This window comes from Muntiacus reevesi, chromosome 16 (genome assembly GCF_963930625.1).
Source record: "Muntiacus reevesi chromosome 16, mMunRee1.1, whole genome shotgun sequence".
Lineage (NCBI taxonomy): Eukaryota > Metazoa > Chordata > Mammalia > Artiodactyla > Cervidae > Muntiacus > Muntiacus reevesi.
Genome location: NC_089264.1, coordinates 6772836 through 7018360, shown reverse-complemented (window position 1 = coordinate 7018360; position 245525 = coordinate 6772836). Strand labels below are relative to the sequence as shown.

At 39.6% G+C, this 245525-nt stretch overlaps 1 protein-coding gene, 1 non-coding gene and 1 pseudogene across 4 annotated transcripts; 1 reads left to right on the top strand and 2 right to left on the bottom strand.

Annotated features, from left to right (window-relative positions):
* Positions 1 to 45186: 45186 nt before the first annotated feature.
* Positions 45187 to 245312, top strand: SYNPO2 (synaptopodin 2). 3 transcript variants are annotated; one of them, XM_065907624.1, is made up of 5 exons: positions 45204 to 45452; positions 200890 to 201041; positions 207009 to 207808; positions 210221 to 212406; positions 241281 to 245312. In XM_065907624.1, exons 1-5 carry the CDS (start codon positions 45348 to 45350, stop codon positions 241815 to 241817), a joined length of 3780 nt encoding a protein of 1259 aa, XP_065763696.1. In that variant the 5' UTR covers positions 45204 to 45347; the 3' UTR covers positions 241818 to 245312. The 3 variants fall into 3 exon arrangements, with proteins under 3 accessions (XP_065763697.1, XP_065763696.1, XP_065763695.1); XM_065907623.1 differs by having other exon boundaries at positions 241278 to 245312; XM_065907625.1 differs by lacking the exons at positions 207009 to 207808; positions 210221 to 212406 and having other exon boundaries at positions 45187 to 45452; positions 241278 to 241534.
* LOC136148042 (small ribosomal subunit protein eS6 pseudogene) lies at positions 189294 to 190037 on the bottom strand (annotated as a pseudogene).
* Positions 196508 to 196614, bottom strand: LOC136148176 (U6 spliceosomal RNA). Its single transcript, XR_010659461.1, has one exon. It is a non-coding gene; the product is annotated as a U6 spliceosomal RNA (small nuclear RNA).
* Positions 245313 to 245525: the final 213 nt, after the last annotated feature.

The window sequence follows — 245525 nt, the reverse complement described above, 5'->3', positions numbered from 1 at the left end:
CTGCAGTTCATGGAGTTGCAAAGAGTCGGACACGACTGAGCAACTGAACTGACTGACTGACTGAGGGTTCAGTGTTGTATTTAATTAAGTGAGGGAGCCAAGATGGCAGAGGAATAGGACAGGGAGACCACTTTCTCCTCTACAAATTCATCAAAAGAACATTTGAACGCTGAGCAAACTTCACAAAACAACTTCTGACCGCTAGCAGAGGACATCAGGCGCCCAGAAAAGCAGCCCATTGTCTTCGAAAGGAGGAGGGCAAAATATAAAAGATAAAAAGAGAAACAAAAGAGCTAGGGACAGAGAGCCGGCCCAGGAAGGGGGTCATAATAGAGAAAGTTTCCAAACACCAGGAAACCCTCACACTCGTGGGTCTGGGGGAAGTTTTCAAATCTCGGAGGGCAACCTAACTGGGAGGAAAAATAAATAAAACTCACAGATTACATGCCTAAAAGCAACTCCCAGCAGAAAAGTACCCCAGACGCCCACATTCGCCACCAGCAAGTGGGGGTGGAACAGAGAGGAGCAGGCGGCATTGCTTAGGGTAAGAACCGGGCCTGAGTGCCCTGAGGGCAATCGGAGGGAGCTAACGTGAGATAGCAACTTGAACTGTGGCATAGCAAGAGAGAGAGAAAATTAACTGCCCGAACACACTGCTGGCCATTCACAGAACAAAGGGTCTGAGCAAGTCCAGAGAAGAGCTAGCCAGCGGCAGACCAGCCCATCCCTGCCGGAGGCAGGAGGCAGCGGGGAGGGGAAAGGGGCAAACTCAGTCCCAGAGACGGCACCCCCTACCAAACTGCAGACAGGCCTCCAGTTTCTAACCAAAGACTTCCTGAGATTCTGGATGGTCAACATCCGCCGGGAGGGTCGTGGCTAAGCCCAGGGCGCAGGCACCCGACTGGCGCGGGTGGAAACTGAGGCTGGGGCCGCGGAGGGGAGAAGGCGCATCGCACCTGGGGAGAGTGCTCCCGTCAAGCTCCTGGCTGCCTGAGCTGCTGGGCCCTGGAAGGTACAAAACGCAGGCGCAACCAGGTCCGCGCTTGTGTGGAGGACCTGAAAACTGGAACCGCACACAACGCAGGGCCCGCTCCATATAGAGCAGCCGGGAGCCTGAGCAGTGTAGACGGGGAGAGCACACACCCGTAAGCGGGTCAAACCCAGTGTGGCCGGAACACTGAGAGTGCTCCCCACACACAGCGATATCTGCCTGCAGCGCCCCACCCTCCCCGCAGCAGGACTGAGCTAGCGAACCTGAACAAGAGACCACCTCCGCCCGCCTGTGTCAGGGCGGAAATTAGACACTGAAGAGACCGTCAAACAGAAGCCAAATAAACAAAGGGAACCGCTTTAGAAGGGACTGGTGCAACAGATTAAAATCCCTGTAGATAACACCGACTACTCCGGAAGGGGCCTGTAGATATCGAGAAGTGTAAGCTGGAATGAGGAGCTGTCTGAAACTGAACCGAACCCACACTGACCGCAACAGCTCCAGAGAAATTCCTAGATATATTTTTACGTTCTTTTTTTAATTAAAAAATTTTTTTCTTTTATTTTCTTCTTTTTTAAATTTTTTCTCTTTTATTTTCTTATAAAATTCCCTATTACTCCCCCATTATGCCTTAACTTTCATTTTCATATATTTTTACTGTTTTTTTTATTAGGAAAAAAATTTTTTTTCCTGTTTTTTTCCTCTTATTTTCTTTTAAAGTCCTCTATTACTCCTCTATTACTCCTTAATTTTCATTTTCATTTCACTATAACCTTGCAAAAAAAAAAAGAGAGAGAGAAGCCCTATTTTTAAACCAAACTTCATATATATTTCTAAAATTTTTTGTGTTTTTGTTTTTAATATTGTATTTTTAAGAGTCTAACCTCTACTCTAGATTTTTAATCTTTGTTTTTCAGTATTTGATATCAATTTTGGACATTTAAGAATCCAATATTCAGTACCCATTTTTACTCAGGAGTGTGTTGATTACTCTCTCCCACTTTTGACTCTCTGTTTTCTACCTCAAAACACCTCTATTTCCTCCCTTCCCCTTCTCTTCCCAATCCAATTCTGTGAATCTCTGTGAGTGTCTGGGCTACAGAGAACACTCTGGGAACAGAGAACTGCCTAGATCTGTCTCTCTCCTCTTGAGTCCCCCTTTTTCTCCTCCTGCTCATCTCTATCTCCCTCCTCCCTCTCCTCTTCTTCATGTAACTCTGTGAACCTCTCTGGGTGTCCCTCATGGTGGAGAATCTTTCCACCATTAACCTAGAAGTTTTATTATCAGTGCTGTATAGTTGGAGAAGTCTTGAGACTAGTGGAAGAATAAAACTGAAATCCAGAGGCAGGAGACTTAAGCCCCAAACCTGAGAACACCAGAAAACTCCTGACTACACAGAACATTAAGTGATAAGAGACTGTCCAAAAGCCTCCATACCTAAAACAAGTGAGGACTGTTTACAATAGCCAGGCCATGGAAGCAACCATTGGCAGATGAATGGATAAGAAAGCTGTGGTACATATACACAATGGAATATTATTCAGCAATTAAAAAGAATGCATTTGAATCAGTTCTAATGAGGTGGATGAAACTGGAGCCTATTATACAGAGCAAAGTAAGTCAGAAAGAAAAACAGCAATACAGTATATTAATGCATACATATGGAATTTAGAAAGATGGTAACAATGACCCTATATGTGAGAGAGCAAAAGAGACACAGATGTATAGAACAGGCTTTTGGACTCTGTGGGAGAAGGCGAGGGGGCGATGATTTGAGAGAATAGCACTGAAACATATATATTAACAAGTGTGAAACAGATCATCGGTCCAGGTTTGATGCATGAGATAGGGTGCTCAGGGCTGGTGCACTGGGATGACTCTGAGGGATGGGATGGGGTGGCAGGTGGGAGGGGGGTTCAGGATGGGGAACACATGTACACCTGTGGCGGATTCATATCAATGTATGGCAGAAACCACCACAATATTGTAAAGTAAGTAGCCTCCAATTAAAATAAAATAAACAAATAAATAAAATAAGTGAGGATCAATGTGACAGGCCTTTATTTTGTACTTGTAATTTTGGCAATAGTCTCATCGAGAAGTTTAAGGCTAATATTCAGGGAAAAGAATTCTCAGTTTAGCACATATGAAGACAGTTTTCTGGTTCGAGTAAACCTATCCCAGAACATTGCTAAATACAAAATAACCAACAGCTGCTGCACAGGAGTCTATGGAGTCTTAACTGATAACCTGATGTGCACTTGGATTCAAGTGGTAGGGATAGTCTAATCCTTCTTGTTTCGGGGGTGGAAGAAGTTTTCAACACAGTTGCCCAGTACGGTCTATTTGGTGTTCTAGCCAATTATGCCATGGCCCATTCTACAGGTTTCAAGATGTAAAAAACTGCCACACTGCTAGTCAGCAGGGTCGTTAAACGTGTGGGTAATGACAGATTAGGTATCCATAAATATGTTCAGGAAATAGAGGTTGGTTACCATATTGGGTATTGACAGTGGTCTGAATGCTCTAGCTGCAGCAGTTTTGTCAGTACCCTTAAATTTTTCTTACATCATTATCAATGCCTTTTTTAAAAATTGCGGTAGACTCTTTTGCCAGTAATAGGCAAAAAGCCAAGACTGTTTCATGAAAAATTAAGTACTGGGTTTCTGTTTCTCAAAAAACAAAAGATAACATTGAAGGTATAACTTACAAAAATTTAAAATTTCCCATCCAACAATGGGGCCATAATTGCTGAGTTCGTGAAAACTAAAAGTATCTATTTTGAAAGTTAATGTTATTTTAAGACAATTGTTCCCAGAGATCATGATTTAACATGCGCAGCTGCAGAAGTTACATGTCACTCTGTGAAACATGACTTTCTATTTGGATCAAATGATTTTATGGCTATACGTTGCTCATTTTAAATTCCCAAATTTCTTAGGATTGTATAAAAAGTGAAGTGATAACTATTTGTTAGTTCCACTAACAGAATAGCTTCATAAATATTTAAATGATGAGAATCTTATAGTAACAAATAGAAGGGGAAAAAGTTGAAGCAGTAACATATTTTATTTTGGGAGGTTCTAAAATCACTGCAAACAGTGACTGCAGCTAGAAAATTTAAAAATTTTAATTTTAATTAAAATATGCTCCTTGGAAGGAAAGCTGTGAAAAACCTAGACAGTATATTAAAAAGAAGAGATATCACTTTGCTGACAAAGGACTGTAATTTCAAAGCTATGGTTTTAGATCTGAACACCAAAGAATTGATGCTTTTGAACTGTGGTGCTGGAGAAGAGTCTTGACAATCCCTTAGACAACAAGGAGATCAAAACACTCAATCCTAAAGGAAATCAACCCTGAATAGTCCCTGGAAGAACTGATGCTGAAGCTGAAGCTCCAATAATTTGACCACCTCATGTGAAGAAGAAATGCATTGGAAAAGATCCTGATTCTGAGAAAGATTAAGGGCAGGAGGTGAAGAGGGTGACAGAGAAAGAGATGGTTGGATGGTATCACTAAGTCAATGGACATGAATTTGAACAAACTCCAGGAGACAGTGAAGGACAGGGAAGCCTGGCGTGCTGCAGTCCATGCAGATGCCAAGAGCCAGCCATGATTTAGCAACTGACCACCACTACCAATCAGATGCCACAAATAAAAAGCAGCCAATTAAAAATAGTTCAATTTTTTCCCCATACAAATCATGGTATCAAAGTAAAACTAAAGTTCATTCTGTCAAGATAAAGTGTTTGACACTTTATATAAGGTTAAAGACCTTAAACATTTAGTTCAAAAGTTCTACTTTGAGATAAAATTATTTGCTTTATACAGTAGCAAAATGAATACAAATTTTGATGGACAGCTTTGTAAAAACATAGTAAAAACAATGCTTCACTAAATTAGGAATATACTTTGAAGAAATGTGCTTATTGTATTGGCTGTGGTACATATAAATTTTATAACTGCATCCCAAAAGAGCTGTGATGGTCTAACAATTGAAGTAGAAGCTATAGTCATTAAATTTTATAAATATTTTGTATAGTGCAGTTAGAGTTACTGAACTGTATACTTATTATTATTTTTTTTTTTTTTACAAATTTGATGTTGAAACAAAAAATAATTCAGACGCTGTGTGGAAGTACACTCTGTCTCTTTGCTATACATGATCAAATATTAGAAGAGCTTGAGCCCTTAAGGAAGCTCTTTGTAAATCAATCTAAGTGCAATACAATATATTAAACTCACTTTTAAGTACTGAAATAATCCAAGTTCAAAAAGTGGAAGATTTGATTTTAAAATTAGATAATAGATCTTTGGGGTATCTTGAATGTCCTTGATTATGTTCCCACCTTTGTTCAGAGATAAATTGTCCTCGTTAACAAAATTGAATAAAATTTAAAAAACTTTACATTTGGCAAAACATTTAAAAGACTCCTATAGAGAGAGAATTGACAAATTCAGTTTAGTAAAACATGTAATGAATAAATACATTCTGAATGGGCTTCCCAGGTGGCGTAGGTGGTAAAGAATCTGCCTGCCAATGCAGGAGATACAAGAAATGCAGGTTTGATCCCTGGGTCGGGAAGATCCCCTGGAGAAGGAAATGGCAGCCCACTCCAGTATTCTTGCCTGGAAAATTCTATGGACAGAGGAGCCTGGCGGGCTACATACAGTCCATGGAGTCGCAGAGAGTCAGACTGAGCGACGGAGCACACACAATATACTCTGAATGGAGGCACAAAGAGGGCACCTGTGAAAATATCTTGGCTGAAGTATTACTATGTCTCAATATAATGCAATTAAAATGAAAAATAGTCTCAATTTAGCATTATTTTTATCTGACCAGGTATCTCAGTAACTGTTGAGAGTTTTCATAATTAAAAATAGTCTGGTTAAAATAGAAGAAATCACCTGAAGATATCAACAATTTCTAATTTATTAATGGTAATAAATCTTTAAAGGCAACAGAAGTGTTGAACCAATTAGGGTAAGGAAGTGTCAAGATTCCAGAGAAGGACAAGAAGCTGAAAATAGTGCCCCTGCCCCGAGAGAGGACTACTGCTGGGAACAAAGAAATCAGCAGCGCCTTTGTTGATCTCAAGGAGCCAGGGCAGTGATTCTCAACCAAGGGTAGTTTTGCTTCCAGGGGACATCTGATGATGTTTGGGAACACTTTTGATTGTTGTGATGTGGGTAAGGGGGTGATTTGCTATTGGCATCTAGTGCAGAGAGGCCAGAATGCAGCCAAACACCCTACAACGCATAGGACAGCCCTCCAAACCCAGCAAAAACTATCTGGCCCAAGATGTCAATAGTGCCTTGGTTGTAAAACCCTGGACTACAGAAATTAGAGGCTTAGAATCTAACACACACACACACACACACCACAGAGTGTACATAACTCTTATTCCTGGTTTGGTTCAGACATTTTCTAAGAATCATTTTGTTAGATTCTTTCCATCTCAGCTACGGAATTTTTCCTGCACCTATTAAATTCAACACAAGAAGTGTTCTGAATCATCTTCACTCCCTCAGGTCCCAATCCCACCATGGCCACATTCATCCTCAGAAAAGCACCTCACCAATTACCTTAATGATCTGGTTAAGATCATCCTGCAAATGCTGTATCTACTTCCTTTCTGCACATTTCCCCCCCTATGATATCACTCATTCTTTTCCATCTTTAAGAAAGTGTTTCCTCTTTATCAAGGAAATGCCCTATCAGTTCTCCTTTCCCTCATACCCTCTCCTCAAAATCACTTTTTCATTTTTTTTAAACTATCCAATGGGAATTTTATTTATAAAAAATAAATCAAATCCTAAACTCCTGGGGACAGAACCTACGGCTTATATTTTTCTATTGCACAGTACTTACCTTGCTCAGTGCCTGGTACAAATAAGAGCCTGTAAGTTCATTCGTAGGATGAATGAATTTATTTATTCATGAATAAATACTTTATTCATGAATGAACTTATTCACTCATTACTTTTCTTCTTTTCCTTGCATTTTATCTGCTCTTTCATTTGTTCTTTGCACTCAGTAATACTTTTCAAATCATTTTCAATAACAGAGCTGAATAAATGCATACTGACCTCACTTGAAAAGAAAAATGGAAACTGAAAATCTTTTAGCAAATTGGACCACGAATCTCCCACTGAGTCACAAATTAATCCAGTGAAATGTTCTGTGTGGTTTTGGGTGAGGGAATTCTATCCTGGACAGGTCATACTCTCTCACTAACCTCGGGTCTGCTTGAAGGAATATTCTTCTAATCCAACATCCTGCGATTTTAATTTAATTATAAGACAACAGGTTGTGAAAGTTAAGTTGGGCTTCAAGATGACTTAGCAGAAAGTCTCTGCTTTGATAACCAGATGCCATCTAGAGTATTAAAAATGCCTGCACCAGGCCTATCAGAGACAGAGCAAAACAAGCTGGGATGACTTATTTAAGGTGATGTCAGGAGTGATAGCATTCTGTGTCATTTGGGGTTAAACTTTAATTTCACACTTTTAAAATATAAAAGAACATTTGCAATTTGCATGTCAAGTAGACAGTCTAGCCGTTTTTACTCTTTTTTCTTATTTCTTGAAATGCAGCTTATTTTTAGGTCTTCCAACTCATCTTTCTTGTCTTTCACAGCTGTCTGATGTCCCCACACAGATCCCAACTCTTTCCAACCTCTGTTCTCCTATCTTGTCGCACTTTGCTCTATGGAACTTCAAGAAGCAAATGCAAAGCATCCAAGAACATTTGACTATACATCCATCCACCCATCCATCCATCCATCCAACCATCCATCCACTCATCCCCCATCCATCCACCCATCCACCCATCCACCCATCCATTCATCCACCCATCCCCACCCACCCATCCTTCCACTCATCTACCCACCCACCCATCCCCATCTATCCATCCATCTATCCACCTGTCCATCCATTCAGTCAGCCAGCCAGCCACCCATCTACCCATCCATCCATCCATCCACCTGTCTACCTAACTATCCATCCATTTATTCACCCATCCCCATCCATCTATCCACCCATCCCCATCCATCCATCTATCCACCCATCCCCATCCAGCTGTCCATCCATCTATCCATCCATCCACCTGTCCATCCATCTATCCAGCCAGCCAGCCAGCCACCCATCCACCCATCCATCCGTCCATCTCCATCCCTCCATCCACCCACCCATCTAACTGTCCATCCATCCATCCACCCATCCATCCACTCAACAAATGTCCATTAAGCATCTTCTATGTATAAGCCATTTTGCTTGTTTTGTGAGGACAGATAAAAGGAAATCAAGTTATTGTTTCTATTCTTCAAGGGACATTTAAACCTGAAGGGAAGATTGACGCAGAAGTGGGAACAGGAGAAAGATGGAGATGATACAGATAAATATAAGACACATAGCTTACCAAGTCATCAGTTCAGTTCAGTCGCTCAGTCGTGTCCGACTCTTTTCGACCCCATGCACTGCATCACACCAGGCCTCCCTGTCCATCACCAACTACTAGAGTTTACTCAAACTCATGTCCACTGAGTTGGTGATGCCATCCCACCATCTCATCCTCTGTCGTCCCCTTCTCCTCCTGCCTTCAATCTTTCCCAGCATCAGGATCTTTTCCAATGACTCAGTTCTTCTCATCAGGTGGCCAAAGTATTGGAGTTTCAGCTTCAGCATCAGTCCTCCAAGTGAATATTCAGGACTGATTTCCTTTAGGATGGACTGGTTGGATCTACTTGCAGTCCAAGGGACTCTCAAGAGTCTTCTCCAACACCACAGTTCAAAAACTCAATTCTTCGTGCTGAGCTTTCTTTACAGTCCAACTCTCACATTAATACATGACTACTGGAAAAACCATAGCTTTGACTTGACGGACCTTTGTTGGAAAAGTAATGTCTCTGCTCTTTTAAAATAATTAATTAATTAATTAATTTTAATTGGAGGCTAGTTACTTTACTATATTGTAGGGGGTTTTGCCATACATTGATTTGAATCAGCCATAGGTGTACATGTGTCCCCCATCCTGAACTCACCTCCCACTTCCCCGCCGACCCCATCCCTCAGGATCATCCCAGTGCACCAGGTTTGAGTGCTCTATTTCATGCATCGAACTTGGACCGGCGATCGGATTCACATACGGTAATATACGTGTTTCAATGCTATTCTCTCTTTTAGGTTAGTCTCTTCATTTCTTCCCTTTGTAGTCGGTCATTGAAAGAGCAGTCGACATGACTGTACCCATTTTATTAAAATCTAGACTCTATTTCAGTGATTCTCTGCAAATGCATTTTTAGCCAAATCTCAATGGTAAAGCCAATGGTCTTCCGTTAGCCACGGTACTTACCATTAAAAATTTCCTGTGTCCTCCTCTGACACTTACTAACCTGAATCTCCTTTTATCACCATTTCTTTGGCCCCTTCACTATCTCACCCACATGTATCCCACACGTGCAGTATGGCAGTTATCACACTGTGCCTCTCAGCTTCAAATCCACCTTTCTACCTTCCGCTGCTCCAGGACGCTCCAGCGGGAACTCAGACTGCATTTCCGCTTTGCCAGCAGCGCCTTCTTAAGTCTGCCAATAGGGGGCGCCAGAGGGAGACTGCAAGGCCAGAGCAGAGAGCAGGCACCAGGTCCTACAGCCGACCTTGATTCTCCTCTAAGGATGTTCAGACCCTTTGCAGTACCAGTCTTCTAATACCCACACCGGCCGAGCCCCGCCCCTCCTCAGATGGCTGGCTGAGGCTCACGAGGTCCCACTTTCAAACTTATATGTTTTAATAAATTCCAACTCCTGTTTCTCCAGACCTATGAAGGGTGTTGGGAAGAGCTAGTTTTTTGAAGTTGCCACCTCCATTATGCCTCCGTGTTCTTATTTGCCGTTCAACTGTTTAATAATAGTGCCAGTAGCAATACATAGAACAGTCATTATTATGGCGGCCATCAACTTATTTACTGAACAGGAGAGTAGTGTAACTTTCTTTTATCTTAGAACATTTGAGTTTATTTTTCCCTTAACTGATATGAAGAGTATATGGGATTTCGGTGTTCATTTAGTTTACTGACTTTAATCACGAGGAAAGATTTGGCAACTAGCGCTTAAGTCACAGCCAAATGCCCCCTTCCACCATGCCTCCAAATAAGGCCTCTATTCCATCCCATTGTTAGGGGATGCCACTGGCATGGTGGGGGCAGAGAGGGGAGCTAAAACTGGAAGAAGTTTGAAAGGTTGAATGAGGGACGGGGTTTCAGTCACTTATACATAACCCTTGATGAAACCAGCATCTTTGGGCTAAACAAAAGACATCCATAACCTTTGCCTCACTATACAGTAGGCATTATGCATTACTAAAATGGAAGAGTTCAGGCTTCTTTTTATATCATCCCAAGACTCCCAGAAACCATGATTATTCAAAGCTTCTAGGTGTGGTAACATCATAGGGGAGTGTAATCTATCTTGGGTTTCGATGCCATTGAGAAGGGAGTCAAGACTGGAGGGTGCTGAGACAGGTACCCTAACTCTGACGCTGACTTACACCTTTCATTTTGTGTCTTCAGGCCTATATAGTGAAGGAGGACTTTACAGAGGCATCTTGGGGCCTAGAAACAGGAAAGCTAGGAACACAGAAAATCTGCTCAGGAAACAGAAGAGCAGATAGGAATCTCTGTGTTCCTGGGTCTTCTAGCTACAGGGGGAGACTGTGAAGGGACAATATGCACTAAAATATTATAAAGGTGGTAGAAGGGGTTATGTGGGAAATTTTTGTACCTTCTCAGTATTGCTATGAACTTAAAATTACTTTAAAAAAAAACAGTCTTTCCACAAATGGTATGTTTTTTAAATTTTGCAATTTTCTTAGTCTGATCATATTTTTTTAAATCAAGATTCTATCCTACAACGTATAATGATAAAATCCTGAAATGAGAAGTGCCTGCTATGCTTGTTTTCAGGGAAGTAAGGAAGTGGATGCTGGAGAGACTATATATGTATCCTTCTCGTTATGTAGCTACAGTTACCAAGGCTAGTAAGCACCAGAGAAGATGCTAACACTGTTAAAAAGGCTGGTGAAGGAGGCAGCAATCCATGGGGCTGTGCAGCAGGGAAGAAATGAAAGAAAGAAAATCTAGCCTGCCCCTGAGGATTCAGTGGTCAGGAAGCCCTGTGATTTTCAACTATGCAGACGTACAAATTCTAAGGAAAGCAAGAGAAATGTAAGCTAAACAAAAGATCACCACCACTTCTTGATTCTTGCAATTTTACTGAGTCACTTTCTCCCCAAATTACTTTTATAAGTCAAAGAAGTCAAAACAAACAAAAAAACCCTCAAAAAGCCACTCACTTTCCTTATAAAAAATAAAAATACTCTACATGTGTCTTAGTTATGATATAATGATCGTATATATAATGATCATATAATAATATGATATTATTCAAATAAGTGGTTCTAGAAAAATCTATATGACAGTATGAAAGCATTCTACTCAACTGGAAATTAAAAACAGCTTAAACTTTACACTGAAATTCAGTAGTTTTCTTTTTAACTAATTTTCATGTTATGTTCATCTGTGAAGAGATTTAAAATTTTAGCAATTTCACAGATTAGTTAAAACATTTGATTAAAAAAAATTCTATGCTCTTTCAGTGAACCATATGCTCTGTGAAGTTTCTACCAAAAAAATCCAGAAATTTTTCCATCAAAGACTTTCCACTGTCAAATGCAATCCAATCTACTATTATCTTACCATGTTTTGGCTGGCCTTTGGCGTTATCATTTTTTATTATATAACATGCACACCTATCACAATTTATCAAGCTCTCAGCTTAATAAGGTTTTGATCTATGAAGTTTCCTGGGAAATTGGGTTGCTCTGTCTGGCTGTTACTTTTGCACTAATACTACTAATTCCTTGGAATGAAGAATTTTCTCACATTTGGTGTTTCTTTTGCACTGTTTTGTTAAATTACCCAGTGCCTTTAATGTAGAAACTCAAAGAAGAAATGATTGTCTGTATTTTGTTCCTTCAATGTTTAGAAAAGAATGGGAGATAATATATTCTATGAAGATTACCCCAAGTTTAGTATAAGGTAATAATATAAATGGCGTAATTATATATTTATTGATAAATTATCTTGAAGCCAAGATTTCTTTTAAATTATAAAAATAAAGGCCTACATTTTGATTGTATATCTATAAACAATAAATTTGTTGAATAAAGAATTTTTGTAGATTGCTTTTTGAAACAAAGCAAATTCACATCCTTTATTTAAAACACCACATAGAATAAAAATAAAGGGAGAATGTCCATTAGTTCTATACAATTGAAGACTATGAGTCCTTTTTCACACTAACAAGAGGAAACACTATTTTTCACAGTAACAAGAGGAAACAAGAATATATACATTTGAAATTCTCAGTGATCTAGAGTGGTTTCTATGCAGCTCTACACAAACAATGGCTTTGCTAATGAGGAGGCCTTGATGGTCCTGTGGTAGGTTTTACAATGATAAATCTATAGGCATCTCAGAATTAGATATTTGCTAATCCAAGGAACAAGAAGATACAAGGCTACTCACCTATTTATTGAGGGACTCCTCTGGTGGTTCGGTTATTAAGAATCCGCTGTGCGATGCAGGGGACATAGGTCCAATCCCTGGTCCAGGAACTAAGATTCTGCACGTCGTGGGCAGAGAGGCCTGGGACCCACACCCAGACAGAGGCCCACGGGCCGCAGAGGGAGAGTCCCCACGCTGCGGCAGAGACCTGACACAGCCTGAAACAAAACCAACAGTTATTCTTCAAAGGGGCTGAGAGCCATCCGTGTGTTCAATCCCAAGTGCTTGGAATAAAGGTGGGTAACACATGGTCCCACCAGTTAGTTGTGGGACCAGGCATAAATGCAAATCACAATATAGAGTTTGACATGTGCTATAATACAGGTAGAGTCACTGTGTTATGGTATCAGAGGAGAATAAAGGGATTATGCTGGGGGTGGTGATGAAGGGGTGCTTACGGAACACTGCTAAAGAAGAAATGATACTTGAGGTGGACTTTGTTGACGGAGAGAGAGAAGAGAAAGAGAAGTAGAAGTAGGTAAGGATATAGGTAAGGAGGGAAGCAGGAGAGAAGGAGGAAGGGAGGAAAGCTGAAGGTTAATGCAGACCCAGGGAGAGAGATGCTAACAAGGACAGAGACTGAAATAGGCATGTAAGTTTAAAAAAAAAAACAGCGAAACAAAAAGATCCAGAAACCCCAATTACATAGAGTCAGGAGACAAGAAGGGGGCACGCTCATGCCCTGGGACAACAGCAGAGCCCAAAAGGAAGAAGACAGATTGCTCTTCCTGGCAACAATCACCTTCGCTCACTATTAGGAAAATGAAAATGAAAAATACAGTGAGGTGTCACATCGCACCAGTCAGAATGACCATCATCAAAAAAATCTACAAACAATAAATGCTGGAGAGGGTGTGGAGAAAAGGGAGACCTCCTACACTGTTGGTGGGAATGTAAACTGAATGTTCTCTATGGAGAACTGTGTGGAGGTTCCTTAAAAAACTAAAAACAGAGCTACCATATGACTCAGCAATTCCACTCCTAGCCACATATCCAGAGAAATCCAGAATTCGAAAGGATGCATGCATCCCGATGTTCACTGTGGCACTACTTACAGTGGACAGAACATGGAAGCCACTTAGATGTCCACTGACAGAAGGATGGATAAAGATGTGGTACATATATACAATGGAATATTACTCAGCCATAACAAAGAATGAAATAATGCTACTTACAGAGACATGGATGGAGCTGGAGATTGTCATACAGGGTGAAGTAAGTTAGAAAAACAAATACTGTCTAATATTGCTTATATGTGGGATCTAGAAAAACGGTATAGATGGCCTCATCTGCAAAGCAGAAATAGAAACACAGGCATAAAGAACAAATTTATGGTTATCAAGGGGGGAGAGGGTGGGATGGGATGACTTGGGAGACTGGGATTGACTAATTAATAACAGCCCAGGGAAATCTGCTCAGTGCTCTGTGGTGACCTAAATGCAAAGGAAACCTAAAGAAGAGTGGCTATACGTATATGTACAACTGATTCACTTTCCTGTATAGCAGAAACCAACATGACGCTGTAAAGCAATTATACTCCAATAAAAATTAATTCAAAAATTATACTGAACTCAGCCAATTTCTCTCAAATGACTAAAGGCAATGAAGGATAGTGCTGTATTTGTCTGCATTGTTTTGTATCATTTAAGTCAAATGGCCTTGTTGGTTAAAGAATAATGCCAACGAGTATAATTTTTTAAGAGTATGGACCCAATTCCTGGCTGTACCTATTAGTTTCATTTTTTACAGCCATAGACTTCCCCTTTCACTATCTATGTTGCAAAAATACGTACTATTTGTCACAAAGAGACAAGGACAAAGTGAATAAATGCATCAGTACAAGTCAGTCATTCCTACAGATTAAATAAAAAAGTGTATTTATTAAAGATGGGAGGAAATGCTATCCCTAGAGACATACATGCTAAATTGTTCAGTGGTGTCTGACTCTTTGTCACCTCATGGACTGTAGTCTGCCAGGCTCCCCTGTCCATGGGGTATTACAGACAAGGATACTGAAGTGGGTTGCTGTTTCCTCTTCAAAGGGATCTTTCTGACCCAGGGATCGAATCTGCATCTTCTGCAGCTCTTGCATTGGCAGGCAGATTCTTTACCACTGAGCCACCCTGCAAGCTCTATCCTTAGAGATACTTAAGGTCAAATTTGCTGAAGTGTGGAAAGCAAAATGTAGGAAATTTCTATGAATATGTTGTCAGGGCAATGGCCTAAGCACTTCCACACAACATTCTTTCTTCACTGCTGCTGGGGTGAGATGACTCTAAGTCTGGTTTGCTTTCTCACTGATCCCAGTGTGATCTCTGGCAATTTGCTTCACCTGGCTGTCTTTTTCCTCTCCTCGGAGAGTTTAGAAAATGACACTTACTTGCTGGGACTTAATGTTTATGACCACTTCAAGATTTCAAAGAGAAAACAATCAAAGATGGAAAAAATATGTTCCTTGTACTCGTTGGTCAACAAAAGTAGAAATCTGGACATAAACTACAAACCAGGTTTAATATGTTAGTTTAAGTTTGCATTTAAAACTCTAAATTAAAACATTTGCTGTGTTTACATTTAATTCAGTTTGATTGTATGCAATTTCATCCCATGTGTGTTTATTGAGAATCTATGATTAACTTCAGAAAACTAAAAACCCAGGGCCTGCAGAAACTGTCTCACTAGCCATGTTGGAGGGCAAATGGGGTTCCTCTGCTTGAAGGACAGAAAGAAATCTCCCTGTCTGCTTCAGCAATCCTATTACACACAGATGTGAAGTCCAGCAGGAAAACTGGGAGACAGCACAGTCAATCCATCAGCAAATATTTCTGAGCTCCTAGTAGGGTGCAGACACAGTTTTGGATGCTGGAGAATTCGGACTGAAATGAAATCCTTGTCCGGGATGAAACTATAGATGGAAGCATGCTCCCTCACAGCCTTCTTTCACAGTTCTGTTAAAACAAATGATGTTATTTCTACTATTCATAGTAAGATGTGTGTCTGTGCTGTTACTTCAGTTGTGTCCAACTCCTTGCAACCCTACAGACTGTATCCCACCAGGCTCCTCTGTCCATGGGATTCTCCAGGCAAGAATACTGGAGTGGGTTGCCGTGCCTTTCGCCAGGGGATCTTCCCAACCCAGCGATCGAACTCGTGTCTCTAATGCCTCCTGCACTGGCAGGCGAATTCTTTACCACTAATACCACCTGGGAAGCCCCTTGGTAAGATGGTGAATGGGAAAGCACCCTGAGTCAAAAACTGATTAACCACTACTAATGACAAAAGCAAAAATAAACCAAGCACCTACTGGATTCCAGCGCAGTGTTAAGCGTCAGCAGCACACATCGCAGTTTTTCATAAGAGCCTTTTCTTTTTCACATTCGAGGACCCTGAGGCTTAGAAAGCCACAGTAACCAGCTAGTGGGTGGCAGAACAGGCACACAAACCCAGGCCTGTCTTGATTCCAAATATTTATGAGGAGTAATGAAATCCAGTCAGCTGGTCATATGCTGACAAACTCAATGGTGGCCGTTTTGCTGTCTGATTGCTCAGTTATTGCTGGCTGCCTTGAAAATAATTAGCAATTTTCTAGGAAATTTCTCACTTTTGTGGGAAGTCCATTGCACTGACCTTCAGTGAAAAGCTATTTCCTTCTAAAAACTCTCAGCAAGGCACCTGTGTTTCCAACCAAAAAGGACCACCTTAGGGAGCAAGGGAGGGATTAAAGGAAAGATTTATTAAGCAGTTCCTCATTTAAGATTTGCATAAAAAACAGGTGTTTAAAAACATCTTTTATTTCTCAGGGAAACTTCAAAAGAGGAGACTACCAAGGTTCAGAAAAGACAAATGATCTACCCAAGGCTGTGCAGAAATTAGCAGAGTCGGGGTTTGAATCCACACCAGACTCCTGCCTCTCTCTGCTACCTGTATGCCACTGATAAAAGTATACCTCCAGGATCTTGGTTGGTCGTATATTTCATGATCTAAATAAACAATGACAACCACCACTCCTGCAACAGACTAGGAATACGTAAAATAGGTCTGTGCTCAAATATGACTGGAAGCGCTTGTGCTCACTCACTCTTTATGACCCTGTGAACTATAGCCCACAAGGCTCCTTTGTCCATGGGATTTTCCAGGTAAGAATACTGCAGCAGGAAATGGGGGATCTTTCCGACCCAGGGGTCGAACCCGTGTCTCCTGTGTCTCATGCACTGACAGGCAGATTCTTTAGCACTGAGCTACCTGGGAAGCCCTAGCCTCTCTCTACCCTACCCTACCCTAGCCCATAGCTTTATTTGCCTTCATTGCACTTACCACCTTCTGATATGACATAGGGTTATTTGTCTTCATTGTCTGTCCTGCATCCTGGAATACGAGCTTCTAGAGAGAATTCATCTCGGCTGACTTGTCGATTTCCATATCTCTCATGCCTAGAACAGTGCCTGAATTAAATAATAAGCATCTATTAAGCAAACACATTAAAGTAAGATTTTAAAGGCAGGGTAGCAGGGAGGAGCCAAGATGGCGGAGGAGTAGGACGGAGAGACCACTTTCTCTCCTAGAAATTCATCAAAAAAATAACTGAGCGCAGAGCAAACTTCACAAAACAACTTCTGATCGCTAGCTGAGGTCATCAGGCGCCCAGAAAAGCAGCCCATTGTCTTCGAAAGGAGGTAGGACAAAATATAAAAGATAAAAAGCGAAACAAAAGAGCTAAGGACGGAGATCCGTCCCGGGAAGGGACTTGATAGAGGACGTTCCCAGACACCGGGAAGCCCTCGCACTGGCGGGCCTGGGGGAAGTGTTGGAATCTCAAGAGTTTGAATCTGACTGGGAGGGATAGAATAAATAAAACCCACAGATTACGAGCCTAAAAGCAACTCCCAGCAGAGGAGTACCCCAGACGCCCGCATCCGCTGGTGGCGGAACGGAGAGGGGCAGGCGGCATTACTTGGGGCTGGGTCCGGGCCTGAGCGCCCTGAGGACAATCGGAGGGAGCTTTTGTGAGTTGCCAGCTTGAACTGTGGGAGAGCAAAGAGAGAGAGAAAGCTAACCGGCCCGAACACACTGCCGGCCGTTCGCAGAACAAAGGGACCGAGATTCTGGGCGACCGAAGTCCGCCGGGAGGGTCGCGGCGAGACGGAGGGCGCGGGCGCCTGACCGGCGCGGGCGGGGGCTGGGGCTGGGGACGCGGAGGGCAGAGGGCGCGCACGCCCGACTGGCGCCGGCGGGGACTGAGACTGGGATCGCGCGGGGCAGAAGACGCGCCGCACCCGGGGAGAGAGCGCCCGTCAAGCGCCTGGCTGCCTGGGCCGCTCGGGCGGCGTGGGGCCGGAGCGCGGGCCCAGCTTTGTGTGCTGCGCTTTTGTGAATCGCCCGAGGGCTGGAGCCGCATTCAGCGTGGCGCGCGCTTCAGACAGAAGAGCCTGGAGCCTGAGCAGCGCAGACCGAGAAAAGAGCGCAAGCCTCTCCCGGGAGCGCCGGCCCCTCCCCACACAGCCCCTCCCCGCACAGCCCCTCCCCGCAGCGCGACGGAACTAGCTACCTGAATAAGAATCCACCTCCGCCCCCTGTGTCAGGGCGGAAATTAGGCGCGGAAGAGAGACCGGCAACAGAACCCAAATAAAGGGAACCGCTTCAGAAGGGACCGGTGCAACAGATTAAAATCCCTGAAGAAACCACTGACTGACTACACCGGAAGGGCCTGTAGATATCGAGAAGTGTAAGCTGGAACGAGGAGCTATCTGAAGCTGAGCCGAACCCACACTGACCGCAACAGCTCCAGAGAAATTCCTAGATATATTTTTTCTTTTTCTTTTCTTTTCTTTTTTTTTTTTTTTTTAAGTAAGGAAAAAAAAAAAATTTTTTTTTTCTTTTTTCTTGGGTCTCTTTTATTTTCCTTTAAAAATTCCTTATTACTCCCCCATTACTCCTTAACTTTCATAGATTTTTACGATTTTTTTAAATTAGGCAAAACAATTTTTTTTTCTCTCTCTTTTTTCTTTTTTTTCCTTTTTCTTCTTTTTCTTCTTTTTTTCTGTTCTTTTTTCTTCTTCTCTTCTATTTTCTTTTTCTTTTTCTCTTATTTCTTTTAAAGCCCTCTAGCACTCCTTTTACTACACCTTAATTTTCATTTTCAATCCACTATAACCTTACAGAAGAAAGGAAAAAAAAAAAAAAAAAAGAAGAGAAGCCCTATTTTTATACCAAACTTCATATATATTTCTAAAATTTCTTTTGTGTGTTTTGGTTTTTGTTTTTAATATAGTATTTTTAAGAGTCTAACCTCTACTCTAGATTTTTAATTTTTGTTTTTCAGTATATGATATAAATTGTGAACATTTAAGAATCCAATATTCAGCTCCCATTTTTATTCACGAATGTGTTGATTATTCTCTCCCAATCTTGACTCTGTTTTCTACCTCAGAACACCTCTATTTCCTCCTTTCCCCTTCTCTTCCCAATCCAATTCTGTGAATCTTTGTGGGTGTCTGGGCTACGGAGAACACTCTGGGATCAGACAACTTCGTAGATCTGTCTCTCTCCTCTTGAGTCCCCCTCTTTCTCCTCCTGCCCATCTCTATCTCCCTCCTCCCTCTCCTCTTCTCCATGTAACTCGGTGAACCTCTCTGGGTATCCCTAACGGGGGAGAAACTTTCCACCATTAACATAGAAGTTTTATTATCAGTGCTGTATAGTTGGAGAAGTCCTGAGACTACAGGAAGAATAAAACTGAAATCCTGAAGCAGGAGACTTAAGCCCAAAACCTGAGAACACCAGAAAACTCCTGACTACATGGATCTTTAAGTAATAAGTGACCGAACAAAAGCCTCCATACCTGCACCGAAACCAACCACCACCCAAGAGCCAATAAGTTTTAGAGCACGACATACCACGCAAATTCTCCAGCAACGCAGGAACATTGCCCTGAACGTCAACATACAGACAGCCCAAGGTCACACCTAACACATAGACCCATCTCAAAACTCAGTACTGGGCACTCCATTGCTATCCAAAGAGAAGAAATCAAGATCCGCACACCAGAACACTGACGCAAGCTTCGCTAATCAGGAAACCTTGACAAGCCAATCGTCTAACCCCACCCACTGGGTAAAACCTCCACAATAAAAGGAACCACAGACCTGCAGAATACAGAAAGCCCACTCCAGACACAGCAATCTAAACAAGATGAAAAGGCAGAGAAATACCCAACAGGTAAAGGAACATGAAAAAAGCCCACCAAGTCAAACAAAAGAGGAGGAGATAGGGAATCTACTTGAAAAAGAATTTAGAATAATGATAATAAAAATGATCCAAAATTTTGAAAGCAAAATGGAGGTACAGATAAATAGCCTGGAGACAAAGATTGAAAAGATGCAAGAAATGTTTAATAAAGATCTAGAAGAAATAAAAAAGAGTCAATTAAAAATGAATAATGCAATGAATGAGATCAAAAACACTCTGGAGGGAACCAAGAGTAGAATAACGGAGACAGAAGATAGGATAAGTGAGGTAGAAGATAAAATGGTGGAAATAAATGAAGCAGAGAGGAAAAAAGAAAAAAGGATCAAAAGAAATGAGGACAACCTCAGGGACCTCTGGGACAATGTGAAACGCCCCAACATTCGAATCATAGGAGTCCCAGAAGAAGAAGACAAAAAGAAAGGCCATGAGAAAATACTCGAGGAGATAATAGCTGAGAACTTCCCTAAAATGGGGAAGGAAATAGCTACCCAAGTCCAAGAAACCCAGAGAGTCCCAAACAGGATAAACCCAAGGCGAAACACCCCAAGACACATATTAATCAAATTAACAAAGATCAAACACAAAGAACAAATACTAAAAGCAGCAAGGGAGAAACAACAAATAACACACAAAGGGATTCCTATAAGGATAACAGCTGATCTATCAATAGAAACCCTCCAGGCCAGAAGGGAATGGCAGGACATACTGAAAGTAATGAAAGAGAATAACCTACAACCTAGATTACTGTACCCAGCAAGGATCTCATTCAGATATGAAGGAGAATTCAAAAGCTTTACAGACAAGCAAAAGCTGAGAGAATTCAGCACCACCAAACCAGCTCTTCAACAAATGCTAAAGGATCTTCTCTAGACAGGTAATGCAGAAAGGTTGTATAAACGTGAACCCAAAACAACAAAGTAAATGACAACGGGACCACACCTATCAATAATTACCTTAAATGTAAATGGGTTGAATGCCCCAACCAAAAGACAAAGATTGGCTGAATGGATACAAAAACAAGACCCCTATATATGCTGTCTACAAGAGACCCACCTCAAAACAAGGGACACATACAGACTGAAAGTGAAGGGCTGGAAAAAAATATTTCACGCAAACGGAGACCAAAAGAAAGCAGGAGTCGCAATACTCATATCAGATAAAATAGACTTCCAAATAAAGGATGTGAAAAGAGACAAAGAAGGACACTACATAATGATCAAAGGATCAATCCAAGAAGAAGATATAACAATTATAAATATATATGCACCCAACATAGGAGCACCGCAATATGTACGGCAAACACTAACGAGTATGAAAGAGGAAATTAATAGTAACACAATAATAGTGGGAGACTTTAATACCCCACTCACAACCATGGATAGATCAACTAAACAGAAAATCAACAAGGAAACACAAACCTTAAATGATACAATGGACCAGCTAGACCTAATTGATATCTATAGGACATTTCACCCCAAAACAATCAACTTCACCTTTTTCTCAAGTGCACACGGAACCTTCTCCAGAATAGATCACATCCTGGGCCATAAATCTGGTCTTGGAAAATTCAAAAAAATTGAAATCATTCCAGTCATCTTTTCTGACCACAGTGCAGTAAGATTAGATCTCAATTACAGGAAAAAAATTGTTAAAAATTCTAACATATGGAGGCTAAATAACACGCTTCTGAATAACCAACAAATCATAGAAGAAATCAAAAAAGAAATCAAAGTATGTATAGAAATAAATGAAAATGAAAACACAACAACCCAAAACCTATGGGACACTGTAAAAGCAGTGCTAAGGGGAAGGTTCATAGCATTACAGGCACACATCAAGAAACAAGAAAAAAGCCAAATAAATAACCTAACTCTACACCTAAAGCAATTAGAGAAGGAAGAAATGAAGAACCCCAGGGTTAGCAGAAGGAAAGAAATCTTAAAAATTAGGGCAGAAATAAATGCGAAAGAAACTAAAGAGACCATAGCAAAAATCAACAAAGCTAAAAGCTGGTTTTTTGAAAAAATAAACAAAATTGACAAACCATTAGCAAGACTCATTAAGAAACAAAGGGAGAAGAACCAAATTAACAAAATAAGAAATGAAAAGGGTGAGATCACAACAGACAACACTGAAATACAAAGGATCATAAGAGACTACTACCAGCAGCTCTATGCCAATAAAATGGACAACTTGGATGAAATGGACAAATTCTTAGAAAAGTATAACTTTCCAAAACTGAACCAGGAAGAAATAGAAGATCTTAACAGAGTCATCACAAGCAAGGAAATCGAAACTGTAATCAGAAACCTTCCAGCAAACAAAAGCCCAGGACCAGATGGCTTCACAGCTGAATTCTACCAAAAATTTAGAGAAGACCTAACACCTATCTTACTCAAACTCTTCCAGAAAATTGCAGAAGAAGGTAAACTTCCAAACTCATTCTATGAGGCCACCATCACCCTAATTCCAAAACCAGACAAAGATGCCACAAAAAAAGAAAACTACAGGCCAATATCACTGATGAACATAGATGCAAAAATCCTTAACAAAATTCTAGCAAACAGAATCCAACAACATATTAAAAAAATCATACACCATGACCAAGTGGGCTTTATCCCAGGAATGCAAGGATTCTTTAATATCCGCAAATCAATCAACGTAATACACCACATTAACAAATTGAAAGATAAAAACCATATGATTATCTCAATAGATGCAGAGAAAGCCTTTGACAAAATTCAACACTCATTTATGATTAAAACTCTCCAGAAAGCAGGAATAGAAGGAACATACCTCAATATAATAAAAGCTATATATGACAAACCCACAGCAAGCATCAGCCTCAATGGTGATAAATTGAAAGCATTTCCTCTGAAATCAGGAACAAGACAAGGATGCCCACTCTCACCACTACTATTCAACATAGTGTTGGAAGTTTTGGCCACAGCAATCAGAGCAGAAAAAGACATAAAAGGAATCCAGATAGGAAAAGAAGAAGTGAAACTCTCGCTGTTTGCAGATGACATGATCCTCTACATAGAAAACCCTAAAGACTCTTCCAGAAAATTACTAGAGCTAATCAATGAATATAGTAAAGTTGCAGGATATAAAATTAACACACAGAAATCCCTTGCATTCCTATACACTAACAATGAAAAAACAGAAAGAGGAATTAAGGAAACAATACCATTCACCATTGCAACAAAAAGAATAAAATACTTAGGAGTATATCTACCTAAAGAAACAAAAGACCTATACATAGAAAACTATAAAACACTGATGAAAGAAATCAAAGAGGACACAAACAGATGGAGAAACATACCGTGTTCATGGATTGGAAGAATCAATATTGTCAAAATGGCTATTCTACCCAAAGCAATCTATAGATTCAATGCAATCCCTATCAAGCTACCAACGGTATTTTTCACAGAACTAGAACAAATAATTTCACAATTTGTATGGAAATACAAAAAACCTCGAATAGCCAAAGTAATCTTGAGAAAGAAGAATGGAACTGGAGGAATCAACCTGCCTGACTTCAGACTCTACTACAAAGCCACAGTCATCAAGACAGTATGGTACTGGCACAAAGACAGAAATATAGATCAATGGAACAGAATAGAAAGCCCAGAGATAAATCCACGAACCTATGGTCACCTCATCTTTGACAAAGGAGGCAAGGATATACAATGGAAAAAAGACAATCTCTTTAACAAGTGGTGCTGGGAAAACTGGTCAACCACTTGTAAAAGAATGAAACTAGAACACTTTCTAACACCATACACAAAAATAAACTCAAAATGGATTAAAGATCTAAATGTAAGACCAGAAACTATAAAACTCCTAGAGGAGAACATAGGCAAAACACTCTCCGACATAAATCACAGCAAGATCTTCTATGACCCACCTCCCAGAATATTGGAAATAAAAGCAAAAATAAACAAATGGGACCTAATGAAAATTAAAAGCTTTTGCACAACAAAGGAAACTATAAGTAAGGTGAAAAGACAGCCCTCAGATTGGGAGAAAATAATAACAAATGAGGAAACAGACAAAGGATTAATCTCAAAAATATACAAGCAACTCCTGAAGCTCAATTCCAGAAAAATAAATGACCCAATCAAAAAATGGGCCAAAGAACTAAACAGACATTTCTCCAAAGAAGACATACAGATGGCTAACAAACACATGAAAAGATGCTCAACATCACTCATCATCAGAGAAATGCAAATCAAAACCACAATGAGGTACCATTACACGCCAGTCAGGATGGCTGCTATCCAAAAGTCTACAAGCAATAAATGCTGGAGAGGGTGTGGAGAAAAGGGAACCCTCTTACACTGTTGGTGGGAATGCAAACTAGTACAGCCACTATGGAAAACAGTGTGGAGATTTCTTAAAAAACTGGAAATAGAACTGCCATATGACCCAGCAATACCACTTCTAGGCATACACACTGAGGAATCCAGATCTGAAAGAGACACGTGCACCCCAATGTTCATCGCAGCACTGTTTATAATAGCCAGGACATGGAAGCAACCCAGATGCCCATCAACAGATGAATGGATAAGGAAGCTGTGGTACATATACACCATGGAATATTACTCAGCCGTTAAAAAGAATTCATTTGAATCAGTTCTAATGAGATGGATGAAACTGGAGCCCATTATACAGAGTGAAGTAAGCCAGAAAGATAAAGAACATTACAGTATACTAACACATATATACGGAATTTAGATAGATGGTGGCGATAACCCTATATGCAAAACAGAAAAAGAGACACAGAAGTACAGAACAGACTTTTGAACTCTGGGGGAGAACGTGAGGGTGGGATGTTTTGAAAGAACAGCATGTATACTATCTATGGTGAAACGGACCACCAGCCCAGGTGGGATGCATGAATCAGGTGCTCTTGCCTGGTGCACTGGGAGGACCCTGAGGAGTCGGGTGGGGAGGGAGGTGGGAGGGGGGATCGGGATGGGGAATACGTGTAACTATATGGCTGATTCATGCCAATGTATGACAAAACCCACTGAAATGTTGTAAAGTGATTGGCCTCCAACTAATAAAATAATATTTAAAAAAAAAAAAAAAAAAAAAAAAATAAAGGCAGGGTAGATAGCAAACCTGTGACAGCTGACGGCACTTATGGTTTAGTCTCAAAAACATCACTTTGGTGCAAAACATGCAGCAATTTGAATTAAAATTTTGTTTCTTAAGTTAAAAGTGACTCCCAACTTAAGAAGTCACTACTCATTATCTAAAATTTGGCTTCAGGGTAAGGCTTCATTCAACAACCCTATCAGCATTGCTTATTTTACTTTTTAAGGCATTTTGAATAACACTTTAGACATTTTGTCATTTGTAAATATAAATGGATCTATTTTAAATATTATTACCTTCCTGATGACTAAGGGCAAAACAGCCATTTTAATTTATCTTGTGAAGATATAAAGTTAGACAGAGGGTGGAAAAACTGATGAAAAATGAAAGATCAGAAGAGAGACAACTAAATTACAAAAATGAAAAGCATTAGTTTTGTCTATGAAAAACCCAAACAAATTAGCTACACGTATAATAATTAGGTCATTATTACAATCATTTAAAAATCCAGATTAAAAAAAAAAATTAAAAAAAAAAATCCAGATAAAGAACAACATTTCTATTAACTGTTTGATACACCTCTTTTCCCCTACATTATTTAGTTGAATTCTCTTTGATTTCCTCTTTATATGACAGTAACTTTGTAATATTTTTTCCAGTAAACTTTAGCAATATTAAATTAATAGTTTTTATTATTGATAAATGGCTTGACTGTAACCTGGTTGCAGGTTTGTGCCCAGAAACATAGGAATTCTGATAAGTTCTGTTTTTCATAATAGCAAAAAAAGAAAACCCACATGGTGCCTTTATAATTATGTGTGCTGCATCATCTATCATGTTCCTGAAAGGGGACAGCTTTGCATTTGACTAGGCATTAAGAAACTAACTCTTCACTGACAATTTTTATGTTTAGCTACTGAAAATGTTTCCAGACTAATCTGTAGGTGCTGCACATGTCCGCCACCCAAACACTTAACGGTGTCAGCACCTTAGAGTGGTTGGGTCTAGTAAGACCTCCGGCCCTGTCCATCAGGCAGACTGGCCTAGACATGGGGGGAGTGTGCCTGGGAGCTGTTCTTTCCTATGCTGGTGCAGCTGGGAACCGCTTGGTGTAAACGTGACCGACAACCACATAAATATATTCCATCAAAACCAAGCTGAACAAAGCTCCCGCTCATCTTCTCTTTAGCTGGGTTTCAGTAATGTTCCATCACTACTTGGAGGGAGAGTTGGAGTGAAAAGAGATCACAGTCTTAACCAAATTCAGATCAAGTATTTTATTCTGGCAGGTTTTACAAAGGCATATGAACATGTGAGTTCATTGCTGGTGTTCCTTCTGGGACTTTGGAAGGGATCTTGGAAGGGAGAGTCCTGAGTTCCAGCTTCATTAACTTCATGTTAGATTCTCTAGTAATGGGCTTACATCTACTACACTTCAGCTACACTAACCTCCATCTTTCTCTTTCTCTCTCTCTCTTTTTTTTTTTTTTTTTTTTTTTGCACTGACCAGGCATATTTTTGCTCTTCCTCCCACTCTTCCTGCCTTTCAAATAACTGTCCCCTTATTCTTTGTGTCTCAGCTCAGGGAAGCCTTTTCTGGTCTCCTATGTGTATCACTCCCATTACTCTGCCATGCCACTCTGTTCCTCTCTTTCTAGCTCTCATTTCTGGCTGAAGCTATTTTGTTTACTTACTTGTCTGGCTTTTCCAGTAACATGCAGGTGCAAGAGAGCAGGAATTTTGCCCAAGATGCTTACAGCTACACCACCTAAACCTAGAAGAGCACCTGGCCTTATTCATTCAAATGATTTAATTAGCTCAAGAAAATAAAAACAACTCCAGTCCTCCATTTCACCAGGTTGGAAAGCCAATCTCTGGTACTACTAGGGCCCCTTCCTCCTTGGAGTTTGCAAAGGTGATAGGGCTGCCCTGGTGACTCAGACAGTAAAGAATCTGCCTGCAATACAGGAGATCCGAGTTTGATCCCTGGGCCAGTAAGATACACTGGAGAAGGGAATGGCTACCCACTCCAGTATTCTTGCCCAGAGAATTCCATAGATAGAGGAGCTTGGTTGGGCTACAGTCCATGGGGTAGCGAAGAGCCGGATATGACTGAGCAGCTAACATTTAGAATTTAACAGAGGAGCAGGTCGCTGCCTTCTCTGATCATTGAACTGTCCATGGTCTTGGTCGTCCTCACTGTAACATCCATGTGACTGAAGAAGCTTGGCAGAGGTTCGGAGCCCTGCTTTTGCCATGTGGCTTCTGAAGAGCCTGCAGCCATCTCCCCCTGAGGAAATGAAGTGAAAGTCACTCAGTCATGCCCAACTCTTTGCGACCCCATGGACTATACAGTTCATGGAACTCTCCAGGCCAGAATACTGGAGTGGATAGCAGTTCCCTTCTCCAGGGGATCTTCCCAAACCAGGGATCAAACCCAGGTCTCCCACATTGCAGGTGGATTCTTGACCAGTTGAGCCAGGAGAGAAGTCCAAGAATGCTGGAGTGGGTAGCCTATCCCTTCTCCAGCGGATCTACCTGACCCAGGAGACTGGGGTCTCCTGCATTGCCAGTGAATTCTTTACCAACTGTGCCATCAGAGAAGCTCAATGGAACACCAGAATTCTTTCTCTGACAGCGGCATGGTGGTCTACAGACCACCAGTCCCTGCTCGTCAGAACTAACTGCCTCCCTTGCTTTTCTCAAGGGCACTGCTCCGGGACATCTTGCAAAATCATTTCATGGAAGTTAGGCCTTACAAAACTAAAAATCTTCTGTTTCTGCTCAGAAAAATTCCTGAGTTAAGGAAATTGTGTCTGACTATTTTCTGAATAGAAGAAAGGGGAAATATGAAGAACAAACAAAACTATCAAAATCTCAAAAACTACTGTCACATATATATTTTTTTCATTTATTTTTATTAGTTGGAGGCTAATTACTTTACAATATTGTAGTGGGTCTTGTCATACATTGACATGAATCAGCCATGGAATTACATGTATTCCCCACCCCGATCCCCCCTCACCTCCCTCTCCACCTGAATCCGCTGGGTCTTCCCAGTGCACCAGGCCCGAGCACTTGACTCATGCATCCCACCTGGGCTGGTGACCTGTTTCACCATAGATAATATACATGCTGTTCTCTCGAAACATCCCACCCTCACCTTCTCCCACTGAGTCCAAAAGTCTGTTCTGTACTTCTATGTCTCTTTTTCTGTTTTGCATATAGGGTTATCATTACCAATTTCTAAATTCCATATATATGTGTTAGTATGCTGTAATGTTCTTTATCTTTCTGGCTTACTTCACTCTGTATAATGGGCTCCAGTTTCATCCATCTCATTAGAACTGGCTCAAATGAATTATTTTTAATGACTGAGTAATATTCCATGGGGTATATGTACCACAGCTTCCTTATCCATTCATCTGCTGATGGGCATCTAGGTTGCTTCCATGTCCTGGCTATTATAATGAGTGCTGCGATGAACATTGGGGTGCACGTGTCTCTTTCAGATCTGGTTTCCTCAGTATGTATACCCAGGAGTGGGATTGCTGGGTCATATGGCAGTTCTATTTCCAGTTTCTTAAGAAATCTCCACACTGTTCTCCATAGTGGCTGTACTAGTTTGCATTCCCACCAACAGTGTAAGAGGGTTCCCTTTTCTCCACACCCTCTCCAGCATTTATTGCTTGTAGACTTTTGGATAGCAGCCATCCTGACTGGCGTGTAATGGTACCTCATTGTGGTTTTGATTTGCATTTCTCTGATAATGAGTGATGTTGAGCATCTTTTCTGGTGTTAAGCCATCTGTATGTCTTCTTTGGAGAAATGTCTGTTTAGTTCTTTGGCCCATTTTTTGATTGGGTCATTTATTTTTCTGGAATTGAGCTTCAGGAGTTGCTTGTATATTTTTGAGATAAATCCTTTGTCTGTTGCTTCGTTTGCTATTATTTTCTCCCAATCTGAGGGCTGTCTTTTCACCTTACTTATAGTTTCCTTTGTTGTGCAAAAGCTTTTAAGTTTCATTAGGTCCCATTTGTTTATTTTTGCTTTTATTTCCAATATTCTGGGAGGTGGGTCATAGAGGATCCTGCTGTGATTCATGTCGGAGAGTGTTTTGCCTATGTTCTCCTCTAGGAGTTTTATAGTTTCTGGTCTTAGATTTAGATCTTTAATCCATTTTGAGTTTATTTTTGTGTATGGTGTTAGAAAGTGTTCTAGTTTCATTCTTTTACAAGTGGTTGACCAGTTTTCCCAGCACCATTTGTTAAAGAGGTTGTCTTTTTTCCATTGTATATCCTTGCCTCCTTTGTCAAAGATAAGGTGTCCATAGGTGTGTGGATTTATCTCTGGGCTTTCTATTCTGTTCCATTGATCTATATTTCTGTCTTTGTGTCAGTACCAAACTGTCTTGATGACTGTGGCTTTGTAGTAGAGCCTGAAGTCAGGCAGGTTGATTCCTCCAGTTCCATTCTTCTTTCTCAAGATTACTTTGGCTATTCAAGGATTTTTGTATTTCCATACAAATTGTGAAATTATTTGTTCTAGTTCTGTGAAAAATACTGTTGGTAGCTTGATAGGGATTGCATTAAATCTATTGATTGCTTTGGGTAGTATACTCATTTTCACAATATTGATTCTTCCAATCCATGAACACGGTATGTTTCTCCATCTGTTTGTGTCCTCTTTGATTTCTTTCATCAGTGTTTTATAGTTTTCTATGTATAGGTCTTTTGTTTCTTTAGGTAGATATACTCCTAAGTATTTTATTCTTTTTGTTGCAATGGTGAATGGTATTGTTTCCTTAATTTTTCTTTCTGTTTTCTCATTGTTAGTGTATAGGAATGCAAGGGATTTCTTTGTGTTAATTTTATATCCTGCAACTTTACTATATTCATTGATTAGCTCTAGTAGTTTTCTGGTAGAGTCTTTAAGGTTTTCTATGTAGAGGATCATGTCATCTGCAAACAGTGAGAGTTTCACTTCTTCTTTTCCTATCTGTATTCCTTTCTTCAAACAGCGAGAGTTTCACTTCTTCTTCTCCTATCTGGATTCCTTTTACTTCTTTTTCTGCTCTGATTGCTGTGGCCAAAACTTCCAAAACTATGTTGAATAGTAGTGGTGAGAGTGGGCACCCTTGTCTTGTTCCTGATTTCAGGGGAAATGCTTTCAATTTTTCACCATTGAGTGTGATGCTTTGTGGGTTTGTCATATATGGCTTTTATTATGTTGAGGTATGTTCCCTCTATTCCTGCTTTCTGGAGAGTTTTAATCATAAATAGGTGTTTAATTTTGTCAAAGGCTTTCTCTGCATCTATTGAGATAATCATATGGTTTTTATCTTTCAATTTGTTAATGTGGTGTATTACATTGATTGATTTGTGGATATTAAAGAATCCTTGCATTCCTGGGATAAAACCCACTTGGTCATGGTGTATGATTTTTTTAATATGTTGTTGGATTCTGTTTGCTAGAATTTTGTTAAGGATTTTTGCATCTATGTTCATCAGTGATATTGGCCTGTAGTTTTCTTTTTCTGTGGCATCTTTGTCTGGTTTTGGAATTAGGGTGATGGTGGCCTCATAGAATGAGTTTGGAAGTTTACCTTCTTCTGCAATTTTCTGGAAGAGTTTGAGTAAGATAGGTGTTAGCTCTTCTCTAAATTTTTGGTAGAATTCAGCTGTGAAGCCATCTGGTCCTGGGCTTTTGTTTCCTGGAAGATTTCTGATTACAGTTTCGATTTCCTTGCTTGTGATGGGTCTGTTAAGATCTTCTATTTCTTCCTGGTTCAGTTTTGGAAAGTTATATTTTCTAAGAATTTGTCCATTTCTTCCAAGTTGTCCATTTTATTGGCATAGAGCTGCTGGTAGTAGTCTCTTATGATCCTTTGTATTTCAGTGTTGTCTGTTGTGATCTCTCCATTTTCATTTCTAATTTTGGTAATTTTGTTCTTCTCCATTTGTTTCTTAATGAGTCTTGCTAATAATTTGTCAATTTTGTTTATTTTTTCAAAAAAACCAGCTTTTAGCTTTGTTGATTTTTGCTATGGTCTGTTTAGTTTCTTTTGCATTTATTTCTGCCCTAATTTTTAAGATTTCTTTCCTTCTACTAACCCTGGGGTTCTTCATTTTTTCCTTCTCAAGTTGCTTTAGGTGTAGAGTTAGGTTATTTATTTGACTTTTTTCTTGTTTCTTGAGGTAAGCCTGTAATGCTATGAACCTTCCCCTTAGCACTGCTTTTACAGTGTCCCATAGGTTTTGGGTTGTTGTGTTTTCATTTTCATTCATTTCTATGCATATTTTGATTTCTTTTTTTGATTTCTTCTATGATTTGTTGGTTATTCAGAAGCGTGTTATTTAGCCTCCATATGTTTGAATTTTTAATAGTTTTTTTCCTGCAATTGAGATCTAGTCTTACTGCATTGTGGTCAAAAAAGATGACTGGAATGATTTCAATTTTTTTGAATTTACCAAGACTAGATTTATGGCTCAGGATGTGATCTATTCTGGAGAAGGTTCCTTGTGCACTTGAGAAAAAGGTGAATTTGATTGATTTGAGGTGAAATGTCCTATAGATATCAATTAGGTCTAGCTGGTCCATTGTGTCATTTAAGGTTTGTGTTTCCTTGTTAATTTTCTGTTTAGTTGATCTATCCATAGTTGTGAGTGGGGTATTTAAGTCTCCCACTATTATTGTGTTACTATTAATTTCTTCTTTCATCCTCGTTAGCGTTTGCCTTACATATTGCGGTGCTCCTATGTTGGGTGCATATATATTTATAATTGTTATATCTTCTTCTTGGATTGATCCTTCGATCATTATGTAGTGACCTTCTTTGTCTCTTTTCACAGCCTTTATTTGAAAGTCTATTTTATCTGATATGAGTATTGCGACTCCTGCTTTCTTTTGGTCTCCATTTGCGTGAAATATTTTTTTCCAGCCCTTCACTTTTACTCTGTATGTGTCTCTTGTTTGGAGGTGGGTCTCTTGTAGACAGCATATATAGGGGTCTTGTTTTTGTATCCATTCAGCCAGTCTTTGTCTTTTGGTTGGGGCATTCAGCCCATTTACATTTAAGGTAATTATTGATAGGCGTGGTCCCGTTGCCATTTACTTTGTTGTTTTGGGTTCACGTTTATACAACCTTTCTGCATTTCCTGTCTAGAGAAGATCCTTTAGCATTTGTTGAAGAGCTGGTTTGGTGGTGCTGAATTCTCTCAGCTTTTGCTTGTCTGTAAAGCTTTTGAATTCTCCTTCATATCTGAATGAGATCCTTGCTGGGTACAGTAATCTAGGTTGTAGGTTATTCTCTTTCACTACTTTAAGTATGTCCTGCCATTCCCTTCTGGCCTGGAGGGTTTCTATTGATAGAACAGCTGTTATCCTTATGGGAATCCCTTTGTGTGTTATTTGTTGTTTCTCCCTTGCTGCTTTTAATATTTGTTCTTTGTGTTTGATCTTTGTTAATTTGATTAATATATGTCATGGGGTGTTTCGCCTTGGGTTTATCCTGTTTGGGACTCTCTGGGTTTCTTGGACTTGGGTGGCTATTTCCTTCCCCATTTTAGGGAAGTTTTCAGCTATTATCTCCTTGAGTATTTTCTCATGGCCTTTATTTTTGTCTTCTTCTGGGACTCCTATGATTCGAATGTTGGGGCGTTTCACATTGTCCCAGAGGTCCCTGAGGTTGTCCTCATTTCTTTTGATTCTTTTTTCTTTTTTCCTCTCTGTTTCATTTATTTCCACCATTTTATCTTCTATCTCATTTATCCTATCTTCTGTCTCCGTTATTCTACTCTTGGTTCCCTCCAGAGTGTTTTTGATCTCATTTATTGCATTATTCATTTTTAATTGACTCTCTTTTATTTCTTCTAGGTCTTTATTAAACATTTCTTGCATCTTTTCAATCTTTGTCTCCAGGCTATTTATCTGTAACTCCATTTTGTTTTCAAGATTTTGGATCATTTTTATTATCATTATTCTAAATTCTTTTTCAGGTAGATTCCCTATCTCCTCCTCTTTTGTTTGACTTGGTGGGCATTTTTCTTGTTCCTTTACCCGTTGGGTATTTCTCTGCCTTTTCATCTTGTTTAGATTGCTGTGTCTGGAGTGGGCTTTCTGTATTCTGGAGGTCTGTGGTTCCTTTTTATTGTGGAGGTTTTACCCAGTGGGTAGGGTTGGACAATTGACTTTTCAAGGTTTCCAGATTAGGGAAGCTTGCATCTGTGTTCTGGTGCATGGAGCTAGATTTCTTCTCTCTGGAATGCAATGGAGTGCCCAGTAATGAGTTTTGAGATGGGTCTATGTGTTAGATGTGACTTTGGGCAGCCTGTATATTGACGTTCAGGGCTGTGTTCCTGTGTTGCTGGAGAATTTGCGTGGTATGTCTTGCTCTGAAACTTACTGGCTCTGGGTGGTGGTTGGTTTCAGTGTAGGTTTGGAGGCTTTTGGACGGTCACTTATTACTTAAAGTTCCATGTAGTCAGGAGTTTTCTGGTGTTCTCGGGTTTTGGGCTTAAGTCTCCTGCCTCTGGATTTCAGTTTTATTCTTCCAGTAGTCTCAAGACTTCTCCAACTATACAGCACTGATAATAAAACTTCTAGGTTAATTGCGAAAAGATTCTCCCCTGTGAGGGACACCCAGAGAGGTTCACAGAGTTACATGAAGAAGAGGAGAGGGAGGAGGGAGATAGAGATGAGCAGGAGGAGAAAAAGGGGGACTCAAGAGGAGAGAGACAGATCTACACAGTTTTCTGTTCCCAGAGTGTTCTCCGTAGCCCAGACACCCACAAAGATTCACAGAATTGGATTGGGAAGAGAAGGGGAAAGGAGGAAATAGAGGTGTTCTGAGGTAGAAAATGGAGAGTCAAGATTGGGAGAGAGTAATCAACACACTCCTGAATAAAAATGGGAACTGAATATTGGATTCTTAAATGTCCAAAATTTATATCACATACTGAAAAACAAAGATTAAAAATCTAGAGTAGAGGTTAGACTCTTAAAAATACAATATTAAAAACAAAAACACAAAAAATTTTAGAAATATATATGAAGTTTGGTTAAAAATGGGGCTTCTCTCTCTCTTTTTTTTTGCAAAGTTATAGTGAAATGAAAATGAAAATTAAGGAGCAATAGCGGAGTAATAGAGGACTTTAAAAGGAAATAAGAGAAAAAGAAAAAAAGAAAAGAAAAAGATAAAAACAAGAAAAAATTTTTTTCTAATTAAAAAAATCATAAAAATCTATGAAAATGAAAGTTAAGGAGTACTGGGGGAGTAATAGGGAATTTTAAAAGAAAATAAAAGATAACAAATAAAAAAGAAAAAAGAAAAAAAATTTTAATTAAAAAAAAAAGTAAAAATATATCTAGGAATTCCTCTGGAGCTGTTGCGGGCAGTGTGGGTTCGGTTCAGTTTCAGATAGCTCCTTGTTCCAGCTTACACTTCTCGATATCTGCAGGCCCCTTCCGGTGTAGTCGGTGTTATCTACAGGGATTTTAATCTGTTACACCAGTCCCTTCTGAAGCGGTTCCCTTTGTTTATTTGGCTTCTGTTTGCCGGGCTCTTCAGTGCCTAATTTCCGCCCTGACACAGGCGGGCGGAGGTGGTCTCTTATTCAGGTTGCTAGTTCCGTCGCGCTGCGGGGAGGGGCTGGCGCTGCTTTCCCTGTCTACGCTGCTCAGGCTCCCGGCTGCTCTATATGGAACGTGCCCTGCGCTGCGCGCGGTTCCAGCCCTCAGGTGTTCCGCAAAAGCGCGGACTCAGCTGTGCCTGCGTTTTGTGCCTTCCCCGCCCGAGCAGCTCAGGCAGCCAGGAGTTTGATGGGCGCGCTCTCCCCGGGTACGGCACGCCTTCTCCCCTCCGCGTCCCCAGCCCTAGTCCCCACCCACGCCGGTGGGGTGGGTGTGCCCTGTGTGCCCATCCAGAATCTCAGGAAGTCTTTGGTTAGAAACTGGAGGCCTGTTTGCAGTGTGGTGGGGGATGCGGTCCTTGGGGCCAAGCCTGCCCCTTTCCCCTCCCCGCTGCCTCCAGTGGGGCTGGGCCGGTCCGCAGCTGGTTAGCTCCTCTAGACTTGCTCAGACCCTTTGTTCTGTGTGTTTGGGCCGGTTAATTTTCTCTCTCTCTTTTGCTGTCCCACAGTTTAAGTTGGTAACTCACAAAAGCTCCCTCCAATTGCCCTCAGGGCACTCAGGCCTGGTTCTTACCCTAAGCAATGCCGCCTGCTCCTCTCTGTTCCGCCCTCCACTTGCTGGTGGTGGATGCGGGCATCTGGGGTACTTTTCTGCTGGGAGTTGCTTTTAGGCACGTAATCTGTGGGTTTTATTTATTTTTCCCCTCCCAGTTAGGTTGCCCTCCGAGATTCAAAAACTTCCCCCAGACCACCAGTGTGAGGGTTTCCTGGTGTTTGGAAACTTCCTCCGTTAAGACTCCCTTCCTGGGCCGGCTCTCCGTCCCTAGCTCTTTTGTCTCTCTTTTTATCTTTTACATTTTGTCCTACCTCCTTTCGAAGACAATGGGCTGCTTTTCTGGGCGCCTGATGACCTCAGCTAGTGATCAGAAGTTGTTTTGTGAAGTTCGCTCTGCATTCAATTGTTCTTTCAATGAATTTGTAGGAGAGAAAGTGGTCTCCCCGTCCTATTCCTCCGCCATCTTGGCTCGTCCCCCCGTCACATATATTTTTATATAGTCTTGTGTGTTGGAAAGAACCTAACTGGCAGTGTGACTGTCTGTGTGCCAGGCCTCTCTGTTACAGGCGAAATTTATCCCTCCAGATTCATGCATCGAGTCCTGCCCACCAGTACCTCAGAATGTGGCTGCATCTGGAGAGAGTGACTGTAAAGGCAACGTGGTTAAAATGAGCTCCTTATGGTGGCCTTAATTCCATGCTTGGTGTCAAGATTAGGACATAGGCAGGTACAGACAGAAGACTATGAGAAGACGCTTGGAGAAGATAGCCATCTCTAAGCAAGGAGACAGGCCTTAGAAGGCTCTGCTGAAACCTTGATTTCAGACTTCAAGCCTCCAGAACTGCAAGAAAATAAATGCCGGTTCTTGAAGCCACTCAGTCTATGGTGCTTTGTAATAGAGTCCTAGTAAACTACTCCCTGAGGCCATAAGATTGGGCAAGGCAGCAACTCTGGCTTTGTGTGAAAGTAGGAGTTGCTAGTGTGCATCTCTTTAGTTCTGCAGCCCTGCATGATGGGACTTCAAGGCACCAGCAGTAGCAACAGTGGTGGCTTCTCCCCAGACCACATTCAGCAAGAGCAGGCACACAGAAGCGCAGGGAAAATGACTTTAGGAGGGCCTGGAGTGTCCTTCACATGACTCCTTCTTGCCTCCACTGGAATGTGGCAGAACCCACCACCACCTGCTCACATGGTATTTCACACACGTGCATTCCAGGAAACAACACAAATACTCAAGTGGCAGCAGGCCCTAGCGGGGTCAGCAGATGATGAATTAGTAATTCTCCAGTCATCAAGGAGTTGCATAACCACTAAATATGAGTTAACAAATGTTTATGCATCATATCGATTATGTGTATACCTAATAACTGTAACTAATTCCAACCAACATGTTTCCTCCAGAGGTTAAGAACAATCATTTGAAAAGATCTTACTGTCTTTATCTGGGATATTAATTTCTTCTCAGATACACAATCTTACGTCAAATTGTTGTCAGTCATTTTTTTGCTGGGAGAAAAATAAAGCAATAATGACAAAGTGTTTCAATGCTCTAAAATTTAACACTGATTTTGGAGGGTATAATTTAGTGACAGTTCCAAATAATGATTATACCTGTGGAAAGATGATTTTGTTTGTTTAAAAATATAGACGCTATATAAATCTCATTTTTGATAATTCATTGACATTACCTTACATTTTTCCTTAAAAATTATCTTTTTATTTTTTTCTGTTTCATGTAATCCAGTACTACCTGAAATACAAAAAGGGAGATTTATTAGCAAAACCATAAAGTAGCAAAATGATATAGTCAGCAGACATCATGAGTCACAGCACTGTATTTCATTCCGTGATGGGACAGTCACTGCCCTGCAGTGTTTCGGAAAATTCAAATGCCTAAAACTATCTTCTATCTTTTCTAATATGTTTAACTCCATGCTCATTGTCCTAAAGTACACACACACACACACAGGCACAAGCATACACACACATCATTTTTACAATGCATGCTTTTTGAAACTGAAACTTTTAATATGTATTTATCCTACAAGAATTTTCATCCATGTGGTTTCATTTGGTGATTCATTCAAATTTAACTCATATAAATACACATTTGTTACCAAGTCAAGTCTGACTCTTTGTGACCCCATGGACTGTAGCCTACCAGGCTCCTCTGTCCATGGAATTCTCCAGGCAAGAATGCTGGAGTGGGTTGCCATTTTCTTCTCCAAGGGATCTTCCCAATGCAGGGATTGGACCTGGGTCTCCTTCATTGCAGGCAGATTCTTTACCAATGAGCTACCAGGGAAGCCCTGGTAACATAAATATATTAGCTAATGTTGTAAGATGCCTGCTACTTTTTTTAAAAGTCCCTTTATTAATCAGCAAGTCTTGGTGGCTCAAAAGGAAAGAAAACTTAAGTTTGGTTTAAATAGTGAAATCATGGTGCATTTTTTCAGTTTTAGTTATTCTAAATTTCACATGGTTTTACAATAATGTTGTAAGATAATAAAAAAAAAATACATATTAGCCATTTTTTCCAGTTCCTGACACAGAGCTCCTAAAAACCCTTGTCATTTCCTGAGCGATAAGAACACTAGGAGTGTCTCTTGTTCTAATATCGGTCTTTGACCTCTGTTCCTCCCACAGAGTTCCTAAAACCCTCGCAGTTTTCTGGGTGATGGGCGTGCCTTTGTTCTAAGGAGGTGACATTGGGTGAGCTCCTGAATGAGGGCTGGTCGCCGGAAAGACGGAACCATGATTAGAAGCTTGGAATTTTTGGTCACGCCCCACATTCTCTTGAGAAGCGAGGGGGCTGAAAGTGGAGTTAATGACTGAGCAAGTCTATGTGACATAGCCTCCATAAAATCCCAAAAGGATGGGGCTTGGAGAGCTTCCAGGCAGGGGACACAGGAGGTGCTGGGAGGGTGGGTACACAGACCAGGAGAGCCCCCGCCCCGCCCACACACCTCTTCCTGGCCCACCCCTTCCCTCTGAGTGTTCCTCTGTGTGCTTTATCACATATCCTTTAATAAACTGGTAAATGTAAGTAAGTGTTCACCTGAGTTCTGTGAGCCACTCTAACAAATTAATCAAACCTAAGGAGGGGGATGTCCTTGGAAACTCTGATCTATAGTCAGTTGGTCAGAAGTACAAGCAAGAATGTAGGATTGCAACTGGCATCTGCAATGTGTGTGAGTGAGGATGGGGGGACAGTCTTGTGGGACCGAGCCCTTATCTCCTAGTAGATAGTGTCAGAATTTAGTTGAATTCTTGGACACCCTGCTGGCGTTCTGAGACTTGCTTGTTGCTTGTGTGGGGGGGCCCCCCGACCCACAGACACACATTGGAATTGTGATAAGGAACCAAAAGAATTGTTTGTTGACAAATAGCTGACAAAAGAAAAGACACAAAAAGGCAAAGGAGAAAAGGAAAGATATTCCCATTTGAATGCAGAGTTCCAAAGAATAGCCAGGAGAGATAAGAAAGCCTTCCTCAGTGGTCAATGCAAAGAAATAGAGGAAAACAGTAGAATGGGAAAGGCTAGAAACCTCTTCAAGAAAATTAGAGATATCAAGGGAACATTTCATGCAAATATGGGCATAATAAAAGACAGAAATCGTATGGACCTAACAGAAGCAGAAGATATTAAGAAGAGGTGGCAAGAATATACAGAAGAACTATGCAAAAAAGACCTTCATGACCCAGGTAATCACGATGGTGTGATCACTCACCTAGAGCCAGACATCCTGGACTGTGAAGTCAGGTGGGCCTTAGGAAGCATCATCACGAACAAAGCTAGCAGAGGTGATAGAATTCCAGTTGAGCTATTTCAAATCCTAAAAGATGATGCTGTGAAAGTGCCGCACTCAATATGCCAGCAAATTTGGAAAACTCAGCAGTGGCCACAGGACTGGAAAAGGTCACTTTTCATTCCAATCCCAAAGAAAGGCAATGCAAAGAATGCTCAAACTATCGCACAATTGCACTCATCTCACACACTAGCAAAGTAATGCTCAAAATGCTCCAAGCAAGCCTTCAAAAGTATGTGAACTGAGAACTTCCAGATGTTCAAGCTGGTTTTATAAAAGGCAGAGGAACCAGAGATCAAACTGCCAACACCTGCTGGATCATTGAAAAAGCAAGAGAGTTCCAGAAAAACATCTACTTCAGCTTTATTGACTATGCCAAAGCCTTTGACTATATGGATCACAACAAACTGGAAAATTTTTAAAGAGATGGGAATACCAGACCACCTGGCCTGCCTCTTGAGAAATCTGTATGCAGGTCAAGGAGCAACAGTTAGAACTGGACATGGACCAACAGACTGGTTCCAAATAGGAAAAGGAGTATGTCAAGGCTGTATATCGTAACCCTGTTTATTTAACTTATATGCAGAGTACATCATAAGAAACGCTGGGCTGGATGAACCACAAGCTTGAATCAAGATTGCCAGGAAAACTATCAATAACCTCAGATATGCAGATGACACCACCCTTAGGCAGAAAGTGAAGAGGAACTAAAAAGCCTCTTGATGAAAGTGAAAGAGGAGAGTGAAAAAGTTGGCTTAAAACTCAACATTCAGAAAACTAAGATCATGGCATCCAGCCCCATCACTTCATGGCAAATAGATGGGGAAACAATGGAAAAAGTAACAGACTTTATTTTTTTTGGTCTTCAAAATTATGGAAGATGGTGACTGCAGCCATGAAATTAAAAGATGCTTGCTCCTTGGAAGAAAAGTTATCACCAACCTAGACAGCATATTAAAAAGCAGAGACATTACTTTGCCAACAAAGGTCCATCTAGTCAGAGCTATGGTTTTTCCAGTAGTTGTGTATGTATGTGAGAGTTGGACTATAAAGAAAGTTGAGTGGCTAAGAACTGATGCTTTTGAACTGTGGTGTTGTAGAAGGCTTTTGAGAGTCCCTTGGACTGCAAGGAGATCAAACCAGTCCATCCTAAAGAAAATCAGTCCTGAATATTCATTGGAAGGACTGATGCTGAAGCTGAAACTCCAATTCTTTGGCCACCTGATGAGAAGAACTGATTCATTGGAGAAGACCCTGATGCTGGGAAAGGTTGAAGGAGGGAGGAAAAAGGGAGAACCAAGGATGGCATGACTGACTCGATGGACATGAGTTTGAGTAAGCTCCAGGAGTTGGTGATGGACAGGGAAACCTGGCATGCTGCAGTCCACGGGGTTGCAAAGAGTTGGACATGACTGAGCAACTGAACTGAAGTTCACTGTGATGCTTTATTTTTCTCCAAAATTTAAAATGCTACTATATTACTCATAATGAGGAATAGCTTCTGTTTTTTTCAATAGTTAGAAAGGGATCATAGACATTAGCTCAAATAGAAAGTAAAGTTATATTTGAGTAAAAAATTAAATTAGAAAAATAAAAAAGGCATAAACTAGGCATAGGTGACCAACGTAAAATGATTGTATAATAAGTCATTCCTAATGGAATATTTTTGTTTCATAATATGTCTTCTCAGTTCATGTTAGGCTCAGAAATCTTAACGTGCTATCCAAATTGGGAAAGATAGTATAAATATTATTAGCTGAATAAAAACTGAATGAATGAAGAGTAGAGCATCTGGTACAGTCTTAAATAATTTAAATGGTTCAGAAGTAGAGTCTGTCTAAGAAGATCACTTTCAAAACCACTTAAGACACATTTTCCCCTTAAAATATGTATTTTGGTCTTGACATGATTCTTACATCCCAAATAAAATTAAGAGTTGGCTTATGTGGTTTTTGACCAGGGCTCTGTTTCCATTCCTCTACTAGTATCTCAGTTTTACCCCACTGGCCTGGGATTTAATTTTACCCTCCTTGCAAGTTACTAACTTACCCTGTTACTGCTTCATGGATGCTGAAAGCAGACGTGAGACTCTTGTGTGGAGACAAAGAGTTTGACTATGAGGGTGCAGTAAGCAGCTCGGATATCAGCCTGTTGACAGCAGTTAATCTTGCCTCAGGCTCCACAGGATTGATGTGGTAGGACCCAGATGGATGTTACACACACAGTAAGTTTGCACAGTGGCTAAGGAACACCAAAGTTAACGAGTCCATTGCTATTATTTTGTTTTTGGCTAACAATCAGCTAGCTAACTTGCTCTTTGTGCAAGGCTGAGAAATTACCACATTTCTCAAGGCTGCATGCTGCAAACACAACCCTGAGCAATAGCTCAGGAAAAGAAGCGTTAGGATCTCGAGTTCCAACACACCTAGAAAGATATAAAGGAGTCTAGTGACCCAGGGAGGACCCTCCCACCACCATCTGGTGGATTTTCATCCTCATACTGGATTCCACTACTGCTATCAATATCCACGAAAGGTGAATATCTCTCCTGACAGCTACCTGGAAAAGCCTTGAGCTTCCCTTTGGTTGGACCATACACAAATTAATCACTGGGGCCAGAGGACTGCCCTTGACTTAGGCCTAGATTTGCACCCATTCCTGAACTAATCTCTATGTTAAGGGGGAAGATCACTCTTATTAACTAGATCAACTATGCCGGCTAGGGTGGGAGGATCAATTTTACCCAACTTAATAGCTATCAATGGGAAAGAGGCAAAATGTTAGGAGGCAGCCATTACCTATTTTACATGGTCTCTAAATGGTATAATTCAAGAATTCTGCTCTATTTCAGGTTTTGAAAGTCAAATGAAGAGGAGAGAAAGAAAAAAAAATTAGAACTCATTGACCTTCTTTTCTATGCCTTTATTCTGGGATATCTTATCTATTTTTTCATTGTACTCATAATAATTGAGCACCAATTATGTGTCAGGAACTGTATTAGACTTGGGGATACAATTCAGAAATGACTCCTAATCTCACAGGTTAATAATCTAGTAAAGGATTCATTTTAAGAGACCGTTAGGATGAGATGGAAAAATAAATACAGTGATGGTGGCACATAGAGGGGGCCTCTCACCTGGACACTGAGCAGGAGGGTTAGGAAAAGACTCCTGGAGAATATGATGTCTAATGTGAAGCCAGGGGATGAACAGAAATTATCAGGTGATCTGTGTGTGGGTGAGGACTAGATCACTTGGAAGAATGCCTTAGGAGATGGAAAAACAGAGCTAGTTAGAGAAACTGAATGTCATCCTGTGTGTCTGAATCATAAAACTCAAGGTGAGAGAATGCCTTAGGAGATGGAAAAACAGAGCTAGTTAGAGAAACTGAATGTCATCCTGTGTGTCTGAATCATAAAACTCAAGGTGAGAGGAGGGGTAGGACAAGTGAGGAGTGGGAGGCAGGAAGGGTTATCTATGGAAAGGAAACTTGGCTTTTCTAAGAGACCTTGGAGACTTTAAACAGAGGGAAAACAAGGTAGATGTTGCATTTCATAAATTTCACACTGGCTATATAGAGTGAAAAATGAATTGAGGAGGAAGCAAGGCCACGACAGAGAGACTAGTTAGAAGATTGCTGAAATCTAGCACAGAGACAGAAGTAATTATATCAGTGAAAATGGAATGAAGGCACAGATTTGCAATCTATTTATTAGTAGAAGTTAGATCTGTAGGTCTTAATGAGTAATTGGATGCATGAGATGAGAATAAGGAAATACTTAAGGCCTGGAGATAGGATATCAATGATAAGAACAGATATTTTTAATTCAAGTAGGCAAAGGTTTAAATCCTAACTCTACATGTAGCTTCTAAGGCTGAGCTAATTACCAGCAAAAAGGAGACATTGATAACTACCTAGCAAGGCTGCTTTGAGGATAAACATGCAAAGAAATAAAATACTATATGTCAAGTTTCTGACACAGAATAAATCTCTTAATAAATTATAGCAACACATCAATTCTTATTTCTCTGTCAGAAAGAACTGGTTGGATGGAAACACTATTCATTGAATGCAGTCAGGAGTGTGCTGGCTGCAAGTAACAATAAACTGGACCCACGGCAGTTTTAAAAAGTATGGGTTTTCCTGCACAATAAGAGAACTGGAGGTGGATAGCTATTGGCAGTAACTTGGTCAGCAGTGCAATCTTTATTGTTACCCTTGGCTTTACCTCATGGTCACAATACGGCTGCCCCAGTTCCAGCCTCCAGCATCATATTTACTTTTAAGTCAGGGTTGAAAGGGCCAGGCGTAAGAGAACGGTTATGGGTTAGTTAATTATCCTGAGATGGGGGACATAGGAGAAGACAGAAGTTTGAGAATAAATAACAAACTTGATTTTGAATATATTGAGTTTTAGGTTTCTGTGATATATTCTGAGATATATTCTGTGAACATATCTCCAGAAAAAGGTTTAATAGGCAGTTGGATACACAGACCTGGAGTTAAGGAAAGATATCTGGGATTGATGGGGGAGGTTAAATTCTGCGGGGTGAATGAGAGAACCCATAGGAATGGGATACAGTGAGGAAACACAAGGACCAGGACACGGCCCTAGCACAGAACACCAGCATTTAATGGGTGAGTAGGAGCCAAGAAGTGCCCAAAGTGAGACAGCAGTGTTTAGGGAGGCCAAGAACAGAGCCAAGAGCATGCTGTGTCCTGGAAGCCTAAAAGAGAAAACAGTTTAGGAGGACATGGTCAGTAAGAGCAAGGGCTACATAAAAGCAAGAAGGTAATAAGTAAACTTGCTGAGAGGTTTTCCTTTTGTGGGGACAGAAGCTAGGCTGGAGTGGGTGAGGAGTGGAAGAGACAGGAGGAAACAGAAAGAACAAATGTAAAAAAAGTTCTTTTCTTTCTCTTTTGTTCTCAGAGTTCCTATTTTAGGATGTCAGTACTTGCACAATTCTTTTTTTTTTTAAGAAAGATTTTTGGTCAAGTCAATTTACCTTTCCAAAGAGAAGCAAACTTGGAATGAGAGTCTGGTCCTCATGACCTTCGGAGGGTCTCTTCCGGCGCCACTGGTTTCTGATTACATGGTCTTTCTTACTCCAGTGATGAGACACAAATAAAATCATTTGGCATGTTTAGGTTCTGGGAGCAGAGCTGTGTAAATGTTCATTGTATGACGCTGCCGACTAATGAAAAAGGCAGAGACTGAAAGTCAGTGGTCCGGTGGCACATGTGACGCTAACTTTCCCAGGCTCTCTTTTATTTAGTGTGTTTTTATATGGAATGTCATGGAAAATAAAAAGTATTATGGTAAAATAAAAACGTTCCATTTGGACAGTTTTTAATAGGTCATATTCAGACTCAAAACATTAAGCTATTTTGGGCCACATATAAAATCAACTTTATATTGGACCACCCAGACTCAGAACTCTTGATGAAAGACTATATAAAAATAAGAAACTTGTATGCAGTGACATTGTATGCAGTTGGCTGACTATTCAGGTTTAAGAAGTTTCCTTCCTGTTGAGGAAGGAAGAAAATGAAACACTTTAAAGCAAATCATGCAGTAGACGTAGTTATAAGAATGTAGCTTCTGGGGCGAATCTTCTCTCCCTCTCTCCTTCACCTTCTGAACTATGTAAGAACGAGTTCGGAAAAGTACATTTCGGAGTTCCAGGCTTTTGTTTTCGTTTTTTTTTTTTAATAAATATTTTTGCTTTCTTTTATTTCCTGCAGATTAGTTCTGCAGGCTGCAAACAACAAAGCTAAGAAAAGCAATGATTTTTTTTAAACTCCCTTTTGTCTGTTTCCATCTGTACTGTGGTAATTCTCAAAACATTTGTTTGAGAGAATCTAATCATCTAGCAGTTCAGCCCTTAGAGCTCATATTTTAGGATGTCACTTGTGGCCTGGAGATTAAAACCTTCATGCGTCCTCTACTATTTACGGAATTATTCAACGTAAGTTTTTCTCTCATTCTTTCATTTGAGGGCTGCGGTTTAATCAGTTAGAGCTAGAGAACTTTTGCTCCCGTCCCCCCCTCCTCGCCATCTCGCCCCGAAATGGGGACGTTATCTCCTGTGTGAGGCTCTTCCCGTTCCCTGAAGGTGGGCCGAGCAAAGGAGCGTGACGCAAGAGTGGGCTGTGTCCTTGATGCCTCTAGCGCCCCTGCCGCCCGGGGACGGATCCCACTAGCGGCGCAAATTCCAGGCGGCGGCCGGGCAGCGGCGGCGGCTGCAGCGGAGGCTCTCTGCGCCCCGGGCTGCCTCCTCGGCGGGAGCGCGAAGCTGAGCGCAGAAGCTCAGGGAAGCTCAGCCGCACCCAGGCTCCGTCCGTCTTTTCAAGCTCTCCATGCTCCCCGCCTAAAAGAAGAAAATGGGCACGGGGGATTTCATCTGCATTTCCATGACCGGAGGGGCGCCCTGGGGGTTCCGATTGCAAGGTGGCAAGGAGCAGCAGCAGCCCTTACAAGTTGCCAAGGTAGGATACCAGAGATGGGTTATCACATCTCGTTCTGGGCTGGGAAAGAAGGAATAAAAGCAACTTTTGATGGTTTATTCAAGCTCTGATTCAGAAGTCTCTATGCTAGTTTGATTTCGACGCTGACACTGATTTCTTCTTGGATGTGGGTGTTTTTTTTTTTTTTTTTCTTCAGAAAAACTTTGGAGAGTAACATATAGCACATATGTAATTAATCAGTCATTAATGGGGTGGGGGAAAGAGTGCTATATATTTTATCAGCTGAAGAAAAGCCTAGTTAATCAGCTTCTTCTCTGGCAACGAGCAAGACACTTGGGAACGTTTCTTCTAGGCAGTCTTAGAATCTACAGTTGTTATTGTTTCACGTCCCTTTCCTTGGCTCTGGCTGAGAAGAAACGCTCAGCTCAGTATAACCAATTGGCCTGGCTCTTTTGGGGACTCTTATAAAGTATTGTTAACGACATTTATCATATAGCATCCATGAGAAGACCAGCTTGGGGCAATAATTTTTTAAAATATGAAGATCTCATAAATTTATTTGAAAGAATATTCTTTTAAGGATTTGGCTAATAAATGCAAAAATCTAAGTACCCTGGTCCATCTTGTGCGCTCATCTTGTCAAGTGCTCAAAATAAAATTCAGAGACACTGGAAATATATTGTAAATAACTTAGACGTTAACTTTGAAATGCATCTAATAATGATTTAAAATATTTTAGGTGTTTTTATTTCCATTAGATCGCTTTGTTTCTTAGCTCAGTATGCTTACCAGTTTGCTTGAGGGGATCCAGTATTGTCTAATTGTGATTCAGTTAAAATCAGTTTTAAAATACATGAGAAAAAGCAGACCTTTACCTAATTTTAATACTAAATTTAAATACTATAGGAAAGAATATGTTTGATTAAATTTCTATTTTATACTTACATTAAAAATAGATCTAGATCCTCATGAAATAAATGGACCATAGGCTTTTGTAGTTATTCTTCTTTCCCTTTGGCTTTCTTTCTTTCTTTTTTTTTTTTTTAAATTTATGTTCACTGTGAAGAAAGGAGTTTCTTTGAAATTTTTTGCACCCAGGCTTCCTTGGAAAATCCTTTCAAAATGTGATGGTGGAATCCTGCCACCTAGTGAAAATTTCAAACATCAAGAATGAAGCATAAAACGGCAGATGAAAAGCAGACATTTTTAGAACTGAAAAGTTTCTCAGAGATCCCCAGTTCAACCAGCTAATTTTAGATAAGGAAAGAACCTGCCTTGGGTCTTTGGTCTTAGGTTTGGAACTGGCAGAGTGATTAAAATGTACAAAGGTTGTTGGTTTCATTGTTTTTCTTTAGGAGTCAATGGTAGGCAACAGCAGACAAAATATTAATGCCTAATTCAGCATATGTAGAATTCATGAGCCCGAAGTGGATTTGTCCGGAGTCTAGAATAGCAGTTGGCTGGCTCCTGTCACTGAGATTTGGGTTCTAATTCCAGCTCTGATCTAACATGCAGCCAGTCCTGAGACAGATCACTCTTCCTGACTCATTTGGGTGTGTGTGTGTGTGTGTGTGTGTGTGTGTGTGTGTGTAGAAGAAGAAAGAGACAAAGATTTTGAGTGGGTGGGAAAGAAGAGAAGTACATTGGAAACTGGACTCTACCATTAATGAGGTTCTATTTGCTTGAATTTTCTACAGCCCTATTAGTGTACAATTTTAGAATCACTTGCCTACCAGTTAAAATGTGGAGACAGAAGTGGCTAGAAGCTGTGATTCTTGGTTGCTCTTTCATAGCCAAACCTACAAAATAGAATGGGTTTTCCTCAGTTCTTGATGTGTTTATTTCAAAGTGGCACCACTGAGTGGTGATTTTTTGAAGAAGTAAAGCAAATCGCTCATGAAGGGTGCTTTGGAGGTGTTTCTCTGCTGATAGCTCTCTATTGTCAGGATTCAGAGAGGCTGTTAGTTTGAATAAGGGTCAAAAAATTCATTCCTGCTCTCCCCCAAATCATCTTTCCTCAAATATCTAGGAAATATATTTTTAGTTTTAAAAAGATCATTATACGAAAGCATCAGGATGTTTGCTTTAATTTTTTTAGTTTGTGTTACTATAAAGTTACTGATTTAAAATTTAAAATATTATTAGTTTTAAAAAGATCATTATACGAAAGCATCAGGATGTTTGCTTTAATTTTTTTAGTTTGTGTTACTATAAAGTTACTGATTTAAAATATTACCTGGATGTTTGCCTTAACTGTTATGTGTGTGTGTAAAAGAGAGAGATAATTTATAATTTTTGTCCACATGTAAAAAGTGACTAGAGAGCCTTCTAAAGAAGATATAATTTTTAAATTACTATAGCAATGCCCACTTTTCTTGGTCTGGTTTTATACTTAATTAAAACTTATTATATTTAATTTATTACTAGCATTATTTGCCCAAAAGTCTTGGAACAAAGTGCTTGTCTCTCTCTATGTTATCAAGGCCATGGCCTCAGTGGGATCAGTTTTTCATTCAAAACATGAAGTCAACTTGATTCCAGTAAAGGTTTCTCTCTCATTGAGATCAAGGTAATGTGTATGTTGCTTGGTTTTCTACTTTTCCAAGGAATGGTGAAAACTTATTAGAATCAAGTTACCTCCAAGTAGGAGGATGTGGAGGAAGGAGATAGAAAGGCTAAGGAAGGGATGATTGCTGGCAACCAAAATGCTCAGTTTTGAAGAACATGCAAAGGAATAATTTGGGAATTGAAGAGAATATTTTCAAAGAAAAGAAAATTTCAGACAGTGCTTAAATCATGCCTTCTAAAATGGGTATGCCACAAAGAAGCTCTATGGATAACAACACATTTTTGGTTCATTGTAAATACCTAGTATTTAGAATTTCAATAATTCTATATAGAATGAAAATTTAGCAAGCTGAAATAGCAGAAGAAAAACAAATCTAACATTATTAAGATTGATCAGAAATTTAATAGCCTTATAATTCCCAGTAAATATCCTCCTAGTAACATGTTTAGTCATTTTTGAGAGATATTCAAATGTTTTTAGTATTTGGCTGGCTGGCTGAACTGTAGGTGAACCCCAACTTTCAAAGGTCACTATAGAAATATTAATGATAAAATTTTTCATTGATATTAAAACTCAAGGCCATACAATTCTGTTTTGTTTTCAAGATAAATTGAATTTCTAAAAGGCCCAAAGAATCAGTAACGTTGTCCAGGTTTTTATTTTTTATTTTATTTTATTTTTTTTGTTTTTTTTTTGTCCAGGTTTTTAAATGTGTATATATCTTTTAATTTATGTTCTAAATACATATGATAGGAAGCAAACATTTCTAATACACTGTAGTAAGACAGTACTCTTGCAAGGTATATTTCTAAGAAATATCTACAGAAACAAATTTATACAGCCATACTTGCGGTATAAAACCCCACTGTGTGTGTGCAGATGTCCTTATAAAAAGTCTGTTAGCACTTTTACTTTACAAAACTCTATTTTTTGGAACATGTACTTACATGGCTTGTCGCTGGACATACTCTTGGAAAATCACTTCAGAATACTGCCACATAAAGAAACAGGGAGAAGTTTTTGTTTTGCAAACAAATCTTATGAACCATTTAGAAGTAACTTACATTTTGAAAATAAAGAACAAGAAATGTTTAGACTTTATTCTTCATGAGTTTTAATGTTTAGAAATGGAAGCTTTCTTCAAAAGTACAGACCACTATGGTACTTATTAAAATGAATTTTAACTCAGAGTTTCAAATAACTATTAAAATTTAGATGACAAATTACAATCATCCATTTTACGAGGTTGAGTTGGAGTTAATGATTCTTATCTATTATTGTATAATCTCTTTTTAAATGTCTGAATATAAAGTATTTAGGCAAAGCACATTCAAATACATAATTCATACCCCTTAGTGCCATCAGTGAGATATCAAATGCTTCAAATAGAATAAATTCAATAAACACAGTGATTTCTAAAGGGAAAAATAGGAAATAGTTGATGTTTGAATATGTACCTTTTGGGATAAATCCTCCTTACTACATATGGAAAGCTAGGGATATCTTTATTAGTAAATATGACTGATCACTGAATTTTTATTGATGTTTTGAGCTTTCAAGAAATTTTAAAAACATCTATACTTATAGAAATCCATGCACTATAGCTACATCTATTAAGCAGATGTTACATAAAATTTTTATTTTGGAATTGCATGTTTTAAGACAGATGACTGTTGAAAGACAATGAGATAAAATAATGACTGTGATTGTGCATGAACTTTGCCATTATCTAGACAGAGTCCACATGGAGCTCACATTTATCCTGTACCAGGAACTGTTCCAGGTGCATCCTTGATAGGATGTCTTCTTTGTCATTGCAGTTGGTGGCCTGCCTAGTGCCTATATGAACAGTGGGATGGGGGTAGGGAGAGGCAAGTAGGGAAGTAAAACTGGAGAAAGATGTAGCGGGGGGGTGGGGGGGTGGGGGGGGTGGGGAAGGGAAAAGGAGAGAGAAGAAGAGACAGAGATAGAGCGAGAATGAATGGACAAATAGGAACTTTCCTTCCTCTGGATGAACTCTTCCATTTCCTCTGGATGAATGACTGTTACAGAAAGGTGTTGGTGGGACTTGAGCCATCTTGCTTGGCCTACCTAGAAAGGCCAAACTCTTAGCCAGGGCCTGCAGGAGCAGGCTGGCATCCTGAGGAACTACTTGGGCCTTGGAAGGGACGGAGAAGTGTTGGGCAGGAGCCCTGTTTCTTCTGTTAGGGAACTGTGCATGGTGAAACCCTCCCGACTCTTAGAAGAAACCAAAGTGTCCCAGCATTGGGACACCAGCTGCAGAAAGGACAGTGATGGCCACTCGACATTAACCAAAGAAGTACAAAAACCAACAAAGAGAAATGCTACGCCATTCACTTGTGAATAAACAGATCTACCTTCCCCCTCCTCTTCAGCCTTCCTTCCTGCCTTCAACCTGGGAGTGGTGGGAGGGAAGCTGGTAAAGAGCAGACAACACTCTCCGCCTCTTGCCAAGCCCTGGAGCCACGAGCCAGCTACCGTGCTTAGGGAGAGAGCTTAGAGATAGATGTCAGATCAAAGCTGTATTTGGACTAGACTGTTTTAATAACCAAACGCCACCAAAAAGACATGGGATCTGACCAAAGAATGATTAAGGGAGGGATTTGGTTTTATGGTAGTTGAAAACAGTTACTGGAAGAAATAAAATAATTTCATGTTTATAACCGAATGAAAGACACTCCTCAAAAACATCGATTCCGTAACTCAGGTTCATATCATCAATCACACATACTTGACATATGTTAGCTTGGAAACTTATCACCAATTGGGACTTCCCTGGCAGTCCAGTTGTTAAAGAACAACTGTTAAAGAACAGTCTATCATTTAGTAATGCTCAAAATTGCAGTGACTTCAACCTTGTGGCTCAGATGGTAAAGTGTCTGCCTACAATGCAGGAGACCCAGGTTCAATCCCTGGGTCGGGAAGATCCTCTGGAGAAGGAAATGGCAACCCACTCCAGTACTCTTGCCTGGAAAATCCCATGGACGGAGGAGCCCGGTAGGCTACAGTCCATGGGGTTGCAAAGAGTCGGACACAACTGAACAACTTCACTTCACTTCGATACAGAATTGTATCAAGTAGAATGTCACCAGTCTAAGATTTGATCTTTAAAAACATTTGCAATGATTTCTTCTTTTATTGGGCCTGAGGACAAGGATTACAGGAAATGCATCTTTGAGCTAACGTGCAACGAGAGACGAGACTGGAAAGGGAACTGGTTTACTTGTAAATAAACCTGGAAAATCTATGGCCTCCAGTGTTTATTGTGTCTGTTCTAACAGATTCATGAAGAAACCAAATGCCATGAGGTTTTTGTAAAAGGAAATGGAGAATGCATGCGTCATCTTCATTAAACAATCTGAAAGAGTAAACAACTTCATGAAGTTAAAAGCTCATCTGAGAAACAGAAATAACGTCAGATCTTTGGAGGGATAATTCATTGTTTGACCACCTCAGTGAGAACATATTTATAGTATTGAATTGCCTTAGGCACTTAATTTTTCTGAATTATTTACCATTCTTTTCTTATTACTTAAAAAAAGAGATGGCCACGTTGTCAACAAACTGTGTCTTCAAAGTCTTTGTGAACTGCATTGGCATGTGGCAGATCATCAGCGATAGTAGATGTAGTTTGGTGTTATGATGGTCTGGCTGTAGTTATCCTTAACTGGTATATAAATATGGTGTGTTTCAGATAAAGTACTAAAAAACGTGGTGGATTTACTATTTGAAACATTATAAATGCAAGATGTGTTATTTGATTATGTAACAAATAGTTTTCCTATCCATTGGGTTTTGGTTTTTCTTACTCACCCAAGACTAGCTTTTCCGCTTTGGAAGTAGTGTAGGTTCTACAATGATAAAACAATGTAGTGGATGAATTTTCCTGAACTGAACGATGCACTTATGTTCTATCTGACCCCACTTAGTCTATAAAGTGTGAGTCGCTCAGTTGTCTGACTCTTTTTGACCCCGTGGACTGCAGCCTGCCAGCCTCCTCTATCCCTGGAATTTTCTAGGCAAGAATACTGGAGTGGGTTGCCATTGCCTTCTCCAGGGGATCTTCCTGACCCAGGGATTGAACCCAGGTCTCCCGCATTGCGGGCAGATGCTTTAACCTTTGAGCCACCAGGGAAGCCCAAGAATACTGGAGTGGGCAGCCTATCCCTTCTCCAGGGGATCTTCCTGACCCAGGAATCAAACCGGGGTCTCCTGCATTGCAGGTGGGTTCTTTACCAGCAGAGATACCAGGGAAGCCCCATGCTTCCTTTATCAAAACTTATGTGGCTTGAATTTCATCTTTTTAGGATGCATTATTTTTTCCAGAAGAAATCTATAATAATGGTCAGAGTATCATTTTCCTCCAAATATCTTGCTGCCTTTAACAGTACCTTCTGGAGATAATTTCAAGAAACTCATATTGATACTTATGGGTTGCTGGGCACTTCTTTAATCACCTTTTAAATATAACGAGAGAACTCAGTGAGGTTACCCCATTTAAGATCCCATTACAGAGGCAGAAAGTGGTTAAATGACATCCTCAGGTCACATAAGTAGCACAGCCAGACCTGGGTTCACCCAGTTTGCCTCCAGGGTATGTCTTCTAAGCTTCTCCACAAGATACTTTTGGGTTAAGTGTAGCTTGAACAGCTGGTTAAGATGAAATGAAGGACCTAAACAGACCATGGTGGAAAGATTATTGTGGTCCTGTAAACCAAACTTACTTTTTCTGTTCTGACATTAAATATATTATAATTTAAATTAGTGTCAGATCATTTTATTTGTAGCTTTTATTTCTGGAACAAATAATTTAGGAAATGAAATAGAAATAGACTAGAAACTTTCATAATTCTGTCTTCTGAAGAATAGATTAAAAATTTTTTTTTTCTGATCAGATTTCCCATGTCTTCTTAACAAATATGACTTGCTACTTTATTTTTGTTTTTGGCTGCACCAAGCAGCTTGTGGAATCTTAGTTCCCCAACCAGGGACTGAACCTGGGACCATGGCCGTGAACGTACCGAGTCCTAACCACTGGACCATCAGGGAATTCCCATGCTACTTTATTTTGAAGCAAAAAATTTCTAGCAGTAAGACCATGCTTGAGAATTTTAGCATATAGTTCAGGACACATTGAGTTGGGAACTGAGTTCTGACTTTACCTCCTCAACGGCTTACTTACTTCCTGCTCCATATGTGACTACTCCTGCTCCTTAAGCTCAGGCCCTCTCCAGCTGTTTCTTAGATAACTAGTTGGGCCTTTTAACTGTCTCTCTGCTTAGGCTTTCACATTCCTCAGGTTCATGCTATAATGAACTGCCAGAGAGACTTTTCTAAATCACCTGCTATACCACTGCTTAAAATACTTCAAAGTCTTCCCATCGTAGTCATCAAAATAACCATAACATTTAAAAAAAATCTTCTGCAGATTTAAGTGCTTTATATATTGTATCATTCACAATAGCCTTAACTATCCTTTTTTTTAAAAAAAACGATGAGAAAACTGAACCTTAGGTAAGTTAGGTGAGTAACTTAAGGTGGTAGAGTAGGTTCAGGCATCCAGGATGGAGGCCAGTGAGACGCCAAAGCACAGGCTCTGAGTGGCCGCCTGGACTCTGTATCACTGCAACGTGTTTTATAGACACCAGTATGTATTAAGTGTGAGTTCTTATAAAATCAGCCGTATTGATGACATCCTGCATCTCTTTTGCACTTCTTTTCATTTTGCTTTTCTCTTCAACTTGCCTAAAAATAATGTACTGAATGAATTTTATATGAAGCATTTCATGAACCTCTTCAAGAATTTTGTCTTTGTTAATCCCTGTTAAAGCTGGTACTTCATCAGTGGCCTTATTTACATTTTCTCCCATAAAATACTGATTTTTTTTAAAATTAAAGAATTCGTTTATTTTGAGAACTTATCTCCAGTATTTTTCCTTATTGGCTTTCCAAAGGAGTAGTTGATCTATTTCAGTATTGAAACAGAATCAAGAAAATAGTCCAGGACATGCTGGAAACATGTTCTTTTATCTAACTTTACAGCAAAATTCCTCCAACATATAGTTTGTTCTAATATTATTTCTACCAGTTTCCTAGTTCTTTTTTCTTTACATCTTCAACAATATTTGCTGATAAAAAATACATCTTGATTTGTTGCCCATGTTGTATTATTTTTAACAATTTTTAAATGCATCCATGAGGAGCTTTCTAAACATTATGGTTTGGTTTAATTCTGTCATGTTTTAAATTGAGTACTGCCTGACTTCAACCAGTGTTGAAAAAACAAATGTGAAAGTTTTTGATGCTTAGTTATTACATATCTTCTAAGTCCTAACTACTTCACACTAATACTAACTAATATCATAGAGCACAATAAGACAAAGTTCCTCTCTAACAACAGTGGATATAAATCCATATTCTAAATAGTGCTCTTAGTAATTCTGAATATTTTAGCTACCTGTCACATATGATTAAACAGTAATTGTGTTTAACCTTGCTCCATGGCTGATGAAGAGTTTCTGAAGGAGTGTAGAGGAGGGGCAGCTCTTTTTCACTTCTGCCTGAAATGGAAGTGTCATTTTTAATCAATAGTTGCCTTTCAGAAATATTTTAAAACTTGTGTCATTTTGAGAGAGTTAAAACTATTGATAGATAATAACATGGAAATTCATTTAATCAAGCACCATAAAACATAATATACTGCAAAAGAAGGAGCATCTGAGGAAGCCTCTTTCCCCTCTGCCATGCTAGGAGTTGAACCTATTCAGTGGGGTCACCTCAAGTACTGTATGAAATTCCTGACTGGACCAGACCGGACACAGGGTACTGGTGTCAATCCATGATGGTAAAGAACCTGTCTGCAATGCAGGAGACTCAGGTTTGAACCCTGGGTGGGGAAGATCCCCTGGAGAAGGGAACAGCAACCCACTCAAGTATTCTTGCCTGGAGAATTCCATGGACAGAGGAACCTAACCGGCCGTAGTTCGTGGCGTTGCGAGTCGGACACGACTGAGCAAGTAACATTTTCACTTTCAAACATTAGTTAGAGCTCCTTTTCACTTTGTAGTTGAAAACAAATGTACATGGAAGTTCTAGTTGGCTTGGCAGATATATGGTGGGAGCCTTCCAGGCACGGGGCGCTACGAGGAGAAGGCTCTAGGACTGAAGCCTGCTTGGCATGCTCAAGGAGCTGTGGAGATGCCAGTTGCAGCTGACACCATTTCCATGAGAAATTGCTATAAGAAGTCCAGTCCTTCCCAGTGATAAAAGTGAAAAAGTCTCTCTCCTGGGAACCCCGACCATGTGGTTATTTTACCATCTTTACATGATTAACACACTGGTCCCAGAGAACAACTCTAAGCTATCACCTTCCCATTTCCTCTTCATCCATTTCAGCTTTTTATAATGTAGAAGCCTACTGGCCATTCTTTAGAACACTTTATTTAAATGAATAGTTACTACTGCCTCTTATGTAGATGTTTGGTTAAACATTTTATTAATCTTTTCCTTCCTCTGAAATTGATTCTCCCAGTGAGATAAGAAGAATTTAAGAAGTGTTAAAAAGAATTTGATCCTATTTATTTTGACATCAATGTCAGACCTAGAGCAGATAGTTTTCTTTTATTTTTTAGTTTATCTTAATTTCATTTCTTCCTCAAAAAAGAGATGATTTTATTTAGATGTTATTTGGAAACTGACCCACTGAAAGGATGAAAGCGTTTTAATGCTGACTACCACTTACTGTATAGCTTTAAACAGATTTTTCTGAGCCTGTTTCCTCATCTGTAAAATGGCTATGTAATGGAATTGCTGTTTTTATAGAAAAAAAAAAATGTCACCAGTTTTACAGGTGAGGCATCTGAGAGCCAAGCAATCAGCTAATAATATGTCTTGTGATAATTTTGAAAGGTTCTATGTTAAGATCATATTTGATACATAGTAATCACTCAGTAAAGGAGTCTGTCATTGTTATTATAATTCTAATTGGAGGAGGAAGTAACTGTCTTCTGGGCTTCCCTAGTGCCTACGTGGTAAGGAATCCATCTGTGATGCAGGAGACCTGGATTCCATCCCTGGAGAAGGAAATGGCAACCCACTTCAGTGTTCTTGCCTAGGAAATCTCTTGGACAGAGGAGCCTGGCAGGCTATGGTCCATGGGGTCACAAAGAGTCAGATGCGACTTAGTGACTAAACAACAACAAACTGTCTTCTACACAAATTTATTTTTTTCAGAAATTAAGAAAAGCAGACCAATCCCTTTTCTCCAGATACCTAATGAAAGTTAAGAGCACAAAAGCTAAATAAACTATTTGTGATGATTATTTTACCCAGGGAAAATTTTCAGTTTTGATAAAATGCAACATTTCACGAACTGTATGCAGCTATCAAGTATGAATCAAGATTTCTTTGTTGTGTAGTTTAATCAGCTTGAGGCAGTAAATCCTTAAGTTATATGTTTCACAAGACCAAATAAAATGATTATCCCACTTAAAAATAGTACACTTTTTTTTATTGGACTATAGTTGATTTACAATGTTGTGTTAATTTCTCCTGAGTACAGATTTTTAAAATGAAAATACCTCAAGCCATGAAGAATTAGTCACTTACAGTGCTGTTGAGTTCTGTTTAGAGTAAGTCAACTCTGACTTTTTCAATCATATTAGTCTCCGTGCCCCTGTTTTCTCATTTATCAAATGGGGGTGGTGTTAGCTCTGAGATTGTTTTCAGGGTTAGAAATCACATGTGCAAGTTACTTAACACACAGGAAACATTCAAGTGTTTTAAAAAATTACTACTACCGCATCTGTGGTTATCCCCATTTTATTTAACCAAGCTTTATAAAATTGAAGGGTTATCTGCTGTCTTTCACGCAATGCTGCTTGAGATCTGGATCTCAGTGTCCTAAGGAGGGGTTTCTGTGGTTCTTGGGGTCTCTCCCTGAGAGATGGCATGTAGTGGTCTCAGAATGTGGCCTTATGCTCACTGAGTAAGCCGCTGCCCTGCACTGGAAGCAGCATATGGAAGCCATCACGAAGAGAAGGAATCATTTCAAGTGCTTTGAAAATATAAAAGAAAAATAAATTGTCCCCTGGTAAGTAAATATAGGACACTGATCTCTGAATAGTCAGGAAAACTCTGTGCCAGGGCCGTTGGGGGAAGGCTAATGAGCCTTTCAATCCCTCCCCAACCTCCACCTCCACAACCCTTGTCTGCTAAATTAGAAGATGTTATTACTATATAAGGCTGCTTTTTCTAAGTAAACGATAATAGTTAACCTCTTGGTGATTTTAGCTTTTCAAATAGTGGAGAGTTATTTTCATCAGTCAAGATGAAGCTAAAATGAAAAACAGTTTGTGAAAAGCTTAAGCTTTGGGAGTCAGATACTACCATAACAGTCACCTTTATTTTTATTTCTTTCATGAAAAGCATAACATTTTCCCCCTGGATGGTGCTCAGCATGACTGATATTAGGTTGAATTGTGTAAATATTATATTACATGTATTGGCTGCTGCAGAGAGTCAAAACGCAGTGATCCATTTTCAGGGCTCCAATCTTCTGGCCGCCTGCCTGCCAGATGGGGAAATGTTGATCAGAACAGTTTGATCCTGAGGCAGAGCTGCAATCTGAGAGAGGAAGCTCATCGTTGTCTGCTTCCTCCGAGCCAAAATGGCCATGCGGCTTCATGTTGAGTGAGTTACTGAGGGCTTTCTTCAGCTGCAGGCGCTGGGCTGAGGGTAGACGGGAATTCAATTAAGGACCCCATTATGATAGTTGTTCCATTCTGTTCTTCATTACCGTCAGCTACTCTTACCCTCAGCTTCTTTTTCTTATGTGAGAAGAAAAATTCCTCCTCTGTCTTCATGGCCCCCATTCTCTTCTCATTCTTTATCTAGTTCTTTTTATGCCTCTCTTTTCCCCTATAGCTTCCTAAGCAAATTAAGACACCAAATCTGATATTGCCTATCTGCACAAGGAAAAGGAATAATATCGTGTGTGTGTGTGTGTGTGTGTGTGTGTGTGAAAGAAAGAGATAGAGACAGAGAGCACAAAAGAGAAAGCTGTGTATAAATCTCTCTTCCTTAGTTGATTTTCATAGAAAGGTAACAACATGATGGACTTTTCAATTCAGAGCTGAACTAGCATGAACTGCTATGGAGAATTACTTTCTAGGAGTGTGTTTCCATGGGCCAGTCCTTCATGCCGAGAAACTCCTTTTCAAGGTTTTAGGCCCTTTGCCTCCTATCCGTCTCTGGTCTGAGCAGCTTGCTTCTTCCTGGGAAGCGGTCCTCATTTTCTCCTGAACATGACATATTTATTCTTCTCCCAGGTCTCTGACTTTGACTTGATCTTTTCTGCAATGGAATGTTTCTCTGTATTTATTTCTCTGAGGTCCATAAAAGGTATGCAATAAAGACTATTATTTTTTACCTGATTGATGAATAACGATTCTTTTTTATTTAGTAAGGGATAAAATCACTTTCAGTCACAAACAAGGACGTATTGTTTGAGGAAGATCATGAGTTTTGTCAGAAGCTTTAAGGATAAATGTTTTGAATGATAAAGGTAAATGAATTGAAGTTCAGAACCTGTATCAAAGGCTAGTGGGAGCCAGGAAACGATTCTGCTGCAGGATTAAAGAGGGTAAAGCGCAGGCAGAGGGGTCTGTGGTGGCAGGGTAGCACAGCATGAAACCAGGGCCCTCTTCCTTTAGAAGTGCTCACATTACTATTGAACCACAGCTCTCACTCAGACCCCAGGGTCCTGGAGCCAAGGTAGCAAAGGCTGGCTTCAGATCACAGTGCACCTTCTTATTTTCTACTTAACAAGCAAATGTTACCATTCAGATAGAGCTAATGGCTGTGATAAAGAGGCCTGTTTCTCACTGGTACCTCTGGTTTAAAAATTTTCCTTTTCCGTGCTTATATTGTCACCTTTGGTCTCTGAAGGCAAGAGCCTAGCTCTTGTATCTCCTAAAACAGGGCTCTTTAATGTGGACAATGTACATATGCGTGTAACTAGGGCCTTAAATCAGCCATGTACTTCCTGAAACCTTGTTGAATAAATGGATGAATGAGTAGATGTGTATCTTCTATTCTGGAGTGTGAGGTAGCGACTACTGGAAAGCCTGATTTTGCTGAAGCTTCATCTGGTGTTTTTTCAAATGAACAGTTTGCTTAAAGAGTGATTATAAGAGTGATGTATATGCTTTGTAAGTGTGTGTGTTCCTATTGATTTGATATTATCTAGTAACCAGATGCCAATTTAAGAGGTTCAGTGAAAGATCAGTGACTGAACTGGAAGTCAGGAGACCTGAATTTTAAGCACTGGTCTAACTTGAGTTTAGTCTGCTACCTCAACTAAAACTATCTGACTCCCCATTTCTCTACTTATAAAGGGAAAGATTTATTGATGGAACACATAAAGTGCCTTATGGCTAGATTCTACTTTAAATCAAGAAGATAATAGATGAACGAAAACACCCATGAATGGTCATATTTCCTCTGTTAATGTGAAAAAATAAAGCAGTGTTTTCTGCAAAAAGGCAATTCTTTATATGGCATTTCTATGGGGATTTTATTCTCATTTCACCAAATCATAATTTGTAGGATATATGTGTTATAAATAAATAAGCAAAAATCTCAAATGACACTGATTTAATGTGCTTTTTTGCTATATTTTACTTTTTTAATAATGAAAATTGTATTGCAGTGAGTTACTACTGAATTCAGCATTTTCTAATGATTTTTTTATAAATGCTTTATTCTTTCCCTTTATTACTTTTCTAAATAAAAAGGTAGTTCACTATCATACATGAATGTAATCAACTGTTTTAAAAATATCACTAAGAATTCATGGATTTAAATAGAATTGATGTTTTTTATAAATCTAATTTCTTTTTTCAAACTCTGGATCTGACCTGATTAAGAGCCTTTAAGTTTGTTTTTCTTACCCCACTAGAAACTCTGGGTAGAGAGTGGGTAGAGATTATCTCACAGAGTAAAACCACTCATTCTGACATAGCTGGACTTCTATGCCAAATTCTAATTTGATGGAGAAGAAGGAATGTGTTTGATACTCTTCATCTATTCTTTAAACCCCTCTCATTTGGGTAAACTGTGTCAAAGAAAAAAAAGAGACAGTCCTTGGTAAACCTGGTCTTGATTAGTTTACTTCCACATCTCAAAGTGCAGTATTTTGAATCCAGTCATAGTTCCACCCCACAAATGGATTAAACTCTATATTAAAAAAAATTAAAGTAGCTAGAACTGAAAATGACTTATTTTTAGGTTATAAAAATGACACATTGTCATTGTTAAAATATTCAAATATTACAGAAAAGGATAAAAATAAAGTAAAAATTATGCCATCCAGAAATAGCACATTATTAACGTTTTGGTGATATTCTCCTTAGTTCCCTCTCTCTCTTCACACGTGTCAACTTACAATTGCACCTCATTCAGTTCCATGTAAATGAAATGGTTCTAGATGTATTCCCTTATTAAACACACAACATGAACATCTTTCTGTGTCAGCGAATCCCGATGTACATCATCTTTTTAGTAACTGCATAGTGTTACATGTATGGATTGACCATAATTTCTGTAACCCATCCCCTACTGAACATATAAGTTATTTATAATTTTCCACTATTATAAATAGTGCTCAAGTGAATACTTTGCATATATAAAATATGTTTGTGTACTTATCTGATCATTTCCTTAGAATTAATCCCTAAAAGTAAGATTACTACTGTGAGAATATGCTATATATTTTTTTGGTGAAAATGAAGAGTATCTGAATTAATTTGGGGTCAACTATTATATATAAAGAGAAAATTTCTTATCATGTCCATGTCACTCATTAGTATGCTTGTCAGTACAATTCCTTTTGGCATATAAAATAAGAAAATACCGAGGTCATACAATCTAGGTAACATACTTTCACTTCAAAACAATTAAAAGTATTGATAGTGATTGGTAATTTTTAAAATGTCTTAAAAGAAAATTGAGAGGAAAAAAATTCTCACATGTACCAGTTCTATTAAATTTCTAGATTATTTCAGGATAAAAATTTTGCATAAAGATGATCAGTGTCTTAAAAGTAATGGACAAGAAGGTATTAGTGCCTAGGGAATGAGGGTTTGCAGCTTTCCTTGTAATTATCAAGGTGTCATTGTCAGATAAATCAGATTTTTAAAAACTTACTTTAAAGAAATAATAATATCTTTGAAAGATATGTGAAAGTAGGTTTTATACATAATAAAGTCATATTATAAAACTATGGTTACAAATATCATTTTAGTATTGTTTTCTTAAAGTGATAGGGTAGGTTTAAGAAAAGCCATTCTTCTCAGACACACCTCATTGAAATTAAGGTTTTAGAATTTTTTTTTTTTTTGGAGAGATATTTAATTTATAAACTGTATTGCAAAACTTGTATTTAGTTTTTATGAAGGACTGGTCCTGAAACTGAAGCTCCAATACTTTGGTCTCCTGATGGGAAGAGCCGACTCATTTGAAAAGACCCTGATGCTGGGAAAGATTGAGGGCAAGAGGAGAAGGGGACGACAGAGGATGAGGTGATCGGATACCATCACCAAGTCAATGTGTGACAAGTGTGGAGAGGTGTGCTCTGGCCCTCCCTTCTCACACATGGTGGGGGATGGCAAGGCCTGGGGACAGTGCAGTTTAACCCCCTGAAGTGTTTACAGCTCTCCAGCTTCGTACCCAGGAACCCCTGCACTCCTAGCAGAAAGGCAGCTTTGTCCTGGGTTCTTCTGGAAAGAGTGTTGAAGGGGTGGACATGGGTGGATTATGGGCCACATCCATCCTCAGGAAGGCTGCTGTTGAAGGATGTGAGTGAACTTGTCCCTGAGCATGCAGGAACAGCTAGCAAACTTCCAATTATTAGTGTCCCTGGGGGCATCAAGATCATACTCATATCTCTGTGATTTACAGAGAGCACAGCCTGGATGCTTATCCCTGATTCCTTCTGGAAGTTGTTATCTGTAACCAAAAATTATCTTTTGTTGTTCAGTTGCTCAGTCGTGTCTGACTCTTTGCAACCCCATGGACTGCAGCACGCCAGGCCTCCCTGTCCTTCACTATCTCCCAGAGTTTGGTCAAACTCATGTCCATTGAGTTGATGATGCCATCTAACCATCTCATCCTCTGTCACCCCCTTTTCTTCCTGCCCTCAATCTTTCCCAGCATCAGAGTGTTTTCCAATGAGTTGGCGCTTTGCATTATATGGCTGAACTATTGGAGCTTCAGCTTCAGCATCAGTCCTTCCAATGAATATTCAGGGTTGATTTCTTTTCAGATTGACTGGTTTGATCTCCTTGTAGTCCAAGGGACTCTCAAGAGTCTTCTCTTGTACCACAGTTAGAAAATATCAATTCTTTGGCACTCAGCCTTCTTCATGATCCAACTCTCACATCTGTACATGACTACAGGAAAAACCATAACTGACTATATGGACCTTTGCCAGCAAAATACTATCTGTAAACTAAAATAAAACAACCTAGACAGCATATTAAAAAGCAGAGATATTACTTTTCCAACAAAGGTCTGTCTAGTCAACGCTATGGTTTTTTAGTAGTCACGTATGGACGTGAGAGTTGGACTATAAAGAGGCTGAGTGTGGAAGAATTGATATTTTTGAACTGTGGTGTTGGAGAAGACTCTTGAGTGTCCCTTGAACTGCAAGGAGATCCAACCAGTCCATTCTGAAGGAAATCAGGCTTGATATTCCTTGGAAGGACTGATGTTGAAGCTGAAACTCCAATACTTTGACCACCTGATGTGAAGAGCTGGCTCATTGGAAAAGACCCTGATGCTGGGAATGATTGAGGGCAGGAGAAGGGGACGACAGAGGATGAGAAGGTTGGGTGGCATCACCGACTCGATGGGCATGAGTTTGAGTAAACTCTGGGAGTTGTTGATGGATGGGGAGGCCTGGCGTGCTATGGTCAATGGGGTCACAAAGAGTCGGACATGACTGAGCGACTGAACTGAACTGAATAGAATGGGAAAGACTAGAGATCTCTTCAAGAAAATTAGAGATACCAAGGGAACATTTCATGCAAAGATGGGCACAATAAAAGACAGTAATGGTATGGACCTAACAGAAGCAGAAGATATTAAGAAGAGGTGGCAAGAATACACAGAAGAACTAAACAGAAAAGATCTTCATGACCCAGATAATCATGATGGTGTGATCACTCACCTAGAGCCAGACATCCTGGAATGCAAAGTCAAGTGGGCCTTAGGAAGCATCACTATGAACAAAGCTAGTGGAGGTGATGGAATTCCAGCTGAGCTATTTCAAATCCTAAAAAATAATGCTGTGAAAGTGCTGCACTCAATATGCCAGCAAACTTGGAAGATTCAGCAGTGGCCACAGAACTGGAAAAGATCAGTTTTCATTCCAATCCCAAAGAAAGGCAGACTACAACAGTATGTGAACTGTGAACTTCCAGATGTTCAAGCTGGATTTAGAAAAGGCAGAGGAAGCAGAGATCAAATTGCCAACATCTGCTGGGTCATCGAAAAAGCAAGAGAGTTCCAGAAAAACATCTACTCCTGCTTTATTGACTATGCCAAAGCCTTTGACTGTGTGGATCACAGCAAACTGGAAAATTCTGAAAGAGATGGGAATACCAGACCACATGACTTGCCTCCTACAAATCTGTATGCAGGTCAAGAAGCAACAGTTAGAATTGGACATAGAACAACAGACTGTTTCCAAATCGGGAAAGGAGTATGTCAAGGCTGTATATTGTCAACCTGTTTATTTAACTTATATGCAGAGTATATCATGAGAAATACTGGGCTGGATGAAGCACAGCTGGAATCAAGATTGCTGGGAGAAATATCAATAACCTCAGATATGCAGATGACACCACCCTTACGGCAGAAAGGGAAGAAGAACTAAAGAGCCTCTTGATGAAAGTGAAAGAGAAGAGTGAAAATGTTGGCTTGAAGCTCAGCATTCAGAAAACTAAGATCAGGGCATCTGGTCCCATAATTTCATGGCAAATAGATAGGGAAACAATAGAAACAGTGAGAGACTTTAATTTTTTGGGCTCCAAAAATCACTGCAGATGGTGATTGCAGTCATGAAATTAAAAGACGTTTCCTCCTTGGAAGAAAAACTTTAACCAACTAACCTAGACAGCATATTAAACAGCAGAGACATTACTTACCAACAAAGTTACATGTAGTTAAAGCTATGGGTTTTCCACTAGTCATGTATGGATGTGAGAGTTGAACTATAAAGAAAGCTGAGTGCTGAAGAATTGATGCTTTTGAAGTGTGGTGTTGGAGAGGACTCTTGAGAGTCTTTTGGACTGCAAGGAGATCAAACCAGTCAATCCTAAAGGAAATCGGTCCTGAATATTCATTGGAAGGACTGATGCTGAAGCTGAAGCTGCAATACTTTGGCCACCTGATGCGAAGAACTGACTCATTTGAAAAGACCCAGGTGCTGGGAAAGATTGAAGGCAGGACAGAAGGGGATGACAGAGGATGAGATGGTTGGATGACATCACCAACTTGATGGATATGAGTTTGAGTAAGCTCTGTAAGTTGGTGATGGACAGAGAAGCCTGGCGTGCTTCAGTTCATGGGGTCAGAAAGAGTCGGTCACAACTGAGTGACTGAAGTAAACCAGTTTATTATAAAAGATATAAAGGATACAGATGAACAGCCAGATGCAGAGGCATATAGGAGAAAGTAAAAAAGACTCCTGAGTGTAGCAACATCTGTTCCTTGTAGAAATAGGGCTCAGCACCTTCTCATCAAGTGTCATGCTCATCAACCCGGAAGTTCAAATCTCGTTATTCAGGATTTTATAGAGCTTAATATGCAATACCTCCTACCTCTTCCCCTTCCCAGAGGTCAATGGGTGGGGCTGAAATTTCCTAATCACTTGGTCTTTCTAGTGACCATCCTCATCCTGAGGCTACCAAGGAGTCCTGCTCTCAGTCACCTCATTAGATAAACTCGGGTGTGCTCAAGAAGATTCCTTATGAATAATGAAAGACACTCCTCACTCAGGAAATTTCAGAGGTTTAAGGAGTTTTGTGCCAGGTATTAGCGACAAAGACAAAATATATTTCTTATTATATCACAAATATGCTAAATTATGGGATATATGAGACATTGTCTTTGCTCTTAAGAAAGGTAAACCTCCATGGAAGAGACAGATTTATAACTATTAAGAAGGTGACAAGGTTTTAAAGAGAAGAGTATATAATGTATTATAAAATAAAAACCATGAATAAATTAATTCTGCATAGTAGCATCAAGGAACTATACAGAGGAATCACTATTCAAACTGGACCCTGAACTGAGTAAAGTCATTCCAGGTAGGGAACACCTTCCACATGCACACTAAGGCATGCAAGAACGTGGCGTGGGGAATGAACAGCAAGCAGCTGCAGAGTCTAGTATCTTCTGAAAAATTGTTCTGTTTCACTGCTGTAACGATTTCTTTTATGAGTACTGGATATATCTCGTGAAGTATGTACTAGATAGAATTCAATCAGTTACTATCAGTCTGATATTTTGGCCTTCTTTCTTTTATTGTTCTTTCCTTTATGTATGCATAAAAGTTCACTGGTCACTACACTAAATGTAAGTCACTACACTTACATTTCAAAAGTGTAAAACATTTGAAATTTTACACTCATTTTCTATGGTTTGCATGAAGCATTTGTGTCAGACTCAAATCTTTGTAAGAAAGGCTATAATGAAGATCTTGACATCTCACCATCATGGAAAGAGTGAAAAGATACCAAATTTTAGACTCTCTTGAATTTATTAACTGAGAAACTGAGAAGAACCAGGGATTAAAAGTCACTGTCTTCTTCCTTTCAAATGCATCATCTTGTTTGTTATAAACTCTTTCTTTCAGGTTCTCTTTAAAGATTTTTAAACAGGGGACTGGCATGATCTAGAGCATGCTTACAGAGATGACTGACAGTAATGTGGAGATGGATTGAAAGGTGGAGCTTGGAGGATAGAGAATAATTAGGAAGGAAGTTGTTAGAATAACAGTGGCTTAGTAAGTAAAGAATCCACCTGCAATGCAGGAGACCTAGGTTTGATCCCTGGTTTGGGGAAGATCCCTGGAGAAGGAAATGGTAACCCACCCCAGTGTTCTTACCTGGGAAATCCCATGGACAGAGGAGCCTGGAGGGCTACAGTCCATGGGGTCACAAGAGTCGGACAGATTTAGTGACTAAACCACCCCCACCAATGACAAATAAATAATGAGACTCTAGATTAGGCTGAGGGCACTGGGGCTGAAAAAGAAGACACACAGGCAAATTAGAAATACATAGCTGTGGATGGCAAGAAAAGGGGAAGAGTGGACTGTAGTTGGAGGTTTTATCTTGGAAGACAAAGGGATGGATGTGGCATTTATTGAAAGAAGCAATTATGGAGAAAAGAAAATAAATTTCATTCTAAATAAATTGAATTTGGACATCCAGAAGTTGCTGTGTAATGAAGAGTTAAGAGTATGAGTCTGGGTTTGGGAAAGTTACCAGTACGAGAAATTATCTGGGCTGAAACATATGAAGCAAGAAGCAAAGAGGATACAGGACAGAATCTTGGAGAAGATCAATATATAAAGTTTGGACAGAGAAAAAGAAGCCAATGAAAGAAGTTAACAGAGGTCACAAGAGAGATAGAAAGATCATAAGCATTTCTGGTATGTTAAGAAAGGAGAGTATTTTAAGGAATGGCTTATCAGGGACAAATACTTCAGGGTTTAAGGAAAAGAATGATAAGACCATACATTGACACATAAGAGGATTTGGGTGAGAAAACAGAAAAAGTGAAGATGGCATCTTTTTGAGAGAAAAGAGGTTTAGGAAAGTGTTTTTTAGAATATTAGCAGGAGAAAGAGAAAAAGACAAGGTAATTACTCTTATAGCAAAGTTAGAGTTGTTTGGGAAGGATTAAATCCATTGAACTTAGTGCTAAGTGTTTTATTTTGATATTTGGAAATATTCTTAACTGATAGAAAATATTAGATATAAAAAAAATTTCAACAAAAAGAACAGGAAAACAAACAAGGCTATTATTTGTTCTAAAAAACAGTGCCTTCGAGAAGTGTCTAAGCTGGAGACTGTGAATTTTTATTTATTTGAATGATTTGGACAACATGAACACGGAATTGGAATAATTATAATCCTTAGTTCATAGCGCACTTCCCGCAGTCCACCCAAACCCATGTCCATTGAGACGGTGATGCCACACTTCCCGCAGTCCACCCAAACCCATGTCCATTGAGACGGTGATGCCATCCAACCATCTCATCCTCCATCGTCCCCTTCTCCTCCTGCCCTCAATCTTTCCCAGCATCAGGGTCTTTTCAAGTGAGTCAGCTCTTCACATCAGGTGGCCAAAGTATTGGAGTTTCAGCTTCAGCATCAGTCCTTCCAATGAACACCCAGGACTGATCTTTAGGATGGACTGGTTGGATCTCCTTGCAGTCCAAGGGACTCTCAAGAGTCTTCTCCAACACCATAGTTCAAAAGCATCAATTCTTCGGTGCTCAGTTTTCTTTATAGTCCAACTCTCACATCCATACATGATCACTGGAAAAACCATGGCTTTGACTAGAAGGACCTTTGTTGGCAAAGTAATATCTCTGCTTTTTAACATTCTGTCTAGGTTGGTCATAACTTTCCTTTCAAGGAGTAAGTGTCTTTTGATTTCATGACTGCAATCACCATCTGCAGTGATTTTGGAACCCAAGAAAATAAAATTTGACAGTTTCCACTGTTTCCCCATCTATTTGCCATGAAGTGATGGGACCGGATGCCATGATCTTAGTTTTCTGAATGTTGAGTTTTAAGCCAACTTTTTCACTCTCCTCTTTCGCTTTTATCAAGAGGCTCTTTAGTTCTTTGTTTTCTGCCATAAGGGTGGTATCATCTGCATTTCTGAGGTTATTGATATTTCTCCCGGCAATCTTGATTCCAGCTTGTGCTCCATCCAGCCCAGCATTTCTCATGATGTATTCTGCATATAAGTTAAATAAGCAGGGTGACTATATGCAGCCCTGATGTACTCCTTTTCCTATTTGGAAACGGTCTGTTGTTCCATGTCCAGTTCTAACTGTTGCTTCCTGACCTGAATACAGGTTTCTCAAGAGGCAGGTCAGGTGGTCTGGTATTCCCATCTCTTTCAGAATTTTCCACAGTTTATTGTGATCCACACAGTGAAAGGCTTTGGCATAGTCAATAAAGCAGAAATAGATGTTTTTCTGGAGCTCCCTTGCTTTTTCAATGATCCAGCGGATGTTGGCAATTTTTTCTCTGGTTCCTCTGCCTTTTCTAAAGCCAGCTTGAGCATCTGGAAGTTCACGGTTCACATACTGTTGAGGCCTGGCTGGGAGAATTTTGAGTATTACTTTGCTAGTGTGTGAGATGAGTGCAATTGTACGGTAGTTTGAGCATTCTTTGGCATTGCCTTTCTTTGGGACTGAGACAGAATTGAACATTTATGCATTCTTAAGAAAGAGTTATTTTAAGTTTAGTTATTTTTAACTTTATAAGAAGGGCATCATACTGCATTTAGTTTTTGGAGATTTTGTTTTTCTCAATATGTTACCACTGGCCTATATCCATATGGCTGCAACCTGTTCGTTTGTTGTGTTGGGTGTGTAACCTTCCATTATGTGAACATCTCAGAGTTTACCTATCATTTTCTTTTCAAAGGACATGTGGGCTGCTCCAGGTGTTTGCTGTTCTGAGCAGTGCTGCTAGAACATCTCCTGTTGCAAGTGGGTGAGGGTTTCTTTTAGCTATAAAGTCAGGAGTAGAGTTGTTGGGTCACAGGTTTGTAAATGATCAGCTTAGGAGGAAAAACTATTTTTCAAATAGATACATGACTTACAATTCCACCAGCAATGCTTAAAGAACCCTATACCTCCACATCTTCTCCAACACTTGATCAGGTTTTTTAATTTTTGCCATTCTTTTGGCAGTAAAATATTATCTCTTGTGGTCTTGATTTGTATTTCTCTGACCACAAGGTAATTCAAATATCTCTTCATTTGCTTTTTGGCAATATGTGTTTTTTATTCTGTGAATTTCTTACTCATATCTTTAAAATATTTTTCTTTTAGGTTATTTGTGTCCTTCTTGACTGATTAGTATAAGAACTTTACCCATTCTTCATATAATAAACCTTGTCAGTTGAATGTATACTAAATGAACTCACAAAGTTTATAACCTTTTCATGTTATTTAAGGTTTCTTTGAATGAACAACAATTTCAATATAGCCAAAAGTATCAATTATCTTCTTTTATAATTATTTTTTTGGATCTTGTTAGAAAAATCTTTTATTACACTGAAGTCTAAGAAATATACACCTATATTTTCTGTAAGATCTGAGTTTTTGTAATTATTATTTAAAATGTTTTTTCCAAGATGTTTTCTAGATTTATTGTTTACAATAAACCTTTTTATTTTTCTTAGAAAATGGTGTTCTTTCAATTCCAGTAAATTTCTGCTACTTTCAAAAATTTTGTTTTAATCATCTTGGAGATTAAAAGTAACCTGGTTAAAAGCAATCCCCCGCCATCTGCCACCACCACCTCACATTTATAGAATTCAGCCATTGCAATTTTCTGACTTAATAATGGCATCAGGGTGTTGTGACAATAGCTAGGAATCCAGTTTTTTAATTTTTGAATTCTTCAACTGTAGCTTTGTTGTTTGGATAAGTGAAGTAGGAAAGAATTTAGTAAAAAAAATGAAACCTAGCTTTATACTATGTAGCCATATGTACATACATGTATATGTGTGTTCCTTTTTATGTATGACTTCCAGGGAGCAACACTAAAAATATTTCAGTCTGTAAAAATGAATTTGTGGTAATGGATAAATATCAATCACTTGTACTTTATTTAAAAGAAAAATTTGATTATGCCAGGATTCATTTTTCTAGTTAATTCTAAGACAGTGAGAAAAAGACTAGTGGCAGGCATATTTTGGTATAATGTAAGGAGAATAAAACAATTGCAAAATATTTGGAAAATTAGCTAAATTTCAAGCCTCCATATACTAAAATTTGACATTCTCTCACTTTTCAAATTCAGTGAATGAGCAGAGTTAGAGAGAAGTCCAAATTAAGGTGATCATTTTCCCATCAAATTATAGAGCTAGGCAGAGAGGAGCTAACTCAGCAGTGTTTACTGCGTGGCCCTACGTTTTACAGTCTTTCCCATTTAGCTTTCTATTCAGATTCTTTGCAATACAAATTCCATGTTTTACAAGTTTCCTCGAAACGGCAAGTTTTCTTTTTTACTTTTGAAAACAAATTTCTTTAATAAAGTAACCAAAATATAATCCTGAACTGCAACCAGATGTTTCAATGTTTACATAAAGAAATGTCCTTTCATTTTTCACCATTTCACATGTGGCCAGGTGCACATGTTTATGTAACGTGTTTATCTGTAATAGATTATAATGTAGGAGAAACATTAAATAAACCTACAGATATACTTGGCCAGGTGGCTCACCCATTAGATCTGTATTTTATAGTGTTCTATTTTTTGGTTGTTGAGAATATGTTCAAATAGAAGTGGACAGAGGTTTATCTCTAGAAATAGGTTTGATTTCCTTAAAAGGCAGTTGTTGCTTTTCTCCTTCGCTTCTCTGGAGAACTGGCTGCAAAGTGGGAATAGTTATGCTATGACTCATTTACAAAGGCTCTGCACAGCATATAGAGTTCAGATAAAATTATAATGAAACAGAATCTAATTAGACTCTGTGGAACAAGAGAGTAATTTTTAAAAGGAAATTTTATGGATTGCATTTTCCTAAATCTACTTTGTTGATAAAATAAGCTGTTCCTTGTTTTTTAAAAAAGACTTAATGCAAACATTGGGATAAGATTTTCACTTGCCTTTTAAACTCAGTATCTCTAGTTTGGTATTTGCCAAAAGATATGACATGTATTGTTATGTTAGTGATTACTGGGTAAATTAGAAATGATTTAATTCTTGTTCAGGTGTCTCAATGACTACTTTAGATTCTTAAGTTCATCGAATTGCATATAAAAAATATAATTGTACCAACCATACTGCCTAGCTTAAAATGTAAGCTATCATAAAATTAAATATACATTTTAAGATTTCTATAGCAGTATCAAACTGAAATGTTCTTTGCTTTGCCAGTTTTAGCAAGATGTTCCCAGTGTGAATATGTTGTTTGAAAATGCAGATAATGCTTTACTCATGTGAACACAATGAGATCTTTAAAAATACTTATTGAATACTTATTCAAAAACACTTGGTTAGTGAATACTTACACTGAGTGAGGGAGAGCAAATATAAGGGACAGACATGACAGGAAGTGCTAATAGAGCATGACATTTATTCTTCAGCGTCTGGATTGGGCCGCCCTGTCCTTTAGGTCTGTGCTGTATCAGCCATCTGCGGTTAGAGTTGGACTTTGACCTCAGTCTCTGCAGTCACCATACTAAGTCAGCCCCCAGCCCCATATTTTGGCTACAAAATAACAAAGCAATTAAAGGAAAAGAGAAAAATGTATTCATCTGAATATGAGTTTTTAAAAACTGCTTTGGTGTCAATGAACATCAGTTAAGGGAGTGCCATGAATCAAACTAGGCTCCTGGGATGCAAAGATGAATATTAAAAAGTTCTTCTCTTCAAAAAGCTTGCATTATTATAGAAAGAGTCAAATATGTGATACAATTAGTATATGATATGATGTTCTAAGTGTTTTTGTAGACGATGGTGGAGACAATAATGGAGACAAAAAGGGGGATATACAGGGGTGATCAGAATGCTTTCTGGAAGATGAAATACGTAAACTGAAGCATGAATACAGGAAGGCTTCTGTCTGGATGGAGCAGGGGCAATCAGGACATGTTCTAAGAAGGAGCGGCCTTAAGGCATAAACCAGCATGGCCTGTAAGATCCTCTGAGTGCAGGAGTCTGCTGCAACCAGGGCCTTGGGGTGTGCGTGAGTGGGGCACCTGAGGGTGGAGAGCTACAGATGAGATACATTGTTGTGGAGTTAGGCAGGAGCCAGCTCATGGAGGGACTTGTGACCTCAAAGTAGCTAGAATTTTCAAAAGGCAATGAGAATCCGTTAAAACCATTTTACACCTTTAAGGAATAATATGATCAAGCCCTGGGGACAGGATTGGTTGGGTGAGGGACCTGAACGCTGGGAGAGGACAGAGGATGAGAAGTAGAAAAGAGGAGATGAAGTCCATTGATCAGAATAATTAGATTCTGTAGGATTAGGTGGTTATACAGGTAGTATAGGAGAAAGAAGAATCTGAGCTGACCTGGGTAACTGAGCAAATTTTAGGGTCATGCTTGGAGATAGTGACTATAGAAGAAGGAAGAGGTGTACAAGAAGGATAACAGGCTTACTTTTGTGCATTTGAAGTGGGAGGTTGTTGGAGAATAGCCACAGTGTCTCGTTGGCAGTTATGGGTAAGGCTCCAGAGCTCAGGAGAGAGGAAAAGATTTGGAATTCATCTGTGTGCAGCTGGTGGTTGAAGTCATTGGAGTGGGTGAGATCACCCACATCAAGAAAAACAACTGTTATCTAAGTGATCCAGCTTCACACAGAGTAGATACAACAGTTCTTGGCACCTACAGCGGGCACACCACCAGGTACTTGTTCTGTCCTGGACGGTACACAGCCTCTAAGAATAAATAACCCAGCATGGAACAGAGGAAAGGCAGTTGTTGGCTGCGCTCTTTCTCTCTGCTCTGCAAGGTAATTTAACCATCAAGAAAACTCTTTGTAACTTTAGTGTGATCTAATAAGAAATATGCATTTCCTACTCCAACTTTATTAAAATTGCATACTGGAACAGTTTTGCTGAGGATGAAATAAATCTGAAGTCAAGTGAGTATGTTTGAAATACACATATGAAACCATGTGTTTTTTGAACACCAATCTAATCATGGGATAACCAGGTTGTAGGTGGGTTCACTGGCCAAATCAAGAATAATCTCCACCTACAGTATAGAACTCTGTACATGGAACTCTGCTTAATGTTATGTGTCAGCCTGGATAAAAAGGGAGTTTGGGGGAGAATGAATACATGTATATGTATGACTGAGTTCCTTTGCTGTCCACCTTAAACTATTCCAACACTGTTAATCAGCTATGCGTGCACGCTATGTTGCCTCAGTCATGTCCGACTCTTTGCAACCACATGGACTGTAGCCTGCCAGGCTCCTCTGTCTGTGGGGATTCTCTAGGCAAGAACACTGCATCTCTTATGTCTCCTGTGTTGGCAGGCAGATTCTTTACCACTAGCACCACCTGGGAGCCGTTTAATCAGCTATGCTGTCTGTGCTGTGCTTAGTCACTTCAGTCGTGTCCGACTCTTTGCGACCCCGTGGACTGCAGCTCACCGGCTCCTCCATCCACGGGATTCCCTGGGCAAGAGTACTGGAGTGGGCTGCCATGCCATCCTCCAGGTTATCAGCTATACCCCAATACAAAATAAAAAGTTTTTTTTTGAAAAGGGAAGAATCTCCTCTAGCCAAGGAAGATGGTTATTAAAATCCACCCGAGTTCTTTACCTAGCCTCTAAGTGTTGGCATGCTCTAGGGTTTCACTGCCTTCTCATTCTGTGATTGCATCCTTTGAGATTCTCCTGCCTTTATTACGATAATGCTGTCCCCGTCTCTGTCCCTAGAACCTTACTTTCAGATCTGTCCTCCACACATTTGTTAACTGTTGTGATGTTGGCAAAACACACACTGGCCCTTGCTACCTTCCTGATTAAAACCCTCCAGTGTTTCCTTGTTCCTTTCAGACTAAAGCAAATACTGTTTAATTTTGGGAAAATGGATCCTTTATCAATGATGCTCTAATTCTTTAGCCTTATCTTTTTTCCTTCTTACTATTTCAGCTTTAAACTCTAGTAACACCAATTGCTTACTCTTCACGTATATGCATATATGCATGTATGTATACTTTTTTGGGTCACCTGTCTTCACTCTGGCTTCTCCCTGTATATGCAACTCTCTCCCTCCTAAGATGGTGAGGTGTCTTGGCCCTAAATGAATTAGCTCTCTATTTTCATAATACTGTGTGCCTATCCTTGTTACTTAACACATTATTTCATAATTACCATTTATATGGCTGTTTCCTTCACTACCCTAGGGTCACCTTGCAGGTAGCAACTGTGTTGAATTCATCTTTGCATCATTAGTGACTAACATATGCTCATAGAATGGTTAAACAAATAAGGGAGGAGTGAAGACCAAGGGAAAGCTCACATGAAAAACATTTTTTGTACTTCAGCTTAATTGTTTTAGCCACTTAGTAATTCCAGTTAACCACATGCAAATTTGTTACTGCTAAATTCTTTTTGTTACCAGTTCTAGTCAGATACTCTCTGAAGTGGACATACCTTTACAGGATGCGCAGAACTGTTTCCTTCCCTTAAGAACTCCTTCAGTTTTGGAGAAAAAAGTAGATTGGCTGTCTACCCCAAGATGCACAGGTAGCTGATCCCTTCTGCAAGTAAAAACATGCTATATTGGTGGTACTTCTTACTTTATCCTCCTGAAAAATTTCCTGAGGAAACTCCCAACTGTTTACTGGCTAGTCTGACAGGATGGTCAAATAGGTTTTGCTTTTAACTCTTTTCTACCTACATGTTTATGGGACCTATACATGTTCTACCCACATATTTGATTAGGATGTACATGTTTATACAAAGAGACATATATTATATTTGTTTATAAAACCAAAGAGGGTTGACAGTCTTTTCCAGTACGTTAACTCCTGGCATTTTCTGATTTCTGTTAGTTGTGAATTTAATTGCTGCTATTGTAACAGGATGGAGAGATGAAGTATTGTCTTACATTTTAAACTCATGTCCTACAAGAATCACTTTGTGTTAGGGACTTCAGACAGCTAAGAGGCTTAGGCTGTTAGGAAGAAATAAGATGGTGTTACTGGAAATATCATCTACACCCTTTCACCATGTATTTTTGGACTGGCTGGCTTTGTCTATGCATGCATTTTTTATTATAGATATGTGCTACAGTACAAAGTAAATCCTGTAAATAAAGCAATACATCTCACGATATATAATAAAGGAACTGCAATATCCAAGTTCCTTGCATATGTTTGGGGGGAAAAGTCTCTGCCATACACACAACATGGTGGCAACTTCAGATAGTTGGTGTTTTAGTCAAATTTCACACATAGTATTTAGTCCAAGAGCCCAAATACTGACCTTGAAGGTTGTTTCCTAGATCTAAATACAAAAAAAAAGGTGGTTAATTGACCTGTGCCATCCCTCCTCGAACATAGATGCATACAGATGCTGGCTATTGAGTATAGCTGAGGATATAGCTAGAGACTGCAGACGCATTGGAGAGGAGACGCTGTAACATCAAACCTTTGTGCCCCTCTATGACGAGGCTCCTTTCCTTAACTTCCTGAACCTCTGCTTATGAAAAGTTCCTAGCATGAGGAAAGGACAGATATCTCAATAGGCTGTACTAGATACACACAGAACAAAGCATGAGACAAAAGCCACTGGAGTTCATGTGATAAGTTTTTCAAGAAAGTTTTGAGGGGATTGTTATTCTAAGTTTCAGTTAATGCTGATCTCAGCTGGGATAATTTGCTCTCCTATGTAATCTGTGTTTTAGTACACACGGAGTTGACAGGAGCTGCCTAGATACATCAGGTTTTACACATCTCTCAGTAAATCAAAGCTTTAAATGTGAAGGGCAGTACCCAGGGACTTTGTATGGGTGTGTAGCATTCTACAGTGGATTAAGGACCAACAGATCAATGCAAAATTACAGACATATAAAAAACAATCCCTCTGTCATGGGTATGCCTTAACTCTAGGATGGTAGAGGTCTGCAAGAAAGCGTTGCCCATTTTTTATTTGCAGAGTATGGGGATCTAGAATCAGCAGAAGAAAGTCTTGTGGCACAATTGCAGTGAGGAGTATAGAACTTTTTAATTTGGCATTGCCTTTTACGTGTTATTATGCGGGATGGAACAAAACTGCAAGCACTCGGAGTTAATTCATTGTTAATAACCACGTGGCTCTTGATACGGTAGAAGTACTTCCCCAGATGTGCGCCTAGTGTACCGGCAACACAGAAGCCAACAGGGGTTCAGAACAAAAAGGCCAAGACCTTGCTCAGTGCTGGAGCAGTTGTGCCCGCCGGCATTTCTTCTCCTGCTCCCGTGCATTCATGCCCACCTTCTTAGGCTCTTGAGAGGGCCATCCGTGCTCGTCCCGCTGTGGATGACAGAGCATTTCTGGGTGGACGTGGCGGAGGGCTGAGGGATCTCCAAACAGATGCAGAGAGATTCCCTCTTATAGTATGTCTTCTCTGGCCAGGTAAGTAAGGCTCAGTGACTAGGAAGTGGCAGTCTTTCCCGCTGGCATCTGCGATGTTCTGAGGGAGGTTTTCCTCTAGGCCCCTCTGCAGGCAGCGAGGCAGTTTCTCTCCTGCCTTATTTCCATCAGCCTCTCAGTTGCAAAAGCCCCAGTGTTGTGCGCTGAAGGTGAGTAGCCAACATACGACCAGGATTCAGAAAACTATTCTGCAAATTGCTATCCGAGGCACATAAAACCTAGTACACAGTCTTTGTAGCTGTAGTGATCCAATAACCGATGTTTTTCTTGAAGTGAGGGTGATTGTCCTTTTCCTTCTATGGCATATGCTCCCACCTGCACTGCTAATTCCATCACATGGTGAGATGTACCACTTCGTTAGAATTTCCGTTTACAGTCTAATTAATTTTGTGGAGGGCACCAAAGTTTCAAGAATGTGGTCATTTCAGTGCCATGGTAACTACACAAATGTGATTTAGAGAAGCATCAGGATGGAAAATATTGCTGACTTGGCAAGAGAACACAAGGAAATACCATTTCAGTACCTGGACTTATTAGCATGTGAAGCGTCAGATATTGTTTACTACCCAGCCATATGCATCAGATATGAATTGCTGCCTAGACTCACCAGCCACTAGTGTGCCAGCGTCAAATCACTTGATTGTTGGCCTTAAAAGCACAGCCTACTTGGAAATAATGCATTGATTTTTTTTTCCACCCCCCAAAGCCCATTCCAGTTACTGCATTTTTTTTTTTTCTTGGCTAGTCACAGTTCATTGTCGTTACTTAAATATCGGAAGTTCTACATTTAATACAGGCCCCAGGTATCAGGGCTTATGATCTGTGTGTGAGGACACAAGCCTAAATATCTTGAACTCATTTTCTTTCTCAGAGCAACATTTATTATTACCTTTAGGCTCATTAAAGTCTAATTCTAATAGAGTTCCTGTATGTAGCTGTATTTAATTATTATTAACATCATTAGGTCAGTTTAATTCTGTCTCCAGTACATTTGGAGGAAGGGGAGGTGGGATCCATCTTAGAGATAAGTAAGAGTTCCCCATGAACTTAGGAGTGCCATGTATGACTGTTAACTCTTTGCCTGCTGGGTTCAGGTTGCAATTACAGAGTTGGTATCCTGAAATCTCAGTGTGACAGTTTCCCAACCTTGATGTTTCACAATTCCAAGACATTTAAAAAATGTCCAAAAAATTCCAATGTTTTGTTTTATTGAGGTATACTTGATGTACATTATTATATAAGCTTCAGGGGGTCAAAATAGTTTCGCAGTTTTTAAAGGTTATATTCCACTTGTAGTTCTTATAAAATATTGAGTGTGTTTCCTGTGTTGTGCTATATATCCTTGTGGCTTATGTATTTTGTATATAGTAATTTGTCCCTCTTACTCCCCAACCCTTGTCTTGCTAGGTACTGAGAAAACAAAGACCAATTAGACATAGACTGCCTCCAACCGGAGGAGGGCCTGACAGCCCGCTCCAGTCCTCTTGCCTGGAGAATCCCATGGACAGAGGAGCCTGGTGGGCTACAGTCCATGGAGTCACAGAGTCAGACGTGACTGCGTGACTAACACACTGCCTCCAAAATGTAGTCTTATCGGGGAAACAGCAGTAGATTTTCTCGAGGCAGAGGAGGAGAGATGCAGGTGGAGCTGATGGAACAATATCTGAAACGGCGAGCAGGCCTGGCACAGTGGGTGTGTGAGGAGGTCTGCGAGTGCAGGACAGCGCTGGGGATTACAGGCGGTGACCTGGAGAGGTGGTCGGGGCCAGACGGGGAGGCCTTTGTAAGCCTGGATGCAGACCTTGGGTTTCGTCCTGTCAGTTTGTAATAGTGAGCTAGTCAAAGCATTAGTGAGAGGGAAATTGAGTCACATAATTCTTGAGCCATCCAGGAGAGGAAAAAAAAAATCTTTTGCTTTTTTATACATGTCTGGAGCTGCTGGGAAGCTACTGCAACTATAGAATATGGTGAGGAGGTGAACTGTGGCAGCTGCAGTGGGTTGAGGAGAACAGGACGTGGTTAAGGAATGTCTGGGTCATACCGTGGAAAGACTAGGTTGATCCGTTGGGTGTAGGAGGAAAGAATAATAAGGGTGACTAACAGATTGTTTCTCTGCCTTGATTAAATGGTTCTGACACCTACTCAGAAGGGAACATAACACCCCCTGGAGTGGTGCAGTGCACACCTGTACAAAAACACACAGTTAACCCTGAGAGCGAGGCTGCAGGTTAGGCTCTGAGCTTTCTAGCAGTCAAAGCATGGAGAAAAATACAGTCAGTTACAAGAGGCACAGTATTCGAAGGTGTATATAAGGGACTAGATCTGTTAGACAGAGTGCCTGATGAACTATGAGCAGAGGTTCATGACATTGTATAGGAGACAGGGATCAAGACCATCCCTAAGAAAAAGAAATGCAAAAAAGCAAAATGGCTATATGAGGAGGCTTTACAAATACCTGTGAAAAGAAGAAGTGAAAAGCAAAGGAGAAAAGGAAAGATATAAGCATCTGAACACAGAGTTCCAAAGAACAGCAAAGACAGATAAGAAAGCCTTCCTCAGCAATCAATGCAAAGAAATAGAGGAAAATAATAGAATGGGAAAGACTAGAGATCTCTTCAAGAAAATTAGAGATATCAAGGGAACATTTCATGCAAAGATGGGCACAATAAAGGACAGAAATGGTATAGACCTAACAGAAGCAGAAAATATGAAGAAGAGGTGGCAAGAATACACAGAAGAACTGTACAGAAAAGATCTTCATGACCATGATAGTGTGATCATTCACCTAGAGCCAGACATCCTGGAATGAGAAGTCAAGTGGGCCTTAGAAAGCATCACTATGAACAAAGCTAGTGGAGGTGATGGAATTCCAGTTGAGCTATTTCAAATCCTGAAAGATGATGCTGTGAAAGTGCTGCACCCAATATGTCAGCAAATTTGGAAAACTCAGCAGTGGCCACAGGACTGGAAAAGGTCAGTTTTCGTTCCAATCCCAAAGAAAGGCAATCCCAAAGAATGCTCAAACTACCACACAATTGCACTCATCTCACATGCTAGTAAAGTAATACTCAAAATTCTCCAAGCCAGGTTTCAGCAATATGTGAACCGTGAACTTCCAGATGCTCAAGCTGGCTTTAGAAAAGGCAGAGGAACCAGAGACCAAATTGCCCACATCTGCTGGATCATCGAAAAAGCAAGAGCGTCCCAGAAAAAAATCTATTTCTGCTTTATTGACTATGCCAAAGCCTTTGACTGTGTGGATCACAGCAAACTGGAAAATTCTTAAAGAGATGGGAATACCAGATCACCTGACCTGTCTCTTGAGGAACCTATATGCGGGTCAGGAAGCAACAGGTAGAACTGGACATGGACCAACAGACTGTTTCCAAATAGGAAAAGGAGTACGTCAAGACTGTATATTGTCACTGTGCTTATTTAACTTATATGCAGAGTACATCATGAGAAACGCTGGGCTGGAAGAAGCACAAGCTGGAATCAAGATTGCCAGGAGAAATATCAATAACCTCAGATATGCAGATGACACCACCCTTATGGCAGAAAGCAAAGAAGAACTAAAAAGCCTCTTGATAAAAGTGAAAGAGGAGAGTGAACAAGTTGGCTTAAAGCTCAACATTCAGAAAACTAAGATCATGGCATCCGGTCCCATCACTTCATGGTAAATAGATGGGGGAACGATGGAAACAGTGGCCGACTTTATTTTTGGGGGCTCCAAAATCACAGCAGATGGTGATTGCAGCCATGGAATTAAAAGATGCTTACTCCTTGGAAGGAAAGTTATGACCAACCTAGACAGCATATTAAAAAGCAGAGACATTACTTTGTCAACAAAGGTCCATCTAGTCAAGGCTATGGTTTTTCCAGTAGTCATGTATGGATGTGAGAGTTGGACTATAAAGAAAGCTGAGCACCAAAGAATTTATCCTTTTGAACTGTGGTGTTGAGGAGACTCTTAAGACTCCCTTGGACTGCAAGGAGATCCAACCAGTCCATCGTAAAGGAGATCAGTCCTGGGTGTTCATTGGAAGGACTGATGCTGAAGGTGAAACTCCAGTACTTTGGCCACCTGATGTGAAGAACTGACTCATTTGAAAAGACCCTGATGCTGGGAGGGATTGGGGGCAGGAGGAGAAGGGGACGATGGAGGATGAGATGGCTGGATGGCATCACCGACTCAATGGACATGAGTTTGGATGAACTCTGGGAGTTGGTGATGGACAGGGAGTTCTGGCGTGCTGCGGTCCATGGGGTCATAAGGAGTCAGACACGACTGAGCAACTGAAGTGACTGAATGAGACAAAAACTGTAAGATGCTATAAGTTATAAACTGTAATAAAGGTTGTGGTGTTGGTGGTTTAGTTGCTAAGTTGTGTCCTACTCTTGCAACCCCATGGACTGTAGCCTGCCAGGCTCCTCTGTCCATGGGATTCTCCAGGCAAGAATACTGGAGTGGGTTGCCATTTATTTCTCCAGTAATGAAGGTAAGTTATTACTATTATAGCCCAAATATGCCTTCACTGGAGGAGCCAGGGTGCTGTCTTCCAGTTCTCCTACGTCTGCCAAAGCCCAGCAGTGGGGTTTGCTTCCCCTCACGTCTATCCGTAGTAAGTGAGAAAGCCCTCCCTGCCCTCCCTGGGGCCCACCTTAGCAGGCAGACACAGAAGCAGCAGGGACTCCCCCTCTGAACCATCCCAGTCCGCAGACTGACACCTCTTTCTTAGAGGTGTACTGAGGGAGACATCATCTATTCCATTCTCTTGCTGGAGCCTTCTCCTTCTTTCCCTTCAGTGGAACACAAAACCTCCTCTAGCCCTGTGTCACCAGTTTGTCCAACATGCTCAGCCTTGCCTGGACCCTGGCAGGTGCTGGGCGGAGGAGCAAGATGAGATTCCTGCCACAGATATTTTCTGCATTTAAACAAACTTCCAAGATTTGACATTATTCCGACCTTTACTCTTATTTTTCCAACTCATAGTGGCTGCTGATTCTCTTCAGTTTATACTAGAGCCAAGATATAAAATGCTGGAAACAGGAAAGATCCTAAAATTACCTTGGCCAATCTTGTCCTTTTTCAGATGAGGAAACTGAGGTGCAGAAAAGTAAAGCTATGCAACCAGGCGGTGTCTGAGAAGAGTCTCGATTCTAGTGCCCTGACTCCCAGACAATATTTTTCCATCACCAAGCTGCTTCCCAGAACTTTCTTGAAATTGCACAAGAGAGATAGAGGGGAGGGGTGGGGAGAGGGAGAGAGAGAGGAAGGGGAAAACAGAAAGTGTGTTGTTGATTAGCATTCTGTACTAGAAAAGTAGAATTGTCAAGAAAAATGTATCTTTTGCATTTTAGACATTCTAGTAGTATATCTGCCAGATAGTACTATTAATATATTATGTCTCTATGAATGTAGAGACTTGACTCTGCATTATGATACGTACTGGTGGCCATGCTGACCCAGGGTTGCTTTTAATGATATTATTCTAGGGTTTGTCTTTTCTAAAAATGGTTGAAGAGTTACAATCATGACAGAACTTTGGAAAATGATGGATTTTTAATGTTCCATGGATGACTGAGAATTTGCAAAGGCTGTTGCTGCTATAAGATATCTACAAGATATCTAGTAGCTGCTGTTAGTTTTACATATATATTCTATGGATATAATTTGAGTTTTTGGAAAATTTAGTTTTGCTATCCATCTTGAAAAAAAAAGGCTTTCTGCTTATATGTCTTGTGCTGGTACTATATAGAAATTGGTCAGGAAACTCTATTGACCTAGAAATATTAAACTTTCCCCCCATTTCAAACTTTATAATGCTTTGTGTTAAAAATGTATATGGGCTGATTACAGAAAAGGAGAAACTATTCTCTTATTTAAAAAGCATTTGTACTTGGACCTCAACCTGAGAGAAGGAGGGTGTCTGCTGGCTGCTCAGGATCTGCAGAGGCCAGGCTGCCCGACTCCCATGACAGGAGATTTGCTAGGCAACCAGAGCGAGCTTTCAAACAAGCCTGGATATTCCTGCCTGGCCGGCCGCCATCTTCCCAGAAGACAAGTAGGCACAGTAGATTAGAACCGAACCGTCATTGCTCATGTGTTACCCTTTAAGAAGTGTTGATATTTTATGGCAAGAGCTTTGTTTGTCCAGAACTAATCAGTCCATGTAAGGCTTTAGTTGCTAATTGGTTAGGATCAAAACTTATAAAAAGCATTTGAAAAACAGTCATTGGTGATTATACTGTAGGGAAAAAAAACACTTCTGACTTATGATGAAGTCAGAAGTGTTGATCTTTGAGAAAGCTTGCCAACCTACATATAAATTTGTGTGGGAAGAAATACATTTAAAATATGTCCTTCTAGAATAAACTAAAAAAAGCTTCTCTAAGCAAGAAGAAAACAGATGGCATAGGTCTTATTAGGTCATAACTGATACTTTGAGACTTGAAAATCCAGATTAGTTTCAGACATCCAAATGTGTGCAGTGACATTTCTTTAGAAAGGTTAGGCATTACTGAAAACGTTTCAGGTTATCCCCCCATAGATACAAAAGAATGGTTTTTTTTTTTGTCTTTAACCTTCTTTTATTTGTTCCTTTATTTTATAAATGTCTGGAGAAGAGGATTAAGCCTGTTAAAGTGAGCCAAGATACTTAAACCTAATCACCCTGGGATACTGTGAGTCAAAGTCTGCTTATGTTGTAGTTTTATTTTTATATACTTATACATGAATACCTACATAGTATACTGTAAAGCAACTTTGAAAACCTTGGATAATGAATGTTTCTTGTTCATGAACTAAACACTCCACAGCAGCGAGCTCTTGTCCTACGCTGTACCTGCCTGCCTATCGCACTTCTAATGTTGTGATAAAAACATTCATTAAATTAACAGTTTTCCATAGAAGATTGTAAGCTCTGAGGAAGGAATCATGTTCTTATTCTTTGCCAACACTTAGGAAAGATCCTGGTCCGTGGCTATATAAAGAAAAAAAGTGAAAGGTAGGGATAAAGAGAAAGGAAAAAAGAAAGAGAGGAGGAATAGAAAGGATGAAAGAAAAGAGGGAAAGAGGGAAGGGTGGAGGGGAAGAGAAAGGAGAGAGGAAAGGAAAAAAGAGAGTGAGCAGAAGCAAAAAATGAAGTTGGTTGAATAAATTCTGGAGTGTAATGTACAGCATGGTGAGTATAGCTAACAATACCGTATCATATATATGAAAGTGGTCACAACAGGAAGATCTTAAAACTTCTCACCACAAGAAAAATCAGTTTGTAACTTTGTGCAGTGATGAATATGAACTCAGATTATTCTGGTGATTGTTTCACAATATATACATATATCAAATCATTGTGTTGTACACCTAAAACCAGTACAGTGCTATATGTCAATTATATCTCGAAAAAACTAGAGGAAAAAAGTAGATGCATATAGGAAAAAAAGTCAGTTGAATGCTATTTTTTTATTTGTCATAAAAATATAAACTGGCCAGTTTTTTAGATCTTTTAAAAATTGAGATTAATGTTCTTGCATGTGTAACTAAATCATTTATATCTTTAAATTTATATCAGCATAAAGAATTCAGACTGTCCTTTTAGAAAATCAAATGCTTCTTAAAGCTTTAAAATCAAGAGATTTCTTATCTCACTTTGGCTAATAATATAGAAAAAGAAATATATTTGGTAAGTTTCCCCAGTAGTGAAGAGTTGGCTTCTGATTTTTAATAGAAAAATGCACACCTCATTTCTTCCTCTTGAATCCTACCTCTCACTTTAGATAAATGATTTCTTCAGATCCAATTTTTTTGTGTGTATATGTGTACAGACTCCTTCAGTTATCTCCCAAGAGCCTACAAAATTGCAATAATTTTACATTAACTATGATGGAAAGTTCCAAAAAAGTATACATGAGCTTTTAAAATAAAAATATATAGTGATTATCATAACTAACAGATTTATCTGGCTTAAGTCAGATTCTGTTAATTAGAACGCCCAGTGATTTATTAATATATATATTTTATTTCTGATTTATTTTTTCTTTGTTCTGCTCATAGAAGAAAAAATCAAACGACTAAGAAAGTAAGTGGATGGTATTAATTTAGTAAACAGAAATTACCTCTTCAGTGTTCTGTTGTTGGAATAGATATTTATGATGATAATCCTTTAGATTAACGTTCATAATAATGATTCTGTAGGACTGTAACTAGGAATTTAGAGAACCAGTTACATATATAACATTTTATTAGGCATTCAGAGAGAATATAGATGGGACATATATGTGATAACAGTAATTAGACACTTGTTAAGCATTTATGATGCACTAGGTGCAATACTATTTTCTGCATTGTCTCATTTAATTCATAAAGAAGCCCTATGAGGAAGATAATACGATCCCCCCCCCCCACCCCAATTTTACCTGTCTAGAAACTAGTAGAGGAACCAAGTAAATTGGAAAAAGCCACGTAGGTGGGGATTTAACATGAATTTTATCTTGGGCTTTTCATCAGTTGTACTAGTCATGCTTTAGCACCTTCTTGTCCTCCCCATCGTTTCCTTCCCACTTCTACTCTTAAACTGTTATGCGTACTTCCATTAAAGCATTCATATATTGTACAGAATAATTTGCAGATTTAAAAAAAAATTTTCCTTTCTTACTGAAATACAAGCTTCTTGATGTCATGGTACAGGACCTTTTCATATTTGTAGAACAGTGCCTGTTATCTAGTAAGAATTCAGCAAATATTTGCCAAATAAATGAGTGGTTATATCTGGGTCTGTCATCTTTGTTAGTTTATGACTACCTTGAGGATAGGGAATATCTGCCTTGTGAATTCTTTACCCATGATGATGGCTCAAAGTAATATTTTCTGAGTTGGATTAAGAGTTAAAAACAAGTGCTACAGTCAATAAATATTTAATTATTATACAGTATCTTAAATTATATCTAGTAAGTCATGTTAACTAAGATGTGAGAATACCATCACATCTTATACAGATGTTCAATTTATAGGCCCTTCCAATTTTAAAAGAATATTGTTGGACTATTACAGTAAATCTGAGAAATTAGGGATTCATAAGTAGGTACGTTGACTATTGAAAAGTTTGTGACTTGTCTGCATTTATAGAGCTTTCAGTAGCAGAGCTGGGATGTGAACATAGGCCTTCTGACTACTAGTTTGGGTCTTTGTTATGATATTAAACTATTATATAGCTGACATTTCAATTTATGAGAATTGTCAGCTCCTTAAATTGAAGGACTCTGTAGGATTGTACATCAGGTCATTAGGTTATTCTTGTTTTTAATATTTATTGAACACTTACAATATAGTAGGCTCCTTTGGAAAAATTTTATACATCTGTGCCATATTCCCAGGAAGCTTGACTCTTCCTGGAAGAAAGAAAAAAAGAAATCCTATATTGAAATGAATTGATATCACTTCTTTTCTCTATAATCTAAACTGCAGGCAGAATTCTGCTCTGCTACACAAATCAGAAATAGCTGGGAATGAGGCATAGCAAATTCCGAGAGCAAATCAGTAGGATCCCAGATTCTCAGAACCAGCTCCACACCCAGTTCATCACTACCCATCTGTATTCCATATCTCTTTCCATTCCTTTGGCTCACTGAATCAAGAGTTCTTTGGTTGGGATTGCCAAAAAATGCCTCAGACACTTATGGGATGTCTACACAGAAAAGGTCTTAATGACTTGGATAACACAATGATGTAATCACTCACCTAGAGCCAGATATCCTGGAGTGTGAAGTCAAGTTGGCCTTAGGAAGCATTACTATGAACAAAGCTAGTGGAGGTGATGGAATTCCAGCTGAACTATTTCAAATCCTAAAAGATGATGCTGTTAAAGTGCTGCATTCAATATGTCAGGAAATTTGGAAAACTCAGCAATGGCTACAGGATTGGAAAAAGTCTGTTTTCATTCCAATCCCGAGGAAGGGCAATGCCAAAGAATGTTCAAATTACCTTACAATTGAGCTGATTTCACATGCTAGCAAGGTAATGCTCAAAATCCTCCAAGCTAGGCTTCAACAGTTCGTGAATGGAGAACTTCCAGATGTACAAGCTGGATTTGGAAAAGGCAGAGGAAGCAGTGATCAAATTGCCAACATCCACTGGATCACAGAAAAAGCAAGGCAATTCCAGAAAAACATCTACTTCTGCTTCATTGACTACGCTTAAGTCTTTGACTGTGTGGCTCACAACAAACTGGAAATTTCTTAAAGAGATGGGAATACTATACTACCTTACCTGTCTCCTGATAAACCTGTATGCAAGTCAAGAAGCAACAGTTAAAACTGGACATGGAATAATGGACTGATTCAAAATTGGGAAAAGAGTATGTCAAGACTGTATATTGTCACCCTGCTTATTTAACTTATATGAAGAGCATCATGCAAAATACTGGGCTGGATGAAGCACAAGCTGGAATCAAGATTGCTGGAAGAAATATTAACAACCTCAGATATATAGATGATATCATTCTAATGGCAGAAAGTGAAGAGGAACTAAAGAGCCTCTTGATGAAGATGAAAGAGGAGAGTGAAAAAGCTGGCTTAAAGCTCAACATTCAGAAATGTTGAAGAAATTCAGAAAACTAAGATCATGACATCTGGTCCCATCACTTCATGGCAAATTGTTTCATTTCAGTTCAGTCTCTCAGTTGTGTCCAACTCTTCGCAACCCCAAGGACTGCAGCATGCCAGGCTTCCCTGTCCATTACTAACTCCCGGAGCTTGCTCAAACTCATGTCCATCGAGTCAGTGATGCCATCCAATCATATCATCCTCTATCATCCCCTTCTACCCCTGCCTTCAATCTTTACCAGCATCAGGGTTTTTTCCAGTGAGTCAAGTCTTCACATCAGGTGGCCGAAGTAAATAGATGGCAAATAGATGGGGAAAATGTGGAAACAGTGACAGATTTTATTTTGGAGGGCTCCAAAAATCACTGAGCATCATGACTGCAGTCACAAAATTAAAAGACACTTGCTCCCTGGAAGAAAAGTTATGACAAACCTAGACAATGTATCAGAAAGCAGAGACATCATTTTGCTGACAAAGGTCTGTATAATCAAAGCTATGGTTTTTCCAGTGGTCATGTATGGATGTGAGAGTTGGACTATAAAGAAGGCTGAGCACTAAAGAATTGATGCCTTTGAACTGTGGTGCTGGAGAAGACTGTTGAGAATCCCATGGACTGTATGGAGATCAAACCTGTCAATCCTAAAGGAAATCAGTCCTGAATATTCATCAGAAGGACTGAATGAATGCTGAAGCTGAAACTCCAATACTTTGGCCACCTGATATGAAGAGATAACTCACTAAAAAAGACCTTGATAGGAAAGATCGAGGGCAGGAGGAGAAGGGGGTGGCAGAGGATGGGATGGTTGGATGGGATCACTGACTCAATGGACATGAATTTGAGCAAACTCTGGGAGACAATGTAAGACAGAGGAGCCTGTGTGCTGCAGTCCACGGGGTCGAAAAGGGTCAGACCCGACTTAGTGACTGAAACAAAAACAGCTGGGGTCAATAAGGGTCAATCTTATGCGTAATTTAAAAATCAGCAAATATTTGTTCATCTCCTGGTTGAAAACTCTTTACTATAGCAGTCATTAATTTGAATTCTACAAATACAAGTTTGTTTTTTTCCCCTGAATTTAACACTTCTGACTGCTCAAAATGTCAAATGCTTTTAAACTACTCTGTTTTATTCTCTGTTTTGGAAGGTGTATATCTAGCACAGGGCAGCCTAAGCAGTGTGCCGGCTGCTCTAAACCGTTTGATTTTGCCTCCCCACAGCCTTGTAATCCCTTTCTTCAGCAGGTATCTTCGTTCTGACCAAAATGGTATAAGCTTCCAAAAAGACTTCTAATAATAGCGCTTTCAACCATGTATGAGAGTTTTCACCTCAAAGATCCCATGATGTTTGAAAATACATGAGAGTGTTTTCGTTGACCTACCTGTATTCTGAGATAGAGGCCGTGCTGACCTCACAAGGAAAAAGGCAGCACTTAATGTGAGATTCAAAGGAGTATTCCAGTTTAGGAAAAACAAGTGCTCTGAAAAGTTTCCTGTCCTGACTTCAGAAACAAAGCAGAGTTTTGAGCTTGTATCTGACTGGTTATTGTTAATAAAATAAGAAATCTTATCCTTTGAAAGCAAGCATCTTGAAGCAATTGATCAGTTGAAAAATTTAAATTTTAACCAACAAATTGCCAGATTTCTGGTACTATTGATACTCAATTACTTTATCCTGGCTCATGGATAAGATTTCCAAGAAATCTTCATGGAAACTGGGCACAGACCCTACTTAGGATTAGTGCTTGCCATAAAATGGTGTTTCCTGTGTCAACAGCAAGTTGCAACGTGAGAGCACCTATATAAGAATTTTCTCTCTGCAATTTAAAATCTGAAATGTTGAATAACCACTGCTAATGAGGATAACAGGCAGGTTCTTAGTAGTTCATTGGCATCATCATGGGAAGAAATTCCCCTCTTTCTGCAGTGTCCCTTACAAATTTTCCAAGGGGCAGGTTGTGTTATCTCTGCAACATTTCTCACATCTCCATGTTACAAGACTGTAGGATCTTGTTAATGAGTCATGTATAATATGCTCTACCCTGAAAATTCACATTTTTTTAACAGCCAACACTTACTAAAATTCATTTTCCTAAGAGGGAGTAAAAGAATATAAAAACAATTTTCAAGGGAAAGAGACAAGTGAAAATATTTTATCTCAATACTGAAAAAGAAAGTAAATTTTGGAGTTTTTCGAATTCTTTGAATTCAAACTCAAAGGAAAGCTTAGCTTCCTTTACCAATATGCCAGCAAAACAATATTTTTTATAGGTTTCCAGAGTCAGAATCTACCAAGTTCAATAAAAGAGGAACAAGATAGAATCTTTGAGCACTGCTATTTAGGGTAGTTCATCATGAACTTTTTATGGTGGTGCTACACATAAGAAATGAAAATGTTTTTGTTGCATTTTGGGTGAACAGACAAGGTTGCTTCTGGCCTTTGGCTTCTGATCTAGGGTCTGGGTCTGTCTGGGCCCTGCATAGCTGCCCGGAGGATTGAAGGAAAAAAATCAGTATCTTAACACTTTAATGAACCATAAACAAACAGCTGGGAAGCAAAGTTGATGGTAACATTTGGCTTTAGTGGATGACTGTGGTTTCATTTTTTTACTTACATATAGACACAGATAAGTAGAGGACAGTAAAATTTGAACCAGTTGAGGATGACCTACTGATACGGAAATCAAAAGCCAAATTCTATAAAATAAAAATACAGAAGATGAGAAAACATCATGCAAAATAGTTTAAGGTTCTTACAGTTCTAAGTGTTGAGACGTTATCAAAACTTTAAGTAAATCAAGAAGTTATTTAAGCATTTAATATCAGTTCACAAAGTCATTAGCCCGTAGGATGTCTAAGTTGATTGTAACTGCTTTTTTCATTGACAGTAGCCCTGCATGGAGGAAGAAGGATTAAGTTTAGGCAAGTAGGAGGAAAAGTTTTCTGTAAGACTGCTTTAGATCTGTTTTAAATCCTTAGTAAATATTTAGTTGCAGTGTTGATTAACATAGTTTGTCCCAAAAGAGATACTGATGGTTACAGAAGCCAGATTTTGACATAAATTGAGTTTATATGATTCATAGATTAGGATTAAAAGATATCTTGGTTTTTAAGTGGATCCCTGCATGCAAATGCAGCTTGTCTCTTTTTCACTATGTTTCTGAGAATGGATGACTTTACACATATTTGGATAAGAATTGGAGTTAGGAATCATCTGTTTACATGTGTAGAAAACACACTCAAACTGCTTAAACCAAAAATAAACTTCACTGGCTCATGTAATAGGAAAATCCACATGATTGAAAAGCTGAGAAAGGCAGCCTTAGGCGTGGCTTGATCTGCTGGTGTCCACAACTTGCCCAGGTCTGGGTCCTTCTCGCTCCAGTTCTTTGCTTGGTGTCCTGGCTTCTTCATTCTATATAAGATCTCCTCTGTGATCCTAAGATGACTACCAGTTATCACTGAAGCCACATGCCTCTTATCCATAACTGGTGGGAGTAAACCATATTTGTCCCAGAATTCCCAAGGTATCAGTCAGGATTAAGTCACATGTTCACTCCTGACCCGGTCACTGTAGCCAGAGAAATAGAACGCACTCATTCCTTAGTGTAGCTTCAAGCTCCTCCCAACCCCCAGTGTGATGCCAGTGAACTACCCAAAGCACCAGATAGAAACCTGTGACTGTTAGAACGGTGAGAACGGGGGCGAAAGACATTGCTAGTTACATAAAGAATCTTAGGAATACAAGGAGACTTAGAATCTAAACCAGACTTTCTAATATTGCCAGACAACCAGTTTAGCCAAACTGACAGAACTTTACAAAACGTTGATGCCAAAAATAGTCATTTACTGTCTGTTCTGACAGTGAGCCACCAGAGCCTGTGTGACTTTTGAACAATTCTACTGGGAAAGGCGTTCTCTACATTGAGCATAAATTTGCTTCCTTATCCACTGAGCCTTGTGGATACGCAAGGTCTTGTGGCCACATGACAGGCTTTCTAATATATATTAAGATAGTTAAGATAGTTATCCTTAGTCTCCCTTTTCCAGGCTCAACATCCCCCACTCTCTCCAGTGTTATTGACATTGGCAGATTTAAAACACCCTCACTCTTTTGACTTTTCTTCTTTATATGAATTCTGGCTAGTCAATTCAATACTCAGGTATTCAGTTCCATATACTGACAGAGACTGTCCACATGGCCATTGGGAAGTGGTTTATTGCCATATGTAGAAAGATTCTTAGGAAAAGAAGACTAACTCTCGCAGAGATCACCTTAGTAGCAGTCTGTAGAATCAATCTCAGAACCTAAACTAAAATACCCACAGAATGTGGGCAAAAAATATGTCTCAGAACATGATTCTTCTAATCTCCAACCATTGATACTGGGCCTAATTACTTATTTCTGCTGTTGTAGACTTGACCTTTAATTTTTTAATGTTATGAATTATTAGTATTCTAATAAATAAGTGCCTAATAATAGATAGCATTAATATATGTTGGTTTTGTGATTTATTATATATGTATTTTTATATTTGTATTTAATTATATGTGCTTGGTCACTCAGTCGTGCCCAACTCTTTGCGACCCCACGGACTGTAGCCCACCAGGCTCCTCTGTCCATGGGATTTTCCCAGGCAAGAGTACTGGAGTGGGCTGCCATTTCCCTCTCCAATATAATAGTGTGTATATATATATACACACACACACACACACACACACACACACACAAACACACACATATATACATATAACATTTACTATTTTGTTTTTAAAGATAATTCTTTTTATTGTCCCATAAAAATTAATGAGAAAGTATTACATCAACATGCTTTTAGATTCTATCTGTCATTTGAACTGTGAACTCTGTCCTAACCATTAATGTTCTCCAACACAGTGACAACCCCCAGGATCTGCAGCTTGAAGTGTTTGTAAGGGAAATTTAACAGCTGTTCCTTAGCGGTAGATAACTTTCTCCCACCTCTTTGTCTACCTCTCCCACCTAGAAACACCAAGAAAATTTAGTTACACTTACATCCTAATACCACTAACCAATAACTGTTACATCCATGGTTATCCTTTCATAAAATATTTGCACTGGTATTAACTCTGAAAAGGGCTGATCTCCATCAGACACAACAAAAGTGGGAAGGAGTTGAGCACTGACTTAAGGCAAGCCTCTGATGAGGTTTCTAGATCTCCTCGCTCTTCAGTTAATCCACCACCAAGTCTTGTAAATCTACTTCTACATACACCTCAAGCTCATTCTCTTTCTTCCAACCTTACTGCCACCACCAGTTCAGGAATCAGCATCAGTGACTTGGGACTCCTGCAGTGGTCTCCAGACTGCTCTCTTCCCATCCTTCAGCCCATTTTCCAATCAGCAGCCAGAGGACTTTCAACTGCAAATAGCATCATTCTTCTGTTTACTCAAAACTCTTCAATCAATTTTCATGGCACTCAGGATGAATACAAAATTCCTCACATGGTCTGCATATCCAAGCCCATCTCCCTCCATTCTCTCAGTTAATACATTTCAGATATATCCATTTTCTTTCTGCTTCACTAGCAGAATTCACTTTCTGCCTCAAGTCCTTTCCCTACATTCCCTGTGTTGCTTGGAGATTTCCACATCTCTCTGCCTGACTTACTCCTTCTAACTAATACCTTTTAGGCCAAGGATCATTTACTCTACATTCTCCCCTGATAGCCTGAGATTTATACTCTCTAAAAGCATTCTCTACTTTTCTTTCAGAGCACCTATATGTGTATAGTGGTCCACCCCTACCCACAGTTTCACTTTCCTCAGTTTCAGTTACCAGTGGTCAACCTCAGTCTGAAAATAGTAAATGGAAAATTCCACAAATAAGCAATTCATAAGTTTTAAATTGCATGCCAGGGAATTCCCTGGCAGTCCCATTGGTTAGGATTCCACCTTCCCACTGCAGGGGGCATGGGTTTGATCCTTAGTTGGGGGAACTAAGATCCTGTAAGCCACATGGTGCACCCCCCATTTTTTAAAATAAATAAATTTCATGCTATTCTGAGTAGCATGATGGAATCCCACTCCATCATCCTGCCCCTCATCCTCACCCCCAACCACCGACCTCCTCTGCTTCTGACATCTAGCCATCGACATCGTCATGGCTACATGACCCAGGATCACCTGAAGCTATGATCCTCCTTCTGAGGTGCTGTCAGAACGTCAATAGTAGCCTCACACTAGGTCACAATACCTTTATCATTCGCCTCCCTTCATCACTTAGGCATTTTATCATCTCATGTCATCAAAAGGAGAAGGGTGAATACAGCACAATAAGATATTTAGGAGAGACCACATTCATATAACCTTTATGGGAGTGTAATTGTTCTGCTTTTATTGTTAGTTATTGTTGTTCATCACTTACTGTGCCTAATTTATGTATTAAACCATATCATAGATATATATATATAAGAAAAGAAAACAGTATGTGTAGGACTCAGTACTCTCTGCAGTTGCAAGTATCCACTGGGTGTCTGGGAATATACCCACCCCCTCAGATGAGGTCGGCTCTCTGTACTGTTTGATTGTCTGAAATTCACGTTGGCCAATAGGCCACAAGCTGCCGGAGGAGTGGGTTGGCGCACTACTAGATCTCTCGGATGTGGTCAAACTGACAGGGTTGGAATCCTCATACCCTCACCTGGCAGATGGTGGGGCTTTGAATACCCAGCCTCAGCTTCTCCGTAGAGGAAGTAATATTTTATTACAGAAAACCTTTTTTATGGTTGTTGCAAGGCTCAGATCACAGAATGTAAAGTGCTAAATGCAGTGCCTAGCACGTAAGAGGTGTTTAGTTTATATTGGTTATTAGTATATTATCACTGCTTTCAGGGTATGTTTACTTATTGCAGGCAAAGCCACTGGCAGATGATGTTTCTAGAATATTTCTAAAAAGTCTCTAGAAAAGTTATTGTTATACAAGTTAGAACAGCGTTTAAAAGACATGTTTTTCACTAATAGCCTCACTGTGATTCTCCCTGAACATGTTTTTATTAATTGTTAAATATTCCAATGTAGCCATGCTAATATATTTAGTTTAATCTCTGTTTCAGAGGTTGTGTTAAAGTATGTTGAGATTTTTTTTATTTGTAAAATATATACAGTACTTATTTTGGGGCTTCCCTGGTGGCTCAGATGGTAAAGAATCTGCCAGCAATGCGGGAGACCAGGTCTGATTCCTGGGTTGGGAAGACCCCCTGGAGAAGGAAATGGCAAACCATTCCAGTATTCTTGCCTGGAAAGTTCCATGGACAGAGGAGCCTGGTGGGCTATGGTCCATAGGATCGCAGAGTTGGACACGACTGAATGACTAACACTTTCACATCACATACTTATTTTCAGAGGCTTTTAAAAATAATCCACCATTACTCTTTATTTTTTCCATTGATATTGCTGAGTTGAACATATTTTTAAACATAGGACAAACTCTTTGGGTCTCTTGACAAAGACATTTTGTTTTTATAAACTTTAACTTTTGAAGAATGATGATACTTTTTCCTTTTTCCTCTTTCTCTTCTCACAATGGGATTTCCACAGGGGAGTTTTTAATATCTTCAGCAAGGTCTATACAGTGAAAATACTGCTCTGTGTAAAAGGATTATGACACTGCATAGATTTTTCACTGTCAAACACCTTCCTTTGGGTAAATATTTATGTGAAATGAGGCACAGAATTTAAAATAGTCCTGAAGAAGCTGCATACTCTCCTTGACAACAACAACAACAAAAAAGTTTGTGTATTAACAGTTGGCTTAACAGCGTCTGGCATAGAGAAAGACAAAAATATACTTTGGCCCTGTAATATTTATAGCATTGCCAGTTCAGTTTAAGCATTGTGCCCTATTTAGGAATGTTTTCTGAGTGAGTTTTATTTGAATGTCTAAGAACGCGGTCCTAAGTTTGTGGCAGAGTAGCTCATGCTGACTGCAGGAGGCGGCAGAATGGTGGTGTGGGGCTGTGCTGCGGCGGGCGGAGAGGGAACTCACGCTGTGAAAAGCTCCCTAAATTCGTGTGCATACTGACAGAGCACACGCCGACAGTGGGGCAGCCACTTTGAAACATCCCATCGGGCCTTACGTGCTCTGCAAGGAGCACGGTCTTTATGAGTTTATAATCAAGAAAGGCGAGAGATTCCATTGTGTCATTCTGAGTACGACTTTTCCACTTATGGCAGCAACTTGTTTATATGGCTTTCCCTCTGTAAGAGAGTGAGCTACACCAGATAATGCACATATCCCAGTTATCTGGAAGCTCAGCTGGAATGCATCATCACTTTTCGCTTTGAATCTTTCTGACTTTTATGTAATCTTTGCTTTAAAAACTAAAAATAGGGCTTCCCTGGTGGCTTCGTGGTAAAGTAGCTGCCTGCCAACGCAGAAGAGATGGGTTCAATTCCTGCTCTGGGAAGTAACTAAAGCCATGCGCCACAAATATTGGGCCTGGGGTCTAGAGCCAGGAGCCACAATTACTGAAGCCTGGGTGCTTTGGGGCCTGTGACCCCAACAAGAGAGGCCACTGCAGTGAGAAGCCCATGCGCTGCAACTAGAGAGCACCCCCACTTCCCACAGCTAGAGAGCCCACGTGCAGCAACGAAGACCCAGCACAGGCAAAAGAAAGACATAGTAAAATTATCTTTAAAAAACTAAAAATAATTGCCATTGCATAGTAAATCTATTAAAAGTTTACGTATCCTGTCTTGATGACTTAGCAGAGTTTTGCATGAGCATCAATTTTCAAATCGTGTTTTGTTAAAATTTGTGAACATGTTAGCGTTTATACTAAAGAACGTTGGAATGCCACACACAAAGCTTGTTTAGTTTCCTCTCTTGCACTTTTTAGCTTTCAGTGCCCTGTCAGTGTGTATGACTCTGTGCACCTCTAGTTCCATCTCCCCTCCCTTAATTTTTTGTTTCTAATCACCTGTAGATTAAAAAAAAAATTACTAGAATTATTTCCAAAATAGGAGTAAATTGGCTTTAAGTGATTACCCAAAAAAACTGTCCTATGACTCAAGCATGTGAACGTACATTTTTTTCATTTATTCAACAAATATGCCTACTCTGTGCATGTTCATTCCCAGTCACCAACTGTATGAGTGCCTACTCTGTGCATGGTCATTCCCAGTCACCAACTTCATTCAATCTTCTCCATCAATCTTTTCTGATATTGCTTTAAAAATCTACTAACTGATCTCTGCCCCCACAAAGTGTCCAAAACGATCTTCTAACAGAACAGAGTAAATCCTGTTACTTACCTGATTTAAATACTTAAGGTCTTTTAGTTGCCTGCAGGAAGAATATTCTGAGTGAGCCTGCAATTCTGCTCTCACGCCAGCTTGGTTCCACCTGGCCATTTATATATTCTTGTCTCCCTGCATGAAATATATTCCCCATGTATCCTTCTTATAAACTCTATCCTTCCTCAGGGAAGCATTTCTGGTCCCCTTGACAAGAATGCATTAACCTTTCTATGTGTCATCTCAATGAGTGTACCTGTGGGATTTAAGTTTTTAGGGCTGACTGAGTGACCACACAGAGAGGTTACGCCATTGAAAGAAGTGAGTTATTGCCACTACACTTGTAGAGAGGAGGGGAGCACGTTGTGTCCCATGTCACACAGGGAAGCCCCGATATCAGTCAGGGTGTAGGAAGGAATGAGGGGAAAGCATAGGCCGCAGTCTATATTGTGTTTCCCATGGGAAGGCAAAGCGGGGCAGGAAGACAGTTTAGGGTGACTAGTTTGGATAATTCCAGCAGGCTTTGGAGCATAGGGGCAGTCCTCCTTGTCTGACACCTGGACCTACGTTGATTTAGGGTAGGGGAAATACTGGCTTGGCGACTGAGGGTTAATGGTGGTTGGGGGTGTAGACTCAGATTGGCTGGTTCTCATATGAAAGGAGTGCTTCCAGGCATGATATTTACTGTTTTAGGAATTAACTAGCAGTCTGTCTCCTGCCACAAAACCCTTCTCCAAGATGTCAAAACATCATAAAATATAGACAATAAGAAATATAGAGAGACAATAAAAAACATGATTAATATATTGCTTTATCACCTGTTGTGGTATGGTACATATCACACCGGGTTACTTAACATCTCCCAAACTTGTTAAATTTTAGGCTTCTTGTTAGCAGGCGTCTTGTCTGTCTTGTTCACTTGTGCAGCCCCATTGCCCAGGGGAGTAGCTCTCACTTGGTAGATGCTCAGTGAATATCAGTGGAATGAAAAAGAATGGACACCTTTCTACCTGGCTTATGTAGTTAGTGTCCCACCTGAAACCACCACTTTTTTTTATTTGTTTGTTTTCCAAATACAGATTTTGTTACCCTGATTAATTAAAATATACTTTTATTTGGTTTAAATTTGAAGGGGTGTTTTCCTTTCAAATGAATTTGTCTCAGCATAATGTGTATTATTTATTTTTATTTATTTATTTATTTTTTTGCACTGACTGAAATGGACATTTTAATCATAATGATTTCACAATGAAAACTAGTTGCAATTTAAAGACTCCCCTTCATTGCTATCTCAGTCATCATTCATCCAGGTATTATTTAAAACTCTGTAAAGAAACCAACACATCTCCATGGTTCTTGCGTTAGCCAGTGATTCTTTACCAGGGGCAGTTTTGCCCTATGGGGGACCTTCAGCCTTGTCTTGGAAACATTTTTGGTTCTCACAACTGGCATCTAGTGGATAGAGGCCAGAGATGTTGCTATATATCCTATATAATACACAAAACAGCCCCCTGCAACAGACAGTATTCCAACCTAAAAGTTCAATAGTGCTGACATTGGAAAACCTTCTGTTAGAGGGTGATGTGTTTGACAAGTTCACCTAAAAAGACCTACTACAATTAACCATGTCCTCCAACTCTTCCATGAAGCAGTTACCAACTAAGTAATGGATATGTTAGAGGTAAATACAGCAGCCCTGAGGGGAAAATAATTTTTAGAGGAGGCCATATGGCAAGCTGCAGAGAGAGGGGTTCAGTATTTGAGCAGGCACCATGAAAGGAAATCTAAGTGGATTGATATATAGCATGATGACACTGAGGTCTGGGCTTAAAGTGAAGACTGAAATTATAGGCTTTTTAGCTGACAGTTGAAAGGCATGACTTTAAGTTAACATAAGTGATGTAGGGGGGAAGGAACAATCATATAGAGCCTATAACTCCAAAATTGCTCTCTTTAAAATTGGAGTTGTCTTCTTCAGCTTAACATACTACCATTGATCAAAGCAATGCTGTCATTCCTTTTTGGAACTGTCTTTAGAGTTTTTGTCATGCTCTTTTGAATAACATCAGAAGTTTCAAACATTGCCCTTTTAGGCAGGAATTTGCTTTGGGGGGAAAATCAAGTTATTTGGACCTATATATGGTGAATAAGGAAAATCATCCATGCCTCTAAAACAATGTTCATAAAAATTGAAGACAGGCTATAAATTATATGACTATGACTTTAAAGGCAGTTCAGAAAAGGAGTTTTAGAAATGTCTTGAGCTAAGTTGATGACATTGGAGTAACTGTATAGCCTCTCGAGATGATCATTTTCAGGAGAAATGCTCATATTGAGGTATGAGAGTTAGGTATAACTAATAGTCATACTGATTTCAGTGCTACAGATATATGTGGAAATAATGCCAGGTTTGTGCACAACCAAATTTATGTCAGTATCAGAATGTTTAGGACAGGTCTTATAGTGCTTTTTATATGTAAAAGTTTAAACTTTTCCCCCAGTTTTATTGAGGTATAAATTACATATACATATGAAAGAAAAGTGAAAGTTGCTCAGTCATGTCCAACTCTTTGCAACCTCATGGACTATACAGTCCATGGGATTCTCCAGGCAAGAAGACTTGAGTTGGGTAACTGTTCCCTTCTCCAGGGGATCTTCCCAACCCAGGGATCAAACCCAGGTCTCCCGCATTGGAGGCAGATTTTTTACCAGTTGAGCCACCAGGGATGCCCAATTATATATAATTGTATTTGTTTAAGGTAATGGAAACAGTGAGAGACTTTATTTTCTTGGGCTCCAAAATCACTGCAGATGGTGATGGCAGTCAGGAAATTAAAAGACCCGTGCTCTTTGGAAGAAAAGTTATGACCAACCTAGATAGCATGTTAAAAAGCAGAGACATTACTTTGCCAACAAAGGTCCATCTAGTCAAAGCTATGGTTTTTCCAGTAGTCACGTATGGATGTGAGAGTTGGACTATAAAGAAAGCTGAGCCCTGAAGAATTGATGCTTTTGAACTGTGGTGTTGGAGGAGACTCTTGAGAGTCGCTTGGACTGCAAGGAGATTCAGCTAGTCCATTCTAAAGGAAATCAGTTCTGAATATTCATTGGAAGGACTGATGCTGAAGCTGAAACTCCAATACTTTGGCCAGCTGATGAGAAGAGCTGACTCATTTGAAAAGACCCTGATGCTGGGAAAGATTGAAGGTGGGAGGAGAAGGGGACAACAGAGGACGAGATGGTTAACTCAATGGACATGAGTTTGAGTAATCCCCGGGAGTAGGTGATGGACAGGGAGGCCTGGCGTGCTGCAGTCCATGGGGTTGCAAAGAGTCAGACACGACTACGACTGCGCGACTGAACTGAACTGACGGATACAAAATAATGATTTGATATATGTGTTTCTTGCAAATGATCACCACAGCAAGTTTAGTTAACAGCCGTCACCTCACATAGTTACCAGTTTTTTCCCTTATGATGAGAACTTTTAAGATCTATTCTCTTAGCTACCTTTAAATATAGAATACAGTATTGTTAACTGTAGTCCCCACACTGTACATTACACCCCCAGAATTTATTAATCTTACAGCTGGAAGTTTGTATTTCAGTACAAATTATCCCTTTTCTTCTTCACTTCCAACTCCCACTGCTAGCAACCACCAATCTGTCCTCTGTTAAAGTTTAATTTTTTAGCTGAAGTACCACATTTCAAAATCTGGGAATTTCTACTTTAGGCAAGAAGGTATTTAAGTTCTTTCCTCAGATGTCAACTTTACATTGGCCATATAGACCTTGTTTAGGATAGCTTTTCAGTGTCAAATCAAATGTATGTCTCATGTACTTGAGATAGGTTAGTGTTATAATAAAAGTAATAAAAGTCTGCTCCCAGTAGAGTAGCAATGGATCACAGTTTGGCTGGGAGTGTCCTGATTTTAAAACTGAAAGTCCTGCTTCCCGGGAAACCCCTTAGTCCCAGGTAAACTGAGATGGTTACCAAACTCCCAGTCACTTAGCTAACTCCTCTATTCTTTTTGAACTATCTACAGTGAAAAGAGTTTGTTGTGGTCCACACAGTCAAAGGCTTCAGTATAGTCAATGAAGCAGAAGTAGATGTTTCTCTGGAATTCCCTTGCTTTTTCTGTGATCCAGTGGATGTTGGCAATTTGATCTCTGCTTCCTCTGCCTTTTCTAAATCCAGCTTGTACATATGGAAGTTCTAAGTTCATGTACTGTTGAAGCCTAGTTTGAAGAATTTTGAGCATTACCTTCCTAGCATGTGAAATGAATGCAGTTGTACAATCATCTGAACATTCCTTGACATTGTCCTTCTTTGGGGTTGGAATGAAAACTGACGTTTTCTGGCCTTCTGCAAAAACCTGCATGCAGGTCAAAAAGCAACAGATAGACCCAGACATGGAACAATGGACTGTTCAAAATAGGGAAAGGAGTATGTCAAGGCTGTATATTGTCACCCTGCTTATTTAACTTATATGCAGAGTACATCATGTGAACTGCCAGGCTAATGATCAAAAGCTGTAATCAAGATTGCCAGGAGAAATATCAGTAACCTCAGACATGCAGATGATACCACTTTAATGGCAGAAGGTAAAGAGGAACTAAAGAGCCTCTTGATGAAGGTGAAAGAGGAGAGTGAAAAAGCTGGCTTAAAACTCAACATTCAGAAAACTAAGATCATGGCATCTGGTCCCATCACTTCATGGCAAATAGATGGGGACAAAATGGAAACAATGACAAACTTTATTTTTGGGGGCTCCCAAATCACTGCAGCCAGGAAATTAAAAAACGCTTGCTCCTTGGAAGGAAAGCTATGACAAACCTAGACAGCATATTAAAAAGCAGAGACATCACTTTGCCAACAAAGGTTGGGATAGTCAAGCTATAGTTTTTCCATTAATAGTGTATGGATGTGAGAGTTGAACCATAAAGAAGGCTGACACTGAAGAATTGATGCTTTTGGATTTTGGTGCTGGACAAGACTCTTGAGAGTCCATTGGACAGCAAGGAGATCAAACCTATCAATCCTAAAGGAAATCAGTCCTGAATATTCACTGAAAGGACTGATGCTGAAACTAAAGTTCCAATACCTTGGCCATCTGATGCGAAGAGTTGACTCATTAAAAAAGACCCTGAACTAACCAGAAAATTAACAAGGAAACACAAACTTTAAATGACACAATGGAGCAGCTAGACCTAATTGATATCTATAGGACATTTCACCTCCAAACAATCAATTTCACCTTTTTCTCAAGTGCACACACAACCTTCTCCAGAATAGATCACATCCTGGGCCATAAATCTAGCCTTGGGAAATTCAAAAAAAATTGAAATCATTCCAGTCATCTTTTCTGACCACAATGCAGTAAGATTAGATCTCAATTACAGGAAAAAAAAAAAACACTGTTAAAAATTCCAACATATGGAGGCTAAGTAACACACTTCTGAATAACCAACAAATCATAGAAGAAATCAAAATATGCATAGAAATGAATGAAAATGAAAACACAACAATCCAAAACCTATGGGACACTGTAAAAGCAGTGCTAAGGGGAAGGTTCATAGCATTACAGGCTTACCTCAAGAAACAAGAAAAAAGTCAAATAAATAACCTAACTCTACACCTAAAGCACCTAGAGAAGGAAGAAATGAAGAGCCCCAGGGTTAGTAGAAGGAAAGAAATCCTAAAAATTAGGGCAGAAATAAATGCAAAAGAAACAAAAGAGACCATAGCAAAAATCAACAAAGCTAAAAACTGTTTTTTTGAAAAGATAAATAAAATTTACAAACCATTAGCCAGACTCATCAAGAAACAAAGGGAGAAGAACCAAATCAACAAAATTAGAAATGAAACTGGAGAGATCACAACAGACAACACAGAAATACAAAGGATCATAAGAGACTACTACCAGCAGCTCTATGCCAATAAAATGGACAACTTGGAAGAAATGGACAAATTCTTAGAAAAGTATACCTTTCCAAAACTGAACCAGGAAGAAGTAGACGATCTTAACAGACCCATCACAAGCACGGAAATAAAAACTGTAATCAGAAATCTTCCAGCAAACAAAAGCCCAGGACCAGATGGCTTCACAGCTGAATTCTACCAAAAATTTACAGAAGAGCTAACACCTATCTTACTCAAACTCTTCCAGAAAATTGCAGAAGAAGGTAAACTTCCAAACTCATTCTATGAGGCCACCATCACCCTAATACCAAAACCAGACAAAGATGCCACAAAAAAAGAAAACTACAGGCCAATATCACTGATGAGCATAGGTGCAAAAATCCTTAACAAAATTCTAGCAAACAGAATCCAACAACATATTAAAAAGATCATACATCATGACCAAGTGGGCTTTATCCCAGGAATGCAAAGATTCTTTAATATGCGCAAATCAATCAGTGTAATACACCACATTAAAGAATTGAAAGATAAAAACCATATGATTATCTCAATAGATGCAGAAAAAGCCTTTGACAAAATTCAGCATCCATTCATGATAAAAATTCTCCAGAGAGCAGGAATAGAAGGAACATACCTCAACATAATAAAAAGGTATATATGACAAACCCACAGCAAACATTATCCTCAATGGTGAAAAATTGAAAGCATTTCCCCTAAAATCAGGAACAAGACAAGGGTACCCACTCTCACCACTAGTATTCAACATAGTTTTGGAAGTTTTGGCCACAGCAATCAGAGCAGAAAAATAAATAAAAGGAATCCAGGTAGGAAAAGAAGAAGTGAAACTCTCACTGTTTACAGATGACATGATCCTCTACATAGAAAACCCTAAAGACTCTACCAGAAAATTACTAGAGCTAATCAATGAATATAGTAAAGTTGCAGGATATAAAGTTAGCACAAAGAAATCCCTTGCATTCCTATACACTAGCAATGAGAAAACAGAAAGAGAAATTAAGGAAACAATACCATTCACCATTGCAGCAAAAAGAATAAAATACTTAGGAGTATATCTACCTAAAGAAATAAAAGACCTATATATAGAAAACTATAAAACACTGTTGAAAGAAATCAAAGAGGACACAAATAGATAGATAAATATACCATGTTCGTGGATTGGAAGAATCAATATTGTGAAAATGAGTATACTACCCAAAGCAATCTATAGATTCAATGCAATCCCTATTAAGCTACCAACGGTATTCTTCACAGAACTAGAACAAATAATTTCACAATTTGTATGGAAATACAGAAAACCTTGAATAGCCAAAGTAATCTTGAGAAAGAAGAATGGAACTGGAGGAATCAACCTGCCTGACTTCAGACTCTACTACAAAGCCACCGTCATCAAGACAGTATGGTACTGGCACAAAGACAGAAATATAGATCAATGGAACAAAATAGAAAGCCCAGAGATAAACCCATGTACCTATGGACACCTTATCTTCGACAAAGGAGGCAAGAATATACAATGGAAAAAAGACAACCTCTTTAACAAGTGGTGCTGGGAAAACTGGTCAACCACTTGTAAAAGAATGAAACTAGAACACTTTCTAACACCATACACAAAAATAAACTCAAAATGGATTAAAGATCTAAATGTAAGACCAGAAACTATAAAACTCCTGGAGGAGAACATAGGCAAAACACTCTCTGACATAAATCACAGCAAGATCCTCTATGACTCACCTCCCAGAATATTGGAAATAAAAGCAAAAATAAACAAATGGGGCCTAATGAAACTTAAAAGCTTTTGCACAACAAAGGAAACTATAAACAAGGTGAAAAGACAGCCTTCAGAATGGGAGAAAATAATAGCAAACGAAGCAACAGACAAAGGCTTAATCTCAAAAATATACAAGCAACTCCTGAAGCTCAATTCCAGAAAAATAAATGACCCCGTCAAGAAATGGGCCAGAGATCTAAACAGACATTTCTCCAAAGAAGACATACAGATGGCTAACAAACACGTGAAAAGATACTCAACGTCACTCATTATCAGAGAAATGCAAATCAAAACCACAGTGAGGTACCATTACACACCAGTCAGAATGGCTGCTATCCAAAAGTCTACAAGCAATAAATGCTGGAGAGGGTGTGGAGAAAAGGGAACCCTCTTGTACTCTTGATGGGAATGCAAACTGATACAGTCACTATGGAGAGCAGTGTGGAGATTCCTTAAAAAACTGGAAGTAGAACTACCTTATGACCCAGCAATCCTACTCCTGGGCATACACACTGAGGAAACCAGAACTGAAAGAGACACTTGGACCCCAATGTTCATCGCAGCACTGTTTATAATAGCCAGGACATGGAAGCAACCTAGATGTCCATCAACAGGTGAATGGATAAGAAAGCTATGGTACATATATACACAATGGAATATTACTCAGCCATTAAAAAGAATACATTTGAATTAGTTCTAATGAGATGGATGAAATTGGAGCCCATTATACAGAGTGAAGTAAGCCAGAAAGATAAACACCAATACAGTATACTAACACATATATATGGAATTTTAAAAGATGGTAATGATAACCCTATATGCAAGACAGAAAAAGAGACACAGATGTATAGTACATACTTTTGGACTCAATGGGAGAAGGCGAGGGTGGGATGATCTGGGAGAATAGCATTGAAGCATGTATATTATCAAGTGCGAAACAGATCGCCAGTCCAGGTTGGATGCATGAGACAAATGCTCAGGGCTGGTGCACTGGGATGGGGAGGGAGGTGAGAGCGGAGTTCAGGATGGGGAACATATATAAATCCATGGCTGATTCAATTCAATGTATGGCAAAAACCACTACAATATTGTAAAGTAATTAGCCTCCAACTAATAAAAATAAATGATAAAAGTAAAGACCCTGATGCTGGGAAAGATTGAAGGCAGGAGGAGAAGGGGATGACAGAAGATGAGATGGTTGGATGACATCACCGACATGATGGACATGAGTTTGAGCAAGCTCTGGGAGTTGGTGATGGACAGGGAAGCCTGACATGCTGCAGTTGATGGGGTCAGAAAAAGTTGGACATGACTTAGGGACTGAACAATGACAGTGAAAACAAAACAATGCCTTCCCATAATAAATAAAGGAAAAGGACATATCCATATTGGGAGAAGCAAAGCAAGTCGAGTCAAATAGCAATATATGTTAGTTGAAAGTAGCAGCAAAGCAAGTCGAGTCAAATAGCAATATATGTTAGTTGAAAGTAGGCTGAGTTAATCACTTTAAAAAAATTATTTATTTATTTTATTTGGAGGCTAATTACTTTACAATATTGTGGTGGTTTTTCCCATACATCAACATGAATCAGCCATGAGTGCACAAGTGTCCCCCCTTCCTGAACCTCCCACCCACCTCCCTCCCCAACCCATCCCTCTGGGTTGTCCCAGAGCACTGGCTTTGAGTGCCCTGCTTCATAAACTGAACTTGCACTGGTCATCTATTTTACATATGGTAATATACGTGTTTCAATGCTATTCTCTCAAATCATCCCACTCTCGTCTTCTCCCACATAGTCCAAAGTCTGTTCTTTATATTTCTTCTCTTTTGCTGTCTTGCCTATAGGGTTGTTGTTACCATCTTTTAAAATTCCATATATATGCATTAATATACTATATTGGTGTTTCTCTCTCTGACTTACTTCAGTCTGTATAATAGACTCCAGTTCCATCTACCTCATTAGAATGGACTCAAATGTGTTCTTTTTTATAACTGAGTAATATTCCATTGTGTATATGTATGATAACTTCCTTATCCATTCATCTGCTGATGAACATCTAGGTTGTTTCCATGTCCTAGCTATTGTAAACAGTGCTGCAATGAACATTGGGGTACATGCGTCTCTTTCATTTCTGGTTTCCTTGGTGTGTATACCCAGCAGTGGGATTGCTGGGTCATATGGAAGTTCTATTTCTAGTTTTTTAAGGAATCTTCACACTGTTCTCCATAGTAGTTGTACTAGTTTGCAGAAGGTTCACAGCAATATAAGCCTACCTCAAGAAACAAGAGAAACATCAAATAAATAATCTAACTTTACACCTAAAGCAACTAGAAAAAGAAGAACAGAACTCCAAAGTTAGTAGAAGGAAAGAAATCATAAAAATCACTAACTTTTATGCTGATTCAAACTGAAGTACATGTGTGCATGCTCAGTCATGTCTGACTGTGATCTCTTGGACTGTAGCCCACCAGGCTCCTCTGTCCATGTTATTTCCCAGGCAAGAATACTGGAGTGGTTTGCCATTTCCTACTCCAAGGGATCTTCCCAACCCAGGGATAGAACTTGTGTCTTCTGCATTGGCAGGCAGATTCTTTACCACTGCACCACCTGGGAAGTCCTAAACTGAAATCAGAAGTTTTACTTTATGGCAATGATGCAGGCCATGTTTTACCAACCTACAATAACAACAATTGCAATAATAAAAATAATAATAACACAATTTTATGCTTTACCCATTATGCTTTTTATATTTATTTTGGTTTTTAGGAGACATGTTTTAACCACTAATGTCCTTGGGCAAGGAAATAATTGATTTACTTAGTGATTCAATGACTTTGTACAGTAGATCTGGCAATTGTAGACAATGCTTAAAAAATGAATCATAATGGAATCTGTGCTCAATTGTGTCTGACTCTTTGCAACCCCACAGTCTAGAGCTAGCCAGGCTCCTCTGTCCATGGGATTCTCTGGGCAAGAATATTGGAGTGGTTCGCCATTCCCTTCTTTAGGGGATCTTTCTGAGCCAGGGATTGAACCTGGGTCTCTTGTGTCTTCTGCACTGCCAGACTGATTCTTTATCATTGAGCCACCTGGGAAGCCCATGGTGGAGTTCAGCTGAGAGTTAACATTGAAAATATACACCATTGAAGGGACATCTATGGTTATATAGATAGGAAAGAGGATAGTGTGGTGATAAAGTCCTGAGGGCAGGAGGAGTTGCATTTGCATCTTGTCTTAACTGGTATGTGACTGTGAACTAGTTGCTGGCCTCTGTAAACCTCAGTTCTTCACAGAATCAGTTAGTCAGTCCAGTCACTCAGTCGTGTTTGATTCTTTGCGACCCCATGGGCTGCAGCACACCAGGCCTCCCTGTCCACCACCAACTCCCAGAGCTTGCTCAAACTCATGTCCACTGAGTTGGTGATGCCATCCAACCATCTCATGCTCTGTCGTCCCCTTCTCCTCCTGCCTTCAATCTTTCCCAGCATCAGTATCTTCTCCAATGAGTCAGTTCTTTGCATCAGGTGGCCAAAGTATTGGAGCTTCAGCTTTAGCTTCAGTCCTTCCAGTGAATATTCAGGGTTGATTTCTTTTTGGATTGACTGGTTTGATCTCCTTGCAGTCCAAGGGACTCTCAAGAGTCTTCTCCAACACCACAGTTCAAAAGCATCAACTCTTCAGTGCTCAGCTTTCTTTATGGTCCAACTCTCATATCCATACGTGACTAGTGGAAAAACCATAGCTTTGACAAGATGGATCTTTGTTGTCTAAGTAATGTCTCTGCTTCCTAATACATTGCCTAGGTTTGTCATAGCTTTCCTTCCAAGGTGCAAGCGTCTTAATTTCCTGGCTGCAGTCACCATCTGCAGTGATTTTGGAGCCCAAGAAAATAAAGTCTGTCACTGTTTCCATTTTGTCCCCAGGTATTTTCCATGAAGTGATGGGACCGGATGCCATGATCTGTTTTTTGAATGTTGAGTTTCAAGCCAGATTTTTCCTTCTCTTTTTTCAGTTTCATCAAGAGCCTCTTTAGTTCTTCACTTTCTGCCACAAGGGTGGTGTCATCTACATATCTGAGGTTGTTGATATTTCTCCCAGCAATCTTGATTCCAGCTTGTGCTCCATCCAGCCTGGCATTTCACATGATGTACTCTGCATATAAGTTAAATAAGCAGGGTGACAATATGCAGCCTTGACATACTCCGTTCCCAATTTGGAACCAGTCTGCTGTTCCATTTCCAGTTCTAACTTTTGCTTCTTGGCCTGCACACAGATTTCTCAGGAGCCAGGTCAGGTGGTCTGGTATTCCCATCTCTTTAAGAATTTTCTACAGTATGTTGTTATACACACAGTCAAAGACTTTGGTGTAATCAATAAAGCAGACGTAGATGTTTTTCTAGCACTCTCTTGCTTTTTCTAAAACAGGTACAGTTATGGTACTTGTCTCCTGGAACTTCTGTTTATTAAATGACAATAAATGTACAATACTTAATAACTGTGCCTAGCATGTAGTAAGCACAAAGTAAATGTGAACCATTATTATTTGCCCCTATGGTACTTGTCTCCTGGAACTTCTGTTTATTAAATGACAATAAATGTACAATACTTAGTAACTGTGCCTAGCATGTAGTAAGCACAAAATAAATGTGAACCGTTATTATTTGCCCCTACCAAAAATTTCTCTAACAGTGTATCCTGACTGTATTTGAATCATGTTATTTTTTTTTTTATTTCTTCTTTTCTATCCATGACTTTTTGTAGAAGGATCTTGTTTAAAAACTATACAAAGAACACAAAGAATTTTGATAAAAGATGTTTTACTATGTATCACTCTAGATTCTGAAGGTCAATATATAGTGTTATTCTAAAAGAATACTGATAGGAAACAACTCACCCATGACAGAAAATGCTTGCCTGTCCCAAATCAGAATAAGTTAAAGAAAGAAAAAAATAAATTCTAAAAACGAAAAGTGAACAATTAAAAGGGAAAAAAAAAGAGCCAATAACTATTAGAACCAGACTTGAGCTACTAGTATATCTTGCAAACGACTTTATGTATGTATATGTTAGGCAGGAGACATTGAAACCCATCTTATTTGGGACAAGAAAGTAAGATGTGTTACCCGTATGTATTAAGATAAAAGATGTTGGCAACCAAGGGATGACAGCCAAGGTAGCTGCTATACAGGTATTAAAAAGCAAGATAATGTGCCCCAAATTATCCTAACTTCTGAAGTTCTATAACATCATGACTTCAAAATTAGTGTGTTACATATATGGGATTGAAATAGTCAACATTTTGTCCCTGAAAAGTTTCTCTTGTGGCTGTTTTGAAAGCAGCTGTTGACAGAACACAGTAACACTCTTTAAAAACACTATCAGGAAAATACCTGGACAAAGCAAGGTGTGTCCATTGTAGGGCTCTGTAGATAAAGGTATGGCAGGATCACGTGGTCATCTACTAAGCTAACCAGAGGTAGAGAAAGAAAAGAAGAAGGTGGGGAGAGAGCACATGAAGCAACTCTCATCCAGAAAGCTCCTTATATCATAAATAGGTCCACATGTCATAAACTTAAAGCCATGTGTTCTGCTGTAGTGTATATGGTTTTATTTTCTGTATGAGACCTGACTTTGAGGGTTAAGAAACAAAGATAAGATATTAGGCAAAACCAGCACTTTCTTGTCAAATGAGGGCTCAAGACGTGCTGTTTGGGGAACTCCAGTGCTGCTTTGAATACAAGTGACAGATGATTAGGAGAGGTCACTGACTATCCCATTCTTTCTGTGACCCAGTTTTACAAATCTGTCACCCAAGAAGAGAGCAACTCTCAAAGGCTTCCACACCCTGGCAATCAGACCCCGGGTTAGCCTCTGCTTTCCTATGTGAGCCTCCACTTCATTTGCTCATTCTCTCTTGCTTTCCAACTATACAACAAAGGCAGTTACTGGTTATTCCTTCTGTGTTCCTTAAACTTTATTAGAATTGGTATAGTGCATCTTCTGTCTTCATTAATATTGTTGGAGATAGTAAAATCCTAAAAAGTTATATTAAGGTTTATTCAGTTCACTTCAGTTCAGTTGCTCAGTCGTGTCCAACTCTTTGCGACCCCATGAATCGCAGCACACCAGGCCTCCCTGTCCATCACCAACTCCTGGAGTTTACCCAAACCCATGTCCATTGAGTCAGTGATGCCATCCAGCCATCTCATCCTCTGTCGTCCCCTTCTCCTCCTGCCCCCAATCCGTCCCAGCATCAGTCTTTTCCAGTGAGTCAACTTGTCGCATAAGGTGCCCAAAGTATTGGAGTTTCAGTTTCCCTATAATTTCCTCTAACATTTCAAATCTATTAGAACATAATTGAGCATGTTCTCATTTCTAAATGTTTCATGTAAAGTGTTAAGAAAATGCCATGAGTATTTTAAGAGTGAAATCAATAAAAGGCTTTCTATTTTTCTGTAAAAATGAGTATAGTTAAAAGAAAGATATTTAGGTTAAGATTTTTGGGTCAAGCACTTCAGTCAGTTCAGTTGCTCAGTCGTGTCTGACTCTTTGCGACGGCATGAACCGCAGCACGCCAGGCCTCCCTCTCCATCACCAACTGCTGGAGTTTACCCAAAACCATGTCCATTGAGTCCGTGATGCCATCCACCCATCTCATCCTCTGTCGTCCCCTTCTCCTCCTGCTGTCATCTTTCCCAGCATCAGTTCTTTTCCAATGAGTCACCTCTTCGCATCAGGTGGCCAAAGTATTGGAGTTTCAGCTTCAGCATCAGTCCTTCCAATGAACACCCAGGACTGATCTCCTTTGGGATGGACTGGTTGGATCTCCTTGCAGTCCAAGGGACTCTCAAGAATCTTCTCCAATACCACAGTTCAAAAGCATCAATTTTTCAACGCTCAGCTTTCTTTATAGTCCAACTCTCACATCCATACGTGACTAATGGAAAAACCAGAGCCTTGACTAGACGGACCTTTGTTGGCAAAGTAATGTCTCAGCTCTTTAATATGCTGCCTAGGTTGGTCATAACCTTCCTTCCAAGGAGTAGTGAAGTGAAGTTGCTCAGTCGTGTCCGACTCTTTGAGACCCCATGGACTATAGCCCACCAGGCTCCTCTGTCCCTGGGATTCTCCAATCAAGAATACTGGAGTGGGTTGCCATTTCCTTCTCCAGGGAATCTTCCTGACCCAGGGATCAAACCCAGGTCTCCCGCATTGCAGACAGGCGCTTTAACCTCTGAGCCACCAAGGAAGCGCCAAGGAGTAAGCATCTTTTAATTTCATGGCTGCAAACACCATCTGCAGTGATTTTGGAGCCCAGAAAAATAAAGTCAGCCACTCTTTCCACTGTTTCCCCATCTATTTGCCATGAAGTGATAGGACCAGATGCCATGATCTTAGTTTTCTGAATGTTGAGCTTTAAGCCAACTTTTTCACTCTCCTCTTTCACTTTCATCAAGAGGCTTTTAGTTCTTCTTCACTTTCTGCCATAAGGGTGGTGTCATCTGCATATCTGAGGTGATTGATATTTCTCCTGGCAATCTTGATTCCAGCTTGTGCTTCCTCCAACCCAGCGTTTCTCATGATGTACCCTGCATATAAGTTAAATAAGCAGGGTGACAATAGACAGCCTTGATATACTCCTTTTCCTATTTGGAACCAGTCTGTTGTTCCATGTCCAGTTCTAACTGTTGTTTCTTGGCCTGCACACAGATTTCTCAGGAGGCAGTTCAGGTGGTCTGGTATTCCCATCTCTTTAAGAATTTTCCACAGTTGATTGTGATGGACACAGTCAAAGGCTTTGGCATAGTCAATAAAGCAGAAATAGATGTGTTTCTGAAACTCCCTTGCTTTTTCGATGATCCAACAGATGTTGGCAATTTGATCTCTGCTTCCTCTGCCTTTTCTAAATCCAGCTTGAACATCTGGAATTTCACGGTTCACATATTGCTGAAGCCTGGCTTGGAGAATTTTGAGCATTACTTTACTAGCATGTGAGATGAGTACAATTGTGCAGTAGTTTGAGCATTCTTCGGCATTGTCTTTCTTGGGATTGGAACGAAAACTGACCTTTTCCAGTCCTGTGGCCACTGCTGAGTTTTCCAAATTTGCTGACATATTGGGTGCAGCACTTTCACAGCATCATCTTTTAGGATTTGAAATAGCTCAACTGGAATTCCATCGCCTCCACTAACTTTGTTCGTAGTGATGCTTCCTAAGGTCCACCTAACTTCACATTCCAGGATATCTGGCTCTAGGTGAGTGTGAGTGATCACACCATGGTGATTATCTGGGTTATGAAGATCTTTTTTGTACAGTTCTTCTGTGTATTCTTGCCACCTCTTCTTAATATCTTCTGCTTCTGTTAGGTCCATACCATTTCTGTCCTTTACTGAGCCCATCTTTGCATGAAATGTTTCCTGAATATCTCTAGTTTTCTTGAAGAGATCTAGTCTTTCCCATTCTACTGTTTTCCTCTATTTCTTTCCTCTGATCACTGAGGAAGGCTTTCTTATCTCTCTTTGCTATTCTTTGGAACTCTGCATTCAAATGGGTATATCTTCCCTTTTCTCCTTTGCTTTGCACTTCTCTTCTTTTCACAGCTATTTGTAAGGCCTCCTCAGACAACCATTTTGCATTTTTGCATTTCTTTTTTGGGGGATGGTCTTGATTCCTGTCTCCTGTACAATGTTATGTCCTCCATCCATAGTTCATCATGCACTCTGTCTATCAGATCTAGTCCCTTAAATCTATTTCTCACTTCCACTGTATAATCAGAAGGGGTTTGATTTAGGTCATACCTGAATGGTCTAGTGGTTTTCCCTAGTTTCTTCAATTTAAGTCTGAATTTGGCAATCAGGAGTTCATGATCTGAGCCACAGTCAGCTGCCAGTCTTGTTTTTGCTGACTGTATAGAGCTTTTCCATCTTTGGCTGCAAGGAATATAATCAATCTGATTTCGGTGTTGACCATCTGGTGATGTCCATGTGTAGAGTCGTCTCTTGTGTTGTTGGAAGAGAGTGTTTGCTATGACCAGTGTGTTCTCTTGGCAGAAGTCTATTAGCCTTTGTCCTGCTTCATTCCATACTCCAAGGTCAAATTTTCCTGTTACTCCAGGTGTTTCTTGACTTCCTACTTTTGCATTCCGGTCCCCTATAATGAAAAGGACATCTTTTGGGGGTGTTAGTTCTAGAAGGTCTTGTAGGTCTTCATTGAGCCGTTCAACTTCAGCTTCTTCAGTGGGTCAAGCACTTAAAGGTGACCAATTTTTTAACTGTATTGGTTAGTTGTCTTACTTTTGTGAAGTTACAACTAAAAATTTTAAGCAAACACTCTTCTTAATCTCTCTGTTCTATCAAGATGAGTTTTTTGCTAATGCTTCAGGTTTTACAAGAGATCACATTTTTTCTTCGCTTCAAGGCAGTTTAATTCATTTTTAGGCAGACAGACTGAATTCCATGAACTTCAGAGTCTCTAGTGATAAAGTTCTTTGTCATCTCTGTATTATCTCTTTTCAGCCAGATGGGGAAAATGGTTTTCATCAGGCACAAGGTATATTTGAACAATAAGGTCACAAGCAGAGATAGATTACCTTTTATGGGCAGTGAGACATGCAATGTGTTACAGCTTTCCGCTTTAAGCTACATAGCAAATGGTCTTTGTTTTCATGCCTGGATTCCCATACGATATTATTTTCTAGGCATGTTCGTGTCAACAACCCGAACCTTTTTAAAGCAGCATTTCCTCTTGAAATGTAGAGGAGGATGACCTTCAGTCTCTTAAGTTTGATTAAAGCCACCTGTAATAAGCTTATTGCCTCAAACTCTGCACTTATTCTCTGTGTCTTTAACGGTCTTCCTCTCTCCACATGGGCAGAATCAGCATTCTATTAATTCGGCCTGGCCCAGAAGAAGTTATCATCCCACTTCAGCTTTCAAATCTCTTCCCTGGTTAAAAGGAAATTTTGGACTACGTGGAAAATTAAAACAACTTAAGGGAATGGGACAGTGTAATCTGCATGTGGACTGTGTTTTAAGTTCTGGTAAGAAGTGCTCTGTAGCAGTGTGTGTATGCGTATGTGTTTCAATTTCAGAAGGACAGTGTGGCTTAGGAATCGGCATGATTTAAATAATAATGAGACTAGATACCATTATTACCATACTCTAAATTGCTCTTTGTTTAATGTCACCTTAGTTTGGGGGGATTTGATTATGTTTGGTATTTCCAGCAAAACATAAAGAAGTTTAAATGTAATAGTGCAAAAGGAAACTTCTTTGGCTAGTGAACTCTGGAAGCAAAACAACAACAACAAAAACAACACTTTTTCTTTTCCCCCTCTAGAATTTGTTCAAAGAGAGGATCAAAGTGATTTAGAGCTCTGCCTCACACTATTTCCAACCATGGTTTATGAAAGTCAGAATTTTTAATGTTTGTTGATTGCACTTATATGATCCAAGTTGTTAAGATCTTGGTTCATAGGAACGAACTGAAGAACAAATTTAATCAAGCAGAGGAGAAAAATCAGCAGTAAGAATAAAAGAAAGAAAAGAAAAGAAGCGACCGGGACATAAAATGCTCAGGAAACATGTTTTACCGCAGTGGTTCTCAGACTCGGGAGTGTCTGAGAGTGTGTCATGAGAGCCTGGTGGGCTTAGTAAACCAAAGATCACTGTCTCCCACCCCACATTTCTTATCCAGTAGGTCTGGTGTAAGGTCCAGTAATTTGCATTTCTAGTAAGTTCTAAGGTCCAGGGACCACTCTTTGAAAACTACTGTTCTACCTAAGCAGGCCCTCCTGGGTCACAGTGCAAACTGAGTGTTCTCCTGCCCCAGATAACGCCCTGCTGCTGCCCCAAGATGAAAAGAGGGGATTTTCCCCTTCAAATACCATGTTCCTGGAATCATGATCATTGTCCTCATTCTGCACCACATTTGTCCCCTCATTATACATGGGACATTCACATAAATACACATACATATTCTAGTTTTTATTACAGTATGAAAGAATTGATGTATGTCCATTTACAATGAAGGTAAATTAGAAACACACCATATCATGTTACTTGGTTAGCTTGTCACAGGCTTAAAGCATGAAATAAGCACTTAGACTTGCTCCTCTCTGATTAGCAATAAAGGATCTTTCTTGATCTAACCCACTAGAGAATTTTAAAATAATAAAGCCTGGGTCCCATCTCAGATGAATTACACAAAAATCTCTGAATGGGGCCCTGGTAACTAAACCCCTTTCAGTTAGTTCTAGTGTGTAGCCAGGGTTAAGAACCATCGGTAACTCTAACCATGTATTCTCACTGGTTATAAGTAAGGTAAGATCACCTCCATGGGGGTGAAAATCATTTCTCTGGGGGCAAAAATATATCTTAACTGTTATACTGGTTTGTGGGCCATCATAGGGCCACAACACATGCGCATGTGTGTAGTATATCTGTAGTATTAGTGTTTAATGGGGATGGGGACAATTAGGGAAAAAGACCTCTTAGGAAATGATCATGAAAAAAGATTGAGAAATACTGCCCTAATTCTGGGAGGCTGCTACTAGTTTTCAATACTCCAACTTCCTTCTAAAATGCAACACAAATCTTTTTGGGTGCTGTTGCAGATATTGGTGGGAAAAATAGCATTTTAAAATTTTATTACATGTTGATCACCTAGCTAGATGCTTTTACATATAATATTCAGTAATGCTATCGTGTATTCTTCCTCTACAATATGCAAAGAAATTATAATTTGTTTTGTTTCATTATGGCTTCATACTATTTTATATTGAAAATAACTCTGATCTTCATGAAGCTTTCAGAAAAATTCCATTGAATCTGTAAGGCAATGAGGTGACTTCAAATTGCTTTTACACTAAACTACTGTCAAATGCATGTAATGAAGTTTGGAAAACAACATTCCATTAAAAGAAATCACAATAGAAAACAACCTCCATATCCTTGTCTGAATAATATTACTTTTCTAAAGAATTATAGAAAATTATTACTTCATTAATTTATAGTAATAGAGCTTTAGAATATAACTTGCTACAAAAAAAACCAAGATATTAAAATATCTCTGATATTTGCAAGAGTATAAATTTGTTTTAAGATATACTCAGGATTTTCTTTTTTATTAAGATATGGTAAGGACAATGGATCAGAAGATAATTGCCACTAAAAACTTACAGTTGATGCTTGAACAACGTGGGAGTTAGGGGCGCCAACCCTCCTTGCCTTTGGAAATCATGTATAACTTAGTCAGCCCTCTGTGTTCATGGCTCCCCATTCTTGGATTCAGCCAACCATGGATCTTGTATTCGCTGTATTTACTGCTGAAGAAAGTTCTCATATATGTGAACCCATACAGTTCAGACTCGTATTGTTCACGGGTCGACCATGGTTTGTGGCTCACAGTTTCCAAGGCGAGGGGATACGCCAAAGGACACAGAGGGAAGAAGCAGGGTTGGTCAGGAGGCAGAGGGAGGGGAGAGCTTGGGGAAAAGGCTTTACTGTGATTTCCAGGGAGGCAATGGGCAAGGCAAGGTGAGCAGGTTTAGGACTGGATACTTGAATAATTTTGGAGGGTTCTGGATTACAGGGTGGTCGCTAGCTGCCTGGCCTTGAGATGATTATGGCAGAGGAATGCTGCCTCCAAGAGTACTTGATAGATGAGGCAGGTGGGGGTGTGGACTCAGACTTGGGTCCATTTGCATCAAAGTTGTGTTCTAATTAATTCTGCCTCCCGTCTTGTTTCTTTATGTGGTTGGTTCGTGCAGAGACAGTATGTGACGATGGAAGTTCAGACCAGACAGTACTGGTACACAAAGAGATGGCCAGTTTGTTGGGACCTGAGGGTGAAAATATACAGCTTCTAAATAGGACCAGAAGTTTTTATTATTTAGTCATGTTATTGTTACTGTCCAAAAAAAGAAGGCAACGTCGCATCCTCAAAAGAAGCTAGATTGCATAGTAAAGTAGGCCAGGGCTGGAATTCTAACTCAGCTACTCTCAACCTATGTATATTACTTCTTCAAACATGAGGCTTTTCATCATAAAATGCAGATTACATCTATTCTTGAGATTGGAAACAACTGAGAAGCAAAACCCAGGAAACAGATGAAGATTTAAATATAAAAATTTTCTAAAGCTAAATTAAGCTGATTTTGAGGATGTGGCCAAGATATATGGCCGTAATGAGCTTCTATATATTTCACCTCACCAAGGGGGAGCCCACCTGTGTTTTTTTTTTGGCTGTGCTGCATGACTTGTGGGATCTTAGTTCCTGGACCAGGGAGTGAGCCTGGGCCCCAGCAGTGGAAGTGCTGAGTACTAACCATGGACCCCCAGGAGACTCCCAGCCACCCTTCTACACTCATCACACAGAGTGGCTGAGAATAGATCCAGAGTAAGTGGGCTCCTGAGCAGGGAGGGGCAAGGTGGGGGTGGCGGGTGGGGGACTGCTGTCTGATAAGAGCTAAACTTGCTCAGTCCCTCTTCCCTATCTCAGTCGATCAGGCAAGGCCCTCCTCCTCCTCCTCCAAGGGTGAGTGAGGAGTGGTAAAGGAGAGACAGTGGGTCCCTGCCTCCCCACCCTGGAGAAGTTACAAGTGGGGATGGAAATGCCCCTACACCACTTTGAGGAGTCTTATGAAGATAGATTACAGGTAAGATATGCAAGTTGCCTGACCAGGGCAATAGGCATTTTAAATGGAAGAGATAAATTCACCAGGGCTTCTTCCTTCTTCTGGAATTGAATTTATAAAATAGCTCTCTTTTTAATTTTTTTTCCTCTTATTAATATTTGACACCACGCTTTTCAATTTAGAAAAGGGGATGTTCTATCTGAATTACTTATATATTCTAAATTACCTCTGAATTGACTTTTATATACAGTTCTCAAATTCCATTCCAGTAAGACTGTAGATTGGTAAAAATGTTAGAAATAATACAATAGAAATCTTTACACATAAGTATCAAATCTTACTATTCAGTTGTTTTGTTGGTATTTTACTTGAACACATTGGATGGTAGGTATTTAATTCATCCTGCCATATAGAACAATTAGACACATCCTCATTATTACACATAGAGGCCAACAAAGAATTTGGTAGTTTTCAACAGTGATACTAATAGATACTATTTATAAAGCACTTTTTGTGTCAGGCACTGGGCTGGCTGCTTTATAAAGCTTTATTTCTAATCCTGTAACAACTCTCAAAAGAATTATTATTATTTCAATTTTATAAAAGAGAAAACTGAAGCTCAAAGAGGTGGTGTGATTTTCCCAAAGTTATACGTATCAGATTGAAACTAGTAAAGTCAGAATTCTAACTCAGAACCCTGCAAAGCCCACATTGTTTCCTTTTAAATAAGTCCTTCAGTCTTTCCCTGGGAAAAATCTAATGTGAAAAGAAAGAAAACAAGGTTGTAGTTCCATTAGCATAATTTTGAAGTGACCTTGGAACCTCACTTAATGGAAGTGTAATAAGGGATAGAAAGACAACCCTTTTCAAATCTTCACATATGAGTTTAAACACATTATTCATTTTCAGCTAAAATGTTTTAGCTGGTTCATCCAAACTATGTTGAGAGCTTAGAGAAAATGAAATAAGTTTCCTACATTGATTCTAATTTGAAGTTTTTTGTGGGCACACAATTGGTTTTCTAAAGTTCTACAATACCAAGTACTTCTTTCAGAGGATTCCTCTCATTGGGACAGGATAGCTGCTCGTTATTCATTGATTATTTGAACACAGTAACTAATGACTAAAGGCATAGAGTTCTCAGAAACGGGTGTTAGAGGGTATTAACTTCAGACCAGAACAGGAGAGATTCTGCTGGACCCAACCTTTCTCCAGCTGTAGCCATTCCTTTTGAAAATCAGAAATTGCTCATAATTGTGCACACCATGAGGCTCTGAACACTTTGTGCCACATAGAATTTTCGTAATTTGCACCGGTAACTGCAAAAGTGCGCTGCTAATTATAGATGCCTAGGAATTAATATAGATTGCTAAATATCACCAAAGTGAAGACCATAAGTCAGCATGAAATTGGGTATTAATGAGTTCCAAGGGGAATCAGAGGACCTCTCTTGGTCCTCTTCAGTGAATTTTTCTCTAACAAAACTGGACTTCCCTGGGCTTGGTGAGGCATGGATCAGAATGCAAAAGGTGGAGCAGATCCCCTCGCCCCTCCCAGAAGGCCAGGACTCCTGCTCAGGCCCTTGTCCATCTCCACTTTCCTGACACATGGCCACATCTGTCTCCAGGGTACCTATCGCCCTATCCTCAGACTCTAACCATCACTTCTCCTTAGCATCCCCAGCTACTTATGCTCTTCTTCTCATATAAGTTTTACTATGTTATGTTATAAACTCACACTTTTAATTCAGTTTTTTTAAAGATTTAAGTACATAAATTTTCACATAATCATATTTTACAACACCAGTACACATCTTTAATACAAAAGAAAGTGTTTTAAAAACAGGCAGTTTGCCTACAGATGGGCCTTAAATATCTTCATCATTCAACAGCGGTTTGGCTTTTTCCCCATTTCTTCCCTCTCTCTCTTTTTAACTTCAGGAAGATTATTCATGGGGAAAGTCCTAGATCCTATTTCCAAACTGAGCACAAATTGTATTACAAAGCACCCTTTCATATAGATTCATCATTGCCATCTAGGGAATGTCTATGTCTTCAAATGTGAGAAGGTATTCAGCTGAAAATGAGCATTTCTATTCTGCTCACAGAATTAACTGGTATTAAGTCTGCCACCCATCTGTCTGTCTCAGAACACTCACGTGCAGTCAGGAAAAGAATGAGAGGCTGAAGGAACTCTAGGCGTAATCCAGGCATAGAACTGAGCTACAGAGAAACATGTGTCTATTCTTGAAATAGATGGCATTTCCACACTCCCCAAATTAACTGGTTAGTTTATTAACTATTTCTCCAGATACACAGATGTAGATATAAAGTGCGTGTATATGTATATATGACATATATAGATGTAGATATAAAGTGTGTGTGTATGTAAATATGACATATACACATATGATATAATGTGTATATATATATGGATGTAGATATAGATATGTGTGTATACATCTGTCTATATTTAGGTATACATGGGGAAATATAAAAGAAAGAATAATATCTAACATTTACACAGTACTTATTATGTGCTTGGTACTGTCTCAGCATTTTATGCATATTAACTCATTTAATCCACATGATAAGTCTATGAAAGAAATATAATATTATCCACATTTTTACAGATAAGGAAACTGAGGTGTAATACGATACACTGCCCAAGATCACATAGGTAGTAACTGATAACCTGAACCCAGCAAAACCCAGTTTTGCTCTAGACTTCATAGGTTTACCACCATGCCAAAGTACTTCTGTCCTCAGAGAAGGTGCAACATGATGGGAAATTTAAATGTTCACATATGAGAAGCTAAATGATAACTCAGTGCCACAATGCAGAATGTCCCACATTCTTAGCTGGTGCATGGGCTCTCAGGTTGAGATAGCTGCAGATTTAGAGACTGTGTTTCCCCTGCCTGTTTTACTCTGGACTGAGGTAACCAGGGGAAGCTTCTTGGGAAGAGAGGAGCTGAAGAACTGGGCCTTTTTAACTGGAAGAAGTGGATTAGAGTAGCAAGAGAACAGAAGGCATTCTAAGTGAGAGGAAGGGTTTGAGCCAATGTACAAAGCGTTACTATAGGGGAGCAGCAGGAAGACCAGTCTACCCAAAGCAACAGGTTAAAGTAGAGAAAAATAGATCTGTTTCCAAAGGTTGCTTAAACCCAGATGTTACAGGGATGTGACTATCAGGCAAAGAATTTCGATTTCATTTCATAGATAAAGCAAAGCAAAGCTGTCTTAAGAGGCCAAGAGCAAGAGTGGGAAAGCAAAAAAAGTATTTGGGGAATATTAATCTGGCAACCATGTGCAAGAATAGAAGGGATAAGAAAAAGGAAACAGCGCCTTACTCAGACCTCTGTGCATTTTTCAAGAGGAGGACCTGGAATTCAAAGATACATTTTAAATAAGTGAAAAATAGGGCATACCTTCTAGGACCTTTTCTCGAAAGTATCTAGAGGAATTATCTAAACTGTTACAGAAACCTAAGTAGAAACATTAAAGATTATTTTGAAACCTGGGAAACACAGACTATATGGAATCCAAATGAAAAGTAGATACAAACTGGAAATGAGATTCAGAAGCCATCTTCATAGATGGACACCGGTTTTGAAGGGGACTGATAAAACCTGAGGTAAAATCCATGCGTGAGGAATAGTAAGTAGAAGAAAAGTTCTTGTACGTGCAGTTATTAAAGTAGAGGCTGTGGAGTATCAGGATGGTGTAAAATTTATGGATGCCAAGAGAGGAAGTGGTTTCAAGAAGTTAATTGTGGTCAACAGTTCTAAGCGTTGCAGAGAGGAAAAGGAGAATGTGGACACAGAGAAACTCATTGAACCAGTACAGTCACATTACACAGTGTAGATATAAGTAGTCACAATTTTATTGGTTTAACTTATTTTAATTTTTTCAACCTAAAAATTATTCTTTACTGGGTAAATCACTTCTTTCTGAGATAGCCAGTCAATATATAATGTTTATTGAGCACTTGTAAGAAAACAGTAGGGAGGAAAGTTGGTGGGAGAGGTGGAGGCAAGTGTAACTCACAGTATAGTAAAAAGGTTTCTAAACCACAGAGCTTGGCTGATCTTACTCCTTTCCTTTAGACACATGGAGAATAGATGCAGGAAGAGAACATGGTGATAAGAAGTTTATGAACTCACTTACACAATGGATTCTAAGAATGTCCTGGCAAATCTGATCCCTGTAATAGATTTTTGAAACTGGGGTCTTTATTTGGAAAAACCTTTCCCTATAAACACAGTAGGTTCCTCCTAAGCAAAGTTCACTGTGATCTTCCATGGCAGGGACCTAATGGGTGCTGCTGATCTGAAAGACTCGGGAATTAGTGAAGAGAAGAGGTAGGCTGAGGTCCATCAGTGCATGCATCCGTGCTGCTGTAGGCCCTGTTTCACGTCTCTCTGGTCTTCATTCTCTACGAGTATGTGCCTGGGAATCAGATCGGGGTCTAAACCCCACCTCCTCCATTTATCAGAATTGTGATTTGGAAAGCCATTAATTCCTCTGGACTTATTTGTCATCTGTGAAGATGGAAGTAGTAACTCTGTATCAAAGATGATTAATAAATGCTCTGTTCATATGACACTAAAGACATGGTAGCTACTTTAATTATTATTTAAGGAGGTCTAATGGAAAGGATTGGAGAAGGAAATGGCAACCCACTCCAGTATTCTTGCCTGGAAAATCCCATGGATGGAGGAACCTGGTAGGCTACAGTCTGGGTTGCAAAGAGTCAGACATGACTGAGCGACTTCATTATTCATTAATGGAAAGGATGGTGATCATCCTAGTTGATTATGAGGCCTGAGTAGGGTCAGAAAATCTCAATCCTGGTAACTTTTCCTACATAATAAAATGACTTGCAACTTTAAACTTTTTCAAAGCACTTTCATATCTGCTAATACATGTTATCCTAACAACAAACCTGCAAATCAATCAGTGTGTTCATTATGGCTCCTATTTTGCAGATGGAGAGAGAGGGCCTCAGCAAGGGACAAGGACTTATCTCAGTCACTAAGTGGAAAGGTCACAGAGCCTGCACTGGAGCCCAGGGCTGCTCACTCTTGTCAGAGCCTGATGGGAAAAGCCAAGAATCTGCTGCCACTTTTCCTGCCAAAATACCCCTCCTCTTATGTAGTGAACACAAGAAAGAGATGAACTAATACTCCAGTCACATCAAAGAGCTGCACGCTGAACTTTCGACTTTTGGCACATCGTCTATCATTTCTTACCCTCAGCAATTCCTTACCATTTTTCTGCTTTAATTTTTCAAGGCACTTTTCAATTTATTCTTAGCATTCTTGAGTAGTAGGCATTGTTTTCATCCTTTTTGCATCTCAAAAAAAAATGTGGTTTGCTTATGTTTCCATCAGTTGACATTCAGTACAGTCACTCAGTCGTGTCCAACTCTTTGTGACCCCGAGAACTGCAGCACTCCAGGCCTCCCTGTCCATCACCAATTCCTGGAGTCACCCAAACCCGAGTCGGTGATGCCATCCAACCATCTCATCCTCTGTCATCCCCTTCTCCTCCTGCCCTCAATCTTTCCCAGCATCAGGGTCTTTTCAAATGAGTCAGCTCTTCACATCAGGTGGCCAAAGTATTAGAGTTTCAGCTTCAGCATCAGTCTTTCCCATGACATCAAGGACTGATCTCTTTTAGGATGGACTGGTTGGATTTCCTTGCAGTCCAAGGGACTCTCAAGAGTCTTCTCCAACACCACAGTTCAAAAGCATCAATTCTTCGGCACTCAGCTTTCTTTATAGTCCAACTTTTACATCCATACATGACTACTGGAAAAAACATAGCCTTGACTAGATGGACCTTTGTTGGCAAAGTAATAGCTCTGCTTTTTAATATGCTATCTAGGTTGGTCATAACTTTCCTTCCAAGGAGTAAGCATCCTTTAATTTCATGGCTGCAGTCACCATCTGCAGTGATTTTGGAGCCCAAAAAAATAAAGTGAGCCACTGTTTCCACTGTTTCCCCATCTATTTGCCATGAAGTGATAGGACCAGATGCCATGATCTTAGTTTTCTGAATGTTGAGTTTTAAGTCAACTTTTTCACTCTCCTCTTTCACTTTCATCAAGAGGCTTTTTAGTTCTTCTTCACTTTCTGCCATAAGGGTGGTGTCATCTGCATATCTGAGGTTATTGATATTTCTCCTGGCAATCTTGATTCCAGCTTGTGCTTCCTCCAGCCCAGCGTTTCTCATGATGTACTCTGCACATAAGTTAAATAAGCAGGGTGACAATATACAGCCTTGACGTACTCCTTTTCCTATTTGGAACCAGTCTGTTGTTTCATGTCCAGTTCTACCTGTTGCTTCCTGACCTGAATACAGGTTTCTCAAGTGGCAGGTCAGGTGGTCTGGTATTCCCATCTCCTTCAGAATTTTCCACAGTTGATTGTGATCCACACAGTCAAAGGCTTTGGCATAGTCAATAAAGCAGAAATAGATTTTTTTCTGGAACTCTCTTGCTTTTTCGATGATCCAACAGATGTTGGCAATTTGATCTCTGCTTCCTCTGCCTTTTCTAAATCCAGCTTGAACATCTGGAAGTTCACGGTTCATGTATTGCTGAAGCCTGGCTTGGAGAATTTTGAGCATTACTTTACTAGCATGTGAGATGAGTGCAATTGTGCAGTAGTTTGAGCGTTCTTTGGCATTGCCTTTCTTTGGGATTGGAACGAAAACTGACCTTTTCCAGTCCTGTGGCCACTGCTGAGTTTTCCAAATTTGCTGACATATTGGGTGCAGCACTTTCACAGCATCATCTTTTAGGACTTGAAATAGCTCAACTGGAATTCCATCACCTCCACTAGCTTTGTTCGTAGTGATGCTTCCTATGGCCCACTTGACTTCACATTCCAGGATGTCTGGCTCTAAGTGAGTGATCACACCATCATCATTATCTGGGTCATGAAGCTCTTTTCTGTACAGTTCTTCTGTGTATTCTTGCCACCTCTTCTTAATACCCTCTGCTTCTGTTAGGTCCATAGCATTTCTATCCTTTATTGAGCCCATCTTTGCATGAGATGTTCCCTTGGTATCTGATTTTCTTGAAGATATCTCTAGTCTTTCCCATTCTACTGTTTTCCTCTATTTATTTGCACTGATCACTGAGGAAGGCTTTCTTATCTCTCCTTGCTATTCTTTGGAATGCTGCATTCAAATGAGTATATCTTTCCTTTTCTCCTTTGCTTTTTACTTCTCTTCTTTCCACAGGTATTTGTAAGGCCTCCTCAGACAGTCATTTTGCCTTTTTGCATTTCTTTTTCTTGGGGATGGTCTTGATTCCTGTCTCCTGTACATGTCACAAACCTCTGTCCATAGTTCATCAGGCACTCTATCAAATCAAGTCCATTAAATCTATTTCTCACTTCCACTGTATAATCAGAAGGGATTTGAGTTAGGTCATACCTGAATGGGCTAGTGGTTTTCCCTAGTTTCTTCATTTTAAGTCTGAATTTGGCCACCAGGAGTTCATGATCTGAGCCACAGTCAGCTGCCAGTCTTGTTTTTGCTGACTCTGTAGAACTTCTCCATCTTTGACTTCAAAGAATATAATCAATCTGATTTTGGTGTTGACCATCTGGTGATGTCCATGTGTAGGGTCTTCTCTTTCATTGTTGGAAGAGGGTGTCTGCTATGACCAGTGTGTTCTCTTGGCAAAACTCTATTAGCCTTTGCCCTGCTTCATTCCATACTTCCAGGCCAAATTGACTGTTACTCCAGGTGTTTCTTGACTTCCTACTTTTGCATTCCAGTCCCCTATAATGAAAAGGACATATTTTTTGGGTGTTAGTTCTAGAAGGTCTTGTAGGTCTTCTTAGAGTCGTTCAACTTCAGCTTCTTCTGCATTACTTATTGGGGTGTAGACTTGGATTACCGTGATATTGAATGGTTTGCCTTGGAAATGAACAGAGATCACTCTGTCACTTTTGAGATTGCATCCAAGTACTGCATTTCGGAATCTTTTGTTGACTATGATGGGTACCCCATTTCTTCTAAGGGATTCCTGCCCACAGTAGTAGATATAAGGGTCATCTGTGTTAAATTCACCCATTCCAGTCAGATCAGAGTACTGGTTTGGATATATGAGGTATGTATTTGGGGCTTCCCCAGTAGCTCAGCTGGTAAGAATCCACCTGCAACACAAGAGACCCCGTTTCAATTCCTGGGTCAGGAAGATCCCCTGGAGAAGGGATAGGCTACCCACTCTAGTATTCTTGGACTTCCCTGCCGGCTCAGCTGGTAAAGAATCCGTCTGCAGTGTGGGAGACCTGGGCTCGATGCTGGGCTTGGGAAGATCCCTTGGAGAAGGGAATGGCTACCCACTCAGTGTTCTGGCCTGGAGAGTTCCATGGTATATGTATGGGCCGTCCAGGTGGCTCAGACAGTATGCGTTTGGTAGTGGGGTGGAGAGTGGTTAACAAGAGGAAAGTACAGGTGAAATTTAATCCCAAAGATTTTCATATGTGTCATATTATTTTATGTCCTCTGATAGAGTATTTTTCTTTAACTTTGTACACCAAATTAATTGACTGGTTCATAAGTTATTTGATATTATACTTGCTTGGAAGGTGTAAGGCCCTAGACAAGCATGTCTCGGTCTTATCTGATTTTTCTAATCCTTAGGGTCCTGTGGCAGGTAGGAGTGAAGGCGGGAGGTGGAGGAGAGAGGGTCAGAAGCGTGAGGCTGCAAGTACCGAATCCATCTCCGGTGGAGAGGACGAGGCTTCTGAATAGCTCTGCCTTACAACTTGGCCACAGTGTGTGAACCGAGGGAAACTGTAAAAAATTCTTCAAGCCTCCTCTTGCAGTCATCAACCGTCTCAGGAAACAGACTGCTTCACTCATTGTTTCCCTTCTAGAAGCAAGATGACTAGAAGAAAAGTTGAAGTTTCCCTCTAATTGCTCTCCCCATAGCTTTTGAGGGGTAAGGCCTAGAGTACCCTGCCAGCCAGTGAGAGTCACACCTGGGGTTAAAAAAAAAAAAAGGACTTGTGTTCCTGCATTCTGAGGTCATACATTCAATTTTATTTTGATTTAAGATGTGTTTCTCTAAATAACAATTTTTACATTGTAAGACAGATGACATTTTGATCCTGCATGATATATTTCTATTCAAAGGGCTATAAAGCTGAAAAGTATTGACTACAAAGTTATTGGTAATACCGAATCTATTATTTCTATGAAAAGATAATACGTATATTTTCCCCAGGAGTGAAGGTACATTTCCCATTGCTGTATCAGGGCATCAGAGGAAAGCAATTTCCTTGAATCACTGCTTTCCATTTCTTTCACTTCACTGACCAGTCATGGAGGTTTGAATCCTAAATCTAACTTTGGAAGTTTGCTACAAGTTCCAAAGAATTTGCTAAATAGGTTTCAAATGTTAGTCCTTTGTGCCTTGGGAATAAAGAATTAAAAGAAGAGTGATGGTTACTTTTATAGTAAAAACTTGGCACAAAATAAAACAGATTTTTTTCTTTCTCTTTTTCCCATGTGCTTACCTAAAACAATAAATGTGTGGGTGATTACCCCTGAGTTTTTCCAACAACCTCAAGGAAGTTTACTGGCACGGACAATGTGCTTTTTAAGAAGATCACTATAAACATTGATTTCAATTCAACTATTTTTTAAAGTTATCCTGGGACAAATCTGGTGCAAAGAAACATGAGCAATACAAAAGAAACATGAACCCTAGGCTCTCTCTTTCTAGTCGTCTGTGACCTCTGTACTGTCTGGCCATTCTTTCCTAGCTCTTCCTCCTCTACCTACTTGGAGTCTGCAAGGCACTGTCCTTAAAGTGTCACTGTCCTTGGAACAAACCTTTTGTCTTCTTTGTCTACACCCTCTCTCTAGATATTGTGGGTTGAATGGTGGCCCCAAAGAGAGATGTCAACATGCTTATTCCCAGAACTTGTGAGTGTTACCTTATTTTGGAGAAGGGGTCTTTGCAGATGTAATTAAATTAAGGAATTTGAGATGAAGAGATCATCCTGGCTTATTCAGGTGGGCCCTAATAATGACAAATGACAAATGTCCTTATAAGAGAAACATAAGGGAGGGACTTCCGTGGTGGTCCAGTGGTTAAGACTGCACTCCCAATGCAGAGTGGCACAGGTTTGATCCCTAGTTGGGGACCTAAGATCCTGCATGCTCTACAGGATGGCCTAAATGAATGGATTTTAAAGAATAAAAAAAAAAGAGGGAAACATACGGGAGATTTTACAGACAGAAGAGAAAGTGATGAGGGAAACATACGGGAGATTTTACAGACAGAAGAGAAAGTGATGACCAAAGAGATAGAGCTTGGAGAGGTGTAGCCAGAGGCTGCAGTCAAGGACTGCTGACAGCACCAGAAACGAGAAACAGTGAGGACTGGACTCTCCCCTGCGCACTCCAGAAGACGTGCTGCCCTATAGACACCTTGCCTCTGGACTTCTGGCCTCCAGATCGAGAGAATACGTTTTTGTTGTATTAAGCCACAAGTGCGTACTCAGTTTGTTACAGCATCCAAAGGAAATGAATAAGCTAGAAAATCCCATCTACTTCTCATCTTCAAATTCCATCTATACATTTCAATTCCCAATCCTGACTGTCCTCTGCAGGCCACACTCATGCATCCAACTGTTGTTTCACGTCTGCACTTGGACATCCAATGGACATCTCAAACTTAGTATGGCCAACAGAATTCTTGATTTCTATCTTCTGCATCCACAAATCTGTGTCCTTGTCTTCCCTATCAATAAATGTCACTATCATCTCAGGCTTGGAGCTTAGGTCTAACTACGCTATGGCTCCAGCAAAGAACTTAAGCATCATGCTTGATTCTTTTCGTCTGAACCCCATCTACCTAATTCCTAGATGGACCCTCTTGGCTACCATTTCTCCATTGTCTCTGACCTATGTCTCTGTTGTAGCCTTCTAATTTTCTCCCTGCCTCTACTCTTCTCTTTCCACAAAAGCCAGTGTAAACTTCCTACAGTGTAGCTCATTTCTTATCACTCTCTGCCTGAGATGTTCCAGTAGCTTCCCACTGCACTTAGAAAATATCCAAATTTCTTACCTTGGCCAACAGCAGTGGTGCTCAACTGGAGGCTATTTGGCTCCTCACAACCCTGAAAACATTTGGCAATTTCTGGGGACCTGTTTGGGTTGCTGCGACTAGGGAGAGCCTACTGGAGTCTAGAGGATAAAGCCAAGGAATGCTGCCAAATATCGTGCATTGTATAAAATACAACAAAGAATTATCTGGCCTCAAATGTCAGTAGTGCCAAGGTTGAGAAATCCTACCGTATAGAGTCCACATGAGCTGATACCTACCTTCTATTGCTTGATTTCCCTGTCTGTGTGTGTGTGTGTGTGCGCACGCGCGCGTGCATGCTCAGTCAATTCCTCAACTATGCTAAGCTTATTCCTATCTCAGAGCCTTTGGTTATGCTCTCCTCTGGGTTGCAACATACTTTTCCTAGATCTTTGCATTTCTGTATCTTGGTTATGCAGGTATGAATTCTAATACTACTTCCTCAGAGAGGCACCGCCCATCTAAATCAGCCCACACCATCCTAACCCCAGTTGCTCTACTGTATTAACCTGTTTTTACCTTCTATATTGCTCTTATTGGTAACTTATTTTATATTTTACGAGTTTATTGTTCGCTTCTTCCCTCTAAAGTTGCAAATTCCTCTAGGGTCTTTCATGTTTGCTTCTGTCTGCCTGCATCTGGAGCAGCACCTGGCACAGAGTAAGTGCTTAATAGATATTCATCAAATCAAATGTAAAGCAATAGAGGATAGTTAAATAACCCATACAATGTTTGGTCCCAAAAGGGATGCAGTGAATCACCAGGAAGGCAGGCTTATTTCTAAGCCCTCATCAGTTTCTAGTATATGGCTCTTGGGATATTATTTTCATTTAAGTCTTAACACCACTGACAGAATGAGAAGCTAGGGCCTTGTTTGTGGAAAAGATGTTATTTTACTTTTGAATCTATTGTTCTGAAGACAGATCAGGCTTTCATGTAGTGGATGACTGGTAATCAGTTGTTAATATGATTGTATATTTTAAAGCATCCACATAGAATCGATGAATGAATCCCTGAGAGCAGAGACCACTGAGGGATAGCTTTCAGAGAGAAAAGCCAAAGAAGGAATCTATGGTTAGGAACAGAGGAGAAAGGAAAGTCTTCAAAGAAAATAGAGAAAAACTGATCAGAAAAGTAAGAGGGAAAAAAAGTCTCAGAAGCCCCAGTCATGGAGTAATAGAAGACAGTAAGTATATAAAGAAAGCATTGTTAATGCATTTTTGGAATTTTATGCTTTTGTCTTGGGGTGCATTCTCCTTCCATTAATCAGTGAACAGCAAAATTTTTTCTGGCAATGCAAAAATAAACTTAGATATAAAGTATCTACAAAGACGGTAATGAATATATTCACTTCTTACTTAAAAAAAAAAAAAAAAAAACTCTGCTATGAAATTTCCATAAATTGTAAAAGGTTTCAGGATAATCCTCAGATCCTTAATTTTTCTATTAGGTATTTTACTTATTATGGGAAAACTTTTGCATTTCTAATAGTGCCAAAGTGTTGGAAATAGAAGTCATTTTTTCTCCCTTTCATCCTGTGTTGAGTGGTTGAGAAATCAGTTAGGGAGATTGGCAAAATTAAGAACTGGCAAGATCTTCCATCTGCCTCAAACTGATCCAGTCATGTTTCCATGTTTGGAAGTGGTTTCTTGGGCTTATCCACATTTTGTTGGCAGGTCGTATCTTTGGAGAATGACAGGCACTTTTCTCCCTACCACCCGTTAGCCATGATCCTGGCCTTGAGGAATGCAAACTGTCTGTAATGTCCAGAATCTGAGGGCAAATAAACTGAGGACTGAGAGAAATTGTGGGTACAGCCACTGAGTGGGCGCTTACTTCATCGCAGGCACATATTATTGACTTGCCTTGTGACAATGTATTTTGTCCCGTCATATGAAAAGGGAAATTAAAGCGAGGGCATACTTGAAAGTCAGGTAGAGAATAAGAGTTAAACATGTCTGAGAATGAATTCAGTTATTTCCTTTGATTCTAAGAAAGAAGCACTTCTATACCACCTTTAATGAAAGAGTCATTCTCATCCTGAAGTCAGATACTTTCCACAAGGCATCCTGGGCAGAGATCTATCCTGTCAGATGATCACAGGGAGTATGCAGACAGAAGCTTCTGTCCTACAAAAGCATATTTTCATCTAGGAACAACTAAGCTTTAATCCTATCTACAATTTCAAAGATGGGGTAATTCATTTAAGTGCATATTCACACACGTTAGCAGACTAAGAAATCATTTTGCCTGACTTACTGATGTATATTATTAGTAATTGCTATTTCAATGCTTAATATATCTACAATAATAAGGACAACTTATCACATTTGGATTTTCATGTCTTTAGACCTGGTCCCAAAACTTATTTTTAAGTTTTGCATCTTTACGTTTCTTTAAACACCAGATTTTACTGATTCTATTAATTGATCAAATACACGCAGAAATGAGGATCAACCAACTTTTAAAGATTAGTATTTTTAGTATGTTGTTATAATTTATTCTATTATCTATAAAACCTTTATTGCAGGGGTATATCCCCAGACCCTCTGACCTAACAACTTGCGTTAAGCTTTTTTTTTAATGTTTTACCCCTTTATTCTCCTAAGGAGCATGTTTCTATTCACTTTTTAAGTGTTATACACATTGTATTCAAAGATGGCTAGTTCCACAGTATTCAAGGTATATGTTAATTTAAAAAATTACTGTAGAATAAACTTAATAAGAAAATAATCTAAATTAAGATTTGCCTATCAGTTACTAAAATGCAAAGTCTCCTGAATTGTACATCCCACACAAAAGATAGAGATTCATGTATGCCTGAGATCTATCCATTCTTGCCTCTATTGAATGGTTTTTAAAAATAAATCGAAGGTATTTAAGTATATTTCCTATCTGTCTTCTATAAGCTTTTATTTATTTTTTATTTATTTTTTGTAATTTTATTTAGTTATTTTTTTTTCAGTGGGTCTTGTCATACATTGATATGAATCAGCCATAGAGTTACACGTATTCCCCATCCCGATCCCCCCTCCCACCTCCCTCTCCACCCGATTCCTCTGGGTCTTCCCAGCCCACCAGGCCCGAGCACTTGACTCATGCATCCCACATGAGCTGGTGATCTGTTTCACCATAGATAATATACATGCTGTTCTTTCGAAACATCCCACCCTCACCTTCTCCCACAGAGTTCAAAAGTCTGTTCTGTACTTCTGTGTCTCTTTTTCTGTTTTGCATATAGGGTTATCGTTACCATCTTTCTAACTTCCATATATATGTGTTAGTATGCTGTAATGATCTTTATCTTTCTGGCTTACTTCACTCTGTATAATGGGCTCCAGTTTCATCCATCTCATTAGAACTGATTCAAATGAATTCTTTTTAACGGCTGAGTAATAATCCATGGTTTATATGTACCACAGCTTCCTTATCCATTCATCTGCTGATGGGCATCTAGGTTGCTTCCATGTCCTGGCTATTATAAACAGTGCTGCGATGAACATTGGGGTGCACGTGTCTCTTTCAGATCTGGATTCCTCAGTGTGTATGCCCAGAAGTGGTATTGCTGGGTCATATGGCAGTTCTATTTCCAGGTTTTTAAGAAATCTCCACACTGTTTTCCATAGTGGCTGTACTAGTTTGCATTCCCACCAACAGTGTAAGAGGGTTCCCTTTTCTCCACACCCTCTCCAGCATTTATTGCTTGTAGACTTTTGGATAGCAGCCATCCTGACTGGCGTGTAATGGTACCTCATTGTGGTTTTGATTTGCATTTCTCTGATAATGAGTGATGTTGAGCATCTTTTCATGTGTTTGTTAGCCATCTGTATGTCTTCTTTGGAGAAATGTCTGTTTAGTTCTTTGGCCCATTTTTTGATTGGATCATTTATTTTTCTGGAATTGAGCTTCAGGAGTTGCTTGTATATTTTTGAGATTAATCCTTTTTCTGTTTCTTCATTTGCTACTATTTTCTCCCAATCTGAGGGCTGTCTTTTCACCTTACTTATAGTTTCCTTTGTTTTGCAAAAGCTTTTAAGTTTCATTAGGTCCTATTTGTTTAGTTTTGCTTTTATTTCCAATATTCTGGGAGGTGGGTCATAGAGGATCTTGCTGTGATTTATGTCGGAGAGTGTTTTGCCTATGTTCTCCTCTAGGAGTTTTATAGTTTCTGGTCTTACATTTAGATCTTTAATCCATTTTGAGTTTATTTTTGTGTATGGTGTTAGAAAGTGTTCTAGTTTCATTCTTTTACAAGTGGTTGACCAGTTTTCCCAGCACCACCTGTTAAAGAGGTTGTCTTTTTTCCATTGTATATCCTTGCCTCCTTTGTCAAAGATAAGGTGTCCATAGGCTCGTGGATTTACCTCTGGGCTTTCTATTCTGTTCCATTGATCTATATTTCTGTCTTTGTGCCAGTACCATGCTGTCTTGATGACTGTGGCTTTGTAGTAGAGTCTGAAGTCAGGCAGGTTGATTCCTCCAGTTCCATTCTTCTTTCTCAAGATTGCTTTGGCTGTTCGAGGTTTTTTGTATTTCCATACAAAATTTAACTGGCCCGAACACACTGCCGGCCGTTCGCGTTAAGCTTTTAACAAAGGTCTGGAAAAGCTGTTATTCATCTTTGAGTACTGCCTCCAGGTGGAGGCAGTAGCATAGAGGCCGGAGCTGTCCTGGAGACATTCCATCTTTGAAATGGGCCTCCTTCTGCTCAGCCATGGGCCAGGTGAGGCGTGGCTCTCACTGAGCGAGGACTGCCGCCTCTCGGGATGTGCACGGCCTGTGCTTAGGAGGACTTCCCATGAAAACCATCCCCTAGGTTTTTTGACTCTTCTCAACCTAATTCTAGAATATGGAGCAAGTGACAATGAAAGTCTATTAGGGATAAATTGGAGGCAAGGGGGAAAAAAAGAAAATCACCTGAGGAAACCTTCAGATTTTATGTATTAGGGTTCCACTCTTATTCTCTTTCTCCTTCCCACCCTTCTTTCCTCCCTCTCTCCATCATCTCTATTTGCATTTCCTTCTTCCTTCCTCTCTCCCATTTGATTTTTCATTAATCTTTGTTAGTTTTTCATGAAGAAGATATGTGGTAAAGCCATTCATTTACTCATTCAACAGACAGTAGCTACTCCCTGTTAGACACTGGCTAGAGGTACATATGCTTTTCCAAATAAGGAAATTCCTTCCTTTAGGGGACTCATAGTCCAAATGGATCACAGGCTAGAAAATTAACCTTTATGGCAGAATGGTGCCCCAGGTGCTAGCTGGGACTTTCTAACCCCTTGAGATCTGGTGAAGATTAGAAGCACGTGATTCCCATGTCATGTCCATCTGAAGGCCAAAGAATGCGCCAAGAGTCCTGTTGCATTTGCAGTGGGCTGTGCTCTGATTTCCTGCCTTCTGAGGTACTCTGCATCTTGTAGCAGTTTCTTTCTCTCTGTCCTGACATAAACCCAAGCTTGGGTTGCAATTCCTTCTCTTGACTCCTCTCCCTATCTGCCTCTCCTCCTCCCACACAAAGCCATCATGAAAACAAAACTGATAATGTGTTTCAAAACTTGAACTGAGAGTTTTGGGGTCGTGGGAGAACGCAGCAGTAAACCTCAAATGGCACAGGGCACATTCCTGTCGTGGGTCTGCCGGTCCCCCAGCACCAGAACGAACGTCGCGTCTGTTTCACCCCACGCAGGGCCGCGCTCCGGCCGCCTTCTGCCGCACCGCGCTCCCCACTCCCCCGCGCAGGCCGCCCCTGCCGCCGGAGCTCTCCCGCCCCCACACTCCGGCTCTGCGGTGCTCTTGCTGTCTGTTGTGCAGAGTCGTTCTGCTCCTTGCAGGCCGTTCAAATCCGGGCAGTTTGTTCCTACCTAAATCCACCCTGATGCTCAGGCTAGGGGCTCTCCATCATAGAGAATCCACCCTCTGTTCTCCGTACAGAAGGCAGTTGTGGTTGCACAGCTTCCCCCTCCTTCCCATGCTCTGATTCACTTAGACATCCGTTCAGCAGCATTTGCTGGACGTCTGCTATGTATCAGGTACCATTTTAGGTCCTGGGAATAAAAGTGTGTAAAAGAGAGGCAAGGAGGTCCTGTCCTCTGTGGATTTACGTTCCTGGCGGTATGACAGGATTGCTATGAAGAGAGGGGGTAGGATTACAGATCAGAGGACGCCAGTGTGGCAGGACAAGCTGGGTTGATCGAGGTGGATCCTAGGATGGCAGCTCAGACAGAGGGACTCGGTGACAACGGCTGTGAAGTTCTCCACCAGCCATTCAGGCTGCTTGTATGAAAAAGGAAACAGAAAACGTGGTTTCTTTCCATCATCTCTCCCTCTCGCTCCCATACCTCTATACTCAGGCAGTATGTTTCAGGCAGGGAGAAAAGGCAGACTGTTTGCGTTTCAGGGTGGAGTCGACAGCTAGGACAGGCCTGCATTGGTCTCTCTCGCCAGAGGCTAGGTCCCTGGAGCACAGCTCCCTCCTTACCTGGGCAGACCCTGGGTAAGGGGGGATCTTCTCTGCAGTCTCCCCCCTACAAGTGGAGCCAGGGTATGACTGGAAGGTCGGGTCATGAAAGAGCTGTGGGATTTAGGATTGGACCCCAGGGTTGCTGCTGGGTCACATGGAACATTTATGCAAAACTAAAAAAAAAAAAAAAAAAAAAAAAAAAAATTGCCACTTCTTCTGGGATGATACAACCCAAATGAACGCTCTCCCCAAACAGTTCCCATTGGGCAGCGTGCAAGCTGAACAAATGATGACCTGCTTTGTCCTGGGTTGTTCAGATTCTGTAAATTTATAAATGGATGAAGTTCTTCTAGGACCTGAGTCCACTGATGTAGTGGAAGAGTGGGTCCTTCCTTATAAGGCTCTAAATGATTAGTTAGTAACATGGAAGTGTTTAAGGATCTGTACCTGGCAAGGGATACATCTTTTTCTTCCTTCTTATCCACTTATTTAAAAATAACAGTAACAATGGGTAGCTTTACTGAGCATGCTTGACAGCTTTCAGACACTGTGTTATATTGTTTACAAAGATTAAGTCAATGAATTCTTAGAATAACCGTGTAATTTAGGTGGGTATTATTAATCCCGTTTAATGTTGAGCTAGTAAGTGGTTTCTAACTTAGAGCCCATTTTAACTTTCATTTTATCCTGGCTTTTCCTTTTTTCCTCCTTTCCTTTCCTCTTTTTCTTCTCTCTCTTTCTCTCTCTGTCCTCTCACTCTCCCTCTCTCTCTCCGGGGGACAAAAATCTTTCAGAGGAACCATATGAATAAGGTATTCCTTGAGTTTCCTGATACCTCAACAATTGACCTTTCAGCTTTAACATTCCTAGACACTGGACTTTCTAAACAAATAGCTTCTCTTTGTTGTTTGCTCCCCTTTGGGTTTGCTTCAAGAGCTGGGATTCTGAAAATCCTGGCTGCAAGGTTTCCACACCTAACCCTTGAAGGGTGGTAATGCATTTCAGCACACAAACAAGAAAACAGACCTCCCCTCTGTCCTCGGCCTGAGGCTCTGTGGCTTCTCTGGCCAGTCCAACTAAAGGCAGAGTGGGGAACCCTCCCATCCAGGGTCATTTCTGAAGAATCATTTGCCATCTGGGAAAAATGAGTATAGCATAGTTATATTCATTTTCTACCTTTCTTTGATAGTTTCTGTACAAAGAGCTTCCATGCTTTTCTCCATGTTTTTGGTGTGAGTTTGAGTGACAGTGCTCGGTTCTGCCCAGATTTTTGCGACCCCATGGACTGTAGCTGCCAGGCTTCCCTGTTCATGGAGTTTTCCAGGCAGTAATACTGGAGTGGGTTGCCATTTCCTACTCCAGGGGGTCTTCCCAACCCAAGGATTGAACCTACATCTCTTACGTCTCCTGCATTGGCAGGCGAGGTTTTTTTTGTTTTTTGGTTTTTTTTTTAATAAATCATTGCACCGCCTCTATATAATTCTGTTAGTTATTAGCTATCTCCTCAAGAAATCATAAGATATATAGCATTTTAAGTAAAACTTATAACACCAGAGCCTTTGTGGTGGTATTCCCTTTGACTTGGCTTTGAAAAACTTTCTACTTTACAAGAAATATAGAGTCTACTTAAAACGTAGACCTCTCTATACACCTTTAACTTTCTTAGAGAATGTGACATAATAAGGATTAACAGCTAATCCATAAAATGTCTAATTTTGGTGGAAAATATGTAACATCCAATATATTAACATCCAAATAAGATAGCCTAATGTTCTCGGTTATTGGGTTCCAGAGACTGTTGAACATTTCCTTGTTTGGCCTTGGAGGAATTTGCTCGGGATTTCAGCCTGGCCCTTGCTGAAAGACTGCAGATTTAGAACAAAGCAAGCTGGCTAAGAACAAAGCAACTAGTGAAAATGAAAGTAAGAGATCTTGAGCCCAAGGCTTAGTGTGTGTTCTTTAAAGAAGGAAGAAATTGCCGCAGGGGTCGGGAGAAAGTCACTGGTGGCCCCTGAACTTACTAATGTCAATCAGACCTCCCGTTCCAGATAGATAAACAATGACCAGAAATGAAATGTTTCACTGTGAGAGTTACAGCAGCGTCCTGGCTTCACTGAGATGTCTCTTCTATCAGAGGTTATTTCACCATTGGGCATACAACCATATATCCGCTGATGCTGACATTTCTAAATCAGTAGGGAAAGTGAATGACAGACTTTCCAAATTGAAGCCTAAACTTTGGAAGATCACAGCTAAGAAAGCATCCTTAGCCAGTTCTGGCTTCATTTAGTAACATTTCTAACCAAGGTCCTGTGCTGGAGAGAAGGAAAGGGACCAGGTTTATATGAGTTTGTTGAGGTTAAAAGAGCAGTGTCAGGACTTGCCTGGTGGTCTAGTGGCGGGTGCTCGGGTTCAGTCCCTGGTTAGGGTACTAGAGCTGGCACAGCCAAAAAAAAAGAGCAGTGTCTTTTATTTATTCCTAGGGTTAGGATTAGGAAAGATCTACTTTCCTAATCTTTCCTTTGAAGGATTCTACTTTCAAAGATCATGAAATATATATTGATTTGCTACAGGTAGAGGAGAATTTAAAGCTTCAAATATTTGATGTTAGCAGGGAACTCTGCTCAGCGTTGCATGGCAGCCTGGATGGGAGCGGACTTTGGGGGAGAATGGATACATGTATGTGTATGGCTGAGTCCCTTTGCTGTCTTCCTGAAACTATCACAAGATTGTTAGTTGGGTACACTCCAATACAACATAAAAAGTTTAAAAAAGAAAACAAAAACCAAATATGTGATATTACTGGGTTTATTTTCTCCTCTGGGTTTGATCCCTGGGTCAGGAAGATCTTGTGGAGAAGGCAATGGCAACTCACTCCAGTACTCTTGCCTGGGAAATCCCATGGATGGAGAAGCCTGGTGGGCTATGGTCCCTGGGGTCACAAAGAGTCGGACACGACTGAGTGACTTCAGTTTCACTTTCACCTCTTGAAACTTTTGCAGAGACAAGATCAATATCATTTGAATACTACTGCGTTTCCAAGTTAGTATTCCTAGACCTTTGTGGCAAAATAAAAAAGTGAAGAATGAGAGGAATATGGAGACTACTCTTCTGCTTATAGTTTAACTTCTATCCAGTTGAGAGAATCCAGTTAACTTTCCAAGTCGGTTAAAAAGAGGGGCTTGGCTCATTAGTTGACCTCAAGGGCCCGTGCACCTCTTAAATTCATTGCTAATATGAACACAGCACTCTATCTCTGATAGGCTACCACAATTTTAGCATCTCCTATGCTACAGAGGTAAATTTTAGACCAAGGTCCCGATGTAGGATTATCTTCACTTTTCTGTTATATTAAATTGAACTGTAAGTCCCTGAATTGCTGGGTAGATAGCTCATTCTACTTTGAAAACATTCTATATGGCTACAAAAATGCATGAGGCAAAAAAAAAATTTTGTACTGTCTTTTAAACCACTTACATGGGTCATGTTTAAAATGGAAAATGCAGTTATATGGAATAAACAGTTCTCTCCAGATTGTATTAAAAGGTTTATGTGATCAACTAATAGTGCTTTTACTGCCCTCTACTGCCTTGAGGAGAACACGGGATTTGGAAAGCCTAGACTTACATCTGAGTGGGGAAGGTCAGCTTTTCATTTATGGTCATTGTTACTAGTGCTCGCTGGCATATTCCAAGCGTAACACTACCTAACTTAGCAAATCCCAACAATGGAGTAGGCAATGGCTTGAAACCAAACAAGCACTGTGTTCTCGTGAGTCAGTATTTTCTAAAGTCTTCTCAGGTTTTATTAAGTTCTGGGTGTTCTTTCTTCAAGATTACTAATACCTGGAAGTAGCTGTTTATTTAGAAGTGGATTACAGGGTGTTTTTTAAAAACAGATCAGTTATCTTTTAAAACATGAAAAAATTAGTAGAAATGGCAACAGAAGTGATTCACTAATAGATGAAAACCTTTTGTGTGAGTGAAGCGTAATAGAATTGCTTTGTGGTGATGTTCTATTGTTTGCATCTTAATATTGGGTGCGTAACATACGAAAAACTATGAGTGATTTTTATAGTTTCAGTTATACCATCATTACTTTTAATTAACAATATTAGGTGACATTTCTGTTCATTCTCTAGGGCCTCTGTTTAATAATGATAACAAAAGATAACACTGACATTCATGCAGTTTCCTGGAGATGTGCTTGTAATTGTATTCATTACTCACCTAACGGAAGCATTTACCTGAAATCTCATCACCCCTGAGATATAAATTATCAGCGGATTTCATTCACTTAACAATTATATGTCAAACGTCTACCATTTACCAGGCACAGACTCTTGGATGAGTAAATTGAATTTCTGACTTGAGGTGGTCAACAGTTTAGTGAAAGCAAAGTGTATTATTGAGACATTTCCACAGACTGCGCTTCTGTCTGTGTCAGCCTGGAGTTCCCGAGTTTCATTACTTCCCATCAGGATCCAGGGCACGAGTGACTGATTCTGTCGTGCAGTACTCCCCACTAAAAACTCCTTGTTTTTCACTAAGAAAAACAAGAATGGACTTTGCATCTTCATTTTTTTTATTTCATTCTTATTCCTTTTAATAACTTGATACCTCCTTTGGAGAAGATGTATGCATGCATCTATCCTAACTCACCAAACACAAATGTCTTTGTAAATAATAAACAGATAAATATACTTCTAAGTGCAGATAACCTTATTTTATTGTTATAAGTTGAGAGGAGTTGTAGTAGAAAACTGACCCTGCTATATCCAATTACTGCCAAAACAGAGAGCTACAGATCCAACATTCCAGAACCAAGGTAAATGATTTTGGTAAATGATTCTGACATTTAACTGGCTGGGAGTCAATAAACCTATTTAGCAAGTTAGTTTATTTGGTTACCATGAGTGTGTTTTGAAAACACAAGGAATACTGAAGGGGCTTTGCTTAAATCTTCAAATGCCATATAAGGAATACATATAATACTCAGAAATACATATAAGGAAAACATATAAGGAACACTCAGAAATACATATAAGGAATACTCAGGCTTCATGTTGAATACTTAGATAAATCTTTCCCTTCTGTTATGGTTAAGGTAGGCATTTAGTTATCCTTGCTTCAAAAGATTTCCAGGATTGAGCTGATGAGGTCACACTGTAAGACGTCCAATGGGGGCCTTGGGTACCTTTCCATATTCATGACCTTTGAATGACAACCCCAGACTTCTTGAGCATCTTAGCCAAGCCCGGCCTGTCTCTCTATTTGGCCACCTCTGTCTCCCAGTGTGGACACACAGTGACCCTCTATCTGGGAGACTTCTTTCAGTCCCTCTCACCCTGCGGTCAGCATGGTTTTTCAGCTAGCTGAGTCACAGGAACACAGCGGGAAGTGTACTGCTTACCTGCTGTTGATTGGCACTTACCAAATACCCAGTTGATGTAAACCAGTCTAAACTAAGGAATATTTTAAGAGCAAGTTCTGTATGTTGTTTTTATAAAAAAGAAACATTGTGAAATTTTAGGGGGCAATAATGAATCACCCCTTTTAATTTCTGAACCAATTAAGAGATGGACCAGAGTAAGATGGAGCTAGGAAAAAAAAATCAGTTTAATTATTGGTAAAGTTGGCCTGGAGAACATGGTTTGAGCCACATTGGACTTTCTATAGGTTCCCTTCATCTTGGAAGTATGTGCAAGTGCAGAGAAATCTGTTCTACCTAGAAGAGTTACAGGTGCTCTTTATCTCCTTGCCAATAAATGAATGAATGAAGCAACCAATCAAAAAAGTTATTTCTGCTTTCCTCAGAGGAACTTGCATACAAATTCCAGAGTACATGGAATCTTTTAATTTGTTTTGATTCTCAGTGACCCCTTGCCTCTCTGGACTTGCTGGCTACTAACTCAGCACTCTCAGAAGAGGCAGAAAGCTGCAGTGGCTTTCAGAATGAGCACCTCTGGTGCCAGGGAGAGGTCCTGTTAGCTCCTTTCCCACTTCCTCCTCTGCCTTCATCTTAAAGTACAGCATGTCATTTTCTGGTGGGACGGTGGATACATTTGATTTCTGAGATCTGCTCAGCAGCAGCCTCAGGCCAGCTGTTTTGGCTCAAGTAGGATTAATTTAAACACCAGCTCTGGTTTAGTAGCTTATTATTAATCAATCAACAGATGTTTATTGTGTGCCTTTTAAGCAAAGCAAAGAAAAATGTAAAACAAATCCATGACTCTTAAGAACTGGGAGCCACATCCTGCTGATGGTTATGTTATGCCAGTGTTTCAAGACAGCAGAGGACTGAAATGCCTAACTCACACAGCCTACCTTCCTTTTAGGCTTTAATTTCAGATTATCAATTTTAGTCACAATAAATGTAGACTGGAAAATATGACTTTGACCTGAGGCTAATAGTACTTCCTTTTAGGGAACTAACATGTTTTAAGTTAGGCTAATACAGCACTTCCTTTAGGAAATTAAGATTTATTAGATTAAAGTTAATTGGCCTCTGGTGATGGGCCTCCTGACTCACCCGTTTACAGACAAGAAAGCTGGCAACAAGAGCAGAAGCCCAGCTGACCCTATGGGGGAAAGTTTGCTTACTTCCCAGATCCTGAAGCACAAGTGAGCCACTGTCCATGAGCATAGCCCATTCAAACCAGCAAGAGAAAGGACTGGCTATCACTAACTTTACAACTCAATGACCTTCCTCCTAGGAAAAACGGTGGCTCGTAGCTTTCAGGCTCTTGACCAATCAGGCTAGCTCCCTTTCCAGGGGAAAAGGGACAGGAGACATCTAGAAGTGTCATATTGTTCCACCCGAGAGGGGAATGCAATTTCCCTCTTTTAAGAAAGAATGAAAAGGGGAATGAAGGTCTCCCCAGTATCAAATTATTCTACAGGGGCAGACTTCACAGGGCAGTCCCAGTGACCATCACAGTGCTCTGCAGATTGCCCTAAACACAGTTGCACATTTATATGTAGAACACTATTTAATTTCTTAAGAAATTCTGATATAAGAATTATCTTAGCTTCTGATGGAGACCCTCATCAGAACAAAGAAGACAGAATAATAGTTACCATTCATACAGAAAGAGATATGAGCCTACAAACAAAATCTGATCTCCTTATGTTTCCCATTTGGGAAAATAAAACCTTTTATTTATTTTTTTCTTCCACCTCCCCCTCTCAAAATGTGGGAGCTAATTTGAAATAACCCATAAGGAAGCCTAGTGAATCTGTCTCTTGTGTTTGATTCCAATTTCTTTCCATCACTGTAGCATTCCTCTCCTAGGGTTGTTGTCAGGTTTAAAGAGGCATCATACTTGAAAATGTTTCACCCATTACCAAACATTTTAAGTCATATATCTCTGGTTTTGTATCCTGGCTCTCTCATGTCCTAGCTCTGTGACCTTGGCAAAGCCACTACAGTCTCTCTGAGGCTGAGTTTATTTTTCATCTCGGAGTGAGTGCTTATTAATCTCAGTGCCTTCCCTTCAAACATTAGAAATGAATTAGATATCATAGAATTAGAAATATATATTTTGTAGGCTTGGTCATTCTTGCTTGCCGCCTGCTTTGCCTCCATGTCCACACCATTATGTTTTGCAGGTAGCAAATGTAGCAGAAAATATTTGAATGTTTGAGTGAAATAGTCATGGGTTTGAATTTCTGTTCTGCTGTTCATGAGCTGTGTGACCATGGGTAAATGATTCAGAAGATCACATCTTTTTTACTGTGCTAAAAGATGTTATCACAGTGAGAAGAGAGACCTATATTCAGACTCATATCTGAAAGAAGAGAATTATAGTACCACTACCAGATTTTTTCCTCCTTTTTAGAAAGTAGTTTATACATTAGAGAAGTTTCATGTCTTCAATGAGTCATTCACTTGTAAGGCATACCCCGTGCACTATGTTTGTGCACACGCACACACCACACTCACATAGAGGTCAGCTTCCTTTCAGATTTCTTTGGGAAAGCCCCAGCACGGTGCCAATGATAACTGGCAATTTCTGTTATTGTGATGAGTGAGGATGGGTGAATCCTTATGCCTGTCAGCTTTGGCCAACCACCAAAAAGATTCCCCTTCATCAGACTGTAAATATGTGTCCTGCCAAGTACTTTCCACTGAATTTTTTAAGCTTCACGTTTGTCATTGGAAACTTAACGCCATGTATGCTGAGTTATTTACTGAACTCAGAGTATTATTGGACAAATGCCCGTTCATGTCCAAGAAATTCCCTCCTTATAAAAGAACCCACCCTAAATATCCACATTTTCCCCTCCCTTCCCTTCATTTTATTTTTTTAAACAAAGTTTTTAATTTTAATTAGGATCAGAACTAAAAGAAACCTAGTTTTGTCCTGAAGTTACATAAAAGTTGTATTGATTACACCCATCACTGGTCTCTGAACTTATAAGCTAAAAGAACCACACTGAAATAAGCAATCTGCCATCACTCAGACAAAATAAAAATTCTGTGTTGATCTGTTTTCCCAGAAAGGGAAGGCAGGTGTTAAGGTTCCCATTTTACAGCTGAGAACACTGAGACACAGCCAGCCACTGGCTTATCTTGGTCACCTGATCTACACTATGAAAAGGAAAATGGAGAATCTGAGTTAAAGTCCAACTCAGTAATTATCATATTTGACCTAAGAAGACAGGCATTTGGCAGCACTTTCAGGGTTTTAGCACCCAAGGGGATGATAGCAGCAGCCCTGGGGCAGCTTTTCTCTGTGGGATGGGATGGGAGAGTCTCACACGGGCGCTGAATCATCAGCGTTCTCATGCACTCGATTCCATTCTTAGGCACCGAGGTGGACTTTTTAAGAGCCAAGTTGTATAACAGATTCTTTTATTATGAATATTCAGTCCATCCATAACTTCCTTCCCCATCCTTGGCCCTCGGCCCAGCAAACACCCAGCCCCAGAATATTGTGTCAAACAGTGGACCGCTTGCCAGATTAGGATTGACTTCCCCTATAGTTCCCTCATCCATAGTTATGACTTTGACTCCCACACCCATCCCAGACAAATAAGTTTAGCTCTGATCCTCTTATTCACCTTCTAGTCCCACCTCAACAATTCAACTGATTTTAAAACATGCCTCAGCTTGAATACTTGCTAACAACATACTCAAATATAATCAGTGTTATTACTGAAACATCTTGGAAAGAGAGCTGGAATTTTAGGGTTCTCTCCCCACTGTATTGATTCCCCTTCCTAGATTTCTTTGCTTCTACCAATGACACCACCATACTTACAAATTTGCAGTCGTTATTGATTTCTGCTTCTCTGTAAATCCAATCTGTCACTGAGTCTACAGTTTTTGCTTCATATGGTATTTCTTATCACCTTCCTTTGGGTTATTATAAAGTCCAGTCCAGGCTCTCATCACTTCAAACATGCACAACTCTACTGGTTTCTCAGTTTCTCTCTCTTCAGTCTTTTCCTCTCCAGTCCGTCCTGCATGAGTAATGACTTCTCATCACTCTTGGGTTATATGCAAATGCCTCATCCCGAATTTAAAATTGCCTTTCATGTGGTTTCACCTCACTGTTGTCGCCTAGTTGCTAACTTGTGTTCAACTCTTGGCAACCCCATGAACTGCAGCACGCCTGAGCTTGCTCAAACTCATGTCCACTGAGTCTGTGATGCCATCCAACCATCTCATCCTCTGTTGCCCCTTTCTTCTCTTATCCTCAATGTTTCCCAGCATCAGGGTCTTTTCCAATGAGTCACCTCTTCGCATCAAGTGGCCAAAGTATTGAAGCCTCAGCTTCAGCATCGGTCCTTCCTATGAATATTTACGGTTGATTTCCTTCAGGATTGACTGGTTTTATCTCCTTGTAATCCAAGGGACTCTCAAGAGTCTTCTCCAGCACCAAAGTTCAAGAGCATCAATTCTTTGGAGCTCAACCTTCTTTATGATCCAAGTCTCATATCCATACATGACTACTGGAAAAACCATAGCTTTGACTATATGGATCTTTGTTGGCAAAGTGATGTCTCTGCTTTTGAATACACTGTCTGGGTTTGTCATAGCTTTTCTTCCAAGAAACAAATGTCTTTTAATTTCATGGTTGCAGTCACCATACTCACTGATTTTGGAGCCCAAGAAAATGAAATCTGACACTGTTTCCACATTTTCCCCATCTATTTGCCATGAAGTGATGGGACCAGATGCCATGATCTTAGTGTTTTGAATGTTGAGTTTTAAGCTAGTTTTTTCACTTTCTTCTTTCACTTTTATGAAGAGGCTCTTTAGTTCCTCTTCACTTTCTGCCATTAGAGTGGTGTCATCTGTGTATCTAAGGTTGTTGATATTTCTCCCGGCAATCTTGATTCCAGCTTGTTCTTTCATCCAGCCCGGCATTTCACATGATGTAGTCTGCATATACGTTAAATAAGCAGGGTCACTATATACAGGCTTGAGGTACTTGTCAAAGGCTTTAGTACTGTCAATGAAGCAGAAGTAGATGTTTGGTTTTTTTTTTTTTTTTTGTAAATTCCCTTACTTTTTCTATGATCCAACAGATGTTGGCAATTTGATCTCTGGTTCCTCTGCCTTTTCTAAGTTCAGTTTGTACATCTGGAAGTTCTTGGTTCATCTACTGCCTAGCTTGAAGGATTTTGAGCATCATCTTGCTGGCATGTGAAATGAGTGCAACTGTAAGGTAGTTTGAACATTCACATCACTAATTCACCTTTATTTTCAACGACCTTTCAAACATACCCTCCCACCCTTGTGAGGTCAAACTCTGCACCTCTCAAGAATACACTATGCTTTTTCCTACCACTGTTCTACCATACTTACATTATGAGTCACACATAGCCTAGCTACATGGTTAAAGGAGCTGGACAAAAAACTGCACATGGAAGGATAAATAATTTGGGAGATAGATTCCCACATCTATCTAGCACTAGTACTAGACTGAAGCTGAAGCTCCAATACTCTGGCCACATAGTGTGAAGAGCCAAATAATTAGAAAAGACCCTGATATTGGGAAAGATTGAAGGCAAAAGAAGAAGAGGGGAGCTGAGGATGAGATGGTTGAATGGTGTCACTGACTCAGTGGACATGAATTTGAGCAAACTGTGGAAGATAGTGAAGGGCAGAGAAGCCTGGCATGCTGTAGTCCATGGAGTCACATAGAGTCGGACATGACTCAGCAATTGAACAACAAGTACTGAAAGGAAGAAAGTGTAACAAGAAGAATGGAGTTTGGGACAGATATGAGAAGAGAAAACTGGCGGTAGTCTGGGGCAAGAAGTTCCTTTCAGAAAGAGCCAGACTTCAAGGGTGGGGATGGACTAGTATATGGATGACAGACAGATATGCAGAATCCAAGACAACCATTCTGAGAAACCTAGTTATACAGACAGTTCCAGGGATAGCTATTATCTTGTAGTAGAGTCTAAATATTCAAGTGAAATAAGATTTCCATCCTGGGAAAAGGAGGATGCGTGATAAGGGCAAGAAGAGAGTCCCATTGTAGAAGAGCCGGTGAGTTGCAAAGAGGAAGACAAGCAGGAATATAGGTACAGGATTGTTTCTGTAGAACAAGGCAGAAGCTTGTCAAAACTGAGTCACCCAATCAAAACCTACCAGCAAGTAACCCAGTCTTGTGCCTCTGAAACCCAAGGCTAGGAATATGTTTTTCGGAGCCCGAGAGTGAATCTACCATGGTAAATGACTTTGGACTTGAATTTTCTTCTCTTGCCACCAGACTTATGATCCCGCACAAGTTGCTTAGCTAAGCTTTTGTGAGCCTTGATTTCTTTATATATCTTTGTGTTAATTGCAAATGGGTTGCCATTTGCTTCTCCAGGAGATCTTCTTGACCTAGGGATCAAACCCGGGTCTCCCACATTGCAGGCAGATTCTTTGCCATCTGAGCTACGAGGGAACTTGGGAAAATAATATTTTACAGATATGGTATGATGATTAAATAAAGTGCCTGCTATGGCACCTATCATTTAATAATAGGCTTGCTGCCCACTGTCAGAGCTGCTGAAACCACGCATGCCCAAGGAAAGGACTGACCTACTGGCTGAGGTGGTGCTAATAAGCCTGTAGGAGGGATCTAGCCAATCCAGAGGATAGAGAAGAAAGAGCCCAGAAGCAAGAAGTCAGGCAAGGCCAGATGCTGGGATGTTTCCCTTCCGAATTCTCCTCTCATTTCTACCAATCCTGAACATGACTCATTCTCAACACAAGCCCTCATTTTCTGAGAAGCCAACTCAGTTCTAAGGATTCCTTTGTTCTTTTCGTCCCTTTTGAACAGGCTTCTTGCTGTACTTGACCCTGTGCACTGCTACAGTCCCAGTTTCGACATTTCAATTAATCCCTAAGGTTCATGGTATTGCTGTTTGCAACCTTGCAAAGACTTCCATTCAGGAGTTCTGCAAAGCTGGTTTGAGGTAGTGGGTCACCGGCCAAGTGAGTGAACCCAGGAAGTCAGCCCGCATTGTTGTCCACCATACCTCTGATGATGTCAAGTTGTTGCTGCATGAATATTGCATGGCAATTATATGCTGTTGTGGAATTTGAGGATTGGGAATTTTCTAAATTCTCCAGATGAATTCCTGAATAACATCAGTGGCCTATGATATGATGATTTATTGATTTTTAGTTTCTTCTTATTCTTTAGTCAAATTTAGTCAACTAAATTTCAAGACTTTTTGTGAATGAGCTGAGTTTCTTTTCTCTTGATTCCCTGAAAATTTAGCCCAAACTTGCCTTCCGAACAAGTATTCAACCTGCAGTTGTTGAATTAATTCAATGACTACATCTTGTTACCATTTTAATTTTTATAATTATAGACAGTCATTTACTTCAATTGTCCAGTTACACCTGACATAAAATATGACATTTTCCCTAGCATGGTAAACAGGGAAGTAAAATACAAAAGAATTTGGTGTAATACTCATTTTTTTAAACAAGAAAAGAACTACAGACCATTTGTAAGGAAATTTACATTATCTTGTTCTGTTTACAGACTGTATCTGTCTTCCAGTAGATTTTCCAGTTGTTCTAATGACTTACTGAAATGGAAAAATACTCAACCTCCTTTACAAAGTAATGATTATGAGTACCCAACCACATCTCCCTGCTTCCAGATTATGTTTCTTTTCACTTTAATTTTTAAAGAAGGTTCTTTTACTTTAGAAAACGATGGCAGGACTTTATGGCTAATTACAGGTACAAATATATCACACTAATTACCTCAGACCTTCACCACACACACACACATACACACATTTAGCCCATCCACTGAAAAGTGGCTATAATGTTTTTATGTATAGGACTCTAACATTTTTCATTTTGTCCAACTTATTGTTTCACCCTGTGCAGTGACTTTGAAGTGAACTGCATTTTTTTCCAGTACTACTTCCCATCGAGCACACATTCACACAACATTTCCAATGCCTTCACTCTAAGTCAGACTTTCACCGTTTTTTACCTGGGCTAACTTGATAGTCTTCCAGAGGCTATTTTGTAGTGGTCACTTTCCCTCTTAAGTATGCTTGCAGCCATAAAACCGCTCCCTCCCCTCAGCAGAAATAAAAATGGCTCTCCAGGATAGTCCCAGCCTCCTGTCAAGACTTGTCTACTGCTTCTCACCCCCCGACCCTCGTCCCCTGCAGCAACAGCCTTCTGCCGTCCCCGCGTCCGCTCAGCACGGGCTCTGTTCTCCCACCTCCGTGGCTTTGTTCCTGTCCCGCCTGCCACAGTCTCTCTTCCCACCTCTACCTGAATTTTATGTACACCTAAGGCCTGCACCAAATGTTTGCTCCATACACCCTTTCCTGAAAAAAATTACCTAAAATCCCACCCTTAACTCTATATCAGAAGCATATATTATTACACGTGTGTCTAGTAGTCAACTATTTACTTTCTTATTTTGTGGTTGCTTACACACATCACTTTTTCCTAGATTGTATGCACTCTGTGGGCAAGGACTGTGTCTGGCCCATCTTTGCATCCCCATGTTGTTTACTTCTGTGCTTTTCCTATAATATGTGCTCTGTAAATATTTGTTCACTGGATGAACATTCACTTATCTATACGATATTTTCAGCACAATAATGGGGCACATCAATAGAGAAATCTATTGAGGGGCATACAAATCAGGCCTCAAAAGTTCATGTAACTATGAACTACAGTTTGAGCAATTTCATAAACTATAATCTCTTGATAAAATGACAGATGCCCATATGAAAACACAAAGTGGAAAATAAATTTTTTCTGCATTTACTCAGCATACTTGAACTAGAACAGTGGCTGTTTCATGATGCTGAGTCCCTTGGTTGGGTACTTAATCTGTATCACATGTTATCAAGAGAGGGGATTGGAGTCCAACTATTATTCATCCACACTTGTATAATCTCAACTTAAACACTACAGAGGGAAAAAACTTTCAGTGATTGAGAAATAAAGCTGTACACATTTTATGTTCTATTCTGTTTTTAAGTGAACTTAAAGGCAAAGCTTCCTGGATGAAAACAAATCTTACTAATTTTATTAATGATGACTCCTACTAGGAATGAGACGCATGTACAGTGTATTAAACCTTCCGTTTCTGGAAATTTTTAATGCTTTTTAGTGTATTTTTCTTTGGGGGCCCATTCAGACCTTATATCTTCCTGAGAAAAAAATTGCAGTTATATCTTATATATAATATATATGACATGTATATATATTAATAAATCATTTTCCTTAAAACGTTGTTATTCTGTCTATGCTCCCTAGTCTTTTTTCCAGACCATTCCTTAGCCGCAAACTTCCATTTTCTGGCTGATTTTCTTGATAGAGTCTAACCACACTCATTCACATGCCCACACTCCTAGACTTGTGTTTGCTTGGTGAGCTCTGCCCATTTCCTTCCCTGGCCTCCGTCCCCCAGGAGCTGTGGAATCGCAGTGATTCACACCTCTTCCTCTTCTCCCCTCTTCCGGCGCACACACTTGGTGTCATCCCAGAATGCCAGAATCAGATGGGACTAATTTTATAGGGAAGCATTTGGACTGAGAGCCATATATGATTTCACTGAAGAAGAAAAAGAACGTCACCAGTGGGTGTCATCCTCACCACACAGACTACCTGTCCTGGTCATGGAATAATGGAGCTGGAAAGGAAAGACGCATAGACTACCTGATCCAGTGGTTTTCAAATTTAGATTTATAAAGTGAATCCAAGTGGGCTTGCTATTGCCTAAAGAAGGAGGGGAAAAGGACTCTGCATCCTGGCACTAGCCTGTGGGCACGCCCACGTAGCAGCCTTTAAACCACTAACCTGAGCTAAATGTCACAGTTTGCAGATGAGGAAGCTGAGTCCAGAAAGTTTAAGTGACCCTCATGGTCACATGACCGGCGTGCAGAGCTGATTCCAGATCCCAAGTTATGAAGCACAGTGTTCTTTCCCAGGCCTTCCCATTGCACCAGATAACTGATGAGTTAAGAGCTCATTTCTACTCACTGGACCAGCCCAGTTCATCTCTGTGCCCAGCCGAAGAGCAGTGTATGAGAACTGTTATCCCACTCAAAAATCATTCATTATTGAAGGATTTTCACAATGAACAGAAATCACCCCAAATATCAGAAACAGTGTGGCGAACCACAAGGGACAGTGCCACGTGCGTTTTTAGCTGCCCCCCCCCCCGCCCCCGTTCCAGGAGGGCTCTCTAGCTGAGTGGCCAAATACCCCATAATCGACCTGCCTCTTAAATCCAGCCCAGAACAGCCCAACACATCCTGAGTCAGCTCATCCCTTCAAGGGTGGTCTCTTCCTTTTTCCATCAACAACTTGGGACGCTAACCATAGGCATTAAAGGGCCTTGATGGGGCCAATGAGAGCAGAGTCCCCACAGAGCTGCCATTATAGGCCCTCCACAGCGGTACCCTCCTCCACAAGCCACCCTGTGATTAATGTAATCACCCTAATTGTTGGCCTCCTTTTTGAGAGTCTTGGCCACATGGGGAAAAGTTGAATGTTTTCCCTGAAAGCATTCTTTCCAAACAACTGTGTGTCCTTAGTTGTGGAACATGATGTCATGAGTTCTGATGAGGGGGTTGCCCTTGAGAAGCTGAAGATTGTCCCCAAAGGCCTAACGGAGCCAGTTCAGCTCACATCCCACAAATGCATCCCTGTGGCCACACATGTGCAGACAGTTACTCTAAAATTAACAAAACAAGCTTGTGGCTCTTTTTACTCTATGATTAACAAAACAAGCTTGTGGCTCTTGCTTTTGTACTTTTTACTCTATACCTTTTGAGAGAATATTGGGAAATAAAATCTTCCTTTTCCCTCGTACTCTTCAGACTTGGCATACAGTAATTTTTGTTGTTGTTGTTTTCCTGGTCAGAAGTTAATGCTAAGTCAGACAAGTCTGATGAGAAACTCGGTTTCCATCCAGAAAAAAGATAGTTGTTTGTTCTCAAGCCAGACCACTTGAGGGCAGTATAGCCTTAGAAGTGTGTTTTGACCAACATACTCCGCCTAAGAAGAAAACGGACAGTGTGGGGTTTACATATACACTACTCTATTGGAATTCAGGAAATAAACTGTAAACAATAAGAAACACTCCCTGGGAGTCATATCAGATTTTAAAATGAAGGAATTAATGTCTAACTCTAAATGTACTTACATAATTTTCTTATATAATTGTTTGAGGCAGGCACAATATAAGCCACTCATATGAGGGAGATTTAAAATTGGAGTGTTATTTAAAAAATAAAGAAGAAGAAAGGACTAGGACAGCATAAAAACAAAACAAGTTAAACTTAAAATATATTAACCTGGGAACAAAATCAGGGTATGTTTTCAGGTCCTGTGATCCTCTTGGAGGACACAGTTTTTCACAACTAATATGTCCTTATTATAACCGTTTTTAACCTGGGCAGAAATGCTGCTTCTCTGCCTTTCTTTGGTACTCTGGGAGTAAATCTGGGATGGGCAGGTGAAGATAAAGGAAGGAGGCTTACAAGGAGAGGGGGGAGAAGGAGGAAGGCATTGTATTCTGTCGTTGGAGAATCCCCGACTGTGAATTCTGGGGAAGTGTCTGCATTGACCCAAATCAGAGGGAGGCATGCTGACTCCACTCATCCACCTCTCCCCCATACACTGTACGTACCTTTTGGTAGTTTTCACAGGATGTTAATAGACAAGTTGCAGTCGATGTTTACTTTCTCTTTCCAAATATCAGTGCGTAACAGAGCCCAATGTTTGTCTGCCGAAGCCCATCTGGAAGGAATTCTGTGTTCCTTGCTCTGTTCTTCTTTATGGGCCACAGGAAGAACACGATAGTTCTTGAATGCATTTCCAAGATTATTCAGAGACCAAATGTACTTTCAGCACAACTCTTTGAGACTGATCGTGAGGGAGCAGACCTCCAAAAAACTCCCTCAAGCATGGGGGGTAAGCTCAGCTTCTTTCTTGAGAAAGCCGAGGTGATAAGGTATGAACTCCTCGGTTTTCCTCCCTTCGTTTCAATTTTTCCCCTTTGATGTTTTACAGCCATCTTGCTCCATTAAATATTTTTCCTAACTCTACCCTTTTCTCGTCAACCTTTCCCACTACACTTGCAGGGGAGGAAAAAGTCCTTTCTCTGCCTTATTCCCTTTCCCCAGGTCCTTTCTTCTCTCCTTCTGTTCATAGTAGATTTCTTGAGAGAAAGGTCTTCACAGGCCTCTGTGCCTCTGCCTCCCCACACTCTCTCCCTTGTATGATTCCCCCCTCACCACTCTTCAGCAGTTATCCTTTAGAGCTCATCAGTAATCTGCTCATCACCAGCTTGTCCACTGATTTCTTTTCAGCCGTTCTCCTTACTGCATCATATGTCTGTTCCCACAGTGTGGTGTTAGCCAGAAATCCATGCCTCTCCCTTTGAAATTCTCTCCTCCCCAGGATTCAGTAATACAGGTCCTCCTCCATCTCTGTTGAGCTGATTTCTTCTACTCTCCCCTTAAATGTGGAAGTGTTTTAGTCCTCAGTACCCCTTCTACCTTCCTCTTTCAAGCTCATCTGATCCCACAGCTGTAACTACCACCTCTTTGCCTTTGACTTCCCGGTATATATTTCTCTTCCAAGCTATGTAGCTCACGGGCTAATGGAATATTTGTCATTTCACAAACAAAAATTTGCAAAACAGGGTTCATCTTTCCCGCACAGCCTCCCCATCTCCTTGTCACAAAATAGCTTCCCCTCCTTACCATTCCTCAAGTTTCAAGGCAAAATTTCAGTCATCTTGGACTCCTACCGTGCCATCTGTAAACACACTGGAGGGGAGTAAATGATGATGAAGTGTCTTTTTAGAGTCTCTTATATTCAGAGTAACTACTCTACTTAATGCCTCATTTCATCACCTGGACTTTTGCAGTGATTGCCAAACTGGTGTCTCTGTCATTAATCTTTCTCTTCTCCATTACTATCAAACCAGTACTGGGACATTATCTATTTTACAAAACAGTCATATCCATACAAAAGAAATAGGTAGCTTTAGTTGCTTCCAGAATAAACAGCAGGGCACAGGGGTAGAAGGAAGGGAAATTTTACATTTATGTACCATCTTATTTCTTTAAAATTCTGTGCCCCATGGATATATTAACTATTAAGAATATTGTTTAATAGATATACAAGGTTGTACAGTACAACTCGGGGAACTATATTCATTATTCTGCGAATAACCATAATGGGAAAGAATACAAAAAAGAATTTATATTTAGTATAACTGAATCCCTTTGCTGTATAGCGGAAATTAACACAACCTCATAATTCAACTATTTTGTTGTTGTTTAATCATTAAGTCATGTCTGATTCTTTGCGACCCCATGGACTGTAGCCCGCCAGGCTCCTCTGTCTATGGGATTTTCCAGGCAAGAATACTGGAGTGGGTTGTCATTTCCTTTTCCAGAGGATCTTCCCAACCCAGGGATCTACACTGCAGGTGGATTCTTTACTGCTGTGCCATGGATGAAATAAAAAAAATTTTTTGGCTGCACTGCCCAGTATGCATAACTTCAACTATACTTCAGTTTAAAAAAAAGAATACTGTTTAAGTTAAACGTTGTGTTACCTATTAAATTAAACAAATGAGACAGCCTTTTTAGCTACTCTTCTCAAAATCCTACATACCTTGCCTTCAGGACAAAAATCAAGCTTCCTCTTACTGTTTGGAGCTCTCTGAGGTGTGGTCAGAGCCCACCCTGGTAGCCTTTTTCCTGATCTGCTTTCTGTGCAGCTCACACCCCACAGGCTGGGTGTGACACATGCCACCACTCTGGATTCTGAGGCGTCCCTGCCCTTGTTTAAACCCTTCCCTCTGCCTGAGGTGCTTTTCTTCATACCAGGTGCAGTCCGATCTTCCTTCCAGCTTCACCTTAGATGGCACCATTTCCAAGGTGCTTTCTTAGACCCCAGCATTTACGAGGCCTCCTTGTCTGCAGGATTTCTATTAAAGACTTGCTGATTCTCTCAGAGTCAGCCTGGTTTTGAAATTACCTGTGCATGTGACCGTTCTTATGCTGTTCAATGCCTTTCACAGGATGGGTTCTCAGAGAATGTTTTCTGAATGATGCTGGTCCTTGGTACCCCAAGAAATCCAAAATTAGCGTTGTTTGGCTATGAGACCCAATGGCATCTTCGTGTTATCACAGGTGCTGGCACTGTCATTAACAAGTACAAAGCTTGGTGGGTCCCCTTTAAGTCAGTCCTTCTCTAATTGTGGCCCTAGACCACCTGCTGCAGGAATACCTGGAGTCCTTGCTAAAATGCAGATTTCTGGGCTCGATTTAGAATCTCTAGGGGTAGGACCAGGCAATCTGATAACAACAAGTATCCCTAGGTGATCCTCATGTACAGACACTCAGGTTCGAGAGCTTCTGCTCTAACAGGATAGAGCAGGAACGGGCTTTGGGGGAAGGTTTTCAAGAGGAGAGCATCCCTGAGATTTCTTCCCAGAGATTTTCAAGCTGATCCTGCTTGTCTGCTGAACATTCCTCGGCTTCTGCCAGTCCTTCAACCCTGCTTCATGCGCCTGGCCATGCCTCGTGCTCCTGGAACAAGATTCGCCCTCTGTCTCTCCTTTCAGGAGACTGACAGCGGAGCTGTTAAGCTGATTCCCTGCAGTATCTGGTGCTGGCACCGCTCAACTGGAGAGGGGTGCCTCAGATTTCAACAATAATCTCACCTTTTTCCCATCGTCTCTTCTTTCCTGTAACCACTGTGCGCAGGTGATTATCTCTGCATTGTAGACATGAGAATTCTGAGGCAGGAAAATGTTGAGACCTGCTTAAGCCTCTGACATATTAATAGAGTTAATGTCAAAGCCTAGTCATCCAAATTGGCATCCCTAGAGACCATTTTGTCAATCAGTAAGTCAATCAATTAATCAACAAGTATTTACTGAATGTGGATTAGGCATCCAGAAGCGTCTTGTTTTAACATCTGTGGGCTGGGCTGGACCCTGTGCAGAGCTTGGTTCAGTGACCTTACATTCTCCCTGACCTAGGATCTAATTCTGTACTATGCCGTCCACACTTGCCTGCCTTTATGGTTATGTCAGTTTGCTCAGCTGTATTTCTCATGAACACCACATTCACTATGTAATTCCGTAGCCCTTAATGAAGTTGAGAGGAACAGAGATGTAGGCCAGCTCCTCCAATGTGAGCAGTTGTTCAGCAATCTTAATTTGATGTTTTTCATCTGAAAATGCTGGGTTTTCCTTGGACTTCCATTGAACTAAAATGAAAAACTCGACAAACAAGTGTATGACTCCATGAAAGAAAGTTCTTTTTCCTTCTAGCCAGCCATTCTACATTACACTCAAAAGTGCCCACTCAGAAGGCAGGGTGGGACACATTGAGAGCGTGACACTGACATTTATACACTGCCACGTGTAAAGCGGATGGCATGGGGGCTGAGCTCGGCGCCCTGTGACGACCTAGCGGGGTAGGTGGGGTGGGCCGGGAGGGAGGCTCCGGGGACGGGGATGTACGTACAGTTGTCGCTGACTCACTCTGTTGTACTGCGGAGACTAATACAACAGTGTCAAGCAATTACACTCCAATTTAAAAAAAATTAAAAAAAACCCAACTCGGCATCAATGACCTTCATTTTGACAATTTGAAATCCTTTTACATGCTAAGGTTTATTTTTAAATCCACCCATGTTCCCCAACCCTGTACGCCTTTCGCATATCAATAGGCAGACAGAATGTTCTTATGCTATAGCCCGCATTTACTGACACTTACATTTTCATTTATTTTCTAACAGTCACATGGAGACCATAGCCATAAATGTACAGCACAGTTTTCCATTTTCTACCAGCTTAGCTTTTATGAACCAAAGATAGTAAAGTAAGTTCAATGTATCTAAAAATGTCAACTCAAATGGAAAGTGCCAAGAGTGTCTTATAGGTTATCACACATTCTGCAAGGTCACTCAGAGTGTTGAAAATCAGATTTCAACAATAATAGGCTTACCTGTAGGGAGATAGCATCTGATCAAAATCACCAAGGATAAGATCTGAAAAAATGTTGGCCTTTTATCTTTCTTAGACTTTGTGTGTTTTTAAAAGTAGTGCAGAAACTTGACTTTGATCTCAACCGGCATTGATTGTATCAAAGGTACGTAAGGGAAACACTGCTGGCCTGTGTCAGGCTTGAGAGGAGATAGTTGGCACATGTGGCCACTTCTACTGTCTCAGTATACGAGTGGGCTAGGGTCAGAACTGGGCTGAGCCACCGTGGGCAGCAGAGACCACAGTCCCTTACTGAGAGGGATTTGGCCAGCAACTCTACCTCCACATCGTGCAACACGCTATTTCAGGCTGACTGTTGTACACACTCTTCCTTTTTCCATCTCATCTAGCCATTAAATCAATGCCCTGGCTGGATCAGAGGAACCAGGAAACACAATGTTACTCAGCATGCTATTGACATTTCCCTCTAAAGCTTCCAACAACTTCCCCTACCAACATCGCTGAAAGGGCCGAAAAATTCCAGTGGGGTGCTGTTACCCATTCACGTGTGGTGCGCTGTGCTAAGTCTCACACGGTAAAACCACCAGAGTTCTGCTGAATTATGCCAAGACAAAGCCTTTTCTGGATATCTCATTATCTTATCATTGTTCTAGGTGAAATTATAGATAAATACTCTCTAATGAGTTAATTATAGATATCCAAATGGATGAGTGTAAAAGTTAATGGACTGGATCAAGTTCACAGAACAAGTTAATAAAGGTAGAACAGATGGAGAACTAAGGTCTAAGTCCTTCTTCTAGAACTATGATAAAATTCACTTCCTCTCAGAACATAGACAAACCCACTCAAAAATACATCAAGGAAAAGAAGTCAAATAATATGCTTTTCACTCTTTAGAATTTCACTTTGATTCAAAGATAATGTTGTCTTAGTTATTTCTAGTTTGACTTTTTTTCAGATTATTAAAATATCCAATATGTACCAGAATCATTGCTTTTAGACTCTTTTCTTAATACTGATGCATCTAAGAACAGACAAAGAATTAGATGGCTGTTTAAATATACTAGCAGTGCTATTGCTATGTTCCATTTTTATTTTTAAAATAGTTATTTTTATAGTCACTTATTGCATCTCTAGGTGTTTTCCATGTTTTTCTATATTCATAAAAACATATAATGACTATATTATCATCACAACTCTACAGAAAAGAAAAGTGACATAGAAAAGTTATGGAAAATAACTTGGAAAATAACTATCTCAGTGCCTGATGTGTAATAGTTTCTCAATATATATTAGCTAAAATTATCATTATTTTCCCCAAGTTCATACAAGCTACTAAATGGGGGAATTTGAGTTCTAACACAAATAAAACAGAATGCATTTGGTACTATGTGTACACTGCCTTGATTTTCAAACTCAATTTTATGAGCAAAAAGCTATTTTCATCCTGTTTATTTGAACAACTAGAGCAAATATTTTATAAATTTTATTTGTCTGTCAACATCTCTAACATTAATTTAGATACATGTGCACCTGTGTCTTATTATAATTTTTCCTGTTTTGGTTTTGTGTTTAGCTTTTCATATTGTATACCAGCATGTTTTTAAGAGCACTTTTAGGCCAAATAGGAAGCTCATTCTCCCTGGAGATGAGAGGAAGGTGTTAATGGAGAGGCATATAAGTGAAATGAAACAACCCTGTTGGAGGGAAGAGCAGGGAACTTCCCTAAAAGCCAAGGCTCCTAGCACAGCCTTATACAGCGGGTTGGCTGACACCTCTTTCTAAAAATAGGAATTGCTTGGACTCTACAAGGTGGGACATTTGAATTCTGTTTTATTTCTAACTGACGTTTTAGAGCGTGCATCCAGTATTTCTTTTAGGAAAGGTCCAAGAATTGTTTCTTTATTTACAAGTTATTCTGAAGAAAATCTATAAGAATTTGGACTTCTGTTTGTAAATTAATAAATGGCTGTACCTTTCATTTTGGCAGAAGGAAGGAATTCAGTTAACGTTAAAATGAAGCGCTCCAGATCCAGACCCCCAGCCCCTTTCCCCGGAAGCACAGATGTCAGAGTCACAGAAGCCTTGCTCTCGGCTCTGCTCAGGCACCCTTCTCTGCAAGAGGCAGTGGCTGAGGAGCTTCAAAAGGCAATGTACACCTCTCTCTTCTTCTTCTTCCTCTTCTCTTTTTTATTCTTCCTCCTAAAGTTTAGTAACTTCAGTCTTAAAGGTCTCTAGACTTTCACGGAAGGCTCAACTTTGATTAAAGTTCCTCTCAACTGGTTCAGAGTGATTAAACATCACTCAACTGGTATGGATGATGAGCAGCAAGTCTCATAGTTTGCCTTTATTGATTACAAAAAATGAATAAGGGCTTCCTTGGTTGTTCAGTGGTAAAGAATCTGCCTGCCAAAGCAGGAGACACAAACCCTGCTCCAGGAAGACCCCACATGTCGTGGGAGAGCTAACTCCATGCACAACTACTGAATCTATGCTCTGGAGCCTGGAAACGGCAACTGCTGAAGCTCGTGCCCTAGAGCCCACGCTCCACAAGAGGGGCTGCCACCTGAGAAGCCCCCGCTGCAACCAATAGTAGCCCCTGCTTGCCACAACCGCAGAAAAGCCTGCACAGCAGTGAAGACCCAGGGCAGCCAATATGCAAATAAATAAATAACATTGTTTTTTAAAAAATGAATAAGGTGGTCATATGAAAAGGAGTGACTGAATTAGATCAGAATGAGGCTTTGGAAATGTATTTGAATTCCTGAAACTGGTGATCTTACTTACAAAATTTTCTGTTTACACAAGAGGCAGCTGATTTGGAAAGGCATCTTAGCCTAGTCTGGGCTGAGTCTCAAGCTGTGTCATCCTGGTACTCTTACCGGAAGACTGAATACATTTGAAAGCATCAGGCCCTGGGTCATCATTATGCCTGTGAGACCCTGTGCCCAATCTGGGGAGGAGACTGTCAACTTCTGGGGGACCAAACAACATGTGCAGAGAGTTTTAGAGTGCAGTGGGGAAGAGCTAAGGCTCTGGCAACCTTAAGACTGAAAGTCAGGACCTCAAACTGTGACTCAAATTGGCCTATGACTCTAAACTTGTTTGCACCATTCTCTAATTGTTTTGTGTGTGATCATATCTCCCTAGCAAGCCTGAAAGAATCTGAAGACAGAGTGCATGCTATTTTTGATTTCCCAAAAGAATTTGTCAGAGTCATGGGCTCACCTTGTGGATTGACTGACAGCTCCTGGTAGCAGTGACTTCAGCTGCAAATAAAGAAAAAGTGTTCATGTTCCAAGTAACAAAGGAGTGTGTCGTGTGGCCACGCCTCTGTGGCGCTGTGCTGATCACTGAGATAGAAATGCCCCAGGAGGCAGAAGGGAGTCAGGTCACTCAGGGCTGGGAATCTTGTGGTGGAGACAGAAGAAACAAGAGTTTGGATTAAGGCTCAGGGACTTGGTGGAGGAGACCCAACTCGTGTTCAGGCCTGGGCAGAAGCTCTCCGGAGAGTGCGTGCTCAGTATTAGCAGCAGTCTCGGAGAGCAAGCCTTGAGGCCACAGAAGTCCTCTTTCCATCAAGAGACAAACCCAAATTCATTCATTCATATATTCTTTAACTCTGATGTTAAGGATGGCATGGCAGGTGCCATGCTCAGTGCTGTGGACGTAAAAATGTTTATATGCATGGTCTTGGCTTCCAGGGGTGGTGCAAACCTGAAAACAGATAATTATGATATCAAGCTTCCAACTGTATGATAGCATGATCTAATGAGAAGGGGTTTTGCAAAAGAGGGAAGGGGTCCTAGCTTTAATCTAGGCTTTGACACCTATTATGGGTTGTGCGACTTGGATTTTTTGAGCCTGTTTCTTCATCTGTAAATCTGGAAGAAAAGTACTGTCTCTTAAAATTGTTGAAAGAATGAAAGGAGAAATACGTATAAATAGTCCTTGCCACAATGCAGGTGATAGAGCCTCAGAAAATGTTTGATCCCTTGCTCTGTAAGAGTAGAATATACAATGTGGTGGGTGCTTAGAGGCAAGAACCAATAACTGCCCGAGAAAGCGGGAGGCTCTACCTAGGAATTAACATTTTTTGCTTAATCTTTAAAAAATAAGTAAGACCCTTTTTCAATCACTTATTTAGCACATGACTGCAGAGCATGCTTTTGTACCAAGTATTGTATCAGAAGCTGGGGACACAATGGTGAACGAAACAGATGTGACCCCAGACCTTCTTGAGTTTATCTGCCACAGGGAGGGGCAGGCCAAAGCCAAACAAATAGACTCACTAAGGATAAACAGAGGGGCCGAGATGGGGGAATTGTGACTTTCAAATGTGTTCAGGGTCTTTTGGCAAGAGCGCTAGGCTAACGTAGCGTGGGACTCAGTCCAGACCAGGCTAAGATGTCTTTCCAAATCAGCTACCTTGTGCGTAAACATAAAATTATGAAGGTAAGATCACTGGTTCCATGGCTTCAAATTCTATTCCCAAAGCCAGTTCTGGCCTCATTCAGTGACTCCTTTTGGAGTGACCACCTTATTTATTTACTTTTAATCAAGGAAGGGAAATGCAAGACCTGCTGCTCATTATCTACAAGAGGTGAGTGATCTTCTAGAGAAATTTTAATCAAAGATGAACCTTCTGTGAAGGTTTGGAAACCCTTACGACTGAAGTGATTAGACTTTGGGGGAGAGAAGTAAAGAAGAGGAGAGAGGGCTGAGAATGGAGAAAGAGAAGCAGCCTCATGCTGCTGCTGAGGCTCCTTAGTCATTGGCCTTTGCAGGGAACTCTGAACAGTGCTTGGGCTGAGCCCGGTGGAGGCTTCCGGTGGCTCTAACGACTGTGCTTCCAGGGAAAGGGGCTGGGAGGATGTCAGTTCTGGTATTAGCCAACAACCAAAGGATGGGAAGGTGTTAGCCATACAAAGAGAGAAAGGAAGAAATAGCATGTACATGTTTTCTAGGCAAAAATAGCGTGTACAGTTGTTGTGAAGCAGAAAAGAGCTTGGCTGAGCAAGGACAGAATAGAATTTTAAAAAGTAGGTGAAGACAGCATTTAATGAAGTTCAACAAAAAAGCATTCATGGGAATTCACTCCAGAGTTAGTAGCATGTGCAGAGGTGTGGAGTCTTGCAAGAGCCTGGTGTGTTCTAAGTACTGGGAGAACTTCACTGTGACCACACTCTAGGCTGGAGGAAGGAGTAGGGTGAGGCAGAACTGTGGCAAAAATGGGGCCATGGGGTGAGGATCAGACTGTGGGGATCTTGCTTGTACGGTAAGTGAAGACTTAGATTGGACTTGCTATTAGCTCTTAGTTTTGGAACTCCGGCCTGTCTCAGAAGCTCCTGCCCACCTTCCAAGCCTGTCTCTAAGCCCCTCACTTACAGAGCTTTCTTCACTGCCCTCCAGTTTTTGGGCTTCACAGGTGGTGCTAGTGGTAAAGAACTTGCCTGCCGATGCAGGAGACTAAACAGACGCAGGTTTGATCCCTGGGTCTGGAAGATCCCCTGGAGGAAGGCATGGCAACCCATTCCAGTATTCTTGCCCAGAGAATCCCATGGACAGAGGAGAATCCCATGGACAGAGGAATCTGACAGAGGAGTCCATGGGGTCGCAAAGAGTAGGACATGACTTAGCACACACACTCCAGTTTTTGTATCCTGACTCTTCTTCATGGTTGCAGCTTCTCTCGCTACTCAGATCTGAGGCATCTTCTGGTGGTTTTATTCAGAGGCTCTACTCTGGCTCTGATCATAGAGAAAGTGTCTTCTACTCTGGACCCCGGGCAAGTAGTCAGGCAAAGCTAGGCTTATTTTATTAAGATAACTACTAAAACCAAGCAGAGTAGATCTGAGAATTAATGGGAAGCCAGTGTTAGTCCTTGAATAGTAAAGCAACTTGAGAGAAATATTTATTAATCCTTTGACACTGATTTGCAGAATTAATTAAAGAAGGCAGAGATTGGAGGCAGGAAGCCAAGTGTGTATTATGTAGGGATGGGGTGGGATGGGGTGTGGGCGTGTGTGTTCTTTTTAAAAGGAAAAAGTCCTTTACAAGGTAGAAATGAAATAGGAAGCACAATAGAGTGTGTGCTGTTAGCCATTGTAGAGAAACATAATTTTAGAGGATTTAAATTTATTTGGAAACTTTTTACTTTAGACCAATTTACTTCATTTTATGAGGTCTCTTGATTTCAGTTGGTTTAAAATTCAGAGGAAAAACATAGTCCATGGGATCAAGTGCAGCTTGTTAACATGTCTGCATGAAATTCTGACATCTTCAAACAACTTTCCACTCAACTCTTGGACCCATCCACTTGCTGAATAGTTGTGTGTAAGCCAGCAACTTCCCTCCCTCCTCCATTTACTCTTCAAGCACAGTGCTCTTAGCAGACAGATTTCTTGGCCCATACTCCTGTGACAAAGATTTCATCCTATACATAACCCACAGCTTCACAAGGTGTTCTTATATGTCTGTTGGGAACCTCTTTAACTGCTTTCAGGGTCTTTTCTTCCTCTCCACATTCTTCCTCCTCCTCACATTTTTCCTCCATACACACACACATACACACACACACACACATATGCTTTTTACATTTGAAATATTATTCTGAATTTTCTAAATTGTAAAGGAATTCTCAAGTGAATGTTTGTCTTCAACGGGTTGAAAATACATTCTATTAGCAACTTTGATTCCAGAACTAACAGTGGTGGAGGGATGGCGTGAGTTCATGCTTTACCTACTCTTACCCAGCAAGTTGGGAGAGACACAGTCTAAAGCCTGACTGGCTGATCTCCAGTCCCATGCACTGTCCCTGATCTAATGAATGTTCCCTTTTTATTGCTATTGAACATTTAGTTCTTTTGGAGGTCTCTGGGTTAGTTACTGTCACCATATTAGGCAACCTTCTGACAAATTGTTTTATACCTACAAAGAATCTAAATGTGGCATCCTCAGACCACTGGGCCCTGCTGGTGACGTTTGAACTACTCAGGGGATGAAGCAGATAGCCAAAAATATACCAATTTTAGCAGAAGACACTTATATCAGCGACAGCTGGAGGACCACAAAATCTATAAACACACTTGTTACTCATCTGCTGTGCCTGTTGGGCAAGCAAGGTATGTGGCCCACTTGAACATCTTGTCGTAGAGAGGTTTCCTAGGCGGGCCTCCGGACAGAACCTGAGATGAGAAGAATCACATGAGCTTGGCATTCAGAGCATTAAAGTGTGTTATTGGTTTAGTCCTGATATGAAAGAGGAGACCTATCACCTAAAGGAATGTAGAGAGCTGAGGGATGGAATGACAATGGATTGGATGCATCAGTTTGAGCACTTGTTGATTCAACATGTGAACAGGGGGATCATGAAAGTCTTAGCACTGATTGATTGCCAAAGTCTTCTTTAAAACTATTCAAGAGGTTCTGCACCAGCAGCTCATCAGCTAGAGGAGAAAAACAAAGCAGAGTGTTTTGTAAGAGGCAAAAGCTAATTACAGTGCTAACTTAGGTCACATGACTATAAGCTTGACAGGAAATGGCATGTAATTAACATGAATGTATTGGAAATCTGAAGTTTAAAATGCCAGACATTGTAGAGCAAGATGTCCTTTGTTTATGGTTTTTGGTTATTTAGTTAATTGAATTTTGTCTTTTGTTTATCCAAATGCCTGCCCATATAAGAATGAGATTATCCTGATGGGAGATGTGATAAACCTAGATCGTATGATTAAGTTGTCTGAGATTTTTAACCAAATAACCGTAGATCCTTGTATCATAAATAATTTATATTGATTGTTTTACCACTAACTAATAAAAATGCACACAAACAAATGTGTTCTCATGATGTACTCAAGTCTATTTTTCTAGATGTCTTGGGGATACAAGCAACACTTTTACTTCCAATGCAATTCTCCATAGGACCTACTTGCCACAAACACTCTACAGTGCTGTCTCATGATCTAAATGCCCATGATTGTTTTAGCTGTTGTTGCAGGATGATTCCAGCCTTTAGCTCTCATCTGTGAAGTTCTTTAAATGAGTCTTTGTAATGAATCAAAGTCCTTTTTTTGTTTGTTTTTAAAGACGGAACTCAGACCACATCCCAAGTTAGGTACTTAAAGGGAAGTAGATATGTCAACGTGAAGTCTGCATTAAGCTCCAAGTGCAATGTGTATAATGATAACAGCAACTATTAATACTGTTTACTACTTGGTGTATACCTATTGTGGTGAGGAACACTTTACATAGATTATGTCAGTCATTCCTCTTGATAACCCCGTGGGTTAGGCATATCATTCTCTTTTCACAGATGAGAAAACCAATGATGTGTACACTTGCTCAAAGTCACCTACAGTTAGTAGGTGAAGGAAGAGTTATTTAGATGCAGACTTGTCTGATTCTGTCGGCCCTGTTTTGAGAGCGGCTGTGCAATGTGTTATGTAAATTTTGACCCTGGAACCAGACTGCCTGGGTGTAAATCTCTCCTCTCTCATTTGCTGTCTGATAACAATGAGACCTGGGCCAGCTGACTTATTCTGTCTGTACCCCAGTTTTCTCATTTGTAATGTGGGGGACAGTGGTATTATCTATCTTATAGTGCTGTTCTGAGGATTAAATGAATTTGTATACTAAAAGCTCTTACAAGAGTGTTTGAAACATAGAAACATATAATGTAGGCTATTGGCATTACTCTACCCACTAGGCAAGATGTCTTTCTCACACCCCAAATTCATAAGTCCCAAACAAATCCATCAATCTTAGTTTCCCTAACTTGCTTCCTTTACTTGACTGATCGCATTGTCATCCAGCAAGATTTTCCAAATTGGAAAACTTTATATTCAACTATTGTCTCATTGTTGACATTTATAAATAAGTCCCTAATTTCTGTCAAATTCATAAGTATATTATAAATGTATCCTATCTTTCCCGTTCCTACAAGAGTCACTGCCTCATCATGTATTGTCTGAACCTGTGCTGTCCAATATGATACCCATCAGCCGTATGTGACTACTGAACACATGAATTACGGCTAGTTTGAATTGAGATGCACCCTAAGTATAAAATGGGTTTCCCAAGTGACTCAGCGGGTAAAGAATCCACTTGCAATGCAGGAGACGCAGGAGACATGGGTTTGATCCCTGGGTGGGAAAGATACCCTGGAGAAGAGCATGGCAACCCACTCCAGTATTCTTGCCTAGAGAATCTGATGAATGGAGGAACCTGGTGGGCTGCAGTCCATAGGGTCGCAAAGAGTCCAACACGACTGAAGTGACAGAGCATGCATTCATGCATGTATGTAAAATACACACCAGGGTACAAAAACAGAATGAAAAGCAAATGTAAACTACCTCATTAGTAATTTTTGCATTGATTACATGTTGAAAGGATATTTTATATATATTGGAATAAATATATATATTAAAACATTTCACTTTCTTTTTATGTTTTAAAATGGACACTAGAAAATTTAAAGTTATATATGTGACATGTGGCCTATGTCTGTGTTTCATATTATATTTCTATTGGCCAGTACTAGCCTGAACTTTTCCAAATGCCTTCTTATTTTCTCTCTATATAATAATCTCTTAGTTTATCTCTTTATCATCGCTCTATCTGCTACCTATCGTTAAAAGGTAAACTCAGGTATATTGAAATTTTCGAGAGTTTATCTGAGCATTTGCAGATTCCAGCTGGGCAGTGGCATGCCAAAAGTGGTTAGCAGCACTGCCTCCAACAGGAGACGGGGGAAAGACAAACAGTAAAGGTGCAGAAACAAACAAAGGAAATTATAGATGGGCTGTAACTTAAAGCCTGCTTGAGTGTTTGTGATTGCTTGTCCTTAGCATTTTGATTTTATAACTTTAGGCTTAGGTTTCAGCTTGCTTATGTTGGCAGCTACAGCATTAGAGCCACCCCTGTCTAATGGCCTCCTTGTTTAATTAGTTTAGCACTATCTATTTGGCCACCTGCTGCAAAGAGCCAACTCATTAGAAAAGACCCTGATGTTGGGAAAGATTGAGGGCAGGAGGAGAAGGGGACGACAGAGGATGAGATGGCTGGATGGCATCACCGACTCAATGGACATGAGTTTGAGCAAGCTCTGGGAGATGGTGAAGGACAGGGAAGCCTGGCGTGCTGCAGTCCATGGGGTCACAAAGAGTCAGACGTGACTGAGCAACTGAATGACAAGGATTCCTCTGTTTATATATCTGATCTTGCTGTTTTCTGTCTTACCTGTCTTCATTCCCTTGTCCACATTGGTACTAAAGATATCTTTTAAAATACAAATGTGATGCAGTCTATTTTGTAATAAAAAGCCTTTGCTAGTTTCTGTCATCTGCAATGGAAAGTACAAACTCCACCTTGGGAATACATGAATCTTTCATTCTCTCTCCACCCATCCAGCCTCAGGCTTGGATCTAAGTGACTTCACTTCACACTTTCTCAATACTGAGCTGTGATCTGGTTCTCAAGTCATTTCACACTTTTTTTTGCCTTTGCATATATTTTCCCTTTTGTTTTGAAGATTCTTCCCCCTTCTGATCTTTTGGGTGAAGTTTTATTTATTTTCCACAATCCAATTCAGGCATCACCTCCTCCAGGGAGGCTTTCCTGCATGGTTCATCTCTCCCTCGTTTGCATTACTTCTGTTCTTTATACATTTATTATTGCTTTGCCATATGTATAACTTGTTTTTCTGTCTGTTACCCCTGCTTGAGTATATAGAATCCTCTATATCTTACTCATTTCTATACTGATACTGAAAACAGCAACTGAATAAACAAAATAATACCTGCTCTCAATGAGATATACTGTCTTACAGTAAAAGTAAATATAATATTAGGCATAAGATATGCCCTGAGAGAGAGAGAAAAATGAATGTCTATCCAGTGGGTAAGAGAAGAAATCAATTAATTCTAACTGAAATTTAAAGAAGGTATATTGAGGTAGGGAAAGTTTGACTGAGGGACCGAAAAAAGGTGGCCTGATCTTTGTAAATTTCATAGTCCAGGGCCTGCCTAGCAATTATCCAAATTCTAAAAACAGTTCTTGTCATTGCTCAAGCAGTAATGCAGTCTGGGGATACTGACTCATGTTCCTAAAAGGCCAAGAAGACCGAGGGTAGGCTAGAATTCTGATTTCTTCCTTTAGAGAGGGGTTAACGCACATTGACAAGAAGCCTGAATACTTGCCTCTTCCGGCCAGGGCTGTATCTTCCCTTAGAAACCACATTATTATAATGAAACGGCTTTGTGTGTGGAATCAGAACAAAAAGTTGAAAGACTCAGCTGTGGGCACCCGCGACACTCACGTCCACAGTTCGATGCCCCTGGTATTGTGAGGAGCAAGACCTCCATCTGGGCACCTTCTCCTCTGGGCAGTACTTTTATGGGCACTGTTTACCTCCTACCTTTTCTAACTTCTGTAGCTGGGCATCCTATTCAGATAGACTCTTTCTTTCTTTCGATACAGTAATTCTTTCCTTTAAGATGCTGTGGTCCGTTTTCAGTCCATTTATCTAAAGTAACTCTGAAAATTCCTGTTCTCATCTGGTGCGGCTGATTTTAGAGTTCTCTCTTAGAGGCAGCGCCCTTTCCCTTATTCCTAGGATCTTAGATGTCCCGGATTCCTGACAGGATGCATTTCACTTTGGGGGAGGAGGGAAAGAATTCTGGAAGAAGAGGAAAGCTTCCTGAAGGAGTCAGTATTGGGATTCTGAGAGAATGTTGGGTGGGGGTGTTGATACGACACTGTGAAAGTACACAGTTCTGCCTTTTAGATTTCGAAGTCATCTAGGATTTGGTCACCTGATGATGCTTGCTAAACACATTTTTCCTTAAGTATATATCAGCTAATTGGGTGGAATGACACAGTCCTGAACTTGGCCCTATATAGAGAGAGATTTTTAATACTCACATCTCACTGGCTTGATCATACTCTAAACTTTGCTGCCTTTGTGATGTTCAGAAGTATGCATTTAGCAGGTGAAGCATTCACTATTTGCACTGTTATGACTGCTAAGTAACAAATGACATTTTAAAAGCAGATTTCCTTTTTGGTGAAACAACAGAATAAAATTATGTTATTTGGTATATTTTAGATATTGTATTGGAGATGAAAAAATTACTCAAGAAAACTTATAGCAATTAAAACTCTTGCTTCTTAGTAGCCAGAGGATTTTAATAAGCAAAAGTTTAAATAAGCAAACAAGCTTATATATCTATGAATTGCTACCCTCTTTTAAACATCTTAATGTTTTAGTTCTGGCTTCAAAATTTACACCTTACAGAGAGAGCAACTCGGGAACTGGAGTCAGGATCCTTACGGTCTGCGTTAGTCTTTGCTGGGTCACAGGCTGCGCAACCTTGGCTAGGGATCCTAACCTCTCTGGTCTCGGTTATTCTCTGCGGATAAAGGAAAGGATGGGCAGTGTTAAGTTTTCGTCAATCTCTTACTACTCCAGGAGTCTGGGAAGTACTATTCCAATGGGCAAAATTCTGGTATTTTTAACTTTATGTTCCCTTCCCTTCCTTTGTCCCTCTTTCCTTCCTTCATTTCTTTCCTTCTAACTTGTAGCAGAGGATGGAGAGAACAGATTCTGGTTGAAATCATAAGTTCAGTGAAATGCTGGCTCCTTCCTGACAGTGTGATCCTGGGCAAACTGCTTAACCTCTCAGAGACTGTTTCTTCTGCAAAATAGACTTAATAGTCCTTGCCTCTCAGGGGTGTTGTGAGGGTTAGACATAGTATGAATATGGCAAAAATGGTTTAGCTGTGGTCATTGTTATTACTAATTTACTATGTCTGGATAGTAGGGAGATTAAATGAGTTTCCTGTTTTTGTCAAGACACAGTTTAGAAGTGGAGATAATGTGTTTTCTAATAGTTAAAAGTGATGCAGTGCCAGAAGAGAAACTCAAAGTCATTTTTTAAAACTCCTTTAAAAAAAGTTTTGTGTTTTTATATTTATCTGTTTATTTATTTGGCCGCTGTAAGCCTTAGTTGCAGCAGGTGGAATCTATTAATAGCTCCCTGATTGGGGATCAAACCTGGACCCCCTACAGTGGGAGTGCAGAGTCTTAGCCACCAGAGAACCAGGGAAATCCCTCAAAGCCATTTTTATTGAGTTCACAGACTGCAAATACTCCTGCCTGGAAGGTAAAATGGGGTAATCAGAGGGAAGGCTCCACGAGGGAGGAACAGCCCTTTGGTCTGGGTTCCGAAGGAAACATCCGATCTGAACACAAGATGGACATTCTGGGAAACGCAAAGCAGCTTCTATACACAGAGAAGACTTTTCTTCTCATCTACTACCATCGAGCTTTTGAGCTGCTGCCTGGCGTTTTTGAAAGGTTTTGAAGTAGAGATATTAAATACCACCATGTTGTGGCCTAAGAATTTATTTTTCCTTTGTGGGATCTGGCAAGGGAAAAGTTGAAGAGCTTTGAAGAATGGTCTATTAACAGGAAGGAACTCCAGAATGTGGGTCCACCTGGAGGAAAAGCCAGCCTCCCTTAATAAGCAAGTGGGAGAACCCTGGCCGCTACTGAGGAGAGACACCCCATTATCACTCCATCAATCTTTCCTTGCAGGTAGCAAGGTTTAGCGACTTAATGAGGTGAGAAGGAGCAGGAGACTGACTCACACAGAAGCCCAAGCTAGAAGCAGGGGTTGTCAGAGGTCGTTTTAATCTTTCTTTGCTTTTAATGGCAAAGACCTTGCTCAAAGGTGAGAATCCCAGAGCTAGGGTTAATTCCGATCTATCTGCACTCTCCTCTTGGCGTGTCTGAGAAAAGCAAGCCTTCTTGATGACTGCCGTATGAAGTAGGAGACTGCGAAACACACAGACCCGTAGGTAATGCAACCTCCAGGGACAGACACCCCGGATTAATAAAATAGCACAAGCTCATGGCGGCTCACATTACACAAGGTTCCCTTCTCGGCCCTCCAGTGCGGTGCTGAAATGTTGTCTAAAACTTGTGCCGCTGCCTTCATACCATGGCCATATTTTGGAGCCTATGACTTCATCATCGTCTGAGTTGCCAGGGCTAGACTCCAGGAGAAAGGGGAAGGGAGGAGGACAGGAGGGAGAGGAAGCAAAGATCAGCAAGTTGATCTCATTAACACATTTCATTCCACCTTTAGAATTAGTGATGTCATGTGCACGGAGGGTCTATGTCTTCTTGCTCTTCCTTCCCTGCCCCGCCTCCTTCCCTTCCTTCTCTCTCAATGCTGCTGAGACATAAACCTAGAAAATCTCTGAGCACCAAAACTCTGAAGTCATTCCCCAGGGCACAGATAAGTTAGGTCTAGGATTTGAAATCAGTGAAGTAGAATTTTCTTGAGCTTTCCACAGTAGAATTTGGATTCCACACTGGTCTCTGCCCTTACACTTCGCTCTCAAGAGGTCAAAAGTCACTCTCATTTCATAACCTCCATTTGTTTCTCCTTGACTTGGTCCCCACAGGGGGTGTCATTAACATGTGTCTAATGTGATGCATGCTCACCTGGTGGCTCAGATGGTAAAGCGTCTGCCTGCAATGCGGGAGACCCGGGTTCATTCCCTGGGTCGGGAAGATCCCCTGGAGAAGGAAATGGCAACCCACTCCAGTACCCTTGCCTGGAAAATCCCATGGATGGAGGAGCCTGGTGGGCAATATGATGCATGCCCCTTGAAACTGTGCAGCATCCTGGCCCTTCCATGTACAGTTAAAGGAAGAATGGATCAATTGACTAGGGAGAACAAAAGGAAAAAGAAAAACTGCCTCACCTCCAAATCTTAGAAAAGAGTCTTTTACAGATAAAGTACAAGCACACTTATACATTTATATATATTCATGTTTTGATACTGGCTGGTAGATTAAGGACAGATACTGAAAAAAAAAAAAACCGAGCTCTTCAATATTTTCTTTAATTGAGTACTCATAGTTCACTGAAGAATTAGGCAAGAAGCTAACCTTTCATGTCCATAAATTCCACAGATTATTTAATATTCTACAGTGGAATTTTTTTTTTTAAATATTATTTTATTAGTTGGAGGCCAATCACTACAGTGGAATTTTTGAGTAAATCAAGACAACTTTTATTTACACAAAGTTCAGATTCACAGGTTACTCAGATCCAGTATACCTGAGAACCAGAATATTAAAAATACAAAAACTTGAACAAAAGCTATGATGCTTTTTAGAATTTAGCTTTTAATCCTTATCCAAGTTACACATACCTCGTTTAAAGAGTCAAATATTTCTAAAAGACTTGCAGATGAAAAACAATCAATTCTAGATTTCCCAAAGGTGACATTTTTACCTTTGGCTGTTTCCTTCTTATTTATAAAAAAACACACTTATTGTGCAATTTCTTTATTTTTTTTAGTTGTAAACATTATCCACTTGCCCAGCACCATGGAAAATGAAGATCACAGATGTTACCCCTACCAGTCCCTGCCTCAAGCTCAAATAGTCTCCTTTGCCTTACTCCATCCTCCCAATATAATTGTGTCATATTTCGTTGGATCAATATCTAAGGCTTGTATTATGAAGTTAAGCCATGGAGTATGCTATGAGTACTTTTTCTTTTCTTTCACAACTTTTTTCTTCTTCAAATTAACAGCCATCTTTCTTCTTTAGTTTTCTATGTATTTATCATTAACTCACCCCCAAACCCTCTCCATCTATCTAAATAAACCTTATGATATTTAAAAACGTATTAGTAACTCTATCAATATTGTCTGTTTTGGAGACATCTTACCTAGAGTCTTCTGACCTGTTCTGATTTGGACTGATATCTCTTTTTGCCAGGTATACACCTAATTCCTGGAATCCCCCTTCTTAATCATCCTGAAGACTCACTTTCCTCTCTTTTGAGTTGATTCTTTATTTCCTAGATTCCATGTCTCGGTTTTTCTTCATTTTCTTTTTTTTTTTTCTTCATTTTCTTGAAACACTTTCTCTAACTGCTTCCTAAGAAAGAGTGATGGGAGCTAAGTTTTTTGAGATCTAGTGTATTTGATACAGTATTTATTCTACCCTCAAACTTCTAAGTTGGAAATACTTCTCAGAATTATGAAGGTCTCAGTCTATATTTTAGTTTCCCATGCTCTTATGAAGGCCAAAAGCATTCTGATTTTTTTTTATCTCTCACATATAACTTTTTCTCTTGGAAACATAAGTTTTTTTTGTGAAATTTCAAAAGATTTTGGTGTGTTTTGGTTTGGGTGTATTTTCATCTGTTGTGTGGGTTCTTTTGATCTAGAAAACATGTACTTCAATTATGGGAAATTTTCTTGAATTACTAATTTGATAATTTATTTCTTTTATTCTGCTTGTTTTCTCATTCTGAAATTTCTGTTATTTATACATTGAACTATTAGTATGTATTGTCTAATTTTCATAGACTTTTTCTTCTATTTTCATCTGTGCCTTGCCATTTAAACCTGTTACTTTTTAGGGTACTGTAGAAAATTTCTTCAACATTATAAATTCTCTACTGAGCTATTCACTTTTGCTATGATATTTTTAATTGCCAAGAGTCTTTCTCATTCTTATCTATATCATCCTGTTTCTGTTTCATGAGTTCCATATCACTCTGGAGATATTTGGTGATAAACTTTTTGATGTTTTCCCCTCCCAGCATAGTTTCCGTGTTTTTGTAATAGAAACTTTCCCTTAGGTTAGAAGACCAATTTCTTGCTCCAGTAAGTAGGTGCTCAGGTGGGGCCATTTCTTGGCAAAGCTCCTGGCTAATCAGAATCTCCTGATTTCCTTCTAGGAGGGTATAAAGTTCAGATGCCAGAGTTCCAGGAGCCCAGACAGAAATGTGGCTGGGGCAGGGGAGGTTGTCTTAAGATCTAGTAGTTAATCTTCCAGGTAAGCCTCTATTTTCCCTACGGTACACCCACTGTCAGCTGTCCCTGGTGTCCTGCGAGGGTGAATAAAGGACACTTGCCTGGCTGTGGAGAATAGGAAATGATATTGGGAGGTTCTCATGTCTTTTTTTTTCAACTAGTCTTCCTGTTTTCATTCCTACCCTCACCCTTTCTTCAAGAGAGAACTGTTCCCACAAATTCATGACTCATTAGGGAATTCTACAAATTATGTTGCTTCTTGGCTTTCTCCATTCCTGACTTAGGAGTCAGTGTTCCTGGTCTGCCTGTCTGTAGAACTATTAAAAATCAATTTTGTTTATAACCAAGGCAAGTTTTAAAACAGAAAATAAATACCTTTGGAAAACAATATGTGCAAGGAGCACATATTGAACAACTAAATAATTGTTTTGAAATAACATTGACACCAAGCTAGTCTAGGAACACATATCAAGTTGGAGCATTCAGCAACTATAATTATTATGTTCTACAAAGAGAATAAATTGTTTGATAGCAAAAAAAGAAAAAAAGTATCAGCCCACTGGGTGTCTATGGAGGAAAGGTGGGTTGTCTGAGCCTTTAACCAGAGGCACTGGGGCACCAGAAAGGCAAAGATGTCCTCTTCTTTAGCAAGAGGAAGCTCTGAGCAGAGGGTAAGGGGAAGCAGCAACCCACTCCAACCACAGTCACCCTGACGCTATCAGTGGTACAATATACAACTTCTTAAAGAGAAGACAATGTGAAAGTGTGAAAGTTGATGTCCTAACCAGTGCCTTTTTTAATAATTTACAATGTATGAAGAAAAAAGATTCTGATGAAGAAGTTGTTCAAGATGGAATCTGAGTGTTCACTGAAAAGGAAGTACAACAAATACTCTTAGGAGCAGAAGTGGACTACATAGGTCTTTTACTAGAATACAAATTATCCAGCAAATTTGTGTTCAGTAACCCAAACATCAAAGGAACTTCTAGCTGTGAAAAAAGTTTTAATATCTGAAATTCCATAACTACTTCTTTGGTTGTAAGCTCTAGAAATGCTCATGGAAGTCTTGGGGTTTACTAAGAAAAACCATATGACTGCCAAGTACTTAGGCAGTCTTACAAAGAAAATGAAAGAATGTTTGGGGAAAAAATAAGATAGCTTCATAATCTAAGGTACTTATTCCATCAAAAAATGTCAATAATCAAAGATGAAACTAATACATTAGAGACCTAGAGAACATCACTATTATCTGTATATAAAACAATGAATTGAATTTTAGGTAATCCTCCTCAAACATGATTATTATTTATTTTAAAATTTCTTTTATACTACTCATAATATTTTATTTTTATAATAGATACATCTAGTAGTAACTATTTCATTATGTCAACAGCTTTCCCATTTAGCTATAAGAGCCAAGGTAATCTGCTGTAGCCAGCATATTGCAACACCCAGACACTGTCTCCCTAATTACCATCTGTCTTTCGATCTACATTGATTATCAACCAAGCTTTCCTTTATTGTATGTTTCTAACAAATTTTGTGGCCACCTAGATTAGTTCTTATTTCTTCTGGTCCTCTTAATATTTTGCCTTGTTGCTTCACTATTTTATTCTTTTTTCAATTGCATTCATGGACTTCTAAGGATAATAGACATCACATTAGGAAATGCATTTGGCTTTTTCTACCAGGTCGAAAAACATCAGATACACTGTCAAGTGGCTGATAGACATTTCTCTTCACACACACACATGGAAAGAAAGATAGAGAGAAGCCAGAATATTCCTAAAATATACCAAAAACCCAAAGGTATATGAGAAGGTGGGCTTTCAGGTGGCACTAGTGGTAAAGAATCTACCTACCAAATCAGGAGACATAGGAGATGCTGGTTCGATCCCTAGTTCAGGAAGATGCCCTGCAATAGGAAATGACAACCCACTCCAGTAGCCTCTCCTGGATAATTCCATGGATAGAGGAGCCTGGCGGGCTGCAGTCTGGGGTTGCATAAAAAGCTGGACATGGCTGAGCATGCACGTGCAAATCAGAAGGTACACTTCTATTCTACTAGTAAAATTTTTTTAATGGAGAGCATGGGAAAAAATTTTATCTGAGAGTTTGGCTTTTAAATTATTGAACAATTGAGACTGAAGAAAGTACTTAGATTTATATCTACAATCTTTATGTGACATAAGCCAAAATCTAGATTTCATAATGTGTTCATCATTTTATAAGCACACAGTTACACTGTTCAGAATCAAATTCACAATTCAATTTGGACTTTGTACAGCACAGAACAGTATTGTACTCACCACCAGTGTCAGGCTATCCATGGCCCAGGTCTTCTACATTCTTCAATCTTGGCTCTTCATGCAGAAGAATCAATTTATGTTTCCTCCAATCATATTTTCCTATGGATTTCGATTTTCTAAGCACTGATTTTGGGGGAACAGATGGACCGTCTGGCTTATACACTTATATGCTAACAATATCATCTCATATTTTTGCTATGTATATTTTCTTTGAAGGGCTGTGTGCTGTTCTTACTTGCTCAGTCGTGTCTGACTCTTTGCTACCCCATGGACTGTAGCCTGCCAGGTTCCTCTGTCTGTGGAATTTTGCAAGCAAGAATACTGCAGTGGGTTGCCATTATCTCCTCCAGGGAAACTTCCTGACTCAGGGATCAAACCTGTGTCGCTTGTATGTCCTGAATTGGCAGATGGGTTCTTTACTGCTGCGCCATCAGGGAAACCCCTTCAAGGACTATAGACATGTTAAATATAAATGTGTTAGTAAAGGAATATGTCAGCAAAAAAAAGACCAGGAGCTGACTGTGACTCAGATCATCAAATCCTTGTTGCAAAATTCAGACTTAATTAAAGAAGGTAGGGAAAACCACTAGACCATTCAGGTATGACCTAAATTAAATCCCTTATAATTATACACTGAAAGTGAAAAAATAGATTCAAAGGATTAGATCTGATAGACAGAGTGCCTGAAGAACTATGGATGGAGGTTTGTGACATTGTACAAGATGCAGGGATCAAGACCATCCCCAAGAAAAGGAAATGCAAAAAGGCAAAATGGTTGTCTGAGGAGGCCTTACAAGTAGCTGAGAAAAGAAGAGAAGTGAAGGTAAAGAGAAAAGGAAAGATAAATGCAAAGATGGGCTCAATAAAGGACAGAAATGGTATGGACCTAACAGAAGCAGAAGATGTTAAGAAGAGATGGCAAGAATAAACATAAGAGCTATACATAAAAGATCTTCATGACCCAGATAATCACAATGGTGTGATCACTCACTTAGAGCCAGACATTCTGGAATGTAAAGTCAAGTGGGCCTTACGATGCTTCACTACAAACAAAGCTGGTGGAGGTGATGGAATTCCAGTTGAGCTATTTCTAATCCTAAAAGATGATGCTGTGAAAGTGCTGCACTCAATATGCCAGCAAATTTGGAAAACTCAGCAGTGGCCACAGGGCTGGAAAAGGTCAGTTTCCATTCCAATCCCAAAGAAAGACAATACCAAAGAATGCTCAAACTACCGCACAATTGCACTCATCTCACTCGCTAGCAAAGTAATGCTCAAAATGCTCAAAATTCTCCAAGTCAGACTTTGATAGTACGTGAATCATGAACTTCCAGATGTTCAAGCTGGATTTAGAAAAGGGAGAGAAACCAGAGATCAAATTGCCAATATCTGCTGGATCATAGAAAAAGCAAGAGAAACCAGAAAAACATCTACTTCTGTTTTATTGATTATGCCAAAGCCTTTCACTGTGTGGATCACAACAAACTGTGGAAAATTCTTCAAGAGATGGGAAAACCAGACCACCTTATCTGCCTCCTGAGAAATCTGTATGCAGGTCAAGAAGCAACAGTTAGAACCAGACATGGAACAACAGACTGGTTCCAAATTGGGAAAGGAGTACATCAAGGCTGTATACTGTCACCCTGCTTATTTAACTTATATGCAGAGTACATCATGAGAAACACTGGACTGGATAAAACACAAGCTGCAATCAAGATTGCCCCGAAAAACAGCAATAACCTCAGGTAGGCAGATGATACCACCCTTATGGAAGAAAATGAGGAGGAACTAAAGAACCTCTTGATGAAAGTAAAAGAGAAGAGTGAAAAAGCTGGCTTAAAAGTCAACATTCAGAAAACTAAGATCATGGCATCTGGTCCCATCACTTCATGGCAAATAGATGGGGAAACATTGGAAACAGTGGCAGACTATTTTCTTGGGCTCCAAAATCATTGCAGATGGTGACTGCAACCATGAAAATCAAGGATGCTTGCTTCTTGAAAGAAAGCTATGACCAACCTAGACAGCATATTAAAAAGCAGAGACATTACTTTGCCAACAAAGGTCCATCTAGTCAAAGCTATGGTTTTTCCAGTAGTCATGTATGGATGTGAGAGCTGGGCTATAAAGAAAGCTGAGCGCTGAAGAGTTGATGCTTTTGAACTGTGGTGTTGGAGAAGACTCTCGAGAGTCCCTTGGACTGCAAGGACGTCAAACCAGTCAATCCTCAAGGAAATCAGTCCTGAATATTCGTTGGAAGGACTGATGTTGAAGCTGAAACTCCAATACTTTTGCCACCCAATGCAAAGAACTGACTCATTGGAAAAGACTCTGATGCTGGGCAAGATTGAAGGCAAGAGGAGAAGGGGATAACACAGGATGAGATGGTTGGATGGCATCACCGACTCAATGGACATGAGTTTGAACAAGTTCCAGAAGTTGGTGGGTGGACAGGGAAGTGTGGCGTGCTGCAGTCCATGGGGTTGCAAAGAGTCAGATCTGATTGAGTGACTGAACTCAACTGAACTGAAAGGAATCTGTGAGAGTGGATCTTAAATGTACACTCAAGCACAAGAAATCTCTTTTCACATCGTGAATAACAAGTAGATTGGGTCCATAAACTATAATTGCTGTCTATGGAGAATTTTTAAGGAACATCATGAAGAGAGAGAGAGAGTTGGAGGAGGCAGGAGGAGGGGAGGAGCGGATGGATAAAAGGGTGAGGGAAAGGAAGGACAGACAAATAAATGAAAGACAGAAATGGGAGACTAAATTTTGCAGCAGATAATGTAACAGCTTTCCACTTCAGAGAGCTTTGTTCAGGAACTCTACCATAAACATGTTCATATGTTTCAGAGTATAGTACTTTGCACATACTGTGTGCTTAATACATAATTTGTTGTTGGATTAAAACAATCCTCATGGGTTCAGTGCCCCTCTCACTCTGATGATTCTCTGTAGTTATCAAAGCATGTCATATAATCAGCCTTTTAAGATCGAGGTCCAATTGCTAAGTTTTTCCTGTTCTCTGGAGCTACCCTGGGGAAGGCAAGCCCAGAACAGTGCCTGCTCCTGGAGACAACTCAGTACTTGGTGAATGGTTGAATGCCTTCAAAACAGAGGCTTTTTATTTCTCTCTAAAGCAAACTCTGAATGAAAGCAAGTCTTAGCAAATATAAATGTCATCAAATAGTAAGAGAGATGTGTTACTATGAAATATGGGTGCCAAACCATTTCATTTGAAAAAAAGATATTGATTTGATATTTTGATTCAAATTCAAATTGTTTTATGAGAAGAGGAGACTCAGTGTCACTTACATTTTCTTTTACAAACAATTTGTAAAAGTAGTAAAGTCCTTGTCTGAAGGAATTAACATGGTTTATTTTTTTCCTTTAAAAGCATAATTTATACAGGCTGTTGTGTAGTGTGCTCAATTACACCAAATGATTTTATACTGAAACTTAATTCATTAAAATACTTTAATGCATTTATTTGCCATTTGACTATTCCACTTCCTTCAAATATTAAAAGATGCCATATTATGCTCAACTAATTTAATTAATGTAGAGATAATTTTTCCTATAAAACAAGGCTTGGTCATTCTGTTTCTTTGCTTCAGGTTTATGTAATAATAGAGAGGAAATGGAAATGTCATCATATTTAGTTTCAAATGGAAATCAAGAACAAATGGAAATTCCTGTCTTCAGCATGTTAAATTTTATGACCAGATAGAGAATACAAATTATAGTTGAAGTAATAAAAATTTGAATGTGTTGTTATATTTGCATTATGCATTTAGTACAAGTACTATCAAATGGTACTTGGAATTTTCATATGGCTGGGGACTACACATAATAGTGCCTGCATAATCTGCTGAAGGGGTAATTTCTGGATTATAATTTTCCCCATAAGTGACCTTTAACTGCACTCTAGTTCATATTATGTTTACCACTTCTAATCCAAAAAGTCTTGACTTTGGATCATCTTAGTTTTCAGAACCATAGAATTTATATAGTTAAGGTTCAGTTCAGTTGCTCAGTCGTGTCTGACTCTTTGAGACCCCATGAACTGCAGCATGCCAAGCCGCCCTGTCCATCACCAACACCTAGAGTCTACCCAAACCCATGTCCACTGAGTCGGTGATGCCATCCATTCATCTCATCCTCCGTCATCCCCTTCTCCTCCTGAGTTCAGTCGTTCCCAGCATCAGGGTCTTTTCCAATGAGTCAGCTCTTCGCATCAGGTGGCCAAAGTACTGGAGCTTCAGCTTCAACATCAGTACTTCAAATGAACACCCAGAACTGATTTCCTTTAGGATGGAATGGTTGGATCTCCTTGCAGTCCAAGGGACTCTCAAGAGTCTTCTCTAACAGCACAGTTTGATATCATCAATTCTTCAGTGCTCAGCTTTCTTTATAGTCCAACTCTCACACCCATACATTACTACTGGAAAAAACATAGCCTTGACTACATGGACCTTTGTTGGCAAAGTAATGCCTCTGCTTTTTAAAATGCTGTCTAGGTTGGTCCTAACTTTCCTTCCAAGGAGTAAGCGTCTTTTAATTTCATGGCTGCAATCAACATCTGCAGTGATTTTGGAACACCCAAAAATAAAGTCAGCCACTGTTTCCCTATCTATTTGCCATGAAGTGATGGGACCAGATGCCATGATCTTAGTTTTCTGAATGTTGAGCTTTAAGTCAACTCTTTCACTCTCCTCTTTCACTTTCATCAAGAGGCTCTTTAGTTCATTACTTTCTGCCATGAGGGTGGGGTCATCTGTGTATCTGAGGTTATTGCTATTTTGGGGGACAACCCTGATTCCAGCTTGTTCTTTATCCAGTCCAGTGTTTCTCATGATGTACTCTGCATATAAGTTAAATAAGCAGGGTGACAATATATAGCCTTGATGTACTCCTTTTCCTATTTGGAACCACTCTGTTGTTCCATCTCCAGTTCTAACTGTTGCTTCCTGACCTGCACACAGATTTCTCAGGAGGCAGGTCAGGTAGTCTGGTATTCCCGTCTCTTGAAGAATTTTCCATAGTTTGTTGTGATCCACAAAGTCAAAGGCTTTGGCATAGTCAATAAAGCAGGAATAGATGTGTTTCTGGAACTCTCACTTTTTTGATGTTTCAGCAGATGTTGGCAATTTGATCTCCGCTTCTTCTCCCTTTTCTAAATCCAGCTTGAGCATCTGGAAGTTCATGGTTCACATACTGTTGAAGCCTGGCTTGAAGAATTTTGAGCATTACTTTACTAGCATGCGAAATGAGTGCAATTGTGTGGTAATTTGAATATTCCTTGGCATTGCCTTTCTTTAGGATTGGAATGAAAACTGACCTTTTCCAGTCCTGTGGCCACTGCTGAGTTTTCCAAATTTGCTGGCATATTGAGTGCAGCACTTTCACAGCATCATCTTTTAGAATTTGAAATAGCTCAACTGGCATTCCATCACCTCCAGTAGCTTTGTTTGTAGTGATGCTTCCTAAGGCTCACTTGACTTCATATTCCAGGACATCTGGCTCTAGGTGAGTGATCACACCATTGTGATTGTCTTGGTCATGAAGATCTCTTGTACAGTTCTTCTATGTATTCTTACCACCTCTTCTTAATATCTTCATCTTCTGTTAGGTCCCTACCCTTTCTGTCCTTTATTGAGCACATCTTTGCATGAAATATTCCCTTGGTATGTCTGATTTTCTTGAAGAGATCTTTAGTCTTTCCCATTCTATTGTTTTCCTCTATTTCTTACATTGATCGCTGAGGAAGGCTTTCTTATCTCTCCGGGCTATTCTTTGGAATTCTGCATTCAAATGGGTATATCTTTCCTTTTTTCCTTTGCTTTTCGCTTCTCTTCTTTTCACTGCTATTTGTAAGGCCTTCTCAGACAGTCATTTTGCTTTTTTGCATTTCTTTTTCTTGGGGATGGTCTTGATCCCTGTCTCCTGTACAATGTCATGAACCTACATCCATAGTTCATCAGGTACTCTGCCTCTCCGATCTAGTCACTTAAATCTAGTTCTCAATTCCACTGTATAATCATAAGGCATTTGATTTATAGTTAAAAGGACATGCCAAAAAACCTGAAAATAATAATCATAAACTCATTTTTGTAGTCTCCTTGAAAAGTATGGTTATTGTGAAGCTCAAAAGAGTTACCACAGTCTCTAGGAAGAAAGTCACTCAATAAAGATCTGTCTTTAAGTCATTCATTCACACACTCCCACACACACATAGAACTGATTGGCCCACAACATATTTCCTTAAAGTATTGTATAGAAAATACTACCAGGTATCAAAGAACGGGCTTCAGGTTCCCTGGAAAGTTTGTTAAAAATGCACATACATAGGTCCCAGGTGGTAAGATTTGGTTTTTGTGGAAGAGAGGGGAATAAAAACTTGACTTCTACGTTTAAAAATTCCTCTCCAGAGAGTCTGGTGTTCCTGAAGGTTATAAACCCCTGTCCTAGAGGGCCATCACTGGTTGACGAGCCTTTCGTATAGGACAGTCTTGAACCCTAATGTATATGTATATGAATCACTGGGGGATCTTAAAATGCAGATGTTGGGTCATCTGGGTTGGGAGATAGAATTCTGTGGGTCTAACAAGCCCCCAGGTGGTCCCAACAAGCCCCCAGGTGGTCCCAGTGTTGCTTGTCTGTGAATCCACTTTGAATATAGCGGCGATGGGATTTTTCCAGCCATTTTGTAGCTGAGCTAACAGGCGTTTGTTTTGAAGTATTCTACAAGATGCAGCTGTTGATATTTAGTACCTATGTTGTGTCCAACTCTGTGACCACATGGACACTATCTCGCCAGGCTCCTCTGTCCATGGAGTTTTCCAGACAAGAATACTGGAGCAGGTTACCATTTCCTCCTCCAGGGACTCTTCCTGACCCAGGGATTGAACCTGTGTCTATAGTATCTCCAGCATTGGCAGGCAGATTTTTTACCACTAGCACCACCTGAGAAGCCCTTATGTTAATAAATGAATATTGTTTAGTCCGTAAGTCAGGTCTGACCATTTTGTGAACCCACAAAATATGAACTCCCCAGGTTGGTAGGTGCCCAATATGCTACTGGAGATCAGTGGAGAAATAAATCCAGAAAGAATGATGAGACGGAGCCAAGGCAACAACAACATCCAGTTGAGGACGTGACTGGTGATGGACGCAAGATCCGACGCAGTAAAGAGCGATATTGTACAGGAGCCTGGAATGGGGGGTCCACAAATTAAAGCAAATTGGAAGTGGTCAAACAGAGATGGCAAGCGTGAACATCGACATTTTAGGAATCAGTGAACTAAAATGGACTGGAATGGGTGAATTTAACTCAGATGACCATTATATCTACTACTGTGGGCAAGAATCCCTTAGAAGAAATGGAGTAGCCATCATAGTCAACAAAAGAGTCTGAAATGCAATCCTTGGATACAATCTCAAACATGATAGAATGATCTCTGTTCATTTCCAAGGCAAACCATTCAATACCACAGTAATCCAAGCCTATGCCCCAACCAGTAACACTGAAGAAGCTTAAGTTGAATGGTTCTATGAAGACCTACAAGATCTTCTAGAACTAACACCCAAACAAGATGTCCTTTTCATTATCGGGGACTGGAATGTAAAAGTAGGAATTCAAGAAATACCTGGAGTAGCAGGCAAATTTCGCCTTGGAGTACGAAATGAAGCAGGATAAAGGCTAGTAGAGTTCTGCCAAGAGAATGCACTGGTCATAGCAAACACCCTCTTCCAACAACACAAGAGAAGACTCTACACATGAACATCACCAGATGGTCAATACCAAAATCAGATTTATGATATTCCTTGCAGCCAAAGATGGAGAAGCTTTATACAGTCAGCAAAAACAAGACCGGGAGCTGACTGTGGCTCAGATCATGAACTCCATATTGCCAGATTCAGATGTAAATTGAAGAAAGTAGGGAAAACCACTAGATCATTCAGGTATGACCTAAATCAAATCCCTAGTGATTATACAGTGGAAGTGAGATATAGATTCAAGGGATTAGATCTGATAGAGTGCCTGAAAAGTATGGATAGAGGTTCAGAGATAGTACAGGAGGCAGGGATCAAGACCATCACCAAGGAAAAGAAATGCAAAAAGGCAAAATGGCTGTCTGAGGAGGCCTTACAAATAGCTGTGAAAAGAAAAGAAGCAAAAGGCAAAGGAGAAAAGCAAAGATAAACCCATTTGAATGCAGAGTTCCAAAGAATAGCAAGGAAAGACAAGAAAGCCTTCCTCAGCAATCAATGCAAAGAAATAGAGGAAAACAATAGAATGGGAAAGACTAGAGACCTCTTCATGAAAATTAGAGATACCAAGGGAACATTTCATGCAAAGATGGGCTCAATAAAGGACAGAAATGCTATGGACCTAACAGAAGCAGAAGATATTAAGAAGAGGTGGCAAGAATACACAGAAGAACTATACAAAAGAAGATCTTCATGACCCAGATAATCACAATGGTGTGATCACTCACCTAGAGCCAGATGTCCTGGAATATGAAGTCAAGTGAGCCTTAGGAAGCATCACTACAAACAAAGCTAGTGGAGGTGATGGAATGCCAGTTGAGCTATTTTAAATCTTAAAAGATGATGCTCTGAAAGTGCTGCACTCAATATGCCAGCAAATTTGGAAAACTCAGCAGTGGCCACAGGACTGGAAAAGGTCAGTTTTCAATCCAGTCCCAAAGAAAGACAATGCCAAGGGAAGTTCAAACTACCACACAATTGCACTCATCTCGCATGCTAGGAAAATAATGCTCAAAATCCTCCAAGCCAGACTACAACAGTATGTGAACCACGAACTTCCAAATGTTCAAGTTGTATTTAGAAAAGGCAGAGGAAGCAGAGACCAAATTGCCAACATCTGCTAGATCATCAAAAAAGTAAGAGATTTCCAGAAACACATCTATCTCTGCTTTACTGACTATGACAAAGCCTTTGACTTTGTGGATCACAACAAATTGTGGAAAATTCTTCAAGAGATGGGAATACCAGACCTCCTGACCTGCCTCCTGAGAATCTGTATGCAGGTCAGGAAGCAACAGTTAGAACTGGAGGTAGAACAACAGACTGGTTCTCAAATTGGGAAAGGAGTACGTGGAGGCTATATATTGTCACCCTGCTTATTTATCTTATATGCAGAGCACATCATGAATAACGCTGGGCTGGATGAAGCACAAAGTGGAATCAAGATTGCCGGGAGAAATATTAATAATCTCAGAAATGCAGATGACCCCACCCTATGGCAGAAAGTGAAGAGGAAATAAAGAGCCTCTTGAGGAAAGTGAAAGAGGAGAATGAAAAAGTTGGTTTAAAGCTCAAGATTCAGAAAACTAAGATCATAGCATATGGTCCCATCACTTCATGGCAAATAGATGGGGAAACAATGGAAAAAGTAACAGACTATTTTTTTTCCCTCCAAACTCACTGCAGATGTTGATTGCAGCCATGAAATTACAAGACGCTTGCTCCTTGGAAGAAAAGTTATGACCAACCTAGACAACTTATTAAAAAGCAGAGGCATTACTTTGCCAACAAAGGTCCATATAGTCAAAGCTATGGTTTTTCCAGTTGTCGTGTGTGGATGTGAGAGTTGGATTATAAAGAAAGCTGAGCACTGAAGAATGGATGCTTTTGAACTGTGGTGTTGGAGAAGACTCTTGAGAGTCCCTTGGACTGCAAGGAGATCCAACCCGTCCATCCTAAAGGAAATCAGTCCTGAATATTCACTGGAAGGATTGATGCTGAAGCTGAAACTCCAATATTTGGCCACCTGATGTGAAGAACTGACTCATATGAAAAGGCCCTGATACTGGGAAAGATTGGAGGTGGGAGGAGAAGGGGACGACAGAGGATAAGATGATTGGATGGCATCACTGACTCAATAGATAGGAGTTTGCATAAGCTCTGGGAGTTGGTGATGGACAGGGTGGCCTGGCATGCTGCAGTCCATGGGGCTGCAAAGAGTTGGATTTGACTGAGCGACTGAGGTGAACAACTGGTGGATTGTAGCCCACCAGGCTCCTCTGTCCATTGGATTCTTAGGTAAGAATACTGGAGTGAGTTCCCATTTACTTCTTTAGGGTATCTTCCCAACCCAGGGATTGAACCCAACTCTCCTGAATTGGCAGGCGGATTCTTTACCACTAAGCCCATGGGGGAAGCCCATTCTACAAGATACTGCAGTGTTAATGGGAGACAGCATTGTGTTGTGAAAAGATAATTCATCCAGCAAGCACTGACTAAGCATTCACTGCATATTAGGTTCTTAGATCTTTGTGTTTCTGACTCACCTTGGCCTTTCCTCATGAGGCTCATGTTTGTGTCCTTTAGAAAACCTTACCCCCTCCAATAATCCTTGACTGTATATCCCTGCTGTGTGTTCCGACTGCATATTGCATTAACTTTAATCACGGGAGTTGTCATACTTGGTTATAATTACCTACTTTCTTGTTTATCTTAGAATATAAAGCTTTTGAGGGCACTTCAGACCTCAGAACTCTGTCCATGAAAGATAAGCACTGACTATGTAGGACAATTACTAAACCAATTAATTAAATGAGGTAAAGTAAGCAAAACCTCCAGTTCCAGCTAACTCCATTTCCTTTGTAAATTCTCCACTGACCTCCAGCTAAGTCAAAAGAGAATAGCTGAGGGCTCTTGCCTACCTCTGCAAGGCTCCCTCTGGCTGGCTCTGACTGACCAAGAACCTTTTGTCCAGATGATGACAGTGTTGTAGTGTCTCGTCAATCAGAAATAAGTGGGAGAAGTATTAGTCAGTCCCAGCAAGGAGCATGACGGTTTTAAAATGCATCCACGGAACACTTACCTGGACACAGAGGGCACTTGGGGTGACCTGGTTTCTCTTCTTGAAGTCCAGGGTTTGGCAATCACCCCCACAGCCCAGCTCCGCTCCCGCAGAGCTGCCAGGCAGGCGGCACGCATAGGAAGCTGCAGCAGCGCCTGCAGCAGTGTCCCGGATCCCGCGCCTCACACTGCCTCTGCTCACGTGCTTACCTCCAGAAACTGCAACCAGGCCCACATCTGGTGACGCTGTATGTTTTACTGGTTGCCTTGTGACCTTACCTCTCATGGGGCCAAGGGAATGATGGTGAAATGGAGTGACTGGCAGGAGCAGCTGCAGAGCTGCCGGCGTGGCCATCCCCTTTGCTGGGGAAAACTCAGTTATCTCTGATGTTCAGTATCCAGTAGGACGAACTTTCTTCCACAAATACACTGGGAATTTCCCATTCATCACGTGATACTGTTGTAGTAATTTCAAACCTAAAAGAGATGACAAAGAAAGAATACATAGAAATTAGTAGGCTTGGGAGCAACTATTGGCCCATTGCTGAAGGAAGTTGAAATAGACTTTGGATAAAATTAAATTTACTCATTTTGTTATTGTTGTTCGGTCGCTAGGTCGTTTCCCGACTGTTTTTGACCCCATGGACTGTAGTCTGCCAGACTCCTCTGTTCATGGGGTTTCCCAGGCAAGAATACTGGAATGGGTTGCCATTTGCTTCTCCAGGGGATCTTACTGACCCAAGGATCGAACCCATGTCTCCTGCATTGGCAGGCAGATTCTTTACCACTGAGCCAGCAGGAAAGCCATATTGACATATATTTAGCACATATTTATTGCTTGCCTATATGTGTAAGACATACACTGGGCTATAAAAGAATCAAAGATCTCTGAACTGCAGTTACAGCTCTCAGTGAATTTCGACTAGCCAGTAGTTTGGAAACTGAAAAGAAGCTATTTTCAAAAACCCTTGACACTCCAGCCCGGTTCTCCTCTCTCAAACAATCTGGGTTGAAACTGCTTGTTTCTGCATTTATCCAGATCACCAGAGTGATCTTTTATTTGAATTCATGGCTGTAGTGTGAGCTCTTAACACATTCTCTTAAAATGTATCCCTTCCTGGCTTCTGTCAGCCTTTCTTCCCTAGGCTGGACCTTACTCTGGTTTGTCCCTGCACTGTCTTTGATGGAATTTCCTTTTCTCAAACTCAGACACCCAAGAGGCTAAGGATGCATATCATGTATCCTGGTCCCTTGAGATGTTGTGGTTGTGTTGCTAGTCGCTAAGTCATGTCTGACTCTTTGCAACTCCATGAACTGCAGCACGCCAGGCTCCCCTGTCCTTCACTGTCTCCTGAGGTGTGCTCAGATTCATATTCATTGACTCAGTGATGCTATATAACCATCTCATCCTCTGCCACCCCTTTCTCCTTTTGCCTTCAATCTTTCCCAGCATCAGGGTCTTTTCCAATGAGTCGGCTCTTTGAATCAGGTGGCCAGAGTATTGGAGCTTCAGCAACAGTGCTTCCAATGAATATTCAGGGTTGAGTTCCTTTAGGATTGACTGGTCTGATCTCCTTGAAGTCCAAGGGATTCTCAAGAGTCTTCTCCAGCACCAATTCAAAAGCATCAATTCTTTGGTGCTCAGCCTTCTTTATGGTCCAACTGTCATATCCGAAAATGACTACTGGAAAAACCATAGTTTTGACTATATGGACTTTAGTTGGCAAAAGGATGTGTTTGCTTTTTAATATGCAACCTAGGTTTGTCATAGTTTTCTTTCCAAGGAGCAAGTGTCTTTTAATTTAATGACTACAGTCACCATCTGCAGTGATTTTGGAGCCCAAGAAAATAAAATCTGCCACTGTATCCAAATTTTCCTCTTCTATTTGCCATGAAGTGATGCGACTGGATGCCATGATCTTAAGTTTTTGAATGTTGAGTTTTAAGCCAACTTTTTCACTCCCCTCTTTCATCCTCATCAAGAGGCTCTTTTGTTTCTCTTCACTTTCTGTCATTAGAGTGGTGTCATCTGCATATTGAGGCTGTTGATATTTCTCCTGTTAGATGAGTAGTTCTCAAAAGTGTGGTCTGCAGACTTCTAGGGTCTCTTAGATGCTTTCAGCAGATCTGTGAGGTCAAAATTATTTTCATAATGGTACTAAAGACATTGTGGTTTTTTTTGTTTGTTTGTTTTTTACTGTGTTGACATTTGCATTGATGGTGTAAAAGCAGAAGTGATACCTTAGCATTTGAGGCAGTACTAGGAGTCCTTGTATTCATCACTGTCATCATTTCACTTAAGGAACAAGATGGTGGTTTCACATAGGAATGTCCTTGACAAAGCAGTAAAACGTTTGCATTTTATTAAATTTATAGCACATATCTTTTAATATTTTGTGTGACAAAATGAAAACACATGTATGGCATTTTGAATGTTTTGAGGAAGCACTTGCACAATTTTTTGAACTGCAAGCTCAATCGGTGATTTTTTTCCCCATAGAACATCATTTTTACTTTATTTATTTATTTTGATTTTTTATCTTATTTATTTGTTACTCTTAGAACATCTCATTTTTGACTGGACTCAGAAGTAGGAGCTCTCAGAGAGGACGGCCTCCGTCTCTGGGCAGTCTGTTCCTGCCGTTTTTCTTTGGCCTCCTTCATTTTCTTGGCCAAACGTTTAGCATATTCTGCAGCCTCTTCTTTATTTTGCTTAGTACGCTGTTTCTTAAGAGCAATACGCCGGTGTTTGTGTTGCAGAACTCGTGGAGTCATGAGACGCTGAATCTTGGGTGCTTTAGTCCTAGGTTTCATACCGTCTTTGTTTAGGGGCTTTTGCACAACATACGGGCGCACATCATCTTCTTCAGAGAGATTGAAAAGTTTGCGGATTCTGCTAGCTCTTTTGGGACCCAGACGACGAGGCACTGTAGTAACAGTGAGTCCAGGAATATCCTTCTCTCCTTTTTTCACGATGACTAAATTGAGAACACTCAGATTGGCATCCACAATGCGACCCCATACAGATTTGCGCTTTCTCTCTCCAGTCCTCCTTGGTCTGTAACAAGAATGCCCCTTACTCAGGAGCAGGCGAACTCAGCCATGGGCCAAGACACCCTGCTTCATGGGGAAACCCTGCCTATCATTCCCGTCACTGATTCGGACCACATAACCCTTCCATTCTTCACCCAGAGCATCAGCAGCAACTTCCGTGGCCATACGCTTCTCGTAGAAGGTACGAAGTTTTCGTTCATTGTCCACTTCAATGAGCTTCTGGCAGCCAGTGGCCGGGAGAGAGACTTTCAGCTTCATTCTGAAGCGGCCGACAGCCTCCGAGGCGCCACGAAAAAGAGCTCATTTTTACTTTAAAGACTGACTGACAACCTACAATTATTTAAACTTGGGTATTCAGCAGACATCTTCTAGAAAATGAGCAAAGTGAGCTTGTCACTTCAAGAAAAGCAACTGACAGTACTTGTGTATTTTCAAGGGAAAATCAGAAAGTTGCACCTGCAGCCATGAATCTGACAACTTCCCAATACTTACAAATACCGAAAGAGTGGGACATGATTTAGCGACTAAACAGCAATACTTAACACTTCTCTGGTGAGGTCATTGCTGATATTAAGGAGAGTGATTTTTTATATCGTACAATCCATGTTGTTGCAAACAACTGGACATGACTGAGCAACTAACACACACATGCACATGATTAAATGTATCAACATTTAGAAGATCTGCATAATTCATTGAAGCAATATTTTCTGAATGACTAGTGTATAATGTAACAGAATCATGCATAGGTTAAAGATCTATCCAAAGTGCAAAAGAGACTGGGGGATTTTAATATAATGAAGTATGAAAAGTTCATGGCTATGATTTCTGATTCTACTACATTGCAACTTGAGAAACAGTCACTTACTGAGTTTGATGTAGTGTCATGGAATATCCAAAATTATCTGAAGGGCTGTTAACATACCCTGCCCTTTCCTGACTATGTTTCTGTATGAAGCTAGCTCTTCATACACTTCAGTCAACACAGTGTAACACAACAGAATGAATGCAAAAGCACATAAGAGAATCCAGCTGTCTTGTGTTAAGCTCAGACATTAAAGACATTTAACAGAAATGCAAAAACCATATCACTATGTTTACCAAATTATCTTAGCATCAGAAAACATGGTTATTTTTCATGAAACATTTGTATTAACATATTATTGGATTGACAAAAAGCTTGTTTGGGTTTCCCATAAAATGAACTTTTTGCCATCTATTAATAAAATTAATTAATAAAAATTAATAGATCTTTTTATTTCTAACATGGTAAATACCAGTAGATAGAACTCACAAGGACAAAATAGTTTTTTAGGTCCTCAATTATTTTTGAGAGTGTAAATAAGTCTTTGGACCAAAATGGTTGAGAGTTGCTGCCTTAGGTCACACACTGTTATACACTAATGATTGACTAAATGAACTTCCAGTTAACTAAAACTTTGGAGGATATCACTCAAATTGGCCCTTCCCTGAAAGGCATAGTCCATGATTAACATTCCCAGGCCCCGTGTATCAGCATATCTAGAGCTGTGGAGAAACAGATACATTTTTCAGGGTACATGAGACATATTCACATCTGAAGTTAAATAATTTCAGTAAAAACACCAATACAGGCAAAGTAATTAGGAGCTCAGATTATGAATTCTAATCCAGTTCTCTATTAGTATAGCAATGCCTTAGGCCTAGTTCTACCTTTAAACAGAAAAACTTCTATTTTATCTGTTTGGAATGATATTCTTTCTAAAAGATGTTATATGTTTTTCTACATCTAATCAACCTACCACAATGATTTAAATATTTTAAATGACTTGTGATCATTATTATTAATTCCTATTATTATACTCAAATACAGTAGAGGCACTAAGTCTCATTGAGCATGTGGAAGTTTTTTACACTTTAAATGTATTCTGAGTTGTTTTTTTTTTAAGATTTTCATGTGTTTTAAATGTTGGCTTTTACTTTCTTGCTTTGGTGTTGTATTAACTGTAACATCTTTAACAATGTTCATGTTTGCCTCTCCATTTCTAATTTCTGTAAACCAAACAAAAAAGCTTATTAGAATTGTATAAAATTGAGCAAATAGACTGAAAAAAGATCCCAGATACTTAGAGTGATGTACAGGAGTTTTAGGTAACTGTATTTTTACTGTATTTTAACCACTCAACATACTGTTGAGCATACTTACAGGTTTTTTAGATAGCTAAATTCTTACTAGATGAGGTATTGCAGCATAATAACCATTTAGTTAATAGTTGGGTGTACAGTTAATAAATATAAACAGAAACTTGAGAAAGCCACATAGTGAGTTTGAGCTTGACTCTTGTCTGAGTCTCCCTAATTATACTACTTATTTATCTAATCTTTTAGGTTTTACATGTGCTTTTTTTAAATGAGGTCTTGAAAAAAAAATTTTTTTAATTCTGTGTAAATATTTATAAAAAGAATGTGCATATAGTTCAAAGCCTTTGTGCAATCTTTCAGAATTTAATCCAACGAAAGAGTAGACAGGGACATGTCCTACATAAGGCTCTGGTCCATTGGTGTTTTTCTGAAAGAGCTGGGATGTTTACATTCTTTGGAAGGAAAGAAGAGCAGAGAATACCATTCCATATTTGTACTTGTTGGTTTTCTAGCATCATGGTGGCTGCTTTGTAACAGCTCATAGCACTTACACTGTGGCATCGTTTCAGCCTGTGGAATCACATTGGTATGCAGATTCTTAAGTATGCAGCCCCCATGGATTAAGGCCCTCATTCCTGTCAAAGAGAGTTATTTACTTCAAGAATTTTTCCAAAGTTGCTACCAGGAATACTTTATACTTTTATGGTGACTTGGTCCCTAAGGATAAAGACAGTCATCCAAAAGGAAAACTTTTTGCCAAGGAACTGGACATATATTTACTGGGCAGAACAGAAAAATTCCTAATCTTCATCAATTTGAGAACAGAGTGTTGAGTGTGGATTCCTAGTGTCTACTTGTATTTTGCACCCATGACCCGACTTGTATATATAGTTGAAGAATTATTTTCACTAGACAATTCGTGTAATTTAATTTCTTGTTAAGTTCTTCATATACTTATCAATGCTTTAATGGAGAAAAGCCTTGCTTAATTTTAGGAATCATCTACTCCAGTACTCTTGCCTGGAAAATCCCATGGACAGAGGAGACTGGTAGGCTACAGTCCATGGGGTCGCTAAGAGTCGGACACGACTGAGCGACTTCACCTTACCTTACTTTAGTCTTCTTTTAGAACATTTGTCTGGACAACAGGAGATACTGATAATCATTTCACTTTATTCCTTCTAAGTTCTTCACAAACTCATATTAAGTTCCAAGTAAATACTCTACAGTGGCTTTTCTGAAACTTCCTTCCTTGTCCTCAAGTTTTAATCCCCCTCTGTTTTTCCTCCTTTGTTTTTGGCAGATGGTGACCCCATACAATTTATCTAGTGTAAGTTCCTGCACTGTCTCTCCTGACTGTCTTGAAATATCAGCATTTGTGTCCATCTTTTTTTCCTTTTCTGTATCTGAGAAACAGTTGCCCTTTTACCTCTTGTCCTTTTTTTACCTTCTATGTTTGCCCTTAATTCTCTTTCTGTATCAGCTCATGGTTCATTTTGCAAATGGTTCATTTGCAGAAAATAGACACATCTCTAGTTTGTGCTTATAGAATTGTTGAAAGCTCTGGAAAGACAGGACCTTCAGAAATGGCTTCAGACAACACTGCACAACTGGCTATCCAAAGGATTGGCAACATTTGCCACAATCAGGAAATTAAGGAGTCAGGAAGCTATTGGGCTGGCCCAGTGCTAGGAGGAGGGTTACATACCTTAGCTGTGATCTGGGATTAAGAAGCTGCCAGTAGAACTGCTGTATCCAGAGTAACAGTCATCTACCAGATCTGCAGCAGCAAGATGGATGCCTTACAGTCTAATTCCTCTCTTTGCTTAATTCAGTTTCAAGTGCAAGTTTCTTCCAGGTGCACCTTCTTGTTGAAATTAAATCACACCTAGAACCTAAGCTGAAGGAGAGTCTGGGAAATGTTATTTTATCTCCTTTGCCTCTGCTGCACACAAGACACATTCCAAGGAGTTCGAGACAAAAGTCAAGCAATCCATTCAACTGTTTGCCAGTCTTTTCTACTGACTTTTGATCTACTCAGTTACTAGCTTTATTTCTTATTTGTTTATCCCAGTCTAGATATTTCCTCAACCTTTTTTTCCATTTCACTGTTTGAATATCTGCACTAAATTCCAAGATTTTTAAACTCCTACTATTAATATTTTTCTTGGGTTATTATTACTTTTATTACATGGTATGCTGGTCCTTATTGTTTTCTTTTGCCTTGTCATCCTGAAACTGTTATATTCCTATTGATTTCCAAAAATATTGTGCCACCATAAACATGACTTCCCAACAACTTGTGAACTCAGTTTTGGTACTATAAAACCCCTTATCAGGGGCTGAAGTTGGATTTTGGAATCTGGATAGGAAACTCATTAAAAGTAGGATTATTTGCTTATTTCTAAAACCTTAACCATACATCATTGGTCTTGCTGCACTTTCCACTGACCATTTTTCTGGACAGCTGATGAATACAGGGTTACCTAAGTCTTCAGTTTAAGAACCACTTGGGGTGAGGGAATGCTTATTAAATTTTGTCTCAGAAGTATGAGGTAAGTTTTGCCAAAAGCCTGAAGTGGAAAATTGAAGAATAAATTTGAATCAGTTCTAATGAGGTGGATGAAACTGGAGCCCATTATACAGAGTGAAGTAAGCCAGAAAGAAAAACATCAATACAGTATACTAACACATATATATGGAATTTAGAAAGACGGTAACGATAACCCTATATGCAAGACAGAAAAAGAGTCACAGATGTATAGAACAGACTTTTGGACTCTGTGGGAGAAGGCGAGGGTGGGATGATCTGAGAGAATAGCATTGAAACCTGTATATTATCAATTGTGAAACAGATCACCAGTTCAGGTTGGATGCATGAGACAAGTGCTCAGGGCTGGTGCACTGGGATGACCCTGAGGGATGGGATGGGTAGGGAGGTGGGAGGGGGGTTCAGGATGGGAACACATGTAAATTCATGGCTGATTCATGTCAATGTATGCAAAAACCACTACAATATTGTAAAGTAATTAGCCTCCAACTAATATCAATAAATGAAAAAAAAATTTTTTTTAAAAGAAAATTGAAGAAGGGCTGGGACTTCAGAAGGAGCTACTAGATCATAGACTACTTTCCAAATTCCATCAAAATGATTTTACTTGTCTGAGATCATGTCTCTTATCCTGTCTTGGTTATCTTTAGGCCCCAAGACTTTATTTTATGGATTAAGAATAGCCTTGCATGGGATGGGCTTATTTATACTAATTTTCTCTTTCCTTTTCATGTATTTTAATACATATAGTAGTGGAATTTAAGGAGGAGATTGTCTTGGTTCTACCACTTACTCTGACATCTTTCAAGTGGACTTGTCAATGAACTGTATGTGAAAATACAGCCCATGAGTCAAGATTTAGTTTTGCTAACGGGAATCTGACACAATTGATATGTCACATACACAATACAGAATAGTTTAAGTACAAGGTTCTATGAGAACTCAAATCTTGTACTTGCTTTCTAGTCAGCTCTGGAAGATGTGGAAATCAAGCAATAGTAAGTTAATAGAAAAGGAGCTTCTTAAAAATTTACCAGGGAATTATTTATCATAAAAGTATATAAGCAAAGCTGACACGCCTCTCAGATTTTATTTACAAAGTGAAATAATGTTAAATTTCTCAAAGAAGCCTTAACTTTACATTTTCACTTGCTGTCAGTAAAATAAATCTTACCTGACATGGGTCAAGAGGTTGTAAGCAATAAAACACAGTATTTTGTAAATATTTACATTACCAGTATTTCTCTTAGTTATGTATATGATTAAATTGAGAGACACTGAAGGGGAAAATAGTATTTATGGACAGAAGCTCACTCATCTGATTAATGTATTAGGTGTGGAATGAGGTCTCTAAGGGAATGTTTTCAAAGAAAGGGAATTAAATCGCATGCTCACATAAGTATGTTGTACCAAATCACAGTTTGTAAAAGACAGTTTTACTCAATTTTGAATCTGTAACATATTATTTTACAAGTAGTCATAATATTGACTATTTAAAAATTAGAGATTAAAAAATCTTTAAAGATTAATATATATAAAGCTCTTAAAAGAATAAAAGAGGAAAAAGGAAAACAAAATAAACAAAATCTGTCTTTTTCAACGCTGGTTTATAGACTGACCAGGCAAGTTTTTCTCTTTCTCTAGTCTTTTCCATTTCCTCCCTGACTGCATGCACTGTATGTCAATTGTTTTTACACTCCTCCTCTCTCTTTCTTCATTCTAGGGTTCATGGTATCGAATTAAGACTATTGATGAGGAAGGCAATTTATGTGATGGTTTAGTTGCTAAATTATGTCCAACTCTTGCAACCCCATGGATTATAGTCCTCCAGACTCCTCTTTCCCTAGGATTTTCCAGGCAAGGACACTGGAGTAGGTTGCATTTCCTTCTCCAGGGGATCTTCCTGACCAGGGATCAAACCCGGGTCTCCTGCACTGCAGGCAGATTCTTTTTTTTTTTTTTTTGGTTTAGTATGGTTTATTAAACTGTGCCTTAGTACAGACACTGGGGCTTGCCCATTGTGCTCTTAATGTACAAGGCCCTGACGTTCTGCCAAAAAAATATGGAACACTTCACGAATTTGCGTTTCATCCTTGTGCAGGGGCCATGCTAATCTTCTCTGTATCGTTCCAATTTTAGTATATGTGCTGCCGAAGCGAGCACTGCAGGCAGATTCTTTACCAAGCGAGCTACCAGGGAATCCCTGTGAGTAAAACCACAAGCTCTGAAGTCAGAATTCCTGTGTTCAATTTCTGGTCTTAGCTGCATAATTTTAGGCAAAGTACCTCAGTTTTCTAAGTCTCTGTTTTCCTCTCCAAAAAAATGAGGGTAATGACAGTCCATCTGAACACAGTCCATCTGAACACATACAAGTAGAAGTACATTTATACTTTTCATCAAAGTTTTCTAGAGATAAATGATTTAAGGAAGTAAAGGGCTTAGCATAGTAAGTGCTCAATTTTAAAAAGCCACTAATATTTACATATTTATATTATTACTTCTGCTGGGAGACAATAAATAGGTTGGTCTTCTTCCACAATTCAGTTATGAAACATGTACTTACAGAGGAAAAGACACACAAAAAATTATTTATCTTAGATTATGATGAGCTAATACCAAGTATATGTATGAAAACTGAAAATGAATCCAGATATTTTCAAACATCTTATAGACTAAGTACCAACACTACAATTTTTCTTTGGCATGTTTTATTTGGCATGTTCTGTGTATGTGTCTCTGTGTGTGTGTGTGTGTGTGTGTGTGTGTGTGTGTGTGTGTGTGTGTGTATAGGAAGTCAATGCATTCTTATTCAGTAATCCCTTCTTGAGCACCTCTGTGAGCTGTATGTGCATCATGGAACTTAATACATATTATTTCTAATCCTTATTAATCCTCAAGAGAAATCAGATTTATTAGTTTTATTTTACATTTTGGAAAACTAGAGCTTAAGGAGGTAATGCAATTCATCTAACCAAGTTCAGAGGGTTAGTAAGCACTGGGACCACAGGTTTGAAACCGACGCCTTCTTTCATGAGAGCTGGTGTTCTCTTCCACTAGGACACGTACTTTATGAATCTAGGCCTAATGGCCTGAGAAGAGTGGTTGATAAGTTCATTCATAGAGATTCAACATTGTAAATATTAACAGTTTTTATGTCCAAATTTACTCTTTTTACTGACAAAGTATTTCATTTTAACAAGTATTTTCAGGGGTTAGAATTTTTACTCAGATTCATAATAATGCACAATTATACAAATTAGAAAAATGCATAATTGTATACATAAAGATCTTTTATACACTAATAAATGTTTATTCTTCATAATCACCTATGAATATAATCATATTGGTGAAGCTGGTGATTGCAAGGGATATGTTTGGGCACAATTGACTCTGGCAGATAACCTTTGTTTAGTTTAGTCCTATTAAAAATAGAGAAAAATGTCAATGTATGGCAAAAACCACTACAATATTGTAAAGTAATTAGCCTCCAACTAATAAAAATAATTGGGGGGGGGGACAAATAATTGTTCAAACCAGGAAAAAAAAATAGAGAAAAAGTAGTCCTTTAGAAAAGCCCTGTGGCAAGGAAAGTATCACCATATTTTACATGGTTCATGAGGGAAAAATATTTCCTGCTGTTCAGACAATTGTAAAAGGTCAACTAAACACAATCATAGCAGTTGATTCCAAATGTTGACCTCAGAATGTACGCTCTGAAGGAATGCTAATGGCTCCTACCATAGTGCTTTTGCTTATTTGGATTCCACTAAAAGCTCCACTTGACAAGCACAATGATGAACTGCACTTTTCCCATCAAGCAACACATGTTTGGATGATAGACACCTCTGTTAAGGTGGAGATCTGTTTATCTTCCAAGAACCAATTTTTCACCTTACTCTGCAAACCCATGAAGCTGCATAAACTCATATAACTTATTGCTGATAAATGGAACATCAGCTTTAAGATTGACCTCGGGGAAGGGGACACAGGATATAATGACACATCTGTTTTATCAACATAAAACCTCTTTGGTCTTCAAAAGGAGGAATTTTCTGTTCATATTCTAGTACATCTGACACTACTGAATGAGCGATTTTACACTTCAAAATATGTTTTATTACCTATTTTTAATCTATTTTATTATCTTTAAAAAATTAAATTTAAATGAATGAAATATGAATAACTCTATCCTTAACTTATATGTTCACTGTTGAGTATTGTTTCATCGTTGACTTATTAACAACTCTCTCATGATCCTCCATTATAATAATTTCACACAAGACAACAAAATAAATATATCTGGCAGTCAATAAACAGATATTTTTCAAAACTGGGTAACTATTCTTTTTCTCATTGCTTTGGCTGCATCCTTAAAGCCTTGGACATATTGAATTCATTTAATTTTTGCAATAAATTGTTGTGTGCTTTCAAAAAAGAAAGAACGAAATTGATTTTTTCAGAAAAGGGGAAGGCCTTCTTATAATTTATGACAATAAAAGAATAGAGTCTCCCAGAACACAACTAACTTAAACACTTCAAATTCATTAACATCATTGTTCTGGCACTTAAACATATGCTTCTGCCTCCAGGAATATCATGTAAAATGTAAATGTACATGGAGATATAAACTTTAAAGCTATATCAGTCAGCAAATTAATTATCATTTAAGACCTTAGCAAGAATTAGTGGGAAACTGTTAGAGATAAACTGAAATACATTTCGTGCCCAATCAGAAGTGAGCCTTAAAGAATGAAAACATCCTTTAAGAAGTGTTGCTTACCTGGTTCTGAGTTCTTTGGACTCATAATCTTGAGTATAATAGTCAAACAGGGATCCCTTTGGTGGAAAATAGATAGAAGATGATCTTAAAGTATTCTTAACTTTGAGATTGTGTGATCATGATACATGATTCATTAAAAACCATTAAATTCACATTGTAAAATGAAATCTAAACATTTTAATATCATTTAGGGTCCCAGCAGAAAATAGGTGGCATATTCAAAAGAGTGTAAAGATAATATAGCACAGGCTCGTGGAAACCAACAAATGAAAATGAAGCACCCAGAGGTCAAGAGCAGGAAGCTGTTATTACCCTTAGGTCTGAAGATGCAAGGAGGTGGTGTGTGTTATTGGAACACAACAGGAGTTAAGGCGTGGTAGAGCGACAGACAGACAGGAGCTCTGACTGTCTACATGGAGGAGCAAAGCCATTGCCAAACTGTGACCCAGCAGGTCCAGCAGGGAGAGCGTTTCCCTGCCCTCTCATTTCCCTTGCTCTTTATCTCTTTTTGGAGCTTCCTGTTGACCAAAGCCAACCAGGAGTCAGCATGCAAGGGAACTTGGCCACTGCAGGCTCTAGAGGCCAGAAAGCAGAGCCAGAGAGGGTAGAGAATGGGCTGAGGGAGAATGACTAGCACAACATTTTACCATAATCCTAATTACACAGAATGTTAACCTTCAGGAATACCTGAATGCAATTCCTCACTAAGGACCAGTGGGAGCTTTCTACTGCTATTCTATTACTCTGAGTTTGTCTTCTTAAGCATCTGAAAGTTCTCTTCTAGGTTTTTAGTCAGTTCTTGTTCCACTGAATCTGTGCTAGAATATGATGCAGTCCTTAAGCAGGGCTGTTTTTATTTTTTGCAAAATAATCTTTTTTTTTTTTTCCCTTTTCACTGCTGCTGCTGCTAAGTCACTTCAGTCGTGTCCGACTTTGTGCGACCCCATAGACGGCAGCCCACCAGGATCTGCTGTCCCTGGGATTCTCCAGGCAAGAACACTGGAGTGGGCTGCCATTGCCTTCTCCTCCTTTTTCGCTAAAGTTTGCTTATTATCAAGTCTTGAATAACTGATTTCAATGAAGGATTTTTCCCTTTGACATAATTCTTAACATCCTGCTGCCTAATTTTCCGCATTTTACTGGAAGGGCTATCATCAGTTTATTGAGCTGTAGAGCTCTCTCCTTAAACTCATTGTCCTGCCCTCCATCTCCTTCTGATAGTTGGTGTTCCACCCACACTGTCAATGAGAAGGCTCTTAAAATTTACTTTAATGAGAGGAGACATGTTCTGATTAGATCAAGCATCACAGTATGAAATAATTATTTTTAATGTATAACTAAGTTAAACATTTATCTTCGCCATTCTTCACTGTTCTTTATTTCATTATTCTCGTTCCTTCACCATAGATTTGCTTTTTTTTTTTTTTTTTTTTTTTGGTCTATTTACCTAGAAATTATGGTATGTAATAAATTGTAACAGGGGTTAGAAGTGTTTAAGATCATCTTATAGGTTAAAAGGTGAATTAATACTCAGGGCTGATTTAAGTTTGCAGATCTATTTACCACTCCCAAGTAAAAATTTCTCCAAGACAGTGGCGTGTTTTATTTTTTACAAGTTATATAATTCTAATTATTGCCTCCTTTTTCACTCCACTCAGATCAGAAGCCAGAGCAAAGCCTCCGGGTCTGGGCTCTGTGAGGGGGATGAAGTGGTTTCTATCAATGGCAACCCTTGTGCAGACCTCACCTACCCAGAAGTCATCAAGCTCATGGAGAGCATAACAGACTCTCTCCAAATGCTCGTCAAAAGGTAAAAAGATTTGTTGGAATATTTATTTTCTCTTGAAGCTACATGGCAACAATTACAGCTCCTACTATCATATAAACTGTTCTCTATGGAGAAATGAGGGTTCTCTGTATGTCAGTATAAACAGAAAAACCATAGTGTTTGGAAAATGATAATTCTAATCAGCTGAATTTTCTGGTTAATTGAGAATTAATTTGAAAAGTTTGTTTCAAGAACTTTGTTGAAAATCTTAGGTATTTTAGACTACTTCCTTAGGAAGCTCAGTATATTGAGCATAATATAATACTTCTAGGTCAAGATTAACTATGATCACTAAATTATAATTCCTAGATTTATAGATTAATTTAAAATGTTTACATGTTAAAATGTTACACTATGTAATATTTATTTGAATAGAAAGAGGATGCCTAAGAGGAGGAAAAGAATCACGAAACCCTTAAAAGCAGCCTGATTTGTATTTCAAAAAAACAACAACAATATTTATATATGGGCAAAAGCTAATGGTTAAAGTTTTTGGACTCTCAATGCAAATGACAATCAAATGCTTGTCAATTTGATCTCTCCAAATGCTTCGCTCCTAACCTAATTGCTTAAACATGCAGAAGTCAACCTTAAACATAAAAACAAAACAATCAGGGTCATCACAAAGAAACTACAGCATCAACATTTTCACCATGTACAAATCACAGTTTAGTCCATTATTAACCTTCTAAGTGAGGCCCTGACCATGCTAATACAATGAATCCACAAAGGAAATCTAAGGCTTCCTTCACACAGAATTTCAAAAACTTCTAGGAGTTTTGCCTTAACTGTGCAGAAAGACTACATAACAGCATTGTTGGTGGTGGTTGCTAAGTCATGTCTGACTCTTGTGACCTTAGAGTCAGGCTCCTGTTTCCATGGGATTTTCCAGGCAAGAATCCTGAAGTGGGTTGCCATTTCCTTCTCCAGGGGATCTTTCTGACCCAGGGATAAAACTCATGTCTCCTACATTGCAGGCGGATTCTTTACCACTGAGGGGCTTCCCTGGTGGCTCAGATGGTAAATAATTCACCTGCAATACAGGAGACCTGGGTTCTACCCCTGGGTAAGAAAGATCCCCTGGAGAAGGGAATGTCAACCTACTCTAGGATTCCTACCTGGTAAATCCCAAGGACAGAGGAGCCTGGCGGGCTACAGTCCATAGGGTTGCAAAGAGTTGACACACAGACTAACACCTTCACTTACTTTCACTTTCTTTACCACTGAGTCATCTAGGAAGCCACATACAGCATTACCCCTCTGGTAATCATTCAGTAATGATTCCATTTCTATACAAACACAAACTTACTATGGCCAAAATTTTGGGAAAATAAAGAAATCTCGCAATTCTCTCACAATCTCCCATCTAAACATTACCCTCAAGTCGAGTGTGTAAGCTACTGAGATCCTACTTATTCGTAAAGCTGCCATTTGCTTTTTCAAGAGATCTCATGGAAACCTTGCCAAGTGTAGTCAAAGTGGTGGCCATTGTTACATTTAAATCTCTGAGGTATTTGAAGTTCTGTCTTTGTAAAGGTTTAATCACATCCAAAATAGGAGAAAAACTTTTCCTAATTTATTCCCCTTTAGTGTCTTTGCTGATTTAATGAGGTCAGTCTTTTCAGAACACACTTGTAGAGTGGAACATCCCCTACTAGTTCTTGTTTTGATTACTTCATTGGGAAAGTCCTTGGTGGATTAAAGCTGAGTTTTAGGTACATATTTACTTTTAAAAGTAAATGGACTAGTTCTCCGCTACTTTTAATAATTGGAATCTTTATTATTATCTTAAGTATTTTTATTTTTACAAAATAAATAAATAATTGCAGAGATTTTAAATGAAATCTCAAATTAAAATCATCCCCAAAGTAATTATCATCATCATCACTAGCACCCCTACAAATCTGGATATCTGAACATTGTTTCCTGGAATTAAATATTTTTCTTGCTCATGTAACTGTCATCTGTCCCTAGAGGACAACTGATTTACTTTTCCTGGGCTATTACGCAGAGATAGCTGGGTCAGACTGTCTTAAAATCTTCAACATTGTCTCTATTACTATAAATTTTATTTAAACGTTTTATATATACACATACACATATAATTATGACACATAAATTTTGGAATTAAGTACCTATGTGCACTGAATGGAAATGAGCATTTTAGGGTATAAAGCTTTATTTAACCTCTAGTTCTTTTATGATTTTTATTCATGTATATCTCCATTTTATCTTGGCTACCAATAAATGTTAATATTTATCTGACCCATTTGCCTGTATTACAGTCTGTAAGTCTGGAATGAATTCAAACTACTCTCTTCTCAGCTTCATAATTTATTGCTGATATAATTCAAAGTGATTTAATCTACTTTCATCTCAAGGCCTTCCTAAATTATTTTTTTTTCCATTTATTTTTATTCATTGGAGGCTAATTACTTTACAGTATTATAGTGGTTCTTGCCATACATTGATATGAATCAGCTATGGATTTACATGTGTTCCCCATCCCGATCCCCCCTCCCACCTCCCTCTCCATCCCATCCCTCTGGGTCTTCCTAGTGCACCAGCCCTGAGCACCCGTCTCATGCATCCAATCTGGGCTGGTGATCTGTTTCACCCTTGGTAGTATACTTGTTTCAGAGCTGTTCTCTCTGAACATCCCACCCTTGCCTTCTCCCACAGAGTCTAAAAGTCTGTTCTGTACATCTGTGTCTCTTTTTCTGTTTTGCATATAGGGTTATCGTTACCATCTTTTTAAATTCCATATATATGTGTTAGTATACTGTATTGGTCTTTATCTTTCTGGCTTACTTCACTCTGTATAATGGGCTCCAGTTTCATCCATCTCATTAGAACTGATTCAAATGAATTCTTTTTAATGCCTGAGTAATATTCCATGGTGTATATGTACCACAGCTTCCTTACCCATTCGTCTGCTGATGGGCATCTAGGTTGCTTCCATGTCCTGGCTATTATAAAGAGTGTTGCGATGAACATCAGGGTACATATGTCTCTTTCAGATCTGGATTCCTCAGTGTGTATGCCCAGGAGTGGGATTGCTGGGTCATATGGCAGTTCTATTTCCAGTTTTTTAAGGAATCTCCACACTGTTCTCCATAGTGGCTGTACTAGTTTGCATTCCCACCAACAGTGTAAGAGGGTTCCCTTTTCTCCACACCCTCTCCAGCATTTATTGCTTGTAGACTTTTGGATAGCAGCCATTCTGACTGGTGTGTAATGGTACCTCATTGAGGTTTTGGTTTGCATTTCTCTGATAATGAGTGATGTTGAGCATCTTTTCCTGTCTTTGTTAGCCATCTGTATGTCTTCTTTGGAGAAATGTCTGTTTAGTTCTTTGGCCCATTTTTTGATTGAGTCATTTATTTTTCTGGAATTGAGCTGTGGGAGTTACTTGTATATTTTTGAAATTAATCCTTTGTCTGTTTCTTCATTTGCTATTATTTTCTCCCATTCTGAAGGCTGTCTTTTCACCTTGCTTATAGTTTCCTTTGTTTTGCAAAAGCTTTTAAGTTTCATTAGGTCCCGTTTGTTTATTTTTGCTTTTATTTCCAATATTCTGGGAGGTGGGTCATAGAGGATCCTGCTGTGATTCATGTCAGAGAGTGTTTTGCCTATGTTCTCCTCTAGGAGTTTTATAGTTTCTGGCCTTACATTTAGATCTTTAATCCATTTTGAGTTTATTTTTGTGTATGGTGTTAGAAAGTGTTCTAGTTTCAGTCTTTTACAAGTGGTTGACCAGTTTTCCCAGCACCACTTGTTAAAGAGGTTGTCTTTTTTCTATTGTATATCCTTGCCTCCTTTGTTGAAGATAAGGTGTCTGTAGGCATGTGGATTTATCTCTGGGCTTTCTATTTTGTTCCATTGATCTATATTTCTGTCTTTGTGCCAGTACCATACTGTCTTGATGACTGTGGCTTTGTAGTAGAGCCTGAAGTCAGGCAGGTTGATTCCTCCACTTCCGTTCTTCTTTCTCAAGATTGCTTTGGCTATTCAAGATTTTTTGTATTTCCATACAAATTATGAAATTATTTGTTCTAGTTCTGTGAAGCATACCGTTGGTAGCTTGATAGGGATTGCATTAAATCTATAGATTGCTTTGGGTAGTATACTCATTTTGACAATATTGATTCTTCCAATCCATGAACACGGTATATTTCTCCATCTGTTTGTGTCCTCTTTGATTTCTTTCATCAGTGTTTTATAGTTTTCTATGTATAGGTCTTTTGTTTCTTTAGGTAGATATACTCCTAAGTATTTTATTCTTTTTGTTGCAATGGTGAATGGTATTGTTTCCTTAATTTTTCTTTCTGTTTTCTCATTGTTAGTGTATAGGAATGCAAGGGATTTCTGTGTGTTAATTTTATATCCTGCAACTTTACTATATTCATTGATTAGCTCTAGTAATTTTCTGGTAGAGCCTTTAGGGTTTTCTATGTAGAGGATCATGTCATCTGCAAACAGTGAGAGTTTCACTTCTTCTTGTCCTATCTGGATTCCTTTTATTTCTTTTTCTGCTCTGATTGCTGTAGACCTTCCTAAATTAAAACTCTGCCCTTTTGAAACTCAAATTTCAGTTGCACAGAGTGTATTCATCACTTCCTATATAAGAAATATTTAATTTGCTTTCATCATGTTTTAAAAATACTATAATGTGGTGTTTTTGTTTTTTGGTTTTTTTTTTTTTTTTTTTTTTTTGGTGCTATTACCAGGAAGCTCTACAGATTATTTGCACAGAGAAAGCTGCATTTCATTTGGTTGTTAGCTTGTGCTTTGTTTATTTTTGTTTTGCCAAATTCAGTGAAAAGCAAAGTCAAGAGTAATTATTTTGAATATTGGCCTTAAATTTTACTACCACATAAATTCTAAGGTGAATTCCTTTGAATAGAATAGAAGTATGGGCTCACTCCCTTCAATAGATGATCCTGCATTAGATAGGGTACTTTTGAGGGAAAAAGAATGGGGCTGAGATAGATGCTACTGCTTCTATAAAAAATTTAAAAATGTAATAAATGAAAGCATCTCCTACAGCTATTCTGTGAATGATGCTTCTCTTCTAAAAGCAGTTAGAGTTTAAGTTAGAGTTTCATGCAAGAAGTCATTTAACCCTTAACTGACTTAGGTTCTTGCAAACACAAATTTGCAAAACCAGCTGGGAACGGTTAAGGTCAAAATAAAAAGACTGTGGTGAACAGCTGTGGGTTCCTTACCTGAGCAATTAAGGAACAGTTTGACTTCAGAGATCCTATAAGGAAAATGCTCCAAGTGACAAGTTCAAATAGAGAAGGGGAGACATTTCAGATTATAAATACTCCATGACTCAATGATTCATTGCAGCCTGGAAAGGATTTCTCTTTGCACAAGAGTACTGGGCTGGGGTCCACTTATTACAAAACACATGCCCGTTGGAGCTTAAAAAACAGCTTCTATTTCATTCCTTAGAAGAAAGCACAGCCTCTAAAAGGATTACTTGATTTATCTGTATACTTAAATTGCTCTGAAGCTGCTGAATATGTTTATGTAACTTTATAATGTCCAGACTTAACTCAGTCAATGAGACATTACAATGCTTTGTCATATTATAACAAGCATGATTATTTGAAAACACCCCAATAATTATAGATGAAGGGCATCCATATAGCTATATCCTATGCTTTAAAAAATGAAAAAAAGTGAATTTAGGATGGATTTTGGTTTTATAAACTTTTGTGAGCATTTTTGTTTTGCTTTACAGACAAGTTTATTTGGAAGATCTTTAAATAATAATATAAACATGTTGCCAAGTTCTGTTTTCAAATATGTTGCAGTTGACATTTAGGAGGAAATATTTTTACTGTATTGTGTATTAGACATCATACAAGTGTCAGGAAGTTCTTTGGCAGGTGTAACACACTCTGATTTAACTGTCTGGACTAATTTTCCTATGTGCAGACCATCCAGTGGAATAAGTGAAACTTCGATCTCTGAAACTGAAAACAAAAACCAGGAGAATGTCACCCATGAAGGGTACGTGGAAAGTACCACCTTGCAGATTCGGCCAGCCACGAAGAGCCAGTCCAGAGAGTTCTACGTTGTCCCGGTCAAGAGCGGAGCTCCCCTAGCTGAGGAGCAAGCGAGTGGCGCTGGTTTTTCTGGGAGCATAAAAGAAGAAACAGGCCTGGCTCCTCACAGGTCTGACTCTGAAAGTGGACGCTTCCCAGAGGAGATTATCTTCAGTGAGAAGGCAGACGCAGGGCGGCCAGGCACTGTGGTTGAGCTGCAACTGTCCCTGTCACAAGAGAGACGAAAGGGCGCGCGAGCCGCTGTTGTGGCTCTCCTGGGGGCAGAAAAATCTAAGTCTCCTGACCCAGAGCCTGATTTACAACACGACGGGCTTGTCCACATAAATTCTGCCCCCACTAGTGAGAAAGAGGACCCTCCTCTGAGGTCCAGCAAGATAATCCAGATCTCCAGTGGCCAGGAGCTGAGCCTGACCCAGGGAAGTGAAGCGGCCACCCCGGGGCTGCCCCGCCTGGAGGTGATCTTGGACTGCTCTGACAGGCAGAAGACAGAAGGGTGCAGGCTTCAGGCAGCAGAGGGGTGTGTGGCTCCTCCAGTGGAAGGAGGGCCGTCAGAAGCACCTCCTTCTCTGGTATCCTTTGCAGTCTCATCAGAAGGCACAGGGCAGGGAGAAGATCCACGCTCAGAAAGGGATCACAGCAGACCTCACAAGCACAGAGCGCGCCACGCACGTAAGTCCTGCGCTGGGAGCCACTGCGGGGCGGCTGGAAGGGGCTTGGGAGTTAGGGAGTTTTGCTGCTGGTTCGCCTGCCTGGATTTTCTCTTTTTAAGGTTTTTCTTATGTCTCTCATTGGCTTTTTTTTTTTTTTTTTAACTAATGCACAAAATAATAAACATGAAATTGTAGAAAACACCAATTTCTGAACTGGAAATAATAAGTTTTGACTTCGTATTAGATTTGAATGTTTTTAATGCACTTTGTTTTATTCCCAAAGACACGGGGACTGTTAAAGAAAATACTAAAGTTAATGTGCCTTTTTTGATTTGTTTCATATTCCATGTTAAAATAGCATTTGAGAGTCTTTGCACTCATGTGGACGCTGAGTTTAAATGTCAAAAACTGTTGAGTTTGCTGCCGAGAGGTGTCTTTAAAATACAGGCTTAACCACTGATATTAAAAGCAGATCCTCATTTTGAAAAAAAAAAATCATTGTGCAGCATGATGATGCTTGCAGAAGTGAGTTTGATGGACAAGGACATGTGGAATACTGAGCAGTTACATGATCCTCTCCGTTTTGTTAAGTCTTCACTAGACTGCAAAGCATCTCATCTACCTTCTAGACACAGAAGTCAATCCCCAAGGCCATGTGAAGCCATTTAAATGTCTCCCAACTCAAGATATATTTTAAAATCAAGGCCTTTTATGGTGTTTTGTTTTACCCAGGAGAGTGATTACAGAAAGGCAAATGAAGATCGGAATGGCAGTTGGGTTTTATGATATCTATAATTTTCTTTCATGTACTTTTTAAAAACAAATTTGGAATTTCATTTAGGCATTTGAGGAGGTAAAAGTTGACTGTCAAAGGCACTTGAATGTATGAGTGATACACAACAGTAATGATCTTGGTTATTCAAAGTAGTATATTAATTCTCCTAACTATTGTTATTCCTTTTAAAGCATATTTTTAGCATAACCATGTGTAGCTGAATTGACAAGTGCTGTTAATCATTCCTTATACTTTAAGCATCTGTATGCATCTTCACATTTATAGCATATTAAACAAGTGTATTAAGGCAGCACTCACATACTTTACATGTTGGCAGTGAAGTTAGCAACAACTGTGCAACTGTGACTGTCAATTTAATAGTAAGTTGTATAACACTAGTCAAAAAAGGAATTACATTTAGGAATGACCACACTTTTAACTGTTTTCTCTAAGTAAAATTTGATTACCAGTGAATATCTGTAATTTTGTTATAAAACTATTTTGATTCCATTTTATTTTTAAAAAGTTAACCATTAAGTCTGATTTTTTTCCCCCTAGTCGCAAACAGAGCTAATTTTCAATAAAAAAAATTTTTTTTAAATGTCTGAAATTTTTATTTAACTCTTTTGAGGAATTCAAAAATTATTTGTGAATCATTCTTATTTTTATCATTGATAGTGCTATAAGTTAACTTGCCACAAATTTATTTTTTATAACAATAATAATGTTAAAATTTTAAATATAAATTTTTGTTATTCTAAAACTGTCAGGTTCTTATTTTACATGACTTAATTTCTGTATCATTTCTACCTATAGCTGTAAAGGTTACTAGTAATATAATTTAAAATTTCCCCAAGATTTATACTTATTCTTGCTGCAACTAAAGTAGTATTATATTTCCAAGAGAGCAATGCATTTATGAACAACTTTATCTAGACAACTTTGTAGCTAAAGTTTCTTAAATATAGTCACAATAACTTTATACTCTGAATTATTGTTAATTATTGATTCAGTACCTTCAATTATTATTCATTACATTTTTTAATTTATTTTGATTTAGTAGCTGTGAATGGAAAGATTTTGGGGGAATGGCAAACTAAAAAAAAAGAAAACCTAAATATTTAAACTCATTACATTAAAAGATTTAAGTAAACAATATTTTCTTATTTCTCCCTCCCTCCTTTTTAAAATGCTTGGAAATGTTTTATGTCAACATTTTATTTTTAAAATATGAAAATGCAAGGTATTCCTAAGTTGTTTTTGGAAAATATTATGTCCTTAAATTATTTCCATTGTAATTTTAATTACATCCAATTAACTGACATTTATTTTCCAGTGTTTATTGTTAAAGTTTAAGGAGCTATACAGAAACAAGTTATGAGACATATTCTAATCAACATAAAAATGTATTTGTAGAAAAAAATGAAGCGACATATATATGCAAGTTATATCTATATTATATCATCATATATATCAATATAGAAGTATACATTTTGAAAGAAGAAAGAGAAATGAGTTGGATTGCATCACAATTTAGTACCCAATTGTAAACATGTTTTTTCTGTATTTAGTTTCCCCCAGGAGAGTTGATTTCTGGGTTGCTATGCAGTCTTCCTTGAACTCATCAACTCAATGTAATCTTTGTATTTTCCCTAGGGCTCAGGAGGAGTGAAAGCTTATCAGAAAAGCAGGTGAAAGAAGCAAAATCTAAATGCAAAAGCATTGCCCTCCTTCTGACAGATGCCCCCAACCCCAACTCCAAGGGGGTGTTGATGTTTAAGAAGCGTCGTCGGAGGGCCAGGAAATACACCCTAGTCAGCTACGGGACTGGTGAACTTGAGCGAGAGGCAGAGGAGGAGGAGGAAGACGGCGACAAGGAGGATCCATGTGAGGTAGCATTTCTGGGCGCGAGCGAATCGGAGGTGGATGAAGAGTTGTTGTCTGACACTGACGACAACACACAAGTTGTGAACTTTGACTGGGATTCTGGTCTAGTGGACATTGAAAAGAAACTGAACAGAGAGGACAGGATGGAGATGTTGCCAGACACCACCGGCAAGGGGGCCCTCATGTTCGCCAAGAGGAGGGAGAGAATGGATCAGATCACAGCCCAGAAAGAGGAGGAGAGGGTGGCTGGAGGGCCAAGCAGAGAAGCAGATGCCACCCAGACAGATGGCCTGAGGACCGTGACGTCTTACCAAAGGAAGGAAGAAGCGTCGGTGAGAGCGCAGAGCTCTGTGAGCAGAAGCTACATTGAGGTGAGCCATGGTCTCGGCCACGTGCCCCAACAGAATGGCTTCACTGGGGTGTCTGAGACAGCAGAGGCTCAGAGGATGATGCCTGTGAACAGAACAGCCAAGCCCTTCCCGGGGTCTGGGAACCAGCCGGCAGCTCCCTTCTCTCCCAGTCGAAACGTGACAAGTCCCATCGCTGACTTTCCTGCGCCGCCACCTTACTCTGCAGTCACGCCCCCACCTGAAACCTTCTCCAGAGCAGTGTCGAGTCCGACAGCTGGCCCAGCACCGCCCCCTCCGTGGCCGCAGCCGGCCCCATGGTCCCAGCCGGCCTTTTACGATTCGTCTGAACGAATAGCTTCCCGGGACGAAAGGATTGCGGTGCCAGCAAAGAGAACGGGGATATTGCAGGAGGCCAAAAGGAGAAGCACGACAAAACCCATGTTCACGTTTAAAGAGCCCAAAGTCAGCCCCAACCCTGAACTCTTGTCACTTCTTCAAAATTCTGAGGGCAAAAAGGGCCCTGGTGCGGGAGCAGATTCCGGACCTGAAGAAGACTACCTCAGTTTAGGAGCAGAGGCTTGTAACTTCATGCAAGGCTCCTCTGCAAAACAGAAGACCCCGCCTCCTGTTGCTCCAAAGCCTGCTGTCAAGTCCTCATCCTCCCAACCAGTAACTCCGGTTTCTCCAGTCTGGTCGCCAGGAGTGGCTCCAGCGCAACCTCCTGCCTTCCCCACATCCAACCCGTCACATGGCACCGTGGTCTCCTCCATCAAAATCGCGCAGCCTTCCTACGCTCCCGCCCGGCCTGCAAGTGCTCTGAACCTGGCTGGTCCTTTCAAAGGCCCACAGGCAGCGGTAGCCAGCCGGAACTACACTCCCAAACCAGCAGCTCCCACCCCGACAGTGAACACTGCTCGTGCTGGCGCGGCGGGACCATCCAATGAGCTTCCAGGAATGAGTGGGAAAGGAGCCCAGCTCTTCGCTAAGAGGCAGTCAAGGATGGAGAAGTATGTGGTCGATTCGGACACCGTGCAGGCCCACGCTGCCCGGGCTCAGTCTCCCACCCCGTCGCTCCCGGCCGGTTGGAAGTACTCCTCCAATGTCCGAGCGCCTCCGCCTGTGGCCTACAATCCTATCCACTCCCCCTCCTACCCACCGGCTGCTGTCAAGTCTCAGCCTTCAGGCCTCCAGGCCTCCAAGACAGGCAAGAAAAAGGGCAAGAAACCCCTCAATGCGTTGGATGTCATGAAGCACCAGCCCTATCAGCTTAATGCATCCTTGTTTACTTTCCAACCTCCAGATGCGAAGGACGGCCTCCCCGCCAAGCCATCGGTGAAGGTCAGTTCAGTGCCAGCTGCGAAGCAAGCTCTTCCTCCTCGGCCAGTGACCGCTGGCTCGCCCACTGATGTGCAGGCCTCCTCTGTGTACTCCGTGCCCGCCTATACCTCTCCGCCCTCCTTCTTTGCTGAGGCCACCTCGCCAGTCAGCGCTTCCCCAGTGCCCGTGGCCATCCCCACCTCTCCAAAGCAGGAATCAGCCTCAACATCTTACTTTGTGGCACCAAGGCCAAAGTTCTCAGCAAAGAAGAGCGGTGTCACAGTTCAGGTGTGGAAACCATCTGTGGTGGAAGAGTAATCTTGTAGCCGAAGCTGAGTGTCCACTTTGCTTGAAACGAATTGTTTGCGGTGTTAACTTGAGTCCCTGAGAATGCCTAGCAAGTCCTCAACTTACTTAATTTCAGATGTCACCTCCCAATCTGGGTCCAAGAAGCAGAATATTTTTAATGAGTCAGAAATCTAACTCAGATTGACTTAAAATGTATTTATCTTCTTTGCACACTTAAAAAAAATCTGGGAGCACCCCCAAATAGACATGGGCCATTGTATTAAGTAAGTAGGATACTTAGGGTATATGCATTTAGCCACAAGACAGTGATCAGTGTTATCAACATTAGGACACAGTCTTTATGTGAGAGAACAGCTGTGTTCCTACACTGACAAGGTTCGATTGTAGTGAAAATATAACATGTATTGACTGACATTTCCTTTCTAAGTAGTGCTGTATCTCTATTACTAGTATTAAGGGTAAGAAATTTATTGAGGACAGGGATCAGCTCTGGTCTGTCAACCTCAGCCACCTGTTTGATGTCACAGAGAACTTGGGGATTGTTGGAATGTACATAGTTTAGTAAGGTGGATAAGAAAGAGGGGATTAATAATTACGGAGTGCTTATTATCTACCAGGCTCCTTGCCAGATGTTTTATATATATTAGCTCGTTTCAAAGACTTCTTTAAGGTAAACTGGATGGGCAAGAAGGATAATTATTCTTAGAGGTTGATTCCCATCCTCCCTCCCCAATTACTTAAGAAACTAAGTGAGTACATCTCCAGTTGCCCATGAAAGCATAAGTTTGTTTTCCTCAGCTGAGGCAAGTGGTAGAGTACATCATAAAGGAGGAACGTATAAAAAGGTGAGTAGGCTGCAGATAAAGGCACATGTGTGACCATTGTTTTCCTTTTGGAAGTCACGTGATTGGGAGATTACTGACTCTGGGTTACTGAAGGGTTACTGACTCTGGGGGCTGACTGTGAAGCACAAGGAACCCCATGTGTGTGGAGGCCGTAGGGTGAGAACACACAGTTATTAGCATCATTTCTGAGTGACCTCACGGATTTTTTTCTTCTGTTTATTTTTTCTTTCTGACCACTTCTTCTCCCACTGTTCCTTGCCATTCTATTCTTGCACCTTCATTTTATTATTTATATTTGATGGACCAGGAGGATTAAGGCAAGGTTACCTTGTAAATTTGGATTGGTCACACACCATGTCATCATCCAGCTGGCTCTGAAGTCAATAATGTTACTGACAGTAAACCTGAAGACCTTTCTCATATCTATTTTAAGTCCAAGTCTGACCAACCATGGAAACTATTCAACATGAATTAATGTAGAGAACCACAAAGCATTTTTGACAACTCCAAGGAAAATGATCTTCTCAATAGAGGAGATATGTCTAGAGACCTCTCATAAAAGCTTGCCTGGTGTGAGGGTACATGGTACCATGTTAATCCTCTGAAAATATCTGTATTCCTGTTCTTTTTCTGCTGTCACTGTCAATCTGCTATATTTTCACTATCCTATTAAAATATTACTATCTTCTTTATCTGTTCAATGTATTTAAAAAAAAGTTCCTGTATGAGCTGTTCTAAGTCGTTTTTTCTGATATTTCACTTATATCACTCTCCAAATATCTGAGTTTCTTTTTTGTGAACATTTCTACTTCTCTGTACACTGCAAAACTGCAAGCCATAGGTATTTCTATGATATAACACAGAGGAGAATTAAGTTAGCTACAGAACAATGGGGCTTATTCTTTGCTTTTTCTCTGGAAAATCTTCTATTGGTTTTGATGGCAATTTACCTAGAGATTAGCACCACAGGATGTAGCTTAGTCTCTTATTTGCCTTTTTGGGAAGTCAATTAGGAAGATTCATACAGGATAAAGGAAAAAGCAGTCTATCCATGATATAATACTATTGTTTGTACTACTTGTTCCCTGCAAAGGAAGTCTGTTGAATGCTGTGCAGTTTGCATTCTTTTCTAATAGAACAACCAAAAAAGGCATCTTAAGGTGAAGCAGGAAAGGAGATCATTTTTATAACTTTGCATTCTTAACATAGCATTTAAAGAACGGCATGAAATAGGGAGAAGACAGTGGAACACAAGTTAGTCAATTTGAGTCCTCTGGTTCACAACTGTCCTGGAATGGTCGTGGCCCACAAGTATCCCCAGTGGTCCATGGTTGGTGTTTGTAGGAATGAGGAATGTTTGGGGTCTGTTTCCTGCAGGGCAGGTGCCATCTGAGCAGAGCCACTATTTGGAGTTGATGACTAAAGACACAGCTAACATGGGTGGGACTGTCATGGGGTTCCCAAAAAGCTTCTACGAAGCATGGCATGTATGCAGTCAAAGCATTCACAACTTTGACTGGGAGCTGGTGGCATAGCTCTCATCTGGAACTATACAGTCCCAAATTATGGAAAAGGCAGAAAATCTTCCAGAATTCTATCCACAGCAGAGTCTAACTTCATCCTGAGAGATGAGGGCATGGAAGGGAGAAGGACTAAGCCAACTCCCTGGAGAGGAAGAGATTTCTTTTTCTCTTTTCCCCAGTCAGGGAGCCCCTGGGAACGTGCATACAGAATATGCTGGGTGTATCACCTCTCAGGCTGGAGCTCTGGAAATGATGTCAGTGTAGCAGGTGGGAGACTTAGGACTCATGACCTCAGTTTCCTTCCCACTGGACACCCTTTGAATTCTGGGTGTTGTTGGCTTTTTTTGGTAGCAGATGTTTCAGTTGGTTAGTTGACTGGTTTGAGGGTATGAGGTGGCAGTTTTTGTTTGGTTTTTAGGATCTTGCCTTTATTCTTGTACCTTGTTAGCTTAATTTCTGTGCAGAACACCTATGAAGTCAAGTTTTCATCACCAACACAATGGCAACGTTCATTACTGAGTGCTTGTGTTATATTAGGCACCTTATGTATATTATATGGTTTACAGGCACTGGAATATAAAATAAAATGTAACGACAGTCACTGACTTCCTACAAGACCTTATGCAAATTTTTTTCTACCAGTGTCCCCTTAATAATGCCTCAAACCTTTCTTCCTGGAATGTTGTACCATACTGAGTATAGCACACAAGACCAGATATTCTATGAAGAAAGGTGCTTTGTAAATTTAAGTACACATATTCTTCTCAGTCCTATAGGAGGGCAGATTGAATCACAGAAATCTTAAGACTGGGGATCTGACCACTGCCACTTTTGATCTTAGAACAGTTACAGTTTTATTTCTAATATTTCAATAATGAACACATTCTTCTTGGAGAGAAGAAAATCACACTTTCTGCATTTTGAATATTCATTGATAGTATAAAGCATACATTTTTAGGAATATGTTTTATAAGACACATTGGGGCTGTCATTTTGAAGCATGTAAAAGTTTGTACTTCAGAGTTTGTCTAGTATGATTTTTAATGATAACATGTATCTCATTTAATCTTCACAGGAAGCAACTCATCTTAACTATAGGAAAATCGATCTGAGTTACAGTAGTTCTTGAGACTGAGCCAGGGTCCTTTAGCTCTTCTAGACAGTGCTGACTGCTTCCAGAAAGTGGGTTTCTTAGGACTACTGAGTATTGTCACACAGCTGAATTCTAGCCTGGGAGCAAGAGTCACATCTGAGTTGTCAGGAACAAATGATCTGTGTTTAAAGGGAATGGACTAACTTATGTGGGACCACTGTTTTGTTTAGTTACTAGCTTAAAAAAACACTTTGAAGGCCGTTTTCCGCTGACAGGCATATCATACACTCTGACTACAGCACTTTCACAGAAGTCTCTTGAGAACACAAGAAGACACATAGCTGTTAGTGTCTGAGATTGGATTTAATGTTCCAAACAAAAGTCCCTTGCTGTGTATCATTTAATTCAGTTATAAATTCGAGAACCCGCAAGCACCCGTATCCTACGGGTGAATTCCTGAAATCTGTTGCTATTTTATGAGTCACCACTGGCCGAGCAGGAAGAGTATTTGAAGTCATGGTCATCAAAAAGAAGTGATTGTTTTCTAAAAAGTGAAATGCTTAAAATGCTTCCAGAGGGAAGCAGTGGGCTGTGTTCTCATTCCCTCTTACAATCAGAGTTGTTGAGTTTGTTTTAAAAATTGTTAAAAGTTCATGAGAAAATATGTAAATTCTGAGAACTAATATCATTCCCAGAAGCATTGACGCTTGCTGGTGTCAAGTCCCCTTATCACTGGACTCTGGGGGACATAAAGACTCATGTAACACTTCGGTGCCACTGAGTTTGTCAACAAGTATTCTGGGAAAAAGCAGAATTGAATTCTTCTGTAGACTTCCCACCAGGATTGGCCAAAGGCCATAAAACAAGCTAGTAAATTCCCACAGGACCCAAACACCAGGCAAAATTGCTCAAAGAGGCTAGTCTGAGTTAGAAAGAAAAAGGAAAAAATTACAGACCATCCTGTGGGATATCGGGCCAATAACAGCCGAAAGCCCCCAAGTCAGATTATCTTTTCCTTGATGTTATCAGGTACAGCTAGTTTCTTAAATTAAAAAAAAAAAAAAAGACTGTTTCCATGGTATGTATATTTTTATACTGAATTACCATTTGGCACTTGGAAATCATAGACCTTACTACTCAGAAGCAACTGAATGAAGAGAAATTTAATTTATAAATATCAAATCCTGTCAGATATTTCTCAGATTCCTGATTTTATCAGAGCTATGCCAGTTAAAAGTATTTGTTAAGTATAAAAAGTTAGACCTCTACAGGATCCTATAGTTTAAATAGTTGTTATTGATATGCAGAATTTCATAAATTTTCATTTTTTGGTTCTAAATGTAAAGTTCCTCATGTTTACCTCTGTTTATACCTCATTCTTGACATGTTTATCTAAATTATGTGTGCTTACTGACTTATGAAATACCTTCAGGGTCCCTAATAAAAGTGATTATAAGGACCTACTTTCCAGCCTACACTTCTTCCTCTGTGCTTTGCTTAGTTGCTCAGTCGTGTCCGACTCTTTGTAGCCCCAGGGACTGCAGCCCATCAGGCTCCTCTGTCCATAGGGATTCTTCAGGCAAGAACACTGGAGTGGGTTGCCATGCCCTTCTCCAGGGGATCTTCCCAACCCAGGGATTGAACTCAGGTTTTCCACATGCCAGGCAGATAATTTACAGTCTGAGCTATCAGATAATTTACAGTCAGAGCTTCTTCCTCTACCTGGTGATAATAATAATAATATTTAAAATAATAACATTCCAATATACATTGGAGGAATCCTGCCTTCATAGCCCCTGCTTCTTAAGCTTCTTGATAACTATTATTAGTTATTCATGGAACATAAACACAGATCACAGTTAGCTTTAAGTTGAAAAGAAATGCACATTTGGGGAATAAATTAAGAAAATTTTTCTTCTTGGAAATAAATATCAAAAAATCAATAAGTATTTTAAATTGTTCTTCAGGAGACATTTCAGAAGTCAGAGAGAGTCTTTGATATCTTTAGTTAGTGGAATAATCTGTTCTCAAGACCATACAAAGACCCTGAGTCAAGAATACAGTTCAAGTACAGATGACATGGGTGGGGATGGAAGCTATAACAGTCATTCACACCATCTCATAAGATCTAAAGAAAAGATAGGGTGAGGGGTTGATGTATTAAGTTTCTACTAAAAGCCAGGAATGGTGTTAAGTATTTTATGTAAATTATAATGTGTAACATTAACTGAGCACAAATGGGCCCTGAGTTGTGCCAAGTGTCTTCATGGATTCTCTCTTTTTTTTTAAAAAAAAGGAGATATAATTGACATATAACATTATATTAATGTTAGTTTCAGGTGTACAATATAATAATTTGATATTAGTATATATTGCAAATTGATCATCACAGTTAAGCCCAGCTATAACATCCATCATCACACATAGTTACAAATTTCTTTTTCTCATGATAAAAACTTTTAAAATCTACTCTCTTAGCAACTTTCAAATATACAAAACAGTATTCTTAACTATGGACTTCCCTGGTGGCTCAGATGGTAAAGCATATACCTGCAGTGTGGCAGATCCAGGTTTGATCCCTGGGTCAAGAAGACACCCTGGAGAAGGGAATGCTTACCCACTCCAGTATTCTTGCATGGAGAATTCCATGGATAAAGGAGCCTGGCATGCTACAGTCCATGTGGCCACAATGAGTCAGACATGACAGCAACTAACCTTTTCACTTTTTTTTTTCGTTGTTAATTGTAGTCACCACGCTGCACAATATCCCCAGGACTTATTTATTTTACAGCTGGTAGTTTGTACCTTTAACCACCCTTCACCCATTTTGCCCACCCACACCTCCACCCCTCTGGTAACCACCACAGATTATCTTTTATCATCAGCAGTCCTTCTGAGACAGGTCTCACCATAATCCTCAGTTTATAGATTACAGATGAGATTCTGAGGCACAAACAGGCTGAATATCTTGCCCAAGATCACAATGTGTTAAGTAGTGGACCCTGGATTTCATGTCGACCTACACCCTTAACCAATAACATTGTGATTTAATTTACTCCTCAGAATTACCCTGAAAGTGAAGGCACTATTATTTCCATTTCATAGGTGAGGTATCTGAAGCTCAGAGAGGCTAACCAACTTGTCTGGCAATCATTAAGCTTACAAGTAGTGGGCTAGAGTTGAAAGTACATACTTATCTGACATCCAAGCCCAGGTTCTCCCTTCAGTACGACATGGTTTCCATAGTCTCATTAGACCCCAGAATCCCACCCTCTGAGACCTGTAATTGTTACAGGTTAATTGTTACCGTTAATTGTATCTTCACCAAACTATCCACCAACAGCCTACTCTGTATATGCTTAATGGATAACTTTTACTATGTTGAGTGACATTAGAAAGTACCCCACTACTTTCATAAGATTGCTTATAAAATCAGATAATAATATGTTGGAAGTGAAAACCAGTCTAAAAAAGAAGCCTCTGTTTTATAAGTGGAAATAGATTTGACAGTGATTTTGTAATTTTGAATTCCCCAAATTCTTTCATTTTCTTTCAGGATGAAAAGGTGATATTCATGGGCTGAGGGTAGTGGGGAATGTCATTTAAAAAAAAAAAAATCAAAGGCTCTACATAAAAGGAAGTGCTACCCTTGGCTTCATGCCTTTCCCACTAAAAGTAATTCAGGGAACTTTCTTTTTCTTTTTCTTTTTCTTTTTTTTTTCCAGGGAGCTTTCTTATCATAATGAATCAGCACCCAGCTTGGCTTGCTACTAAACCAATAAGAACTTGAGATATTTCAACAAGGATCATTCTAAGCAGGATAATGCTGACAGAGTCACAAGTTTTCAGTGTTTCAAATATATCTAAAAATGTAGTCGTCACTGGAATCTTGGAGTTCCATGAAGTCTTTTGGCTGAACTCACACGCATTCACCCTGGGTATGGGTGAGGCAGCAAACCTTTCTTGCCACAACATCCTCAATGGAAGTTTTCTCAAAAGGTTATTTCTGTAAAAAGTTCCCAGAAAGGGCAGTTTTATACCTTATATTTTTCTAGTAGTTCTTTGTTTTTTTAGCTTTGGGTTTTTGTTTGTTTGTCTTTGTTTTAAACTATGTCTCATTGTCATTTTGGAAACATCTCCTAAAGAACTAGTGTAAATTTCAAGGAGAAAAGATGTGAACTTCTAAGTTAATCATAAAAAAACAAAAACAAAAACCCTTCATATATTTTGGAGAGTTTCACTGCCTTAGTTTAAAATTGTAGAGCCATTAATAAGGTGATAATTTTGAGGGCTTACTATATGCTAGGTGCCATTCTAAATACTTAACAAATGTTAGCTTTCTCAGTCATCACAAAATGACTAGCATATGAAGAAAGTACCATTATCATGCTATTTTACAGATGTGAAAATACAGTAAAGATAAGGAACTTGTCTAAGTGATGGGGCTGACTCAAGACCCAACAGACTCCAGAGCGCTTCCCCTGACAAATCACATGGCGATGTTACTGCCTTTGATCATAAAAAGGCAAAGGTCACTATATATAAAAGAATTTGCCCATCAGAGGCAATAAGCTACACCTATCTCAGGAATAACTCAAAATCTTCTAAATCAAAGAAATGTTGAAAAAGCTTCATAGAGTTTGGTAGCCCCAAATGATAGACACTTTTGAACAGGTACAAGGGGAAAACTATGGTTTTTATTTCCATCAGCCCATTTGCTTATAACTCAAAAATGCTGGGGGAAGCTTAATATTTTGCTTGTTACCATTGATCAGTTCAGTTGCTCAGTCATGTCTGACTCTTTGCGACCCCATGAACTGCAGCACGCCAGGCCTCCCTGTCGATCACCAAGCCTGGAGTTTACTCAAACTCATGTCCATTGAGTTGGTGAGGCCATCCAACCATCTCATCCTCTGTTGTCCCCTTCTCCTCCCGTCCTCAATCTTTCCCAGCATCAGGGTCTTTTCAAATGAGTCAGCTCTTCGCATCAAGTGGCCAAAGTATTGGAGTTTCAGCTTCAACATCAGTACTTCCAATGAATATTCAGGGCTGATTTCCTTTAGGATTCACTGGTTGGATCTCTTTGCAGGCCTAGGGACTCTCAGTCTTCTCCAACATCTCAATTCAAAAGCATCAATTCTTCTGTGCTCAGCTTTCTTTACAGTCCAACTCTCACATCCATACATGACTACTGGAAAAACCATAGCCTTGACTAGACCAACCTTTGCTGACAAAGTAATGTCCCTGCTTTTTTAACATGCTTGTCTAGGTTGGTCATAACTTTCCTTCCAAGGAGTAAGCATCTTTTCATTTCATGGCTGCAATTACCATCTGCAGTGATTTTGGAGCCCCCAAAAATAAGTCAGCCACTGTTTTCACTGTTTCCCCATCTCTGTCATGAGGTGATGGGACCAGATGCCATGATCTTAGTTTTCTGAATGTTGAGCTTTAAGCCAACTTGTTCACTCTCCTCTTTCACTTTCATCAAGAGGCCCTTCTTTACTTTCTGCCATAAGGGTGGTGTCATCTGCATATCTGAGGTTACTGATATTTCTCCCGGCAATCTTGATCCCAGCTTGTACTTCATCCAACCCAGTGTTTCTCACGATGTACTCTGCATATAAGTTAAATAAGCAGGGTGACAATATACAGTCTTGATGTACTCCCTTTCCTATTTGGAATCAGTCTGTTTGTTGTTCCATGTCCAGTTCTAACTGTTGCTTCCTGACCTGCATATAGGTTTCTCAAGAGGCAGGTCAGATGGTCTGGTATTCCCATCTCTTTAAGAATTTTCCACAGTTTATCGTGATCCACACAGTTAAAGGTTTTGGCATAGTCAATAAAGCAGAAGCAGATGTTTTTCTGGAGCTCTCTTGCTTTTTCGATGATCCAGCAGGTGTGGGCAATTTGATATCTGGTTCCTCTGCCTTTTCTAAACTCAGCCTGAATATCTGGAAGTTCACAGTCCATGTACTGCTGAAGCCTGGCTTGGAGAATTTTGAGCAGTACTTTACTAGCGTGTGAGATGAGTGCAATTGTGCAGTAGTTTGAGCATTCTTTGGGATTGCCTTTCTTTGGGATTGGAATGAAAACTGACCTTTTCCAGTCCTGTGGCCTCTGTTGAGTTTTCCAAATTTGCTGGCATACTGAGTGCGGCACTTTCACAGCATCATCTTTCAGGATTTGAAATAGCTCAACTGGAATTCCATCACCTCCACTAGATTTGTTTGTAGTGAGGCATCCTAAGGCCCATTTGACTTCACATTCCAAGATATCTGGCTCTAGGTGAGTGAACACACCATCGTGATTATCTGCATTTTGAAGATCTTTTTTTGTGTAATTCTTCGTGTATTCTTGCCACCTGTTCTTAATATCTTCTGCTTCTGCTAGATCCATACCATTTCTGTCCTTTATTGATCCTATATTTGCATGAAATGTTCTGTGGTATCTCTAATTTTCTTGAAGAAATCTCTAGTCTTTCCCATTCTATTGTTTTCCTCTATTTCTTTGCATTGATTGCTGAGGAAGGCTTTCTTATCTCTCCTTGCTATTCTTTTGAACTCTGCATTCATATGGGTATATCTTTCCTTTTCTCCTTTGCTTTTTGCTTCCATTCTTTTCACAGCTATTTGTAAGGCCTCCTCAGAAAGCCATTTTGCTTTTTTGCATTTCTTTTTCTTGGGGATGGTCTTGATCCCTGTCTCCTGTACAGTGTCACGAATCTCCATCCATAGTTCATCAGGCATTCTATCAGATCTAGTCGCTTAAATCTATATCTCACTTTCACTGTATAATTATAAGGGATTTGATTTAGGTCATACCTGAATGGTCCCCACTTTCTCCAATTTAAGTCTGAATTTGGCAATAAGGAGTTCATGGTCTGAGCCCCAGTCAGCTCCTGGTCTTGTTTTTGCTGACTGTATAGAGCTTCTCCATCTTTGGCTGCAAAGAATATAATCAATCTGATTTCGGTGTTGACCATCTGGTGATGTCCATGTCTAGAGTCTTCTCTTGTGTTGTTGGAAGAGGGTGTTTGCTATGACCGTTGATGCATTAGACCAAATTCCTCGAACACTCACATTCAGCCATCATATATTACTGTGTTAGTTGCTCAGATGTGTCCAACTCTTTGCGACCCCATGGACTGTAGCCCGCCAGGTTCCTCTGTCCAGGGAATTCTCCAGGCAAGAATATTGGAGTGGGTAGCCACTCCCTTCTCCAGGGGATCTTCCTGATCCAGGGATTGGACCCACGTCTTCTGCATTGCAGGCAGATTCATTACCATCTGAGCCACCAAGGAAGCCCAGCTATGCTAATTTATACCAGGTAAATTAAGGGAAAAAAGAATAGTGATAAGAAATTCCTCAAATTTTAGTAATAATAATGCAGAAAAATTGTTGATGCAAATATTCAAATTAAAATAATATATAAAAGCCATAACTTGACTTATGGGAAGCAAAGGATAACCATTTCTTAAGTGAAATTCACCTATGATATGTGAGACATACACATAAACACCAAGCATACAGAGGCAACATTTTGTAGCAGGTAAGCATGTGGCTGAATTCCAGGAATTGCTAGTTGGGAGACGTTACGCTAATGATAATGATGTAGCGTGTCTGTGTCTCAGTACCCTCTGCTGTGATATGGAGAGAATAATAGGTGTATCTCACAAGTTGTGAAGATGAGACAAACCAGTATGTCTGATGTGTATAAAACAGGGCCTGGCACACAGATAGCATTCAACATACGTTAGCTATTAATATTCTTGTAAAGGGCACTTGATTAACAATAGCTACTATTTCAAAAACTTCCAAGGAAAACCCACACAATAATTAAACATTTGTTTTCTCTGTTCATATGAATCCCAGTTTAAGGAATCTAAAAGAACAAAAACAGAAAAAGCCATGTCTGCATGAATCTCATATGGACATGAAGAATAATCTATCCCCAGGAGTCTTTTACTGGGAGATCTTTGTTTCTTCTCTACTGTTTTCTTCTTTCCTAAGTTTTATATTTCTATGTTCCTCTGTAGTCAGCCTATTGGTCAACTTTTTATTCTTTGTCTTCATCTGTTGTACTAGAAATGTAGTCATGTACGAAGATGAGACCAGGATTCAGAAAAACTGGTATACTATATATATATATATATATATATATATATATATATATATATATATATATTTAAAAAAGAAACAATTTCAACTTTGAGACTCTGCTATAAACGGACTGTGTTCAGTTCAAAGTACCAATAGTAAGGAAAACAAGTGTGGTGTATGTGGCAATATAGAGAGAATTCTTATAGGAAAGTGCTTGTAAATGAAATATATTCTCAAAATAGGATAACTGGTATCCTGAGCAAGGTTCTAGCAGGATGTGAAAGTGAGTTTTTCAGTCATGTCCAACTCTTTGCAACCCCGTGGACTATACATGGAATTCTCCAGGCCAGAATACTGGAGTGGGTAACTGTTTTCTTCTCCAGGGGATCTTCCCAACCCAGGGATTGAACCCAGGTCTCCTGCATTGCAGGTGTATTCTTTAGCAGCTGAGCCATGAGGGAAGCCGATCTAGGAGGAGAGTTGAAGCTCAGTTAGGTCTACCACACAGAAAGTGGCATCCCAATCCCCGAAGCCACCCAATTCAGGCCTGCAGCCACCCAGTTCAGGCTCTGACAGAATCTGCCTGCCTCCGAAGGTGCAGCAGACAGCTGTTCTTATCCCTCCTCCCCAACACTGTCCCAGGACAAAGGGTCAGCAACATGGCCTCTTTAGAGTAATTGATCCCCTTGCCTGAGAAGCATGATCAGCTTCCAAAACCAGAAAGAGTGAAACCTCTGTCTGAACAGAGCAAACTCCCAGCTCACAGGGTAAGGGATGAAAAACAGTTCTCAGAAGCTGAGTGACTGATATAGGGAGGAACCTAAAATTCCAGCTGCCTTTAAAACCCAGGGAATTTTTGTGGGTTTTCTGTTACTTCTAGAATTCTTCTGAGTCAGAACCAGAAGTTGGGACTGATGTAGAAAAGAGAAAGATCACAAGATGAGATTCTGAAAACTTTATCTGAATCTAAAATATCTTTTGTTTCAAATACAGTTGAATTGACTTAGTTTAGTTTTCCCTTTGTGCCATTTTATTACCCTTTTTCTTAAAAAGTGAAAAATAACAAGGTCTCTTCCTTGCATGTTTGTGTGTGTGTGTGTGTGTGTGTGTGTGTGTGCGCTAGCATATCTCAGATTGATAAAGAAGTATTCATAAAACCATCCTCAAGAGCTAAAAAATCACCATGGAGTAGGCTGGACTGATATAAATAAAATGCTAATTTAAAGTATATCAACCCTTCGCTAGAAGTTTGTTTTTTAATCACATTCAGAGTTTACTGATTGCCTGGCCCACTGGACTACTTGTTCATGCTTATCAGATGGTGCCAATTATAATTCTTCATAGAAACTCAATATGGGCTAAATATATTTTAAATTCTACAACATTATGAAATATCCAGAAAAATGTCACAATTCACTTCGGGTGGTATTACTGAAATTGAGAGCAAAGTAAAATATATCTCGTAGAACTTTTCATTTTACTGTTACACTTCAGTTCACCAGTTATTACTATTTCCTTTACATACAGTGGTTTAGTGTTTGCAAACTATTGCCTTCACAGTATCCCAGCATACGGTTTCCAACTTTTGTTCCAAGGGGAAAATTAAGATTCCCTTTGCCACATGGAAGTTCTGATTTAGTAGCCCCTAGGTGGGGCCCGGGGATTTGTTTTGTTAACAAATACCCTGCATGATTCTAATGCTAATAGATTGCGAACCACTCTTTTAAAATCAGTTTTCTAACATGCAAAACACTGAAGTCAACTTTATTCTTTAAAAACCATAAATAGTTTCAGTTCATTCAGTCTGGGACAGTCAGACTTGTAAACAGCACCTGCTTTCAAATGCTCTTGATGTTGTCTGAAGAGTACAGGCCCTGAAGTGCTGCTGGTCTTGATGACTTTATTCTAAAGGCCCAGGAGGTGGCAGCAAATTCCCTTTCCGATCAGAAAGTGCTTCGCAGGCAGCCATTCTACAGTCTGTTGCAAATAATTTGCTTTGAACAGCCTTTTAAATTTGTTTTTTAAATAAAAGAATAAATAGGACCTTGAGATGCAATTTTATCTGACCCTCTGCTTCTCATCAAGTCTCAGAATAAATATTTCTAGGAATAGAACGATACAATTTTATCATCCAGAGAAGAGACTGTTCAAAGTCCTTGGCTGCTTTTTCTTATCTCTGGGGAAAAGGACTGTATGACTTCCCTTGGCCGTCGGGCAGTAGTCTCTTATCTCCAATCAAAAATGTTCTTACTAATAACAAACTGAAATCTCTCTGGCAATAATCTAAACAGTCTTATTTTGGGATCTAGACTAAAGGAGAATTTTGAAGCACTTTGAATGCTAATTAGTTTTTAAAAAGAAAACAAACATGATGGTATAATCTTCAAAACTAAAAAGAAGTTTGTGCACTTTATGGATCACAGGAAAAAATTCCAGTATTTTTGTTTAAACTTAAGACAGCCAAATGGTGTGGTGGATCGAGAAAACACAAAATCAGTGAAGAGGCTGCTTAGACATTAGAAGAGTAAGCGGAACAAAGGAACAAGTGGGCCCACTGAGTGGCAGCTTTGATCCGAACAAGAGTATTGTTCTCAGGCCTTTGATGAACTATAGCTTATTTCTAAAACCAAAAAGATGGTGATGTGCCTGGAAGTTCTGTATTATGAGATATATGTTTATATATTTACCAGTGGGAGGGGTAAAGACTAAAAGGAGGTAGGAGAGCTGGATATCTGAGCCACTTTGGTATGGATGAGAGAATAAAGGTCTTCACTGGTGAAAAAGAAATACAGGACTAATGAATGGAAGTCATAAGACAGTAAATTTCAGTTTAATTTAAGAAAACTTCAAAAAATTGTAGAGAAGGAATGGGAAAGGAACTAATATATTAGACATAAAATGTGTTACAGGCCTTAGTATATGTATTTAGTTTAAATTTCACAACCACCTTATTTGGTGGAAATTATCCTCATTTTTTTAATTGATAAGGAAATCAAAGCTCAGAGAGCTTAAGAAAATAGTCCAAAGTCACCTACCCAGTAGGGCAGTGGACTCATTGGCTGACTCCAAGTTTACCTGTGTTCACAGCCTGTGCCTCTCCAATGCAATGCCTATCACGTGTGTTGTAAAAGGAACTCCTGTACTTCATGAAAGCCTGACTGCAGGATCTCTAAGATCCTTTCCATCTTTAAGATTTTATAATTTTACATATAAATAGCTCCTTAAAAAGATCTGGGTTTTTAAGTGTTGTGAATATTTTGATGTAGTTAAGCATTTTAAAAATCAGGGTCAGTTTAAAACCTGACTAGACAAAATTTGTTTGTTCCTTTTCACTTTAATTCCAGTAGTTGAAGAAAAATAGCTTAAAATTAAAGATGTCATTTTACTAACGAGAGAGTAGGAGGTTAGAGAATAACTTTTCTTTCTTTGAAGCACTGACTAGAGGATTTGCTTTAGTTCCAATGTCTGTAAAGTAATTATAATTCCTCCTGACTATTCTTGACACACACACACACACACACACACACTTCCTGAGAAGGGAGCATTCTGAAACTCAGAGACACCTCTAGTCCTAGGGAGGCGGTCAGGCTCCCTTAGGTAAAGTAAGAACAGGGTTTGTAACACTGTAAAGCAGAACTTCTCCTACTCTTGGCTAAGCATTTCACCTCAATCACCAGATCTCTATTCTTTGCTGTTAGCATGCACATGTTCCAGTTTATAAAAATCATATCAAATGTATTGTGCATTCATACAAAAAGGACCATTTAATATTCATCTTTTTTCTTTACTCTTCATCCTCTGTTTTGTCCCTTCCCCCCACCCCCCCCCCAACTTCTGTAATATCCTACCTACCACTGTCAACTGGGGTCAAAATCCAAATCTTATTTTGTGAATGGTGCGTAGACATTTAATTGTCAGTGTATCGTAGGGATGCACTGCATTGTCAGACTTCATTTTGTCTTATTAGACTTCATTTTTTGCAAAAACTGCACTGATGTAGACAACCAGTTGTAACATCAAAGCTGGATTTCACCTGGGACTATGTGACCCACAGTGAGAATTTACAAGAGCTGCTCCCCCTACCCACACCTCCTTCAGGCTCTGTAAAACATGAAAGAATTGGGACATGAGTTTCTTCTCAGCTAAAACACACAAAAGTTCCAGCCCAGTACATGTATCAGTAACATGTATGATTTCAGCTGGTCAGTGGTCACTTGATCTATTAACTATATGTTAAAAAGGACTTATCTTCATTAGATTTATGAATATTGAAAGAAGCAAAATTAAGAACAAGGACAGGATTAGGAAACAACCATCAAAACAGGCTTGAGAGGTACTTTTTGACTGGTGTAAGTAAGAAATCTTTTTGCAATAGATAAGCTCTTGGACATTTTTCCCCCCATCCCTTCCCCAGCATTTTTTTTTAACGGATAGTTGCATAAGAACTTCAAACATATATCTTACTGAAGGATCTCTTTTCTTCTTTCAATCTCAAATGTGTATTTACAAGGGCCTAGACATGTTAGTAACTTCAGAAGAATTTACCTTTTATGTTAGACTAAGACTACACAACCAAAGTGGCTTAGAGGGCTGATGAAATGTTAGTAGCTGATCGGTAAGGCTTTTGTTCATTCATCTGTACATTTGCATGAGTCAGTACTGAAAGTGAAACAATTGTTTAGCAGTTGGATAGTCAATAATTTATTAACATCATATCAAATTGAAGGTGAACTTGGGAAATGAGGAGTGGTCAGGGAAATAACTAGGAATGAGATCTTTTGAATAAATGAGTGGTCTACATATAAAAATTTGCTATAGTATTAATATGCAATGTTTTGTCTAGATAATTATATATTGCTGTTTTGTAAGTGCTTTAAGAAAGCTATGCCAATAGGAAAAGCTGTGATAACAGCTAATGCCAAAGGCAAAGTTAAATATTTGCTCTCTAATTTTGAACGTTTGACAAGTAGACAGCCATCCTAACACTTTATGAGACATCCCTTTGAACCATTCGTGGGATTACATTTATACCCAGGATTAGTATTTTCAAGTAAAGTAAATACTTCCTATTTTGAAGGAAGGTACCTGGACTCTTCTGTTAGAAGATGTTTCTGTATTTCCTGTTTGCATTTGAAAAGCACACCATCAGGGCTATCACTGTACACTCTGCTTTAATCTGTTATCCCCCTTAGTGGTCTTTTATCTATTCATTTGAAAATCCCACTTTATGCCATTCCTGTCTTTAAAATGAAATGACATATATGAAATTACTGTATAAATTCCCTCAAACAAGAAAGACATCATTAAGTAAAATCTATCACTTGTAACAGAGAGCTATGGTTAGGCAATTAAGCAAAATTTTTATCTCCTCTGTACTTAAGAAAACAAGTTGGTGATTTCCCAGATGAAGGCTTATATTTTTTTATTCCCAATTTTAAACATCACTCTGGGACCATGTTTTTGACAAAGGAAACATAAATATGATTTGGTGCTAAATCTTAAACTTCCCAACAAACATTGTGTTAAACATTTTCCCCGGGGCGGGGCGGGGTGGGGGGGGCGGGCAGAATAAGAATCAAAGTATCCACTTAATAAACTTGGAAACTTAATAGAAAAACAGTTACAAAGATCACTTAAGTCATTTGCCCCATGCTGTATCCTCCACATCCTTATGAAATAATGTCACATGTTGTGTAGTTGTTGATGTGTCTGTCACTAACATTAAGCAGCTTGATTTTCCAGTTTTATAAATGTAATCAGGAGTTGTTACAGTAGGATTGCTTAAAAATCTGCCAGTGGGAAATCTGGAGAATGTTACCATGCAAAGGGCCCAAGCAAGTTTTTCTCTAGCACCCACATATATCTTAAGAATTCTTAATATCTTAGCTGATAAATTTTCCTCAAAGAAAGCAAAATGCATTCTAACTGGGAAACAAGTTTGCTTAAGTGATATTAGCACTACTTCAAATAGCAGGTACATAAGCTATAGAAACGATCTCTTATTCCTACTTTCCTTCTAAGGATAAATGCATATTCATGGTAACTTTTCTTCTTGTGAATGAGTGAGGAAGGAGATGGTTGCCTGGATTTGTTTCAGGAAAGAAAGGTGTTTAGAATATTATGAACAGCTAAAGGTATATTCACACAGTTAAACACATTTTAAGTGGGTTTGACAATTTAATGTAATTCAAATGAGATATAGTATAAATATTAATTTTATGCTAATAAAGATGACTATCTTTTATGAAGTGCTTTCTATATACCAGGCACTGATAATTCTTCTCTACAAAACCCTCCCACAAGGTCAAAAATTCATTTATTTCATACAGGATCGACACATTTATTTATTGTGAAATTCTCTCTAGAAACTGATGAGAGCTGAACTTTTCCTATCATTCACTCTTTTCTATAGTGGAAATCTATATAACTTGAAAAAAAATATTTCTTTTTAATTGAAGGATAACTGCGTTACAGTATTGTATGGGTTTCTGCCATACGTCAGTGTGAATCAGTTATAGGTAGACATGTGTCCCCTCCATCTGGAGACCCCCTCCCACCCCCTGCTGTCACAGAGCATCCCTCTGAGCTGGTGAGTTCATGCAGCTAATCCCCACTGGCTGTCTGATTTACACACAGTAAGTATGTTTCCACGCCCTCTCTCCAATTGTCCCACCCTCTCCTTCCCAGCCTGCGTCCACAAGTCTGTTCTCTACGTCTGCGTCTCCATTTCTGCCCTGCCAGTAAGCCCATCAGCAGCATCCTTCTAGAGTCCATATGTATGCTTAATATACCGTATTTGTTCTTCTCTGACTTACTTCACTCTGTATAGTAGGTTCTAGGTTTGTCCACCTCATTGGAATTCATTCAAATTCATTCCTTTTTATAGCTGAGTAATATTCCTCTGCATATATGTACCACAACTTCTTTATCCATTCATCTGTTGATGGACATCTAGGTTGCTTTTACAATATTTACTATATTGCTTTCACAATAGTCCTAGCTATTGTAAATAGCGCTGCAATGAACATTGCGGTACATGTGTCTTTTTCAGTTATAGTTTACTCAGGGTATATGCCCAGTAGTCAGATTGCTGTATCATATGGTAGCTTTATTCCTACTTTTTAAAGGAATCTCCCTACTGTTCTCCATAGTAGCTACATCAATTTGCATTCTATAGTGGGAATCTATTTAACTGTTACTGTTTAAAACTTTGAGGAGAAAACATCAGAAAACAGTTTGATATGTGTTTGAAAGATTCTATTTTTCTGTTCAAAGCAATTGAAGTAGGCTTTTATAAAAATATACTTAAGTAAGGCTTTTCTCCAAGAATTAAGTAAGGCTTTTCTCCAAAAATTACAAAAAATTAAAATGGCAATTCAGTTACTTAAATAGAACACAGTCTATATTAGCAGGAGTATTTTTACAGGTTATAATTTTTAGAGTGATATACTTCTTTTCTGAAGATGATGGAAAGTGAGAGGGCAAAAACTGCTGTGTAGTAGCATTATGTCTTTCCACTAAAAGATTAAATGCCTTAAAACACATTATTTACATAAATTTTTATTACCTATAGCATTAATTTTTCAATTTCCCTTTACAAGCATGAGCTGTGTGACTTCAAGTAAATCACCTAATTTTTTTGCTTCAGTTTCCTTATTTGCAGAAATTGGGGATTATGGAATTGTTGGGAGGATTAAATGAGTTAATAGACAAAAAATGCTTATTACTGTGACTAGTACAGAGTAAAAACTCTATGCATGCATCCATCACTTCAGTTATGCCTGACTCTGTGTGACCCTATGGATTTTAGCCTGCCAAGCTCCTCTGTCCATGGGGTTCTCCAGGCAAGAATACTGTAGTGGGTTGTTATCATTGCTTCTAAGATGAAAGGGACCACAGAAATAAATGCATAGATTTCTGTCTAAACATCAGTCTTCAACATTAAGTTAAATGTGGTTATTTTTATTCTTCCATAACAGAAGGTCAAAAAAGACTGAGAAGTCTATACTTTGGCCCACCCAGAGCTTGCAGAGAGATGAGGTCAGTGGTGATGTTTCTGGCTCACCCTGCTGCCTGCGTTCTGGCAGGAGGGAGGCAGTGGCTGGCACAGCAGTATCTGAGGAGTGCGGTGCTAATGCCACTTCAAAGGCAGCTTCCTCCTATTTTTATCCTGGGTCAGCAGCCTGCCTATGCAGTTGCCTCTTGAACAAAAGGTTCTACCAGGTCTCTGACACCTTTTAAGGCCTCGCAGACTCTTCTCACAATTACGTGGCATTTGATTTATAAACACAATCTCTACTCTACCCATAATCTTGAAGCAACTAGCCAGCATTCTTACCATTTTACAACCAATGAAAGTAAGGCTGGGAGAGGCTGAATCATATGGGTAAAAAGAGGCAAAGGCAGGTCTCCCGGGCCAATGTGACGTCCAAATTCACATTCTTTCCATACAACTGGCTCCTATTGTCAGTTAGAACTCTTACTCTTTCTCACAAAGAGATTGTCTTCAAATCTAAAATGAAGCTATATTTTTTTAAAGTCTATTGTTTTAGAACCCAAAATTTAATCTGATAGTCTAAGATGAATTAAGATAAATGTTGTTTAGTTGCTAAGTTGTGTCTGATGCTTTTGCGACCCCATGGACTGTAGCCCACCAGGCTCCTCTGTCTATGGGATTTCCCAGGCAAGAATATTGCAGCAGGTTACCATTTCCTTCTACAGGAGATCTTCCCAACCCAGGGATCGAGCCCGAGTCTCTTGTTTGGCAGGCAGTTTCTTTACCTCTGAGCCATCTGTACTGCTTATCTGTACATTCTTAGTAAGCAGACTAATACTGTTGATTTCTATCTAAAGAAATGGACACGCTTCTATTTTTTTTTTCTTTCTTTCTTTCTTTTTTTTTTTTTTTTTGATAAGAGAGAGCTACAACCGAATTCCCAAAAACTCTACTCGGTAGGAAAAGATTTAAGATTCACTTGAGAAGACAGGTCCCAGGAAATAGACACTGTTATTAAGAGACTAGAACAAAAATAACCTTAAAATTCTTCTGACTACCTAACTGTATCTAAATTATCTCAAGGGAGCATTTGTCCTATATTTAAAGATCTCTAGATAAAGGAATTCTATATTCCTATGGAGAACTTCCTTCTGATGTTGACCTGCTTCCACTTTCAGGGAAATTATAAGTGAAGACTCTCTAGAGCTGGAAGGGCACCTAAGAGATCAGCTAGCTAAAACTGCCATTTCCTATACCTGTTTGCAATCTCAGTGGTAAATTAACTTTCAACTTTTTCTTCTACAACTCTAACTCATCCCAATTTCCATTATCTTTTTCTTTTTTGGTCTTAATTTTTAAATCTTACAAATAGATTTTGGGCTTTCTTTAGGATTCATGTATAATTTTCCATGACTTTTATCATTTAGAGAATTAAAGCAGTTTAAAACCCTCACACTTCCACTGACCTAAAAGTAAATCATTTATTTAAAACATGTTAAAATCTTTTACCTGTTTAGAAATTTTGATTTGTCTGTAAATGTTGATTAATCCTATCTGTTTTGCCAGACATCTTGGTGTGCATGTATTGGGGATGGCAGAAATGGGTCTATTTGTGTGAAGCCCTCACCATGTGTAACTGACAGGTGAGAAGGGCTACATCTTAGGACATGACCAAAAACTTTGGTAAAGATAACCACAGTTCCTGATTACGGCAGTCTGATACAGAAATTGTTGATTCATTTCACAAATGCTTATGAAACATCTACTTGCTAGTCACTGTTCTAGATCAAGGGATGTCTAAATGAGTAAAACAATAACCCCTACTTTGGATGGAGGTAAATTCTAGAGTGGAGAAGCAGATACACAGAATAATTAAATAAATACTTATTATGTTAGATAGGCGTCAGCCTAAGGGTAGAAATAAAGGTGGCAAGGGGGAGAGGGAATCTTGAGGGTGAGAAGAGAGAGAGAGACTGAGAACAGTCAATAGTGATCATATGATATCTGAGTAAGGCCCAAAGGAAATGAAGTAGGGTCATGGTGATACCTGGAGTTCTGTGTTCCAGGCAGAGGGTCAGCAAGTGTAAAGGCCCTGAGACACAAGTGGACCTGATCTATTCAAATAACAAAGAGGCCAGTGTGGCTGGAGTAAAGTGGGAGCGACAGAACAGGAGATATAAAATCAGAGGTACACGAGGTGTGAAATCAGCAGTCCTGTAGGGCCTTGTGGCTCAGTGAAAGAACCTGGAGTTCTGTTTTGAAATGAGAACCCATGACAGAGTTTTAAACAGAGGACTAAGTGACATAATCTGACTTAGGTTTTTAACAAGATAATGTTGGCTGCCATATTGAGAACAGGCTAAAGGGGCAAGGGTGAACCCGGGAAACTGAGAGACTGCAGCAATCATCCAGGAAAAGAGTACGATGGCTTAGCTTGGGATGGTACCAATGGAAGAGGTAGGCAATGTTCAGATGCTGGACGTGTTTTAAAGCTGACAGTTCAGGTGTGGGGTCAACAATCACTCCAAATAGTGATATTTTGACCTGAGCAAATAGAAAACTGGCTAACACCTGGTGCCTTCTTGTACCCATGTGCCCCTTTATGGATCCCTGGTTTGTAGAAATTTTAACCAGTGATTTAAAAGACAAAAGAAATGCCATTTATTCCTGTTGGCTATTATTGGAATCTGTTTATGATAAAGGATATCATGTGTGTTTACTGTTCATATATGTTTAGAGAGAAAGAAGTTGAAATAATATTTGTCAGCTGGAGACTCTCTACTGTGCATGTGTGAGCAGGATTTCAGTCAAGACAATTCTTTTAGCTTTTAAGGTTTATGGTAAGAAATAGTTTGAACTTCAAAGCATGTATCAGTATATCACATTTAACTTCTTTGGCTTCTAGGGCAATTTGCATTGCTTTAGAATTCACTTCTTTGTCCTAGGCAAACCTCAGCTGAACTTTCCTTTTTTAAAATGTCAAGTTAAATTGGTTACCAGACTGTGTAACAAGGAAGCTTACTAAGCTACTTCATTAACAAGCTATGTGTATAAGTCAACATCTAATTGACATAAAAGATGGTTCATGTTAAATGGAGAACGGCCCCCAGATCCTCTGAGCTTTTCAGCTGACCTGAAAGCAGAGAGCCCTGTCTCCCCTTCAGAGAGAGGGAATGCCTCTCATGTGGTATATCCCTATGCACTGTGCCTACTGGTGCTTGTGGCAACTGGCAAGATGCCAATATCAATTAATCCAAATTTAAGATTTCAATGTCCCTTTCCAAACTTTCTAAAGTCTCATTCAATTTAGTTTTCTTGGATTCAAATTTCTTTTTTTTTTTTTGTATGCACTGCTTGTTTGTTTATTTCTTGCTTATCTACTTGAGCTCGTTGCTTGTTTTACTTCTCACCTGCTTTTGGCTGCGCTAGGTCTTCTTAGCTGCGTGCAGGCTTCTCTAGTTGCGGGAGGCGGGGCCACTCTGCAGTGGTGCCTGGGCTTCCCTTGTGGCAGGCAGGGCACAGGCTCTTGCTGCACAGGCGTCAGCACTTGCAGCCTGCAGGCTCACAGCTGCGACTTGCTGGCTCCAGGGCATACGGGCTGCAGCAGTTCCTGCACAGGAGCTCATTACTTGTGGCCAGTGGGCCCTAAAGCATGCAGTCTTCAGTAACTGCGGCACAGGGGCTCGGTAATTGTGGATTCTTATCTATTGCACCACCAGGGAAGTCCCCCCCTCCCCTTTTTTAAAGCAATGTTTTATTTGTTTTAAAGTCTTTATTGAACTTGTTACAATATTGTTTGTTTTCTGTTTTTGGTTTTTGGCATGTGGGATCTTATCTTCCTGAGGAGGGCAATGTCTTAACCATTGGACCACCAGGGGAGTCCCTCAAATCTTTTTTTTTTTTTTTTTTTTTTTTGGAGAAAAATAATTTTTTTTTTCTAAACAATTTCATTGCAAGTATAGTGCCATATGTGTTTGATTAAGAAACCTCATATGAGACTGCCTGGGTTCAACTCCCCCTACACCAGAACTTACTAGCCTTCTACCCTCAGGGAACTTACTTAGCCTCTCTAAGTGTCACTGTCCTCATCTGGAAAACAGGGATTTTAAAAGTGCCTACTTCATGGGGTTATATGAAGGATTGTATGAAATATTCCACATAAAGCAATTAAGCATCACCACTGGGCACACAGTAAGTGATCTAGTAGTGGTGGCTCTTATTAAAGGCAGAGGTAGGAAAACACTTCCAGTTTATTCTTTTGATGGGAATATGTAACATCAGGCGATTTGTGAGTTCAGTGCAAACGCTCATAGCCTTCAATTCACATTATATTGGACCAGCTAAAGACTGACATATACTCTCAAGATTCAACACTTAAATGACACATTACTCTAAGTACACACAGACTTCTGTTAGTAAGTCCAATATTAACTATGTGACCTGCCAGAGGACATAGCAATTTGGTCAGTTTGAATGATATCTTCATTGGTTTGCTTCTAGCGATTGTTTATTTAAGTACATCTACTTAAGGAGATCAAGATATTATCATTGCATTAGCTTTATCTAAAAACTAGGAAAAGAAAAATGTAGAAAACTTGAGAGAATGAATACCATCGATGTTATTTCCCCTTAGTTGGAAAAGTGAAGAATAGTATAAGGACAGGGAAGGGTTCCAAGAGAATGGAAGTAACTGGGAATATATGAAGGGATAACTGGATAGAAGTGTAAGTAGATGCATTCTATGTTATTGGGATCAATGGGGTAAAGTTATGGGAGGCAAAGTTTGCTTCAATGTAGGGAAGACATTCTCAACACTTAGAGCTTAAAGACTGAGATGGCCTGGAAACTAGTGAGCTCCCTTCTCTAGAGCAAGGCCTGGATGAGGTAAAGGTTTCAACTCAAGATTATTTGATGTTACTAGGAAAACAAACAAACACACATATTTTATTTTTAGCCTATATTTCATTTCAAAAAGAAAGTAAGAACTATACTCTCTAATGAAATGATAATATTATATAATAGGATATTAAAAGTAGATGTTTCCTCCTAGGCCCTCAAATACAAGAGATGCTGCACCCTGAAGTGAGATCCCAGATAAACACAGACTTTACAGGGAAAACAGGAGACATGAGTATCCCCAGTGTGCTCAAAGATGAGCACATGACTGCTACCATTCTTGAACCCCTGAGGCAGGTCCAGGTTGTTAAAGGGGGTCAGAGTCTGGCAGGAAGAAAGGATTTTGTGAGGTGGAATTCTGGAAGTCTGTAGATCAAGGTGTGTGTTTAGAGTAGATGGAGTTGGGGGACCCTGCCCTCTCACTTCCAGCCTTGTGAGGAAAGAGAGTCAAAGTGGCTTGTTAAAGGCCTTTGTATGAGATGTCAGCAAGGGGGTGGATGGGAGGTCAGAGTGGGCTGGGGTCTGACTCCCTCCCAGGATATCTATAGAGTGAGAGATGGTCTGAAAAACTGTTTTGGCAAAGAATTGGGAAATTTGCTGCTGAACTCCCAAGGGCAAATGATGTGATTGTTTCCCATGGACCAGAGCAGGGCAGAAGGAAGGCAGAGTTGGATGGGGTTGTCCCAGGGCCTGTCCAAGGGTGCAAACAGACCCTAGTAGCTACAAGCTGTAGACAGACAGCTTTCTAGGGGTTGTAGATTGAGTTACGAGTCAACTCTAGAATTGAGATGAACTGACGTTAATCAAGGACTACAGACAAGATGTCCCCAGTGATAGGGATTTCAAATATCCCTTAGAAGTTTTCTTCTCTGCGCCACCCTGGCTCTGAGAGGGACAAGCCAGAATGTGATGTTACTATATAAAGTAAAAAAAAATTCTGCTCTTTCTTGTTCTCTATCCTTGCACTTTCACCTCAGGGTAAAAGTTAGGGTTAGCAAGTTGGGAGAGGAAGAGGAGAAAAGCATGAAGAAGCTAAACACATTGCCTTCCCTGAAGGTAAATGAGCCCTAGTTAGGGAAGGAGAAGAGATTGACCTATAAGAGGAGACTTAAATTTGTTATTCCAGTGGCTGGAATATTATAAGTTAAAACATAATGGTTTGAGTAACTTAAGATGAATGGTCTAATCCTAAAAGGAAGTCAAATGTCACAGGACCTAAGTTTTCATTCAGCAGCAATGAAAAAATTTCTTTTATTAAAAGATAGATTTCTTAATCTAATCCAGTATAGATTAATAATAAAATAATTTTATGGTAAAAAAAATTAAAGAGTAGTAGGAGACAAAAAGAAAGAAGCATTTTGATGGCACATCATGTATTATTCACAAAAAATAACCAATTTAACATATTGGTTACAGTTAAGCACTCTCATATCAAAACTTTTAATTCTTTTGATAATAATGCAATCCAAGGTAGAAATTCCAATCCAGAATCTAACCCATGATATGCTAGGATTCTACCATCAGACCTCCAAACTCCAAAATAGAAGAAACACTTCTGTTATTTTCAGGTCCCTTTGGTCATTTCTGGCTCAGGATGGATCACATGGCTTCATTTAGCCAGTCAAGCAGAGAACAGTATGAACCTCAGGACAGAGATTGACAGAAAGAAATAGCACCAAAGAACAAGATGTGAAAATTGCTTTGGGGAAATAGGTTAGAATTAGGGGTTTGGGTGCAGGCAGAAACTAGAGGCCTGAAATATTTTTGGCATGAACAGAAACAACAATGTACCTAAAGAACTATTTGTTTATACCACAGGTGCATGTCTAACCTAAGACAATTTGTAATTTTATTCTATTGTTAGCACTTAAAGGAGCATGAAGTCACATTTGGCAGACTGAGGAGTATGTAGAAGAGCAGCAGTCATTTTGTTCATTGAGGTCACTGCACTGCTGCTATATTTAGCATATGTCTATTCTACAAGACTTTGTGTGTGTGTAAACTCAATGCTATTTTAAGTTTCTTTTCAGAAAAGAGGTAAGGACAAAGGCAGACAAAGACATGCCTATGGGAAATAAGAGCTAATTTCTCTTTATCATACGGAAGGTTGGGTATGTGTGTGTTAGTTGCTCAGTCGTATCGACTCTTGCGACCCCGTGGACTGTAGCTCACCAGGCTCCTTTGTCCATGGGATTCTCCAGGCAAGAATACTGGAGTGAGTTGCCATGCCCTTCTCCAGGGGATCTTCCCAACCCAGGGATAGAAACTGTGACTCTTAAGTTTCCTGCATTGGCAGGTGTGTTCCTTACTACTAATGCTACCTGGGAAGCCCTTAATCATACTGAATGTTAATACTTCTTAATGTATAAAACTATTGGTTCTGTCAATAGAGGTAATGAGTCTCTTCTCTAAACTGACCTCTGACTGACTAACTCACAACTGCAGAGCTAAAAAACAGTACTGGATTGTGTGCTTCCTGAGGACATGGACTTTATCTGAAGCATCTTTGAATCTTCAGTTCACAGGAAAATGCCTAGAAATATTAGGAATTCAATAAAATTTTTGTTAAATGAATGAAACGAATGCATTAATAATGTGGAATAGAAACCAAACCCTTAAATAGTAACTTATTGGATCTAGATTAAGAGAAGGAGATTAATGAAAACAAGTTTTTACTAGGAGTGTTTTTTGTTTTGTTTTGTTTTGGGCCATGCCCTGTGGCTTGTGGGATCTTAGTTCCCCAACCAGGGATAAAACCCGGGGCCCCTACAGTGAAAGCACCAAGTCCTAACCACTAGACTGCCAGGGAATTCTCCATTATTATTAAAGTTTCAATGATTAAAAAGAGAGAATCAAGATCCATTAAATTGACTCTCTTATGCTTTATATGCAAAACAACAATGAACCACCTACCTTTGTGTGCCTAACAGAACAACAACAACAAAAAACAAACATTTTAATCTGAGATATTTTGTCCAAATCTAGGTGTTGCTATTCATTTTAAATATAAGAACTTGATAAAGAAAGAAAAGATATTGAAACCATTTATGCAATTTGAACACATTTTAAAGCATGGCTATGCTTTTTGTTCAAGAAACAAAATGTTATGATACTCCCAAGTTGATTCATTTCTCCTAAGTGTGCCTTTGCTACTTTTTGCCAGGAGTTTTCCTGAGTCTCAAGCAAATGGGAATACGTAAGGAAGTAATGTGTACAACCAGACTTCAGTTCAGTCGTTCAGTCGTGTCTGACACCTTGGAACCCCAAGAACCGCAGCATGCCAGGCCTCCATCACCAACACCTAGAGTCCACCCCAACCTATGTCCATTGAGTTGGTGATGCCTTCCAGCCATCTCATCCTCTGTCGTCCCCTTCTCCTCCTGCCCCCAATCCCTCCTAGCATCAGGGTCTTTTCAAATGAGTCAACTCTTCGCATGAGGTGGCCAAAGTATTGGAGTTTCAGCATCAGCATCAGTCCTTCCAATGAACACCCAGGACTGACCTCCTTTAGGATGGACTGGTTGGATCTCCTTGCAGTCCAAGGGACTCTCAAGAGTCTTCTCCAATACCACAGTCCAAAAGCATCAATTTTTCAACACTCAGCTTTCTTCACAGGTCCCTGGAAATACAGAATGAGTAAAAGCTTTCAGTAAATTGTATTTCATGATATTAGACAAACTGAACATATAGTATACACAAGGGAACATTTCAGGGACACACACTCTCAAAGAAATAAGGCATGTAATATGCATAACAGGAACCAAAGCACAAATGAAACAAGTGGCTGAACTGTTTCCTGCAGAGACACAGGCAATATACTACACTCAGGAAATAAAGATCCATGTGGTCTTCATCAATATATAAATAGAACGTGGTTGGAAAAAATGTCATCTACTCCACCAAACGGGAAATATTGAATAAGATAAAAATAAGACAAAATATTAAAAGTCACTTGGAAAAAGTACAAAGTCCAGTAGAACATGGTCTGTTTCCAGAGTTATTTATATACTTATGCTTATTCAGTATTAGAAAAACAGGACTGGAATGAGGGTGGGCTATGGATGTAGATACGAATATGAAGAGGGTAGACAGAAAAAGGGTGTCCCAGTGATGACAGGGGGCTTGCAATGGTGGTGATGCCTAAGAAAGATGGTAGCAATTGGAGCTATGGGTTCAGAAAAGTGGAGCAAGATGGAGGTCCTAAAGGAAGGTCAAGTCCCAGACCAGCACTAATAATATGCCAGGCAGAGGCAGCCTATTTTGGTTTTAATTATAAACATTGTGGGGATTTGTTGGTTTTTATAGTGCTTAGTAATGGTGTGGAGAATGCTTTGGAATAACAGCCAATCAGCATAAACCAAAATGAATGAGCTATATTAACATTTTCATTATTTCTAGCAGACTGGACGCTCTCTTTCTCTTCCTGGAAGACCAGTCCCACCTGCCATCTCTGCAACATCTCCTTGGTTATACCAGCCTGCTTACGGCTACACTAGCAAACCAACTGATGGGCTAGAGGAAGCAAAGAAGAGACTGACTCCTTGGGAAGCAGCAGCCAAGTCTCCTCTTGGCTTAGTGGATGAGGCCTTTGGACCCAGAAACATTCAGGAGTCCATTGTGGCAAATGTGGTCTCAGCAGCTCGTAGAAAGGTGCTTCCAGGGCCGTCTGAGGAATGGAATGCAAGACTGTCCTATGTCCCTCAAACCCAGAAACCCAGTGTGGGCTCATTTGTAAAGCAAGAATATAATGTTTCATCCCTACCCAATTATAGTATGCCTAGCTCCCAGTATGGTTCACAGGCACCGCATGCATATTACAGGCAGCCTTCCAGAAACGATTCTGAAATAATGTCCTTGGAGACCAGGTCTGATTATTGTCTCTCCATAACCAACTGCAACTATAACCCACACCCGAGGGGATGGAGACGTCAAACATGAAGTTAGCAGAACTGGTTGCACGCCACCTAGATTTTTTTATGTTTCTTTGCAGTGTTTTTCACTTTTCTAATAGTTTAGATTCACTTTTGATCTTGGCTTGTTCTCATAGGTCATTTATCTGTGTGTGTATGCACACTGGAGTGTAAATCACGTCCTTCTCTGCAGATGCATAGAGAATTTCTTTAAAGAACTCATTTCCTGTGCTAATGACACAGAAATTCCATTTATTTCATTAATATGGAGAATTTAGGCAACTAAACTCTTCTCAATTAAAATTAACTATGTTCCTGTATGTGCCTTAGTCCAGGATGGAATTAATGAAACATGGTATGCTAATTGTTATTAGCAGTAACAGCAAGGAATATAACAATGGAGAAGTTTTCAATGGTAGTATGGGTAATAATTATATAAAAAGGATTTCCTTGGTGTTATTTTAAGCATTTATTTGAAATATATTTTAAAAACTGGTAACATTCATATTTGGTTTTTGGAATTGAGACAAAGACATTCTCAGAAAGAAATAAATATTTGAGAGTAAGACAATTATACATTTCAGTTGGACTTCTGAGGTAAGTGGTGTAATGCGTGGGGAATAGAAGATTTAGGTATAGGATTTATTTTTAATCTATTTAAAGCCAGGGGCCTGAGACAGGAATAGACTCTGGGTTCAGGTGTCCTCACTTGTGAGATGAGAAGATCAGATTATTTAATCTCCTAGATGCTTAACAGCTCTGATATTCTAAACTGAGTTTCTCTCATTTGTAAAATGATCTTTGATGCATTATTCATTTTTGTTGCTCATCATATAAATATCAAACTAAGTTTAAGTGGATTGGTCATTGGTGTTACAACATATCATTAAAGGTCCAAGAGGAATTGTTGGGTAGCAGGGTTTGAGCTATGTGCTACATGAGTGAGGGCTGATGTGAAGAAAAAAAGCTATTAATGGATTAAAGGAAGTGGTAGATGGATGTGTCTGTTATTATACAACTGTAGGTCATGAACATTTATTAATTACAGAAAGCATGCCACAGAAGCCTGTGTAACAAGTGGTGCTTCTTTAGAAAAGCATCATTAGGATATTCAAAGGAAGTTAAACAGTTGCTTGCACAACTCCATGACCCATGCCTTGTTAGCATGCCCATTAGACAATCAGTTGAACATCTACTCCTCACTGTCACACCCACAGAGTATTAAACACAAGGAAATTCAAAGTACTTTACATCATAAACAAGTATGAGAATATTTAAAAAATAAAAACATCTTGAGTGTTCAAAACATTCTTAGGTTTCTAAATATGATTATTTTGCTTTGTTTTACTTTTTGACTCTTGAATTTATTATTATGATCGTCTCTTTCACAGAATAATACTTTTTAAAAACAGCCAGGATACAAGTAATCCCTTATTTGGAAACAAACCAAAAAAAAGTTGAAGAAATCACAGTAAGTTCTATTGGTAATAGAATCACCCAGATACTAATTTGTTCAATTATTAAGAAAAGTAGAGTACTTCATAGAAATTTGAATTATATCTCAAATTAGAAGATATAATTACAGATTCCTAAAGAGTTCCTATGGAATTTTAAAAAAAAAGCCTGGTATATTGGTTAATCTGTCAGCAATTCTCAGGAATCCCCACATAAAAATCCTTGTGGTGGTTCAGTTATTTTAGATGTCAATGTTTTAAGATATGTAGAATTTAACAGAAGGAATTTTGTACAAGATCATATCCTATTTTGTTCTTTTCTTTTATAGATGCTAGCAGTTATTTCCTTCATTCCTTCGATTTTAGATACTCCAGTTTTAAATACATTATATGATTCACTAAAATTTTCACCAAACTCAAAATGGAGAGATGCATACATTTTAAACTTAAATATTATTATGAAACAGACATGTCCCTCTTTGCATGCACTAGGTCAAAATAATCATTGTATTAAGCTATCTGAATTTATTCCAGACATCAAAAAAAAAAAGAAGAAAAGAAAATATAACACATGGCAGGAAAGTTGTACATTTTTCATTCACAGGGAAATTAATGTCTCATTTTTATTAGAAGTCAATGTTTCAAGGACTTATACTTTGCAGATACAATTCTGAAAAAAAGAAGTGTGTTGTCAAATCATCACAAAATGTATGGGTGTTTATCTCCAGTTTTCACAAAAGGAGTAGAGTTAGATTGCTTACATTCAAGCTAATGCTTGAGCTAAGGCTGCCGTGTAGACAACTGATTCCTGCTGAGAAAGCCTAGACAACTACTGTTCTCACAAAAATAAAATCAGTCTGGGACTTCCCTGGCAGTCCAGTGGTTTGAGACTCCACACTTCCACTATGAGGGGCATGGGTTCCACCCCTGGTCTAGGAACCAAGATCCTACATGCTGCACAGACCAGCCAAAATAATAATAAATAAATAAAATTGGTTTGTGTTATATTCCAAATAATAGTCTTTTCAGAGGAGAGCTTGCGTGTGTGCTAAATTGCTTCAATCATGTCTGACTCTGTGCGACTCTATGGACTGAAGCCCGCCAAGTTCCTCTGTCCATGGGATTCTCTAGGCAAGAATATTGGAGTGGGCTGCCATGCCCTCCTCCAGGGGATCTTCCCCACCCAGGGATCCATCCCGCATCTCTTATGTCTCCTGTGTTGGCAGGCAGGTTCTTTGCCACTAGTGCCACCTGCTTTGTAAATATATACCACATGTGTTGTAAGACATTGTTCTACTAGTAGCAATCACAGGGGTAAAAGAGTTCTGTGCTACCATGATTAAAAAGCATTCTCTTGAAGTACACTAATTTGCCACTTCTTTCCATCTTCAGTTTAAAAATATAATTGCATGTGTGTGAAATATCTATTATTGAGATGATTTAAATACTGTTTGTATTTTGAATTTTAAAACTACATGATTCTAGTCCACTTATCTGACTATATCTCATGTTTTGGCCCCATCACTCATATTGGAACGGGCTACACTGTTAGGGCTCAAGCATACACATATATACATTAATGAATTGAAACTTTGGATAAAAAATATATCAAATAGGTTCAGTTATTATAATTAGAGAGGAACTGTAGAAATATTGGTAAGAGAAAGTAGATGTTCACATTTGATTTTTTTTCAAAGTAGAAGTATTTACACTGTCCACACATCTACTAAAATAGACTATGTTCTCCTGCTTATTAGCTTAACATTTCTACCTTTGTTTATCCCAAAAGACTGTGTTTGAAAGATGCATACTGAAAATCAAAATTGTATTAGTAATAAAAATTAACTTGAAAATCAATTTAAAGAGCCTTTTCGTTTTTCCTTATTAAAAAATTCTTTTGAAATAGTCTTCACCCCAAAGATTTAATCTTATCTACTACATATTTTTAAATTTTAGTTTCTACAGTATCAGCTTCCAGACACATTAAAAGAATTTCATGCTGATTGGCAACATTTTAACTGCAACATTTAAAAACTTAAAAAACAACTTACCTGAAAATATGATCAGTTTCACATGTAAGTTAAGAGGTTTTAGACCCATATTTTAATCATATTACCATAGGCCATGCTTTTGCTTAGGACTGATTTTTTAATATTATGAGAGTCTTCTCCAGCACAATCTGAAAGCATCAGTTCTTTAGCATTCAGACTTCTTTATGGTCCAACTCTCACATCCGTACATGACTACTGGAAAAAGCATAGCTTTGACTATATGAACCTTTG

What these genes read in the sequence shown, in the direction of transcription:
- SYNPO2 (XM_065907623.1), top strand. Translation starts at nt 45,348, where the DNA reads ATGGGCACGGGGGATTTCATCTGCATTTCCATGACCGGAGGGGCGCCC. An exon ending in AGCCCTTACAAGTTGCCAAG is followed by an intron (nt 45,453 to 200,889) that starts GTAGGATACCAG and finishes CACTCCACTCAG; the next exon opens with ATCAGAAGCCAGAGCAAAGC. An exon ending in GCACAGAGCGCGCCACGCAC is followed by an intron (nt 207,809 to 210,220) that starts GTAAGTCCTGCG and finishes TATTTTCCCTAG; the next exon opens with GGCTCAGGAGGAGTGAAAGC.